This window comes from Anguilla rostrata, chromosome 12 (assembly GCF_018555375.3).
Source record: "Anguilla rostrata isolate EN2019 chromosome 12, ASM1855537v3, whole genome shotgun sequence".
Taxonomy (NCBI): Eukaryota; Metazoa; Chordata; class Actinopteri; order Anguilliformes; family Anguillidae; genus Anguilla; species Anguilla rostrata.
Window position 1 is genome coordinate 15,136,862 of NC_057944.1, and position 278,402 is coordinate 15,415,263.

General features: G+C 44.2%; 24 protein-coding genes, 1 long non-coding RNA gene and 3 other non-coding genes across 63 annotated transcripts in view; 10 read left to right on the forward strand and 18 right to left on the reverse strand.

The window, feature by feature from the left end:
• The window catches only part of LOC135236516 (uncharacterized), a 15,225-nt gene extending 15,163 nt beyond the window's left edge, over window positions 1–62 (reverse strand). Inside the window, exon 1 of the long non-coding RNA XR_010324596.1 lies at window positions 1–62. This exon is cut by the window's left edge and continues 2,742 nt beyond it. This is a non-coding gene — a long non-coding RNA (uncharacterized LOC135236516).
• The window catches only part of mcamb (melanoma cell adhesion molecule b), a 35,263-nt gene extending 35,031 nt beyond the window's left edge, over window positions 1–232 (reverse strand). For all 6 annotated transcript variants that reach the window (XM_064302947.1, XM_064302943.1, XM_064302942.1 and 3 more), the window contains exon 1: window positions 74–232. In XM_064302947.1, coding sequence (XP_064159017.1) covers window positions 74–137 — 64 coding nt within the window. In that variant the 5' untranslated portion in view covers window positions 138–232. The remainder of the gene's footprint in view (window positions 1–73) is intronic.
• Window positions 233–15,200: 14,968 nt separating this feature from the next.
• Window positions 15,201–19,935, forward strand: rnf26 (ring finger protein 26). Its single transcript, XM_064301813.1, has one exon. It carries the CDS (start codon window positions 15,990–15,992, stop codon window positions 17,247–17,249), a length of 1,260 nt encoding a protein of 419 aa, XP_064157883.1. The 5' UTR covers window positions 15,201–15,989; the 3' UTR covers window positions 17,250–19,935.
• A 156-nt stretch (window positions 19,936–20,091) lies between these two features.
• c1qtnf5 (C1q and TNF related 5) lies at window positions 20,092–27,796 on the reverse strand. Of its 3 annotated transcripts, none has more exons than XM_064301815.1 (4): window positions 27,571–27,796; window positions 26,512–27,050; window positions 26,238–26,306; window positions 20,092–20,319 (listed from the first exon to the last, which is right to left on the reverse strand). In XM_064301815.1, exons 1-3 carry the CDS (start codon window positions 27,794–27,796, stop codon window positions 26,241–26,243), a joined length of 831 nt encoding a protein of 276 aa, XP_064157885.1. In that variant the 3' UTR covers window positions 20,092–20,319; window positions 26,238–26,240. The 3 variants fall into 3 exon arrangements, with proteins under 3 accessions (XP_064157885.1, XP_064157886.1, XP_064157884.1); XM_064301816.1 differs by having other exon boundaries at window positions 26,229–26,306; XM_064301814.1 differs by lacking the exon at window positions 20,092–20,319 and having other exon boundaries at window positions 22,555–26,306.
• Window positions 27,797–31,450: 3,654 nt separating this feature from the next.
• On the reverse strand, window positions 31,451–60,737 carry LOC135236253 (histone-lysine N-methyltransferase 2A-like). Of its 2 annotated transcripts, none has more exons than XM_064302515.1 (35): window positions 60,243–60,737; window positions 57,316–57,388; window positions 54,310–57,110; window positions 53,831–53,996; window positions 53,372–53,597; window positions 53,223–53,287; window positions 52,752–53,129; window positions 52,336–52,409; window positions 51,347–51,577; window positions 50,598–50,744; window positions 50,170–50,265; window positions 49,943–50,063; window positions 49,693–49,806; window positions 49,274–49,458; window positions 48,944–49,117; window positions 48,743–48,853; window positions 48,288–48,361; window positions 47,667–47,863; window positions 47,323–47,411; window positions 46,739–46,876; window positions 46,345–46,503; window positions 45,963–46,080; window positions 45,788–45,866; window positions 45,322–45,422; window positions 44,930–45,067; window positions 38,991–44,739; window positions 38,200–38,265; window positions 37,986–38,020; window positions 37,706–37,816; window positions 37,473–37,547; window positions 37,202–37,376; window positions 36,996–37,094; window positions 36,816–36,899; window positions 36,535–36,664; window positions 31,451–35,988 (listed from the first exon to the last, which is right to left on the reverse strand). In XM_064302515.1, the coding sequence occupies exons 1-35, from the start codon at window positions 60,486–60,488 to the stop codon at window positions 35,713–35,715; spliced, it is 13,101 nt and encodes a 4,366-aa protein (XP_064158585.1). In that variant the 5' UTR covers window positions 60,489–60,737; the 3' UTR covers window positions 31,451–35,712. The 2 variants fall into 2 exon arrangements, with proteins under 2 accessions (XP_064158585.1, XP_064158584.1); XM_064302514.1 differs by having other exon boundaries at window positions 50,170–50,268.
• A 1,122-nt stretch (window positions 60,738–61,859) lies between these two features.
• ube4a (ubiquitination factor E4A (UFD2 homolog, yeast)) lies at window positions 61,860–77,603 on the reverse strand. The gene is made up of 20 exons (XM_064302516.1): window positions 77,444–77,603; window positions 75,559–75,728; window positions 75,171–75,347; window positions 73,701–73,813; window positions 73,097–73,249; window positions 72,598–72,757; window positions 71,990–72,192; window positions 71,686–71,877; window positions 71,247–71,580; window positions 70,920–71,046; window positions 70,413–70,720; window positions 70,035–70,167; window positions 69,729–69,919; window positions 69,358–69,458; window positions 68,780–68,893; window positions 68,163–68,337; window positions 67,473–67,653; window positions 66,879–67,026; window positions 66,359–66,516; window positions 61,860–65,343 (listed from the first exon to the last, which is right to left on the reverse strand). The coding sequence occupies exons 2-20, from the start codon at window positions 75,683–75,685 to the stop codon at window positions 65,208–65,210; spliced, it is 3,231 nt and encodes a 1,076-aa protein (XP_064158586.1). The 5' UTR covers window positions 75,686–75,728; window positions 77,444–77,603; the 3' UTR covers window positions 61,860–65,207.
• A 1,422-nt stretch (window positions 77,604–79,025) lies between these two features.
• Window positions 79,026–86,503, reverse strand: nherf4a (NHERF family PDZ scaffold protein 4a). The gene is made up of 11 exons (XM_064300948.1): window positions 85,786–86,503; window positions 84,441–84,468; window positions 83,865–83,944; window positions 82,838–83,094; window positions 82,101–82,305; window positions 81,703–81,839; window positions 81,404–81,605; window positions 80,920–81,116; window positions 80,446–80,649; window positions 80,026–80,251; window positions 79,026–79,796 (listed from the first exon to the last, which is right to left on the reverse strand). The coding sequence occupies exons 1-10, from the start codon at window positions 85,799–85,801 to the stop codon at window positions 80,048–80,050; spliced, it is 1,530 nt and encodes a 509-aa protein (XP_064157018.1). The 5' UTR covers window positions 85,802–86,503; the 3' UTR covers window positions 79,026–79,796; window positions 80,026–80,047.
• Window positions 86,504–86,626: 123 nt separating this feature from the next.
• On the reverse strand, window positions 86,627–97,523 carry nlrx1 (NLR family member X1). Of its 4 annotated transcripts, none has more exons than XM_064300943.1 (9): window positions 96,845–97,523; window positions 93,946–94,074; window positions 93,736–93,811; window positions 93,559–93,647; window positions 92,563–93,185; window positions 90,588–92,032; window positions 89,632–89,718; window positions 89,077–89,328; window positions 86,627–88,390 (listed from the first exon to the last, which is right to left on the reverse strand). In XM_064300943.1, the coding sequence occupies exons 2-9, from the start codon at window positions 94,049–94,051 to the stop codon at window positions 88,060–88,062; spliced, it is 3,009 nt and encodes a 1,002-aa protein (XP_064157013.1). In that variant the 5' UTR covers window positions 94,052–94,074; window positions 96,845–97,523; the 3' UTR covers window positions 86,627–88,059. The 4 variants fall into 4 exon arrangements, with proteins under 4 accessions (XP_064157013.1, XP_064157012.1, XP_064157014.1 ...); XM_064300942.1 differs by having other exon boundaries at window positions 96,056–97,523; XM_064300944.1 differs by having other exon boundaries at window positions 94,959–97,523.
• A 1,289-nt stretch (window positions 97,524–98,812) lies between these two features.
• abcg4b (ATP-binding cassette, sub-family G (WHITE), member 4b) lies at window positions 98,813–112,840 on the reverse strand. Its single transcript, XM_064300947.1, has 15 exons — window positions 112,283–112,840; window positions 108,507–108,742; window positions 108,072–108,189; window positions 107,758–107,890; window positions 105,756–105,806; window positions 105,395–105,540; window positions 104,867–104,990; window positions 104,080–104,194; window positions 103,667–103,812; window positions 103,274–103,372; window positions 102,693–102,861; window positions 102,293–102,393; window positions 101,371–101,529; window positions 100,777–100,895; window positions 98,813–100,016 (listed from the first exon to the last, which is right to left on the reverse strand). The coding sequence occupies exons 2-15, from the start codon at window positions 108,730–108,732 to the stop codon at window positions 99,791–99,793; spliced, it is 1,932 nt and encodes a 643-aa protein (XP_064157017.1). The 5' UTR covers window positions 108,733–108,742; window positions 112,283–112,840; the 3' UTR covers window positions 98,813–99,790.
• A 6,430-nt stretch (window positions 112,841–119,270) lies between these two features.
• LOC135235688 (transcobalamin-1-like) lies at window positions 119,271–122,224 on the forward strand. The gene is made up of 4 exons (XM_064301462.1): window positions 119,271–119,430; window positions 119,768–119,942; window positions 121,424–121,560; window positions 122,039–122,224. Exons 1-4 carry the CDS (start codon window positions 119,349–119,351, stop codon window positions 122,098–122,100), a joined length of 456 nt encoding a protein of 151 aa, XP_064157532.1. The 5' UTR covers window positions 119,271–119,348; the 3' UTR covers window positions 122,101–122,224.
• On the forward strand, window positions 119,345–134,818 carry LOC135235683 (transcobalamin-2-like). Of its 4 annotated transcripts, none has more exons than XM_064301449.1 (8): window positions 127,491–127,583; window positions 127,981–128,141; window positions 129,358–129,488; window positions 129,849–132,019; window positions 132,217–132,363; window positions 132,703–132,870; window positions 133,249–133,449; window positions 133,796–134,818. In XM_064301449.1, exons 4-8 carry the CDS (start codon window positions 131,797–131,799, stop codon window positions 133,807–133,809), a joined length of 753 nt encoding a protein of 250 aa, XP_064157519.1. In that variant the 5' UTR covers window positions 127,491–127,583; window positions 127,981–128,141; window positions 129,358–129,488; window positions 129,849–131,796; the 3' UTR covers window positions 133,810–134,818. The 4 variants fall into 4 exon arrangements, with proteins under 4 accessions (XP_064157521.1, XP_064157519.1, XP_064157518.1 ...); XM_064301448.1 differs by having other exon boundaries at window positions 128,000–128,141; XM_064301450.1 differs by having other exon boundaries at window positions 127,497–127,583; window positions 128,043–128,141.
• Window positions 134,819–135,363: 545 nt separating this feature from the next.
• LOC135235687 (dual specificity protein phosphatase 18-like) lies at window positions 135,364–137,397 on the forward strand. Of its 2 annotated transcripts, none has more exons than XM_064301461.1 (2): window positions 135,364–135,795; window positions 136,342–137,397. In XM_064301461.1, exon 2 carries the CDS (start codon window positions 136,360–136,362, stop codon window positions 136,873–136,875), a length of 516 nt encoding a protein of 171 aa, XP_064157531.1. In that variant the 5' UTR covers window positions 135,364–135,795; window positions 136,342–136,359; the 3' UTR covers window positions 136,876–137,397. The 2 variants fall into 2 exon arrangements, with proteins under 2 accessions (XP_064157531.1, XP_064157530.1); XM_064301460.1 differs by having other exon boundaries at window positions 135,382–135,795; window positions 136,355–137,397.
• Window positions 137,398–137,843: 446 nt separating this feature from the next.
• Window positions 137,844–140,666, reverse strand: polr2d (RNA polymerase II subunit D). Its single transcript, XM_064301463.1, has 4 exons — window positions 140,364–140,666; window positions 138,444–138,624; window positions 138,262–138,357; window positions 137,844–138,146 (listed from the first exon to the last, which is right to left on the reverse strand). The coding sequence occupies exons 1-4, from the start codon at window positions 140,440–140,442 to the stop codon at window positions 138,068–138,070; spliced, it is 435 nt and encodes a 144-aa protein (XP_064157533.1). The 5' UTR covers window positions 140,443–140,666; the 3' UTR covers window positions 137,844–138,067.
• Window positions 140,667–140,792: 126 nt separating this feature from the next.
• Window positions 140,793–146,933, forward strand: ilkap (integrin-linked kinase-associated serine/threonine phosphatase). Of its 6 annotated transcripts, none has more exons than XM_064301439.1 (10): window positions 140,793–141,491; window positions 141,976–142,077; window positions 142,206–142,323; window positions 142,574–142,680; window positions 142,950–143,043; window positions 144,179–144,266; window positions 144,941–145,074; window positions 145,699–145,818; window positions 146,242–146,323; window positions 146,474–146,933. In XM_064301439.1, exons 1-10 carry the CDS (start codon window positions 141,449–141,451, stop codon window positions 146,612–146,614), a joined length of 1,029 nt encoding a protein of 342 aa, XP_064157509.1. In that variant the 5' UTR covers window positions 140,793–141,448; the 3' UTR covers window positions 146,615–146,933. The 6 variants fall into 6 exon arrangements, with proteins under 6 accessions (XP_064157509.1, XP_064157512.1, XP_064157511.1 ...); XM_064301442.1 differs by having other exon boundaries at window positions 140,796–141,491; window positions 141,976–142,067; XM_064301441.1 differs by lacking the exon at window positions 140,793–141,491 and adding an exon at window positions 141,577–141,600.
• A 123-nt stretch (window positions 146,934–147,056) lies between these two features.
• Window positions 147,057–160,789, forward strand: zgc:162872 (BAR_ACAPs and ArfGap_ACAP domain-containing protein). 5 transcript variants are annotated; one of them, XM_064301413.1, is made up of 23 exons: window positions 147,060–147,762; window positions 147,940–148,031; window positions 148,206–148,263; window positions 148,355–148,474; window positions 148,716–148,769; window positions 149,871–149,929; window positions 151,319–151,502; window positions 151,999–152,043; window positions 152,481–152,576; window positions 152,809–152,883; window positions 153,335–153,438; window positions 153,822–153,873; window positions 154,650–154,750; window positions 155,262–155,373; window positions 155,502–155,695; window positions 155,958–156,027; window positions 156,295–156,389; window positions 156,922–156,998; window positions 157,617–157,801; window positions 158,510–158,619; window positions 159,451–159,561; window positions 159,947–160,008; window positions 160,150–160,789. In XM_064301413.1, the coding sequence occupies exons 2-23, from the start codon at window positions 147,973–147,975 to the stop codon at window positions 160,275–160,277; spliced, it is 2,151 nt and encodes a 716-aa protein (XP_064157483.1). In that variant the 5' UTR covers window positions 147,060–147,762; window positions 147,940–147,972; the 3' UTR covers window positions 160,278–160,789. The 5 variants fall into 5 exon arrangements, with proteins under 5 accessions (XP_064157485.1, XP_064157483.1, XP_064157484.1 ...); XM_064301414.1 differs by having other exon boundaries at window positions 147,060–147,355; XM_064301412.1 differs by having other exon boundaries at window positions 147,061–147,762; window positions 147,884–148,031.
• A 619-nt stretch (window positions 160,790–161,408) lies between these two features.
• Window positions 161,409–170,852, forward strand: LOC135235672 (protein IWS1 homolog). Of its 2 annotated transcripts, XM_064301417.1 has the most exons (15): window positions 161,410–161,669; window positions 162,172–162,260; window positions 162,740–163,394; window positions 163,738–163,800; window positions 163,892–164,093; window positions 164,555–164,612; window positions 164,710–164,822; window positions 165,429–165,579; window positions 165,768–165,850; window positions 165,971–166,100; window positions 166,213–166,330; window positions 166,533–166,644; window positions 168,076–168,132; window positions 168,531–168,642; window positions 170,445–170,852. In XM_064301417.1, the coding sequence occupies exons 1-15, from the start codon at window positions 161,627–161,629 to the stop codon at window positions 170,568–170,570; spliced, it is 2,112 nt and encodes a 703-aa protein (XP_064157487.1). In that variant the 5' UTR covers window positions 161,410–161,626; the 3' UTR covers window positions 170,571–170,852. The 2 variants fall into 2 exon arrangements, with proteins under 2 accessions (XP_064157488.1, XP_064157487.1); XM_064301418.1 differs by lacking the exons at window positions 168,076–168,132; window positions 168,531–168,642; window positions 170,445–170,852 and adding an exon at window positions 167,098–167,962 and having other exon boundaries at window positions 161,409–161,669.
• Window positions 170,853–171,170: 318 nt separating this feature from the next.
• LOC135235676 (coagulation factor IX) lies at window positions 171,171–176,080 on the reverse strand. 3 transcript variants are annotated; one of them, XM_064301432.1, is made up of 9 exons: window positions 175,867–176,080; window positions 175,371–175,510; window positions 174,906–175,063; window positions 174,528–174,552; window positions 174,138–174,251; window positions 173,733–173,867; window positions 173,218–173,507; window positions 172,331–172,445; window positions 171,171–172,038 (listed from the first exon to the last, which is right to left on the reverse strand). In XM_064301432.1, exons 2-9 carry the CDS (start codon window positions 175,441–175,443, stop codon window positions 171,464–171,466), a joined length of 1,485 nt encoding a protein of 494 aa, XP_064157502.1. In that variant the 5' UTR covers window positions 175,444–175,510; window positions 175,867–176,080; the 3' UTR covers window positions 171,171–171,463. The 3 variants fall into 3 exon arrangements, with proteins under 3 accessions (XP_064157502.1, XP_064157501.1, XP_064157500.1); XM_064301431.1 differs by having other exon boundaries at window positions 175,371–175,487; window positions 175,867–176,078; XM_064301430.1 differs by having other exon boundaries at window positions 175,371–175,484; window positions 175,867–176,076.
• Window positions 176,081–177,410: 1,330 nt separating this feature from the next.
• On the reverse strand, window positions 177,411–207,273 carry LOC135235667 (diacylglycerol kinase delta-like). Of its 3 annotated transcripts, none has more exons than XM_064301406.1 (30): window positions 207,095–207,273; window positions 204,314–204,424; window positions 203,324–203,404; window positions 195,744–195,848; window positions 195,519–195,651; window positions 194,816–194,922; window positions 194,599–194,724; window positions 193,937–194,039; window positions 193,618–193,780; window positions 193,323–193,431; window positions 191,530–191,669; window positions 191,144–191,228; window positions 190,962–191,056; window positions 190,691–190,790; window positions 190,324–190,591; window positions 189,872–190,039; window positions 189,163–189,291; window positions 188,640–188,736; window positions 188,400–188,510; window positions 188,077–188,173; window positions 187,834–187,941; window positions 184,814–184,927; window positions 184,492–184,626; window positions 184,080–184,234; window positions 183,668–183,773; window positions 180,496–180,588; window positions 179,904–180,020; window positions 179,701–179,818; window positions 178,515–178,645; window positions 177,411–178,029 (listed from the first exon to the last, which is right to left on the reverse strand). In XM_064301406.1, exons 1-30 carry the CDS (start codon window positions 207,227–207,229, stop codon window positions 177,940–177,942), a joined length of 3,630 nt encoding a protein of 1,209 aa, XP_064157476.1. In that variant the 5' UTR covers window positions 207,230–207,273; the 3' UTR covers window positions 177,411–177,939. The 3 variants fall into 3 exon arrangements, with proteins under 3 accessions (XP_064157476.1, XP_064157475.1, XP_064157477.1); XM_064301405.1 differs by having other exon boundaries at window positions 180,496–180,591; XM_064301407.1 differs by lacking the exons at window positions 203,324–203,404; window positions 204,314–204,424; window positions 207,095–207,273 and adding an exon at window positions 200,238–200,680 and having other exon boundaries at window positions 180,496–180,591.
• Window positions 207,274–209,427: 2,154 nt separating this feature from the next.
• On the forward strand, window positions 209,428–214,112 carry LOC135235677 (collagen alpha-1(X) chain). The gene is made up of 4 exons (XM_064301433.1): window positions 209,428–209,485; window positions 211,180–211,453; window positions 211,954–212,034; window positions 212,227–214,112. Exons 1-4 carry the CDS (start codon window positions 209,456–209,458, stop codon window positions 213,291–213,293), a joined length of 1,452 nt encoding a protein of 483 aa, XP_064157503.1. The 5' UTR covers window positions 209,428–209,455; the 3' UTR covers window positions 213,294–214,112.
• Window positions 214,113–214,200: 88 nt separating this feature from the next.
• Window positions 214,201–220,354, reverse strand: LOC135235679 (S-arrestin-like). 2 transcript variants are annotated; one of them, XM_064301436.1, is made up of 15 exons: window positions 220,198–220,354; window positions 219,824–219,901; window positions 219,092–219,152; window positions 218,894–218,938; window positions 218,432–218,631; window positions 217,982–218,041; window positions 217,671–217,738; window positions 217,438–217,573; window positions 217,245–217,329; window positions 217,084–217,156; window positions 216,342–216,479; window positions 215,985–216,062; window positions 215,757–215,771; window positions 215,384–215,450; window positions 214,201–214,653 (listed from the first exon to the last, which is right to left on the reverse strand). In XM_064301436.1, exons 2-15 carry the CDS (start codon window positions 219,869–219,871, stop codon window positions 214,549–214,551), a joined length of 1,179 nt encoding a protein of 392 aa, XP_064157506.1. In that variant the 5' UTR covers window positions 219,872–219,901; window positions 220,198–220,354; the 3' UTR covers window positions 214,201–214,548. The 2 variants fall into 2 exon arrangements, with proteins under 2 accessions (XP_064157506.1, XP_064157507.1); XM_064301437.1 differs by lacking the exons at window positions 219,824–219,901; window positions 220,198–220,354 and having other exon boundaries at window positions 218,432–218,633; window positions 218,895–218,938; window positions 219,092–219,158.
• A 1,321-nt stretch (window positions 220,355–221,675) lies between these two features.
• Window positions 221,676–235,692, reverse strand: atg16l1 (ATG16 autophagy related 16-like 1 (S. cerevisiae)). Of its 3 annotated transcripts, XM_064301421.1 has the most exons (21): window positions 235,505–235,692; window positions 235,144–235,216; window positions 233,910–234,031; window positions 233,622–233,715; window positions 232,311–232,416; window positions 232,025–232,098; window positions 231,567–231,818; window positions 230,915–230,980; window positions 230,304–230,396; window positions 229,863–229,922; window positions 229,640–229,684; window positions 229,344–229,446; window positions 227,709–227,814; window positions 226,774–226,844; window positions 226,215–226,286; window positions 225,246–225,366; window positions 224,546–224,651; window positions 224,311–224,460; window positions 224,168–224,215; window positions 223,941–224,042; window positions 221,676–223,861 (listed from the first exon to the last, which is right to left on the reverse strand). In XM_064301421.1, exons 3-21 carry the CDS (start codon window positions 234,019–234,021, stop codon window positions 223,768–223,770), a joined length of 1,875 nt encoding a protein of 624 aa, XP_064157491.1. In that variant the 5' UTR covers window positions 234,022–234,031; window positions 235,144–235,216; window positions 235,505–235,692; the 3' UTR covers window positions 221,676–223,767. The 3 variants fall into 3 exon arrangements, with proteins under 3 accessions (XP_064157491.1, XP_064157489.1, XP_064157490.1); XM_064301419.1 differs by lacking the exon at window positions 235,144–235,216; XM_064301420.1 differs by lacking the exons at window positions 229,640–229,684; window positions 235,144–235,216.
• On the reverse strand, window positions 225,514–225,781 carry LOC135237073 (small Cajal body-specific RNA 6). Its single transcript, XR_010324749.1, has one exon. It is a non-coding gene; the product is annotated as a small Cajal body-specific RNA 6 (non-coding RNA).
• Window positions 227,364–227,632, reverse strand: LOC135237071 (small Cajal body-specific RNA 6). The gene has a single exon (XR_010324747.1). It is a non-coding gene; the product is annotated as a small Cajal body-specific RNA 6 (non-coding RNA).
• On the reverse strand, window positions 228,996–229,265 carry LOC135237072 (small Cajal body-specific RNA 6). The gene has a single exon (XR_010324748.1). It is a non-coding gene; the product is annotated as a small Cajal body-specific RNA 6 (non-coding RNA).
• A 1,379-nt stretch (window positions 235,693–237,071) lies between the features above and the next one.
• On the reverse strand, window positions 237,072–243,046 carry cldn15lb (claudin 15-like b). Of its 2 annotated transcripts, XM_064301457.1 has the most exons (6): window positions 242,893–243,046; window positions 241,195–241,480; window positions 238,206–238,370; window positions 237,923–238,004; window positions 237,637–237,750; window positions 237,072–237,430 (listed from the first exon to the last, which is right to left on the reverse strand). In XM_064301457.1, exons 2-6 carry the CDS (start codon window positions 241,412–241,414, stop codon window positions 237,331–237,333), a joined length of 681 nt encoding a protein of 226 aa, XP_064157527.1. In that variant the 5' UTR covers window positions 241,415–241,480; window positions 242,893–243,046; the 3' UTR covers window positions 237,072–237,330. The 2 variants fall into 2 exon arrangements, with proteins under 2 accessions (XP_064157527.1, XP_064157528.1); XM_064301458.1 differs by lacking the exons at window positions 241,195–241,480; window positions 242,893–243,046 and adding an exon at window positions 239,379–241,095.
• A 5,195-nt stretch (window positions 243,047–248,241) lies between these two features.
• LOC135235680 (presenilin-associated rhomboid-like protein, mitochondrial) lies at window positions 248,242–252,030 on the reverse strand. The gene is made up of 10 exons (XM_064301438.1): window positions 251,975–252,030; window positions 251,034–251,253; window positions 250,797–250,937; window positions 250,540–250,588; window positions 250,304–250,399; window positions 249,786–249,935; window positions 249,478–249,548; window positions 249,282–249,383; window positions 248,718–248,815; window positions 248,242–248,609 (listed from the first exon to the last, which is right to left on the reverse strand). Exons 1-10 carry the CDS (start codon window positions 252,028–252,030, stop codon window positions 248,489–248,491), a joined length of 1,104 nt encoding a protein of 367 aa, XP_064157508.1. The 3' UTR covers window positions 248,242–248,488.
• A 3,891-nt stretch (window positions 252,031–255,921) lies between these two features.
• LOC135235675 (nucleotidyltransferase MB21D2) lies at window positions 255,922–264,928 on the forward strand. 2 transcript variants are annotated; one of them, XM_064301428.1, is made up of 2 exons: window positions 255,922–256,494; window positions 261,900–264,928. In XM_064301428.1, the coding sequence occupies exons 1-2, from the start codon at window positions 256,239–256,241 to the stop codon at window positions 263,159–263,161; spliced, it is 1,518 nt and encodes a 505-aa protein (XP_064157498.1). In that variant the 5' UTR covers window positions 255,922–256,238; the 3' UTR covers window positions 263,162–264,928. The 2 variants fall into 2 exon arrangements, with proteins under 2 accessions (XP_064157498.1, XP_064157499.1); XM_064301429.1 differs by having other exon boundaries at window positions 256,372–256,508.
• A 2,311-nt stretch (window positions 264,929–267,239) lies between these two features.
• The window catches only part of LOC135235684 (fibroblast growth factor 12), a 40,069-nt gene continuing 28,906 nt past the window's right edge, over window positions 267,240–278,402 (forward strand). Inside the window, exons 1-2 of one of the 2 annotated variants that reach the window (XM_064301455.1) lie at window positions 267,240–267,316; window positions 267,450–267,599. In XM_064301455.1, coding sequence (XP_064157525.1) covers window positions 267,581–267,599 — 19 coding nt within the window. In that variant the 5' untranslated portion in view covers window positions 267,240–267,316; window positions 267,450–267,580. Of the gene's footprint in view, window positions 267,317–267,350; window positions 267,600–278,402 lie in introns of those variants that run through there. The other variant, XM_064301456.1, reaches the window with a different exon arrangement.

Genomic DNA, 278,402 nt, shown 5'->3' on the forward strand with positions numbered 1-278,402 from the left:
ACTACAGGCAAACGCGACAAAAATTGTGCGATAGATGTCTTTCCTTGGTTATCATTAAATTGTTTTTACTTGCCTTGCCACATCGCGAGGAACGCGTAAAGTCCCGCGAAGATGAAAGTCTTTTTTCGGAAAGCCATGATCCGCGTGCCTTATCCCGTGCAATGGGAGAATGTAGAGGTCGGTCCTCACTCCTTGTAAGAGATAATAACGAGCTGGACAGCAAGATAGAGAGGGGCGGGGGATTTTTCTCATAGAATATGTGTACCAGCCCACGGTAATTCTCGTAGGAGGGCAGTACATTCCCAGTCACATTTTTTGCAGCTAATAAGTTATCACATCCCTTACAAAATGGTGTATAAAGAGTAACTAGTCATATCGCCTTGTTCATTTCAAATTTTAATATACTGTTTGAATAATGTGTCAACTGCTTCTGAATATTACATCAATATAAGTGAAATATTACACAAAACATCCCTAATGAATTATTGAAATGCGCTCTTTTCCAAGGTTCTGAATAATGTCACGAAGGCCAGAGTCCTGCAAGGGCAATGATGGTAAATTTTATTGCTCTGCGGTCAAGAGTATTTTTGGTTTGGAGCATGATATGATGAGAGGCTCCTGTGTTTCCCAGGGCCATACTTACCTCTGGCATGGCTACAGTGCTGTATTAATACACAACAGCAGTATAGCCAGCCAGCCGTTCAGAACTCCCATTGTTTCAATATGCGACCGTCACCTTCTCTAAGAGTTATAAGAGGGACTGTGGCAATGACATGTGAGCTGCAGGACTGGCGAGATATCGCCTCCACATGAGTATCCACATCTTCTCAGAGTATTTCTTTATAAATACAAACCTCTATAATTTCTCCACCTTCGAGACCCACCTTTGGAGTGGAAACAATCAATCGATAAGTAACTGCACTGTTTTTTACTCTGTAGTGACCCAGCCTAGCGAGTCGCTAGAGCTGTAACTCTGAATGGTTTAGGTGTATCGATTGTTCAAACATTCAGTCAAAGAAGACCAATAAAGTCATCCCCAGAAAGGCTGGCTCTTGGTACGATGTTTCCATTATAAGAGCAGAGCACAAACACCAGAACTCTGTACTGGGAGGCTGCACACATAAAGCACTGCAAACAGCACTGTTTGGGATGTTTATATCTGAAGGCTCTGACATATGCAGAATGTCAACAAGTCCAGCTGCTTCTGAGTGGTCAGTCAGTACCCGTTTGCCACGTGAAGACTGCGCAAGTGCAAACAGCCTCAGTGTGAAAGGGTGTGGCTTTCGCCACATAGCCTGCATGTAGTGTTTGTACACCTGGCACAGACAACATGCAACACCTTGCTGCCCAGAAATTACACAGAACTGATGATGGACCTGCACTTTAGGGTGTGTGAGGAAGAGGGAGACGAGGAGTACACAATGACAAGGCTGTTAAAATGTCAAAATGGCACTTAACTGCATATATATAACAACATATATATATATATATATATATATATATATGTATATATTCTACCATCAATTTACAAAATTAGTTCCCTTGTGTGGCCATCTGTAGAAGTTTTATCTTCACAGTTATGCACTCACAGGCTAAAGGGTAAATTGTTGAAAGGATGTCTTATTTCCTCAGGACTGGCATTCACGCAGTCAGCTGATCCTATGAGCTGAGAAAACATGCTATTTAATGCCTTCACGTGTCACCACACGCAAGGCACTGACCTGCTTTAAAATTAGCTGGTAATTTCATTTAGTCCTCTAATTTTAATGATTCCAGATTGAAAAAGCCTGATTGGGATTCTTCGGGGTGATTTGTGCTAAAGAGTGGTTGGATCCTTTTATCTATCATCTTCAGCTAAATTCACAGTTGGTGGGGGTCCCCATAAACTGTGAACTGCCAGATTAATGAAAGATTGTAAGGGTACCCCATACATAAAATGCATTTTTACATCCCTTAGGCAGAGCAAGGGGTAGGCCACTGAAATCTTTTTTTAAGCTGCTGATCCAAACAAATGACACATTAGACAAGTACAACTCTGATCTCACTTTTAGTTTCAGACTCCACCCACTCATACACATTACGTAAGCAAGATGGATATAGCCCTGCCAGATGACGATAGTCCTTTTAGGATTGTCTTTGTTTCTAATGTCTTCAGCAGCATGCATATCCTCTTCTGAAGACACACAATCAATGGCTCATAGATGTAATATTTTAATGTCAATGCAAATATTTATCTTTATATTCCCAACTGTCACCACGTGATTGAGGTACTCAGCTGTTCTCTTATGAAAATGAGCTGTATGTATGATAGAAAGTCGACGTGTGCAGAAGAGTGACCCATTAGCATGTCATGTAATTTCAAAGTAGGGAAGTGTTACAGCTGTTATGTAAAAATTAACATAAATAAATACAGAAAGTCTAAATGAAGACATGTTGTTACATTTTTCAGTGGTAGCTGTGTGCCTATAGTGTATTTTTTAAGCCACACGGTAGCAGGTTGATCGTAGCATCCCTGGGGAGGAGAGTAGAGCTGGGTGTGTGTGCGTGGGGGTGTGTGTGGGGGAAGAGATAAGGGCAGTGGTGATGATAATGAGGCAGGTGTTGACACCAGCGGCTATGCTGTGAGATGATAGCAGAGAAACAGTGTAGTTTGCCCTGGCATCCCATCCTTCATCAATCATAAGCCAGGGGCAACTTAAGAGTATACCAGTATACCATGGGTGTGGAGACCCCACACAAATAACACAGGAAAAGTTTATTCCCACAACATTCTCACAAAAATCTTTTTTTTTGACAACTGTGACTGAATACTGCTTAATATTTCATTTGCGGCCAAATGAAGGGTGTTACAGCCCACTGCTTTGGGCTTTGACAGCAACAGCAGTTGCAATATTTTGTTGAAAGGGAATTTTAACAATTATAGGAGGGAGGACAGGAACTCTAACTGGCCATTTACAAGCAAAAATTAAGCTTGAGATCATGGCCATAAACTCCTTGCATCAAGATGAGAAACCAATAATTAAAGTTCATAAAATAACTCAAATGACACATTCCTTCCCCGTTAGTATGAGGGATGTGCTACTTCACCACAATGGCAGGTGAGGTCACAACATAAAGTGAGGAGATCATTGGGCCTTGGTTGTTTACCATCAGTGGATGTTACAGTAGGCAGTGATTCCCTCCTTTCTGTTAAACTCCAAGCCAGCCTCACCCGTTCCTCGCTCCACCACTGATCTTAGCCCATCATTAGTCTCCTCCTCACAAACTTTTTCAGGTTGTGCTAGCTCCATTATTCTCATTCTGTTGAGGTTATTTCATCAGTTTACAGGACTTTTAAGAGTCACTTTGCTTTCTTTCTCTTAACAGAGTGGTGGTGACTTTCCACCAGATCCACCTGAGCTGATTCAGCATATAGAGGTCTCAGCGACTGACCATCTTTTTCATGGTATAATGAAATGCACACAGAAAATAGTCCACCATTTCACTTACTAATACCATAAGCAAACTAGGCTCAGCCAACCCCTTACCAATCTTATGAGGTCATACACTTGAGCTCTAGGGGAAACAGAGGCCTCAAAAGTCAAATCATTGAATTTCTATACATGCAAAAACAAATTCAGTCCATAGAATGCAAGGATATCAGTTTTCAGCACATTATAGGTTTTTCCTTGCTCTGAAGTCCTGATAGACCCACTGTGCTTTTCCTGACAGGAAGGGAATCTAGACCTTCCCAGTTCTCACATGGCCATTGTTCCCTCAATGGCATCCACTCAAACACCTGGAGATAAGCTTTGATGTCATCAGCATCGCTAAGTTTTAGAATGTAGTATTTGGGGTCAATTCTGCCTTGATCCTCATGACTTCAACTACAGCTCTCCTGTGGGTGTGTCACATTTTGAAATTGACATAACATAAAGAAAAGGCCATTCAACCCAACACTGCTCACCATTTTCCTAACTAAATTGCACCTAGTGCTCTGATTCAGCTCTTTCTGAAGCTACTTGTTGTCTCTGTTCATCCAGCTGTTCTTTGTTAAGGTTTTTCTGAGCTAGATTTCTCTGGATCAGCTGTTGCACCAATGCCTCCATAATTGCTCTTGAGATTGTGTGCATTTGCAATCTTGTTATTTTGCTAAGTTATACATCTTGCTATTGTGTAATCCACTGGTATTTTTCCTTGTCAGGCTTAACCCCTTATATATCACCCCCTTTTTTAACACACAACTGAAAATGATATACCCAAAATAAAATGGTTACTATTCTTGAATTATTTTGACTACTGGTCTTTTCTGAAAGGTAACCCTTAGGAGTTAGTTTTTCCAAGAGTCAGAATTACTATAAATTACTGAAACAAAGTAACAGAAGTACAGTGCAAGTTTTTTTCTTAACTAAAAAATGTTTTTTTTTTCTTTTTTTTTTAGTGGGTACAGATGCTTGTGGCTGTGTCTTGTGGGCTTAGAAACACAATGCAGATGCAGCCACAATGCGGGATAAATCCTGGTTCAAATTTGATGACAATACCATCAAAAATGAGCATTCAGCATTGTTTATTCTGAGCTGTGTCTAGGCAGGTTTCCAAAAAGCTATTTGGAGACTCCAAAAGGACACTTGGTAACCAAATGATATTATAGGTTATTAGAGGTGTAAAATGCCATATACTTTATACTATATGCTCACAGAAGAACTAATGGCTTGTCACACCCCACCTGTCACACTTCCCTTCCTGTCCCTGCCCCCCCCCCCCCCCCCCCCATGCAACCTCTGGCACCAGCAGGTCAAAAAGATTGTAGAAAATAAATACATTCGTTATGTAGTTCACTAATCCATTGATTGAGGTCCATTGAGTGAGGTTTATGTAAAATACCCCACCCCATCAGCATATTCAAAATATTCTCAATTCACAATATTCTCTTATAATAGTTTTTTTTTCAATGCACTATGTAAAATTTTATCTGCTTTATATATGTGATCTCTCAATATTTCATTTCAAACTAAAAGAGAAATTAAATATTTGCATTTTCACCAAGATAATTGCATTTGTGACACTTCATTTATATCTAAATAATTAATATAAAATAATTAGTGTTGTAAAGTCTTAAATAGGACACCGCCTAAATGGGCGAGGATTGGCCAGATTTGGCATCTGCAAAGGGGTTAAAGCCAGGGACTTTTATCTTTGGCTGGCTAAATGACTGATTGAGTACAGCCATGTCCTTTTATGGTTAAGGGGATGAAGTCACCGGTTGAGGACACAATAGCCTTCAAAATGCTCTCTTTTGCTTCACACATTCCCTCATTCAGGTGAAGAAGGGTCACACAGTGGTGCAGTGGGTAGCCTCACAGCAAGGAGGTCCTGGATTCAAATTCCAGCCCAGTAGTTCTGATCTTTTGGAGACGTCTCTTCTTAAAGGAACAGTTTGACTAAAAACAACAATCATATTTGTTCTATCTGCAGGGGATAATGTGACACATGACACATGCAATGCCCTACCTTCTAAGCTAGTGCTCCTGAAGGTTTCACAAATTACTCTCAATTACATAGTTATGAAGAACTCCACTCCAGTTTAATATTACATGCATATTACATTGGGATTACTATGCTTGAACACTTGTCAGGATGATTGCAATTTCAAAATTAATTGCATATACAGTACGTGTGCAGCTACTTGCAGGTACAAGCTTCCACAGGTCATTGCAAGTTTTGTCTATGATGTGCATGAGTTGTTGTTGAGGTTGAGATGCTTTATGGGAATTGTTTCAGAAGACTAATGTTGCCAAGCAGGACTGACCTGTGAAAACATTTGTTAGAGCTTATGTCGTGGAAATATTTGGTATATCATATTACCACAATAAACATTAACATATGCAAATGAAGTAAATTTTTACTCCAAGAGCCATAACAACCCTAGGTGGCAGAGGCAGGATGAGCATGGGCAGAGAGACCATGTACTAAGCAGCCTCCTAACTACTGTGTCATCAAAGCATGCACTGTCTACTAAACATACTGTTTACAGTTTAGTGCATGTTTTTTTAGTATGAGGAAAAAAATTTCCAACAGTACTGCAGAAGCATTGTAAGCCTTTCTTGCCCTCTTCCTAAAAATGGTGGTATGGTATGGTTTACTTCCTTAAAAGTGTGCTGCTGCATACACTCAGCAAAACCCCAGAAAGAAGTATATCATCCAGGGGTTTTAAGTACACTACATTTCAAGTCAATTTCACCCACTTAACAACTTTTGCATGAAGTGTACTCAACTTATGTACTCAATTAGTAGACAAGTAAGCTGTTTCGGACATGGCCCGGGAATCAGGGACTCGGTCACACCCCCCCCGCCCCCCATTCCCAAGGACCTGAATAAATCAAAAATGTGATAGAGAGAGACAGACAATAATGTTGGGAAAGAATTAAACAAACTTACAGACTAAGAGAAGTGTATAACAGCCTAACTCCATAAAATATGGTCACTACAGTTAATTTATCAAAGCATATTTTTGATAATCTCAGATTTATTACATTTTACAACTCAGAGGTTTATCTTGGCCTCTGTGCAAATGATAAGTGTGTTCATTGAAATCCACAGTTAGCATGATTATTGGGGGTTACCATAGGTGTGTTTTTGTAAACCTAGCATTCCCATGAATAATGATTGGGGTCTTGGTGTTATCTTGATTTATCAGTGGGGAGAAACTCCAGCACAAGTCCGGAAGATAGACCAAAGGAAGGAAGAGGGAAAATAACTCATTCTTTCCAGTGCCTAAGATCCCATTGTGTGTCTGAGTGAATGAGTGGCGGACATTGTGTACAGGCACTGGGGAGGGGGATGTTTGTGTGTGAATGTGTGTGGGAGGGGGTGGCAGGGAGGAGGGACCCTAACCGAAAGGGGCAGTTGGATGCCCATTCCTGTGAGACTCCGTCACAATGACATGGATTGTGTTGGGGGGATACTCCGACAACAAGGCCAGACTTTGGGGTGTAGCAGTTTCCATAGCAATTCCTGATGGTACCATAATTAAGCAATTAATCATCATGAGAACTTCAGGCTTGGGGTTCCTGTGTAGGGAAAGGCACTCACCACAGCCCAGACCTGGGTCAAATACGTATTTGTTTTGGATTCAAATACTTTTCTACACTTCACTGATCTTGTCTGGTGTATTGGAACCAATGGAATACTCTCAAAAAGTACAAATCCCACCTTCTGGTCATATTGGCTGGCTCAATTACACCAGGCAAGATCAACAGAGCACAGAAAAGTATTTGAATCCAAAACAAATACGTATTTGACCCAGGTCTGCCACAGTCACAGGCTGGCCCTATAGCCCAGGTATCACAGGTTAAAGCCTGGACACTATCATACATTGGGTTTATCCCATCAAGCTTAGGGGAGATTCCAGTTTTCTAGAGTTATGGTTACATTAGCATTGTAAACGGTAAGCACCAGATATTACACAAAATTAAATACAACAGCCAAATGGAAGAAGCTGTCCTATTTTATGATTCACAATGTTAATAAACATAATTTTATTGAAATAAAGACAAGAAATAAGCCCTAAAGGATCAAATCGCAAATTACTCTTTTTGCCCCACCTCCCTTTTTCAACAATTTTCTGAATAATGGCCAACGTCATATTTTGTGATGTGATTGAGTGAGGAGGTGAGATACTGTCAAATAGCTAGCCCCTTCTCCATTAAAGAATTAGCCTATATCGCAACAGCTTGATGCGCAAAAGTTATTGAGATAATGCTAATTAAAAACAAGTTAAATCAACAATATGATGCTAGACTAATCCGCTGGCTAGAGATGGATTAGAGTAGATCCTAAGGTAGGAGCTAATTAGCTAGTGCCATCCATCTGCCATCAATGATAGAGCTAGCACTTATAGCATGCAGCCTGTATTGTCTAATATCCTCTAATATCTGCACAGGGACGCAGAAAATTGGTATTAGTCTTCTCGTATGAATCTGGGCAAGATAGAAAAGCTAATTTCCAAAAAGTGCTGTGGTTGTTGGCTTTGAGAAGAATCCTTTAACTCCGATCACCTCTGGCTCAAACCTGAATGGCTGTATTTGCGGTTGTCTTTCAAAATCAGCGATTATGTTATCAATCAAGTCATCTAAGTGACTGATAATGTGTTTTTGTCCATTTCTGCCATCTTTTCAACCTAAAGTTAAAATAAGCAGAACTGTTTGTCTTCCACCTATTGAGTCACACATCACAGAAGTCATTTTCTGGCATGACTTCAGGTGTTTCAGTCTGGACTGATCAATTTGTCAAATTTGTAGCCAAACAAAGAAGTTCAGCTATATTTAATGAAAAACCTCTAGACTAAAAAGAATTGGTCTAATATTATTGGGGGTGACGTTATATAGTGCTTACTCTTTAAATGACAAGTCAGACACCCACAGGTTAGCATTTCTTATCCGAGAGACATTCATTGTCGGTATGAGCCCTCCTGCAGGAAAGTGTTGCCAGTAAGGTGTAAAATTGCCTGTAAGTGAATGCATCATAGGTGTGTACCTGATTAAGCTACAGTACTACTGGCAAGCAAGTGCAGGTGGCATAGCAGAAAGTGACACAAACTAACCTTCACATAACACAGTGTACATTTGCAGCCATGAAATCTGGCCAGGGCTGTACTTATGATTCACACATAGATTAATTCATTCAGAGCCTGAATGGAGAAAAAGCTACAATCTGATCATCATAACACCAATATCATTACTATTACACCATCCACTAATGACCAGTGGCAGATTACCCTGTATTGTGAACAATTTTCACACAGTTAAATTTATACAATTAGAACTGCATAGTTAGTTACTGTTCTTACTTACATATGTGTGACTAGGCATAACACAGCAATAATTGGAATTTTATTGGAATTTAATGACAAACATTGAGTATTTCTGTCCAGCTGAGAATTGCCTAGGTGCACACCCTCTAGCCAACTCTGCATGCCAGAGCAGATAGGTCCCTTTTCTCTGATTGACAGCTTGGTAGCTGATGAGAGCAGAGAACTCTGGGAAACGGAGCACTCACAAGGCTGGGAATGGCAGCCCTGGGGACTTCCTCACTCCATGCTGCGCTGCAGATATTCATAATGACTGTGTGAGAGACCTCTGGGGCCGTCCAATGCTGGCGGGGCTGGAGCCGGTGGGCCAGTGTGGTATGTGAAAGCCAGTGGAAGGTTGTGACCAGGCTGTGCACCAGTGAATTCAGCTATTTACAGTTTGCGTTTTCCCAGAGACGTTTCTTGTCTACTGGCTGCCCCCTTGGCTGTGTCCCTTGATCGGGGTGTATTAATAGCCATCTCTCCCAGTTACTGGACCCTGGCAAGCACCCAAAGACAATCATCTCCAGATGGATGCTTCAACAAACAGCTCGAACGCAAACAGGAGTCTTCCCATCTAGTTTAATGGACTCATTAAAATACCCAAAAGATTTCAGACAGCTGAATTACTGTTTTAGGATCAAAATTGATTCAGACAGCTGCTAGGTTTTTTTAAATTTTTTCAAATACTTTGTTCAGTTAATTTGTTTAGCATACTAAAGCCTTTTGCAGCGGTGAGAAATTTAAACAATTTGAAATTATATGTAATTATTCATTCCTGCCAAATACAAAATGTATTTAAATTAACTCATGAAATGGATGAGCTGTAAACCTGATGCAGGCTAATAACATTTCTTTATTGGGAATCATGCTGAATACCAGACTGAAACGTAAACCCTTTTTTGTGCCCGTGGTCCGACTGTCAAACTGTTGGTAGTGCGGGTTATAGTTGTGGTTCCTACTTCTCTGTGCATGGTCAGTCCCTTCTCTCTAACAGAAGACAGGATGGGGCTAGGTATGCAGACTTCCTGGGGCAGCCAGCTGGGTGTGTGGAAATGACCTGAGTGGGGCTGGAAAATCAATAGCAGTGTATTAGTACCCCCACCCCTTTAAGGAAGCACGTCTGGAAGTTTGCTGACATTCCTGCGGGATCCTGTGGGCTCCTGTTTTCCTCCAATCAGGGCTGTGGTTCTGCGCTTGTTTATTTGCCCAAGGGCTTCCCAGCCCGGCCTGGAAGTGGAGGTTAAAGATTGTTGGACCTGTCTTCACAAATAAATGTTTGACATGGAGACAATCGTGTTGTGTTGGACCGAGGAGCAGGCTGTGTCACCAGCTTGGGAGGAGGAAGAGCGAACGTCGCTGCCATTGGCACCAACGCGTTTCGCACATAATGGACCATTTTCCCTCAGGGGCTGTGACCAGGACACTCAATGTCATTTTATCCATCTCACAACTACTAAATTCAATCAGATGCTGTAATGCAGGCCGACCTTTCCTGCCCATAAGCCTTTGCTAATTTGCTTTTTGAAGGGTTCGGAGGGAAGTCTGAAATTAAGCATGTAGTAAAGGTTGGGTTGAGGGGTCTGGGGTAATGCTATCTGATGATGGCACAGAGGTGGGGTAGATTTCACGGCTGATTGGGGAGAGCCACTTTTCTCTCAGATGAATGAGAACAGCAGCTGTGAAAGGAGAGGAAGGGGAAGGGTGAGGAGACAGCGCAGCTGTCTGTGAAAGAGGACTGTGAAATTACACAGAGCAGAGACAGCAGGCAGAATGTCACACCGCTAAAGGCTAACAGGGAGAACAGTGGAACTGCAGTGTAAAAGGCTAACCTGATGCATGGATTCTCAAGCTTCTCAAGTTTCACACACAGCAGAATTTTCCTAAGTTTCAAGTGCAGAGCACCTCAAAGAAATAACCCACATTGCCAGTGTTCCCTGAGGAAAACATAAATTCCCTTTAAAGTTTTAAAGTCACTTTACTGAACTGCTGGTGTGCAGTTAGACCACCCTGATTGACAGAGTTTATTCCAGATGCCCTAATGAACAGTGTTCCACAGAACCATTCAGTTTTACTGATACTACTACTACTACTATTATTATTGTTATAATAATAATTATTATTATTGTTATTATTATTATTATTATTATTATTATTATTATTATTATTATTAATAATAATTTATTTTATTTTTTTATTAGTTGATTCTAAGATTATTGTGGTTTATGATAGTAGCTATAGTACTACAAATATTACAATACTATTGTTGAATAAGTTCATTAATATGTGCATTGCGCAGAGTAAGGATTTCATTGTTTGGAACTGAAAGGACACTCTCAGATCCAGCCTGAGGATGGGGTTTGCTAACAGAGGCATTGTATACGTTAAAAGGAGAAATGACATTTGAACTTTTGAAATATGAGTAAAACTCATCCCCCACACAAAACTGGTCGGGGTTTTGGTCCTACTGTCCTACTGTTGGGTTGAGCTGAGTAATGTCCTAGAAGGAGCATCTCGCGGTCACATCCGCTCTGTACAATGATGACCTGGGATGACCTAAGCAGACTACTCATCCTGAAATAGGATGAGTGCACAGAAGCCAGCATAAACACTAATCGCAATATCCTCCTGACGTGAACGGGACAGATGTGAAATACAGCAGAAGAACAATACAAGCGCTCCAGTTTTAGTATACACTGTTAAGCTGCGTGAAATATTACCTGTTGGTTTACCACTGTTGCCATCATTGAGCTGTGTGAAATACAAATGCTTGGCTTTGACTGTTGATTGCTGTAATAGATAAGTGGTCACCTGCATTATTATTTAATTATAGTTCACCTAAATTATAGTTTGAAAAATTGAAATCTTTGATCTTAACATCTTTTCACTCATCTGCATTGTGGCCAAGTCTAATCTGCCCTGTTCTGCTCATGAATCCTTTTGTTATCCTGTTAGTTTCACCTAGTGTATTCAGAATAATTACCTTGGTATTTGTTTTAACAAAATGGTCAATAATACATAAACATGAGTACAATTGTATGCCAAATAAATCAGATCTTTGATGGAACTTAAGTCAGATGTCTCTCACCCCGAAGCCGGGTAGTTCTGTGTGAGATGATTGGTTCTGCTGATATGCCTCTGGGAATCTATGCAATGAGCTTTCATTGCCTTGCCTCTGGAAAGCGCTTTTTCATTTGCCAGGGCTGTGTGCTAGTCAGGCTGCAGGAGGACAGCACTGGCATGGTTCACATGCCCACAGTCACACATTTAGATCCTCTCTTACATGTTGAAGAGGCTCCATCAGAGGTGGCAAGACTGAAGGCATGGCTGGATTTAGATAGTTCTGGAATTCATGTTACCAACATCCCCAGGGAACACAAATCTCTAAGGCTCTGCACATCATGGTAAGATGATTCATGGACTCGTAATGAGATATCGGATACACTGTAGCACAAGCTCATCCACAGATGAAGTGAAAATGGAGGCTTAATGTTTCAGGAGGTGGAAAAGAGTACAGGGTGATAAAGAGCAGGCGCTGAAGAGTTTCCATGGATGGGATCTGAGCCAAAATATTACACACAGCTGTCGGAATGAAAAACCCTCTCTTATGTTCTATGAGGGTGAAGCCATCCCACATAGCATTCATAATAATGATGTAATAGCTGTTATGCGGACTTTTTTTTTTGTTGTTGCTGCCATGCAGCTTCTCTCTGTGGTATACTGTTTTGACCCCATAAAGTATATGTATATAAAATGTGTTATTACAATTTACTTTTATTAAAAAGTAAAAAATATTATAATAGAAAATATGAAATTGGCTAAAATAAGATTCCTTGCTTTTCATACGCTAACATACACTTGCTTTTTCATAAAGGCTAAGGAGGCAGAGGAAAACAAGGCAAAGCCAGCTTAGCAAATGAAGAGGAAATAAAGGCATCCTCTGTTGGCTACTGAACCATCTGATCTGGAGCAGAAAGAATGTGGGTCTTAGTCACACTGATATCTCTGTCACAGAAGCAGCACCATCTGAGGGTTTGGCTTTTAAATCCATGCCACGTAAGATAAACGGGGAAAGCACTGTGGTCTCTTTACTATGAGCACCAGTGGCCTTAAAAGGAATCCCAGTAGCAAACAAAACACGTGATACTAAATAAAGTTTAGGCTCTTGTTCACAAAATTAGTAATTCATCACAAAAAAATTTGGATTGTATTCACTTCCGAGATGCTCAATATAAATTTCCCATGATCATATCGGATCGGCTTCCTCTTTGGAAATGTTTAGCAAACTCTCCGTATAATGAAAACACAAGATGTTAAGCGCAGGAGAGGAAGAGACTGCAGGAACCCTCAGGAAGCCAGTGTGTGTGGTTCTCAATCAGTTGTGTTGTTAACTGTTTCATCACACATGTAAAGGGCACAGCCATGAATCATTCATATTGACACCCGCCTATCTTTTCAGTAACAATATGTGCAATTAGCCGTCACTCACAGCGGACCAAATTCAAAATGAAGTGTGGACTGAATTATCGGAATGTTCTTTTGGCATGGAAAAGAAAAAGCAAGCTAGGACCCAGCATGCTGCAGTCATTCAGCGGACGTGCATGAGTGAGCTGAATGGAGACATAGCCAGCATTACGTAGCTTGCATGCTCTGACCCTGAATTTGACCTCTGACCTCTCTCACTATGAAGACCTTGCTGCCCAAACCTTCAGCTCTGTGGCAATTATGTCACATTTTACACTGACACAGCCTGTCTGCATTTTGAAGACAGTTTTGTAATGTTTTAATTGTGTCTCAACATAACTCACTGGATGGCTGAAAGTCCTTTTAAAAATGTCTGCTAGCCAGTTACTATGATCTGCCATTTTATGACCATAGTTATGCTGGCATTCTACAGTAAATTATTCTTCTGTTACTCTCGAGCATGTACAAACTCTCATTAGAACTACATTCAAAAAGGACTGTACTGGCAAACTGTTGTGTGTGTGTGCATGCGTGTGTGCGTGCATTTGTGCGTATATATCCTATCTTGGCTTTAGAACACAGCCTTAAAATCTCCTCAAAACAGGTTAGCCCTGATGCTGTCTGAGGTTCAGCCATCTTAGAATAGATTAAAAACACGCAGCTTCTGGGGAGTTTAAATCGCAATCCACGTTCTTGATAATAAACTCATATTAATCTCATTGTATTGTTTAAATTATGTTTAATTGTTGGTTATAGGTAGTTTAGCACCTGTAGTTCATCTTGTTTTTTTACTGGAAACAAAATTAATTAAACTAATCAAAGAGGACTTTTTTAAAGTTAGTATTTCGTACATCGTAGCTGAGTGGTCTGGAATGTGGCACTAGGTGGCAGTCTGGGCTACGGCACTTGGTACTGCTTGGCTTTAATGCTAGGTGACATTATGGCACTGGAGACTAAACCATGATATGGCGCTTTGGGCTACGAGAATATTAAGTTGTAGGCTATTATATTTTAATATTCAGCTTCTGCAATCTTGCCATCACCCAACAAAACCAAGTCTAGCTCCTTGATAGTAAACAGAGATAAGACACTAAGTCATATATCCACCAGTCATTATTAAACCAGAAGTGGAAGAAGAGCAGACGTTCTGGTATCAGTATCAGTAATAATAAGGATAGGCTTTCATACAGAATCCAGAGGAAGTCAACCAATTGCAGAGTATCTTGGTAACATCACACAGTTACAACATCAACAGTGACTGCAAGATACTAGCTGCGTTCCATTTTGAATGCAGCTGCCTACTTGGGCAGCTTTAGGCATCCCTATTGTATTACTCCTGCATCAGTATAGGCTACAGACATGTCACTGGCAACATTGGTTTTTAGCACTGTCAGTATTTACATTTATGACTATGGATGTTGTGTCTAAAGAAACACGGCCAAATTACATGAACAATTCTTTGAAAACACGGGCAGCACTATTTTTTTCTAGTGCTTGCTTCATTTCTTTGAAACATTTGGATTTTAATAACACTACTGAAACAAAATTATCTTATATAAAGTAGTTCAAAGTACCGATACATACATCAATATAGTACCACTCCACGTTCTCATCATGCTTACGGATTTACACCAATCAGAGTAGTTTATAATGTTGAACGTGCGGACTAAGACAAGAAAGTAGAAACTAGAGTAAAATAACTATCGATTCGTTTTTAGCGTTAGTCAAATGGACCAGTTTGAAACATCAAATTTAATCACTTTCACATAACAAACTAAACATTGTTTAAGCTAGGTAACATAAGCCCATTACAGTCAGGAACACGAGCTACTTCGCTTACTAGGCTATACAGGGCTATTGTACCAGTCGTCGCACGTAAACGGCGTAGGTCGGCATCTGCCATCGCTTACTCCTGCCTGGCTGAACTGATCCCAGACACAAGTTCGTTAGTTACTAGCTAACGTCGTTAGCTACAAAAAGTATATAGCTAATGAGTGAAAACTGAAAGTGTGGTTTCAGTCAGAGCCCACTGTTTCTGGCTAGAGTTTTGTTTTGCTTACTAGCCAAATTCTTCAAAAATAACCTTAGATGAGAAAGTAAACTCGACTCTTCATTGTCGAACTTTTGAAAGCGTGGACCTACTTGCGTACCGTAACGTTGGCTAACGTTAGCTGTTCGAATGTAAACATCCTTCCACTGTGCGGATATTGCGCAAATGAGTTTAGGATTTAAAGAAGTTTGCTCGTTAGCCGCTGTGTTTGTTTTGCTAGTTACTCTGCAGAATGAATTTAAAATAAGTACTTGGAAGTATCGACGTACTTCACCCTCTAATTAAAATGTACGTTAAATATTAGTCAGCATTTGTCTAATAGTACACTGTTTGAGGGTTGCAGTTCAAATTAGCTGATTTAGTTCACGCACGGTGCATGGATTGTAATGTAGCCTAGCAAACGCACAGTTAATCGCAATGTTTAGTTTGCAATTGAACGCAATTTTTGTTAGTAATACAGAAACAGGAGTACAGCTTTGTATTGTACTAGCATATTATGAGCTATTTAATAGCAGGTAGTGTAGAATACTCTAAAGACAGTATATTTGCTTGCTAGACTAACTTACCTATACACATTCCGAAACAGTGGACCTGTCTACGCACGGACTCCAGGGCAGCCTTGCGGAATCTTTTCTACAAAGAGGCACCATGGGGCTTGTGTCCTTTCTGTTTTCTACCATTGGGAAATCGATAGACATTTTATTCTTCGTGCTGGATCTGCACTTCTGCATTGTAAATTCGCTGGTCCGTCTACTGGGGGTCCTAATTAGCTTTCTTAATAGCCTGCCCGCACTGCTGCTGAACTCTCTGGAGGAGTTATGGAACTTGGTGCTGTTTTGCGTGTTCACCGCGAGCGAGGGCATTACCACAGCGGCCCAAAGTGCGCTAGTCGGCTGGCACCAGCTCGTGGGCTGCACGTCAGAGAGCTTCAAGATGGTGGGTCACCTGTCCTCCTATATACTGGTTCGTGCTAAGGACCTGCTGCACCGCTGGGTGCTGTCAGGGCACTGCTTTCTGCTACAGCTTTGGGAGGCCTGGGGCATCACCCTTAGCCTGAGTCTGTACCTCCTCAACACCTTGGTGAACATGCTGCTGATTGGCATGCAGAGCTGCTACAGTGCAGTGGTTTGGGTTTGTGTAGCGGTGTGTGGCTCTCTGCAGAAAGCTGTGGAGCTGACCCTCGCCCTGTTCACCATCCTGTACAGCAGTGTGCTGAGCATTACTGTCCTGCTGTGGACACCCTGCCAGTTTGCCCTGGAGTTCCTTTGGTCTCTTGCGCATGTGTTCATCAGCGTCTTCCTCCTGAACGCCTACGGCCTGGCACTGAGCGTGGGCGTTGTCCTCGCAGCCACGCTTTACCTGAACGCCGACTTGCCGCGGCGCAGCGTCCGCCGCGTCCTCCGCTATGTTAGCGGCATACCTGCCCTGTGCCGCCTGCGCCGGGCCCTGTGCCGCCTGTACCCGCTGGCTCTGGAGCGCGCTCAGACTGTACTGGAAATGGGCGTGTGGCTGCAGAGAGGAGTGCGGGCTGCCGAGGGCCAAAACCGGGGGGCCAGCGATGGCACGAGGCCCCCAGCGCTGACCGTGCAGCAGGGACCATCTGCGGGCGGCGGCACAGCTGGAGGGAGGAGCCAGCAGGAGGAGGCGGCTCCAGAGCTGCCTGGCATTTCAGCGGGAGACTGCAGAGGTCAGCCTGTGGACAGCCTGCTGACCCTTCTCAAGGAGCAGGAGGACCTGAAGAAATGCGTCATCTGCCAGGACAGCAGAAAGACTGTGCTGCTGCTGCCCTGCCGCCACCTCTGCCTGTGCCGCAACTGCGCCAACCTCCTCCTTTCCCTGCCTGTCTACCGGCACAACTGCCCCCTGTGTCGCCACATGATCCTCCGGACCATGGATGTCTACCTCTGAGGACCAGTCGGCTGGATGGGAGGAGCTACGCTGAGTCCAAGTCCACTGCAGCTCTGATACTGAGCACAGCTATGACGCTTTCACACTTTTGAATGTGACTGAATGTGCCTGCTTTTTCACAGGGCCAAAAGCTGAAACCAGTAGCAAACCTGAACCACAGGGCCTGTTCCCTATGTAACACTAGCCTGTATGTTTAGACTTCTGTTCACTTGTCATTTTGGTTTGTGTGATACTGTTGCATCTGGTGCCAAAATGTGTAAAGGTGGTGAATAGGTTCACACATTAGAACAGGACATTTCTGGCTAATCAACAAGCTAATCCACCCCCACAGTGTCTCATTATGCGCAGCGTGGAAACTTGATAAGCTTGTTCATTCAACACCTACGTTTTTGTTCTAATCAAATTTTTTTGGATAATCCATCAGTAGGCAATTCAAGAAAAGTTTCTCTTTTTTTTGAGAAGGGTATTTAATGTGTAGGCCAATGATTAGTACAAGCTTGTGTGTGTGTATGCGCGCCTGTCCTGGATACCTGCTGGGATCCTGTTGGTTGTGTAACTACATTTAATTGAACTGATTGCAGTGACCACATAGCCAAAGAATGTATGTGTGCCAGGTATAGGGTTGCCATGTACGCCGATGAATCTTCCAGGTAAATCTGAGGCAATTAGTATAAGGCATTTTACCATGCTGTTTAAAATTGAAATGAGTACATATGCATATACATTTAAGATTCCCTTTTGTGCCGATTCTGTTTTTCAGCAAAACATTGCTTAGTGTTGATGCTGGTTGAAATTCTAGCTGGTTTGGCTTTGTTCCCCTGCCTTTGATCAAATCAAATGCCAGGACAAGTATTGATCTGTTTTTGGAAAACACCATTAAGTTATTAGGGCATTGCAATCCCTATCTATTATGTGCCTTCTCCAAAATGGTATTGAGCCAGAGCTCTTTGAAGTCTAAAGTTGCATTTTTACAGTAGGAAATGGCTGTGTCGGGGCCAGTAATTTGATTGTGTCACAGTTATGGGCTGAGAATTCTGCTTAAGTGGATAAGAATGCAAATGGTGTCTCTGGATTCTGATAAAGCCTTTTTTTGGCCCCAGTTCTATAGCTGAATGTTCTGGGAAACACAAATCATTTATTTGCATGCATCAGGAGTGCTTCACACTCTTAGTTTGAGCCCCACCCCCCGCGTAAGATCTGCTCAGTCACATTGTCTTTTGCCCTGACTGTAGCTTTAGCATGAGTTGCTAATGTATTTCTGTGTCTCTGCCATTGTCTTTATTATAGTGACTCAATCAGTGCTTCACCAGGTGTCAATTTTGCATGATGGAGATGAAGGAAAATGCTAATTGCATAAACTTGCTGCCGTCAGTTTTCAACCATGTCATCTGTTGGAAAAAGCATTACATCTCCACAAAATCAATCTCACAGTGGAGGCTTATCCAGTCATTTTTTAATGTAAACAAAAGCAATATAGAAAATAATATTTAAATGCAATATGTAAATGTACTCTTAAATAAGTATATTTGAGGATTATTCTCTGAACATGCCAAACATCGGCTGGTCAGTGTTCTTATTTTTTGTATCTTCATTGTGTGCACAGCAGCGGTTCCTGTTTTTATTTTAAATATACTTATTTCAGAGATATGTAATAATAGAAACAGTAACTGTGTGAAAGTCAATTTAGTAATTATTACCAGAAATCTCACAGTGCTTCAAGTGCATCTCACATGGTCTAATTGTTTAGAGCAATTGGCCTAATATAAAATTCAGTCCTGAGCTGATCTTACCTTTGTTGGACCTTACCTTTTGTTTGGTTTTAACTTGGTCGTGAGCCAAGATCAAACCTGTAAACCATTAAACCACTGTCACTGTTGATAAACCCCATTATATTGTGCAGATGGTACTCTGTAGATAAGAACATTTTTACTGTCTAATAATAATGTTGGATGGTTAGTATTATAAGACATTCTGCTCTGCATATTTTATGTGCTAGTCTTAAGTACGTGTTTGTGGCACAATCCAAGTCGTAACCGCGTAATAATCCTAGTAAATTTATATGGCATACTCCGGGGAGAAATCTTTATTATGTACCAAATAAGGCTTCAGTACTTCTGTGGTATCACTGTCATGTTGGCTGTGCATGGGTTACTGTCTGAACAGTTATACAGAAATAAGGTGTGTTTATCAGTAATTGTGCATCATGTTTTATATAATGTCATAAAAAACTGCAGGACCAAGCATTTCTGGGTTGATTGATGATATTTCCGTTTTGCCATTATGCAGCCATGGTGCGCAAGGATAATATTAATTGACAAAAATTTTTAAAAAATGTGTATAAATACAGATCATCCCATTGGTATTATATTTTCATCTACTTGAGGGATTTTGCTGAATCATTGTGACACTTCCATCCACATTCCAAATTTGAAGAGGGATATTTTTTTTTAAAAGCATGGATTCTGATTTTATTTTTGTATGTGCAACCTTTTTTAAACAAAAATATGAAATTCCTAGCCCTGGAGTTTTTTTTTTTTTTTAAAGTGCCAGTGAATATCATAAATTTGAAGCAAATTTTTTTATTTTTTAAAAATGTTTTTATATCTTGGCATACTGGTAAATGGGAATGATTATTGAGTGAATCACTCAGCGTTTTGCAAAAATTGAATAAATGACTACTTTCTAAGTCTGAGTTTGACTAATTATTATAAATGTAAATGTATGAGGAACAGTGTGGGAATGGGAGGAGGGATTGCAGTGAAGCGTCATACTGGCACATGATGAACAGCAGACACTGCTTTCCTGCACCGTTTCAGTGTTCACAGTTACAGGAACCACCAGGTTATCTTGGAAAGAGTGCTTTATTTCAAATTTTCAGGACCTTTTGAGATTAAGGGGAGACACTCCTTAATAGAAATGGGTGTTGCACTCCTTAACAGAAAAGGAATAAACGTGTTTTGAATTACAGATGATATCTCCAAACTGCCCTTCACACTACAGCCTGTTCCTCGCCTGTTCCTCTCCTCTCCTCTTCTCTCATCCATCTCTGTCCCATTCTGGCTCATAAAAACTAGAGGAAAAAGTAGGATCATATTAATACAAAATTGAATGTATATATTTAGGAAATATCTATATATTTAAAACAATAGTGAACAAATAATAGGTGAATGATCTAGTGTGCAATGCATTCCTTACATTTTATATTGTTTAAAAATATTTTAAAATGTGGCCTATTTCAATGAAAGCAGCCAAGTGTGAGAACCCATTGCTCCTGAACAGAGATATCCCCGAGGGGAGAGGGAAACAGCTGGAAATATTGGGGGTGGGGGGTGTGGGCGTGAGATTGGGTGCTATTATTGGTTGATGTAAGCGACCGCTTCCTGCCGGAAGTGAGTATTGCTGAAGTTTGAGATCTTTTACACGGCCTCACACACCAATCCCAAAAGCCCAATCACCCTGCTTACAGGCTAAGGCCCGTGACTCCAGCATGCGTTAGTCCGAGGAGTTAAAGCCTTCTGTAAACATTTAGTTTGGGGATCCAACAGAGCAAGTTTACTGTTTATTTTTATTTCAAGTCCATTAGTACAGGCCAAAGAACACAAAAAAACAAGAGGAACATTTCAGATTCCTTGTCATATTTACAAAACCTAATTACAATAAATCTGAATAAAATCATTTTGCTGTATTTCTGATGAAGTACAAACTCTAATGCCACAAATGCAACAGAGGTAAAGTAGCAGTATGATTATATTGCTAAAGGGCAGAGGTGGGAGCTCCTTACAGAGAGTTCTTCAAGAGAAGTGTGAGTTTATTACTGATGGGAGAGGACATAGTGCAGGTGTAATACTGAAGGGAGGAGCAGCTGTAATATCATTGCACTGTGTGCTGTGCAAGGAAGGACTTCAGATGGCTCTGCCTCAGTACACAACACTAGAGCCTCACTTCCACACTGACTTTGAGCCTTGCCTGCATTTGTGAGAAAAGTGAACGCAGGGCTATAAAATGTCAAGCTCACAGTGTGGTATTAATCAGATATGAAATATTAATTGTTCTAGGTTTAATGCCTTGAAAAAAGTCAAATTAAATTCAATTACAATCCTGCCCACATGCATTTTAAATTAAAGACTGTGTTGTATGATGTAAATACCCGAGGACAAGGTTAGGCTACTGTATGGAAAAAATCCTTTCTGAAATTTGAGAAATTATATAGTTATTTATTTATCCATGATTTAACAAGGAAATCCTACTTGATAAAACTTCTCGTTCAAGAAATACCTGGCCAAGTTAGCAATAGCACATGCATACAAGTTTTCACATAGTTATTTTACAGCAGCACAGAGAGATGATGACTTGCTCATCTCATTAGAAGGCATTTTGCTAAAAACAATTACAGTTACAACTGCATTATAGAAAATGTAGTTTTTCTAAATCTGTGCACACTCAGGGAACATTAAAAAGCAACTAGTGGCACATAGGTGGCAGCTAACATGATTGACCAAGAGGAGGGCAGAACATTGGGAGGGGACTGTCCCCATTAAATAAGGACTGTTTATCAATGTGTGACCAAATATAATAAATATGAAGACAAAATAATATTGATAAGTTTTCCATTTTGCAAACCAAAGGTCAGATATGTAGAGGATATAGTGGTGTGCCTACTCATTGACCAGATCACCTCGACTAGTTTTTTTATGAGAAATAAAAACATTTTATTTATGATACCAGTGCCAGTCTTTCGCTACTCAAGTGACCTCTGAATATAAGGTTAAATTAATCATTTTAAAATATTCCCTAATTTGTTCCCTCATCTGTTCCCTTCACTATACATTGCAAAAACTCTTGTTTTTGATAGTACCACATGTTTTACAGATATCTCTATATGTACCTAAAACAAAATACCTACACTTTACAAAAGCAATAAAAGGTTTTGGAAAAGATTTTCATTCACCTTTTCCATCTAAAAAAGTTCAAGAAATGTTCAAGGATTTTGAAAACATGAGAAACAATTACTAGATATCCAAAAATATTAATTATCTGTCTCTCTCTCATTCCAAAGAAGGAAATAAAAAGGCATATCAATAATAGTATCAATAAGAGCAATTAATACAAAACATCTTCAGTGTTCAAGTCTGGGTTCTCAGTGTTTGGTACTGCACGGTTTAAAAAAAGGAACAGGAGTGTTTGGAAAAAAGTACTTTTGACTTGTACAGACTTACAGTCCACTTCTTGGTTTGTCTCTTTCAAATACCAGAAAGAGGCTCAACGGTGTAACTGGTCCAGTACAAAACACAAATAGACAAGCGCAGTCGGTGAAATGCATGTTTTAATGAGGCGGATCTACATTGAGCCGGCAAAAAGATTTTTTAAAAGCATATGCTCAAAAGTCTCAGGCATTCGTGACGCCAGTTGCAAAGTCACGCAAAGAAAGATGACAGAGGGATCTCTCAGCAGTGCAATATCTGGCAACTCAATCAGAGGAATGTCTTGATTATTTATTTGTTCCCGTTAAATCCTCCAGGACCACGCTGGGATATCTGAAACCATATAAAGCCTCTGAGCTGAGAGAATTGTGGGTAGAAGAGGAAAAACATGCCCCCTGAGAAATGGCCTCTGACCCGTCAACCCTGGTACAGGAGACTGTGGGAAACTCACACAACTCAAAACCTCTCTCCATCTCTTTTTTTCTCTCTCCATCTCTTTTTTCAGTATCTCAGATGTTTTTTTTTTTTCTTTCTAGGGAGATTCTGCTCTTAGCTGTCTTCGTTCTCAGTTTTCCATCCATTGCAGAATGTCCCCATTGACCCCGCCCATCAGAAACACAGCCGTATGTGGAGTCGTGTGTTAAGACGGCACACTTTGGCGGGGGTGTGAGAAGGGATTCAAGCAGAGGGAACAGTCTGAATGTTTTGACACCAACAGAGGAGGAAAAACGGGGCTCAGAATTCCTAGCTGCACCCCGGCACCACAGATGAACGGATTAATTAGCACACTCCTAGACCCCCAGAGAATCACAAGAACGATACAGAATAGACACAGAACTTCAAAATGAAGACATAGTGGTGTGTGTGTGTAAGGATGCACATTAATAAAGTGCATTAAATAATAGGTTGTTCATAGTTTTCCTCAATTAAACAGATCCTAGTCAAAAGAGACCTCTTTCTGCAGCTGATATTCTTAAAAAAAAATTGTTTTATGAACCATCCGCAGTTTACTATTGGATTCTGATGGCTGGACAATTTAGAGGCAGAACAGACAATCACAGTTCCCAAAATAAGTTATAGCTCACTACGCTGAAATACTGCGGGAGTAGTGGGCGTCTGGCGCTCCCCTGCGGTATAATTCTGAACTACATTCAATCTGTAGTTCCTGCCTTTTCTCGTGAATAACAATGTATTTTGATAATGGTGTATACCCTATCACTTGTGCTTGTCGAATTATCGCTCCAACACCTCACCCACGTACCAAGAGCATTGTCTGCACGAACGCAACTCTACTACATTACCAAGTAACCCAATAACCGTTTCCTGCAGTCCACATGTAACTACAGAACATTCAATCCCGATGGCCAACTTTCAGGATACACGTTATGTCAATAGTACCCTGCACTGTAATTGTGTCTATAAATAGCATACTACACGATACTGCTGCACAACATCGTGTGATGAGCCACACAGTCATAGCCTACTTGCAAAAAAGTCTAGTTTTACCTCAAAATAAGCTTCGATGTTCTCTAGCCCACAGTTACAGGACTGTGTGAAATTACAAACCAAAAAATAAACCAATTGAATGGTTTATCTGAAAATCGTACTGAATTACTGCGAGGGGAAACTTTACGTCATTTAATGGAAATACTTGGCGTGAGAAGATTGCTTTGATTCTTTTCCCTTTAGCTTTCCACAGGAACTGCAGAGTGTAGTTCCAATGCGAGAGAGGGCCATAGCATCTTCGCCGCTGAGCAAACATCCTGATCGGTTACAGTGACATTCCGCTCGCCCCGGCAGCGCTGGGCAAACACAGTCCCTGCAACTTCAGAACTTTACACCACATCTGCCATCTAGCCCAGATCCAGCCTCAAAAAAAGTCCTCGTCCGATGACATCAAACTGAAGGTGTCTTGGAAAATGCGCGTACGCACTTTCAAGAAACTATTAGCCAATAATAGAAACAACACAAGCTACGACATTCTGCATCCGTGGATGTAGCTAAGGGACAGAGCCGGGCGGCCCTATACGCTCACTATGCAAATTGCGTAGGGACCCGCAAATTACGCAAGGGCCCCGCCTCCCCCTCGTGTCCAAGCGGGTATCAATGTTTACAACTTAGATGAGAGGATGACGCGAAACTATCCTTCTGGTCACGAAAAAAAAAAAAAAACACACCATGAGAGTGAATTGCAGGAACAGCAATCAGGTAAACTTGCGTTCTCTCCTCTCCAAGTTTGATGTCAGAAAATAACAGTAACGTTAAGTTGATGTGCTAGCTTGCTGTGCATCTCTCTCTGTCTGTCTTGATAACCTATAGCTGGGCAGTGCATCTGGTCTGTCTGTGTATTGCTTGCTTGCTTGCTAGCCACTTACAGGGCTGTGTTCTGTGACTCTGTGCCTGACAATAGTGAGAGTGAAATACGTAAGGAATAAACCACGACGGGATGTCCCGTATTATTTTACCTTTGTTAAGCAAAACTGTCGATGATAGTTTATTTGGACCGTTGTTATGGAAAAACTCTGGTTGTTAATTCTATGAAAACAACAATTCTGTCGAGAAAAATAGTTCCTTCTCGTTTCATACCATAGCCTACAATTAGCTTTTTGTAATTTTTGCATTGCATTATTTAGGAAAACTGCATGAAACCATAACTCAATCAAATGAATCTCCCCCTGTCTTCCTTTTTAAAATGTTGCGGTCTCGCAGTGTAGACATAGCGTTTCTCCAAGACCCTCTGAAACCGGGTTTGAATGCCAGCTATCTTAGGTTCACCGTCACTTGTCAGTGTTGTCACCTAGCCTATATTAAAATTCTGGGTTTTAGGTCAGAATGGTCTTACGGCATGATTGTTATCCCGGCTAGGTAACTATTAATTGTATTCAAAGTAGCGGTTAATATTTAATGCAATCGTTTACAAAGATAAAATGCGCCCCGTAGCCATGACTTAAATACGGAACGTCTATTCTACTGTAAAAATAAAGGACGATTGTGTATTTTGCGGTATGGTTGGCATTCCTAAATGAAGCCAGTAACTGGCCTACAAACGTGATTCAACATTGCCATCAATCGCGAAATTGGACATTGAAAAGAGGAGGGTAACAAAAGCTGTCCCTTTATAATTAATTAATTACGGCTTGAAGTGAGCTGTTGCTTTTATAAAACGGTCACCAAGTATGGAAATATGAAAGTAATAGACACACTCCAATTTAGATTTAGATTTTTTAAAACGTTTTTTTTTCCCTCAGACGCAGAGTGATACTGAATTGTGCAAAGGAATTAGACGTCATACGTGGTATGGTTAATATACCACGGCTATGAACCAATCAGATTGCTTGAATTGAGCTACCCGTTTTATAATGCTTCATTATTACGTCTGATAAACGCCAACGGGCAACTGTGTTTATAAACTGCAGCTCAGAAAAGATAACCGCATTGCGCGTGAACATGCGTACATATGCGCATGCACGAAATTAAACTCGCGCTTTCCAGCAGCAACCTCTGTGGGGTTCAGTCCAGACAATATATGGGCGTGATAGCACTCCTCATAGGCGCACATAATTTTAAAACAAGACAATGATTATCTAGTCTCTCAGTCAAGGTTCAGTTACAACTCTGGACTAATGGAAGATGGAAAGCAATGGATTGACATTGACTACTGATTAAATATTCTTATTCTTAGACTGACAGATAGAGCAAACTGTTTTAAAGGAGAGAGGACTGTAGTGGGAGCACTGGGGTGTCAGGTGGGACTGTGTGGCAATGGAAAATAGTTTACATGGCTCACGGGTCAGGTAGGAGGGCCCCTTAGCAGAATTTTGCTTAGGGCTCCAGGGAGGTCAGGACCGGCTCTGATCTGAAATAACAGGAATAAGTGACATTCACATAATGGCCTATAGAAGGTGCTAGAAACACTTAAACAGAGTGAATTCAAGTAACATTACACAAACATAATAATCAATATTATTTCATAATAATCATTATCATACTGGATGGTGCATCATAAGAGTATGAATGTGTTTTTTTTTTTTTTTCAGTTTTTATTGTAATAATTTTCAGACCCGCGGGATATCTCCAGCAGGTTCAACGAAGACAGCCGAGTTCTTCCAGTCTGAGTAAATGAGGAAGCCAGTGAACGTGCTGTCGGTTTTGGGGCTGGAGTAGAGGCCGTTGTATTCACTTAAGGCCATCTGCATCCAGACTGTGTCCCCTGGCACCAGATGCAGCAGGGAGCCCCCAGACAGAGAAGCCGGCTTGGGCCAGTTCCCATAAAACTGGAAGTAGGAGGCGACCGTGTGGCCGTTCTTCACCAGATCGAACTGCAGGCTGGTGCGGTACACGGTGGCATGGACGGTGAAGTAGTACACGCCGGGCACCCTGCAGGTGAAGCGCCCGGTTTCGGCATTGTAATCCCCCTGTTCGTTCAGCAGCACCTGATCAAAGCACACCGCCTCGCCCACGATTTGCGTGCTACGCCCCTCAGACATCTTTGCACTGAAGGCAGATTTTGGGGCGACAGCACATTCCCCCGGCTGCCCCTTCTCCCCTCTCACTCCTGGATCCCCCCGGTCGCCTGCAGCACCCCTCTCACCGGACACCCCTGTGTAAGCACAAGGCATATGTTATCTCTAATACAATGCATCTCTAATGCATGTTATCTCTAATACAAAAAACAGGTTGTGTTAAATTATCTGTACACACATTTGAAAATACAAGTAATTTTTGTAATTCCAAGCCAGCTCAACAACGACTGTTGACCCTCTATCACCTTGATAGAAAATGGCACCTAGGAGTTTTCAAGGAGTTCTGAAATAGAAAGGTTGAAATTCTGTGTACCATAAACTTACTCTCATGCTATACTCATACTAGCTTAGTTTTAACCTTATATAAGTAAGCTTAAACCTTATTTGGTCTTATTTCAGTCCTAGTTTAGTATATTTTGGTCTAAATTTCATTTTCTCTTGGTCTTCTATTAGTCTTAGTTCAGACTTAGTTTGTAATTTTAGACTCTATTTAGGATTGCTTATGTGCTAGTCTTAGCTGGGACTGTTAGTCTTTAGCTTAATCTTAGCCTGATTTTAATTAATCTTATTTGAAGACAATAGTGGATGTGACCGTACCTGGTTCCCCCCTCACTCCTTTTTCACCCTTCTCTCCAGGTGCACTATCTCTCCCATCTCGCCCATCTCTCCCAGGCTGACCAGGACTGCCGTGCACCCCAGGAGAGCCCGGAATACCAGGCTGTCCGGAGCACAGACTAGGAATCTTGTTGTCTTCAAGCTGATTGGACAGCTTCATCAGTAGGATGAAAAAGATGCAAGGTAGCCATGGCTGGAATGCATTCATTGTGAGTTCTGTAGAGACAGCACATACAGGATCTCTGGGGGATAAAAACACATGCTCTCCACAGAGGACAGACACTCAATCTCGGGCTCATGAGAGGTGTAGCCAGCTATGATACGATAGGCTTCCCTACAGCAACTTAGCCCCCTGTACGTAATCGAATCCAGACTGAGACAGTGCTGCCTGCGGGTGGAGTATAATTGGAGATAGCATTGCCCAGGGATGGAGGGTTTGAGAGCACAAGAGTGACCGCTCTAGTTGATCAGGAACTTGTCTGTCTGGACCAGTTGTGTAAGCAGTGCAGTCCTATATGACAATGACCGTACCCCAGCAGGTTTCACCACCTTTAAACAGCAGCAGAAACTGTTGATTTCAATGAGTGTAACTCCTGCCCCACTGCAGCTCTTCCCATTAAAAAACAAAACAAAATGTTCACTGTTTAATTCTCAGACAGTGGCTCTGGCAGCAGAAGACTACATGCAGTTTTTGGCAGGAGGCAGTCGCTCTGTGTGCGGGCCAATGATGCTCTGTTCACTGCAGCTACAGAGAGATCAGTTAGTTTTCCTTAGCACTCCCTGCCCCAATGCTCACGCCCACCCGGGAACGAGGACTGTTTATAATAGTTTCCATCCGTCACATGACTGTCTGAACTCCGGATGTTTCAAATCATTCCTATAGAGTCTGAACCATGCGTCAGCAAGACCCAGACAGAAGGAAACAGCCTTCTCCCTCTCCCTTAGACAATCTCTCTCGGCTTTAGTGCAGCACTATGTTCTGATCACTGCGTGATGTGCTTGGGTTTTTTACTCCATAGTGTGCACTGTATTTCTATGGCTGTGCTCATGGATGCCATCTTGGACTTTCGTCTAATGTGTTGGAAACAATGTTTCCTAAAAATCTTTGACAATACCTACCAAAATGTCTGACTATAGGCAGAAGATTCTTAATTCTTGAATTGAACCTGCAGAATATTAAATCCCGAAAAAAGCACCACAGTGTGACCTCAATGCAACATGATTCATTAACCCACCGAGACTGATCATATTTTTAGACATTTTCTTATTGCAATGACTTTTCATGAATACACAAATGACCTTTCATAGCTGTAATTGCTGGGGCACAAAGCATAATAAATGCATTCGGAAGAAAAGCGAAACACACTTGTTTGCTTCAGAGTGGCAGAGATGTCCATGCACAGCTCTCAAGTTCTATCCTTTTATCATCTCCTGTCTAAACAGACTGTTGTTCTTTCCAGGTCAGTCTTAATTTCACACAAAGAGGAATTCTGTGTAGCATAATTATTGTATCTTAGTAATTCATAAGAATAGTATATAATAGTAAGAAGTGTAATGATCTTCTTCAGATTATGTTGCTTTTGTCATGGCTTTCCCTTCCTTCTTAGTGATTCTGTAAACCAGCATAAAAAAAGCAAGTAGCACTGGTAGCCCTCCTGCTCAGTATTACCAGGTTAGTTTACTCACTGTATACTGAATGCCAGGTGATGAAACGTCTAGTCCCTCTTTGGGGGAATGACACTGGTGCTAAATAAAAGACATGGTGGAGTTTAATAAAATCTATCTTCCTCTTTACAAAACACACATGCGGTCCGAGCATTCTACAGTACTACAGCTACAAATCAAGAATAGCACGTCAAGTAGCATTTACAGAAACACTTACCAGTGAAACGCAAGGTAGTTTCAAAAAGCAGCAGAGCTCAGAAACTGAGGCAATAAAACAGTGTGAGGGATCTTTTCTTCCTTGTTCAAAGTCTGGGAGAAAGTGAGAGCTCGCTGTCTTAGGAGAAAACGACGAGGGCAACCAGTTGTGGGAGGAAGGGTGAGAGGGATACGGGGAAGGGGGAGCAGAGTGTTTGAAGCCTGTCCAGGAAGTGCTAATCAAATAAATTTGTGAACCAAAAGCAAAAGCCCTTGATCTGAAATGGGTGTTGTGGGTTCAGAGCACAGTGAAAGACAGCAATTCAGAGTTTGGGATTGTAAGCAGTGGGGAGTATAGTGCCTATGACTCAGAACTCCCCCTGTTCTGTTCCACGGCTCTGCGTACCTGAGTGAATTATCATGAAAGCTACCATCTGAGTTTGACCTCAGCCTCGCCAAAGAGCTAAAACAAATGCGATAACAGGCTTTGCTAAAACCTTTCCTGGTGGGAGATGTTTTACTTTAACTCAACTATAAAATCAAAGTGCTCCTTGTCTCTCAGATAACTGGCAACCAAATTAAAAGAGCAAAGTGACATCTAGTACTTGGAGAAATATAGGGTTTTTCTTCCACTAAGAAAACATTTCAGATGAAATGCAAAACACATGGCAGTAACTCCATCTCCACCTCCTGGTATCCCAGAGGCGTGGGGGTTGAGAAATGTGAATATTTTGTAAGACTGGAATCCTGTGTAGCTGCTTCTAAAAACTGCACGTTTGCTTAAAAATCTCCTCATTTTTAAATGACTGCACTCAAAAAAATTTCTAATGTTCAAATGCATGCAAAAGGGAGAATTATTCCTGTACTGTCAATTAATTTTCCCTGTTACTACCAGCTGCAGTTAGTCTGTAATTAATGTCATTTTGCTAGTGTTTGGATTTGTTTGGCCAAATAATGAAATGTTTCCTAAAACATTTTACAGCTCTCCTGACTGTCCACCTGGGCCAGGTTAGGGCTGTCCAAGTTCTCTTGACTGTACACCTGCGACAGGATAGGGTTGTCCTAGTTCTCTTGACTGTTCACCTGGGCCAGGTTAGAGCTGCCTGAGTTCTCTTGATTGTACACCTGGGCCAGGTTAGGGCTGTCACCTTTTATGGGAGGTGCTGTATAGCGGGAGGCAGCAAAGGGAACCCCACTGTCTGTGGGGCTTAAACAGAGTGTACTGAGGTGAGCTAGAGATGAAAAACACAGCATGTAGCTCCACGGGTTAATTTCTTTCCAAAAAGCCTCAGTACTTTTACGGGGGGGTTTTTTCAGGAAAGCACTAGGTCAATGACCAGTACTACACACTCCCTCTGACATTTATGCTAAAAACTCACCAAATATGACATCATCACAAGCATTGAGCAGAAAGGCAGCAACTCCTTGTACATTGTAGGGAATACTTTGCCAGCATATACAGTCATTTATGAAGTTAAAATCATAATGCTGCCAAGAGCTGCAGTAGTTTTGTACTGCAAAAAAAAGCCAAAAAGGAAGAAGAAGCATTAAATACGTGAATGATAGACCCTATCCACTAATAATAGTTTACAAGCTATCGACGAAACTGATGGCTTCTATATTCTCAACAAGGTCATCTTTGGAGATGTTTTAAAAGCAAACATTTTGTGCCATTTTTATATTTTCTCCTTGCCAAAAGTCGATCTTCTGAATTCCACTGACGGAATGCACTCGGGTAACTATATATTATTGAATTTTAGGTAGAATCTTGTCAATAATTCTTTGATGTGAGTAACGTTTTTGTAGTACACAAAAACAAAATGCTTCTCCCATCACCTAACTACTGCAGCTACAATGTGTGCACACATGAGACAGAACATAATTTTAATGCCGCTGCTGCAATAGCATGTTTCAGAAGTATAATACTTTGTAGCCTACTATACTTCTGCAACACACACCAAAGCTTTGTAGAGCTGTTTTGGACCAACAAAAGCATACAACCTGAAGTTTAAAACAGACATGTTTATTATTTAAACTATCACTTAAATAAAAAAAAGTGCACAGAAATTAAAAATGATTAGAAACACTTCTTTTTACAGTTATTTACAAGCCATTTAGTCTTACATTCAGTCTTTAAGTAGTTTCGGTACATTGGGAAATTATTGTGGTTCAGTGGTTTTTCCTGACAAGAAACCGATTCACAGGGACTGTCATCACCATCATCACCATCATGATCGTCTTTCTCAAGGAAAGGCAAAATGAAAAGGCGTCCATGACAAAAACATCAAGGCAAGGCCACAGGAACCCTTTGACACCGTGTTTTTAAGCTGCTCCAACAAGTCTCCCTTAAGCCAGCGCCTATACACTTCCTTTGGAACAAAGGAAAAAACAAAAGGAACAATTGTGAAGAAAGCTTCTTCCTGTTTAGGCCAGACACCTACTGTAACCTGTGATGTCAATGATGGTTATTAAATGTTTCTCAAAATAAATATTGTTATTCCCAGTTTATGTAACACTAAATGAAAGTATAAGAAAATGGAGAGAAGCGATAAGGGAGATGTGTGTAGAAGAGTACTTGGTAGGCCTTAAACAATACCACATTAAGAAAGCAGTCTAAAATCCCTGCTATAAATTTACAACAGAAATGCATTCCCCACTACAACAAACAAAGATAAAAATGCCTGACTTCAAAAGGATGTTTACAACCACATTATATACACACATGCACACATGGACACAAGCACTGAAATCATTCATATATTCAGCAAACATAAAAATGAACACTTGTTAATTAACAATTAACATATCAACTAATACATCACTGACCCAAATCTTTCAAAAGATACAATAAAATGTCCATCAGATGCAAAGTCTCTAGAGCCAGGCTTACTTGAGATGTAAGCAATTCGACATCAGTTTTAAATACTCATTTCCACATATTAAATGGATAATGTGTTACCACAGAACAATGTAGGCAAAAAAATCTTTTTAAAAACGCAACTTAACAATCCAATCATAAATGTCCAGTGTTGCAATACGGTCATCAGAAGCATTTTTCAGCAACAATAAAACAGAGTACAGACCTCTTTTAAAAAATGCTTTTCCCCCTTTGTCTCACCAATTTGAGGTTCCCAATCATGCTTACATTGCAAGGCTCATTGCAAGCTCTGTTGTCGATTTGGGAGGGTGCAGACAAGCGCGTGTGATCGATGCACTGGAACAGCGCCTTAACAGGGTGAGCCACCCAGCAGCCCCAGAGCGCAGACCTCTTAACGAATATTTACATGGTGACTCTGGCTTTAAGACAATGTGACAGAAAGAAGTCAAGTGCTTGCATTGTAAGTAGAGCATAATCTCAAACAAGGGCAGTGCAACAAGGGTTAGCTAACAAGAACGTTTTGTTTGTCAGAATTAAACATTTCACTAAAAATGTGCCACATTTTGAAAGAAACATGAAATCTGTGTATATATTGACTGATGCTGTGTTGCTAGCATAGAATATATACACGGTATAAACGCTGATCCGTTCGGAAATGAAGAAAAAGAAACAGCGTGATGCTTTATAACTGAAACAAAGACATGACAGCGTAAGTGTATAACATAACAGGTGTTTGCCTGCCCCGGTTCCTTTCTGACTGAGTGAGGTTAAAATCTTTACCATGGATAGGCATCAGCGTACAACTGTGGCACAATGTGCTGGCAAATATCACTGACAGGCACTCATTCCATGGTGTGCACCAGTGTTAAGTGCTGACATATTATAATGGCAGGAACTGGCCAAGAAGGCCCTCGCTGTGGAACACTGAGCTACAGCTATGCACTGCAGCACTTTACCTGGCTGGAGTATCAGCCATCTGTCCACAAAAACAAACATGAACACACCCAATACCACTGAGCATAGCAGCACCCAGCCATGCTGAAGGCAACAGGCTTCACATGATTCAGTGCAGGCTACAGAACGACTGAGCCACAATCTGCCCAACCCACCTTTAGTGGTAGTGCCTACAGTTTTAATTTGGGATAATGTAATATGTTTTTTTTTTTTTTTAATCATTCATTAAAAAATGAATATACCTGTATGACTACAGATGCTGTTGCACTCAGAACACATATGAATTTCCTTTCACTAAGAGCCCTGCTTTTCAATAAGAGAAAAAAGAATTCAAAATAATGGCACAGATCAAATCATTTAAATATGGGTGTGGCTAGGGGGCATCCTGACATATTCTTCTGGAATTAAGGCTGGCACATGTCTTACTGTCCTAGGTCAACATTTATATTCTGATATGTCTCCCTCAAATACTAAAGCTGTATTTTGAAGATGCCCTGACGAGCTCAGACTGACAGTGAGTATGAGCACCTGGTCGATAGAGAGTTTTATTCTTTGGAATAGAAATTAATATACAGGCTACAAAATTAAACATATAAAAGCAGCCATCAAGACCAGGCTGCTGTATGGACACAGTCTGATTTCCTACAAAAAAACGCAGTAAAATAAATAGTGTTTTCTTTAAAAAAATATAAAACCATTAAGTGTTCTTCACAGGCAAGTGCCTTTCTGTCTTGCCTATAGAAAAATATACATATTACTTACATTTAAAAAATAAAAGCATGATTTCGCTTTATCCATAAAAACAGGCATACGGACAAACAATAAGACTTCAATACAGCTCCAGTCTCCAGTAAAGACTGCAAATAAAATAAAATACATGCTCACATAACCAACGTTGAGGTAAAGTCTCCTGACAGAATCCTTTAAAGAGCTGGTATAAAGGGGTTGTTTGGTTCCCTTTACAGCAGGGGAATAAAGACATGCCAACGTAACAAACGGCTTCAATAGACCAATAAGACCAGGAAGTAAATAGGCCATAATAACAACAAATATATAAGCAGACTTGCAGACCCGGCGCTATGGGTGGGCATTTTTGGGTCGGGCCTGCTCTGGATGACTTCTGTGCCCCCCTCCCCGGCCCGTCCCTCCCCTCTAGCTGCTGACCAACAAAAATTGTCTATTTAATTGTTATTATTATTATTATTGTTATTATTATTATTATTATTATTATAGACTAATAGTATTAGTATGCATACTTCACATAAATGAATAGTAGCATTTTACAACAACAAAAAATTGTTTCAAAATTTTGGGAAAACGCAATATCCTGTGTAGATCAGCTGGTATTTCGCTTGAGAACATTGATCGATATGTGCCCGCCCAAAAAATCACCCGTCTTTCCCAATAATTCTGCTGCCAGGTCTGCAAAACTGTATAACACTGTATAAAGCACTCCGTCTCCATTTTAACTAAGGAGTAATGCAACTGATTCAGATTATTTGGTGTATTAAATTATTTACATACAAGCATAAAGGAGAAACTGAAATATACAGCACAAATTAAAAATAATTAAAAAATAAAAAAAATAAAAAAAACACACACACACACATTCCTGAACAACAGAGGTTAGTTCAGTCTGCAGTCAGTCAGTGGTCAGAACCGGGATTTTGTCCACTGCCTTATTCTCCGCCTAGTACTGTCTAGTAAGGACTTTTACACGGTTTAATTACGCACATGAATATCACTATAAACAACATCACTATGACCTTAAAAGAGAACCATCGCACTTCCTGTTACAAGTCTAACTCTAAGACTGCTGCTCCCTCTAATGTCTAAGACTACTTTGCCTGTAAAATTATGAATTAATATTTTGAATGTTTTAGTCACACAACGGATATTTTAAATAAAACTCAGCACAGCTCCTTTTTCCTCTGGTGTAAACTGAGTCTGCCGTTAAGTGCTGATGCTAGATCAGTTTCAGGTTTTTTTTCACATTATCATTCGCCATAGGATTAGGGTTTGTTGTGCTGACCCCAGATCAGATGTGTGGGGCAGTAAGGTGAATACATTCAAACAGGGAGATGCTTCTGAGGGGAAAGGCTGGTTATTCCTTTTCTGCTGAAAGAAAAGCAACTTGCTTCCCTGCTACAAATCGCACTTTGGTGAAAATATGAAAAAATATCCAATTTGGTTGCAAATGAATTTGCCTCTTGAAGTCCCCTCATAAAGCAAAGGCCTCTCACAGTATAAACTCCACCCACTTCCCATAAAGCAAGGGTGCGCTGGACAGTTACCTTGTGAACTCCGTTTGAAGCCCCTCCTTGTACGGTACAGGAAAGGCAGGGTTCAGTACCCCCCTTTTCCTGAGAGCTCAGACAACTGCGGGGACAGAAGTGAGAGACCTGGCATGAGTACGCAGAGAGGGCGGGGCGTCAGTTGAGAAACTTGCGGCACGTCTTTGTTCCACAGTTGCAGGGAAGCTTGTGGCCCGGCCCTTCGACGGGGAACTTGTAGTCGTAAGTGATCTCTTCGCCCCTGCAGATGTTGCGCAGGGCGAAGATGATGATGCGCTTGTGGCCCTGGATGTTGATGACACGCGAGAAGCAGTTGGGCTTGCAGGAATGGTTGATGAAGCGAGCCGCGTTGCCATGCATGGTAGCATCCACTACTTCATAGTCATCAATGCGGAACATGTAACTGCCGACTCCCTGCAGAACCAGATCATTACAGTTATTATCATTACATCACCGTGTGAACGCACACAAAGAAAATATGGGAAGACACTTTCAACTATCAGGAGTATGAGAGCCCAGTGGCTTTAAGCTCAAATTGGCCTTATCTACACGCCATGAATACCCTACCTGTGCAAAAATAAAAGTGTCAGCCGTCGAGATTACTAATTATTGAGGTTGGGGTTTTCTAATCGCAACCACAACTAAAAGTAATATGTTCTACTGTGTTCCAAATGCCATTAGCTGGCCTTAGCTGGCTGTTCCTTCTGTTTTATTCTAGTGAAGCATAGAATGGCAGCCAGGACCACTTTTAGATAGTTCATATAATGGCATCCCCTCACTGGGTAATTGTGCACCAAGCAATGGCTTTACGAGTAAGCTAATGTGACTGGTGCAGGAGTGTTTGATGTGACTGGCAATGACAGAGAGGCCCATCTGTGAGGCTGGTGTCTGTGACATAGATGTCTGGGATGCTGGCGTCTCTGAAGCTGACGTCTGTGGCCATTTTGCCATATGTCTCACCTTGCCCTCATAATACCTCTGGCGTTTTTCAGCAAGGACGGAGCGAATGACAGTTCCTGAGTACTCAATCACCATCTCTCCTGCGTCAATGTTCCTCCGGCAGAATAGACCCCGGCCATGGATGGCTGATCTGTCAGGCACAGACAGCATAGTCAGTGGCTACATTCAGACCAACAGGCCATTATTGGGGTTCCCCCTGGGAAGGGAACTCATTTGGAGTCTCATCATCCAGAGTCCCTCAATATTTAATCTAAATCAGGCCCCTAGCTGTAGACCCTTACCTGTAGACCCCTAAAGCTTTCTTGGATGCCTTCTTCAAGCGTCTGAGCCTCATTGGTAAAGGCAGGTCCACACTGGAGCCACGCCTAGAAAGCAAGCAGTGGGATTTCCACAGTAAGCAAGAGGACACCTCTACCTCTCAATAACAGACTGTGTGACGACGGAGTGACGGCTTGGCCCACCGAGCAGACTTTGGATGCGCCTCCTCCTCCCGGTGCTGGTATGGTGGGGGATGACGGTGTTTGGAGGCCAGGAAGTTAAACATGTCAACCAATGACTTCCTGAGAGGGAGAGGCAGAAATACAGTGTGACAGTGGGGAGGATTTCACAGTATGCCACGCGGAGACAAGGGCGGAGGCTTTACCTGCGAGGGGGACGAAGGCCATACCTGTGGTGCTGTTCAACACGGGCGGAGCCGTGGGGGTTGACGGGCGGGTCGCCCATCCCCTCCGGCTTGTGGAAGCGGAAGCGGTGGTTGCGGCAGTGCCGGGCGCCACGCAACTGCTCCACAAAGTAGATGACAGCGTTGTGTACCAGACCCAACATCCTCAGCCCGCTTGCTCCTGAACTCACAGGGGGAGAATGCAAAATATTCAGTATGGAAGTCTACAGGCCTTTTGGAATCATTTTTATATGAGCATTGGTGCCTTCAAACTGACCTTGAAAGCAAAGCTCCTTAAGATTGACATGTGAGCGCGCCTCCTGGACTTTATCTGTCAGGGACTTCCAGGCTTCTGCGAACATAACAAAGAGTATATGATGAAGCAAAACTTTCACATAAACACATATTCATGGGTTTGGAAAAAAGACTGCAACTGTGCAGTACTGGGGCAATAGCATATAAAGAAACAGGTGAGTTGTGAAATAAGGAGAAAGAGGTTTCCCGCTGTACCTTCAATGGTCTCACAGCAGACTTGGAAGCCGTCATCACTGCAAATCTCAAACAGTAGCCTTCGTTCACTGATCGATGATTTGGCCCCTTCTTCCTTATGGGGATCAAGAGCTGTCGAAAGCAGGGCAGGCCACACAAAGAGTCAATCAGTCAGCAGTTACACAGGGGGAGTATTGGAATAAATATACAATTAAATAATTAAATAAAAATGAGTATGCCGACTATCAACTAAGTCATTTTCCCATCACACTTAGTATCACCCATTTGATATCTTACTCACCTGTGGGCTTGGGGTTCTTCTGTAGTATCTCAGCCCTGTTGCAATTTGAAGCAGAAAGTTTAGCCACCATTCCAGGGAAAAGCCTAGGCTACTGACTGAGAACAGAGTTCTATGAGCCCTGTCAATTTCAGTAAAAACAGCACCTATCCACTAACATGCTTCTTGGGCAGGATGAGAATCAAAATCAATACCTTACTAAGAGTATCTAACTCACCTCTTCATCTCCCTTTCCTTGAGTTTCTCCGTGTCCATGGGATCATGGGAGACTGGGTCCCGCCACCTGCAGCAACACACAAGAGCTATTATCCTTATTATCTCCCTTGTCAATTGCTTCCCATCCTTTTCAGGAGAAAACACTGTTCACTTTGTGAATGTGACTGAAAGTTAATTAGCCCTGGTACTTGTCCTCATCAATCAAGCAAATGTCGAGCTGGTGCATCAATACAACACTGCATTGTTTTACAGAATATCTTGAAAGACAGTGTACCCAGCCATTTCCATGTTTTCCTTGCCTCAAGCTCCTATAGTTCATGGGTATTTTTCTATGTCTAAGAGATGCTGGTGAAACACTTGATGGGAATCTGATTACAATGTCAAATTGGAACACTGGCTTTGTCAAGCACAACAGAACTTTTAAAAACGAATGCATTTACAAGAACAAATTAAGTTTTACAGTATTAGCTAGATTGCTATCCTAAGAAAAGCACCATGCTCCTTAAATGAAATTTATAAAGCTTAAAGAAGGGGAGGGTCAATGCTCTCCTCGTACTTAAGGACAGTTGTTTGTGGCCCCAGGAACCCAAATAGCATGCAATTCTGTCTATTGAATGTTTTGGTTCATTTGTTTTGTTTAGTTAAATAAGCTATTAAGCATTGTGCCATTACTCATTTAAGACAGTTGACACAGTGTCAGACTTCCATAACAATAGATCTGGAATTTTCTCATAAGGCCAAATTACATCAATTAATATGATCAGAATACATAGCCATCTAACTCAGACTGACCTAGATGTGGATGAAGAGCAGCTGCCTTTGTTGGGCTCGCCCAGCCGCTCATGGGGGTGGTCTGCGTGGCAGGCCTTGGCCTTCTTGCCTCCTGCTTCATCAGAGCTGTGCAGAGTCCTTTTTCCTTTCTGCTTCCCCTTGCCAGAGAGTGGAGCTGTGCCCGCAGTGCTTGTGGTTTTGCATGCTTGCGGATGGTCCGGGGTCCTGGACATGTCTTTAGTTTGTGACGCCTGGGATGACACCCTGTCAGAGGTGAGCAGGACGGAGTTCTGGACGCTTGTGCTGTGACCAGGAGGTTGTGGTTTCTTGGCTGGGTGATGCTGTAGATGCTGAGCCTCCTGCTGAGCTGCTGAAATGCCAAGGGTCTGATGGGAGGGCAGCTGAGTGGGAGGCAGGACGCAGATGCTACTGGCAACAGGGGTCTGGGTTGTGTTGCTCAGCTGTGGGATTATGGGGGTCCCTGACTGTAGGATCATCTGGTGGTCTGGAAGACCCATGCTTTGCTGGCTAGCTTTGAGGAGCAAGCCACTGATGGGCGTAGTGAGAGCTGACGTGCTCAGTAGGCTGCCAGTGCCCCCAGGAGGAACTGACAGCACGTTCAGTACAGACTGATTAGGGTTCAGTCCCGATACAGTACAGGGCAGCAGCTGTGCGGGGGGCTCGTGCCCTAGGACAACAGGCTGTGCAGCGGAAACTGACACTCCATGTGACAGCAGAGTTGGTGGCTCAAAGTACATGACCCCTGATTTAGGCCGTTTGATAATGTTGGGGACTTTCCGGTGTGGTGCAGGAGCAGCTGAGGTCAGGGCGCCTAGTTCTACTAGTTCAGGCTGTGCTGGGATTCCAGCAGTAATCTGCATAGGGGATAAGTTGATAAGAGTCATATTGGAAGGCTGGCTCTGGGCTCGAGCCAGCTTCCTGCTCCTGCGTGGCTGGAGGCGGGAAATGGGCCGCTTCTTATTCTGCACAGAAGAAGGCATGGATGAATTGCAGGAGACAATGGCAGAATTGGGGGCAAGACCAGGGTGCTGCCCAGCCTCAGACACCAGTATGTGGGGGTCATTAGGGTGAACCCCAATGAGCAGGCTTGATGACGCGCTGGGCATAGGCTGGCATCCCGTGTGTGCAGTACCAGTGAAAGTGTGGATTTGAGGGTGGTGGGATATAGGTATTGGCCCTTTACTCCCAGGGGGAAACATGGACTGAGGAGCTGGAACCCCGGTGTGCAGGCCTGCAGTAAGAGTCAAACCTCCTGTCATGGAGCTGATAAGGGAGGACCTGGTATCAATAACTGCAGCTGTAGTGACTGAGGGAGCAATCTGGATCTTCTGGGTGACACCAGGACATGTCTGCAGAACGTAGAGGGGCTGCAGGTGCTGATTCACCACAATTAGGTTTTCAGTGCCTGGCTTCAAGTGAGTGGGCTGAACTGCAGTGCTAGCCACCTGGGTGGAGCCTGAACTACCAGCAGGAGTAGGTACATAGTTGTGTTTCTGAAGACCTTGCAATCCAGATGTACCAGAAGTGTCAGTCACCTCACGGTTGGCCGATTCCATCACCTCGCCTGTGGATGGGCTTGCAATGAGATTGGCGTCTATGTGACCAGGGGTGATGCGACCCTCTACAGACTGCAGATCTCCACCTCCAAGGCCACCTTGCTGGTTTTCATTGGCAACTATGTTCCCTCCGGTCTTATTGCTTACTTTCTCCCCAGTGGAATCATCAGTGGGCAGGGATATGATGGGGTGGCTGCTAGGCTCTGGCTGCTCAGGCTGAGGGTTCTGGCTGGTCACTGAGGAGCTACGGGTAGTGAGCACAGACAGGTCAGAAGGCAGCTCCAGAGGGAGGAATGGCTCATCCCCTGGCACAGAGGCTCCCCTCTCAGCTGACCCGGTGCTGGGCAGCTGCTGAGGGAAATCTTCAAAGAGGCTCATGTCTTTCCCCCGGTTTCCATCAAGGCTAAATCCCTCATCTAGGGACAGCAGTTGAGAGGAGGAGGGTTCAGGCTGCTGGTCCAAGGCCTGCATGGATGGTGTATTGAGCACAAATTCCATGATGTCAGAGGGTAGGATGTTCCCACAGTCATCACTGTTGGTGTTGTCAGAATCTGACTTCAGAAGGTCCGTGCTAAGGGACAGCTGAGCATCCAAGGGACCCTGTCCCTGTGACTTCCCACTGCCCAGCGAGAGAGAGCTCTCCTTCTGATTCTTTCTGCTACGGCTACGGCTTCCATTATTTCCACGGCCACCGCTATTTCCACACCCGCTGCTGCTGCTTTCATCCTGCTTTTCTGGCCGGTCCTGTTCCACCCGGCCCTCCTTGGCCTTCTTCTTGCGAGTGGTCTTTGTTGATGTAGACGTGGTGGATGTGGTGTTCATGCCGGCAGCACTCAGACTAGCATCACTTTCAGAGCCATCATCAACTCCATCCAGTTGGCCGATCCTTGGCTGGCCTAGGCTCTTTACTGAGCTTCCTGCCTCTTCCCCTTTTGTCTCCTTAGCTCCTGCTTCTTTCTTCAGGAAGCTGTGAAGCTCTGGAATCCTGCCCACAGACTGCTCAATACCAGGGCTGAGGACAGTGCGGGTGAAATTATAATAGAATGCATCTTTTTTTGGGCATTCACTACTACCCTCCTCATCTTCCTCACTCTCCGCTGAAGAAGAGGAGGACACATTGCCTGCCCTGTCCACCTGCCCTTCTGGTGACAGCTTGCTGCTCCTACCCCCAGCCCTCTTCTGCTCACAGGCTTCTCCATCGCAGTGAAATGGCACATCTTCCTCTCCATAAGAACGCACACCATAAAAAGGCGTGAGGCCAAAGAACGTGTTGGAGCGTGCACGAGCACTGCGCCGTGGGTAGCGCCGCTTTGCAGAACCAGATTCATCACTGTCGTCCTCTTGGTTCTCATCTGCAGCACTACCATCCTCCTCACCTTCCTCAGGGCCATCCTTATCATCCTCACAGTGATGAGCAGGGAGGTGATGCTCAGATTCTGATTCTGAACTATCTGGACTTGTGGATGTAGAGGAGAAGACCAGCAGGCTTGAGGATCTTGTATGGAGACTCTGAGCAGCAGCAGATGAGGAACAGGAGGGTGATGTAACTGTGGAGCAGGAGGTGCTGACAGTGTGGGTCTCATTCGGATCTGTTCTCAGATGTATCGTTTTTACCTGGTCCCACTGCTTCCTTTCCCTTGGGGACAATTCCTTCCCTAACTTCGGCGTGTCAACCTGCGAAGCCTTAAGGCCTCTTTCCAATTCACACCTTAGCTTCAGTTCCTCTACATTAGCGCAGTTTCTCTGATCACAACTGGAAGACCCCGCTTGGTCTGAATGCTTTTCCTTTCCCTTTGTCCCAGATGCTTTGCTTCTGATGCCTGCAGTGTTCTTTTTGTCTCTCTCTCTCACTACTGCCTCCCCACTGCTTCTGGATTCACCTTTCAGTGTGAGTTCCTCCCTGTTCCTGTGTCCATCTCTCACTGTCACTGCCACACTACCCGTGGCTCTCACTTTGGAGCTCCTTTCTCGGCTGTTGGATGCACTGTGGGTGACAGCATCTCCTGCTGTGGCTTCCAGGGACCACAAGGGCTTGCAGGAGGCTGTTGAAGCTGGCCCTGGCAGATGCCCATGGGAAATATTTACTGCAGCCCTGTGGTACTGTGGCTGAGGTCCTGGTTTCATGGTACCTGCAGTAGCCTGGGCTGAATTCCTCTTCTTCCCCAGGTTACTCATAATCGTATCTCTCACCAGATTACTGCTAGTCATATCCTTCACTGGGTTATGCTGACTGGTATCCTTCATTAAATTATTCCTGCCAGCATCCTTTACTGACTTACTCATACTATTTTCCTTTACTGAGGTACTCCGACTAGCATCCTTTACTGATATACCCCTACTACTATCTTTTATTGAGTTACTCCTATTAGTATCTTTAACCAAATTACTCCTACTAGTATCCTTTACAGAATTACTTCTACCAGCGTCCTTCCCTGAGTTACAACTACTGGTATCCTTTACTCTGTTGCTCGAACTAGCACGCTTTACTGAGTTACTCCTACCAGCATCCTTTGTGGAGTTATCCCTACAAGGATCCTTCACAGAGGTATTAGTGCGGGCACAATTCACTGAGCTACTCCTCACTGAGTAACTACAACTGGTATCCTTTACTGAGTTACTCCTATTAGTACTCTCCACTGAGTAACTTCTACTATTATGTTTCACTATGCTACTTCGACTAGCTTCCTTCACTGTGTTACTCCTACTAGTATCCTTCACTGAGTTACCTCTACTAACATCCTTCTCTGCTTTACTCCTACTAGTATCCTTCACCAAGTTACTCCTACTAGCATCCTTCTCAGAGCTGTTCCTACTACCATCCTTCACCAAGTTACTCCTACTAGCATCCTTCTCAGAGCTGTTCCTACTACCATCCTTCACCAAGTTACTCCCACTAGCATCATTCACTGAGTTACTCCTACTAGTGTCCTTCTTCGAGTTGCTCCTACTAGCATCCTTCATTGAGTTGCTCCTACTAGTATCCTTCACTGAGTTACTCCTACTAGCATCCCTCACTGAGTTACCCCTACTAGTGTCCTTCACCGAGTTACCCCTGTTAGCGTCCTTCTCAGAGCTGTTCCTACTAACATCCTTCTCTGAGTTACTCCCACTAGTAGCATCCTTCACTGAGTGACTCCTACTAGCATCCTTCACCGAGTTACCTCTACTAGCGTCCTTCTCAGAGTTGTTCCTACGAGCATCCTTCACTGAGTTACTCCTACTACCATCCTTCTCAGAGTTGTTCCTATGCGCACCCTTCACTGAGTTACTCCTACTACCATCCTTCTCAGAGCTGTTCCTGCGAGCATCCTTCACTGAGTTACTCCTACTACCATCCTTCTTAGAGCTGTTCCTGCAAGCATCCTTCACTGAGTTACTCCTACTACCATCCTTCTCAGAGCTGTTCCTGCGAGCATCCTTCACTGAGTTACTCCTACTAGTTTCCTTCACTGAGTTATTCCTACTAGCATCCTGCACCGAATAACCCCTACTAGTGTCCTGCTCTGATTTGCTCCTTCTAGTATCTTTCCCCAGGTTACTCCGAATAGCATCCTTAACTGAGTTACCCCTACTAGTGTCCTTAACTGAGTTACCCCTACTAGCATTGTTTTCGGAGTTGCTCCTAATAGTATCTTTCCCAAGGTTACTCCTAGGAAGGGTTGCAGGAGAATGTGGGGAAGGCAGCCCTTCTGTGCCTCTCCTGCACTGCTCCCCCTTTTCCAGCTTACAGCTGCTGCTCTTGGACAGCCCAGTTAGCACCACAGTATCAGGAGGTAATGCAGCTCGTTCCTTGAGTGAGCCAGCCACAACATGTTCTGGCCCAGGCAGCTTACCATCATGTGCCCTTCTGCTATTTTCTCTCTTCTTTGGCACACCATCACGCCATTTACTCTGGGTCCTTGGGATTAAAGTCATAGTCTCACCACTCAGGCTGTCCACAGCAGGGTATCTCTCCCGTTCCACCTCCTTTGCCCCTGGATGTTGGGGGGTGATGGAGAGGGAGAGTGCAGACGAGAAGGTCCCTAGTTGGCTCAGTATACCACCACCGTATACAGTGGAGGTGACTCTCTGTTTTGAAAGATAAGGAGAGGGGGAGGAAGTGTGGCACTGTTGGGCACCGATGCACTGCAATCCAGAGCTTAGAGGGGCATCATCCACCTTTACAATTCCATGATGAGAATCAACCAGGGCTCCTAAACGGAACAACACATCTGTTATTAGATGCACTCATATTATACAGATACATCTCTGATAATGACCTACTCACTAAACTCCATATACATACACTCACTTTTCTTTCAGACATGTACAACTACATACAATAAGTTCTGTAAGAACAAAGAAATGGGAATGTTATGTCCAAGGCCGAATGGGACAGGTTACCTGGAGAAGGAAGGGGACTGCAGCAAGGAGACTGGCCCAGGGTTTGGTTGTGTTCTCCATTCCGCATGTTAGCCTTTGGTTTTGTTGTGGGAATGGAGAAGGACTTCACTGGGTCCACCTGAGGTGAAAGTTCCATTTCTGCAATAGAAACAAGAATGATTTGATTCCAATTTTTGATCGCTAAGATATAGAAATTATCACTGTAAAACAAGAACTTCAACACAGATTTGAATTTTGGCATGGAAAAAATTCATTTCAACATGCTGTCATGACTGATGCCAAACAAAAGCCATCTGAAACATCCGTGAAGATCTTTGTCACTAAACTTGCTTTTTGACTATTTTGGTTGGAATCTGTGAATGTGCACAGTGGATAAATGAAGTGGTTCCCACCTGACACAGGATCTCCTAACAGAGGACCACATGCCAGAATCCTGAAGGTGTACACACAGCGCCTTCGGGCATCTACAGTGCTCCAGTACACTCTGGAACACCTGGTGAAATATCCACACGTTACACTGGTGATTCTGCCCTGACTGGCAGAGAAAACTCATTCCAGGTGTCTTTTAGCTATGAATACCAGACAAACAGGTGTAGTGCAGTGTTCTGTACAGTAAGGGCCCCTGATCTCATTGTCATGCCCAAATTAAATATCACAAAAACAACAACTAATTACAGGTGCATGTCATCAAAAGCCACCTGAAAGAACATCCTTACACCCTTACAATGTACAGCATGAACAACCGCCGCTTTCTTAATCAACAAGAGAACACCTATTACTTAGAAAAATCAAAAATGACATACTTTTGTTCAAACAAAACATAAAGTGATGGCACACAAAGATAAGAAATGCACTTACTGGTATCCGATGGGAAATAGATGGTGCTCAAAGTCAGAGAGCTCTGTCAGTATTCCCAAGCAGTCAACGGTCATGGAACCTGCAGTGATACAGACACGAGATCACAGCTCTATCTCTGGAGGAACAGCCAGGCTTCGCCCAGCAAATGGGGACAGGTCCTAGGGAACATACGCACCAATCATAATTTGGATACTCTCTGTATCCGCACAGCTCAGGAACTTCCTCCGCAGGCTTACCCCCTCGAAATCCACAAGGATCCTCCGTGCCACGCCAAACCCAGATTCTGATACCACCTGTACAGATAGACAGCTAATCAGGCTAAAAGGTACAGAACTGCGCAGCCATAATCCTTTATTATGGCTTTGTAGTATGGAGACCCCAGCAGTAGGTTTGAGATTTTTAAAACATCACCCCTTCTCCTCCAGTTCTACTGGAGACCAGGCGTTTGTGTGTGATTCCTTCAAACACTGTAGCTGGGACTGAAGGCGTAAAGTGTACTTGGTTTAGGAGGACTGATCAGGCTGTGATAGGCTGGGGGCTCTAGAGAAAGTCCTTACCTCACCCTTGCTGAGGTTGTGGTGCCGTGGGCAGTACACCCTCTTGTCCTCCAGGAAGACACAACGTTGCCGCCGTGCGCACATGAAGTGGAATTTACTGCTGCAGCCAGACACACAGCAGCACACTGATGCCCCCGACCTCTTACACAACTCACAGCGCTGTGGGAGAAACACAAAACACACAGACACACGGACACACACACACACACACATATTACATCATACTTTTGTTCTGTTTTAATTTTCAATGTTTAAACAACCATCAATTTTTATTCACTTTCAGGTTATTAACTGCTAACCCCAAGTGCCTAACTCAACCCCACCCACCCTGTACTGTAATCATGTCCCGTCAGTACTCTAACCACACCCACAACGCTGGCCCCCCTTCACTTACCAACTGCTTCCCACGTGCAACTGCCGTGTGAACATTCTTCAGGGTACCATCATCATCCTCAAACACCTCAGCTGACCACAGCGCACAGTTCACATGGGCCCACTCATTCTGCCCAATGTACAGAAGCCTGCCACCATCCTGAAATACACATCACACGTGCTCAGTGCAGGTAAGTGGAGTGACCAAGACATTGTTGGCTCATGGGCATTTCCCCCACATCTCTTTAGCTCTTTCGAAGTTTCCATTGGTCAGTAGTTTCACTAATGTGTCCCATGTTTCAGATTCTGTTTCAAATGATTAAAGTTGGATACTCTCTCACATTTAATGGCAGCCTTGTCTAAATCACAGCAAGTATCAATTGTATAGCGTACAGTAGACAAAGCCAGTTTCGTCCTTGCCTGGCGGCTCAGTTTGGAGAGATCTAGGCACTGACCTATGGGGAAGAATGGACCTACCAGCTTTTTACTGCTCCTTCCCAGAGTTGTTTTGGGAGCTCCTTGGTCTTCATAGTTTAACCCAGAGTGTTACATTGAGGGTTAAGTTAAAGTGATAACCTGTATAATCTGTGGAAAATTGTCACTTACATTAATGTTATCATCTCCAAACTTCAGACAGAGTACACACTGCCGGCTGTCACTCAAACCAGGGGGTGGGACCACTTCAGGACTGTCCTCTGAAACCCAAAAAAAACAATAACCCTGTATTAGGACCTGTAACAACCCTAAAGCAGAAGTCAACCCTAAAGAAAGTCAATTGAGTGTGTAATCTGAGAACAGCAAATACTCTTAGGAGTGGTGTATGAAAACCATACGCCTGAACTAAAAGAACCAATGAATGCCTATTTGTGCAGGATTGGTATAAATCATTCAAATTTATAATGCAGATTACAGTGACAATAACCGAGCTCCATGTCTGTGAGCAGCTTCACCTCGCAGGTTTTGGGGTGGGGCAGGTGAGGGGGTGATTGGGGGGTCAGACTCCCCAAGGGTCTGGGGCCAGGGTGCAGGGATGATCTTCTTCATGAGGAGAGACTGCTCTGCCGGGGGGCTCCCATCCCTCTCCTGACACTGCGCATAGTTGTGGTCCAGGGAAGGAGGCAGAACTGCATCTGGAAGCAACTCACTGCTGCAGTGAGTGACAGCAGGATGACAGCACTTACCAGTGTGCCGCTGCAAACCCAGTACAGGCCTACTGCATTATATCTACCAGTCTCAGTACAGGTCAACGAAATGAAACTGTCAGGTACTCTGCTCAAGGTCGCTGCAGTAGTGCGCATTCTGGTCACGATTCATGTTAATGTAAGAGGTGAAGCACATGGGAGACTGCGTTCCTAGGGAATAAATATTCATATTGCTTACTAAATAATGTAAATGGGGGGAAAATTCTATTTTCAGGAAGAACACCAAACTGTCTTCATTTTAACAAGCAATGATGAGGCAAGAACTCCCAGAGGGGCATGGGAATTTATCTAGGGTGTGTTACCCAACGTTCCTAACATTGCATGGTGTATTAAAGGAAGAGTCCTGCAGGCTAACTTTGTGGGGCTCACCTGGGCGACACTTTGTGGGGCTGCCAGAACCTGGACTCCTTCACCTGGAACCAGGGAAAGACCCGCTCCATTTGCTGCAGCCAAGGCAAACATAAGGTTACCTACACACATCATACTATGAACGTCACACCTCTGACACTACACACCTCACACTGCTTTCAGCACAATCCACACTACCCATCTCATAGAACAAACTAATAAGCACACAAGAAAATTACCACACACAACACACACTGCACACCACATAGAGTACATGCCCCACTAAAGCCAATTCCCACTCCACACATCACCTGATTCTGCTATGCACTGCTTCCATTTAACCACCATCCCATCCAGCTTTATAATGACCATCTACATTTAAGCTCAGCTCAGCCCATTTGTGCCAGTGGTTATGATTATCTCCTATGTTCTCCAGTTTTTTGAGCTTAGCACAGGCGCCGTTTCCCGATACTGACCCGGCTGAAGAAGGCCTTCACCATGCTGTTAGCCTTCTTGTTCTCTGGCTGTCCTCCATCAGAGCTGATGGCAGTCTGGATAATTTTCACCACGTCATCGCTGAACTCCAGCTGAAACAAATCAAAACTTTAGTGTTGCTCTACGGTGTTCCGGCTGTGCATTTACACTGATTACTGATGAAAGGAAACAGGGCTACTCACCACAGACCTATAGCCACCACTCTCCATCTTCGTCTTCACAGACTCCAGGTCTGGGGGGGACTTGTTAGAGTGGGGCGCCCCCCTTAGGAGAAGAGGGTTGGGACCCTCAGGGGAGCGGCGAGACGGTAGGCTCCCCTCCGACTTTGGGTTCAGCTCTGACAGCTTCATTACAGCCTAAGATAAATCATTACTGTTACCATGGATAAGCACCATTACCATAGATGACCACTATTATAGATAGGCACTATTACCATAGAAAGCAGAATGCACACAAAAACAGCAAACCATGAGAACCAGTACTGTGATAGCAGGAGTGCGGAGGTGACTCACCGGTGTGCAGTGCAGGAGATGTGCAGAAGTTCGGGAGTTGAGCAGTGCATTCAGGACACGGCGTACCGAGCTCTGCAGCTCTTTCTCCAGGGCAGTCCTCCACTCTGCTGGGGGGTGCCGTGTGCAGCTAGTGCAGGTGTAGACCACGCTCTCAGGCAGTTTGGACAGGATCTCATACATCTCATCTACAGACAGACAGGCAAAAAGGCACAGATCTCAGATCATTTCATTTAATTATAAGTCTGAGGGAATAACAGTAGACTGTGGGTATTACTCACTGAGGAACAGCTGACAAAACAACTGATATCTGCAAAGCTGTCCAAACCTAATGGAGGGGGTGCAATTGCTGAGGAAAGTAAAAGTGCCAGGACACGTCAAACATAAACAGGAACATACTGACAGCGGGCAAAAGCACTGACCTGTGAGATTCTCACACCTGGCATGCACCCAGCGTGCACAGCTGCCACACTGCATCATCTTACTCTCATAGTCGTCATCGTCATAGCACTTGTCACAGAGCGGGCAGAAGTTACCTGGAAAAACAGTCACACGTAACAATGAAGAGAGTCCTCCTACTGAGACCACACCCACTGGGCCTGATACTGAAAATAGAAGCACACCCGGTCCTTCCCACAATGCACTCCCGTCACAACAGCCCTTTCTGCACACCTTTAACAAAGAGTTTAGCACAATCTTGACACATGGAGAAGTCATGTGACCACTGGGCATCGGCAGCCTTCCCCGGAGAGGTGGACCCACAGCTCTTGCAGCACACACACCTGGTGCAGATCTGGGCAGAAAGAGAGAAGGGATTAATAAAATAAGGATGCACATTAAAGTGGCGTGGCCCATGGAGGAGAGATGGATCACAGGGAGGAGAGGGGTGTTGTACTGACCCAGACTCTGTTCTTTTTGGTGGGTCTGCGAGGGTGCTTGGGCCCCAAACACTCAGGGTGATAGCTGTTTCCACACTTCTCACATTCCAGTAGCTGCTGCTGAAATGGAGGTGGGGGCAGAGTTAAGGCCATAGCAAAATAATACAAACAATATGAGACAGATTAGCGTGCATACTGTGGCATTGGGTTGAGAGTATAGGATGTAGAGAGTGAAGGGTGGATTGTGCAGGGTGCAGGGTATGGTGTGTAGAGCTTATGTGGGGTACAGGGTGCAGAGTGCTAGTTTCGGAGTGTAGGATCCAGGGTGTAGGGTGTAGGGCATAGAGTGTAGGGTTTCGAATGTACTGTATAAAACGTAGGGTGTAGGGTACAGAATGCACGGCGTAGGGTGCTAAGTGTAGACTACAGAGTATAAAGCGTAGAGTCACCTTGCTCCTGGGGTCCTGCTGGCCGCATGCCTGACAGAAACGGCAACGCCTACAGCACCAGTTCTCCCGCTGCTGCTGCAGGGGGCGCTCTGCCTCCCCCAGGCAGAAAAGGTGAAAGGGCTCACAGCATACCTGACAGAACACAAACTGCACAGCAAAAAGTGTCATCTGTAACCTCTCAGAATAACCATGGCTTCTCAGTGCAGTAATCACAGTCAACTGGGAAATTCCCTGTGAATGTGAAAAACAAAATTCTGCTAGCATAATTGCACAAAAGCAATGCTGACATAATGGGATTCCTTGCTCTTTGAGTAAACTTTCACCTGCACCTTGACTGGTATGAAAGCATGCAACTTTCTTGAAAAGAAGGTCTTAAAGGAGGTACCTACAGGGCCAAAAATGCCCAAAAAAGGGTCCTGTCTGTAAATTGCCATTACAGACAGGAGTACTCATTTTAATCATACTTCACATGCATGCCTGCGCTGTAGACCACTTTCCATTAACTTCCTCTGAATACATACTTCACTAAAGACTTTTCTAAATGTGTTGCCTGCGTGTCTAATCATTTTAGCACGAATTTGCAGCTGCGATTTAAAAGCCAAAAATAAACTCACTGAGGCTCCCTGTCATTCAGTCTTCAATACATCTCTGTGAGATGAAGGTACACGCGTATGCTTGGGCACATATGCAAAGGTATGTAAAGGTACATTTCTCCGAGTAAACGTGCAGGAAGAGAAGGTGTAGCTCACCTCCACGTTCCCGCTGCTGGCACACAGCAGGCAGAGTGTGAGCGGTTTGACGGGCACAGAGGTGAGGATGCTGAGGCCGCCTGCCTCCCACACCTTCTCCACGTCACAGTCCTCCTTGAATTCCCCCGGCAGGCCATGCACTCCGTCGCAGGGTACTCTGGGCGCAGCAGCGCCCCCTGTCGAGGGAGTGCTCAGCGAGTTTAAAGACCTGCTCGTGGGGGTCTGCTTCTCCTGTGCACAAAGGGAGAGAGACCCCAAACCGTGGGGAATCAGTGACAGGGATGAGGTCACAGAGAGAAGGACGATGTGATGGTGCTAAGGGGATTAAAAGCGATGTGGAGTTGGCTTGTTTTCTGTTGGGCCTATAAGTAACATTACTGGCAGTGTGAAGCTGGTGACAATAATACTTGCGCAACAATTAAACCACTATTACTTTCAATATAATGGCATTAAGCTATAATTGAATCTGCTTTCTTACTGCTTACAGTCACTCATTTCACAGTACTAACGTTACTTCTAGCTATCCATCTATCTACGTCAGATGGGGTAATTTACTCGGCATGAGTGGGTGGGGTTGAAGACGGAGGAGTAAGGCTAAGAAATCCTGCATTGTATGCCTTTAAAGGTCTTTTCCAGCTACATACAAATATATATGTATATGTACTGTGTTCACCCCAAAATGAAAGGTAACAGAGTTATGAGTGATTTTAATCTTGAAAGTTTATCTGCAAAAAAACGTATACTTCAAACTGAATCAAATTTTCACCGAAGTTAGGTTATAATGTCATCAACACCTCCAGAAAATTTGGTCTTGGGTTTTCAAATCGTTGCTGAGATATCATTACTTATCTGGAGTGGTATCACATCATAAATACCTTCCAATGTTGTTGAACATGATCAGTGCTAACAAACATAGCAAGACACAAAATTTCACTGTTCTTGTATGGGTTGGAAACAGATAGCTGGGGAGTTCATGTTGGGACATGTACCTTCTCTTTTGCTTTGTTTTTATCAGGGAGAGGAAATCCAGGAGTCAGTTTTCTCATCAGCTTTACTTCGGAAGCTGAAAGAATGTGATAAATAAGCATCAATTTCAAAGGCAAGACTGACATTACACCGGCTCTTGCTCACTAGCAAAATGGTGTAATACCAGATTATTTTTTGACACCAAGTATAAACTTTTGACAAGAAACACCCTCCATCAAACTCAAACCTCCAGTTTAACTGGCTAAAGCAAATGTATCAATGTTTTCATCACTCACACAGCCTGAACCAAAACACTACAATGTGAATGTAGCACAGACATAACAGTGTGCAGTCCAGAGTGTGTCTGAGAGTTAAGGCCAAGCAAAGTTACACCAGGACTATATGTGTCTCACACACACTGAGCACTGTGAACTCTGACCTGATTCAGTTGGGGGCGGGCCCATGTTTGACTGCTGGGGCTTTTCTTTGGGTTCTGTGGGAGAAGGGCTGGTGACACTTCCTTTCTGTGGAGGCGTCTGATTTGGCTGGGGGGGTAGCTGGGACTGAGGTGGGGGAGCCTGCTGGAGGGGAGGTGAACGTTGCTTAGTCTCGGGAGCTGCAGCTGGGTTGGGGGTGGAGGGGGGCTGTTGTGGTTGTTGCTCCTCGCTGAGTTTTAGGGGAGGAGTTTCACTGTAAGCAGGCTCCTCCTTTAAAGTGAGTGGGACTGGTTTGGGATTGCCCTCTGAAGGGGGAGTCTTCACAGGTTGACGGCAGTCCTTTCTCTCAAACATCTGCTTCTCTTTTTTATCTTTCTTGACTGCAAAAAAATTAAACAGAAAGAACAAATTAGCAAATACATCCTCCCCTGCAGGCAGTGCTTCCTATTGGAATATGGAAACAAATCATTCACCTTTCCCTGGTTTCTGGAGGAACATCTTCGCAGGCATCCACTGGAGATTCTGGCATTTCCTCTCTCTGTGAGACAGAAGACATATACGTACTCACACCATGTCAAGCGCGTTTTTGATGATGAGCGCGGTCGTTGCGCGTGGGACTCACTTGCAGCACTGCTTCTTAATGTTGCGCCCCCCGAATTTGGGCTTGTCCAGGCAGTTTGCGCAGACGCCACAGTCATCCGGGACCTGGCAGCCGGCGCACTGCCCGCAGCGGCGCGAGCGCCGTCCCGCCCGCGCCGGGGAGTCGGGCACCACCCTGGGCCTCATGGCAGGCCTCACGGGAGGGACGGGACGCTCCGCCTCTTCTGAGCCCGCCACCGAGGATTTATCTACGAAAAATAGAGGGGGAGGAACGTGAAAATAGAGAGAGAACAGGCCTGAGCAAGGTGAGCAGTACCCTTATTTTTAACATAACACGTGTCTTGCATGACAAAAACATGTTGCAGTGAAAATATTTTCAAAAATATCATTACTACCCTTGGAGTGTAGGCTGGACAAAAATGAATTTGGAGGATAATGCAGGAAGGACGCGGGCCAGACGAGGAAAGTGCAGGGTTCTCACCATCGTTCCCCATGGAAGACAGGATGTTCTCCCTCTCCTCCCAGGGCAAGGCACTCAGGGTGGGCAGGTCGTCGGGGAAAACAGCGCGGTTTCGGCCCAGCGCCACAGCGGCACGGCGACACACGTGCTTAATGCGTGGCCCCCGGCCTGGGGTGTCTGAAAAGTCCTGCTCACACAAATTCGACATCACACAAAGTCAACAACATACACACAGCAACCAGTAGCATGGCACAGGTCAAGAACATATGGAATATGTGGAATGTGCATTACACAATCCACACCACAAAGTCAACAATGCACAGTCAACAATACCCAAAGTTATTACGATCAAAAACACACAGTCAAAAAAACATGGTCAACAATAAATCAATATAGGAGAACTCATTTTATTACACATGGCTAGGGACTGCCATTTGGCAAGATGTAAACGGAGTACCAACAACCCTCCAACACACTCAATGCCTCACCAGTCTGCTCACCTGTGCTTTAGGTGGCTCTGTAGACTTCAGAGGCCTGCTCTTCTCCATTTTACAGGGCTGAGCTTTGCCCTTCTTCAGCATCCCTGCAACCTGCTGCCTGCCCTCAGGAGCCAGAGCAGGGTCAAGAGAAGGGGCGGGGGGCTGCTGGGACAGGGGATTCACACTCTCTTCTTTATCCTCCTCCTCTTCTGCTTCCTCCTCCTCCCCCTCCTCTTCTTCTACCACCTTCTCCTCTTCCTCCTCAGCCCCGTCTGCAGCCGTGTCATTTTTGGACAACTGCACCCTGAGTGTGGGGCAGGCAGGAGAAGTTTCGGGGAATGCCCTGTGTCCAGGCCCCATGGTGGGCGGGTCTTCTGCGGTGTCGACAGAACCATTTTTGGGGGTGGAACACAGAGGAGGATCCTCAGTGGCATTCCCCCCTGCAACGAGAGGACAGGGTACCACCCCCGAAATGCCCCCTGCAGCAACAGCCATCCCTCTCCTCTCGCACTCTTTCTCTACCTCCCTTTTGTTCTCTTCTTCATTTCGCTCCTCTGTGTCTTTCTCCTTGGTAAGGTTTTCCTGGGGCAATGAGGACACCTTCTCCTTCCCTCCCATCCCTGGCCCTCGGCCAGCCAGCTGAAGGCTGGATGCAAACATGAGGAGCGAAGAGGAAGATGATGTGGAAGAGGGCCTGTGGATCATGGGCTCAGCTGGCAGGCTGGTGGGTTGTGCTGTAAAGGTGCTGAAAGATGCAGAGGTTAAGGCACATGTGAGGAGGGGGCTGGCAACAGAGCTTCCTTGTTGCAAGGGGCCTTTTCCCGCCTGTGCACCTGATTGGCTGCTCCGGGTTGTCATGGAATGTGAGGGAGACCGGGGCTGACCCCTCCTCCTGCGGCGCACTCCTTGGCCAATAAGAGATGGGGCGCGCAGCTCGGACAGCGAGGCTGACCTGGGCTTTGGGATGGTGACGGACTCAAAGATGCGGGAGTGCGCCTCGCTGGGAGTGAAACGGGGGGCTCGGAGGAGGGGGCGGAGCTTGTGGAGTGGGGGGCGGAGCTTGTGAAGCGGGACCCCAAAGCGGGAGGAGGGTTGTAGGTGGTGGTGGGCGGGCAATGGTGGGAAGAACCCCCCTATCGCGGTGCCCCTGCTCGGAGCGGCGAAGGGTGCTCCCACCCCCACGCCGGCGCACGGGGGCAGCAGTCCAACGTCTCGAGCGGTGAGCGGAGGAGGCTGGAAGTTGTCGAACACCGGCTTGCGGATAAGCCCCTCCTTGGCGTACTTGGCGGAGGAGAAGCACTGGCGTGAGGCGAGGGCAGAGGACCAGCGGAAGGTGGGTTGGCGCAGGATGGAACGCTGCTGGTCCTGCAGGGGTGAGAGCACGGGCGGGGGAGGCAGGAAGGAGGCCATGGGGTGGGGCATGACCCAGGCAGGGTGGTGGTGGGGGTGATGTTCCCCAACAGCAGAGGTGGGGGACGAGGACTGCAGGGGGTGGGGCGGCGCAAGGAGGGGGAGAGGGGGCAGGGAGGATGACGAGGCTGCGGGGGAGGCCTGCTGGGATGAGGAAGAGCGCAGGAGGCCCGTGGCTGGACTGATGAGGCATTTCCTCCTCCCCCTCCTGCCCCGCCCAAACGTCACCATCCGCCCTCGCTCGGAGCTTGGGGGCGGGGGATGCACTGGGGGGGGTGGGGACTGGGCCTCGCTGGAGGAGTCGAGGCTGGGGCTGCTGGAGCGGGAGGAATGCTGGGAAACCGTACTGCCGAACTCGGGGCCAGTGGGGGGTGGGGCCAGGGAGACGATGGAGACTACAGTCCCAGCAGGAGCAGGGGCCGCAGTGATGGCAGAGGCAGGGGCGGTAGGCAGGGAGGCAGAGGGGGCGGCATCCAGACGGGCCATCTTGGCATGGGGTGGTGGAACCCGGAAACTGCTCTCATCCTCAATGAAGCGCTTTGGGGTCTTAATGACGCGCATGGAGATGGTGCTGACCACAGGCATGCGGAACTGCCGAATATTCTTCAGCTGTGTCCACCTCCTCCTCATGGCCCTGTCCCGGCCGGCCCCGCCCGAACACCCCCTCACTGCCACCCCCTTTTTGGCACGCTGCAGCAGCTGCTTGGCGATGGCAGCATCGCTGCGCCGGGAAGGCGGAACTATGCGCGGCGGTTTTAGCAGACGCGGGCTCTGCCGGACCCCCAGCACCCTCCTCAGTGTGGCGGGCGCTGGGGACCTGTTGGAGGAGGGGTCTGCGGTGGCGTCAGTAGTCTGTGTTGTCCTGAGTTTTAAATGCTGAGGAGTACGAGGGTCTAAATCCCCAGGGGTCTTTTGTTTGGGACCTACTTCCACGTGGGGACCCTGGTGGCCTGAGGGAGTGGGGGCCCCCGCTCTGAGGCGTTCTGCGGAGGGGGGCCGCCCCCGTTTTCGCCGCGGCGCCACGGGAATGGCCACGCCCTTCCTCCCAACCACCCTGAGGCTGGACTTGAGCTTCACTTTGGTCCTGTGGAAACGCCGATCCCTGGGAGCGCCCCACTGCCTCTCCCTCTCACCCTCAGACACATTTTGGCCACAAACCCACCCCCTGCTGGCCTGCTGCCCCCCACCTTGGTGCTCCCCTGCACCTGCATCACCCCTCTGGGCAGACCTAGGGGGTCGGCCTCTCCTCTTTTCTCTGGAAACCAGGGGCCTTTCTGGGGACCTATTCGCCTTCCCTGAGGGCCTCTCTTGTGGCCGGTAGCTTTCCTGGGGCTTTTCATGAGAAGTGAGCTGAGGGACCACCGGGGACCGACGGGGCCGCCCTCTGGGCTTTTTCTCAAGGGGGGTCTTGTCTGTTACAAAAGACAAAATAATTATTTAATAAGTAAGAAGGAAGAGCAAGAATATTGCAATTGCATTTGTAATATGAATACTTTGATTTTGATCATTTTAAATAGTTAGCTGCAAAGCAGAACTGAAGTTCTTAAATTCATTCCATTTTAGATTCACTGTGTAAATTTACACTCGTGAGCGCTTGATATGTTGGTAATATCACACCTGCAGGAGGTCTCAGTGAGCTCTCTTTTCTTCTGTGTTCATCGATCGTGCCAAATCCACAAAATTCCTCTTCCTAAAGGAAGGAAACAAAACAACTGTAATCTCAGCAGTCTGCACACCTGTCACTGATAGTGCCAGCAGCATTCAAAGAGCCCACAGTAGCCACCGTTCCTGGTCTTAGGCAGCAGCTGTATCCCTCAAGAGGAGAGCTACTGCCCAGAGCACCGAGAGCTGAAAGACCAATCTGGGTCAAGTACTTTCGCTCAAGAGTACAACTGCAGTGCCCCACCTGGGAATCAGACCGATGACGTTCGAGATACCAGCCCAGTTCTCTAACAGTCATGCTACACTGGCACCCAAGCCTCTCCCAAACATCCCCTGCTGAGCCACCATGAAAGCAGAGTAAAGAGTAGACACAAAGCTTCCTGTTATGACTACACGCTGTCTGGACCCTACGAAAACACTGCTAACACCTGCTACCGCCTGACTATCTTCTGATAAACACTTTGTTAAAAACTTGAGGCAAAGTATTCCTTTTCTAAATCTAGCTCCATTTTTTCTCAGGCATAATGGGATCAGTCAACTTCTGCACAAAACTGTTTCATAATGCAGATGCTACTGATGCTTTATGTGTGGCAGATTCCTTACAGATCTGAAGGAAACTGAAGACTAAATGTGACAGAATCAGTTTCACATCCTATTTTAATAACAGCATATGTTTCTTCATATTTTGTCTTGCAACAGAAAGGCAGGAATGAGGAATCAGATATTATGCATGCACCCTTGTGGTCAAACAAGGTCCTTTCATTGACCTGAAAGACAAGATAGCAGTACCACTGCAGTGATGAATGCTCCTAGCACTACAAATACGAGATGATAGAATGTGGATAAAGATCTACTCGATTGCTCAGCTCACGTGAAGTAAACACTGAGATAATAAACCTAATTGTGTTACATCAAAGGCCTTTTATTTTAACTGTATAGGACTGAGGCGTCGGTATAGGAATCAGAATGGAGACCTGTTTTATGCATTTCGCGGTGTGCTTTATTCTTTTCAGCCTACTTCTACCATATTAGAATAAAAAAGGAAAACTATGAAGAACAGAGAAAAACCTTGTTATGGGCTTCCATGCGATTCATCGACAACAGAATGGCTGCATGGCTCGTATACTCAAAATCGGCAGTGATGCTTGCACGTGTACGTGTGTAAGTGTGAGTGAACACAAGCAGCCCCGCCTAGTTTGAGTATCTCGCGTAATAATGAAAACTTACGGGGATTACAACATATTTTTAGTTTAAATACAAGCTTCAAACTTCTCAAACTAAAATACATATATAAACAAAATAGCATCACCGTTAGTATCACTACCAGTTTTATTAAACTGAAAATAACGGGAAAACTGCAGCACGTTCTCAGTCCAATGTCTCGTAATCACGTGCAGTTGGTGAAAGGGGAGAGGCATCGCGAGTTACAATAACACACCCCCCTGCAGTCAGGGTCTGTCAAGGAGCGCGTGGCTTTTGTATTTTGGTCTCAAGCAGGTGTATTTTTAGCGAATGTTAACTGTTTTCCTGTTTTGAGTGTGGGTCTGTCGTTTTTTCGAATCGTTATTTACCTAATTCGACATAGATAACCACATTTCTAAATTAGCGTTCGTACTACGCACTACCTTTGTCATTGTGAAAAAACATGTCCACCTCCCATTTTGCTATGCATCAGCATTAGCTGGTAGCCGTAGTAGTAGTGAAAGATGGAAGTAGGCGTGCCTCTGGAACGAGGGGTGTTGGTGTTTTACGTATGATCTTTACTACATAATGCCATTTGCTCCGTAAAATTAGAGGCTACAAAACAGTCAAAAATAACGTATTTTACTAAGGGTAATCAAAATTACTTGATGGCAAAAAGACGCTTGGAAGAAAAATTATATTTTCATAGAATGCGCTCCAAATGTACAGAATAGACTTGCACAAACACCCCATGATTTCATAGCTGTTGTTTTCAGCATACTAGTAAGCAGTTCAAACAATTATCAGTTAGCAATTTGTGTGCATGCGTAACCTCTAAAGCACAATTTATTAAAGCATACTCTGTACTAGGATCGTGATTCATAAGCCTCGGTGTCCACAAGCTACAGAATCCAAGTTGACGTGTTTTGTTTTTGAGTGCTTCCGTCCCAATGCAGTAAGGACCTCACACAGCGACTATACAAAGAACATAGCTAAGGCTGGTTATATACGTTATCCACCCACTTAGTTTGCTGGCGAGGAAGAAGTTGTGTTTAGTCTCCGTTCATATTGAGTTGGTCAGCTTGCAAGCTAATATGTATTTGTTACTTTTTACATACAGGTAATAAAACCCCGGTAAAGCTGCGACAATAGCGTATTAGCTAGCTAGTCTAATGACAACTAGAAAGCTGCAAGTGTTAAGAACAAAGTTAGCTAACTATCTTACCTGACCAGCTACGGTTCAGTTTTCTCGTTAATTACCATAAGCGCCCAGGGATGGATAACTTAAACATTTACAGCACATCATCAACAACTGGCTTACAGTTCATCTGGTTCCCATCAAAATAGCTTGGAGGATTTAACGATTTCGTATTAAAAAATCTAACCTCGATAAGAAAACTAACAAACAAACCGATCTGAAATAATATGAAATCTAACGTACCTAACTAATTGTGTGATCAAATAAGTAAGTAATGTAGCCAAGTGCCAATGATTGAGATAAAAGAAAACGGTACAGATGTAGCTAACTTCAGCTAGCCAATACGCTATGGCAATAAAGTTAGCTAGTTCGCATGTTAGTTATCTCTAGCACATCAAATTCTTGATTTCAGCATCACTGCAGATATTAACAAGCGAAGCCCCATGTCGAACTCTCAGTGCTGGATAATCAGAGATGTTCTCTCTCAACTACCAGTTCTTACCTCCCCACTGCTTGAGCCACTCGTCTCCCCTAAAATAGCCCGAAATTTCTGCAGGTTGTTGCCGATAGCAGCAGAGACTTGCAGCGCAGCATCAAAGCCCAACCCAAGCCCATTCGTGTTCGGATGAGTATCAGTAACAGTTCGTAGAGCAGCAGTGACCCGGACCCGTCCCGCTCTCCTCCAGCTGCCCGAGATGCTATTTCCACCGGGCCGAGCAGGGAATCGCCACCGACAGCTGTGCGCCATTTTACAGTCTAACTGCTTGCCCCAAGATCGGGGTAGTGTGGACGCAGCCCGAATCCTGTATTTTCAACAAACAACCATCATACTAACATGACTAAGGTATGACGCATCCATGTTACGGGGTATACCTAGGGGCAATACTTGCCAAAACTGTGCGTTTTTACATCATTCAAATTCAGCGAGTTTTATTTCTTTCTTAAACAGTTTGCTGGGTTGTTCTCCGGACCAAAGCTATGATTCCACTTATTCTGGGTACGTTCTTCCTTCCTCTCTAGTTTCAAGGGATGTCAGCACGTGGCTGACTGGTCCATGTGGGTCTTAATGTTTGTTTGCCAGTTCAGTCCAAGAAGCCTTGCCGTGCAAAACAAGTGAACAGTTTTGCTTGGTTTTTGCATTCACATTTCTCCGCATAAACAATGGAATTAACTATGCCTAAAATTGCATTTCCATTGTATTTAGTTCCTGAAGTCATTTGATAAAAAGCTGCTGTCCGAATGTGGATTAGTATATTAGACAGGTTTGGTCCCCTAATTCAATAGTTGTACACTTTACATAAATTACATGAATTAAAAATTACATCATTTGCGCACAAATTTGACTTGCGTATCCTAGTGGTTAGTTTCATACAAATACTAATAGCATTCTTCTTGGCTGGCTGGAAGGAAAGCTGGTTTCGCCTTTCATCTGGCATCTATACATCTCTGGACCATGGGAACAGGTCATCCGTTTGCCCAGAGCTTTGCCCAACACTAGCAGGGCTTCCAGTCCTGAATCTATCTAATAACCCTAAGGGTGTCAAACTCAAGTCCTGGAGGGCTGCAGTGTCTTCTGATATATGTAGTTCAAATCCAGTCGGTCAGTACATTGGATTTACAAGCTGGTGTACCCCCTTGGTGGCAAACACGTCTGTGGATATCCCTATCTTTTCCATGCAAACTCATACACTGTCAGGGCATGCTGGTGTGCAGAACAATTGCACCTAATTTCACTAAATGGCAAAAAGCCTGTTGTACAAAATCGCTGCAGAGTCATTTTCTGAGAGTACCCTGGAGTGAAGAAAATTGCCAGTATGTAATTTTATTCATCACAGCCTACATCAAACATTCTGGTTGGGATATATTTTGAGGTTCTCGCCAAAAAGAAATAAGGGTGTGCGGTCTTGGTCGTGTCAGAAAAAAGGATAGTCATGCCTTTTCATTATGAAAAGCCCCATCCCTTCTTTATTGACACTGCACACCAAACATTTTTAAGGACAAAGGATCCTTTAGCCATTCCTAGCTCAGTAGTGGTCTGGGCTAAGAGTCTGGGCATCAAGCCACTAGAGCATAAAATATAAAATTAAGAAAATGTGAGTAATAAAAGAAAAACACAAAGTTGAAGCAAACACTATGAGGTTTAATAAAATTTTATAATACACACATTATGCAGAATTAGTTTTTTTTTACAGTTTATTTTTACAGTTTTGCTTTGATGACAATAGTTTCATTCATTTAATTATATTTTTAATTAAAGTATTGAATCGTTCTTTCACCGCTTGTGGCTGATATCCCTCCTATTGCAGCCTCTGATTTGTTTAGTCACCCTACACAAACATGCCAAAGGCTATAGGCAGCATTAATGGTGCATTTGGCTGAATGAACAGATTCAACCAAACTAAAGCGCATTTTAGACAAAAGTCTGCAATGTACAGTATTTAACATCAGATAAATGTCATCTACTGCCTAATCAGGTTGTTTCTTATCACAGCATAACAAATAAAAAAACTCACCCTGTCAATCCAGGACCAAAACCTCTCTCTCCTATCAGCTGTGGAAAAACTGACTATTTTCTGATTTCAGAAGAGGATACATTTTACCACTAGACATTGCTGAGTATGCCCCACACTAAAAAAAACACAGCTGCATTTTCTTCTATAAGTTTTCATAATCACTTGTCTTCAGTAAACACTTGCATATTATAATTGGCTTTACGTGTCATTGATATTCATTTAATTTCTTGGGGAAAACATTCATAACATTCATAAGCATAAGGACAACAGTAAACAAACTTATTCACAAGTGTATTACATTTCATGTTGCAATTGAAATTTTCCTCACTAAGGAAAAATTATCTGAGGCAATGTGTAAAAAAGAAAACCTGTTTATCTTAAGTCAGGCTATATAACAGTGGGATAAAACCAGGTTCATTCTGAAATGCACAGCACAGCCCAATCTGAACTCATTAATTACAAAAGAAAACACAGAACTGCAAAGCAGCCCTCAGTGACAATTTCTTAAATAATAAAAACACTAATGATTCCTTACATCTTGATTTGAAGTAAAAGATCATGATTGCAGTTAATAGTCCAACAAAGTAATATCATTTAACATTAAAGAACCCAAATATTTAACACATATATATAATTCACTCTTTAAGTTACAACTGATATGAGGCTGCTTCCCCATTTATTATTGTAATTTTATCATTACTTATAATTCTCATTCATGCATATAAATAGTATGTATTCTCTCCTGTTCGTTTGGCTTCCTCATTTTATAAAATAATTACTTTTACAAAAATGCTACTGGGAAAAGCTGTTCACTACTGAAAGAACAACTGATTTAAATTCACAACATCCCGGACTTTTGACAGAGGGCACAACTCCACTGCAGACCTTCACACCTATAGACATCCTCAGGGTCACTCTTATGCTTTGACCTCAGTTATACATCCCCGCTGTAAGGAAATCGAAAGTTAAACAACATTTCAGGTTCTCAGACTAGGGCAGAGTGATAAATGACTGGCGGTTTGAGTTCAAAGGCTCAGGGCATTAGGCAGACTTGCTTTGTTGCACTGTTTAGGGTCCATTAAGGTGAATATTTTCAGTATTCATTCAGATGTTTAATCACGTTTTCAAAATTAACAGGGTTCAATGGAACTATGAAAAAGAAATATATGTCAATTTATGTAATATGCAGAAATTATTAGATAAAAACAATACATTTTAACAAATAAAAGTAAGACATACGTTACAAAATATATCAACCATCGCTTCACAATGCACAATTTTCAATACTGTATATCCTCCATTGTACGCATAGGATAGTACGTAAAAGCAGTAACGACTGATATACTTTCTAACATGCGTCTCGTATTAAATACATATGTTATACCGAGATATTTATAATGGGACAGCACATTTAATGGGGGGATGTTTCTTTTTTCATAAGATGCCGGCTGCCTGGGAACAGACTTAGCTAAGAGCCTGTCTCAGATTACTCTTATTAGTATTAACTGTGCTGTTAGACACATGCAGACTGTGTACTCGTAAGACTCATCAGTGACTGCCGAGACAACATTTTGAAAACATCAGATGGACTGGAACCAGAATTATAACACCAATGATTTCCTCACAATATACAGTTAAAGGGAATTATGCAACTCTTGACATATTGATATTTGAAAAAAAAAAACAGAACGAGACATAAATCCCTTTCTGATACTTTATACAAATGACAGGTACAACTATTGTACAGTAAAACTATAATTATGAATCAAATCAATTATAATTTTGGTACTTCCTCTGAACACATATCTGTCAAAGCTCAAACCTGCCTCTGAAATGTCACTTTTGGCACTCGTAAAACAAATCAGAAACACAGTTACTGCTGCATTTGTAATATTGACAACTTTTTCTCAACCTGGTACAACTTAATTTTTTCAAGTGTGTGTAAATGTTTGTGCGCATGTGTATGTGCTTGCATGTGTTAGAGAGAGAAAGGCATTCAGGCAAAGAGCATATAGTAGAAAAACACAAATAAGAATCTGTCCTCTTCTCAGTTACGGTTCTGTACAGTAATAGTGTAGCCCATGTCTGTAGCCTTCCACTTTACGCTGCGGGGCCTGCAAAGACCAACTCACTCAGACCACTGACCCTCTCCGCTGGAGGATGAGGATGGGGGGATAACTTCAGAGCACACAGACGGGTCTTAAGTGATTCTGTCCAGGGGAAAGGAGAAGTATGGGGTGTAACAGGGGAAGTATGGGGTACTATGGGGTGGAATGGAACAATACTGGGTAGTATGGGGAGGCGTGGGGTAATATACTATGGGGAGGGATTGGGTAATGTGGGGCATTATGGGATGGTGTGGGACAGCAGGGGGACATTATGGGACAGTATTGGGCATTATGGGATAGTTTGAGACAGCACGGGGCATTATGGGGTAGTTTCGGACAGCAAGGGGCATTATGGGATAGTGTGGGACAGCAGGGGGCATTATGGGAGAGCGTGGAACAGCAAGGGGGGATTATGGGATGGTGTGGGACAGCAGGGGGTATTATGGGAGTGCGTGGAACAGCAGGGGCATTGTGGGATAGTACGGGACAGCAGGGGGCATTGTGGGATAGTACAGAACAGCAGGGGCATTATGGGCTAGTACGGGACAGCAGGGGGCATTGTGGGATAGTACGGGACAGCAGGGGCATTGTGGGCTAGTACAGAACAGCAGGGGGCATTGTGGGATAGTACGGGACAGCAGGGGGCATTGTGGGATAGTACGGGACAGCAGGGGGCATTGTGGGCTAGTACGGGACAGCAGGGGGCATTGTGGGCTAGTACGGGACAGCAGGGGGCATTGTGGGCTAGTACGGGACAGCAGGGGGCATTGTGGGATAGTACGGGACAGCAGGGGGCATTGTGGGATAGTACAGGACAGCAGGGGGCAGAGCTGAAGCCGTTTGCGTCTATCCGCTGGGTCCCATTTGCAGCCGCTCCTGCTTGCGCTCGGCCAGCCACTGCAGGATCCGCTGCTTCAGATCCTCGTTGGGTCGGATCTGGTCCATCGTGAGCGGGCTGCGGTTAAAGGGATCCGTCTGATCGCTGTGGAGAAGAATGGGATTCTGGGACCTGTTCTGCAATTTCACCTCAAATAGAACACACCCAATAGCCACACGTGCTGCTAAGGAAACACACAGGTGAAATTAGTGGAGTAAAGAAGGATTTACGCTTTCAACATCCACCCACATTATTCACATGAATATGAATGCTTTAAAGACAGTAATTGTACACTTGCATTACAGCAGATTTTGATTTAATTTCTTTTAATAGGCCACTCTCACGTTTTAGCTATAAAACGTATTTTAACTGAAAAACCAATGGACTAGCAGTAATGAGGATTTCGTTAGAAATTCATAAAATATTTCTATATTGGCTTTCAAAGCTTTTATCTTTCCTGAACTGATTTTATTCTAACCCTTTGTGATCTCCAACATTTTTGACAACCTATTTGTGCTAAAACATAGCTCTTTGTTTAACTCTGTATGTAAAGTTGAATATTGGTGTTACAGACTGACCGGTTAACCAAGTCGGGTGTGAGCCCTGAAGTAGCATTTAATGCCTCTTCAATCTCCTTATTATACAATGCATTTGTCTCTCAACAAATAAATCATATTAAAATACAGCTTGAGGAACACAAGTATTAATTCCAATAATTGATTCAAATTAAAGTCAGTGTAACAGCCCCATTGCCAAAAAGTTCATATCTTTGAGGTTCTACTGCATTTCATATTTTTATCAGTGTAAATGATAATTTCTGATAAGTCATTTTTGTTTAATGATTGCCTTATCAGTGATAAAAGGCATAATTGCATCCATTAGTGCTGGTTTCATACTGTCTGGTTGACGAGTCAGTCTGTAATTCTGATGTTCATATCTCGAAGGTCTAGCTAGGAAATATGAATCCAGTATGGAATTTCTCACAGAGGGTGTGTCCACCAGTACAGTATGCGAGCCTGCAGAGCTCTAGGTACCTCAGCAGGTAACATGCAATGATAGAGCAATCAACAGTGATGCTTGAGCTTGGAAGTGTTTATTGTGATGAAGGTGGAGTAGATACCTGAGCAGGTGGCGTGCGATGGTGGAGCGGTCAACAGTGACATGGGAGGATGGCAGGAGCACGGGGTCCTGCATCACAGTGGACATGATCGGGTCCAGGAACTCGTCTGGAGCATCCGAGTACGTCTCCTCTTCCTGCTGCTGCTGATCTGCCAGGGACTGGATCGAGAGGAGCACCGCACATCAACAAAGACTGAGGCCTGGGACCGAGGCTGCCAGAATAATACCATAACAGCAGCTGCTGTGGCTACTTCTCTAGTGGCTGGTTGGTAACGCACTTGCTTTTGGGACCTTCAAGACCCTGGATCGAATCCCACCTAAGGCTCAGACAAACCTCTAATCTGTTACACAAGCTCATTTGCTCACTAATAATTGCTTAAACTATAGCTTTAGCAACTGCATAATCCTTGTGGGAAGTCATTTATATTCCTGAAATCCATTCTCTATCATTTCACATTTCGCATAATATCCTCATGTGGACAGAAGGGGCAGTGCAGGGGGAAAAGGCAGCATGGGCTCACCTTGATCTTGTCTGCCAGGAGACTGAAGGACACAATCATGTCTCCCGGCTTGTTGATCTTCTTCAGCACACGCACGGTCTGGGAGAAGAGGGTGGGCGAGTAGGAGCGGCCATCTTTTGGCACAGTGGCGCAGAAATTCTCCTCGTCCCTGAAAACCGTGCAGATGCGTTCATGAAAATCACAGGTAAAGGGAAAGGGTACAGTCAAGGGACAAGGGTGAGGTCAAAGATATTTTCTTAAATTGGTGATATTTTTGGATGAGCTAAACCAACCTTAATTTTTTATAAAAAACGAAGCTCTAATGATCTTGGAAAGGAAACTGGTTTTATGTTTTTGTTACATTTTTTGTGATTTTAATTTTGTGGCTAAGAATATTTTGCAAAGAGCTTATACTACTGACTTATAAAATAAGAGCCAATAAGCTAATTGAGCCAGATGAGAATGTGTCTCTGTGTACCATTATGCAATAGCACGGACCTGAGAAAGCTTTAAGCCACCACATTAATGTTTTAAAGAACTGCAGTCACCAAGCCCCTAACTCAGTGATGTCATCAACTGCGACAAAATGGAGACATGAACGGGAGTTGGACCTACCCCAGGTGGAGGTAGATGGTGCAGATGTCAGAGACCAGCTGCTGAGGCTTAAAATCAAACTCGCTGAAGTCCTTCACTTTTAGGGCACCCATCTTGGGCCCCACCAGATGCTGCAGGAAGTAGTTGAGCATGGAGATTATCCTCTCAGCCAGGAAGGGGTGGACAAACAGCCCCTTAATCTCTGAAATGCCAGAAAATAGCAATGCACGTAAGAAAAAAGAACCCCACTGAGTTTCAGGGAAAGCATTCGAGTGATGTACTGTAATATACTGTGCTAAACACCAGTTTGTGTCCAACAAGACGATTGGAAAACTGGTTTGTATAGTTTTGCACGCTATGCAGTTAAAATGAGTATGGCCAACTGAAAACCTAGTGCTGTTAACAATACAAATTTACAGTTTCTCCACAATCCAAAATTCCTCTGTGAATCTGGTGAAGTAAAATGAAAAGGTCTTTGAAATATAAAGGGTCATGTGTAAAACTTGGTGTATAGACTTACCATAGAATACTTTGACTGGATCGTCATGGGAAAAAATGTTACATAATGCGCCGACATACTGTATGTAAATATCACTTATCACTGACAAGACTGCAGCACATCGATCAAATGGAGACTGAGACCCTATCTTACTAATGATGTTTCACACCTGCAGAAGGCAGCCAGTCTTATTCCACAAGAACACCTCTCACCAGATGTGAGGAAGGCCAGCGTGCCTATCGTTTCGTTGGACATAATGTTGTGGAAGCGCCCCAACTGGCCAAACATCTGCAGGCTGGACTCCTTCTCGCGCCGGGCGTCTGGTGCAAGCCCCTCCCACTCGCCGCGGTCTCTCTCCAGCTGCAGGAGCTTGATCTTACTGAGGTACTGCAGAGGACAGGAACTATCAAACATCCACACAAAATGCAGCTAGCGTCCAGGATCTCCCTGACACTGACCCCAACATTACACCGTGCCACACTGCAAGGACTGCAGTTACAATTACAAGACTACAATCTCCATAATGCATAGCTTTGTTCCAATAAAGCATAGATCATGCTCACAAGCCGTAAACTACAACAGCATTGCAATCAGTGGCAGTGGCACAATTAACATTGGTTTCAGTTAAGGTACTACTCAATCCAGCTCACGTTTACCAGGTTAAGTTGGGTAAAAATGCACATTTCTGTGCAAATGAAACCGCAAAATTTCTGGCCATAAAACATCACTTCCCTGAAATCGCTGTTCATAATGATGAAGGAATAAAGTAATAAAATAAAAATGATCATTCATTCCATCTGTTGTACTCCTCTTGCTTCCTGTTCCTTACCTGAATCGCCTCGTCCAGCAGGAAGATGGCATCGTTCATCAGCAGGTTCAGGAACCTCAGGAAGAGAGGCGGATTCATGGCCTCCAGATTCTCGGCTGCATCCTCAGCCAAATGCTGTGATAATGTAAAACCCCATTAAAGCGCCATTTTATCACTGCAATACAACACCATCACAGCAGCACTTCATTGCTATTGTAAACAGCATTATATCACCACTTGATCACTGCAATAAAACCACAATCACATCAGCACTTCATTGCTTTGCTAATGTGAAACGCCATTACAACACCGCTTCATCACTGTAATAGAACACAATCACATCAGCGCATGTGTGTAAAGCATCATGCGGCGTATACATCATGTATAAAGCCAGTGCCTGTGTCATGAACAGAGCAGTGTTGTGTAGATTATGTAGGGTATACGTGCTGTATAATGCTGTATATAATGTATATGTCAAGTAAATTGTTGGGTATGTTGTTTATAATGTGGTATGTAGTACTGCATTTTGTGTGTAAAGCTGAATGCAGTGTATATATACATATGTAATGATGTGTAAGTAATGTGAAAGCCATTCCTGCCTTGATGCTCTGTCTGTAGGCATCCTTCCCCCACATGTATTTCAGAATTGGGTACATGGGCCGACGGTAGTTAAACTTCTGCTCAAACTGGTGGGGATCCCCTGGGGAATGAGCAGGAGAACGGCATGTGGGACAGATTCCGCACTCACAACCTCAGCATAAACATCCATTCACCGTCTGTACAGCTCCAGGGCCAAGTGACAATTACACCGGACTGCAGATGATACAGTTTTACACACGTATGATTCCACCCACAAATGCAGTCACAACCCCCTCTTTCACATACACACACACACAAGCGCACGCACACACAAGCGCACGCACAAGCGTGCGCACACAAACACACACACACTCTCCCTGCTCCCGTTTACCAGTGAACTCGATGTCCACAAACACAGCGATGAGAGCCTCAGCCAGGTGAGGGGCGTGGGGATATTCGCAGAAGACCCTGTGCCGCTGGAACATGATTGGCTGTGTCAAGCCAGGTGACACGGGTTCCAGGTGGGGCATCACTGCTTCCAGTACCTCGGCCAGCTTGGCCCGCAAATGTGGGTTCTTCATCCTGTAAATGCAGAAGTTTACTTCATGCAGACAGAAACAACGAGCGCAGACGAACCAGGCCTGTCTCCACACCCATCCACATTCACAGCACTGCGGTACCAGGCCCGTCTTCTCACCTGTCCACGTTTCCCATGAACACTGTGATGAAGTTAAGGACCTGCTCCAGACTATCAGCCGAGGACTCCAAGACCTCATCCGCAAACCGCCGCAGGAAAATGAAGAAATCCCCCATGTTCTCCGCAAAGAACTCTGGGAAATACAAAAAAAACTACGTTTTCAAAAAAAAATTTGTCATCACTGAAACATGAAAAAAAATGTGTCTGTTATCCTCGCAATATGAGCTAGCCAACCTACACTACATCCTTACAATGCAATGTAATTTCTATCCAGAACAAGAGTCAACAAGAAGTAACATGAAATTAAGATAGATGGGAGTACTGTAGGAGTGGGTGGGGGAGTATAGCAGAGTACATGCAGAGGGAATGTTGGGATACCTGGAACGTAGCAGAGCAGGCTGTGCTGCAGGGGAGGGAGGGGAAAGGACAGCTGGGCGTGCTCAGGGCCCTGGTTGTTCAGGCTGAGCTGCACCAGCAGGGCGGCGGTGGAGGCCTGGAGGTTGAGGCAGCCCTGCAGCATGCCCGGCTGGGTGGCGGCCGCTTTGGTCGACAAGTAGACAGTCATGAGGCGCTCGAACTGCTCGCGCAGTTGCTCGGCGGCCACGCCCCCACCGTGCCCTGCGTCCCGCCACGAACCCTGCAGCCTGTGCAGGGACTGGTTCATCTTCACCATCTGGTCATGGAGTCTGAGACACACACACGCAACAGTGACCGAAGATACAAACACAGTACTGACCATGGCGTGGTGTGTGCTTCCTGAGGAAGACCAGGTTCAGGGCTAACTGGGTAAGGATGATGCTGTCAGACCATAAGAGAGAGAATGTCTATGTGCGTGTGTGTGTGCATGAGTGCATGTGTATGTGTGTGTGTGTGTGTGCACGTTACCTGTGGAAGCCCAGGTGTAGAGTGAGCTGGGTAAGGATGAGGTTCTCAGTGAGGAGGCTGTAAGACTGTGCAAACTCTACATCATGCTGAGGAGGGGCAGGAATCAGGCAGGTCTCTTTATCCAAACCTGAAAGACACAAGCACCCACAATTAACTAACAATTCATCATATCTAATAACACCACATTATACTGCATGTACCTACATATGCATCCATGGCATCTTCATAACATTTCTGTAGAGAAGTAAAATGAAGGATTAATGAGGACAGTGATCCCGTGGCTGTGTTGGGCTGGGACGAGTTCGGGTGGATTTGGGGGAAGCTCACCTCTGGCGTGCACGTTGCGGTTACGCCTCTCCTCCTCGCTCAGGTCCTTCAGGGCGCAGTAGGTGGGGTTAAAGGTCAGTAGCTTGGGGGAGCGGGGGCGACAGAAGGGCTGGCACAGCTTCAGCAGGGCGGCGCCCAGGTTGAGGAAGAGGGCGTCGGACGCGTACGTCTGCATGAAGATCTCGGGCATCTGGTTGGCCCAGATCTTGGCGCGGCCGGCGTTGGCCTGCAGGCAGCCGCCCAGCCAGGTGAGCAGCAGGTGGCGCGTGTCGCCGGACTGCTGCAGGAGGTTCCTCAGGATCTGGTACAGCTTCTCGTGGTACTGCCCCATGAACTGCCAGCAGGAGGAACACAGGGGGCTTTTCCATTAACATTCAACACAAACAGTCAACATAGCTTCAGACCGGAGACTCAGACCTAGAGCTCACAGCGCCCCCACCTGGTGAATGTTGGACTCCTGGACTTTCATTTCCTGTGGACTGGAGCGAGAGGGGTTGAGGAAGAAGCCATGACTCTCCACCACTCCAGGGGTCTTCAGCAGGCAGGAGACGCTCAGCGCTGTCCCCAAAAGGGTCTTCTGGTACTGCAGGCCACTGTTTGGGTCCTTGGGCTGAATGTACTCCACCAACACCTGGGGGGTTGGGAAAGAGTGGCCCTCTCCTTAGTTATACAAACTCCATCCAGGGCCAATTGCTCCAATATGAAAGCAGTTATAAGTGTGTTTGTGAATGATGAAGCCAGACCTTGGCAATGTCCTTCTGACGGGTGAAGTAGAGCAGGATGTCCAGGTAGGAGTACAGCAGCAGCTGGCACAGGTCCAGGTCCTTCATACGACCATGCAGGATTTCCAGCACCGGCACCATCACCTCCCCAAAGGTGCGCACTTCCTGATCAGTCAACAGGGCGGCGATCACCTCCTCCATAAACTCCACCACTTCATCCAGCTCTGACACACACATAACAGGAGGGTATATATCACTCAAAGTGCTACCCAAGTACAGGATACAGTGAACAGAGCTGAAACTGAAAGAGGAAAGATCTAAGAATAAATTCAAATACAAATATCACCTCCAAATCAATAGTTATGAACAAGCTAAATGCAAAATCAGAATATAAGGATTTGAATTATATATTGAAAATACATAATTTATTGTCATGTTCATATATGCATTTTTGACAAATATTGCAGGTATACCATCTATTTCACAAAAGATGTGTTGACATTGTTGGTGAGTGAGTGAAGTGTGATATGAGTGGATGAGTGAGAGGGAGTGAGTGGATGAGTGAGAGTGAGCAAGTGAATGTGTGAGAGTGTGACTGAATGTTTGAGTAAGTGAATGGGTGCACTCACGTGCTCCACTGACTCCTTCCAGCAGCAGGTCCAGCAGTTGCTCGTAAATATTCTGACTAACGTAGATCTCTGGGGTAAGCAGGACTGTGCGAGCGTTGGACACAGTCAAGTTCTTACAGCGAACGGCGTACGACAACAGCTTCTCGGGCACTTTAGTGACCTGCGGCACACGCAGGGGGTTAGTCATTAAGTACCATCTTATTGGCAAACACCAACCCGCCCTCATTTAGGAAACAAAGAAAATCTCTGCTTGAATCCTGTTATTTCCCCTGGTAGTCCATCTGTGTTTGAGGAGGCTTGAATCCACACATTGAGCTATAAAGCTGGCCAATAAAAAGCACCTTCAGAGGATTACTAGACAGTCCCAATAACGCCTTTGTAAATGTAATCTGTTAATTTAGTCAGTTACTGCAGACATACAAATGTGCTCTGCAAGCCACCCAGCAATGAGCGCATTAAGGTGACAGGCAGGTGGGGTGGACAGGTGAGCAGGACTGACCTCCTCCTTGGCTCTCTGGTAGCATGCATACAGGTACGGCACCGCACACTTCTCCCCGGCGTGCCGGTCAGCGGACAGGTTAGCCACGCTGCAGGAGGTCATGTAGATCAGGTGGTTACCCGGCTCCAGCAGCAGCAGCCTGTTGAACAGGGCCTGGAGATACACACAGACAGCAAGCTCTCACTGTCCCTGAATCAGTCAGGGCCTGGAGATACACACAGACAGCAAGCTCTCACTGTCCCTGAATCAGTCAGGGCCTGGAGGTACACACAGACAGCAAGCTCTCACTGTCCCTGAATCAGTCAGGGCCTGGAGATACACACAGACAGCAAGCTCTCACTGTCCCTGAATCAGTCAGGGCCTGAAGATACACACAGACAGCAAGCCCTCACTCATCAAAGCACACATCCTGAATTAGTATTCAGCATCAGAATTTGTATTATTAGTATGAAGATAATGAATCCCACCAGATTTTCTGTGCACATGTATAGCTTCAGGTGTAAGTGTGCACCCACAGTGATGAGTAAGTGACCCTCCAGGAGTTATGACACGTTTTGTCCAAAACCTTTGTTCACCTTGTCACCATGGTCCAGCTGTGTCTCACCTGCTCGATATTATCCATGTCCAACCAGTCCTGTCCATCAAGGTCAGCTGCCATCTCCTCCAGGTACACACAACGAGGTGGGGTTCCATTGCCTCCTTTCAGACTGGGGTCACCTGTACACACACACACAAATACACACAGCTCAGAGTCACAATGTACTATGCAGAAAATATATAAAGAAACAGGTATTATACTTAGTTGAGTTAGCTTTTTCCCACCATGGGAAGAGATCATCTTTACTAACTGGCAGGTTTAAAAAATCAGCAGGTCTTGTATGCCTTCACAGACTCAAAAACTAAAATTACAGAGTCCATCTAACCAATTATAACACTGCCGTAGACAGAAGCACACTAAGTAATTACATAGCTACCCTGATCCGAATTCCAGAAAGCCTCTGTGTAAGAATCCCCTCAGACACAACAAACAGCAGAAGTATCCCAGTGGTGAAGGAATGCATGTAGTCTTACTTGATGCGACCAGAAAGGGATTCATTTAATGTTATTTCTTTTATCTGACTCCAAAATAAATGTTTGAACCTTTCCCCTGGGCTAACAGTTAAACACAGAGGGAGACAGTAAATGAGGGACTATAGCCTCTTCCCACCAGTGGTGTGGCTCTATACAGATTGCTATCTATCTTGATGGACGTGGACATGCCTCTTGCTTCTGTAGCCTACAAGCATATCATGTGTATCTTGCACTAGTGTATAGGCAAATGACTCAGCAGTGAAGATATCTTGAGTTCTATGAGTATGTTCAACCTTAAAACTTGTAGGTGTCACCGGTAAGAATCACAGGCTCGAAAACAAATTATTTCTTACAAATTCTAAAAGCTGCCCATGATATTGTCCAGTCCATTTTCGGATTTGAAAAAAGTGCAAGGGTGCCAATATTTTCAGCCATGACTGTATTTCAACTCAGTAGTTCTGGGAGCATTCTGCAGAGCCAGCAGAATGATTGCAACAGTGCTACCAGGGCAATAGCATCATGTCCCTATCAAACCTTGCTCACTCCCCATCAGCACCAGTCTGTATTCCGTTGGGGGTCTGATAAGGCACCCACTTCTGTAAACCACCCTACACCTGCATCTCACTCTGAATTATCCACTCACACAGGTCTACTTCATGGGCTCCTGGAAGGCCTTCACAGAGCCATCACTTCTGTTTTATTAAAATATCCACCCATAAGCTAAACCAGTGGCCCACAGCCCTAGTCCTGGAGGGCCACATGGTGTGCTAGTTCTCATTGTACCAACTTAATTGATCAATTAAAGCAGCTGATTAATCAGTTAATCCATCACCTGTTTCTTTATCAGAATTTGTTAAATTGATTTTAAATTGGAAATAAAAAAACCAGCATAAACCAACTCTAGGACCATGGTTGGTGACTCCGGTACTAGAACCGGAGTCACCAACAATTGGACATTGTTTAGAAGAAAACTGGTAATGCGTGTAAGGTGGCTAGTACTCACTGTTGTCCAGGGTGATGAGGAATATCCGCTGGATCATGTGGTTGACATTGAGCTGCTCGCACAGCTCCTGCCGTGAGCGGAAAGAGCGGCTAATCTCTGCCACCGAGTCGTCATTGTCATCAATGCTGTCAGACACTGAATTGTCTGAATCTGACTGGCTGTCCCCAGATGCATCCGCTGTAACACATCCCACAAACGCAAACATGCAAATGTATGAACGCACACACATACCCACAAAATCAATGTAAGACCACTAACGTACACATACACACCCAAACAAAAACACATCTGCATGCAAATATAAGTATAAAGCTGCACACACACTACTCCTGAATCAGAAACTACACTGCGCTCTTACAGCAAGCATGCACTACACTGCTGGACTCACATGGTGGGTCTGGCTGCTGGTGTTGTTTCTGGCCAGAAGCAAACTGCTTGGCATCGGCGAGGGAGCTGAAGAGTGCAGCAAAGGGGTTTCGGGAGATGTTCTGGTTGTTGTTGCCCTGGTCGGTCATCTCACCTGGGCAATTCCTCCATCCACAGCCACTGCCCACCAGCCTGAACACAGAGACAAACTCCGTGCTACACTAATCTGGTACTGTCTACTCTGCAGACAGGCACCTCACTACATGGTTTGTGATGAGAATGTCTGGCTGTGGCATATTCCCACAGGTCTAATAGAATGGAAGGTGGAAGTGTGTTTACGTCTGAATTAGGGAATAAAGACCAAGACAGACAGTGACGTCTGTCTCACAGCTCTGTCATTAAGAACTGGATAACAGCAATATTTTCAAGAAGCGCAACAATGAGACCTGGGAAGTGGCTGCTTTTGGGATTCTTTTGCCAAGACTTATTTAATTAGCCCAATAATTTATTTGTTCTGACATTTAGCTGTAGACTGAACCTGCATCTTTAGTGAAGAAAGTGAAGTCTGAGTTGGGGGTCAATTCTACATCAAAGCACAAGTAAGTCTACAGATGCACATAAAACTAAGGTAGTAAAATAACCGTGAACATTTTTGTCTTAAATAGCAGTGTTCAATCACCCAAAACTCAACTCTTGTAGCCTACTGAAGCCAATGTGCCAAAGAATGTACACTGTACAGGCGGTTACTGTTCAACAACTTTAGCGGATTCAGACTGATTCAATAACTGTCAGTTATAAAGTCCTTAAATTCTGCAACAATGTGTAGAACGTTAGAGAAATTTGACCAGCCATCAGTTTATGTAACGACAGTATAATGTACGTTAGCGACTTAACCTTGACGTAGATAGCCATTCTTGGTTTGGTAGTTTGCTGTTACTATTCAATATGGTATGGAAGACACTAAAAGAAACGTGGCTGTTGTCAAGAAAAATAAAACGGATGTGGGTAAAGTTGATTATTTTTCTGCAAGCTAGCTAGCTATATTTTTTTCTACACGCCCAAATTCCGGATGATTAACGTATTAAAAACATAGCTAGCGTAAGCTAACGGAAGTTGACACGAAATGGAATGGTTGGTGACATGTTATGCGTTGCAGACCCGGCGGGGTGCGTCAGGATCCAGGGCAGAGTTTAAACTACAGTGGGGAAGCTAACTAGCTAATGTTAGCTAGTATCCTTAGCTAATTGAATTAGCCTAATTATTTTCTGTCACCGTTGGTAGCTAGCACTGATTGACAACGTGACAATTGTGTGGCGCAAGCTAAATTACGAGATACACAACAAAAAAGAAACCCAAACATAAGACCACATGTGGCACACTGCTACTGACGTAGCTACTAGTTTACAGTTATGTTTACTGAAACATCGGCAGTAGCTAACGTAGCTAAAAGTCTGTCAACTAACGAGTAATGCTATCTAGTATCTGTCACTCACAAACGTTAGACTATTAAGCTTGCTGGCTAACGTTCCATGGATTGCTAACAGAAGTACAACTCCAAACAAAATTAAGCTGAACTTATAATTGTATTGCAAAACGACTAGAATGCCGCAATAATTAATATTCGGGAATCGGGATAGACTACACTTGCTGCAAGTCCTGGTTTAGCAAACACGATCGCTAGCTAGCTAGCCAGCTAGGCTCTACTGATTTGGTCGTCTGAGCGAGTGTGTCTCGCAGTAGATGTCTATCTAGCAAGCAAGCTAACAAATGTAACGTTAGCTGCTGAGTGCTGACTGACGTTGGTGAACCAGCTAAACCAAGTTCGTGATCTAGCGTGCTAACACACGTCATACAAAAGCAATCACTTTGTATTTGAGCTCCTCCAGAAAATATATAGTTTATCTTACCTGTTTGTGTATGGTTGCAATATAGATATGTATAGATCCGGCCAGGTTTGTATATTTAGCTTAATTAGATTCCTCTGTTTAGAGCGATGAAATGTCCTCGTAGTTCCTGAATCAACAAAAATGAGATCAACGTCATCATTGCCAGACGGGAAAGGAATCATATTAAAGGGCCTATCTTAAAGGGACTGAGCCATTAAACAGTTCATTGGTCTGAGCATGCTGGCAACGTTTACTGTGCATGCATTTCGTTAGGAATTTAGGTAACAGCCAAACTGGCCATGCCCCTTGCTCATATACCATGCTCATTTTTGATATGGATGTTATTCAATTTGAAATTAATATATTATGTTAAATATGTTAATGAAATATGAACTAGCAAGCAGTCAAATCAGTCTTTTGTATGTAAGTGTTGATAAAGTTTGTGTTTTGTCATATTTAATCTTGTTCACGCATTAAATTAAATGTCTTTTTTTGCACACTTCTTGTAGAAGGTCCCTTCTACCACAGCTGTTATTGCAGTATGGCATGTAGGTAAGCTATATAATTTAAGAATAAAATACATCTTTTTTTAGATTATGACATATTTCATGAGAAACTGACCATGGTTCCAAGAACTGAACTAACATGAATGTCCTTTGCATCAGGTCCTTTGCATTTTGGTGGTGTGATAAAGAGGGTGACAGCAGGCTGATGAACATGATGGATTGGACCTAATTAAATGGCCAACGTTTACTCTTGTTTGCCCTTTCCATTGGAATGTCCTCTAGCCCTGGAGCAATGGGGGTTTATGGTCCCAAATGAATGAGCACAGGAACCAACCTGGAATTCCTTAGTTCATTAATGTGGATTATATAGAGGCAAAGATGTGTACAGAGAACAGGGTGTGGAGAATAATACTGCAGGAGATTAACTACAATTTCAAAATAGTCAACACCTGGATTTGTTATTCAATTCCACATTTCAAATTGTAATGTAGTATTGCGCAACAGTATGTTTCAGTACCATTAAGTTCAGAAATTAGACCGAAGATTATTGCCATGCCTATATGACAGGAATTTAATGTCAGTTACTTTCACTCCAAACAGAGAACAAAGACTTACGTGCTTTTATTGCCTATGATGCTCATAATTATAATAAAGCCCAGCTTTCTGTGTCATGTTGATTGTGAGAATGTTTTTTGCATTATCAGATAATACTTTTAATGAAAATTAAAACAGTTTATATTTAATAAGATTCTGTTTAATTCATACTTCAATTTAAATTAGTGGCTTGATTGTTTTGTTACCAGTGGAACACAGTGAGAAGTGTGGAAGATACACAGGTATGCCACCATGCTGCTGTAACTAAACACTGTGTCCCATCACTGAGTTATAGAGACCTCTGTTGTAGACCTCTATTCTAATAACACTCCTTGTTCTACAAAGGAACAAATATTTGTCTGCAACCTAGAAAATGGCGCTTCTGTTAAGGTTGAACATTTCTCTTAATTTGTTGTCTGCTAAAATTATAAGGGTAGGGTGATTGTAGACACATCCAGGATATCTTCAGGAATTATTTAAACAAATGTAAATTATATTTGTCATTTTATCTTTTGTTAAAGTGCATTTTATTAAAATAACAGCAAATACATTCACAGTATGAGTTGAAACCTTTTTCATACACATTCATGGCATAATATAAACACATCTGTGACATGCAGGGGGTGAGTGGGCTGCACTGTTTGCCGGTGAGGCACAGGTTAATGCATGAATTCTCCCCCCTGTGACATTCATAGAACTGATAATGAATAAATTGTAAAACAATAATATGAAAAAACCAAACGTTTTCCGTATAGAAAAAGTGCGTAACTCACAAATAGATTATCCTTTCTGTAACTTATAATCTTTTATATTCACAGTTATTTCATATAATTCAGTCCAGTACAAGTTTTCCTGATACATGCTCCCTTCTTTTTTGGAAATGATTCACAGATTTGGTATGATTCTATCAAAGCTTTGCTATGGAAAATAATACTGGTTACTTTTCATTTATCCATCATGTTAGCAGCCATTTTAATCCCAAGTGTCTGTCTCCTAGCTCACAGCTGTTTGGAGTATATGGTAGGTGATTGTCCCAGTGTGCAATCCTGTGCTGGAGTCCATAAGTCAGTTTTAATGGGGACATGGGGTGCGTTTGACAGGCTTGCTGTTGGTATTACAAGAAGAGCAACTAAAAATGTGTTCTCTAGCTGCAGTGCTGGGCCTGGCTTAGATCACTGAAAATTTGATTATCCACATGGTATATGCTCATGATCAACCGCAGAAGAATCATCCAATGTCCTTTACTGGAAGAAATCATTTTGACTTTCTTCAACCTGTAAATGAATGAAAGAATTATTAGCAAAAATATTGTTAAACCTCAGTAGAATTATAACAAAATGATTATCGTTATTGTGTATAAAGAATGTTTTGCAAGTTCCTATGTTAATGGTGTGTGTTTGTGTCTGTATGCACACACGACTGACTGTGAGCGTGTGTTTGCATGAGAGTTAATGTGTGTATCTGTGTGTTTGTGTGTATGTCTGGGGTGTATGTGTCCATTACCTGAGTTGTTACGGAGAACGAGTCATGGGGTAATGGGTATCGTGCTGTGCTTCAGTCTCTCATACCCACTTCTCTCAACAACAACCAGTCTTAGATAACAACCCCCCTTCTTCATTAGAGTCGCCACATCTTCTAAATCCTCATCCTCCACATTTTGGCCATTCACCTCAATGACCACATCCCCCTCCCGCAATCCAGCCTGCTCTCCAGAGCCTCCTATCTCCACCTACAGAATGAAAGATGCAATCCACACTCAATAAAAGCTTCAGCTGTGATGTATCCTTCATGTTTGCAAATAAGCAATACAGATGAAATCAATCATCAGAACTACAGTAAACCCAGAGGTTTACAGAGGAGAGAGAAGTGCAGCAGAGCCAAAATGGACGCTTGTGTGAGTGATAGCAGAGGACAGGACTGTACCTGGGCAATAAAGGTCCCGCTGCCATGCTGACCACTGCTTAAACGGAAACCAAAACCAGCAGGTCCTCTCACAAGGACACAAATCTGGGGACAGGGACGGGCACCCCGCCCTTCCCCGGGGAGTTCAGTAGATGGTGGTGCTGTTGTCTTTTGGGCCTCTTTTTGGAGTTTATGTTCACAGAAAATCAGAGGAGATAGGCCCAACTGGAAAAGGAAATATGCATTTATGAATGAAAAGTGATGCATGATGAATTCAACAATCTTTTCACAATGGCCTTCACATATGCGTCTGCTTATGTGATACATTTAAGAGGTTTTTTCAGATTTAATAGATAGGATCTAAACCGCATAGCAGAAATCAAAATGTTCTCAAATTATACATTTACTCTGAGTCTGAAAACACCTTCTCAGTAACGACGTGACTAGCTGCATTTTGGCATCGAGTTCGACAGTTAACTGTCTCCGTTCACACACCTGTATGTAGAGGTCTCTCCCATAGGCATGGATGGCGGTGAGAGTGACCTTTTCCCCGCTACATCGGATTCGGCGCACAATTTCCTCATGCTCTAGCTTTTCCACTGCATCTCCATTCACAGCCAACAGCAGGTCCCCATCCTCCATGCCGGCCTGCTCTGCTGGACTGCCAGCTTCCACCTCACGCAGCAGGTGAGCTACAGGGCACACACATACAGAATGATAAAAATCAGCCCACACATACAGACAGTCACTGTGTGTGTCCATGTGTTCGTGAGTGTGTGTGTGAGTATGCGAGTGTGTATGTGTGCGTGTGTGTGTGTATCGGCATGTGGTTGTGTGTGCATGTGTACGTGTGTGTGTATGTGTGTGAGTGAGTGTGTGTGTGTGTGTGTGTGTGTGTGTGTATGTGCGTGAGTGAGTGTGTGTGTGTGTGTGTGTGTGTGTGTGTGTGTGAGTGTGTGTGTGTGAGTGATTGCCTCACCAGTGCATCCCGAGGGCAGAATTTCCTGCCGCAGCACGAAGCCAAAGCCCTCCGGCCCCCGAAGCAGGTACAGATCACTGGGGAGGGGCAGATTGTGGGCTTCGGCCATGGTGGGTAAGATGGGCAGCCGGCGCCGGGTGTAGCTCCCTTCACTCTCACGGTCGATCACCAGGACGGTCACATGATCTGCACTTTTCTTTACCTATGAGGCAAATGTTGGACAGCATGCATACATAATTATGACACAGTCAGAGTCACTGTGGATGTATGCACATATAAATGTAGGCTTACAAGTGTACCATCTTGAGAAGGGCTGAATGGGTGAGTCCTGAGACCATGGCACCATTGATCCACACCAGCCTTTGTCCACTGCGAAGCCCCGCCAATTCTGCTGGACTGCCACTCAGTGTGGACACAGAGTACTTCCCCTTCTCCCCTGGACACAAAGGTCACACAGCATGTCAAACCCCCCAGTGTGTTACATCCTTCAGTGTATCATATCCCCCAGATCATTATGAAATCAGTCTAATGAAGCTAAAATAAGTGAAACTGGCAGTGGATAAACTTGCAGGTAGTAATATAAGCAGATCTAATAACAGGTGGTGTGTAAAACGGCTTAATGCTGTAATAATTGGTTGTTTGACTGACTGATTGGTTGACTGATTGGTTGATTGAGTGATTGACTGACTGACTGCACCTGGGACAGGGATGATGCTGAACCCGTAGCCAGCGCTGGGGTCCCTGCGGATGTGGCAGAGCTGTGGGCGGGAGCAGTTCTCCCCTCGATGGGACCTGGCCACACTCTGCAGGTCAACCCCCGCCCTCACCGCCTGCGCATACTCTTCCCCTCCCAGGACCAGGAAACACAGCTGCAGCCCACAGGCCTCAATCCTCTGCACCACCTGACACATACATGCACACACACACACACACACACACACACACAGACCCATGGGTACAGATAGAGGAGTGTTCAGTACAGTCACAGACAGGGGGAATGCAGGGCAGAGCAAGATATTAAGTTTGAAAGATTCTCGCTGCTTGTCCATTTGTTTGTCTGCTGGGGTTACAACTGTCACTGCAAATCCCACCCAACAGCTCCCTGATGATATCGCCATACTCCAATTGAATGAGCACAGCTAGCTTCTGTATTTTGATAACAAGCTACCAGGAACAACCCCACCCTTGACTATGATCATTCCCCTCTACCCCAACTCTCCTTATGAGGACAAAAGGGATTAGAAGGGTGAAAAGCATTGATTTAAGGACTGGGAAGGTGTAGGACGTAAAGCCCAGAAGTAACTGGGAGAAAAGCATAAAGCACTGGCATACACTAGCTAACCCAGTGTCAGCACAGCTTTGGAAATGCAGGCAGTGACTGGGGCAGAGCTGAGGGGCAGGCAGTGGGCAGCTGTGTTCTTTTCTGAGTCTTACCTTGTGGTGCTCAACATCATCCACAAACTCCTCGTTCACCTCCAGCAGCCGGTCCCCGTTCCTCAAGCCGCCTCGCTCCGCCCAGCTCCACGGCTCCACCTGCCCGATCAGGTGACCTCGCTGGCCTTTCTCCATTTGCAGGTAGAACCCAAAACTCTCCTCCTGCCTCCGATTCAACATGCAAATACGTGGTACGAACCACCCGTCTGGTTCCGTTGGGGAAAGGGGGGGTGGGCATGTATTGCATTGTAATTGATCTTATGTGTGTTATAGAAAAAAAAACATATTAAAAACATATCCTTGTATTACTTTACTTGAATGCAGTTGCATTATATTATTAATATTAATATTTTCAATATTTTTGAGTTACTTATTTTATATAAATTACACTGTTGAGCAAACAAACACAATATAGAAATTAGGAAAAACAGATTTATTTTAATTTTCTATATTTAAGTTTGGAGTTTTATATGTGTATAAACAAGTGCCTTGAAGGCTTTGTATTGTACTCAATAATCCCATCTTTTCCCTGAATAGCATGTTAATTGTCTTCAAGTGTAGATAGCATGTTAATCACCTGTAAGTGTTATTCTTGTAAATTATATGCAGCACTAGCCATCAAAGGATCTGAGTTTCCCTCTCACCCTTTAAAATGCTGGTCTATTTTTCCAATCTGCTTGTTTTTAGTGCTGGGTTTTCCAAATTTATCTGAGAAGGGCTGGTATGGGTTCGGACTGTTGTTCCAAGGTCATGATTATTTAATTAGTTGATGCAGGTGTTTTAGTGCAGGGCTAAAAGCTTTCATAGATAAGACTGAACACCCCTGGCATAGTGTTTAAATATGATACTCCTTTTGATATGTCATCATTTTACACTTTTTTCCCACGACAAATCAAATGGGGTTTTTGAAATCGTACGTGACAACCTGTTTGTAAAAGCTGCTGTGCACAACATTGACTGAGGGATTGATCGGCAGGTTAGGGCAGTGGACAGTATGGGAGAATGATGGGAAATCACTGTACTGTACCTGCATCTTCTGCAATGGCCAGAGCCGGATTGTCAATCCCCTGTTTGGGATTGAAAGTGAACCTCCGGTGATTAAATCCACTGTAATTAACAGATAACGGACATACATAAATAATGAAAGTAAGTGATAAATATACAAACATTAAATTTGATTATATGTAAACACATGATGAAAGCTTTTAGATCATTGCACTTTAAACCATGTTCTGGTATGTTGGAAAACAAGTAGTACAATAAACAAAATTCATACATGACCATAGTAGTGAATCATTTGATATATCTATCATATATTCCATCTAAGTGTCTAAAATATCATTCAATGCAGAACTGTGGGTCAATCAAAAATATACTGTAGAACTGAAATTATATATTTTCTCTTTTTTTTATTTTAACTCCAGAACTAACTGTCCTTTAAAAGGGGCATATTTTTGGTTATTAGGTGCTCAACCTAAAGTTGTAAAATTAAAAAATTGGCATGTTATTAATTTATTTATAAATAATTATATTTGTATATAATTTTATATAAATTAAAGTAATTGCATTAATTTGTATATAATTAAGAGGGAGAGAGACTTACTGTGTTAAGACCATGGCATTCCCCAGTCCTAAAACAGTAAGAGAAATGCTTAGAGAACAGCATACTGGTGACATGTGATAGGCTGCTTTCTGGGGGCTGGCTGAAGAACAAGTTTATTCATCTCTAACAGTACTGGACACATTAACTGTGGTTCTGTAGAACTGCAACCTCACTAGATACTAGCTGAGCTGGAGATTATCATTAACTTAAAACATCCCATCTTGTGAAGTTTTGATGGGCAGTAAACAGTAATCCACGGTTGAAACACTCAATATGCAGGAATTCAGGCCAAACCTGTTTGTCGATGAGCAAAGTGTTTGAGTAGCTATGTTTGAATGGCAATAGCATTTCTTTTTAAAAACCAGGACAGGACTGTTTTCAGTAGGGAAACTAAACCTGTTAATATTGCATAGGTTCAAAGAAGAGCAATTTCTTTGTACACCTGATACTGGCTGCAAGCAGTAACCAGTGGAGAAGTATGTGGAAAGGTGAAAATGAGATGGTCTAACATTCTGGAGTTGGGGCGGTTTAGAGTGGAGTTATTTTGTGTGGATGTTTACTGTTGAGTGACACCCAAAGATAACCTCATACTTCTCTGTATATCTGCTATCTGTACAGGAGTGATGGGAAGGATAAAACTTAAAATGAGTTGCTTAGTCACCTCAACTCATTAGAACCATACACAGTATGCACTGCTTGTTTATCCATATTCTGTATAATAATAATAAGCTTTATTTATATAGCACCTTTCATACATAAAATGTAGCTCAAAGTGCTAAAAGTGTATGTATTACTGCTGAGGCAAAAACTACTTTCAATCACAACTCTGACATCATGCTCATGCTTTTACAGCCAAGCCATTATAAGGTAATAAACAATGTATAAAAATCTATTATAAAACATTCTTCATCGCCACTATATTAATCATTTACCCTTGATTCACTTCTTATATTTTCCTGTACAGTTGCTCACTGAATACCGTTAAAACTGTCAGCATTTTTCAAGATATTAGTTTAGCACACTGACACACATTTTAAAGATAGTCTCTTTCTCTCAATCAGAAAAGCACACTTTTGTTGTTCTCTACATCTGTCTGGAAACTTAAATCACCATGAAATATTAACAGATTGTCAAAATGAAAGTTGTGACTGGAGAGAATAAAACCAGGAAACCTGATCCTTCTCTGAAGAACTGGGGAGACAAATAATATGACATGTACAGATCTGCAAGACTGAGTTAAACAGTCCACTGTTAGAGCACGTTGGAAAATGATCAACTAAAATAAAAAGGGAATAGATGTGTAAGAAAGAAAGAGGAAGGCTGTTTTAAAGAAATGGCTGGTTACCTGTGGCCTGCTCCATGGCTCTGTGGTTGGGTCCTCAGCAATGCTGAGGTGCAAGGTGCACCAAGAGAGACTGTTTTGAGTCCGTCACAGACTCCTCCCAACTCCTCCAAAGGGAAATGTGTCTGGATTAATGTTTAATCTGCATCTGGAGAAACTTTCCTTGTCCTTGTTCTCAAACAATCCCATTGTCCTTATAAAACACTGATTCTAAAGAAACCTGTCTACCCCTTTGTGCAAGACAGAAGGAAATGATCACGAGTGTGTAATAAGACACTGGACTAAAAAGACCCCAGGGAGAAAGACCATGCTGTTTTTTTTCTCACATAGACAAGGTAGACAATGCACTCAGAGCTCCACCAAGGATTGCATACACTCTTCCCTTCCCAGAATACCCAGAATTCTTACAGATGTGCATAGTAAATTTCAGTTGCATACATTTTTTCTCCATTTTGGCTAAATTTCAGTAACCAGCTAATCAAAATGTCAAAAAAGTGATCAAATTTGCGAATGAAAGGACACAGCTGATAAAATGAGCTCTTCTGAAGCCCTGATCACTTCGTTCAAAATGAAAACAAAAAACAAACTATTTCAGGCATATCTATTAGAAACACAGTCAAGTCTCAATGCTCCTCTGTACTTTACTCTTAGATGAGTTTTAATGAGTCTAAGATCAGTTTGGACCGGAATTAAATAAAAAAAGAAATTACTAAATCAAAAAAACCAATATTACTGCATGAAAACGGGCAAACATCATATTAATATTGATATAACAAACACTCTTAAGTCATTAGCACTTTGTCTGTGAGTCTTTAAGCCATAAAGTATTCACAATGGTCAGGTATTCTTTGCATAACAGTTTATTGCATCAAATTCTCAGCTTGCAATTCAACATCATATCAAGTATATCAAGACAGGCACAAAATGAGCAACATGCAGCCTTTCTTCTTACACTTTCTCGATATTTATGAATGCTAAATTTCAGCAATTTTCAAGATTTTATTGGAATGAATAGTTTTTATAATTGCTTTTTTGCTTTTATCCGTTTTGTTCACTTGAACATTAATAATATTATGCTTCTCAATGCAAAAAAACACGCTTAAAGGTTTCTTTTGGGTAATAGCTCTGTAACCCTGAACATTATGAAACATTTTTCACTTACTATTCAAAATTAAATATAGTTAATCCCGGCAGCTGCATATCGCATTCTGTCCCTGTCTGTTCAAAATATAGTTGCATTCTTGACTCTTTTCTCCTCTGTGTAACAGTTTAGCTGCATGCTGGATTCCTCAGCACTTGATTCAGACAATTTCAGGTTTGTTCCAAAAGCCCCCAGTTTCCGCACTCTGCTATTATAAGTAAATGCTGAAATAGCAAAGTGCGTAGCATAACAGCAATCCACACAAAGGCAGCAACAAGTCTAGCTTCAATACACCTTTCATGTTAGCTAGCTAACACTGATTAGTAATTATGTCAAATGTCAAACTGTAAACAAACTAGCTGTTCTCTTATCCCATAATATTTAAAAATGTGCAACACGGAACATGTTAACATGATACTCTTACAAATATCATCACAATGTCATACTTAGATTATTTTACACATTAACGCTACATGTACCTCATTCATGAAAGCTCCTGAGTTGAACATCAGTTACAGGAAGACAGTTGGAAGATTTTGTTTTCCCAGTGTACAAGCGATGAAATTCTGCTCAGTGAAATGATGGTCCATCACTGCCTATCCAAGATGTTGGAAAACAAGACACGTTTGTTCGCGAAACTTTGTGACTGAAAACAATCATTGCATTAAGCTAAAGCTATGCTCCAGTCATTAGGGAAATGTTTGAAGATTGGGAGTAACCCTCCTATTAGTAATTTTTAAGTTAGAATTGATTAAAACAGAGAATACTGACAATACTGAGAATACAGGTGCAATCATGTTAAGGAGGATAAAAAAACAGAAAGTGGCCAAGACAAAATTCACATGGAAAATTTCCATTAAAAATATTGAAATGTACCAGAAATTTTGAGATTAATATTTTTGTTAGATTCTGAAATGTAAAGCATAGGCTTGGAAGCTGATTAATTGATATGGCTTTAATTGCATCTCACTGCCTTCCTCTTTAATATGTGAACTCGCTATTGTCGCTGAGTGACCACATCATAAGGCTACATTTTGCAAGATGCTAGCCTGCTCAGCCCCAATGTATTCTATTGAGTGAAGAGAGCAGGACTGTCCAGCCCTGTCCGGCCCAGACACCGCTGCAGTGGTTCATCTCTACGGGGAGCCCTTCTCCAGCATGCGCAGCGTCTCCCTCACGCCCCTCTCCACCCGGCGGAAGTGCAGCCTCTTCCACAGGCTGTGCTGCCGCCGCCGGCCCGACTCCAGGTCGCGCAGGAAGACCTGCAGCTGCTGGCGCACGCGGCTCATCTCCCAGGAGGCCGAGTTCTGCTGGATGACGCTGAGGATGGGGTGCCAGTCCTCCGACACGTCCGAGCCCTCGGTCACCGAGGCCAGCACCTTCACGTGGCGGCCAGTGGTCTTCTGCGGGACCCCGCGCACGTACAGCGAATGCTTGCCCGCCTCGCTCAGGCGGTTCAGGTAGAGGCTGTGGAGAAACACAACACGGTATCACAACAGAAATATACATACAAATTACTATACAGGGTGAGTTATAAACTTCAGGCAATACAAGTGTCAAGACCCCATGCCATGCAAATACCAGTGTGTTGCCTCAGTTATTTCAGGCTAATTATAGACATCTGAAGTTATTCAGATCGTAGTGCTAGGTTTTCTCATGTCCCCTGCATAAGTTTGCTCAACTTGGCTTTGCAGGGATCTGCACTTTCTCAGTGGATGAATTACAGACCACCTTCTAATCAAATAGCTTGCGGTCAGAACTAAGGAGCAGTGCAGGGGTGCTGGACCAGGGGTCAGGGGTTGAGGGTCAGAGGTGGACCTCACTGTACTGTATGAATGTCGAGGTGCTGAAGCAGGGGTCAGGGGTCGAGGGTCAGAGGTGAAACTCACTGCACTGTGTGGATGGTGGGGTGCTGGACCAGGGGCCAGGGGTTGAGGGTCAGAGGTGGACCTCACTGTACTGTATGAATGTTGAGGTGCTGAAGCAGGGGTCAGGGGTCGAGGGTCAGAGGTGAAACTCACTGCACTGTGTGGACGGTGGGGTGCTGAAGAAGGGGTCAGGGGTCGAGGATCAGAGGTGAAACTCACTGTACTGTGTGGATAGTGGGGTGCTGAAGAAGGGGTCAGGGGTCGAGGATCAGAGGTGAAACTCACTGTACTGTGTGGATAGTGGGGTGCTCTCTGCAGGCGTCCACCAGCGTGAGGGCAGCGCTGTCCCCGATGTTGTTGTAGGCCACGTTGAGCTCCTCCAGCTCGTGGTGCTGCACCAGGCCCTGTGCCAGGAGGGCCGCGCCCGCGTCTCCCAGGCCCGTGTGCATCAGGGACAGCCGCCGCAGAGAGTGGTTCCCCGGGAAGGCCTCAAGCAGGTGGGCCACCCCCGACTCCAGCAGGGAGTTATCACACAGCCTGGAGCGTCACACAGCGCACAGTCAGACACTACCAGAGTCACACTCCTGCTGTTTACACACCTCAATTACAAACTGCGTTTTCAAAATATGATACTCTCAGAAAATAATTCATTAAAAATGGATGATGTAATAAATTACATAAAAGAAAAAAACAAGTGTTCCTGCTTAACTGACAGCAAGGAATGCTGTTAACCAATTATCCATGGACTTTACATCAGCTGTGTTGTTGCCTACCTTTCAAAATTTAACAAGTCAAATAAAATGAAGAGCATTAAGAAGAGTCAGACAGAGAGCATCTTACTGTAAGGATCTAAGTGCACAGCTGGGGTGAAGTAGCACATCTTTGAGGATTACGCAGGACTCAGAACCCAACCTGTTAAACTGCAGACTGTGGACACACGGGTATCACACACACACACATGCCGTTAGTGGTCTGATACCAGGGGCTTCCATGCTATCAGCTGACATTTCACACAGGAAACCTGCACGGGCCAAGCTGACACATTAAGTTAAACACATTCCCATCAAGTTATGTCCCATGACAAGTCACCATAACCACACTGCAAAACAAAAAAAAATATCTTAACAAGTATTTTAGTCTTATTATTTTGATTATTATTCCTTTTTTATTATTACTTTTTTTGCTACGTAAGACAAAACGATTGCCAATGAGGAGAGAGTGACTCATTTCAAGATTTTCCAGGGGGATAATTTCTAGTGGGGACAATTTCACCTGTCAAGCAATAACTTTAAACAAGCTTATATTGTCCACTTGAGAGAAATACAATTAGATTTTAAGTGTAATTACAAGACAAAAACCCTTGTTAAGACAGACATTTTTTGGCAGTGCACTGGATTCTGATAGCATCATAAAAACATCATGTAATGTTATCAGGGCACCCCCAACTTAACCAACACAAACAGGAGTGAGTCAGAAATAATTGTAGTACACCTCTCCATGGCAAGAGGGTGAACCAACTGAGTGACTTCATTTATCACCACATCTCATGCTTTTAGAATTTGTTAAGTATTTAGTGCATGAGAACACATCTTACTGGATAAATGCACCTAACAAAGACAGCAAAAATAGCATTTTACAGAGAGTAAAATGCAATTAACACAGTAGACTGTACTTAACACGGACAGTGAAAGGGCAGGAAGCACCACCTAGCGCGGACAGTCACTGAACATGCGCAGTGAGCCGCGCGCAGGTGACTGAATGGCAGGCGGGTAACAAGGCGCGGTCTTTGGCCTCACTTCAGACTGCGCGTGTGGAGGAAGGCCGGCTGCAACATCTCCAGCAGGTCCTGGGTCAGGTGGCAGTCGGAGAGGTCCAGCTCGTCCAGCAGGTGCCTGGAGGGGGCGCAGCTGAGCACGGAGCTCAGGATGAAGCACTTGAGGGGCGTCATGCGCACGGTGGAGAGGCGGATGGTCCGGAGGGAGCCCAGCACCTCGGCCGACAGCCGCGGGTTCTGGAACTCGTACAGCAGCACCAGGATGTCCATCAGCTCCTCGGGGGGCTGCTCGCGCCGGATCTCCCGCACCAGGTGCCTCCGCAGGGTGCTGGTGATCTGGGACACCGCCGAGCTCTTAATGCCGCAGCCCAGCTGCTCCAGCAGCACCCGGTTGTTGTAGTGCAGCAGCCCCCCCATGAATATGGGGTACAGCTCGAAGGCCTTGCTGTCCACCATCTGCTGGGGCTGGGGTCCCTGCACCCCCAGCAGGCTCTGCTCCACCTGGTCCAGCACGTCCTCGTTGAAGCTGTCCTCCGAGCGGAACATCTCGGCCGCCAAGGTGCGGGCGATGCGGCCCTTGCTGTGGACGGAGATCTTCTCGTACAGCTTGGGGAACAGCTTGATCAGGTTGAAGATGGCGAAGATCCTCAAGGGGATGAACTTGGCCAAGATGGTCATGAGGGTGGTGACGTCCTCCCCGGCCTGGCCGATGGCGGAGGAGAGCTGCTGGCTCACCTTCTCCAGGGCCGACTTGTTCTCGCCCAGCACCACGTACAGGGCGGCCAGGTACTCCTGCATGGCGGGCACGGTGAACACGTAGCGCTTCTCCGCCTCCCCCGCCTCGGCCGAGCCGTGGTTCTCGCCGCTGGGCACCAGGAAGAAGTCCAGCACGTCGGTCCGGAACACGGCCAGCTGCCGCAGCTCCTCGTCCGTCTTGGTCTTCCCGCCGACCCACTGCTCCAGCTCGTCCTCCGAGAAGGAGGTGCGCTTCCGGGTGACCCCGTCGAAGGCCAGCTTTCCCACGGTGCGCACCACATGCCTCATCAGGGACTCCGGCAGCTCCCGGTCGCCGCCACCGCCCCTGCCCCCGCCCTCGGCCGCCTCCAGCACCTCCCCGCCGAAGACGAGGCGGAGGAAGCTGGTGTAGATGCCGCTGAGGGTGCGGGTAGGCGAGGAGCCGCTGGTGAAGTGCAGCAGGTGCAGCGTGGCGCAAGTGAGCCAGCAGTAGGAGGGCAGGAAGCAGGCGGTGGCCAGCTGGCCCTCGCGCTGCAGGTTGAGGTACAGCAGCTCCATCAGGGACTGGGCCTCGGCGCTGGGCCTGGCCGTGGTCTGCTGGAGCAGCCTGCTGGTGAAGTACGCCCGCTGCCTGTCGGGGTCGCTGAAGCCGCAGATCTGCACGAAGCGCGCCACGTACTTCTGGGGCACGCGATCCACGGCAGACAGTCTGGTGCTGACCAAGATGCTGGCCTGCAGGAGACAGGAAGACGGTTATGAACACCTGCAGCAGGCGCTGCCTGGAACAGCTAGGCAGAATGGCGCAGAATAACATTCTGTCTAGATGTGATGTGATATCCTGGTAACCACAAAAATAAAAATGTACCTGCGAAAGCCGACAACAAGACGCTGAAACAAACTGTGAACCATCATTGTTTTTTATGAAACAATCTGCCAGTATGCGTTCTGTACTGTGGTGAATGTATTGTTCTGTCATATCAATTTGTATTTCATTAACTGTATTGCACTGGATGTTTTGTCATGTCTGTTTGAATGTTAGAGGACCACAATGTAAATAAGCCTGCTAGCTTTCTTGTGTTTCTATCCTCAACAACTTTTTGAAAGGATTGCTGTCAGCTATGCAGTCTTTTAAATTGTCAAATAAATTCATTCATTTATTCATTCATTCATTCAACCCAGTTTAAAAGGTTTGACTTCCCAAACAGCACACAACCCAGGGAGTGTCCTTCCCCAATCCGCACAGGGAGCAGCGCGACTCTTACCTCAGGCAGGAGGTACTTTCTCAGCAGGTTGACCACGATGGTGGCGGGGGGCAGGGGCTCGTTGGGGTCGCTGCACAGCTCGGTGGAGGCGATGCGGAAGTCCAGGCCCATCTTCTCCATGCCGTTGAAGATGAAGAGCACGTTCCCGGCCTGGCCGCCCTCCCCGCTCAGCAGGGGCGTCCGCCGCAGGTGCATGTACTTTCGGCCCACCAGGTCGCGCAGGGAGACGGGCCGGGTCATCTGGGACAGGTCCTCGCAGGAGAAGGGGATGACCAGGCTGAACTGGGCCAGCGTGGCCCCGGCGCACCAGTCCAGCACCAGCTTGCGCACCACGGTGCTCTTTCCCGTGCCCACCGCCCCGTACAGCAGCACGTTGACCCCTCTGCCAACCCCGCATCCGCCGTCACAGCAGGCCGCGTCGAAGAGCTGGCCCACGTCCAGGGCGGGGTGCTGGTGCACCACCAAGGACCCCTGGAGGACCCCCCGGCTCTCCTCCGGCTTCCTCTCCACAATCAGGGGGTCCACGTACATGCTCCCCGCGCTGAATTCCCCGAAATGCAGCTCCTCCTGGGGCAGGTGGCTGAACCACAGGCTCAGCTTCTGTTTGTGCACCTGGATGGGATCTGAGGGAAATCGCATACTGAAGATAAAATTTCCAATAAAATCATGCTGCGTCTCACCTCACGTCTATGCTCATGGTGTTTTATTTACATCTTATCATATTTATTCAGAGTAATGCGCAGTACGAAAGCAGTGTTTCTGCCCATCCGTGCCCATAGACACGCCTATAACAACTTTTTCTTAATGCCTTAACAGAAAATTGGCAAATTTACTGAATTCTGTAATTAACGCAATATTATAAGGTCTGATTGCAAGCTACAAAAACTCACAGCTGCATAAACACAGATTTGATCAACACAAACATTGATTTGATTGACAGACACGTCAAAATGCACACACCTTCACAAAATCCAACCTTAAAAATACCTTGCTCACCTGTCCCATCTGCAGTGGTGCTCTGGGGTCTGACTGAGCTCTGAACTGGTCTCTGCAGGCTCCATAGTGCTCCACTGAGAAAGGGCTGTCTGGGAGGAGATTGCACCTGTGGTGTGTGCACTTTCAAAACATCTATACGAAACGCCCATACAAATCTATTAATACCAGAAGGCTTACCTGTCCAAGGAATATTTCACCCCCCTGAGAATGGTGTGGTTGTAGACTTTACTGGACACATGGCTGAATTTCAAATCTAAAAATAAAAGCAGTGACCATCACAGGCAGAACCCTCTGTTCCAACAAAAACAAGACAAACACAGATAAAAACAGAGATAACCGCACAGCTTCCTAAACATTAACCACAGAGTTCAGGAGAAGGAGCCTTACTCTGCTTCCAGGTGACCAGGGTCTGAGTTCTGTAGAGAAGGCCACGCTGTGTCCCCTGCCATCCCATCACAGCTCTTGCACCTGGACACCTGGAGCACTTCAACATCCTGTAGCTCCCACTAGCACCCCCTAAAACAGCAAGCACATTCCTTCTTTAACTTCCCTAAAATAAAGTATGTGGGTAAGAGAACCATTTAAGCTGCTGTGGCCAAACCATTTGCACTTCAAACAATTAAACTACATATAAACAATGTTTTCTTATTTATTATTTTCAAAATGAAACTAAACAAGAAAGATACACATGCCGCTCCTCCAAAGCTTTTCAGAAGAGCATAAAGCCTATAATTTATAAAAACAATACCTCCCGCCTCCATGCTAAAACAGGTATACCTATCACAACCGATATGACACTCCCTGGCCTATGGCATTTCTTACTAATGTGTGTCTCAGATCACATAAAAGCTTTGTCGTGTTAGCATAATTACAACATTACCATGCACTGCACTGTAATATGACGTGTAATTTTCAGAATTTCTTTGTTCAACCAACTGGTACGGGGCGTGACTGTTAGTTTATCGTACAGCCAAAGCAGGTCTTCTAGATAAAAGTCTTATGTTCAAATGAACACAGACGCACAGAAAGAAAGTGAACATACACTCAAAAACTAATGAGCACAGTCCACCAAAGTTCTTCCTTACCCTGTCTGTCGTGTTCAGATTCTATTACCACAGTGTAAGAACAGCCCAATTCTGACAACAGTGCAACACGCACTCCAGTGATCACAAGAACACACCCCAAAGCCCATTAGTAACATTGACCTCCAAAACTACCCAGACACAGGACATGGAGACCCGGCGGCCTTCCCTCCCGTTCTGACCAATCGCTACGTTTGCATGGCACTAATCCCTCCTCCTGCTAATCTTAGTGGCCAATGCTCTGCACGAGTTTCACCAGCTCCTCCCCCTCCACTCCTCCTGTATGGAAGCCCATACTTCCATTGCATATGAATGTACCTTGGCCCCTTTCCAGGGAGAAGAGCACAGTGCTGCTTTCTATTTACAGGACAGCAATGCTTCTGCGTTTGTGTGAATTTTAGAGAGGGCCTGTGCTGTGCCGTCAGATGAAGCTGGTCAACTATGAACATAAAAGTGACTAAGCCCATTTGCTGTTGGTGGTTTGTTTTAACATTCCATCTGTTTGCATAATAGTTTGTAAAATGTACATGATTTGCCTTTATTCAAACAAAGCATTATTGACAACACTTTCTCTTTCTTGATAGGAGTACTGAAAGTCAAGTGACAAGGATATGAAGATTGCAAAAAATGAGATACAATAAATAATCCTATAAGAAATAACACACAGTAGTAAAAAGTAGCACAAATGCTACACAAAGAAGTAAGAATGTAGGCCTACACAAGTAAGGTCATTCTCAGATTTAGAAATACTGCATATTAATTCACGGTATTATGAAACAATCACAAAATAATAACATTTATAAAGCATTTGTCATGAGTGTTCAAGGTCTTAACAGATGTTACAACATTCTTCTTATTATTATTTTTATTGTTGTTATTGTTGTTAGGTCAAACTTGATGATCCACAGAAGCCATTTTGCATCACAATGCTCCCTAGGCATCAAATTCGGTAGAAAAGACAGAATGAACCAGATTTAAAATTAAAATAAAATAAAAAAATTAGGAAATATTCTGTACTTGTCACAAACATTTACAGCAGTGCGTTGGAGCGTTCAGGGAACCTCAGTGATCCGTAAAAAAACTACTGTGACAGAGCAATTCAATAAACGCATGTAAGTACAGCAACAGGCTGTTTCAAAAAACCACTACCATGAATACTAGTATACACACGATTCATATAAGAAAAGACAAATTTTACGTTAAAGCTGGCATTGATATGTTTTCACGGAGCTGTACAACGGAAAAGTTTTTTTCTGCAAACAAAAGCACATTTTAGATTACCAAGGCAACAATCACGCACTACCCTACTTCTAAGAGGCAGGCCTATAAATAGCGTTACAGTAAGTTACAGAGTTAAACCTGCAAAAGAACAATAGGTTTTAAGGTTTAAATGCATGCAAAAACACGTAGCCTACCCTGCATTAGATGACTCAGTTGTAAGCATTAAAGCATGCCCGTCAAATCAACATCGTTACATACGTTAGGCTATACCGTAGCATAACACTTCTACTTTAGAAATTGTGGCTGCAAATAAAAAAACGTTCACAACCGTAAACATGCTATTTAATGTTTTTTTTTTCTTTCTTTCTTTTTTTTTTTTTTTACTTCGCATGTAATAACTAGCCCCGCAGAAGATTTCAAGCCGGCGGAAGAGTTAATTGTGACGGATAAACGAAAATGAAATCGTGTGCAGATTTTGCAATTGGCACCAGAAATAACATTCGCACAAGGCTATATTGGTGACTAGCTTTTGACTAAACTAGTTAGACTACCTAACTCCACGGGTTACTTTGGATACTGATCTAATAACAACAATAGATTTCCAATCTCGATAATGAAAGCTGTCAGGCTATAGCTAACGTTAGCTGTCAATTCCATATACACATTGAGCATCGGCTTCTAGTCTAACGTAAGCTACTGTTAGCTAGCTAAAGCGTCAAAACACTAGAATAAAGCAATTATGCGTGCTTTTACACGCTAAACACGTATTCTAAAAGCTTGATTATGAAAAATAAAGCCTAAAGGAAAACATCGCAAAACTGAGCTGAGTAGTACGATGCCAAACAAATGCAATGTGTTTGTGAAATTAAGTCTTTAGGCTAAACGTTCACTGATTAACTAACAACACAAAACGTCACAGACATAGGCTATAGCCAAAAGCACCTTTTGAACCAATATTATATTCAATAATTAATCCACGTTACCTTAAACATAACGTCTGTGCTGGTAAAACGGAATGCCTCTACTCATTCTATAAACCTACTTCCGCAATTCACGACAACTTTTTTCTTTCTTTCTTATAGCGTTGGCGAATCTTCGTATGATGATATATAAGATGATATATCATCTTCGATAAATCACATCAAATATCAGCCACAATGACAATATAGGCCATCCGATGCCCATCCAAGCTTGTGTTGGTATTCATGTAGCCACTAGCCAAGCCTTGCAGTCGGATCACCTCTAGATATATACAGTTGGAGTTAAATATACTTTGGATCATACATCTAAACCTATAGATGTGTTAATTAACATGTATACAGGCCTAGTCCACACTCAAATAGGTGTCCTTGCTGTAGGAAATTAGGACTACATTTACAGAGGTAAACATCTTCGTAAGGGCTTCCCATAGACCACCGAGGCAGAGCACTGTCCCTTCAACAGAGTGGGAATCTTCCCTTCAGTAAGTTAAAACACTTAACTGCCTGTTTAATACAGTAAACTTGACAGTTAAACATGTAGACAGGAAGGTGCAAGTTAGCCTATCAATAGATTTTTTTTTAAACCAACTTGTTAATGGATTAATGTGAAAGCAATGAAGTCTAATATTTGAACTCTTCTGGCTCATCTCTATATTTTTTGGCGATTTCTTATCTGGCCTTTCTCTGCTGCTGCTGCTGTGCGGTTTGCATCTTGCAGTGTAGCCTCTATAATTTTGTTTTCAAAGTGCTCTGTATGGTGGCTTATGACATTTTTACCCCAGCCCCTGGAGACTGTGCTGGTGATGTTACTGACTGTTGTTGGTTTTTCTTCACAGCTCTTAGGATTTGTCTGTCATCAACCACACTTGTCTTCCTTTGCCAACCTGTACATTTTTTATTTCCATCAGTGGTTTCTTTCTTATTCAATACTTTCCAAACTGCTGTACTTTAAATACCCAGTTTCTGTGCTGTCCTTCTTAATGAATTCTCCTGTCCCCTCACCTTACAGATTAGTTGTTTTACAGTCATGGGTAGTTCTCTGGTCCTCGTGGTGGTGTATGCCCCTGACTCCAAAAGCAGTCTCCACAGAGAAAAACAAAGACTAAAACCAAGACTAGACACTCACTGCTATTGTATGTGTGAATAATCCATGCAAAAGGAAATGTCTGAGCAGTAGTTAACACATGTCAGTCATCCATTAATTTGCTTTTGCACAGCTGAAAATGGGTGGACTCAACACAAAAACAGCTGTTTCTGTGAAATGGTAAAACATATACACAATTAAAGACCATGAAATAAAAGCGTATTGTCTGTACTTTTGTCTCACATTCATTTTCTGATTTCAAATCTAACTGCCTTAAGTATGTAACAAAAATAACTAATTTCACTCTACCATTCCCACGATTGTGGAGGGCACTGTATCCATATTGTTTTTTGGAGTATTCCTCAAAAAATTGCATTTAATATTAATTTAGGCTCGGACTATTTCCTATGGTGTATGCAAACTGAGATCAGTGGGTTCAAGGAAAGATGTATTGGTGCAATATAAAAACGGATATTATCATTCATAATTGTGAGTAAACTCTATAAACCTTTCTGATCATAAATAATTCTCTGTAAATATAGAATGAACTTATTTAACCTTTTGGTTTTTTTTGTTTTTTGTTTTATTTTATTTTATAATTTTGTTTGGCCACATTTGTTTGGTCTAGCCAAAGGTACTGTGCTCTTGAATCATATATATGCCACCTACTCCACCACAGCAGCTGAACATATCCGCCTGTAGACTCCATAATCATAGTTGGCTAGTGACATAGCCCAGATTCAAACTAGCAATGTCTAGCTCATATATGGGTTAATCTGAATAGAGAACAAGCACATTTTCAGATTCAACCACATGGAAGGACCAAGGTCACAGCTCTTTTGGAAGGGAAGAATAATTAAAGGATTGCACAAATCAGATAGGTCATCTGCAAGGACATGCTCTGTTTATTATATGGTATTTAATAATAACCAGATTAATTTTACTATAATAATAATACTTTTCCTGTAGATGTCTTTAGGCCTGTACTGATGGGTTAAGTTTGAACCAAGGAGGTTCTGTAATGTATTTTTTATTTATTATGTGGGTAATTCCAGCAGAGCATTCTGACAAGATTTTAAAAATCCACAGTAACCCCACTCCAATTAGTGACTGTGTTCCACATGTTTTGCTGCATATTACACAAGAATAGTATTACCAGAAGACCTTGGTTATCTACTTCCCCCCCTCAAAAAAAAATGGTAGGTAATTCAGGATGGGAAATTTACTTTGCAGCCAGGTAAAAATTACCAACATGGCAGAGTCTGAAGGGACTAAAATCACCAGAGTAATAGGTAATAATTCCAATTACAGGACATCCTTGTGTAAAAATAATCTTAGAATAATAGTCAGAATAGGGCTCTTGTTAACATAATTTACCATCTTGACAGGTGTGACAAGGACATGACAGATAGACAATATGCGATGAAGTATAAAATACAACTATTAAAAAAACAAAATGCATCTATACAATAACTAATACATTCAAAATGTAAAAAATAAAGAATATTCATCTCCTTACAAAAGGAACAATTCACAGTTTATAAGTGGAATTAATTTCTCTTTAAATGTGACCCACAGGCACTTAGACAGCCTTTGCAGAGTTCATAGCATGTGTAAGCTGCAAACTTTTCCATTTTCAGTGCATTCTTCCAGCAAGTTCCACAGCTTCTGCGCTTCCTTCATTAGTGAAACCCGAAGGCTTTATAACTAACCACTCTTAGTTTCTGAGGATCACGTTGCCTTAGCGATGAACTGTACTGCAGTTCAGAAGAATAGCAAGATAAAAAAATACAAGTGGGACAAGGATTTGGAAGCGTTACGCATTTGTTGGTTTTTCAGCGGGTGTGAGGTGTCCAGGAAGAGGCCTATCGCTCAGACTTGACCTTGTAGCGCAGGACCAGGTAAGTGGCCAATCGCAGAATGAAGAAGAAAACACCCAGCGCAATGAAGTCCACGTAGAGCTTAGCATCCTCCACATCCAGCAACTGGAGAACCTCCTCTGGCTTCTGGAATTTGCACACCTTCCCTGGACACTCCAGCTCTGTGCGGTTCATTCCATAGATGGAGAGAATCACACCCTCAAAGCCATACCTATGGGAGGTGAAGAATGGCTGAAGACTATACTGCACACACATTTCTCAAGGCACATTTCTTATTCATCTTAGAATCACTCATTTTCTTGATTTGTGATTTTTAGGCACAAGCATTTATGGCTAATGATTCTTTTTTATTTCCAAGAACTGTCCTTGAGCCTTTAAGCACTTTAAGCCTAAACATGTGCTAAAATATATGATCTCTTCATAGTGAAAGATTTTTTACAGTTGGCACTTGTGAATTTGGAAATGGCATGTCATTATAAACCAGAAAAATGTGTATGCATGGCCACTAGCATTGCTCGTTATCTAGTATATTAGCATTTTTGCTACAACATTCTGTATCAGTTCAACGGAGTACAGATGTGCAGATGCTGTCCTCCAAAGTACTTTATGCACAGCTGGCACAGGCAGGAGTTTGATTAATTACTATATGCAAGGCTTCTGGGCATATACTGGACCATGGGGCACAGCATGTCATTGGAACCCAGTGTCTTAGCAGGATAAGCCACCCAACAACCCCTTTTAATTAAAATGGTCAACAATGTGTTCCTACATGAAAAAACATGGATGCTTTCTGGGGCAGGGGCATACCTCTGCAATGAAACATTGCGAGACACCTTGCTTTCCAAAGGGCAGTTAACACACAAAGCATCTCTTTTCAACTCTGATACTCTGTATCCTTATTGTATCATATAGCTCATATCTCTGTGGCTTTTGTGTCGGTGTGTAATCATGTTTCACTGTGGGAGACATACCTGACATAGGACAGGTAGGAGCTCCATTGTAGATATTTAGGAATGGTGTCAAAGTTGACAAAGAAGCCAGAGAATAGTAGGACAGGAATAGCGGTTACGGGACCAACAAAAGTGGCCACCTGCAAAAACCAACAAGAGGAAAAGTACTGACATTCCACCCAAACAACACAAAAAGCTCAACATTGTTTAAAAAAATATATATTTCCATTTTCATACTGGAATCACACAAGATTTAGAACAGAGTATCCCACCCCTTAATCAGCTTGGTTGTTATGATTTCAGATCACAGGTACGCAGCAGAAATATGGTAGTCGGATACAAGGTTCTTACTGTATGTTCTTCTGAGTCATTGTTTGACATGATGTAGACACGCAATGATAACGTAATGCTTCTCACTTAGATCATTACTGGACAATCTGCATGTTAATCTCAGAATATCAGCTCTCAGTATATGTGCACTATGCGTACGCAGTTTTCAGAATTATGCTCTTTTACGTTGATGTATTTTGAGAAGATTCCCCATAACATCTTATATATTTGTGTTTAAAATGATGTACAATGTAGCTGGTGAAAATAAAGGCTAATGATTAGTACCTGCAGGGACGTGGATGCAGCGCCAACCAGGAGCCCCAGTGACTGTGCTACGAGGGCGGTGCAGGTGGACAGGGCCATGAAGAGCAGATAGCGGCTGGCCTCGGGAGGCTGCTCCGTCATCCAGTACACTATACTGCAGTACATGATCGGGCAGATGATCTGCAGAGGAGATGCAGTACCACTCATGTCCACCAGGGAATTCTTAAACCAGTTGAGATTGAGGCCTAGGCATCTGTGGCTATTGTTAGGATGCCTTGTGCTGAGCACATCATTAGTTCTAATTCCAATGCTTCCAGTGCCCACTTTTATATTTAATGCTAATTTAGAATAATGAACTACTGACACACCAACTGTGCTGACTGTGGTCTACTAAAAGAACAAGAAACTGGCTAGTATGTTTCAGAAGACACAAATGCTCATCTGTGCACTTCTGAACTGTATCAAATAATTTGGAAGCAGATTTGCGACTGATGTTCATAAATCACACTTTGTTACAGTAAATGTATGGTGCTATTATTAGAATCCACTAAACCTGATGATATTCTTTATGATAATATAAGAAAAATTAGAATAAAAATGGGCATTTGGTATTTTGGCCTCTATGAGAGAAAATAACCCCAGGGAAGGTTAATGGTTGCTCATACTAAGTCATTTTAAATGGCCATTATTAGATTCATTGACTTCCCCTGTGGTTCAAATACACATAATATACAAAAAGGTAATAATAATACTTGTAAATGGTAAGGTAAGGTGATTATTTGTGCAGCAGCTAATATTTGTCCCAGAGGACAGATCTGGGATTCCTTCCAAGTCTCATGGTAAATATTTATGAAATAAGGTCACCGATCATCACCATTGGCCTTTTCTGTGCATTTACCAAACAGATTCTGTGCTCATTCCATACAGGTGCAGAACCACTCACCTGGAATGGAATGTCAGCCATTGTTTTGGCAAGATAGTAGGCTTTCAGGCTGTACCAGTAGTTCAGATGTTCTCTAAGAAACACTGACATCTCCAGTGGAACTTCAGGGCATTCATAAAAATGAAACAAAATGAAACACCATTACATGAGAAACACACACACGTACTCTCTCTCTCTCTCTCACACACACACACACACACGCACACACATAGTAATGATAATCTGTATGATATCCTGCAAATCAAAAGATAACAGGTTTTGAATGGAGAATGTACTGAAACCTACATTTGCTAAAGTGATGAATTTCAATTCAATATGGAAATACCCAAGGGCGCAGCTGTCTAGTGTCTACCCCCCACCCCACACCACCCCACCCCAGCCACCCAGTCAATCCTCTTACATGTAAGCACAGTAGGCATCAGAGCAGCAAACATGATGAACAGCATAGAGAAGAAGAGAAAGCCGGTGTTGTTGAAGACTTTGCTGGCATCATTGCCAATATTTAGGTAAAGCAGGCCAATCAGGACACCAATGGAGATGTGTGACATCACTCTGAGATGTGTCAACACCTGGGAGGAGACAGCAAGATCATCAAATGGTTAATACATACATTCCTCAAAGAACTGGTATTATTATTATTATTATTATCATTATTAGCATTATTATTATTAGCATTGTTGTTGTTATTTTTATAGTTATTAATACATTTCATAATCCATTCATTGCTTCAGTAAATAAATACTAGCATTGCAGAATTATTATCTGTTATGCCTTTTCAAATTATATTCAAGATTCTGTTCAGATTCTTTTCAGATTCTATTCAAGATTCGATTCAGACTCCTTTCAGATTCTTTTTCTATTTTATTGGCCCTCAATAACAAAACTCACTTCTGTTCCAATATGTGATTGCTTATATTTACATACACAATAAGGCAGTTGGTGAGACTTCATAAAAAAGAATGTGTATTTTTCATAGCATACCGAATCTCTGCATATTATGACGAAGGTCCTTTTGAAGAGAATGCAAAACTGTGTCAAGGAGCTTGTTGCAAATGTGTGCGTCTCAGTTTGTCCAGGTTCCTGTGCAGATAAAAAAATTAAACAACTTATGCAGGCAACTTGAGTAAGCATTGTGCCTGTGCATGTGTGTTTGTGTGTGTGTGTGCGTGTGTGTGCGTTGCACATGCACACTTGTGTGCGTGTGTGTGTGTGTGTCCAAACGGACATGCATGCATGCGTATGTGTCCATGCCTGCGTATATGTGTGTGTGTGTGTGTGTGTGTGTGTCCAAGCACGTGCGTGAGTGTGTCTGTGCGCGTGTGTGTATGTGTGAGCGTGTGTGCGTATGTGTGTGTGTGAGTGTGGGAGACTCACACCGAGGTTCTGAGAGGTGCAGGTTTGGGAAGCAGGGTCAGGTTTATCACAGGAGTTTTCCTCCGCCACAGCACACTTTCCCCCCTGCACTGCCTCAAACAGGACAGGGTTCAGGTCTCCATATTCCCCTGATGCTACTTCAATAACTGCACCAGATGCAAACAGGGAGAAATTAACACAGCATACATGCATAAAAATATATATCCATACAGACATACATACATACGTACATATATACACCAATTTATTAACTGAATGTCCACAATGGCAGGTGCGATCTACATTCATTACCTAGGGGAAAATAATTAGGAACATACTATATACTGAAGCTACAGTTTCTGGTTCATTGCAATTGCCTGCAAAGTGCATTTCCACAGTTATCTGTGTTCTTGCATGGGTGTGTGGTCACTCACTGAAATCTGCAGGGTTGTGGTAGGTGGGACAGTGCAGGCCCAGGTTCTTCAGGTAAGGGATGAGGTGTGGCACCTTCCCTTTGTATATGCACTGGCCCTGACTTAGGATGTACAGCTGGGGAAACAAATGGCTTCAGGTGTTACAACAGCAGCTCCCACAACTCAACATTGCTCATCAATGCATTTATATGCTAATCTTCTTGTAATTCATTGCACCTTAGGAGTCTATCCTAATGTATTCACATCAAAGATTGTCTAAGCTTATAGAAATGCCTTAGAAATGCTATATTTATGGTGATGAGATTAACTTTGTCATCTTCATTTGGAATGACAGAATATTTTATTTTAGGCACCTTAAATAAAGGCCAGTCAAACATCCCAAAGAGCTTTGTGCTGGGTTAGTTAGAGTCAGGCACCTTATCAAACATCTCAAAGAGCTTGGTGCTGGGTTAGAGTTAGGGTCAGGCACCTTATCAAACATCTCAAAGAGCTTGGTGCTGGGTTAGAGTTAGGGTCAGGCACCTTATCAAACATCTCAAAGAGCTTGGTGCTGGGTTAGAGTTAGGGTCAGGCACCTTATCAAACATCTCAAAGAGCTTGGTGCTGGGTTAGAGTTAGGGTCAGGCACCTTATCAAACATCTCAAAGAGCTTGGTGCTGGGTCAGAGTTAGGGTCAGGCACCTCATCAAACATCTCAAAGAGCTTGGTGCTGGGTTAGAGTTAGGGTCAGGCACCTTATCAAACATCTCAAAGAGCTTGGTGCTGGGTTAGAGTTAGGGTCAGGCACCTTATCAAACATCTCAAAGAGCTTGGCGCTGGGTTGGTGGATGGTGCAGATGATCGTCCGCCCACCCTGTGCCAGTGACTTCATGAGTGACACCACCTGGAAACAGGAGGCACTGTCGAGGCCACTGCCACGCCCAGGAGAGATGGGGGGGAGCAGTTACACAAGAAGAAATAATAATAATAATAACAATTCTGACTCCAATATAAATACAACAATGATATAGTGTACATAGTGTAAAACAGTGGAATGTATGATGATACCAACATCAGAAAACACACAGTAGTCGACACATATAAACATGTTAAGATCTTAGCAGGGCAGAGAAAGGGAGAAAAGGATAGGGTGAGAGAGGGATTCATTAAAGTACTTCACGTTTGAGCATATTTGAATATTCCAAATGGCTTGGGGTAAGGGTGTAACATTGCATACCCAGTTTACATCAATCAAAAGCATTTGTTCTCCACACCAGAGATTAACATCTCAGTCCTACCGTGAGCCGAGACCACGCCACGCCCGATGGAATCTCACCTGGTGGGCTCATCAAAGAACATGACGGGGGGGTTGTTGACAAGCTCCAGGGCGATGGCCAAGCGTTTACACTGCCCCCCCGACAGGGAGATGGTGCGAGTGTGAGCGCATTCCTGCAGTCCCAGGGCAATCAGGATTTCATTTACCTGGCAGAGTCAGACAGGTGTGCAAACAGGTTGACTTTATTTTGGAGCGGAGAGAGGATTAGTGTGTGTAATAAACTCACCAATTTACTACCTGGAACATTTAGACTGCTTAGCTGGTGTGAGTGAACACGTATTTGACAGGCATGCACATATTGCCGTTAACAGCACTTTCAGATTACCATAGCCTACTATACTCTAGGTTCTCGCAGACTTACCAACTCTTTTTTCACATCAATATTTTCATGGAGTTTCAAGTTGGCAGAGACCTGAATTGGAAAAACAGTCAATGTGAAAATGTCATATTTGTATGCGGCGGTAACACAAATTGAGCTGAGTTGAGGTAGGCTAAAAAATAAATGTTAATCCATTTAAAAACAAGACATGAAAATAATACATTTTGTTGACTGACCAAGCAAAGTAAAACGAAAGCTGTGTTATCCTATCAAAGAATGGAACAGAAATGTCTAACTCTCAGCAGTAATTATACTACTGCACTGCAATGTGTACTTCTATTGAAAAGCAGAGGGCAGTCAGACACACTTCATGAAACAGTGACCCTCACAGGACCTCAGAGTAATTTAGAACTGAGTTGCAGTATCAGATTCACATAAATTTAATTCCTAAAAAGGAAAAAAATATATATCATTACAATTAACTCTCTAATGTGTATTTTTTTGTATTATATGTGCTCATTCTTCTATTCAAGTGGAGTGAGTTTTTTCTTCAGAAGGGAACATTGTAAATAAATAAATACATAAATAATTAATAATAATGGTAAATGGATTTTATATAATGCTTTTATCCAAAGCACTTTACAATTGTTGCCTCTCAGTCACCCATTCACACACACCAACGGTGAAAGGCTGCCATGCAAGGTACCAATCAGCTCGCTGGCAGCAATTAGGGGTTAGGTGTCTTGCTCAGGGACACTTTGACACACCCAGGGTGGGGGATCAAACCGGCAACCCTCCGACTGCCAGACAATCGCTCTTACCTCCTGGGCTATGTCACCCATAATAATAATTATTATTATTATTTTTAATTTAACCTTTATTTACCCAGGGTAGGTTCGCCGAGCACGGATGCTCTTTTGCAGCAATGCCCTGCTTCACACATTTATAACTGGGAGCTGCAAGGTACAACCGCAATCCTCTATTGTTGGCCACTGAGCAGCTTCACGGGAGGGATTGAACATTTTTTTAGCCAATTAAATCAGGGGATGATTAGGTGGCAAGTTGTTGCGAGAGCCAGATCTGGGACTTTAGCCGGGACACCGGGGAACCCCCTACTCTTTGCGAATAGTGCCATGGGATCTTTAATGACCACAGTGAGTCAGGGCCTCGGTTTAACATCTCATCCGAAAGACGGCATCTCCTACAGCACAGTGTCCCCGTCACTGCACTGGGGCATTGGGGTTTATTTGACCAGAGGGAAGATTGCCCCCTGCTGGCCCACCAACACCACTTCCAGCAGCAACTCAGTATTCCCTGGTGGTCTCCCATCCAAGTACTAACCAAGCCCACACCTGCTTAGCTTCAGCCAGTCGGCAGGAGCAGAGTGCGTGGTGGTATGGCTGCTGGCAAATAATAATAATAATAATAATAATAATAATAATAATAATAATAATAATAATAATAATAATAATAATAATAATAATAATAATAATAAAAAACTGGCAGCACTTGCCTCTAAACAAGTGATTCACCTTGTGTTTTTATAAAAATAATCTCTATAAGAATTGTGCTCATTCAGGTTGCCAAACTAAAACTATTTTTCAGTGTAGCATATTTTGTCATTCTTAAATAAAAAATATTTTGTGTTAATTTTAAAATAAGGGTTAAATTGTGGTTCAGTGCTTAAGATCTATGCTTTTTATGTTTTGACATGATAGTCTAGCTTTTTGCTCACTCATTGTTCTTTGCCATTTTGCATTTACTGCACACCCTTGTGGACATATTACACATAACAGGCGGTGCATAAAAGCGCCCTATACATTTTAAGGCCATTAAATAATTATGCAAATTGTGCAATGTATATAAATGAATAACTGCTATATTTTGAAATACAATATTTAAATGTAATATTTTGGTCCAGTTGACAGCCTTGCAAAGAGCACGTGCATGAATGCTGGTGCTTCCAGCCTCTCTCTTCCATAATAATCATCTTCACATCAACAATTAAGTTAAACACAGCCAGAATCAGTGTCTGTGACCTCACCATCATGGCCTCTTGTGTAGTGAGGTGTGGCAGCAGCATGTCGTCCTGCATGATGTAACAGGACATCTTGCGGAAAGTCCGCAGGTCTCGCGGCTTCCCGTTCACTAAAATCTGTCCCTTCATTCCAGATTCCCTGCGAGAGAGAGCGGGCCGATTTGAATACCTTTCCATTTTAATATCTTGCATACAAACAATAGTTACACAATACCTATTTTATAAAATAATATTTAGACAATATTACAACTCTGGTACTGTACTCTAAACCTGCTTCATCAATGGATAGTAACCTGTGTCACTAGATAATGTGGTCTCACCTGTAGCCAGCGAGGATGTTCATCAAGGTTGACTTTCCTGCCCCTGAGGGCCCCATAATACCAATCAGCTCCTGGTTGCAGAACTTGCCAGAAAGGCATTTCAGCAAGGCCTTGTAACCTACAGCATGAGAGAACATCAGATCTGTTAAGACTGCACAGTATAAATATTAGCATACTGAACATACATTAACACACAGTACTACCCAATAAAGTATTAACAATTGGAGGTTAAATTCCAGCTGACTCACCCGTTGACCTAACATAGTGATGGTTAAACTTTCCAGTCAGAGCCAATCAGTTTGTAGGGAGCTAATTTCATAAACTGTAACTTCCAGATGCTCCATAGAGAGAACATCACACATACAGACTAGAACTGGGCTGAATACTACGGAGATTACTAATTACTATGGAAGACAGGGCTGATTACTGCTATACCTCTCTTTCTCCAGCAGGGGCCCTCGCGAATGGTGTAAGAGAGTTCGGTGAACTCCACGTCCACAGCGGAGCGCTTGGGAAGGTGGGAGAAGCGCTGGGCCTCCGTGATGTCGTTCTCTACCTTCTTCAGGCGCGCAAGCAAGGGCACCTCCTGCGCAGCACCATTGCACACGGTGTCTTCCACAGAGATCCCCACAGACCCGGGATCCAAGCACTTCCCCGCCATTACCAGTGTGCTGCAATAGAGGCACACTGATTTTACAAACCAGGTCACAGATCTCTTCATTCCACTGAGATCTGAGAGAAGTTTGGGTGTGTGAAGTCTTTCATTTATGGTCAAAGCTTCACTCTTAACATTATACTGAGCTCATCAAATTTGATTTTCATAGAATTTATACAAAAATATATTGAAAATATTCTACACACTAAAGTCATTTCAACACTTTTTGAAAGCGGCAAAAATTCTGAAAAGACCTGTGCTGTAACTATGTCATATTAGTCCAACTGATAAGATAATGATAATATATTATTAATTTTTTTTTAAATTCTTAAATCTTAAAAATAAAATTCAATGTTCATTAAAACTTGATTCACAGCAAAATGTATCAATTAATTAATTAATTTATTTATTTATTCATCTAACCCAATTTATAATAAAACCCTACCAATCCAAAGCATTAAAATAATTCAATCTGACTACCAACTGTTTTGGCGACAATGGTATAATCAATCTGAAAGTTGCCTGTGCTTGGACTTTTGGATCTATATGCTTGATCTCCTTTCCCATGCACATCCCTTCTTTGATTTATTCCTACCTGACATAGGAAAGTGCACAAATTTCATTTTCACTGCGTAGACCCAATGTGGATAACGCAAATCTGGACCTCAAATCCAAATCCGGCCCTAGGGGAAAATTCTTTCCCCCCAGGTAATTTGCTGAGCAATTAGTGCTACTGATTGGCCAGACTGTCTTCACACCTGACTCCCAGGTAAAGGGAGGGTGGAAAACCAGCAGTTATTCGTCCTTGGGGGCCGTGATTTGAGTAACAGAGTAACATGTTACAAAATTGTAACGTGTTCTAACAAGCAAAATGAGCTGCCCATCACAGCTCTTCAAATAAAGGCTATTAACATCCTTTCCTCTATCTCTTCATCCTTTCATTTCATGTCGGGTCATCATCTACTTCTCCATCACTTCATCCACTTTTCCACTCTTTTTTCTGTGTCAGCATCACTTTCTCAGCACTCAAAACATCCCAAACCACACAGGATGTTCTTTGGTCTACAGCTGGCTTTGCTTTCAGATTTGGCTGTTTTATTTTTAACTTCTGTGTGTTTTTTATTTTAAATACATTCATACAGTAGCCTTCTGCAACACACAGTTCTCTCTTACACTATTATTCCAACATATAGCTCAGAACAAGGTCTGAGTTCAATTTCTTTTCTCGATTTATTGGTTGGGAGCACAGTAGAGTTGATTTTACAAGCTCATTGTCACGTAATTGAATTAAATGTTTTTCACTTGGCAATACGTTATTACTCTCACCTACGTTTCAATTCCAATGAGCTATAATACCTATTATTTTTGCAGTGCCAGCAAAAGCCTTCCAGCAAAGTGGTGATCAGCTCAAAACCACATCTGATAATGCAGTTTGTTTAGGTCCACTTATTTCTGGAATGTAATTGTTTTATCATTTGCAAGTACAATGCCAATACTCTATCACAACAGTCCTTATATCACAACCAGACGAGAGCCTACTGGTATTTGTATGTTTTTAGGAAACTGTCATGGTGAGTTCAGAATCACTGGTGTCTGCTTCTATACCTACGATCCCTGTAATGGCAGCTACAGATAATGAGGTAATGCGGGGGAGAAGAAGTCTCACATTCTCCAGAGGGCTCCCCGGGAGCCTGTGTATCTCTGCTGTATCACACACAGTGCACAGGACTGGATGCTCCTGGAGCTGAATAATGCCTAAGTGCACTGAGTGCTGCAGTGTCCAATAAAGAGCATTACCGCACAGAGCATAGCCACAGCAGATTATTTATTTTCTTAATGATTCATTACATAATAATTATAATTACTTACATCTGTTTTTATTTGTTTATTTCATTTTTAATTTGCTTTCTTTTACCTGTATTGTGAAGCACTTTGTGACACTTTGTGGCCTTTGACCCAGCTGTACTGCAGGCCTAACCCTGTCGTGGTTAGCCTTGTGAGGTTGAGATCGCCAAATTTTATTCCATTATTGTACTCTCGTCGTAGGCTTTTATTATTATTTTGTTTTTCATCTCAATTAGATTACTGCAGCTCTCTCTATCTCGGCTTAAGTAATTATGCATTATCCTGGCTCCAGCTTGTCCAAAATTCAGCAGCAAGTGTTTTGTTTACGAGCAGTAAAAGGACACATAGCACCCCAATCCTTGCCAAACTCTACTGGCTTCCTGTTATTTTTAGAATCGATCTAAAAATTTTATCAGCTACCTTTAAAGCTTGGCATGGCCTAGCATCCAACCCATATTTCAGAGCTTTTAGTTCTGGGAGATTGCTCAGGTCCTCACAGAGTGATCTCCTGACTGTCCTGAGCTCCAGACTAAAAACTGAAGGTGATAGATCTCTCTCTGTGAGGGCTCCCTAGCTCTGGAATTCCCTCCCTGTGGGCAGAGATGATTGACAGTTTTAAGTCACTTCCTTTTCACAAACGCACTTTTTTCAGATTAACCTTTGGGTGAATTATGAATTAATTCAATGTTATTGTCATTTTAATTTTATTGTGTTTTTCAATATTGTCTTATAAATGTTGTTGACGTTTTGTTGCCCTAATTTTACCTTGAACTTTGGTTTATTTTATCCTCTTTTTTCTGTTGGTTAGAAAAGCTGAGCGGCATATTCTGAAAAGTGCTATATAACAGTCTGATTTGCTTTGTAAAAAAAAATGCATTAATGTTTACGCTCAATGACTTTAGTTTGGTTTCAGAAAGCCTCTTCAGAAAGCTGATTTTTTCAGCCCCTCTTTTTCCAAACATATCCAGTTTTTCAATTCAGCTACCATGAATCTGACCCAAGTGGGCAACTGAGGACAAGCAAACTCTTATAATATTCTTATAGAACTCCGGAGCACAGTTCATGTGTCACTGGTGCCATCTGTTCCAGGTCAAAATGTAATTCCCTATTAAACAGGTTGTAAGTGTACACATAGGTTAAAAAATATATATGTGTGAGGCAGAACAGGGGAGTAAAAAGACACCATTGCATTAAATTGCTTCTTGCAGACCAAGTACAGGCCGGATTTTCACTGCAGGTCAGGTGAATAAATAAAATCCCATTGTCAACCTATTTAGTGTCTACAGCCTCGCATGAATTGAATTTCAATACAAACACGTTTGCTGTGGAAGTACAGCCCGCAAGCTGTCGAATCCCAAAAAGTATTACTTTCAGCAGTAACAATAAACCGGGACAAACATATTTAAAACACAGCCCATATTTCTCAAGTTGAACAGATATGGTAGTTGTCTGTTTCATAGAGAGTAAGCTATTAGTAATCGCACATATAAAAAATAGGTTATAGGCTATTACAACACATCAGATTAAAATAGTTGCTAAACGTGATGAAATACTTTCAGAATTAGGACCTACTGTATGTAGGCCTATCATTTTTGCAAAGACTATGAAGGTAAATAATAATAATAATAATAATAATAATAATAATAGTAATAATAATAATAATAATAATAATAATAATAATAATAAACTTAAATTGACAATAATTACCTACCTGTATCGTGATGAACGAGCCTTCTGTTGTCCTTACAAATGAGGCAAAAAACTACTCATTCCTCTGCACGTGCCAGGGACGCTGTAGGTCGCGAATGAATCTACAATAAGGCAAAAAAAGATTTCAGGGGCGCGACCGAGTGGCAGGTCTCCAATGCAACGATACTCCGATCTACGCTTTCCGCTCGGAAGTGATGGAAAGACGGTCGTCTGCCCTTGGAGCTCTGCGATGCCGGGGGTAATATATTGTAATTAAATCGAAATGACGCTTCTGTCCAGACACAACTATCGTGGACTGTGCAAATAATAAAATAAGAGACTTAATCGCAAATGCTACATGTGTGCCATCCAACCCCAGTGTACCATCTAACAAACCAGGGTCACACGTAAAAAGTAACTTGTTGTTAAGAGAAATGAACTCCTTTCAGATAGCAGCTAGTGTGCATCTGTGCCCGTGTGCCTGTGTTTGCTTGTATGTGGCGTCGTTTCCCGTAATTACAATTTGATCTTAAATTTATGTACCGCAAGACATAAACAGTACACAGTCGCCTTATCTGGACAGCCCCAGGCATCTATCTCATCCACCCAGGTCGGGTCTAGGGCGTTACTGGTGGGGTTTCTGTGGCGATATGTCTGCGGGAATCTTATTCTAAGGCAGTTTGTTAAAGAGCCAGTGACTTTTTACGAACTATTAACGGGCGATGTATATTTTCTAATTAAACAGTGTACAATACAAATCGGCTATATTATATAAAGCAGAATGGCAGTTATTTCCTTTTTACGATGTTTTTTGAAGACCGTTGTAGGATTAAAGGGAACAGTTTATAAAACACATTTCACGATTCCACAATCGCCTGAGCTAGGAAGGCTCGGCTATATTATCTTCATCCAGTTTATTTACTTTATGCTTTCTGAAGTATTAAATTCCAGACATTAAACGTCCACCATTACCTATTGCGACTGAGTTCTCTGAAAATGTTGAGCATAGGATAGAGCTTAATTGTAAAAGGTTGTGCAATGTATCTGTATTTTATCAATAGTTTTTTCTTACACATTGAAACATTTAGGGATTTAATTTATTAGGGGTGTATTTAGCCTAATAAGAAAAGGCAGCCTGCATCACCAGCTCATTGCATGCTCCTATGAAAAAGGAAGGGATGTGATGACAATGTGCCATAACTGATTGTCAGCACTGCGTTGCTGAGGGAATTGTTCAGCCTCTCCTAAACATAACTGGGCAAGTCTGAGCATGAGCACTCGGAGAAACATCCTCTCATTTCACTGCGAGCCTCACAGATGTCAAATGCTACATACACCATTGCTCTCTAAACAGAAGCACGCCTGAGCGTCTTTCACACACCCAGCCGGGGCACTGTGAGAGAGTGATGTGAAGAATGTGACAGACTGAGACAGGACCACTGATCCACAAAAACATGCGCGTTCAGACAAGTGCTGGGAAAACAATGTTTCACCTGTCTGGAGTCTTGTGGTGTTTCTGTCGAGAGATGCCAGCGTTGCTTAATGAATTTTGGACATAATTTTCTTATTTACTTTTTTGTTTCGAGCATCCGGGTTATAATTAAAGTACAGCAATGCAAATTTGAGGCAATGCAGAGGAAACACATTGCAAATGAAACGCATCAGAATGTGACATTAGCTCCTGAGGTAGAGTGGTCGTCTGGCAACTGCTTTGTGCAGCTGTTGCTGGAAATACATATATATATATATATATATACAGTCCATTTACCATTTACATTTGTATGCATGTGTTTACATGTAGGGGGGTGTCTTATTGGTAGAGCAGAGTGCGGAGTATTGAGAGGACTGCACTTGTGAATAGAGGTTTGCAGAGTCAGACAGGTGGCACCATGCTTGTTGTACCAAACAGTAAAGCACTTAATTGTAGTGAATTGAACTGTATTGATAAAGATCTAGGTCTAATTCCAGTAGAATGCAGAACTGAAATGAATAGCAAAGGAGGTAATCCCTTTGAAAAGCACCTTATCTATTATTAAGGAACAGATCTTAAGTAAGGAACAGATCTTATTAAGGATCAGATCGTAAGTAAGATGATGCAATGTAACAAGTTTTTGAAAACACATTCATTGTTATTGATGATAGTAGATTTTATGGTTTTATGGATAGTAGAGTTGTGGCTTACCTGAGCGCATTGCTGATTGGGGGCAGGGGTGGGTGGGGCACTGAGGGACCAGGGGGACTGTGTTCTGACCTGCTTCAGGCCAGCCCTAATTAAACCCTAGCCACTGGCAGGGAATGCAGGGTGGGTAATAAGCCCCATATAACCCCCAAGGGGAAAGAGGGTCCCAGTACAAAAGGGACTCTTTTCCTCCCTTTCTTTACACTCTAGGCCTTTGGAGATGGAAATCACGCTGTTTTGTCATACATTAGCTTTTGGCTAAAGGTGTTGACACTGTGTTTGTACATTAAAGAGAACGGGGATTTCTGGGATTTCTATTGTACTGAGCAGTCGTGACATTTCATTACATTTACATGTTTATTTTTTGCTTAAGCATGGGAACAGGGTCTGTACTCCACCTGTGGGCCACAATGATTCCGGTGGTGCAGAGTAAAGCAGTGGCATCGTTTTAGTCTCTTTCCTGTTTGTGCTCATTGATCATGTTTGATCCTAGTCGCCTTGCTCATGTCTCAATCTGGTGGGAAATAGCACTCACTGTATTCTCGGCATACTCGTATTGTGTGTAAAGTTATGGGTTCAGCGAAGGCAGCTACGACAAAAAACCAAACAGCATCGAGGGCTGAAAGCCTTTGCATAGTGTTTAGGGCCTTGTTGCTTCTTTAAAGTTTGCACTTATGTGTACCAATGCATATGATTCCTCAAAGGATGCTAATGCTGCAGTGCTGGGTTTACTGTCGGTCGAAGTCTAGAGGTTACTCACGTTCAGTGCTGCATCAGCTGTGAGCACTAACGCAGTCATTAACTGTGGCTGCTGCTATGTCAGCCTGTCTGTTCCATGCAGTCATTGTAAGGCTACATTAAAACAATGTCTCTTTGTCATCTTGTAACTGCTGGATAATTTTCCCGCCATTTATGAATTATGGGAATTATATGTACTGTAAATAAACCTATATAAATATAACAAAATGGGTTATTCAGTATTCTGAATTAATCCCTAAAATGTTTTAATGTGGACATAATTCTCTCCAAAAAATATACTTATATGTGAAAGGATAACTGTGGGAGATCAACCAATGAGAATAAGGTCAAAAACCTTAAATGCACAGCAGTTTTATCATCTATTAGCATGGTGTGAGGCCAATTTAAAGCAAATATCACAGTGACATGTGACATCATTCTTCCTGCAGATATGTTGGCCTGTATTAAAGATAAACGGTAAAGTTGCCAATTGGGTGCATGTGATTTTGCGTACAATGCTTGTTGTTACTGACAGTCTCGGGATGGTGTTTTGATGCACTAATGTGAGAAAATGCCTCCTGTTGGCTAAAGCAGTGAGAGATCACTAGATGGAGTCAGTATCTTTTTAAGCAGGGAACATAACCAGATATGCAGTATCTGTGAAATCATACAGGAGTCAGCAAGAGGTAAGACTAATAAATGGTCAGCCAAGAGAATAAGAAGGGGTAGCTAGTGAAAGCCCCACAAACATGGCACCAGGGGATCACTGTGGGCTCTGTGGGTGAGGGTATGTTTACAGTAAATACATACTGTCCAATGGGGGCATGTTTGATTTTGTTATTCCCATTCACCCTCCCTTCCAGGGAAATAAAAGCCTCTTCCATTCGTAATACTGGTGGATCTCTGTTTCCCACATTTATTGGCAATGCTCTCTTATGATAGGTGCTCATAATGAGAGGAATCTTGCTGCCTCAGTCCAGGAGTGGATATATAGATGGACAGGTCCAAAGATGTGAAAGAAAGTGCATAGTGGTGTGATGCTTCCAGCAGGTGGAGCCAAAGTATCTTGTCAGTCTCACAGCAGCTCTGGCCAGCACAACTGATGCTCAGCACATCATTCAAATCCAGTGCAAATCCAAGTTGTCATGGTAAAAATGAGGCCTGAGTTTGAACCAGGTTCCTTTCAAAAGTGTTTCAAGAGTTGAATCTTAATCCAACGAAGCAAGACTTTACGTTTTACTCTCGCCTCTCGCCAGTCATTATCAAGGATTGATCTATTTTTGGCATGCACGGTGATTATTGATAGGACCAAATCACATAAAATGAACATATGGACTATATCTGATCACTCTATTGTATCCACTGAGATTAACCCAACTTTTTGCGACCCCTCCTCTTTCCATTGGCGATTAAACCACTTTATTTAGCAGCCCTCTTTTAATAAAGTATTGTGAAGACCAGTGGAAATTCTTTCCTCTTACAAATGATACTCTTGATACTAATCCATCTGTATTTGGGACGCTGCAAAGGCATGTGAGGGGGGCTATACTATCATATACTTCAGCATGGACAAATACATTTTTTGAAATCCAGTTGCAGCTGGAATTAAGGATAAGAAATCTAGAGTGCCATTTTAAGCGAAACAGGAGTAACAACGTTCTTTTACAACTTGCTGCTGCTCGATCGGCCCTTAATCAGCATTTAACCCAGAAAGCAGAACATGCCAATTCTTTTTGACAAAACGGAAACTATTTGAATATGGTAACAAATCTGGCACATTTCTTGCTCAATTACTTAAAGGAAGAAAGGAACCAAAGTTAATCTCTTCTTTAATAGACGGTAATGGAATTAAATAGTTTGAGACAAAAAAAGTCAGTTTGATTATGAAAACGTTTTCTCAAAATCTTTATAGATTGGATAGTTTGAGCACCACTGCTCAACGGCAGTTTTTTTTTAATAGATGTATATTCCCAAGAGCAATGTACTATTTCTTCTAGACCACATACAGATGCTGAGGCTTAGAAATGATTAACTCCCTTAAAAATGGAAAATCACCAGGCCCTGATGGTTTTGGCCCAGAAATCTTTAAACATCTTGGGAAATTAATTGTGGGCCCATTAACTAGAATGTATGCACACTCATATGAAAAGGGACTTCTTCCACCTACACATAATCTGGCTAATATTATGTTTATACTAAAGAAAAACAAACCTGATTATATATGTGGCTCCTATAGACCTATAAGTCCTATGAATACTGATTGTAAGATTTTATTTAGGGTAGTGGCTAGGAGCCATTCACGGGCCAAGTATATCTCGATGGGCCAAGGTCACAGACGGGGACTGTGACAGTGGGGATGAACAAATATGGGGAAGTTTAAAAACAAAGAGTCAATGTAAGGCAGGACGAGGAAGAGGACAGGCAAGAACAGGCTTAAAAAAAACAGAAAATGAGAATGTCAACATGAATCTGCAAATGGGACTCTTAGAAAAGAATGAGGAAGTGTTTGACTGACATGAGGGGGAAGAAATTGATATGCTCTATGTACATGCAGAAGGTTATCCTGATACCAAATGTGTGAATTGCTTCAAGGAAGGAGTCAGAAAAAATATATAAAAGGCATATTTGTTCATCCCCACTGTTGCAGTCCTTCATGGGGCAGGTTGTCCCATCTTGGCTGCCTGAATGGCTCCATTCAGCGATAGCTCCTCCTCTACTTTGTTATTTCCATCAAAACAAAGTACAAGGAAGCAAACAGTTTAGCACTTTCACAAAGACTTTCCGGATGTATGTATATTTCTGTGGTAACTTGGCTTATTTGATAAAATGAATAGCTGCTATGCAGGTGTGAGATCCTGAGCAGGACATTGAAAGTCTGGATGTGAATTAATATGCAAGCTGTAAAACTTTTGTTTGTCTGCTTTTGCTTTGACACAGTGAGGGTCCTCTTCTGAGTTTAGCAGGGCACCATTAGCTTTGTTTCCATCCAACTTAAACCAGATAAAATGGGTGATGAGGTCTATACTTGTGATGTGACATAGAGAGAAACATACGTCCTGACGACGAATGAATATCTCATGGCAAAAACATAACATGTTTCTTGAATTGCAGCCACAACATATTGATAGAATCTCCGCAAACAAATAAGTATTGAGAACAAGGTCCTTATCTTTGCATCATTGTTAGTAGCAGTTCCAGTAAAAGAATTTCATAATTCAGACTCGAAAGTGTTGAACTTGATGATATGATGGCCCACAACCTCAGTGTACATTCCTACCTATTGGCTATGTGCAATTTATTATTTACCATCTTAGTATTATCCAATATCTGCTTTCCCCAATTTGGGATCTTATAAAAATGAGCACGTGTTCGTTGCAACCTCTGTTGTAAATCTGGAAATGCAAAAAATCAATATTTCTGCATTAACAAATGTGATTAGATCAACACTTTATACTCCATTCCCATGACTTATGCAATGCTTACAATGTACAGCATATGTATCAGACTGGTGGAGTGTGGAAGAATGTTTCCTAATTATGTACTGTTATATCGAAAATGTGGCCACAGTGAGTTGGCTGGTACCACTTAATCACATAAATGCATGTTTAAAGTTAGAGATAGTATATAAAATAATAAATAATACTTAAAGTAAAATAAGTTTAGCTGAACACAAGAAGCTGTGAATATGGGTTTTACAAATATTGGATATTGCAGTAGATTTTTTAGATATTAGGACGTGTGTTGACTTTTCTCAGGCAAGATAATTCACTAGACTGTACACAGTCTATCAGTCTATCTGCATACTGTGCACTTGTTCTACCCTTGTGGAATATTTTTGTGCTTACAAATCACAAATAGATTGCATACAAGAATGATAAAAGCTACATATGAAAAACAAAGAACAGAAAAGTTCTTTGTCACCAAACCCCCCCGTCAGGATTTTTACAGGATTCCCAGCACTTTAAAAGCAAATATTTACTATTTTTTGGCTGCTTTCCCCACATAACAAATGCACAAGAGAAAAAAACTCCTTGCACTCTATTGGCTATATTTCGCACATTAGAAATGCCAAATAAAGAAAAGAAATGCAGAGTGGTGGGTCGGAACAAAGGGCTGCTATAAGTATGAGTGATGAGCGAGGGTGAAGTTTCAGTCGGAAGCTAAAGACAGGATGACTGTGACTGTGACTGTGACTGCTCTTCTCACCACAGCTCAGCTGCTGCTGCTGGTCACAGGGACTCTCTCCGATGGAAGTGAGTAAACCCATAACAAAGACTAATATCTGATAGATGGTATAATACAGTGTATGTAATATATTTAGTACTGTATAGATATGAAATAAATATATGGACTGCATAACTTTCTATGGGAAATACACATTGGCATATTGATCATTTTTTATATAATACGGAACGTTGCACAATATTCATATACACTCCTGTTTCATAAAGTTACATATTTAAAAGATGAAATCCTGGATACCTGGATATATTGCCTGTGAACCATTGATGTTAAGTGAGAGGTGACAATCAGGGTGTTTGCTCTGTGGTACGGGCTTCACTATTTAACACAAGTCTCTGATTTGTTCAGGTTCCTGTGGACTACGCAGCTCAGGTCTGGAGCAGGGCTCAAACATCACACTGACAGTGATTAACAACATGCCAAACACCAACCAGATCAACCTGACCTACTCCGCCCGCACTGCATTCAGGGGGAGCCTGCTGGGAGCCATGAGGGGGCTGCAGGAGGCAGATTGTTCTTTCACGTAGGTGTATCATTTTAATGCACTGACACCTATTTATCAATGCAAGTTTCTGTTATTACACACTTTAACATAAAATAGTTACATATTGCAGATCATAATATTTTGACGCATGATCTGCTGCATTTTGTTTTATAACAGCTCTACTGCTAAATAGGATTTGTATTAATGTCACAGGTTGTAAAACATGCTAAAGTTGCCTTTTTAAAAGAAAGATATTTATTAATACTGTGGATACAACAAGGGGAATTAACTGTAGAGATGTTGGCCATTGATGGAAGTCAGTGACTTCGGAGGAAATAGTTTTGCTGAATAATAGAATATTCCAATATTTATATAACAATTTATCAATGTATTTCCAGCTTGTCCACAGAATTTGAACACTACATCAGACTCCTCCTGAATATAAACCACTGAACAGTTATTGCACCCTGCCACCCATCTGCTGGACAGAAGCAGTCACTGCACCCTGCAGGACAGAGACAGTCAAATTCAAAGTGCTTTATAGGCATGACATAATTTCCATTAGTATTGCCAAAGCAAGGGAAGGAACATGAGGAACATCAGATAACGAAAAGAATAATAATAACAGAATAATGTGATTGTATATATTCATATACACATACAGGTACAAAAATATACATACACATAAACAATAATAATACAATATTAACACAATAACAATAGCCAAGGTAATAACAGTGTGTTGATTTTAAGAATGTGTGTGTGTTTGATTTGCGTATGTACTGCACATGTGTGCATGCATGTATGTCACTGCATGTGTGTGTGTGAGAGAGAGTGTGCGTGTGTGCATGTGTATTTGTGAACTGTAGTACTGTCTGATCATGTTTGTTTTGTCACTCACTGGATCTGAGTGTATGATAGTCAAACACATATTTTGCTATGACATGGTGCCTCACCCAGGACTATTGGCAATTTGTTGCTCTTCTCAAGATTTATGAAGTTGGGGATGTGTTTTGGGCATCCAGCTAATTTGTACTAACTGAATGAGAAAGTTAAGTCGGTTAAATTCTCTCTAAATGTAGTGTACTTAAAATCACCGGATGATATACTTATTTCTGGGGTTTCCCAGAGTGCATTTGGAAGCACATTTATCAGGAAGCAAACCATACTTTTTAGGTGGCACAGAGAGGAAGAGGCAAAGCCATCTTTGGGTCCCATAAAGCAGAGAGGAAGTGGCCAACCCTTTTTACTACAAGGGTTGGCCGTTTTACAGCACTTCTGCAGCACCATTGGAACATAGTATGAACTGTATTTTTTTTGCATACTGCATATCATGTACTAAAATATGTACTAAACACGCAGTGCGGTTAGTAGACAGTATGTATTTTGAGGACACAGGCGGTCTCTTCTCTCTGCTGGACAGAGGTAATTAAAGCCCATCACACTCAGAGAGGAGGTGACAGGTGTGACTGTGAGCCCATGTCAGTGGCCAGCCTCTGATGTCCCCCTCATCTTCACAGGTTTACGACCACAGAAAACATCAACTATGGCCCATACCTAGAGAGTGTGAATGGGGTGGTAGGAAAGAAGTGCGACCACACCTACTGGGAGCTGCTGAGTCAGCATGCGAACGGCACCATAATCAGCCTTGATGTGGGTGAGTCATGACTGCCAATGTTTTATTCACCTCCAGGCCTCGGAACAGTGGCTTCTCTACCGAAGGCTTTAAAGGTTAACCAAACTGTGGTTATACTCCCCAGAAATGACTATTTATCGTCTTCTTAACTTTTGAATATTTTTTGGTCATTTGTGAATGCAAAAAAGGTGTTTAAAAAACACAAACAGATTTAAGTTTCCTGTACCTTTAAATATTATTTATTAATTCAAAAAATGTTATTTTCTCTTACAAAATAGATTTGTTCATTGATTTATCCTATCAATTAACTAGTCACTTGAACAGAACACACCAATGAACTAAGGGATCCACCATACTTATGCCAATAGGATTTTTTTTAAATAAAAAATGGATAAAACAGCAATGCAACTAGATAATTCAGTTATAGCGAGGGATATTCACCACTCAAGTCCAATGCTTTGGATTACAGAGAGATAAGCTAATGTTTTCTCCTTTGCAGGTATTGGCTGCTACATCCCCAATCCCAATGAGCGCATCATCCTGAAATTCACCAAATGGTGAATCTGTGCAGTCACAGACAAGAGCAAAGCAATATTCACACTGGGCCATTTTATGACTTTGTGAATGGCCCAGTATTTGATGAAAACATGAATAAATTTAATAAAATGGAATGAAAAACACCAAAGTGTCTGTCTGTGTAATTTAAGGAGCAGTCATGAATCTGCCCTGTGCCTTTCTCTACCCTGGCGGCTGGGTTTGGTTATTGAAGCACTTGTATGTGAGGCCTGGGAGAACAATGGTGCTGGAAGTGATGGCTGTGGTGCAGGTGGTAGTCTTCCCTCTCTGCCAAGCAAAGCCAAACCTGATTATTTTTTTTTGGTCTGATAATTATCACTTTGTGTTTGTCACATTAGTTTTATGAGCCCCAGGGTTAGTTGTCATGAGTGTGCACGTGTAATATGATTACATATTTTTTATCACTTTACAGCACTGTTAGGCTTACAATGTTCATGAAGAAAATTGAGCTCAGAACTAGAAATGTGTTCATGTTCACTGCCCAGAATAGGCCAGGAAGCAGTGGCTCCTGGGAAACAGAGGTCAGACAGACACCATTTAACCCTTTGAATCATAAGGTGATTTTGACATTTTTTCACTACCCTCACTTTTTCAGGGTACCTGGCTGAAATATGCTGAGAATACTGAAATGGTTAAATAAAACTGCATTCTTTCATTGTGATGACTCTGCAACTAATTCAAAGGTATGTGGAACTGGACTAGGTAAGGGGCCCTACACATTTTGCTACATGTAGGTATTTGATTGTCTAAGCACCCTAGGTTAGGAGTGGATGCCGGCTCCTGTATGTTTAGTTTTGGGTAGTTAGGGTAGTTGGTAAAAAGTAGGGTCTTTTTGTTTGAACTTTACTTTTATTAGATAGTTAGGCAGTTTACACCTATTGAGTCAGCTTGGTTTGAGTTTACTTTGTTCTTTCTTTTGGCATCACTCATCCGGTTCCTTTGAATGTGAGTGTGAATGCAACCAGCAGAGCATCTTTGTAAATAGTGTAAATACCCATTGTAAATTCTACCTTCTTGTAAACATTTTCACTTTCATTTTCCTCCCATCGGTTCACCCACCCCAGATTACATCACAATAATCCTTTTATGTTAAATACCCCTTCTCATATTCCCCTTGACTATTGGGGTCGTAACATAGAGATAAAACAAAAATAAATACCTTTATAAATAACTATGCATACAATTGCTAATCATATTTTTTGCCATGAACTACACGATATGGCGATTGAAGCAGGTGACAAACAGCCTACAAAAGTGACATGAATCCCATTGTATGAAACTCAGGTTGGGGAAAACTATAGGTTTTGTAATGCCTGTGAAACAATAGTTATAGTCCTATAGTTATAATAGTCAACATCGGACCTGGGTAAAATACGTATTTGTTTTGGATTCAAATAATTTTCTGTGCTCTATTTATATTGCCTGGTGTAATTGAGCCTGTCAATATGACCAGAAGGATTGCACTTTTTGAGAGTATTTCATTGGTTCCAATACACCAGAAAAGATCAGTAAAGCATAGAAAAGTATTTGAATCCAAAACAAATACGTATTTTACCCAGGCCTGGTCAACATAGAAGTAGAATATAGGGTATACATAGGAGTGTTTGTATTTCATTACAGGAACAGTAAAAACAGCATGTCCTCATTTGCACGTCGTAGTGAAAATGAACATCCTCATTCCCAGTATGTAGCTACACTTTCACCAACTGAACCATCGTGTTTGTTATTGGAATGAAGTATGGCAGGAAGTGTCAGTTATTAAGGTTTATTTCTGACCAATATTTCTGAAGTATCACAACTGCAGCGTTGCATGCTCTGTGCTTCTTGTGTGCCTTCAGCAGCTAGTACTGTTGATGACGAAACAACCAAAATTTTGCGAAATGTAGTCATGATTTTCAAATGCAAATTTGGTTTAATTGCCGGTTGATAGCATAACATAGTCTACATGGCATATCAAAAAAGAAAAAGAAAAGAAAACCATCCTGCATTAAGAAATAAGGAAGTTATTCAATGTGTATTGTCATCCGGGGTCAATAGGACAGGTTCTTTTTTTTAAATGAATCACTGAGGACTTCTTAATAAAAAGCAGCGCAAGACAAATTAAATTCACCAGAACTGTATGGGCGCTGCCATTCTATTTTTTCTTTTTTAATTTTTATGAAGACTTGTTCCTACACCCTCTGTTGTCACTCTGGGAGAGCAAAAATGCAATATTTATGTATTTACAAATGTGATTGAATCAACACTTTATGCTTCATTTCTGTGACTTATGCAGTGTTTACAATGTACAGCATGTATCTGTCAGACTGATGTTAACAGACTGCAGTACATATAAGAATGACGCCTAGTTATGTACTGTTATACAGAAAGTGACTGTAGAGTGTTTGATAAATTTTGTACCACTTAATCACATAAATATACGCTTAAAGTTATAGACACTTATGTTCTGAGTAAAGACCCACACGCAGACCAGGGAAATCCAAAAAAACGTTGTCTTTAATCAGTCCGAGGTTCAAAGCCAGGTAATCAGAGAGAGGACGGTGCCGAATCGAGTTTCCAAAAGGATAGTGAAAAGACAGGCAAAAAATCAAAAACCAGGAGATCAGAATGGCGAAGGTACAAAGGGACAGGCAAAAGAGAAGTCAAGGCAAAGCGAAGGTCGAACCAGAAGCAAACAAAACCAAAAGGGGCAGGCAAACTCGAAGTCGGGCAAAGGGGTGTCGCAGGAATCTCGATAGACAAAGGCTTACAAATAATCGGCACAATGAATACGATCAACGTTCTGACTCTGAGCTGGTGGAAAAGACTGACATTTATACACTGGGGAAGGTAACAATCAAGGAGGGGTTAAGTGAGTGAGGGAGGAGTAACAAACAACATCCAGGTGAAGAACATTAGGAAAACTAATTCAATGACAGGGGACTGACAAAACGCGGACTGGAATCACATAGACAACAATGATAATAGACGGCCTGGGTGAAGCAGGTAAAACACGTGCAGAGAGAGAGAGGTGCAGTCAGAGCAAGAGACAGGTGCAGGCAATTGCAGAACTCAGCGTTAGAGCAGGCTAGAAAGAAAAGGGGCGGAGCTACAGCGCAGCATGGAAAAGGGGAGACTGGTTAATGTATTAGTATAGTGATCTAAACGATCAAAAACCCAAAACTAGTGTGTGTTAGTCCATTAGTAATATTCACATGTTAGTATATTAGTGAGGTTAGTACTTTACAATCTATAAGTTAGTAGGGATTAGTAGAAATTAGTAAAACTAGAAATAGGCAGGAACTAAGTAAAGCGAGACTGGAAAGAAGGGGGGAAACCACGAAAACCCGGAACCACCCGAATAGTGAAATCACACAAGTACAGGGGAGTGAAGCAGCTCAGGGAACACAGACACAGAGACAGTACTGGGGAGACAAGTGACTGGAAATACAGACTACAACAAGACACTATATAAAATAAAAGACTGAAGGTAAAATGGGTTTAGCTGTACACAATTAGCTGTGACCCTGGGTTTTACAAAGCGATATGGCTGTACAGATATTCTTATTTATGTGTGTTGACTGTTCTCAAGTTGACAGAACAGGCCCTGGTAAGACGTTCACTAGATTGTACATCGCAGGTGTCAAACTTCAGTCCTGGAGGGCCGTAGTGTCTGCTGGTTTTCAGTGTGTTCTTGGCGCCAGTGGTTCATTTATTTATATATATTTTTTAAATTGGAAAAAATCTAATTGAGATTGAAATCTCTTTTGCAGGGAGGGGCCCTGACATAAAACACAAAGTTCCAAAGTTACACAAGGCAGTAGACAAACAAATTACGGTCATCAAATGGTGAAAGACACAGAAGTATATTTCAGTCACAAGGTTCATATATTGCATGTTTGAATTCAGGAATTGAAAGTAATTTGTCAAGTTTAAAAATATTTTGTTGATTGTTCCAACTGTAAGTTGCAAAATATCTGAAACCCAGCTTTCCAAATACAGTTGAAGAATGAGAGACTTTAAAGTGTATCATATCACTGAAGCGGAGGTGATAATTATGTGTATTTCTATTTAGTTGACAGCTGAGGGAGGAAGGAAATGGACCAATTATTGTTTTATAAATGAACATCAATCTACGCAGATGTAATGAAGTCAAACCAGACCATTTATATAGAAGACATTGACGGGTTAATGATATGGCGCCTGAAATGAAGCATAAGACACTATGGTATAACTGTGTCCAAGGCATGTAAATTAGAGGATGGTAAATGGACTGCATTTATATAGTGCTTTTATCCAAAGTGCTTTACAATTGATGCCTCTCGTTCACCCATGTATGTAAAGCATGTCTCTGTAGTCTAAAACAGTTTTTTTTTTTGCTTAAATACGTTTCCTCTTGATTTTGTAAATAAAACAAGATTTATTCCTGAATAGAATCTTTGTCCTCAGTTTTTTAATTAATTCATTTATATGCAATTTAAAACTAAACTTATTATCAAGTCAGATCTGAAGGTATAACAAGATACACTTTCAATGCATTTACCATCAAGAGTGGTGATTTTCAATTCAACTATGGACTGAGAACGAGACCGTGAAAACACTAGGCAGTTAGTTTTGCCAGCATTAAGGACCAGCTGTACATCAAAAAGAGCTGACTGAATATAATTAAAAGCATTCTGAAGTATTTGAAAGACTTGGGCAAGGGTGGGGGCATGACAATAAAGAACTGTATCATCAGCACACAAGTGGATATTACAATTTGAGTTGATTAAAGCATATGAAAGATTATTATTATAAATTGTAAATAACACAGGAACCTGGATGGAGCCTTGGGGCACTCCTTTTTTTATTCCAAATACAGAGGATTTATGGCCATCAACAGATACACATTGGATTCTATTAGAAAGGTCATTTTTAAACCAATTTAATGCTGCAGACCCAAAACCAACGTCCCTTAATCTATCAATTAATATGGAACAGTCCGCTGTACCAAAGGCCTTATAAAGGTCAATAAAAAGGGCAGCACAGTGTTTTTATAGTCAAGTACCTGGACTATGGCTTGGAGGATGGCTCTGCCCTTGAGTGGGGTAGGTCAGATCTTTATACACTTCCAGCCCTGCTACCCTATCATCCTCTTTACCATATTAGGGCAGAAAAACTACTTTCAGTTATTTGTTTTCACAGTTACTTAAGGTTCATAAACAGCACCTCTTGCAATCTTTTTTAGTTCCTGTAAAGGTTTTTCCGTTGTTTCAAAATAACGGCACTCTATTGGCTATATATCGCACATTAGAAATGCCAAATAAAAAAAATAAATGCAGAATGGTGGGTTGGACCAAAGGGCTACTATAAGTATGAGTGATGAGCGAGGGTGAAGTTTCAGTCTGAATCTAAAGACAGGATGACTGTGACTGTGACTGTGATTGCGACTGCTCTTCTCACCACAGCTCAGCTGCTGCTGCTAGTCACAGGGACCCTCTCCAATGGAGGTGAGTGAACCCATAACAAAGAGTAATATATCTGATGGATGGTATAATACAGTGTATGTAATATATTTAGTACTGTATAGATATGAAATAAATATATGGACTGCATAACATTCTATGGGAAATACACACTGGCATATTGATTATCATTTTTTATATAATACTAACATTGCACAATATTCATATACACTCCTGTTTCATAAAGTTACATATTTAAAAGATGAAATCCTATATTTCTTTTAAAGAAAGGATCGCTTGTGGTATTGGACATTGGTATTAAGTATGGGGTGCCAATCAGGGTATTTTCAATGTGGTAATATGTACAGGTCTCACTGTTTTATACAGATCTCACTATTTAACCCAAGTGTCTGATTTATTCAGGTATCTGTCCTTTATGCAGCTCTCTGTATTTCATCCAGGTCACGATCAGGGCTCAAACATCACACTGACCGTGTTTGACAGCTTCACAAACTTCAACAGGACTTACCCCGCCCACACTGCATACAGGGGGAGCCTGCTGGGAGCCATGAAGAGGCTCCAGGACGCTGATCCTTCTTTCACGTAGGTTTATCATTTTAATGCACTGACACCTATTTATCAATGCAACAGTTCCTGTTATTACACACTTCAATGTAGAATAGTTAGATATCACAGATCATATTATTTTGGGGTATTTTTAACAGGTACTACTTGCAAATGGGAGTTGTAATCATGTTAGTGTAGACATTGTTCAACATGCTTAATTTGCCTTTTCAAAAGGAAGATATTTAATACTGTGGATTCAACAAGAGGAATTAGCTGTAGAGATGTTTTGCTCTATAATAATAAAATATTTCAATTTAAGTATGCCAATTTATCAATGTACTTCCATTTTATTGGCCATTCTTTTTTGTGTGTGTGTTTTTTTTCTTACTTGTTATTTGTTACGTGTTCGAAATTATATATATTCAATTCAATTCAATTCAATTCAATTCAAAGGATGTCCACAGAATTTGGACTGTACATCAGATTCCTCCTGATTATAAACCATTAAACACATTTACTGCACCCTGCCAGACAAACAGTCACTGCACCCTGCTGGACAGAGAGTCACTGCCCTCTGTTGGAAAGAGATAGCAATCACTGCACCATGCCAGACAAGGGTAGTAGTCCTGTAGACAGAATATGGACTGTGATATTATTTAGCCTATGAAAAGCGTTTTGAAAGTGCAGTTTTCATGCTGCTATGTTATACAAATGAGAACCAGAAATTGCACAATAAGGAAAAGGGTGGACCCTAATATGGTTATGAAGTCCATGCTGTGTCTGGGATGCCCCCCCCCCCACCTCCCCACTGATGCCCAGTGACTCTGCACTGACTCACTGTCCCTGATTCACATACAAAACATCAAATTATTGTCCTATTTACAATTTACACAATAACTTCACAGGGGAAGATATTAGACAAAGAAAAAAACACACTTATTTGTATTGCCCTCTGTTGGAACACTGTTGAAAAAACACAGACAAATATGTTGACTCAGTATTTTGACCATATTGGTACCATTAACTTATATCAAAATGGGTGTCTGAAAGAACTATACTGGAACCAACTGCTTTGACATTAGTTATCAACATCTCTCAACAAGACCAGGAAGTGAGCCTGTTTATCGCTGCTTGAGGCAGCCCTCTGCTGGACAGAGGTAATTAAAGCCCATCACACTCCAAGAGGAGGTGACAGGTGTGACCGTGAGCCCATGTCAGTGGCCAGTCTCTGATGTCCCCCTCATCTTCACAGGTTTAACACCACAAAAAACTTTGACTACGGCCCATACCTAGTGATTGTCAATGGCCTGGAAGCACATGACAATGTCTACTGGGAGATCCTGGTTGAGTATAAGAATGGAACTATAATCAGGACTAATGTGGGTGAGTCATGACTGCCGATGTTTTAATCAGCTTCAGGTCTCTCTCCCTGGCTTGGGAACAGAGGTGTCTTCACTGAAGGCCTTATATATGATTTATTAAGACAGAAAATTACATTTTATCATACAAAACAGAAATGTTGCTTAATTTATCCTTTATCAGTTTATTAAACCTTGTAGCTTAAACAGAACACACCAATGAAATTAGGGATCTATCATACTTAAACCTTTTTTTAAAAATATTTTTAAATGAGATAAAATAGCAATGCAACTAGATAATTCACAGTTATGGTGAGAGATGTTCACCACTCAAGTCCAACACTTTGGAATACAGAGAGATAAGCTGATGTTTTCTCCCTTGCAGGTATTGGCTGCTACCTCCCCGAAAACAATGAACACGTTGTCCTGAAATTCACCAAATGGTGAATCTGTGCAGTCACAAACAAGAGCAAAGCAATATTCACACTGGGCCATTTTATGACTTTGTGAATGGCCCAGTGTTTGATGAAAACATGAACAAATCTAATAAAATGGAAAGAAAAACACCAAAGTGTCTGTTTGTATAATTTGAGGAGCAGTCATGAATCTGCCCTGTGCCTTTCTCTACCCTGGCGGCTGGGTTTGGTTATTAAAGCACTTGGATGTGAGGCCTGGGAGAACAATGGTGCTGGAAGTGATGGCTGTGGTTCAGGTGGTAGTCTTCCCTCTCTGCCAAGCAGAAAGCCAAACCTGATTTTTTTTTTCTGGTCAGATGAATACCACTTTGTGTTTGTCACATTAGTTTTATGAGCCCCAGGATTAGCTGTGTATGTGTGTGATGTGATTACATTTTTGAATCATTACACAGCACTATAAGGCTTACATCATAATTAAATTTGGCACAGAACTAGAAATGTGTTCAGGTTCACTGTCCAGAACTGGCGAGGAAGAAGTGGCTCCTGGGAAACACAGGTCAGACAGACATCACATTCATGATCAAAGGAGAAATGTATTTCAAGAGTCAGTCACCCAACAGACTGCACCATGCACCTAATCTATTTTTAATTCCTTATTTTAATGAGCCATATGCCTCTAATCTGGTATATATTAAGTAAAACTCCAGCATCCTTAGATTGCGTCATCCATTGAAAAAGAATTTGCTAAGAGCCTCTAAATTTTACTCTGAGATTACTGTCTCACGTTTAAATGAATAAAGGCAATCAGGTGACCAGGCATATCCAACTCATGGTCATGGTTTAAATGGCCACATTATGGCTGCAGTACAGAAGAGCTGTATAAAGGTTCACCAATAAGCTTCCTATATCGACTCACATGGATGATTAATTACTCCAAAATGTCTTTTCTTTCCTTTATTTTGGTTCCTTTTCTTTGCTGCTCATGTCTTTCAGATGCATACCCACTGTAAACAGACAGGTGTGAGGCTCGTAAGTCCTGACAGAGCGGATAATCTGCTTAGTGCATCACTAACCCTAAAAGAACATCTGATGGATCCCCCCCCAGCACGAGGAGGAGCTTACATTGGTTATGTGCCAAAATCATTCCACTTTGTGCAAAACCCTACAACTTAGCAAAGCCAGAGAAACATGTAACATACACTGATTAGCAGACAATGATAAATTGCACACGAGTGGTGATTCAATTGCACAGAAATATCAAAATTCTCAGAAAAATATTCAAATAAAATGTGGTCCAATGTGAAACAATAAAATAACAGTACAATTATAGATTCCCTAATGTGTATTTAATTGAACAGCTTCTCTACCTGCCTCTTCTCGTCTCTGTGAAGGTGCAGGGAAATTATGCACGTTAAAACGATTAGCAGCCGTAGGGCTTAGTGCAAGCAGTACTGTGTTGCCTCGCACAATCTACTTTTCATCAATTACTGCAGCAGCTCTGGTACTAGAAGCCCTTGCTGGGAAGTATTTTTGAGAAGAAACTCTTGCTGTGTCCTTTGGAGACCTGCTGGTTATCAGGAGAGTACACAGCCAACATCCTGGATATCTTTTACACTGCTGAAATTATTTAGCACATGAAATTGGACAGCAAGTACTGATGGAATTAGAAGAGGCTTGATGTGTGTGATAGAGAGGCACGTGTTTCATAGTCGTAGTTTTGTTAGCGTGGTCTTTTGATCCAAAGCTAAAAATGGCACTGGGATGATAGTTTATGAGGGCAAAAGGCACACACTTGCTGATTTTGCTGTCGAAGGATAGTAGCTGAAGCGGAAAAGAAGAATCTAAATTGAGACGGTGAGTTTGGAGAGGTGAGAGCAGAGGGTGCCTTTAAGTCCAGGATGTGGAGTGGAATTAGAAATGATGTTTAATGTCCTCCGGTTGGACAGAAAGAAACGCAGCATGAGGCTGGCCACTCTCCTGCTTCTGCTGGCTCCAGCCCTCGAAGTGATCACACCCACACCTGTGCAACCAGTGGAGGGGGAAGCCGAGTTCACAGACACACCTCTGCAAGAGGTGGAGGAGGAGACGGTGTTCACACCCACACCTGTGCTAGAGCTGCAAGAGGAAGACGCCAGCACAGGTAAGGTGAATTATGAATCATCAGTCACACATGCTCTTCTGTATGTACGCATAAAATGTATTCAAGATTTTCAAGTCAAGTCAGTTACATCACTCGCTATCCCAATAACGGTGGAATATGTTTGTAAAGGCAACCTTGTTTCTGCAGTTGCTCTACACTGATTACATAAAGCTTCTATAATGGAATGTGTGTCCCAGGGTGGATGGAGGCGGGGGTGGAAACATACTGGTCTGGGACAGCCCCTCTCTGCATGGGGGGTTGTATGGGGAAACACACAGAGCTCAGGAGAGATCCATGCGGGGATTCCAGCTGCTGCTGGGTGGGGTACAAGTCCCTCTGCAGAGGTAGGCTCGAAGCTTTGCCTGTATCACCCTGTTCTGACCCTCTCACATGTGCTCACAGTAGCACACTCACTATTCACAATTTTTGGAGACACATGTATGTTTCCACAACAGAAAGAAACCAAGGAGAGAGTCCTACTCAACAGAGCATCATCAGTAACCTGCTTTGGAATATTACATGACACATGACTTATTCTTAAACTGTGCTATTTCTCCCAGCTTGCTGTGTCTGTGAACTCATGTGTCTGTGAGCATGTGAGTCTGTGTGTCTTTGAGCAGGAGTGCCCATGAGCCTTTGCATTGTCTGTAATTTCTGCGCACCTGCTCTGTGCTGTGAGACAGTGACCTGTGGGAAACCGGATGCTGACTTCAATGCTGTGGTCTCTGGGAGCAGCTGGTGGGTGGGCTCAGTTGTGAGACACACCTGTCGTCCTGGCTTCCTGCTCATAGGAAATTCATCCAGCACCTGCCAGCCCAATGGCAAATGGACCCCCAAACCCACTTGTCTTCGTGAGTACACTCTGCATCTTTTGGCCTCACTCTACCATTAAGTATGGGGTACTGCCAGGGTACTGCCTGACCCTGCCCTACGGGAACCCAGTACTGCCTCTCACTGGCCAACATGCAGGTTTGGGATCAGAATGGATATTATATATATATATATATATATATATATATATATGCCAAAGCTTTGCCATGGTGCTGTTGCACCAGATGTGCATTGAATTTACTTGAGAATAATTTAAATTTCAGTTTTTTATCAAGGTGCCTGTCAATAGGTGTCTGTTAATATGGGGTTAATTGTAGTATCCTGAATTTCATCCTGGACTCACAAATAAGAAAGAAAAAGAAACCATGACCCACCCACCCCACCCTTTTCCCTGCAAGGTATATGCCAGCAGAATCGCCTGGAGATTAACGAGAGGGACATCGACGGAAACTGTTCCTCTACCTGCTCCATGAAAGCCTATGCCGGTTTGCCCAAGCGTGGCTGTGTTAAGATTGACAACTGTCAGTCCAAGGAGCCAGGCTGGAAGCGCTGGTTCACGGCATGTGACAACTGCGTGTGCGACTGCTATGCATCCTGCAGTGAGTGTCCCATGCTAACATTTTCAGCTATTTCAGTTCTGAGGATGAAAGCAATGTGCAAACATGGATACCAGTGAAAGATACATCAGTAGAAAATTTGGTTATTATTGCATTCAATTCTGGAATTGTAAGGCACTGAATTACAAGGCAACCTTTTTTTTATTTTTATAAATCATATTGCAGCTTATGTATCATCAAACATTGGATCACTCAGTTTAGGGCTCACGGTTCTGCTATGGAAGTCAGTTCTGTAAATGTCTGGAATCATCAACCATGTACCCCTGGGGCATGCTTCCTTGTCTTTTCTGTGTCAATTTCATTTAAAGTTCATCTTTCTTTATCTCAGTATCTTCAGGATGAAGAAATGTGTTTCGGTGGTACATTGGGATTTGGGACATTGTAAAAACCATCAAGCTCCAAGAAGATACTAATGGAACCTTGCTTACACAACTGAAACCAAATTCCTTCTTTCAACTCAAATTCATTATCATTATATGTCCGTAAAGAATTATGTGCAAGAGACATCACTCCATGCTGTGAAGTATTTCATACCATTGCTGTATATTTCACTGCTTTATGCTTGGATATATTAAATGCAGATATAGCATCTATCTCTGACAGCTTAATACAGTCCTCATCTGGAGTAGTGTGTTTTTTTGCCGAATGAGGACATTATCTCCCCTATTTGCACTGGAACAATTTCCAGCAGCAATATGATTAGCCCAAGAGGTCTCCCATAGTACTACTAACAAAAGCCAGCCTGCTTTGATTCACCTATAAGGAAGGAGAAATGTACAGGAATACAAGGTGGTATAATTTACTATTGAAGCCATTAGGCAAGACAGGTGCACAGGTAGTATTATATAGAATTGATTCCATTAGGGAAAAAAACACAGGGTGGCACAGCTGCTGGTCAAATATAGGGATGACATGCAGTTTTTGTCCGCAGTGAGAAACAGACAGTCAGCCAATAACAGAATATTAACCAGAGGTGGGTTAGGTATTCAGTACCAATATTTATTTACAAAATGCTTCACTTTCAACCATGAAACAATTCACTTGAAATGGCTAACTATAAAAGACCAGGGCAGTGCTTTGCTTTATTCTTGTTCGGAACACTTACTGAGCACAGTGGGCTACTTGTTTTGCATGATGATGAAAATTGTAAAAATATAATACTGTAATATTGCATTACATTACATCCATTTACTAGACACTCTTGTTCAGAGCATCTCTGCCAGACCACATACATATGTGCAAACACAACACCAAAACCACTGTACAGAATTATGCTAAAGCCTACAAATGATTCAGTATTCTCAGCAACAACAAAAACGTTGTTCAATGCATTAAGGACTCTTGCACTCAATGTTTGTGCATCCTTTTTTGACTTTATACAATAGAACTTCCAGCAGAACGTATGCTGCACTTGTGATGTGTTTGTGAACTGAATGAATACTGTACTGGGCTGAGGTCTGGAACAAGGCCAGTTCCAGATTATCAGGCAAAAGTGAGAATTTTTGGGATCTGAGTGAGATTTCTGCAAACAATGTTTGAGTCCAGGATACTCCTCAGGAAACACATGGACTTATTTGTCCTCAGATATAACATGATATTCATGGGGAATTTCAGCAAAGCAAAAATGCTCTTGGACATAAGAGGATCTCAGCTGTAGCATGATCAAGCCGAACACACACAGGCCCATCTTCACCCTTGGGAAGGCAATGGCAAAATTATTGAAAGACTCCTTCATCTTTTGGAGTTACTATTTTTTATTTTAATTTTTAAATGACAGTTAAGCTACTTTAATTTTCCTAAATTTGGCTTGACGTCGCAGTCATCTGGGTAGTTTCCTGTCTATGCTAATATTAAAATTAGTTTAACTGTGATTTTGATTTGTGTTAAAGGATAAAAAGAGAAAATCTTATTTTGCAAATGTATTTCCTGTAGTTTTGTCACTTTTGCTGTTCCGTACACGGACTATATCTAGACAATCTGGAACGTCCAATAAGTAGCGAACATTTTCCCATGTTCATAATACAGATAAAACGTTACTGTGAAGTCTTCTAGAAGCTTAAATTATGTCTTCTGCATTTATTTAAACAAAATTAAGGACGTGCGTTTCTCTTCTCTGTCAATTCTACAGCAGCTAGCATTAGTTGCTATCCTGCTTTGACATTGTAAACACTGACAGCTGGTTGAAGAAAGCCTAATTCTTTCGTATGGCGTAATATGATTAGCTAGCTAGACTAGTTAATTTACGTACAAGATAAACCTTTCGTAACAATAGGTGAAAACAAAAACTAATTCTGAACATTAAAGACCTAGGCTACTTGCCTGCATGTGGTAAGTACTGATGATAATTTAAAATGTTTTTCCAAAAATCTAATTCCGTTAGACCTATTACTTTCTGCAACAAAAATACAAGCCGCAACTTAAATTTGGCAGGGTGCTGATAAAGTTATCTAACTAATGTTAGGTGGCCTACTGTGAGAAAAAAAGTAGAGGAAAACTAGAGGACGTCTTTAAATCTGCCGTGGTTCATTCATCGCTGGCTCACGCTTCCTGTGCTATTGTGGCGAATTAGAGAGAACAGGTTTCGGTTATATCCACTGAACTGTTCGTTGGTTATATCCATGGAAAATAGCTTGCCTCGTGTTAGGAGCTAATTGCTACGCATTTTTGAACATCATGGTCCTGTCAGTAATGTTCATTCATGATACTTTCTTTCATACATAACTTTTGTGTGTACCTAACATTTTTCATTTAAGAATTACATTGCTACAACTTGATGTCCCTTCAAAAGGTTATACAGAGTTCGACTGTACATGCTAAATATTTCCAAACTCTTTCCTTCCATTAGTGGTTTCTTTATTTTTGTCCTAATGACAGTATCTCCCTACAGCCACGATGTCAGTCTCCCAGATCACCCCCACTCTGTTCCTGAGTGGAAAAGATGCTGCCATGAACAAGGCATTGATCTTTAACAGGGGCATCACCCTCATCATCAACGTTACCCCAGAACACACATCCCCCTCGTACCAAGGGGTGGAATGTCTGCAAGTGCCAGTCTCTGACCAACCACATGCCCGACTCTGTGATCACTTTGAGAACGTGGCAGAACGCATCCATGGCAACCAGACGGGCAGCACGCTGGTTCACTGCGCTGCGGGCATGAGCCGTTCTCCTGCTTTGGTCATGGCTTACCTCATGAGGTACAGAGGGGTGACACTGCGCCAGGCCCACGACTGGGTTCGCGACTGTCGTCCGTACATCCGGCCCAATGCTGGATTCTGGCGCCAGCTCCTGGAGTACGAAAAGGAGCTGTACGGCAGGAACACAGTAAAAATGACAGCCACGCCCCTTGGAGTGCTGCCTGAGGCAACGGCCTCAGAAGGGGACCCCCAGTACTGCCTGAGCTGGTGACAGACCGATGGTTTGCACAGGCGTGTTCCACGCCTGATTTCCCAAGAAAGTATAATGTTCAACCCTGAATACATTGTTGGCTGTGTAACCCAATGTACACCCTACCTCATGGCTGGAAGAAGCGAGATCTACCATCACTGTAAATAAAATAACATAAAACCAAAGTGTTCACAAATGAATTCCATGTTCATGGACTACAAATGTTCACTTAAGGATCCAGCTGGAGAGGCTCCTGCTCTCATTTACGATGATGGATCTACAGACTCCTTGAGCCACCTCACCTTACATAAGCAGACCACTGGACCATCCTACCTTGGACAGCCCCCTGAATGTTATCCTTTTCTGATAATGGGTTTTGGATTGGCATACTGGTATGTAATCTATTCAGGCCACCCCAGTAATAGCAATACATCTCAGCAGCAGCACCATTGTTCAGCCATGACATTTTCCTTGGAATATTGCCATTCAGTATGTATCTGGGTCTATGCTCTTTTCAATAACATCTACCATCTGTGTTTTAAATCACTGATTCACTTTTCTGCACTTCATGCTTATGAGTCTTTGTGGATTCTTCAGGTGGGAATGACTGGCTGGATACCTAATAACTGTGTCTATACAAAGATTAACTGTTGGAAAAGTTTTGAGGATTATAAAATTGCGTATGTATGAAACAATATGCATGCACAATCTTTTTAGAACAATCCAGCCAGTACAACACAAAAATCTGAGTGGTAATCTGCCACATGAACATTTTTTCCAGCAGAAAGTATGCTTGTGCATTCTCCCAGAGGTTTACAATAGCAGCAACATACATGTAAAGTGGTGGCTAACTAAGGGTGAACATTTTATATTAATGTTCAAAGAGGCCCTTAAATGAAGTAGTGGGGCGGAAGTGTTGAAGTGTTGTACTTTTGAGTGGGTGGATTCTCATTCAGCCAAAACAAACTCAGAAAAAAGAATCACTCAAGTAAACAAACTTGTCACAAATTTATTTGCTATGTACAGGAATGCATAATTGTCCACACTTGCTCTGATATCCAACATGGCTGACACAGGAAATCATGATAACACCCAGACAGTATTTTGTGTATAAAAAGATTGAGGTGTCCACTCTATTTTCACTGTTGCTGTCATCACAACATGGGAGTAATGTACAAGCTAAGGGGCAGTGGGCAAGGACTGTGTGGTCTCCTCAATACTGGAAGCTTCTCTTTGTCTGAATGTCATCAAGAATCTGCTGAAGCTCCTCATCCTCAAATCGCCCCTCCAAGCTGCAGGGCAAAGAAGAGATAAACAAGAAGCAATCTAACAGCCCCTTATCAATCCCACAGTCATATGTGGACCAGGAAGATCTAGAATAAGTGTTGCAAAAGTACACTGGCTGACCTTGGCGTGAGCGCCTTTGCCTCTTCTGCAGCCTCTGGACACAGATTTGCCAGACTAGCCAATTCAAACTTGTGGAGCTTCTTCTGGAGAAGCAAGCTGCCAGGGACAGTAAAATGTCAGCAAAGAAATAATGGTGAGAAAGCATTAGAAAGACTTAAGAATACACGCATGGTGCTACTGACCTGCGGACACTCGCAATAGTTTCTCTGTTTTTGAATCGGCTGAAGCGGGCCGTGTAGTTGAGCGTCTTCATGAAAACCTCCGACAGCTCCTGCTCGTCCTCTGCACTCTCGTTCTGCTGCTTCCGATGTTCCAGAAGCATGTGAACCTCAGAGTTCAACAGTGTCTCTGCGTTCTCAAATTCTGGGAGAAAGGTGGTCTGTTAGCAAGCTGAACTAATCAATGACACCTACTCACAAATAGAGTACAGGTGGTCAGGGTCAACCAAACATTCTCAGCCCACATTATTACCAACTCAGGTGCCCCAGGGTTGTGCCAATTCATCTCTGATCTTTACACTAGATACAGATGACTGCACAATCAATATTACAACACATTCATATGAAAGTTCTCAAATAATACCATGTTACTGTCCTGCCAGAGTCTAAAGATGATCCCATTCTCCAGCATGGTGTTCACATTAGTGGAGTCACGTAAGAATAATCTTATTAATTCAAAGAAAATAGGAGATCCATTTTCAGTGTCCCGTTCACATCTTATCCTCCCCCAGTCAGAGTCCATAATATGCAGATAAAACAAATTACTGCCCAAAAATCTCAGAATATATGAGGATGTTACCTTGTCTTGTAATATGAACATAGATTACATCTGCAGCTAGGTACAGCAGCACATCTATTTTCTCAAGGTTACGGGTGATTTGGCTCAAACGGCCAGGTGTTTTTGTCCATAATCCAGTGTCATGCAATATGGGATCACTGTTGGGTACAACTGTCTTTCTGTGTAACTTAAAATTAGGCTGTACACACTTATGAAGACTGTAGGCTGAACACTGAGCCAGTGTTAAGTCAAGCTGGTGCCATTTTGTCCGACCCCTCCCATGTTTTATTTGGCGAATATCATCTTATGGCATCTAACAAATGGCTCAGGGTCCCACAGGTTCAACTTAACAGGTTGCAGAATTTATTCAATCCTCAGTCCTGTCAAACTGCTAAACACAAAAATGGGCTCAGGCTAGGCCATGGGTACGTGCAGTGGGTTGGAAAATGCAATGAAAGTGTGGAAATGGATTTTGGGGCTGGAGCAATGAGGGTATGATGCTATGTATGTTTTACAATGATCTATTATTAATTAAAAGTGCGAAAAACTGTTTGCACCGTTTGTCCTATTTTACTGTACCAATGTGTCTGTCGCCCTGTATGTGAAAGGGAGTATGGCTGGTGACGCTAGACAAATTTTTAAAGTATCATCTAATCTTTTTACCACAACCACAGATATAGCTGTAGATCAACATTAACACATTTACTGAGTTGTATTTGATTTTTCACTTTAGAATCACTAAACAAATATACCGTAGCATTAACTGAAAGAGAAATTGGGCTATACATGCCGCCGAATTACAAACGACAGTTGTAGTACACAAGTTAAGCAACAATTCGAAGTAATTTTTGGAATTTCTAAAAACAAAACGCATAAATAGTGATGTAGACAATATGTGATGTGGCTATAGTTGTTGTCCTTTGTATGAATAAATTAGTTATAAAATGTAACCGTGGAAAACGGAAAACCCGTGTTCAGGCACCATGCACATCCGTAGTTTGCAGTAGAACAAATGTCGCAGGAACTGGAAAATACTCCATGATATTATTCAACACAAACCATTCGGTTGTACCAAAAACTGACTCTCACATCACTACCGAACTAGGTAATAAATCGCTAGTTTTGTCCATTGCGTACTTGAATTGGGCTGTTCTGTGAGCCGTTAACGCTCCTGCAATATGGCTAGCATTAGCCAGGCAGTTTATGCTGTACTGTACGTTGCAAACATGCTTAACTTCTCGGTAAAGGTACTTGGTCGAAAATGACTAAATCGATGTACGACTCCATGGCTATATCATGTAACGTTAGGGAAAATATGGGCCAACCTTTAGGGAAATTAAGTTGCGATGCATCCTCTTCAATGTCGCCGACATGCGATGCTCCAGAAGCGCCTCCGGCCGCCATACTTATAGCGGGTGGCTTTATGCCACTTTCTCAACCTACAAATATTATGAACGCTGAGATTTAAAAGGACTCGTCCAGTCCACGAAGTAGTCTAGTCACTAATATTAGTGAATACCTACAAAACATTCATATTTCCCATTTAATACAATGTCCAATACGAATGTGGTGGCCTAACAGACGATGAACCTTTTTTCCCTTAAAAAAAAGTATTCAACACAGTTCTGTGTTTCCAAGACGGTCATTGTGTAACGTACATTATGCGACAGTGCCCCCTGTTGGTTGGAGGTAGACATCACTCGAGTGCATCTGTGCAATGTGTATTCACTACTCACTGTACAACTGTAAAACCAATTGACAGCTAGCTCACTTCACAATACAACAGCTTGCTCTTACCAACATTTCAGTTTTACACTGTTTGATCAAATTCGTTAACATTGATAGCGCTGATAAGCTTGCACCCTTTGTTTGCTTTCGCGTAACGTTGACATATTGTCTCAAGCTGGAAGTGGCTTTGCGTCATCACGCGCCTTATCCATTGTTACTGCAAATTAGCAATACAAGATAAACGATAGATAGCTATCCGTTAAGGTTCTACAGTTCAAATACTATACGTTTACTAGCAAACTTTGTTCTGTAATTAAGTTTTGATATTAACAACTAATATTAAATAAAATACTGTTAGAAAACGGCGATCAATTTAAGCTACCGTTAGCAAACATCCCTTTCTGGACACCGTCTCCCACGGTTGTAGTCTAAGACCTACTAGCAGTAGCAGCTAGCTAGCACCGTGGGACCGTTTAGGGCTGGAGCTGGGTCCACTCTCGATCGTGAATAACTTAACATACTAATTTTATTGTACTGCTAGGTTGACAATATAGGCCACGTTTACGTGTTGGATTAAAATTCTTTATCGCTTTAAAGGTTAATTACTATTCCGCATTAGACTGCTAGCTAACTGCCAACGTTAGCTAGAATTAGCTACAAAAGCTAATTGGGGTCGCTCAAAATGGATTTATTTGGCGATCTTCCCGAACCAACACAAACAGCAGGTAATGACGAGATTCGATTTTGATTCTCGTGCTTTGTTGTTTAGATAGCCAACTGCACCTCTTTGGACTTAACTAGCTATATTCATAACTAGCTAAGCTTAGGTGACAGGTATGATATAATCTCTCAGCTAAACAAATGGTTTGGTTTAGCTAGCGTTTATTAAACAACTTAGTTTAATGTATATGTTATCAAAATGTTGCATTGCATCGTTAGCCATTTTTTCGAGCTATATATTACTTAGTGATTTGATGGCTTGTGGTAGCTATCAAGATGCCTAACTAGTAGTAGCAGGCCTCAACACACCTCTGCAACTTGCCAGTTAACAATTGCGGGTAAATGGGTAAACGAGAATAGGCCAATACGTTAATTTTGTAGCTTGGTTAACAGCATGTACTCCTTGGCACAGGAGGAAATGCACTAACGGGTTCTGTGTTGGAGTATTTTGTTTTCCAGAAGTCCTTAACATTTTCCCGTATCTTGCAGGTGGACGTATGGAGAAACCCCCAGAGCCATCCGCAGTGGACCGGGGAGAGAAGAGAAAATGCGAGGTGACAGAGGAGCAGGAGGAAAAGAAAGTTTGTAAAGGTTTTCAGACATTCCACACCAGTATATATGTATCACATGTAAACATTTTCGGATACATCCACACTGACTTGTACCACTTGAGTGTCATGTTTGTTTGGGATGGGTTTATGACCTTGTGCGTCCAATAGGCCTAGCCAGGCTAAAGGGATATGTTGCTGCCCGCCGAGGAGAGAGAGAGGAGATGCAGGATGCCCACGTCCTTCTACCTGACCTAAGCCCATGCCTTCAATCACTGCCCCCTCAAGTGTGAGTTACTACGGATGGCTGTGTGTAGGGTCACAAAATAGACCCATGTGCTGTGTGTGCTTGGCTATACGTGTGAACATTGTGGAATATGTATAATATTGCTGTATGTTTGTCTCTAAAATAGAAAAGCCAGACACAACCAAAACTCTTTGTGGTTCTGAGGGTTTTTAGTGGCATGCTTATAATTTTACCTGTAATTATAGAAATGTGTATTTAGTTATTTTTAACAATCACAGTGTGTGTGTTTCAGCTCTCGTCTGGCTTATTTTGCTGTGTTTGACGGTCATGGGGGGTCTCGTGCCTCACGCTTTGCTGCAGAGAATCTGCATCATACTTTGGCCCTAAAGTTTCCCAAAGGTGAGCGTACTGAGAATGTCACTACAGACTGTCTGGGCTAGAGGGAGCAGCTGGTCGTCTTCACGTTACTGTTTCATGCTTACATGCAGGTACTATGCTCTAGTCTAGACGAAAGACTGTGGGGAAAAATAGGTCTAGACATGAAGTATACAACCAAGGTTAATAAGCCAAATGGAATTTTTAGGCGATTTTCCCTACTTTTTAATACAGTAGACCCACTTTTAATTTTTATTGTATACTCAAAATGTGCAAATTATTATTCTTCACAGGTGAGGTGGAGAACTTGGACAAACTGGTGAAAAAGTGTCTGCTGGACACTTTCAAACAGACAGATGAGGATTTCCTTAAGCAAGCCTCAAGCCAGTAAGTACTGAGCATTACCATTGTGCCACCCATCTGACACTCCATCATTACACTACATTACATGACATTTATTTGGCAAATGCTTTTAGCCAAAGCGACATACTACGAGCGCATACCAAGGGTCATTGGAACAACTACAGAACACAGGTCCGATACGGTACAATTCTCATGAAGTATCAGTTATTCATAGTCATGAAAAACAAGTCTAGTTCACGCAGTAAGCATAGGCTAAGTCATTGAAGTTACGGCAAGTCACACTAGAAGTGAGGTGTCATTACAAGAGATATGATAAAGAGCTACAACCTCAAGATGATGCAGTTCCCCATGCTTAATTTCCCATGCTGTCAAAAATGTCTTCATGTTTATAGAACAACAGAAGATGAGGGTGTTTTCAAGTTTCATGTTTAATTAGGAGACACAAATTGTAAATTATTTCTGACCTTTCATCATGTTGATGTCAGTGTGGTTTGTGAGTACATTTACAGAAGCCTGTTGGATTTTCAGTATACCCCGCCTCTCTGATACAGATGACCAATCACTGATCTGCACATAGGCTTGTTGGAGTGAGAAAGTAGAACTGGGTGGATCAGTGTATTTACTTAACTGTGAAAACATTAAGGCAGTGCCACCCCACACATTGTTTTCTCATTTGCATTGGTAAATACATATGCTGTGCTCCTGGTCCTTGTTGCCCAAGTTCTGAGATGTCCTCACACGTCTGCTCTGATGGGAAATCTCTGGCTGACTTTGTGTGAAGTATATGTAAAATAATATAATATGGAACAATAGGGAATTGTTCCTCAATGAATGAATGAATTGCCTCAGCTGACCGGTCCAGTCACTTAATGGTTTCATTTGTTCATGAACCATCGTTAGGCTTTTATTTTGAACTCTATATGTGCCCGGTGATTCGTCATCTAATTTCTCACTCACTTGCTGACCTCCCAGTCTCTTACCCCCTTCACGGAGTGTGCTATGCTTATGATACTTTTAACATCATGGAGGACCAGCTCAGACAGGTTATATGTTAAGGAAGAACGCAGATGTGTATCACAGCTGCAGTTTAAAAGACTACTTAATGGAATGGAAACTGGGTTGTTACATTGTTACTTCTGGGTTGTGCTTGGCTCCATAGAAAGCCGGCCTGGAAGGATGGCACCACTGCTACCTGTATGCTGGTGGTTGATGATTCGGTGTACGTAGCTAACTTGGGGGATAGCCGGGTGAGTACTGGGGAAGGGAGATGAAATGGTCATGTTGCTCTACTGTTGATGTGTTGTGATATTGCAAGATTGATGTTGCGGATCAACATCAAGGAGGGCGAGTAACCTACACTTGGAAATTTGTACTCTGCCCAACACCACTTCTGTCTTACACAAGTTTCCCGCTCTTGTGATCACCTCTGCTTATGTTCCACTCAGCTCTAGGAATGAACTAGCCAAAAATACATTTCTGATGAAATTCAGCATGTTCAATCATTAGCTCAGTGCTTCTTTATCCTCTGTCTTCTGCCATCTTAAAAGTTGCAGGTTTCTCGTCTTTGTCGTTATATACACAATGAAACAAGGTAAAGCAACCTGTGCCTTCTGTTAAATGCCTTTGATAAATGAAACAAAATTTAAAAAATCTTTGCTCTGTAAATTGCTAGTTTTCAGTAAGACTTAATCAGTTCTCTTGCTCCAATGAAGTGTGCAAAAGCAATTTGTGCCAGTTGCCTTATATATATATATATATATATAATACATTTATATAAACGATTGTTGTTGGCAAATGTTGCCTTCTTGACTGCACTGTTGGGTTGCATGCCTGTTTTCTTCTGTAAAGTATCTAATAAAGCGTAATCTAATCTAATCTGATCTGATCTAAACCTTCCGTGGTGCTGCTGTGTTGTCCCAAGGCTTTGCTGTGTCGGATGGAGCAGGAAGGGGAGGATGACTGCCAGAAGTGCGTCACTCTGTCTCTCAGTAAAGAGCACAATCCCACCTGTTATGAAGAGCGAATGAGGATACAGAAGGCTGGTGGTACTGTCAGGTTGGTGGGGAAAGCAGTCGAGCAATAAGAAGTTGTAAAACCACCTATTAGTCGTAAAAGCCACACTTAAGTAATGAAGTCATCAGCTTGTCATTAGAAGATATGTGATAGTTCCTGTACATATTTAAAATCTGGCAAATGCAGTGTTGGTAATTGTGGTGCAATAGTGGATTTAGTTATGAAAATACTAAGTATCATTGTTCTTTTCATATGATTTTGTTAGTTCTCAGTTGGTGTTATAAATGACACAACATAGGAAGGTATACAATGCAGTTCAAGTATTAAGACAGTGATACAATTTTTGTTGTTCTGGCTCTGTACTTTAGCACATTGGATTTGAAGTATATAACAGTGTCACACATAAACATCAAAATATTGCTTTATGCTCAAAGAAAAATGTCTGCTTGTTCACCTGATTACATTATGAAGTTTCTATCATCTGGTTACCAGCGCGAGTCATTAACTTGCCAAAGCTAAAGTTATAATTGTATATACCGTCCTGTATTCCCCTAGTAAACACAATATTTTTCAGATAAATGTTGTTTATCATTCGGAACAGCTAAGAGCCTGCACCATATTGAGAAAATTTAGGGCGTGCTTTGCTGTGTCTGTGTGTTGCCACAGGGATGGTCGAGTTCTGGGTGTGCTGGAGGTGTCCCGTTCCCTGGGTGATGGGCAGTATAAGCGCTGTGGGGTGATCTCTACACCTGACCTTCGGCGGTGTCAGCTCACACACAATGACAGGTATAGCACCATGTGTCTGTTCAGTTAGGCCTTCACACAGGAGCAAGTCTTTTTAAGACAAAGGGTTAAAGACTTGGATAAGGTGGGATTTCTCGCATTTTCATTTTCATAAGCTTTATTTGATGACCCCACTTCAGCATTGTTTGGTTAATACAAAAAAGAAATTACTTTAAAGGCCTGTAGCCATGGAAGGATCAAGTTAAATCCTTGTGGCCATCCTGTTTTTTACATTAATGAAATGTAATATTAACAGGTCATTTAATTGCTTTAGCTTATTTTCACACTCATCAACAGTTCACAACATTAGTTTAATATTTCTTTAATCTATTCCTTAAACTGCTGATAAGACTGGCACATAAAGTAAACACTTGTCTGGGGAGGTTAACAGTGGATGTCAATGAGGGATTCATGTTATTTCATCAGGTTTGTCATTCTGGCATGTGATGGGCTCTTCAAAGTCTTTACAGCAGAGGAAACTGTAAGGTTCGTCCACTCTGTCCTGCAGGTAGGATATGCCCTTCAGCGTTTAGTGCAGTGTGTGTTGATGTGTGTGTGTTTTTGTTTGTGTGTTTGTTAATGTGTGTGTGTGTCTGTGTCTGTGTGTGTGTGAAAGACCGTGACGTTGATTCTGTGTCACACTGCTCCTTACACACAGGATGTGACTGTGGAGGCGAAGGAAGGACAGACTGCAGAGGAGGGGCGCTTTGAAGCGGCATGTCAACGACTGGCCAATGAGGCGGTGCGACGCGGCTGTGCCGATAACGTTACTGTCATCCTGGTGTCCATCCAGTTCTGAAGAACTACTCGTCTGTCCACTTCTTTAACTGTCTTTGTCTGTATGTCCATGCCTCCTCCTATCCACTTGTTAATAATGCAGTCCATTGGTCCACCTGTTGACATTTTTCTACTACATGGTGGATTTCCTGGAGGCATAAAAGAGATGCCTGCATTGCCAAACCTAATGATATGTGAACAGAATAGGGAACAATTTGTGAATTTTTACCACATTTCTGAACTTGAACAGGAAAAAGACTATATGTGAACGATTTCTTAATTGCCTCATGTTTAATAGGATTCTTTACTCTTCAAAAATAAAAGAGTACTTTTCTATCTTCTCTTTGAGATTATTTTATTTGAAGAAAATGATATCCCTCCTTCAGTGTACCGTACCTGCTATTTATCAATGCGTTACAATGATGTTCGAACTATAACACGTCCTCAGCGAACAAGCAGCACCACTTTTATTTTGAAACTTTTCTACCGGAAGTTTATTTTAGTGGTTGTTGAATGTGCCCAGCCAGCTTTCCGATTCTAATTTTGCTGGTTCAGAAACTACGACCGGTGGATAAGACGACAGATTGGCGGCGATAGAGTGAATGCGTTGTTTATTCCTGTTCCGAGCAAACGATTTGGGGATTCATTGCTTGACATATCCGTACATTTCAATGAAGTCATCCGCCACCTTAAGTATACATAAACTGCCGTCATCGTTCAGTTTTGAACTAACGTTACACCTGAAACTAGTATATATTTACGGGTACGTATATGGAAATAACAGTCAAAACATAAGTTATACAATTTGCTAACGTTACTACTTAGCGAACTTTTGTCGGGTGCGAATATTGCATTACTTCGGGCCAGCTAACCGTATGGCAGTGGTAATTAGCGTTAGTTATCTAGGAAACGGTAGCTACGTCATTCTGGCTGTCACATTTGGGATTCCGTTACACGCAATGTCAGTCGACTCGTTCTTAATTCACCTGCTTGAGTTGCTTTGCCAGCTGTTTATTAGACTATTTGTATAAGTAGCGAGAATAAAGCAGGCTAGCGAGTTCTAGCTTGCTCATCTAGGAATGGGCTAACGTTCCATAAGAAATCGCTGCTTTCCATAAGAAATATTCTAGCTAGCTGGCTAGCCAAGAACGTTAAATTATGTAACGTCAGGTATGTTCTTATAACGATCCATGTGCGTTTTTGTTATTATTTTGCTAAAGTAACAAGCTACCGTGTTCATTTAACATTGGCTTGTACATTGATCGCTTTTTAACCGTGTGTTCCTATCTAGCTGCTATTACTTGATAAACACGGCGAGCATCAGGACACTTACTTCATATTGTACAGATACAGTAATCCACAGTCACACTACAGTGCAGTATGGAGATGGATTATTTTCTGGACTTTGAAGAATGCATCAGAGACTCGCCGACGTTCAGGTTTGTATGAATAAACATGACGGCTAGCTCGCTCCTAAAATGACAAGCTAATTTTCTAATTTAACTCGTGTGATCAATGTCGTGGAAGAGGTCTTCTTGACTTCCTCGAAAGGCAATTCCAGTTTAGTTTATATTCTGGGAATGTGTGTCAGATCTCTTGGGCCTGTTTCACAGATTGGACGTGGACCAGTGTGAAAGTGAAGTGACGGATCTGGAGGGTCGGGTGGAGAAGGTGAGGGGCGGATGCGGGAAGACCGGGTGATAAGTATGTTAGATAATTCTAATGGGACGCTGTGTAATAATGGGTGTGGCTTGTTTTTCAGGTGATGAAGTTGTGTAGTAGGATGGTGGAGGCAGGGCAGGCATACAACAAAGCCAATGAACAGTTTCTCACTGGGCTGATGGAGTTCTCTGCATACCATCGACAGGACAGCAGCATAATGGTAGGGGAAGACTGTGTGGGGGATTGATGCAGTTGGGGTAAAGAGGTGGGCATGGAGCATAGAACCAGAGAGGAGACAGGTTATTAAAGTAGGGGAAAGGGCCGTGGGAGTGAATATTTTATTTAATACCTGTCAGATTGGACATCCTAGCCAATCCAGTCCATTGTATGTGCTTGTGGTCTCTATAACACTTACAATCTTTCTCTCTCTCTCCTCCATCCCTCTCTCCCTGTTTGCTTAGAGCTGCTTGGGTCAGTTTAATCAGGGGCTCCAGGAGATGATTCACTTCCACACTGTGAGTACAGCCAGTCCTCTTGAGCCGCAACCGCTATGTGCACTCCCCAAACCTTTACCACCCTACCCCTTCAAACCCTTACCACCCTGTACCCCCTCAAACCCTTACCACCCTGTACCCCTCAAATCCTAAACCACCCTGTGCCCCCTCAAATCCTAAACCACTATGTGCACTCTCAAAATCCTTACCACCATGTACCCCCTCAAACCCTAAACCACTATGTGCACACTCAAAACCATTACCACCATAAGCGCCTCAAATCATTACCACCCTGTACCCCCTCAAATCCTAAACCACCCTGTGCCCCCTCAAATTCTAAACCACTATGTGCACTCTCAAAACCCTTACCACCACAACCCCCTCAAATCCTAAACCAGTATGTGCACACTCAAAACCATTACCACCCTGTCCCCCCTCAAACCCTTGACCACTATGTGCATTGTCCTGTTCAGCCATGCCTGTTCTGTAATGCAATTATAAATGTTTTATTAGTATTTATGTATCCAGTGTTTCTGTACATGCCTCCAGGCAGTACTTGGAAATGGTGAGATATCAAAGCCCATCTACCAATGTGACTTACAAGCTGAACATGGAAATATGCAAACTGCAATCTGTTGTAGTGGAGTCATATTCACAGTTGCTTTTATTTATGTTCTTTGTATTTTAATTTTTTAATTCATGGTTGAAAAACTTATTTGCTTGACCAAGGCAAAACTAAAATGTATAGGCATACATAAAAATGTGTTTAAACAATAAGTTGAAGGAGTGGGGAGAGGTAGTTGCATATGTATGAATCCTAAATCTTGATGTAAATTTTGTTGGAAAGCAGTGTTGTTAACTGCTCTAGGCTAAAGTGTCCCCTGATTAAAAAATTCCAAACTTTCTACAGTGCCATGGCCTATTTTACAATTTTTGAACAAAAAAGGTCTATAGGTGTATTAAACTTGCATGGAAATGTTTATTTTACATTTAAATGACTCATCAATGAGCGTGATCTTAACAAAATGTAATTATTATTTTAAGTTGTTACCTTGTATTTGCACAGATGTAGTTTTGTTAAGTTGCCTTTTCTTTGTTCTCATCTTCCCTTTTTGACTGCAGATGCTGTTTGACCAGACTCAAAGAGCCATCACCCAACAGCTGAACAATCTGCTCACACAGTATGTTATTCACTTGCACATACCACATTTGCATAAATGCACACACACACACCACCCATGTTTCGTCATTTAGCATTGTTGTTGCAGTATACCAACTGAATCTTCTGTTTCCTGTGATACTGCTATGACCAATATTACTGTGGAAACAGTTACCAATGCTTGTGCAACTCAGCTACTCATCACCAGTGTAATATGGAGGAATAATGGGCTGAGGCAGTTTTTCATGGTTTGGGCTAGGCCCCTTAGTTCCAGTGAAGGGAAATCTTTGGGGGAACAAATCCATATTAATGCTCATGGTTTTGGAATGAGATGTTCAACAAGCACATATGGAGGTGATGTTCAGGTGTCCACGTACTGACTGTATAGTGTATGTCTGTATTTCACAAATGTCTTACATGTAAGCTAATGTTTATTTGTTAAATATGCTGTATATCCTGCCATCATTTTTTATTCTTTTTCAAAAAATAATTTGGCGCCCAGTGCGGGGCTGCACACATCCAATTCCCACCCTAATTTGGAATGTTCTGTTGCCCCCCAGGGGTGTTCATGCAACAACCCCACTGCACGGGATACACAGGTTTAGCTTGCTATCCTGGTTTAGCCATGTCCTTTTGAGCTGGCGAAAGGAAAGACTGTTTTCTCTTTAATTTGGGGGGCGGGGGGGAGGGGGGGGTGGAGAGGTGTCTGCATTGACAGCACCCCTCTCCATCTTTGTATGTTTTGATTCAGGGTGTGCATTATTCAGTCAGAAAACACAGTGGAGGATCGCAGGATCAATGAGAAAAGCAGACAGAGCAGTGAGGTGCAGCATGTGCAGATGGAGACTGTAATGGACGCCAAGTCGAGACGTCAGTCTGTTAGTTAACAAGTGTGCTTGATTTTACGCGTTCTGCGGTGTTTCACTCCGGGTAGTCTCTTTGTAGAGCCTGAGGATAGATTTTTAGTTATGCGCACTGTCCCATACTGAGAGCACCTCTCTGTTTCATAATGTTAGACTGGTGCATGCCATATTGCCTTTATTTCAGTATTTGAAAGTGTCCAGACCCACTGGCCAGCAGTTTTCCCGGAATTGGGAAGTGTGCAGACTATGGTCTGTTGCAGTGCAGTAACATTTGTATTCACGTATGCATTGTTTCTGCTCGTTGCGTAACTGGTTTTGTGTTTAAATTCATGTTCTGCATTGAAATAAAAAAGTGGTTGGCGAGCATGCAGATACAGCTACGCGAAACACAAAAATTCATGTCTGCCATACTAAATATATAACATTCAGTATAAATTTCTGTTTATATTTGTGTGATGATAATTTGTGGCAAGTGATTTTATGGAAAGTACAGTGATATTAACTAGCCTGGGGTGAGCCATGCAAATGACAACCTTGTGCCTTTTCAGGTTCCTGCCTCAGATTCGAGAGACAAGGAAGGAGTTTGTGAGGATCGGGGAGGACCTGGAGATGGCTGCGCTCAAAAATGGTCAGACTCCCCGCCACAAAACCACTGATGCGGAGAGAGCCAGTCACCTGCTGCTAGCTACGCGCAAGTGCCACCAGCATTTTGCCCTTGATTACTGCCTACAGGTACCTGCGGCCTAAATGCAACTGTAGCCTACACCAACAATCGTTCGCAGGTACATGAAGACGGTACTGCTGCCGTCTAGTGGAAGGGGTTACATTCTTGCATTTAACCAGAACATTCTTTTCATGTTATAAGTAGGATTCTCCCTTAAGGAGATGACTGGCCAGTTGGCAGTATTCCTGCAGACTTTCTGTGTCAGCCGGTCATGCCCAGGGGTCCACACAGGATTAGTGCTCTTTTCTACAGTGATTAAGCCACATTATTAAACTCAGCCAGGCATTTGGGAGCATCTCCAGTTGTTGAGTCCGTCTTGAATCCATACATTTTTTTTATGAAGTTGTATGAATTTCTGGACTGATGTATTGATAATCTTATCTGCTGGAATCTGGTTATTTGCACATTATTTTCACGAAGGTTATGTATTTCCTGTATGCCATGTACAACTCTAAAACTTGTACACATGTGTTAATGAAAATCCTCAATGTTTATGCCATACAGCTGAATAATTTCAAAGCTCAACAGAAGATTGATATCCTCAACTCTGTGAGTATTGTGACTAAAACTGATCATCTACTTGGAATTTCTGTGCCTTACATATTCTTTGACTTAAGTTTTTTGTAAATGCACCTGACCATTTAATTCACAACTTGTCCATGGAACTATGATCTATTTGATTTTACTGTACTATGCTGGACATTCTGGTATAAACAAAAAAAGGTAGCTGATCTGCATAATTCTGTATTGCCTGGGTGGTAATTCTCAATAAATCTTCTTTAAAAAAGGGTTTCTTTGAATCTGTGGTGGAAATAGTACTCACAGCCTTCCATATAATTTGTGCTTATGCATGATTAGATTAATATTTGCCTTTATGTGTCATTTATGCAAGAGGCCTCTAAGCTCTTCTGACCATTTTGCAAGCACACGAGGTGACATTCGCTGAGGTGGAGTATATAGGAGGATATTCTCCTTTGTCGTTTCAGATTTTCTCCTACTTCCATGCCCAGTATACCTTCTTCCATCAGGGTTATGACCTGCTGAAGGACCTGGAGCCCACCATGAAAATCATGGCCTCTCGGGTAAGGCCAGTTTCAGAGGCACCTTCCACTTCTCTCTGACACAAGTGTTCTCTGCCCTTTGGTCCATCACAGCAAAAACCATATTGACCAATAAGATTAAAGGAACACTAGTTGGATGAGTGATGCCTAAATTTGGATGTAGCTGTGCTGTAGTATGTGGGTGGTTGACACTCACACAGGGGTGCTCTTGGGTTGGACAGTTCCCACAACTGAGAATGTTTGTCCTGTACAGCTTGCCTTACTGTCCACGGACTGCAAAGCCAAAAAGAAAGAAATGGAGAATACCCATCTGCTGGTCCAACAGAGAGTGAGTTTCAACACCGACTGCCTTCAGTCAGCACTGTTTGGTGCTTACCTCTATACAGTGTGTAAACATTGAAACCTTATCTTTTTTTATTCTACTTTCAGTATTAACAGTCCTGTATGAACCAATGAAAGAGTTTGATCAGTAGAACTGTTTGTTTATGGTGGAATTCAACCCAGAGTTTGGAAATTAGGATTGATCTCTGATATTGTGATCATTATCATTGGTTGCTGACAGTTGGAACATTATAGTTTTCTTTAATTGTAAAAGAAAAATTTACAGTGAGTGTTTTGAGTACCAGAATTCACCTTGACAAGTAGAAGGTGAATTATCAGTATTAATCAGTGAGCGTTTGTACATTGTTATTGTTTTGTGTGGGTTTTTTGTGTGGGTGGATCCAGTGAATGATCATTAGATGATTATTTCTCTCTAAATTGTTGCTGTGCTGTTTCAGGATGCCACAGGGGAGCCGATTGTTACTGCCCGCTCTGGAGACAGTGCAGCTATTGAAGGCTATCTGTTCAAGCGCTCCCGCAGAAAAAACAAAACCTGGAAGAGGTATGTGGGAGGGGAGCATGCCGTCAATCAGAATCCCTGAAGAAGAAATCAGGGGCTGTGCTTCAGCCCTTTCAGGATGAAGCAGTCCTGCTTACAGGACCCCTGCTTTTCTGTTTTTAATAAGAGGTTTCTGTTCTTTTTTAAATCGGTTTTGAAAAATGAATTTCCATTTTGCTGTTTTTCATCTCCCACCTTTGTCCCCATTTTCTTTTTCCTGTTTGTTTTTATTATGTACAATTGTGTCCAATATATGGTGTGAATGTTAGCATGTATTTTCAAATTATAACTGCTTTGATGGTTCTTCTTTGAGATTGGATTTGTATTCCTTTCATTGTTCCAGCCCTTCTCACTGTTGTGCTGTATTTTCTTTCTCGTTGCTTAAGATGCTGGTTTTCAATAGAAAACAATCAACTGGTATATTCCAAATCACACAAGGTAGGTCCAGGCCAATTACTGGGACAGTTAAAATAATTCTTTCTTGATTTGTCTTGATTTGTGTGTGAGAGTGTGAACGCGTGTGTGTATGTGTGTGAGAGAGAGGGAGAGAGAGCTTGTGGGTTTGGGTGTGTATGTTTCTCTCACTCTTATGTACAGTACTGTGCAAAAGTCTTAGGCACCCTAGATTTTTAAATATAATATATAGTATATATTTGGTATTAGATGTTTATTTTTTGTTTTCTGCATTAGTGTGTCAGTTGAAAAGAGCAAATGTGAGATTTCCAAACATGAATTTTCAAAAAAAAAGGAAATTTTACGAGTACATTTTTGTATTTTGTTAAACAAAGTAATATTTTAAGTAATAGACAACTTTTCAGATAAAAACTTGATCAAGGGTCTCTGGGATTACCTGGAGAGCCAGAAGCAAGCGAAACAGCCAAAATCTGCAGAAGAACTGTGGCAAGTTCTCCAAAATGCTTGGAACAACTTACCAGCCGATTTTCTTATAAAACTGCCGGACAGTGTACCTAAGAGAATTGATGTTGTTTTAAAGGCAAAGGGTGGTCACACCAAACATGGATTTTATTTAGTTTTTTAAGTATTTACTGCTCTTTTTATTATTTTTTTTTTTGATATTTAAAACCTTTCATTTCATTATTTTTGTAAGCATCTTAGCTGTACAGCATTTTTTTTACAGGTGCCTAAGACTTTTGCACAGTACTGTATAATATTTCAGTTGGTGTGCGCATAAGTTCATTGAGATTTCTCTACAGGAGGAGGCTACGGTCTTGTTTGATGACCTCAGACTGTGTGCTGTGAAATCTCTGGACAGCATTGATCGTCGCTTCTGTTTCGAGATTGTGTCTGTTCAGAAGTAAGAAGCCTTAAATTTGTAAACGTCAGCATCAGCATCTGTAGTGATTGTGATTTATAAGTAAGATCTTGGTGTACATCTGGATTCAAAGGTTCCCCAGAATGCAAGTTAACCCCTAGAATCTAAGGAATGGGGGTTCTTTACAACCAAGCTAGACCGCTATAAAATATATATTCCAAAGAAAATGCAATACCATAAAAAAGGAAATGCTTAACATATTAAAATAAAAATACTAAAAGGATCAGAAATAAAACTGGGTTAAACTTAAGACAATAATAATAAAAAAAACATGAGTAAAGATAAAAGAAAGCAAACCCAAATCAAAATAATATTAAATTTAATGTAAAAAGATATTTTTGTTGAGTCCAGGACTTTTTACAGGGGAAAAAATGAGGACCAAGTGTTTTGTGGTTGGAAAAAATGACTGGTGCAATGATTTTACATGTAAACAATTACATTAAATGGTGTATTGGATGTGACTCACAGGCTGCATGTAAACCTCCCCTCTCAGGAGCTGCTCCCTGCAGGCGGACTCTGAAGGGCTGAGGCAGGCCTGGATCAGTGCTGTACTGGGCAGCATCGACATGGCCTACCGCCAGAAGGTGGAATCCCAGCAGTTAGTTGTAAGAGGAACCAAAGATACTCAGACTGAGACTCACACTGTGGCTGAGGCACAGACACAGACTCAGCACCAGTGTTCACTTGGAGTTACACACTGGTGCTGAAACACTATAATGTCTCGGCTTCCCAGACTGCTGAGAAGCCACCGAATCCTGCGTGCCCCGACCCTCAGCCGTCGCCCCCCACCCCTCAGTCCGCCACCCTGAGCGTGGCCCTGCAGGGGTCCGGGAACTGGCAGTGCTGCGACTGCGGAGAGAAGGAGCCCCGCTGGGCTAGCATCAACCTGGGCATCACCATGTGCATCGAGTGCTCTGGCATCCACAGGTACAACCTTCCCTCTGAGCCGTGTGTGCTCCCAGTGCTCTGACATCAGCAGGTAATGCCTTCCTTCTGAGCCCTCTTACTATGAGGTCAGGATGCACATGGAATGGTTTGGCCCTGGGGAGGGGGGGGGGACTAGCATCACACACAGGAGGGATTAATTTCTTTTTGAACATTACAGTTTTTTTTTTGTAATGCCGTGATGCAGTATGTGGTGAATTGGGCTTTAAAAATGCCACGGTGACTATGTCGTGACTGTTGACAGGAGTCTTGGAGTTCATCTCTCCAAAGTTCGATCCCTCACCCTGGACTCCTGGGACCCAGAGCAGCTTAAGGTACTGGAGCTCTCTCGTCACACCGTGTCTGTGGGGCAGCAGTACAGTGTGAATTTAGAGGTCTCTGTACGTGTCAGAAGAGTAAACTGAGACCGAGCCAGAAGCACACTCACTGATTTGACTTTTAATGGGAGATTCTGCCCAGAAATCAAAGTTTAATGATTTTTGAGCCACCTGCGTGTTTCTACATTCCAGTGAAGAGTATATGGGTTCCGCTGTCCATCTTTGTCATGACTGTGATGTCTGGCCTTATCTCCAACTTTGTAGCTGCTGTGCATTCTGGGTAATGATGTCATCAACGGGATCTATGAGGCGCAGTGTGCGGACCAGGGCAGGATAAAGCCCCATGCGCAGTCTCCGCGGTAATTTTATTTTATATTGGGTGATTCTCAGTCCAAAGACAAGGAAAAAGCAGTCCAACTCTGTATTACTATGAAATAATTTGATATTATTAAATTTTAAATTTAATTTAATTCAATGTTTTGCTGTCACAGAAGATTTTTAACGCTAAAGGTCATGTGGGACAATTATTCAAATCAAATAGAAATTAGTTCTTGGTTATTTTCATTCAGCATTTATTGTCATTAATTTATCCTAAGAAAGTGCAGTTATTCATATATTTTCTGAGACAAGGATGTCATAAATTTTTTATATCTAAAAAATTAGATGCATAATGCTGTAGCAAACATAAATAATATATTTTATGAAAAACCAGTGGTGCAATGTGCATGTGGGATATGGTCAGGGCCACTGATAAGATGTTTGTCTGGACTGGTGGGTGTGGTAGATTTTATGTTGCATCACGTCTCTCACAGGTATCTATACTGCACCTGCTTCCTGTGTTTACAGAGCAGATGATCTCATGTCCTGCAATTACAATGTCACTTTTTTCAGCCAGGAGAAGGAACTGTGGATCAAGGAAAAATATGTGGAAAAGAAATTTGTAAAGGAAGCTGCCTTAACGCACACAGGTATTATGCGTATGTGTTTGTGTGTGTGTGTGTGTGTGTGTGTGCATGTGCATGTGCGCATGCTTGTGTGTGTGTGTGTGTGTGCGTGCACGCATGTGCGTGTTTGTTTGAGCTTTTGTGTACTTCACTGTACAGGTCTGAGTGTGCTCTAAATTAGTTAAATGCACCCTTTAGTAAAATTTGGATGTATTGCTAAAATATGTCTGGAGGAAAACTGAGAATCATGCTATTTAGCCAGCATGTACTGCTTCAGTATCAGCTCAGACCCCTCAGGGAGACTTGGTATCTAGTAAAATCCACTCCTGTGGCAGACTGGAACTAGCCAGGAGAACCCGGCTCTAGGTGTTCTGTGACCTCAGAGTCCTCCCTCAGACCTCTGTGACCTCAGAGTCCTCCCTCAGACCTCTGTGACCTCAGAGTCCTCCCTCAGACCTCTGTGACCTCAGAGTCCTCCCTCAGACCTCTGTGACCTCAGAGTCCTCCCTCAGACCTCTGTGACCTCGGAGTCCTCCCTCAGACCTCTGTGACCTCGGAGTCCTCCCTCAGACCTCTGTGACCTCAGAGTCCTCCCTCAGACCTCTGTGAGCTCAGAGCCCCATCATTGCTCTTATGTCACAGAAGCCGAAGAGACGGACACAGACGCCTCAGACAGAGGGAAGGATGCTGCCGGACGGCGCCTTTACCAAGCTGCACAGTCTGGGGACCTCGTCTCCATGGCGACGGCGCTTGCTCAGGGGGCGGAGGTGAACTGGAGTCACCCGAAGGAGGAGGGCCGCACTGCTCTGATTGGGGCAGCCCGTGGGGTGAGTGGCACACCCACTGTCCTTAAACATTACTGTAATACTTTAATTCCATGACTGTTTTACATGTTTTCAACAGTATTAGTATCTATAACTACAAGTAGTAATACTTTTTAATATTTAAATCTCCGTTCTAATACTACTGCTATATTCTATTCATGTTATCATATTCCAGTTTCCTTTCGAGCCACATTGTAATTATCACTCGGACATAGCCAAAATCTCATTTTAACCACATAATAATTATATTCCATTTCCATCCTAATTCTGATCCTAAAATCACATCTTTGTTTTCCTGAAGGTTTTCATTGTTAATGGGGAAAACATTCTGATGACATTCACAAAAATTACTGGGTGTCCATACGTTGCATGCATCCCTTATGAAAAATGAAATGTACTGTTGCCATTTTTCTTTACCCTTGTTTAATGACTGCTTGCAGCTTTATTTAGAATAGTACTGCATATAATGTTATTGTAACAATTTTAAATAGATGTAATAAGTATCAGTGCTAGTGGTAATATAATGGCATTATTATAACCATTATCACAAATCAGTTTATCAGTTTATCTGGCTTTCCCTTGTTTAATCTCATTAAGGAAAGGTATAAATATCCAGGATAGATGCTTAATCAGAAGAGCCATTTCTTTCACTCCACTGCGAGGGCTAGAATTCTGCCTTGCTGATTGAGAGTCTGGGTTTTTTGTCTGTAGGGCTCACTGCAGGCCTGTGAGTTCCTGCTGCAAAATGGGGCAAATGTCAACTATCGGGACCAGCGAGGACATGGGGCATTGCACGCTGCTGCCACCTGTGGCCACACAGGGTAAGAGTCACGTTCGTGGGACTGCATTATGGCTGGATGGTGAAAATATATGTGCTGCCATTGAACTCTTCACTAAGTTGAACAAATTTATAGTAAATACCTTGATATGTAAATGAGTAATACATTTACACTTTAGCCATTTGGCAGATGCTCTTATCCACAATAACGTACACAGCTTACATTCTTTTTACATGTAATCCATTTATGCGGCTGGATATTTACAGAAGCAATTCTGATTAATTCACTTTCTCAAGGGTAAACAGGTTATAATTTCCACCTTGGAATTAAACCTACAGCCTTCGTACAAGTCCACTTTCTGAACAAACAACCAAATACACTGTTTTGAGGATATTTCTAAAAACAGTGTTATAAGATCATGTTTCACCTCCCTCTAGCTATTGCTGTGGTACAGTCCAGGCCTTTCCTTACCTTCCCTAGAATGAGCAGTTCATTCAAAACTACATTACATTACAGGCATTTAGCAGACGCTCTTATCCAGAGAGACTTACACAACTTTTTTTTTTTTTTACATTGTATCCATTTATACAGCTGGATATATACTGAAGCAATGCAGGTTAAGTATCTTGCTCAAGGGTACAACGGCAGTGTCCTTACCCGGGAATCGAACCTGCGACCTTTCGGTTACAAGCCCAGCTCCTTACCCACTGTGCTACACTCCGTCCTCGTCGGAGTATTTGCTACTTTGAGCAACACCCTGTAGAGGAAGCAGTAGTAGTTTTAATGATAAAGCAACTACAAATCAATTCAGCACTCTTTCTGCTTTAAAATACTTAATGCAGCTGTGACATAAGTTCATTCCTGCCCCTACAGGCAAGTATGTTTACTACTGAAGAGAGGAGCCAATCAATATGCAGTTGATGAGAGGGGACAGGACGCGCTCAGCATTGCCATGGACACAGCCCATGCTGACATTGTTACATTGTAAGTGCCCCTCTGGGTTTTCTGGAACAGGTGGCATTACTTAAAGGTGTTGGTTCTATGACTTGGTGTGTGTGTGTGTGTGTGTGTGTGTGGTTTGTGTGCGTGTGCATGTGTGTGTGGTATTGTGTCTGTGTGTGTATGCGCACATGGAAATGTGTGTTTGTATGTGTACATACAAGATCATATTCACCGTGTTTTTCTAAACAGACTGCGGATAGCTTGCACGAATGAGGAAATGTGTGTGTGTGTGTGTGTGTGTGTGTGTGTGTGGTTTGTGTGCGTGTGCATGTGTGTGTGGTATTGTGTCTGTGTGTGTATGCGCACATGGAAATGTGTGTTTGTGTGCGTACATAGGAGATCATATTCACTGTGTTTTTCTAAACAGACTGCGGATGGCTCGCATGAATGAGGAAATGCGAGACTCAGAAGGATTTTTTGGAACTATGGGTAAGAGAATTTACACAAAGACTGTTTCTAAAGTGCATGTTATACCCTTCCCCTACATATCACAATGTCACTCTTAATTCAGTAGTGCATTTCCGACATGCTGCATCCTACTATAGACATACCTCTTTGCGATTTTCACAGGTGATGACGAGACATTCCAGGACATCTTCCGTGACTTCAGCAACATGGCGTCTCATGACCCAGAGAGGCTGTCCAGGCGGAAGTTCAGCAGGGACAAGGGTGGAGGAGACTCTGATGAGCAGAGTTAGCGTCGGAGCCCTGTGGGGGCTGAGGCTTCGGAGCCCTGCGGGGGCTGAGGACTGCTTTGTGCACTGCCCAGTGTAGGCTGAAGCCATAGCTGGCAGTCAGCATTATGAAGAATTTATGGAGTGCTTTACCACAAAACCTATAACACTGTGCTGCATCCCAGGGCTGAGGCAGGGTGCTATACCCCAGGCCTGTCATGCACTGAACTGTATCTCTCTAATGTTTTAATCTTTTAATTCAATTCCATTGCTTGATTTTTACTCAGTACTCGGTTTTGAGAAGTCATATTTATAGTGGAACTATTAACAATCTTGTGAAAGCAGATCTGCTGGCAGTTTGATAATGTCCGGAGTCTTCACTGTGTGTCCTGCCTTTCAGATAAATGAGCAAACAGAAGTGTCATGAGGAAAAAAGTGAAATTTATATTTTTAACAGTGTTTTTTTTTTTCAAAATCGAAGGTGTAAGAATACTGCTGAGTATTAACAAGGATAATAAAGTAATACTGTGTCAGAACTGTGCATTTGCATTCACCACATACTTTTAGGCAACGAGTGTATATTCTCATAGCAACAGCAATAAGTAGGCCTACCATGTTCGTGGTCATGCTCATCAAAAATCGAATTAGTGCATGTTCAATCTCTACCTCTACATACTATAATAAACAAAGTTACAATGTACAATATACAAGGGTCAAAACGAACAGAGAAGAGCACAATACTTTTAGTTCCAGTACTAGGAGAAAGTTCTTGCATCTTATATTTCGCACTAAAGTGGTTATGTCGGATGGGTTAATAGAATTAGCTGAGTGTCTCTAACCATTTAAACTGGATAATAACAACTAAATAAATCAAGATCGGTTGGCGGAGAATACATATAGAAGTAATTAATTTTGTTTTGATCTCTCCTCCTTCCCCACAGTAGTAACACAAATGCTATACTACCAATGGGTTTGCGGTAAAAAAGAAAAAAAATAATAAAGTGCAGATTTTTTTGCCAATGCCAGCAACAAAATTCTGTGAAACACATTTTGGTAATTTAAAAAGATTTTTTGCATTTAGGACTTCAGAGCCACCGTAGTACAGGCGTGTTGTTCACTGCCTACGTCATTCAAAGTGCGCCTAAACAGGCACGCATGCGTACAAGGGGGGCAATAAGACACCATTTTGGGTACACAAACGATGCGAGAAAATATTTGTTTTTTGTTATCAGAAATTCATCAGATCGGTTTAACCAGGGATCAGATTAGTCCCGAGGTTCTCTTTAATTTATTTTGAAGGAATTTTAATTTAACCAATTTGTTTATTTTCCAAAGGTAACGTAGTCTTGAATATAAAGTCAGGACTGTTGCGAATGGACGGAGAAGACGACGAATTCTTTTCCGGAAATCACTCTGGTAATTATTGTCTGTAGCTGCTCTACATTACCAGGCTAGCTTCAGATCGCGGAGTTGCAAGCTATGCAGTCATTCATTTCATGGAATTGTTTCGATAGATGAGAGTGTACGGTTTGGCTATATCAGAGCTTCTTTGTTGCCTTGTTCGCTATCGGCAAGCGTAAGGACAGCGAATTTCAGCTGACGTCTAGCTACTGGTTCTAGCCAGCTAACGGTTAGCTACTAGCCAATGTTAATTAGGTATCTACCTGATGGACTCGCGATGCATGCTTGCTAGTACACAAATGTGAAACTTGTGTGTCTAGTTTTCCAAATTCTCTGATTGTTTTGTCCGTGACATACCTGCCAAACTAGGACTGAAATGCCCATTGACATTACTTGGCTAGCTAACGGAATTTCTAACTATGTCCTGACATAGAATTCCGACGAGTGTCCTTCGCGACGCTAACGTTACTTGGTGATAGCGGATGTGCCTTGGTGAGGAATATTATTCTGTTTTCAGACGATGGCGGTGGTACCCCTGTACAAGACGAACACGCACCGGCATCCGATGGAGAAGAGGATGCTAGAAGTGACGCACAGCAATCCGAGGTCCGGCTGTTTTAATTTCAACCGTCTTTATACCAGTTGCACGTGGTAGTGAAAATGGGCGAAGTATAATAACCTCGTATTATTTTTTAGGACGAATTCGTGTCCAGTGGTCAACCTTTTGTGTGGTCTAGATTTTACTTTAGAGCAACCAAAGGATACATCTGATGAGAAAAAACTTTAAACTGGTATTATAAACCACCCGAGTACGTCCAATACTTCCAACTTGATTTTGTGTCGCGTTGTCGGAATTTGTTTTTCAGTGCTGCAGGGATTGTTTGAGTGGATTGAGTTTTGTCAGATATGAGATCACGTGTCACTACTTATGATTCTTTTGAGATCAAAAATAGGCCTGTTTGCAGTACATGTTTTTGGCATTGCCTCTGATTTGTGTAAAGAAAGTAGCGAGTCTAGCCGACACAACTGGAAAACCCATATTTCAGCTTCGACAGCATTCATTTTTATATATGGCTGTCCTACAGGAGGGGATGAGTGATGGTGAAGGAGAAGCTCGAGCAAGGCAGGCCAATGGCATTGGAAGCGCTTCAGAGAATGAAGACGGCAGAGGTCCTGGAGACAGCGACTCTGAAAAAGAAGTTGGGCACGATAGCGACTCTGAGCCGGAGGCTCCCAAGCCCGCCGACAGCGACTCTGAGCCGGAGCCTCCGAAACACGTGGACAGCGACTCAGAGCCGGAGGCCCCAAAACCCGCGGACAGCGACTCTGAAACCGAGGCTCCCAAACGCGCCGACAGCGACTCTGAACCGGAGGCTCCCAAACCGGCCAACAGCGACTCTGAACCGGAGGCTCCCAAGCCCGCCGATAGCGATGCTGAAGAGGAGGCCGTGCCCAAGCAGGGAGGAAGTGCCTCTGAGAACGAGGAGCTGGCCAAACCTCTCAGAGGACACTCCGACGGGGGCAGTGACTCTGAAAACGAGGCGCCTAAACACAGGCAGATAGATTCGGACGACGACGAGGGGGAGCAGGGGAAAGGCCAGGGAAGCTGGAAGGGGGTGATGCACTCTGACAGCGAGGAGGAGGAGGGAGGCCCGGCACGGGCAGCCGGCAGTGACCAAGAGCAGGAGGGTGGGAAACGGCAGCAGCTGGAGGACAGCGACGATGATGAGGAGAAACCAGGTACCCTCCCATGCAACAGTTTTAGTGTGCAACAGCTGGCTGCCGAGTGGATAGTTCCTCAGTTAGGCATATAGTAGAAGATTAGCTTCGGAGCCTCTCAGTGTAGCTTGTTAAGCTGAGTCAACCAGATCAAAGGTCATTGGTGTGTACCTCAATTCCATGTGATTCTCTCTGGTTTGCAAGTGTAAACTCGGCGCTACATTTTTTGTTACTAATAGCATAATGCCAACCTATATGGAAATAAAGATGTGTGTTCCCACTGAAAGCCAGGCATAATAAGTACAATAGTAGTTTGTGGAGTTCCTTGGAGTTTGTGCTCAGAAAATAGTGTTTGTCATTTCAGTTAAGAGAAAGAAAGCTATTCTCTCGGACAGTGAGGACGAGGATGAAAAAGATGACACACCAGGTAAGTCGCCAGTGTCTGAAATATGACTGCTCTCGTGGTTGCTCTGCACTGTCTGATGATGAAGACAGCTGACCGGTCTTCTCTTCCTCAGTGAAAAAGAAAAGTCGTGCTTTGTTGGATGCAGAAAACTCAGACAGCGATGCTGCTTCTGATTCTCCTGATAAATCGATGGCCGCTAAACTACGAGAGCTGGGCTCAGACAGCGAGGAAGAGGAGGATAGGAGTAAGGGCGATGTGGGGAAGAAGGATGAGAAGAACCTCTTTGGCAGTGACAGTGACTCTGACGATGAGGAGTAAGTCTGTTAGTCTGTTGGTGATCTTGGGGCTCCTGGAATTTTTGTGGAACATTGTGGCTTATTAAGTCTTGTCAGAAGATGAATCATGCATAATCTTTAGATTACTTCTCTTGTGGTCAGTGTAGGATGTATGAATTGGTTCAGATTGGAAGAACTGGTGAGTGGTAGAGAAATCGATAGTCTATTGCACATTGTTGAGAAGCTTGTGTGGGATTTTGCATTCAGTCACACGTAAGAGTACCATTTATGCAAACCGCTGATCTGAGATGTCCTGAAAATATGCCTGTTTAGATTTGAGGATGGAAGTGTTGTAGAAATTTTGAATATTTGATAATGCTGGTTTTTTGTATGCGAAAAGGAGGGTGTGCTTCAGTTTTGGAACTTTGGTTGAAAGACAAGAAGAGAAAATTAGACGTCAAATTCAGTTGACAGACATTTTATGAAACTCTCTTGCGCAGGAAAATGATTGCTGATATCTTTGGGGAGTCGGGTGATGAGGAGGAGGAGGAGTTCACGGTGAGTTGTTTGCTCTTCTAATCGAAAGCTTGGTTCTGGAATACTAATGTGAGGAGTGGAGCTTCAGAACACTCATCGTCTGGCTGCCATTTTACAGGGTTTCAATCAAGAAGACCTGGAGGGTGACAGGAACCAATCAGAGTCCTCTGCCAAGAAGCAAGTAGCAGAGGAGTCCGACTCCGATGATGACATCGACAGGGGTGGAAAAGAGTGAGTGTCTGGCATTCTTCCAATGGGTTGCCGTTTCTGCTCTATATTGTAATTTGCAACAACTCTGCAAAATGTGCTTGCTTTGCCAGCTTTTCTGCTTGGATGAGCAAATTCATTATCAAGTAACCTAGTGCTGCTTTGCCAGCTTTTAGCTTGGATGAGAAAATTTATCAAGCAACCCAATGCTGCAAACTTCTCAGGGGGCTAATTAATTTGTTGGCTACACAAACACCATGAGCCTGCTGCACAGTTAGTAGCTCAGTATACTTGCAGCACCTGTCCTGATTCCATCCCTTTGTGATAAAGTGTGAGACAGTGTGTGAAGCATGCATAGGTCACAGAGGAAGGAGGCTGGTGGATAAGGAACCCGACTAGTCAAATCACAGCCCACTGCAGGCCGTTTTTTTCCTATTAATATGATGTATGGTTTATATTATTTCCCCGTCCAAGCTTTCAAAATTTGGTCAGTGATGGTCTGCTGGTACACTGAAGCCCTGCATTAAAAAGTGTTGATAACGGCGTTCACACTGCTGTGTTCAGGAGAACGTCTTTCTAGGGCCCGCGTTGTAACACGGAGTGCGCGAACGCGTCTGAATGTTTCCTCAGCACCAGCTTCATGTCCGACTTCGACGTGATGCTGGCGCGAAAGAAGGCCCAGGGCGGCAGGCGGCGGCGAAACCGCGACGGCGGGACCTTCATCAGCGACGCGGACGACGTGGTCAGCGCCATGATCACCAAGATGACCGAGGCCGCTGAGGTGAGTCCCCCGACTGCCCGCCGACCGGAGGCAGCGGCCTGACCGATGGCGCTGTGGACGCGCCGTTCCAGAGGGAGCGGGGGCATTATGGGTCCAGGGTCGCCATCTTTGGTGCTTACTGGGATATCACTGGAAACGTTCAGCGACGCAGGCGGACCCCATTGTACTGACCCTGAGTGTGCTTACAGGAGGACAGAACCCTGAACAGCCAGAAGAAGCCCGCCCTGAAAAAACTGACTCTGTTGCCCACTGTGGTGATGCACCTGAAGAAGTGAGCCCCTTTAATTTACTTGTCCAGCTCATATTTTCCCGGCCACCATCTTCTTACCCCCACCTCCTCCTCTGATGCTGTCCGTGAGCTCACCCCCTTAACTCTCGACTCATTTCGCAGGCAGGACCTAAAAGACACGTTCATAGACAGCGGTGTGATGACGGCCATTAAAGAGTGGATAAGCCCGTTGCCAGACAAGAGCCTTCCGGCACTCAAGATCAGGGAGGAACTCCTGAGGATTCTACAGGAAGTGAGTGCGCTGTGAGATGTGGTTGAGCTTTCTGGCCTCCGGGAGGATAGGGGAGTGGCTCCAGGGCGTGATGGTGATGATGATGCTGATGTTCTCCCTGGTGTTCCTTCAGCTCCCCAGTGTGAGTCAAGAGACTCTGAAGCACAGCGGCATCGGGCGAGCCGTCATGTTCCTGTACAAACACCCCAAAGAGTCCCGTCCCAACAAAGACGTCGCCCTCAAACTCATCAGTAAGGCCCACAGGACCTCTTGTTTGACCAGGAGCTCAGTTCTTATTTAACTGTGTGTACAGCCACTGGATGGCTTTCACAAATTGTTTGCGAAGCGCTCAATAGTTTCGACTGGTTCTTGGTCTTGCCGGTTATGTGCCATGCACCGTGTTTTGTGATGATTGACGTGTCTGTAGATGACTGGCATGTGTCGTGTGTGCAGACGAATGGTCGCGACCCATCTTCGGCTTGACCTCCAACTACAAGGGCATGACCCGGGAGGAGCGGCAGCAGAGAGACCTGGACCAGCAAGTGCCCCCCCGCCGCCGCCTCAGGTACCAAACACACTTACACACGCACATACACTCACACACTCACACACTCACACACTCACACACTCACACACACACACACACCACCACAATCTCAACCTCACAACACACACACACACACACTATTGGTACACCCAAGATTACCCTCACCCTGTAAATGCCCTCGCTCTATAAATGCACCCGCTCACTCTCACTCTACACACACACACTAGTCGTGCATGCACAAATGACATACAGGACACACACGCAGAAGCGCTGCTGATTTCTGGTCCTTCCCCATTTCCACATGGCTACCACATTCCCCCTATTGCTTCGTCCTCATTAATTGATCAAATCACGATTTGATTCATTTCCCTTCATTCTTCCTAATATTTTTCGACCAGTGTTCATCTGTCTCACTCCTCCGCCCTGTCCTCTCCCTCCCTCTCTGTCGGTGGTGTGTGCCCCTCCTTAAAGTGAGCAGCCCAAGGTGGAGAGGTCTGAGGAGCCCGACGTCTTCTCCCCTCCCACCAGGTTTAGTGGTACTGCATGGCACCTGCCCCATCGGCCTGAGTGACACGCTTCAGTGCGTCAGACGCCCCGGTTCCTCACTCACTCCGCCTTCCCACAGCGGCCGTGCCAGTTCTCCCTCGCTCCCTCTCTCCCTCGTTCTCTCTCACTCTCCCTCCCTCTCGCTCTCTCTCTCTCCCCCTCCCTCTCACTCTCTTGCTCTCTCACTCTCTCTTGCTCTCTCACTATCGCTTGTTCTCTCTCACTCACTCTTTCTTGCTCTCAATCTCTCTCGCTTGCTCTCTGTCCCTCTCTCTCGCTCTTGCTCACTCTCTCTCACTTGCTCTCTGTCCCTCTCTCACTCTCTCTGTCTTTCCTCTCCTCTCTCCAGTTTCCCCTCAGTCTGACTCCCTTTGCTTTTCCAGTCGTCCTTTCCTCAGTGTGTTTCAGGGTGGTTAGTGTCAGTTACAGTGTGGTGCATCACAGTGCATCTGAGTTCTCAAGCCCTGTGTACATTGTCAGGAGATACAATGCTTTGGTTTGTCAAATGAGCACATTTCTGTGAAGGGGAGGATGAATTTTACCTGTCATCAGGCAGTTTCCATCAGCCTCCCCTCTTTCTACTCCCTGACCTTTAACCCTTTGTGTATTTTGTGTCCTGGGTATGGCATCCTCAAGGCATGACTACAGTCTCACAGTGTGTCCGAGGAATTTCGGAGTTGGGGTGGTGGGGTTGTACGGGACACATGTCCAATATGTTTGGCAAAAGAAAATAATTTTTTTATTAAATTTTTTTTCGAACTCTTTGGGGTAAGTGTTTAAGCGCTTGTGTGTGTGTGTGCATGCTCTAATCACAGCGTGCGGTATTGAAGCCTCTCTTGTGTGTGGCTGAGACGGTCACCCCGGCTGCGGCAGGGCACTGACTCAGGTGTGTTTACCCCACAGCTCTGGAGGCCAGACTCCCCGCAGAGACCTGGAGAAGGTGCTGACAGGAGAGGAGAAGTAAGTGTCTGTCTGTCTAGCTAGCTAACTGTCTGGCTATCTGTGTCTGTCAGTGTCGGGGTTAACTCTCTGTCTGTCTGTCAGCGTCTGAGGCTAACTCTCTGTCTGTCTGTCAGCGTCGGGGCTAACTCTCTGTCTGTCTGTCAGCGTCTGAGGCTAACTCTCTGTCTGTCTGTCAGCGTCGGGGCTAACTCTCTGTCTGTCTGTCTGTCAGCGTCGGGGCTAACTCTCTGTCTGTCTGTCTGTCAGCTTCGGGGTTAACTCTCTGTCTGTCAGCGTCGGGGCTAACTCTCTGTCTGTCTGTCAGCGTCGGGGCTAACTCTCTGTCTGTCAGCGTCGGGGCTAACTCTCTGTCTGTCTGTCTGTCAGCTTCGGGGCTAACTCTCTGTCTCCCTCAGGGCACTGCGCCCCGGGGACCCCGGGTTTTGTGCCCGCGCCAGGGTGCCCATGCCCTCTAACAAGGACTACGTGGTTCGGCCCAAATGGAACGTGGATGTGGACACAAGCAGGGTGAGTGTGCGGTGCCCCCCCCGGTCTTCATGTTCAGGAGCAGCTAAAGGGGAGGAGGGAATGGGACCTCCCTCCCGTGACATCAGTTATGATTGCCGTCGTTCCCCTGAGACATTTTAACAGTGTGAGAATGGATAGAGATGCATGAACAGATTTGTTCAGTTGAGTTATTAGCATTTTTGTTAGCATTAGCAAGTTGTCTAAATTTCATGTATAAGAATTGCATGCATTAAACTAGCCATCTCTTTCAGTAGTTGCTCTACAGCGTGTTCACAGTATAGATCCTGTGTTTGTTTCACCTTTGATCAGTACTCTGTGGTGGAACCACGCTGGAATTGAGCTTCATGAATCACATCGTTCCCTTATATCTATAGCTGGAAAGTATATTTTTAGTGCAACAACATTAACGTTTTCAGCAGGCAAATGAAAACAGGATTGGCTGCCTCGGAATTTCGATTTTAGATGTAACTGAGTGTACCTCTGGTGCAGCCGTATGAACATACTAGTTTTGCATTACAGTGTTTATGCACATAACTTGTTTGTCCTGTGTTTTTGTTAAACAAAGATCCGGAAGGGATGACCTCTTTCTCCCTCTCCATGTGTGAACATTGTTTTAAGGCATTAAATCCAGATTGAAGAAATGGGTGCACTGCTGCACCACATACTTTAGACACATGTTATTCTTAAAGGGTAGTGTACTAGTGTTTTTTTTTTTGTTTGTTTTTTTTTGATTTAGCAGTGTTTGCATGTTTGCTATTGTTTTTTTTTGGTTCATTTATTTAAAAAAAAAAAAAAAAAATGCACATTAGAGTTTTTCCTCATGCCAGAGTCTGGATGAGTATTCTGGGCTAGTCCTGTGAGAAAGCAGTTGCTACGGAGCTGGACAGCTGAGCTCTGATTGGTCCCCGTAGAGCTGCTGGAAGAAGGGCTTGAGCCGATTGGAGAAGCACAAGCGGCGCATTGCCGAGCAGAGAAAGCTGCGCAGGCTGCAGGGCGCCGTGAAGATCAGTGTGGAGGGCAACCGCATGCCCCTGTAGTAGCCACGCTGGCGCCCGGGCCGTAAGTGCCACCAGCATGCCCCCGCGCCCCGCCCCGGACCCATGCACTGGCATGCTGGGAGCGCCCGAAACGCGCGTGCCATTAACCAGCGTTCCAGCAGCGTGTGAGCGAGCGCTGAACGGCCGTGAGATTAACCCGGAAGTTAATCGTGTGAAGGCGATATACTGTAGGCTATACCGTAACGCGTGTGTTTGTGTGTGTGTGTGTATAGCAGAAAAGCTGACCGTTGAGTTGCAGGGAGGAATGAGGCAGAAATCAAGCTTGTGTGTGTGTGAGAGTTTGTGTGGGCATGGGTATCGCGCACACGAATGGTGGGTGTGTTTGCTGGTGTTACAGCAGAACAGGTTTTTAGTGGTGCTGTGTGCAGATACCATGATTAGCACTGGTAGCTTTAGCTCAGTTGGCTGTATTTGTTTGTGTGCTTGAGTTTCTGCTGTTTGTTGATAAACACAGCATGACCTCTAACAGCCTGTATGGTTCAATCATGTAGTATTAATGTAAATGGTAATGTGAAGTAAAAATTGAGCATTTCATGCATATAGTCCAGCACCCTATGGGTAGCATTTCTGGTCTTTTTTTTTAGTTTGTTGTTTTCGAAATGGGGCATGCTGAATTGGCACTGACAGTGCACAATACTAAGCACAATGAAGCCAGCCTAGCGTGCTTCTGTGGAGAAAGCGTGTTGTGAGTGGACACCGGTGCAGGTGGACTGACCTCCCCGCATTTCTCCTCGTGTCCACCAGGGGCCCATGAAGAAGGGGATGTCTCGGGTGGACAAACAGATGCGCCGCTTCGCCGACATCAGGCGACTGACGAAGACCGGCCATGCAGTCAAGATCAGCGTGGAGGGGAACCGCATGCCTCTCTGATTTTAAACACGTCTCGTCTTTTTTTTTTTTTTTTTTTTTGTTAATGTTTTTTTTTTTTTTTTTACCTAGTCTCCCCACACCCCCCACGTCAGCTCTGTTGTGACCCAGCGCTGTTATCTGGTGAATAATAATGTTTAGCTTCTCAAACTGGAGTCCAAAACGCTGTATATTCTGGTCTTCAGTCAGACAGGTGATGTTCATTCTACTTTTCTGATAAATCTGTACAGAAATAAAAGTTGCAGTTTGTCTCTACTGTCATAATAAAGGGTTTTCTCAATTTTATTTCTATATTTCACAAGTATGTGTCCATGCGGTGGGAATGTATGTTTGACTATTTGCGTGGAACTACACATCTCCCTTGAATGTGGGCAGGTCAATATGTAAATATTGTAGGTAGCGGGTATTTTTCAAACCATTTTTTATTGTACTTTTGAGTCAAGTTTACCTGCAACTTTTTCTTTAAAACATTTATTTTGTGATCTATTACAAAATAGCTTGTACTTAAGGGTTAGGCCTTAAAGATTCAGATCAATAAAAATAGCTTTTAATAGTCATAAATGGAGAACCAAAGAAGACAAATATGATTTTAAGCTAATTAAAAAAAAAAAGTTGGTATTTCAAATGCTTCTTTAAATATTTTAACCAATCAGTGATGCGGCCGTTTTGTGACCTGCCAATCGTAAGTGAACTTGATGTGAATATCCACACAAAATCGACGCACCGTGCCAGACCCTTTAGCACTCCTGTTTACAAATGAGTTTGAAAAGATATGTGTGAAAAGTATACATCGATCTCCATAGCTTACCGAACACCTAAAATGCAAGGAAAGAAAATGGCTGCACGGTGTCTTCCCGGGCGTTTCTGGTGCTGAGGCGGCAGAGCAAGCACAGGTTTCATGTGAGAGCTGTCTCTGTGGCGTTCTGACCGTGCCTCAGGATTGTATCCTGTATCCAGGGCAGGTAGTTTCCCAGCCGGGTGTAGAAGCCGTATTTCCCCTTGGCGGCGCACTCCTCGCCCCAGCTGATCACCCCGGTGAGGTACCACGTCCCCCGATAGTTGGCCACGAAGGGGCCGCCGCTGTCGCCGCTGCAGGCGTCCAGGTTCTCCTGCAGGTAGCCGGCGCAGAACATGTTGTCGGTGACGACCTGCTCGGTGGACTGGACGCACTTCATGTGGTCCACCACCGGGAGCGCCACCTTGCGCAGGTAGCGGGACGACCGGCCCAGGTACTCGGTGGCGCCCCAGCCCGTCACCGTGCCCATGGTGCCCTCCTTGGAGAGGATGCGCGCCAGGTGCTCGTTGGGGAGGCATATGGGCGTGGCGTAGGGCCCCAGGTGCACTGCTTCGGCCAGGTAGAGGAGCGCGATGTCGCTGTCGAAGGTGTAGGCGTGAAAGTGAGGGTGCACCATCACCGCCTCCACCTGGATCTTCTGCTCGTCCAGATCTGGCCTCATCTTGTCATAGTCCCCTGAACTCAGGAACAGACAAGCACACTCTTAAAGGGATAGCTCGCTTCCTGGGGTTTTCTGATGATTTCATTTTTAGTGTATGTTTTCTGTTTGCCCATAGAGTTCTATCACATCCTATCCTATCACAGATGCAAACTGACACACACTTCCTTTTCTGCTTTCTCACTCATAATGGTTCACAGCTGGAATATTTGGCTAGCATTATCCTCACAGACACATATGCTACCAGGATTCTATACTGTAGTTCTGTCAACTGAAGACTTTAGGTAAGATGTGCCCTAAAGATCTCACCGATGGTCACATGATCAGGCGTCTCCTGGAAACAATGAGCTGCACTGAGAACCCAGCGTGGGCCAATCAGTGTGCCCCCACAGAACCCGTACCCGTTCTTCCTGCGGATCAGAACCTGCATGGAGAGATGGTTATACTCACTGCTCACCGTTCTTCTGTTGTTCAGTTTGTTTTGCTGATATCTTCAGGATAACCAATTTATAAGTAGCAACTGGTAGCATTTGCATGTTGGATAAAACTGCATAGCATGCAGGCACATCCAAACAAGTGATGAGGGTGCTTGGCAGAGCATCAGCCAAAGTGAAGCCAATATAGCCTGCAGACAGCATTAGTAGCTCCCAAATAACCAATAATTTATTTTAAATTACTCCACAGCATGATCCACAAGTGCTGGGTCTCCGTCCACCATATACTTAAACTCATACAAGCATGCATACAGAAAAAGTTTTGGTAAAAGAAATCTGAACAGGCAATGTCAAATGACCTTAGTTTTTCTCCTTTAACCTGTTTGATGCCGTCACGCCAGGTAACCCTAACTTACGTATACGGGTACACTTGATGAAATTTATCCTGGTGATGACAAAGTATGGGTCAAATTATTAATCATGTTGTTGTGTAGTTTACAATAAAGTCTTGGTTATTTGGCAGCAACTAGTGTAATGTTGAATAATGCCTATTCAATCTAATCCAGCTAACGTCAGTAAGCCTTTTAGAATGTGATCGACCTCTGGTTATCATCATAACAGGGAACAGAACAGCTGCATCGATCTCCTTCTGCCCTCTATGTCCAGCTCTGGCTGAGGGTTAATCGTTGTGACTACCATTGAACCCCTTCTTCAAAAACATTTAGGTGCTTTTTTGCTTTTGGGGATTCTGCCACACCATACCTGCCACGGACTGCCGCCCTGCCTCTCCAACTGACCCCCGACAATGCGCACGCTGTCATCGCCTTCCCCCGGAAGCCCGAGCTGCACGGGGTCAGTGGAGTTGCCCCTGTGATGGGTGGAGTTCTTCCCTTCATGGATGGATTTGCCCACCGGAGAGGTGGAGTTATCTGCTGGTTGGGTGGAGTTACCTCCTTGGGCAAAAGCCGAGGTGTCGTTGAGGAGGAGGGCCTCGTCGAGAAGAGAGCGGTATCCAGAATTCTGCGCCCACCTCTTCCCACAGGGGAATGGCACTTTGGAAACCACACAGTAGGGAACACATCGCTATGGTTACCACCATTCAGCACAAATACCAACGCCAGTAACACACAAGCATTCACATCAAACTGAAAGCAATAATGCACGTGGAAATGGCCAAGAACTGCAAGCCGTTCTTCAGCGCCAAGAGCCCATTCCCAAATTTTAGCATCAGCGAAGAATGAAACATTGTCCGCGACACCACTGTGACCTCTGAGCACCTGCTTCGTCACATGTCCTGCTATCCTCCTGCAGCTGGTACCCCTCCGCGCAGCTGCACTGCACACCAGTGGCTCGCCCCATGTTGGTGCAGTACTGCAGACAGCCTCCATTCTTGTATTCACACTCAAACACCTCTGAAAGATACACACACACACGTGCGCACAAGGGAAGCGTGGGCACAGTGTGATTGCGTAGGACAGTGTTTCTCAAACTTGGTCCTGAGGACCTACTGTGTATGCTGGTTTTTGTTCTGACTATAAGGAGCTGCTAATTGCTCAATTTATTGACTGATGATTTGCCCTCTTTTAAAGCCACATGATGGCAGAGAATGCTATGAATGGCCTAAAAAATAAAGGCCCCATTTTCAGAAGGCAGGCTCACGTGACCGCAAACGCAGGTCTTACCTATCTCACAGCGTTTACCGTCGAAGCGGGGGGGACAGAGGCACACGAAGTCATTCCGGACAATGGTGCAGAACCCTCCGTTCACACAAGGGTTCACTTCACAGGGGTTCAGGGCTGATTCAAACAGAGAGCTCCAGTCACATGACATCGCTGAAGACCTCACCTCATCACAAACATCTGACCATCTCTCACTTTTTATTCTATAAGTCTGCTGAGGGGATACTATTTATTTTATTCTGAAACTGAACCAGGGGCAGCGTATGTGCAGCTTGTCAGTCAAATCTCAAGCTGATATGGCATAACCCACATTATTTAGTGCAGCACTTTACAGACAAGTCTTAAGACCTCATACGTGATTTTATTCATTTTTATCACAGAAGAGATACTCACTTCTATATCTAAACCAAAACTCCAACTGTAAAGAAAGAAAACACTATGAAAATCATGTAGGAGACAAAATTGGTGGTGGGGAGAATAAAATTCCCCCCTCAGAAATACTTTCAATTCAACAACAAATATTATATTGAAGCATTGTTTTAACAATATCAAACTGGACAAATATGCTACACTCCTTTGTGTAATAATTCACACAAATATTTCACCAATGTTTTCATGATTGTAGAATATATAGATATTCCATACAATTTACCAATATATAATCATTCCCATCATAGTTTGAGATAGTAGTGTGGTTTAATGTGAAGAATATGACAGCTGATCCTCAGTAAGGGTTAAGGGGGTCAGTCTGGGCCGGGCCAAGAGTAGTACCGTCTTCTCCTTGTTCTGGAATATCTCAGAAGCTTCCTCCTGGGAGCAGGTTTCCTCATAACACTCTCGCTCCAGGTCCCCAGGCAGCATCTCCTCCAGGAAGTAGTTGGCTCTACGAGCCCTTAGGACCTGAACGGCTTTATCTGGCTCCAGAAACACTGAGGGCAGATCACTTCCTCATTACTGAATGACACTTTTCAAACATATGACTAGTGAAAACACAAAATCACACAAAACTCTATTGAACACTAACAAGACCAGGTCAAAACCTAGTATATGGCTGGCCCGGCCGACCAATGGTGTAACTTCATAACTGGGCCGACCAATAGTGTGACTTCATCACTCACTCAGTCACTCAGACATTCATGTTTATAGGGCTGGCCCCGCTGTTGTGGTCCAGCCAAAAATACTTCATAACCACATGCACACACACACACACATGCAACAAAGTGGAGAATATTTCACCTTTAGAGCCCAATGTTGCTGGGAAAGAGAACAGGAACAGAGCCGTGACGATCCCACATTGATAGGGAGACATCCTGCACGTGGAGCAGCAGATAAAGCAGGAGTCCTTTCGCTCTGCTAGAGGAAGGGAACACTGATCACTCGGCCACAGAAAAAGTAAATAGTTTTAAACCACAATAGAGGAAATTCCACAAAGAACATACATCAGGCACACTTCAAGTGCTTGTTACCACGTGTATCACAAATGCTATGCAACAGTACATTAAAAATTTTTGTATTTTCTAGGCACTGAAAAAAATCCAGTCCAGTTCAATATCCGGTACGGACTCTTGCGTAAAAGGTTTAGAGAGGGTCTTTATTTTCATGTGAAATCCCACCCATCTCCCCCTCCCACACACATACACCAGAAAGAAAAAACAGCAGACCCTCCTTCACCCCCTACCATTTCTGATGTTTTCTACCATTCTGAAATTAAGAAAAAAATAAAATCTCTTACCACTGTATTCTGCTGTCTGTTGAAACGCTAGGATTTGTGTTCTCGAGTTGTCCTTCACCAGTATTTCAAATATTGACACAGGAATGTCATCATAGTAAACACACTGAGGTAAAGTGGGGTGCGGGGTTGTGAAGATCCTTTGTTTTAAACATTACATTGCTGGAGTGAAAGTTCTAGAACATAAGAGATTTTCCAACTATTTTAGAAAAGTGAATTGGAAAGAGGACAGGGGAAGGGATGGTTTGCAGTGCATTTCACCAATTCGGCACACACTGCTGGTACACGTATACATATGTAGTCTTTTTTAAATTAAGCATGTTAATAATGTGATGGGTAGATATGAAGTATGTGGGGGGTAATGCTTGTTTATGACTGGAATTGTTTGTGGGGTGGAAGGTTGGGAACTCTTGGAAATCCTTCTTTATGATTTGTGTAAATTAATACTACATCCAATACAGCATGGGGAGGAGGAAGCCTTGTCAATCTGTGGTTTATAAATCAGGCAAGCGTGGCCAATTAGTATTCCTCAATTTAATCTTGGCTAAGATTTATGCATAAAAACTGATGGCCAACTTGGGAAAACAAATGTAGTACTTTCCTCACAATTCAGGTTTACACCTAAATATTCGTCAAATGTTGCAAACTGCTTTCGGTAAGAGAATGCAATATGTTCAGTGCATTGTACAGGTGTGGAAGAGGCATAAAAAGGATTTTGACTTGGTTGATAATGATCATCTCCAAACTATCTACATAATCCTGCATTAAAATGGCAATTCAATGCTGAAGATTAAAAAATGTAACTTCTAATTATAAAGTAGTTAAAAATCTAGAAACGCAAATTCATCAAAGACCTGTATACGGTTCGCTATTTCATATGTACATCACTGCCTTACCTGATACCAATCCAGGAAGCGGGTCTTCATGTATGAAATGTACTACAACCCAAGTAACAGATTTAAATGGTAGTAGCGCAGAAGTTAGCATGATGCCAGAGGCTCAGTCTGTAAAGACGCTCACTATGCGAGCAGGCACACAGTAAGACCACAGTGGCAGGAGAATTACTCTCAACCTGCTAGAGCCAGGGCATCAGACAGGCTACCAGTTGTCAGGGAGAGATGCACCTCTTCTCCAATGGAAGCCAACTCTCTCCTGTAGTACAATGTGGTCTGCAGGGTACATAATAATCACTGGCTTATGGACAAGTGCCTTAAAGGAGGTTCATGCAGTGGTGACGTAAGACAATTTAAAACGGGAGGAATAAAGACAGCAAAATGGTCAGGCAACAAAGACTATGTGCATGTTTTTAAATAACTCAAAGTACTTTAAATGACAATAATGCAACCGCTACGTGTTTAGCACTAGTAAAGTTCTAATGCATAAGAGGCACAAGCAGTGCTGGAGGGTGACTGGCAGCTGATTGGCTGATTGCTTGTTTCTGGTTCTATAAACGAGGCACCTCGAGAAGATGACTGCTTGAGTACAAGTCCCAATACTGAGACTTTGGAGAAGTTCAACGTCACAAACTGGCACAGTACAAAAATACATACAGAAATAAATATATTTAATACAAAACGTTTCAGTCAGTTCTTTTTCAGTTTTTTTCTAGGTTCAGTCTGTAGGTGTAATGAGAACACAATGAACTACAGCACCCCCTACAGTCAATTATAATAATATACATCCTCTTCCCATTCCAACTATCAGAATACCGATCAAGAAGTTCCGATCAAGGCAACAACTCCCTGATCTCCCTGCAGGTGGCAGTGTTCAATGGGAACCAGTCAGTGAAATGCAGACACCGAATTTGGGTGAGACTACCAGGTAGAGTCAGGAGTAACGGGTCTGAGTTCATATTACAGGGAGAATCTGGGTGAGAGGTCAGGGGCAGTGTAGGCTGGTTTGCTCCAGGCTGGGGGGAGGAAAGGCACTGATTTAATTGGTCCGCTCAGTATTTGCTGAGGTTCATGATTCTGGAGGTCTGCGACGTGTTTGGTCCCTGTGAGGACAGCAGCACTGCGTGCGTTCGACGGGCTGACGGGGCCCGGGCAGGGCCGGGGCGGGCCGGGGAGCAGGGCGCTAGGCCTCGCTGGCGCTGCTGTTTCGGCTGAGCTCCCTGATCCCCTGCAGAATCCGCTTCATGTGACCCACTTTAGTCACCCCCAGATCCTGTACCATACAAACACAAACACAACACAGATACAAACACAATAAGGATTAAACACACTAAATCAAATACAAATCATACAGACAGCTCAGGGATTAAACACACTTATAAACATACAGTGCAGTCCTTAGTATTTGGACAGCGATACATTTCTTGTTGCTCTGGCTGTATTCCAGTGCAGCACAATGGATTTTAAAGGAAACAATGAACATGCAGTTTTAATTTGGGGCTATTTGCATACATATTGGGTGATTTGAGTGGGAGTTAAAGCCCTTTTACACCCCCATTTTAGAAACAACAAAAACTGTCACCGTCAGAATACTTGTGGACTGTACCATATATAATTCATGCACATAGAGCTCAAATATTACTAACATAAGAAACAGAACTGAAGGGTTACATGTACACATGTGCTTACATGCACGCGTGCGCACGCACACACACATGCGCGCGCACACACTCCTATAAAGGGCGAGAGAGCCTTCACCTTCAGGTCGCGTCTCTCCAGCTGCAGAAGCTCGGCACCACGGACGTCATGGCTGATGAAGATCTCCTTGTACTCTGTGAGACAGATGAGCTCCAGCCAGGCTGCTACCTCCTCTATGCCCCACTGGTGCACTGCAGGAAGGAAGAGCACCATAGATATCGCTGCCACACTGCACCACAGCGCCACTCTCTGGAGCACAACCACACTGCACTACTACAGTCATTCATCCCATCAACTGAACCAATCAGTGGGTGAGTAGCACCAGGCCAGCTGGGATACAGAGTTCAGCACTAAACCGAACACTGAGCTAAGTTACATAACAGAGTACAGTAATCCCACAATCCCTCTCATACACATCCCTCACAAACAAACCCCACTGCCTGCACAACACACCACGAAACAGCACCAACATGAAATATCAGGAACAAGAAATGATTTCATTTATAGGAAAGAGTGTCACTAGTGATAAAAACTCCATATCTCTAGAGGTCAATCCAGGACACATACATATTCACCGCCACATACACTACACGGCCAAAAGTAATGTGGACACCTGACATCTAACATCTCATCAAAAATTATGGGCATTAATATGGAGTTGGTCTACCCTTTGCTGCTATAACAATCTCCGCTGTTCTGTGAAGGCTTTATACACAAGGTTGGGGCATTGCTGCAGGGATTTGCTTCCATTCAGCCAGAAGAGCATTAGTGAGGTCAGGCACTGTTTTGGCGATTAGGCCTGGCTCACAGTTGGCTTGCCGACTAGGGTTGAGGTCAGGTCTCTTTGCAGGCTAGTCCACACCGTTCTCGACAAAACCATTTCCAAGTGGACCTTGCTGTATGCCCGATCTCACTGTCATGCTGAAACAGGAAAGGGCCTTCCCCAAACTGTTGGGGAAGCAGAAAATCATCTAGAATGTGATTGTATGCTGTAGCATCAAGATTTGCCTTCACCAAAACTAAGGGGCCTAGCCAAAACCATGAAAACAACCCCAGATCAAGGGGTGTCCAGGTACTTTTGGTCAAATAGTGTACATTCTAGAAGAGGACCAAACCAGTGACACACTTTTCGTACAGTTACAATTTCAGTTTTGAAATCTGACCAAAGTTCTGGAGGGAAAGAAAGAGAGAGCAAGGAGAGATAGACGCACAGAGGAAGAGAGAGGGCTTATTGTGAACACAGTACCTGGCAGCCCCAGGCTGGCACTGGTTTCCTTGTTCTTATTGTTCTTGTCCTTCTTGAATTTGGGCACAAGGCGGAATTTGGCACTGCGGTTGCGCTTGGAGAAGTCCACGAGGTGCACCTGCACACACGAGTCACAGGGTCAGCCGCAGCTCAGACTGGGGGGGCAGGGGTTATTTAGGGCGGGGCGGGGTTGGAGTGGGTACCTCATCGTCTGAGGGTTCGATGAGTTGGCACAGCCAGGCGATGTCTGCCAGTCTGCGCAGCTGCACACCCACACTGCCCAGGGCATCGCTTAGCTGCTCCTTCTGAGGAGGGTCCAACTGCAGAGACACACACACAGCTTAGCGCATATACAACTGCACACACACACACACACACCTCAGCACCTATACAACTGCACACACACACCTGAGCACATATACAACTGCACACACGCACCACAACACATACAACTGCAAAGACACACACACAGGTTAGCGCATATACAACTGCACACACACACACACACATACACACCTCAGCACCTATACAACTGCACACACACACACACACACACACACACACACACACACACACCTCAGCACCTATACAACTGCACACACACACCTGAGCACATATACAACTGCACACACGCACCGCAACACATACAACTGCAAAGACACACACACACCTCAGCGCATATACAACTGCACACACACACACACCACAGCACATATACATCAGCGCGCACACACACACACCTCAGCACATATACAATGGCGCACACACACACACACACACAGCTGTGAAACTCACCAGGCACATCTTCCCGGCCAGAAGCAGCTCTGTCTCGTTATGAAGGGCTTTAACGTTGCTCACCATCTGAACCACAACGCTGCAGTTCAGACTCTGCTGAGGGAAGCACACACACGTATAAGACCATCTATCAGCAGCCCATACCGCCCCTGTATCAGCAGCCCATACCCGCCCCTGTATCAGCAGCCCATACCGCCCCTGTATCAGCAGCCCATACCGGCCCTGTATCAGCAGCCCATACCGCCCCTGTATCAGCAGCCCATACCCGCCCTGTATCAGCAGCCCATACCGCCCCTGTATCAGCAGCCCATACCCGCCCCTGTATCAGCAGCCCATACCGCCCCTGTATCAGCAGCCCATACCCGCCCCTGTATCAGCAGCCCATACCCGCCCTGTATCAGCAGCCCATACCCGCCCTGTATCAGCAGCCCCTGTATCAGCAGCCCATACCCGCCCCTGTATCAGCAGCCCATACCCGCCCTGTATCAGCAGCCCATACCGGCCCTGTATCAGCAGCCCATACCGGCCCTGTATCAGCAGCCCATACCCGCCCCTGTATCAGCAGCCCATACCGGCCCTGTATCAGCAGCCCATACCCGCCCTGTATCAGCAGCCCATACCCGCCCTGTATCAGCAGCCCATACCCGCCCCTGTATCAGCAGCCCCTGTATCAGCAGCCCATACCCGCCCCTGTATCAGCAGCCCATACCGGCCCTGTATCAGCAGCCCATACCGCCCCTGTATCAGCAGCCCATACCCGGCCCTGTATCAGCAGCCCATACCCGCCCCTGTATCAGCAGCCCATACCGCCCCTGTATCAGCAGCCCATACCGGCCCTGTATCAGCAGCCCATACCCGCCCCTGTATCAGCAGCCCATACCGCCCTGTATCAGCAGCCCATACCCGCCCCTGTATCAGCAGCCCATACCCGCCCCTGTATCAGCAGCCCATACCCGCCCCTGTATCAGCAGCCCATACCCGCCCCTGTATCAGCAGCCCATACCCGGCCCTGTATCAGCAGCCCATACCCGGCCCTGTATCAGCAGCCCATACCCGCCCCTGTATCAGCAGCCCATACCCGCCCCTGTATCAGCAGCCCATACCCGCCCTGTATCAGCAGCCCATACCGCCCTGTATCAGCAGCCCATACCCGCCCCTGTATCAGCAGCCCATACCCGCCCTGTATCAGCAGCCCATACCGGCCCCTGTATCAGCAGCCCATACCCGCCCCTGTATCAGCAGCCCATACCCGCCCCTGTATCAGCAGCCCATACCGCCCCTGTATCAGCAGCCCATACCCGGCCCTGTATCAGCAGCCCATACCGGCCCTGTATCAGCAGCCCATACCGCCCTGTATCAGCAGCCCATACCCGCCCTGTATCAGCAGCCCATACCCGCCCCTGTATCAGCAGCCCATACCGCCCTGTATCAGCAGCCCATACCCGCCCCCGTATCAGCAGCCCATACCGCCCTGTATCAGCAGCCCATACCGCCCCTGTATCAGCAGCCCATACCCGCCCCGTATCAGCAGCCCATACCCCCTGTATCAGCAGCCCATACCCGCCCCCGTATCAGCAGCCCATACCGCCCTGTATCAGCAGCCCATACCGCCCTGTATCAGCAGCCCATACCGGCCCTGTATCAGCAGCCCATACCGCCCCTGTATCAGCAGCCCATACCCGCCCCTGTATCAGCAGCCCATAACCCCCCCCTGTATCAGCAGCCCATACCCGCCCCTGTATCAGCAGCCCATACCGGCCCTGTACAGCAGCCCATACCCGCCCCTGTATCAGCAGCCCATACCCGCCCCTGTATCAGCAGCCCATACCCGCCCCTGTATCAGCAGCCCATACCGGCCCTGTATCAGCAGCCCATCCCCGGGCCCTGTATCAGCAGCCCATACCGGCCCTGTATCAGCAGCCCTATACCCCCCCCTGTATCAGCAGCCCATACCGCCCCTGTATCAGCAGCCCATACCCGGCCCTGTATCAGCAGCCCATACCGCCCTGTATCAGCAGCCCATACCCGCCCCTGTATCAGCACCCATACCCGCCCCCGTATCAGCAGCCCATACCGCCCTGTATCAGCAGCCCATACCGCCCTGTATCAGCAGCCTACGCCAGCCATACCCGCCCCTGTATCAGCAGCGCCATACCCTCCCCCTGTATCAGCAGACCCTATACCCGCTCCCTGTATCAGCAGCCCATACCGGCCCTGTACCAGCAGCGCCCCATACCCGCCCCTGTATCAGCAGCCCATACCGGCCCTGTACAGCAGCCCATACCCGCCCCTGTATCAGCAACCCATACCCGCCCCTGTATCAGCAGCCCATACCCGCGCCCTGTATCAGCAGCCCATACCCGCCCCTGTATCAGCAGCCCATACCGGCCCTGTATCAGCAGCCCATACCGGCCCTGTATCAGCAGCCCATACCGGCCCTGTATCAGCAGCCCATACCGGCCCTGTATCAGCAGCCCATACCGGCCCTGTATCAGCAGCCCATACCGGCCCTGTATCAGCAGCCCATACCCGCCCCTGTATCAGCAGCCCATACCGGCCCTGTATCAGCAGCCCATACCGGCCCTGTATCAGCAGCCCATACCCGCCCCTGTATCAGCAGCCCATACCGGCCCTGTATCAGCAGCCCATACCCGCCCCTGTATCAGCAGCCCATACCGGCCCTGTATCAGCAGCCCATACCGGCCCCTGTATCAGCAGCCCATACCCGCCCCTGTATCAGCAGCCCCTGTATCAGCAGCCCATACCGCCCCTGTATCAGCAGCCCATACCCGCCCCTGTATCAGCAGCCCATACCGGCCCTGTATCAGCAGCCCATACCCGCCCCTGTATCAGCAGCCCATACCCGCCCCTGTATCAGCAGCCCATACCCGCCCTGTATCAGCAGCCCATACCGGCCCTGTATCAGCAGCCCATACCGGCCCCTGTATCAGCAGCCCATACCCGCCCCTGTATCAGCAGCCCATACCCGGCCCTGTATCAGCAGCCCATACCCGCCCCTGTATCAGCAGCCCATACCCGCCCCTGTATCAGCAGCCCATACCCGCCCCTGTATCAGCAGCCCATACCCGCCCCTGTATCAGCAGCCTGAACCACAACGCTGCAGTTCAGACTCTGCTCAGCCTTAGTTGTGGAGCTGAGACTCGTACAGTACCTCTGTGTTCTTGGCGTACACCACGTCCATGGCCTTAGAGCTGGCGTTCACTGCATGAGCCAGCTCCTGCTCCAGACTGGGCTGAGACTGCGCAATCTCCCGGATACTGAGCGCAGACACACACACACACACACACACACACACACACACGCACACACACACGCACGCACACACACACACACGCACACACACACGCACACACACACACACACACGCACACACACACGCAGAACACACACACACACACACGCACACACACACACACACGCACAGGTGGACATAAAGAATCAGTCGGTTATTGAACTACTCTTTCTAATACTCAACAACAGTTCAAATTACTAGGGTGTGTGCTTCTGCGTGTGCTTGTGTGCATGCGCGTCTGAGTGGGTGTGCGGAATTCCAGGCGTCTCACCTGTGTATGAGCGCTCCAGCTGCCTGGCCAAACAGATTGATCTGAGCCGCCTCCTCTTCAGACACGGTCTCAGGCTGCAGTGCATGCTGGGACGACGGCCGGGGGAACTCACACTTCTGCTTGTCCTCCCAAGACTTCAGCGTGTTCTCAAAGGCCTGGAGGAGCGAGGATTCTCACATTCTCACATCCGACCCGCAATGATCTGAGTGTGTGTGTGTGTGTGTGTATGCATGTGTGTGTGTGTGTGTGTGTGTGCGTGCGTGCATGTGTGTGTGTGCAGTGTGTGTGCGTGCGTGCATGTGAGTGTGCGTGCGTGTGCGTGCGTGCGTGCATGTGTGTGCATGTGTGTGTGCGTGCGTGCATGTGTGTGTGTGTGTGCATGTGTGTGTGCATGCGTGCATGTGTTACTCACTCTGTCCCTGGTTAGAGTCTGCGTCCGGTTCTTGTGGATAATCCGGATGTATCCAGGGGGCTGGATCCAGGCCTCTCCATCCACCTGCACTGGCACACCCTCGTCCCCAAGAATGGTGATCTTTACTGTGCGACACTGCAGGGGGCGACAGTGAGCACTGCGGGTCAGGTTTGGCAGCCCCACAGTATGAGGAGAGCAGTAGAGGATGGCTTGAAGACCACAGACCCACAGACCGGTTGAAGCTTGAAGACCACAGACCCACAGTCCGGTTGAAGCTTGCAGAGCGCAGACACACACACAGCGGGCAGGGCGGGGCACTCACCTGAGCGATGCGGTGGTGCTGCAGGTTTATCACACGCGACACGGCCATCTGCATGCTGCCGAACACGGCCACCACCTCCAGCACCTTATCGTCAAAGGAGGGAGCCGTGAAGGTCTGCACAGAGAGGGAGGAAACATCATCAACCTGCGCCACCATCACTCCCACACACAGGCAGCCCTGCGCCACTATCACTCCCACACACAGGCAGCCCTGCGCCACTATCACTCCCACACACAGGCAGCCCTGCGCCACTATCACTCTCACACACAGGCAGTCCTGCGCAACCATCACTCTCACACACAGGCAGCCCTGCGCCACTATCACTCTCACACACAGGCAGCCCTGCGCCACTATCACTCCCACACACAGGCAGCCCTGCGCCACCATCACTCTCACACACAGGCAGGCCTGCGCCACCATCACTCTCACACACAGGCAGGCCTGCGCCACCATCACTCTCACACACAGGCAGCCCTGCGCCACCATCACTCTCACACACAGGCAGCCCTGCGCCACCATCACTCTCACACACAGGCAGCCCTGCGCCACCATCACTCTCACACACAGGCAGCCCTGCGCCACTATCACTCTCACACACAGGCAGCCCTGCGCCACCATCACTCTCACACACAGGCAGCCCTGCGCCACTATCACTCCCACACACAGGCAGCCCTGCGCCACCATCACTCTCACACACAGGCAGCCCTGCGCCACCATCACTCTCACACACAGGCAGCCCTGCGCCACCATCACTCTCACACACAGGCAGGCCTGCGCCACCATCACTCTCACACACAGGCAGCCCTGTGCCACCATCACTCTCACACACAGGCAGCCCTGCGCCACTATCACTGTCACACACAGGCAGCCCTGCGCCACCATCACTCTCACACACAGGCAGTCCTGCGCCACCATCACTCACACACACAGGCAGCCCTGCGCCACCATCACTCTCATACACAGGCAGCCCTGCGCCACCATCACTCTCACACACAGGCAGCCCTGCGTCACCATCACTCTCACACACAGGCAGCCCTGCGCCACCATCACTCTCACACACAGGCAGAACCTGCGCCACCATCACTCTCACACACAGGCAGGCCTGCGCCATTATCACTCTCACACACAGGCAGCCCTGCGCCACCATCACTCTCACACACAGGCAGGCCTGTGCCACTATCACTCTCACACACAGGTAGCCCTGCGCCACTATCACTCTCACACACAGGCAGCCCTGCGCCACCATCACTCTCACACACAGGCAGGCCTGCGCCACTATCACTCTCACACACAGGCAGCCCTGCGCCACTATCACTCTCACACACAGGCAGGCCTGCGCCACCATCACTCTCACACACAGGCAGCCCTGCGCCACCATCACTCTCACACACAGGCAGCCCTGCGCCACCATCACTCTCACACAAAGGCAGCCCTGCGCCATTATCACTCTCACACACAGGCAGGCCTGCGCCACCATCACTCTCACACACAGGCAGCCCTGCGCTAGCCAGGGTTACTGTTTACGCTCACGCTTCTGTTTAAGAGCACCTTATAACCCAATAGCCATTGGTAATTGTGGCCGGCCGGAGCCACCCCTACTCGTTGAGTGGGCTCACACACACCTGGCTTGCGTTAGCGAATCAGCCCAGGTCCCAAAGGTGTGCTCATTCTCCATAGTGAGAGCTCGGACTGGGAACTCACACAGCACAAGAAGACGAAGCCCGCTAAGCTGACACAGCATGGCAGCTGAAGACAACAGCTAGGCAGCGCTAAGAGCCACAGCACAGCTGAGCGACAGCTAGGACAGCTGAGAGCGCAGCTGAAGCGACAGCTAAGAAGCAGCAGCTAAAGGCAGCCTAAGGCACAGCATGACAGCTGAGAGCAGACAGCAAAACTGGAAGTGAGAAGCAGACAGCTAGAAGCAGACAGCTGAAGAGCAGCAGCTAAGAAGCAGAGCTAAGAGCAGACAGCTAAAGAAGCGACACTAGAGCAGCTGAGAAGCAACGCAGACAGCTGAAGAAGCAGACAGCTAAAAAAGCAGACAGAAGGCTGAACAGACCGAAGAAGCAGACAGCTAAGAAGCAACAGCTAAGAAGCAGACCTAGAAGAAGCAGACAGCTGAAGAAGCAGACAGCTGAAGAAGCAGACAGCTAAAGAAGCAGACAGCTGAAGAAGCAGACAGCTAAAGAAGCAGACAGCTAAAGAAGCAGACAGCTGAAGAAGCAGACAGCTAAAGAAGCAGACAGCTAAAGAAGCAGACAGCTAAAGAAGCAGACAGCTAAAGAAGCAGACAGCTAAAGAAGCAGACAGCTGAAGAAGCAGACAGCTAAAGAAGCAGACAGCTAAAGAAGCAGACAGCTGAAGAAGCAGACAGCTGAAGAAGCAGACAGCTGAAGAAGCAGACAGCTGAAGAAGCAGACAGCTGAAGAAGCAGACAGCTGAAGAAGCAGACAGCTAAAGAAGCAGACAGCTAAAGAAGCAGACAGCTGAAGAAGCAGACAGCTAAGAAGCGACAGCTAAGAGCAGACAGCTGAAGAAGCAGACAGCTGAAGAAGCAGACAGTGAAGAAGCAGACAGCTAAGAAGCAGACAGCTAAGAAGCAGACAGCTGAAGAAGCAGACAGCTGAAGAAGCAGACAGCTGAAGAAGCAGACAGCTAAAGAAGCAGACAGCTGAAGAAGCACACAGCTGAAGAAGCAGACAGCTAAAGAAGCAGACAGCTGAAGAAGCAGACAGCTAAAGAAGCAGACAGCTGAAGAAGCAGACAGCTGAAGCTGAGAAGCTTTGTACCGTAGCTCATTATACGTGCCTGGTGAAGATTTTTGTTTGTTTTTCCGTTTGTGTAATGAACTCTCTGTATCGGCAAATAAAATGCCGGTGAAAACCGAAATTGCCGATCTCATAAACGCAAACAGGCACAGTGACGCACGCACGCACGCACGCACGCACGCACACACACACATGCACACACACACACACGAACACGCACGCACACGCACACGCACACAGGGCAGAACGTACGTCGTCCTCCTTGGTCCCGCCCCAGAAGTTGGTCCCGCCGGCGTAGCTGGGTATGTTGAGCACGGCGATGCCCTGCAGGCTGGGCAGGGGGATGGGCCGCCCGTCACACTGCGGGCACACACAACAGTCAGCGTCCCCTGGGAGCCGGGCGGGGCCGGGCGGGGCCGCAGCCGATCGGAGATAAACTCCAGCGGCACAAAGGCGCTGTAAGCCCAGGGGGAGGGGGGGGCGGGCGGGGCTCACCTCCAGCAGCACCCTCTGCTCCAGGTTCCTGTATGTCCGGTGGAGCAGCTCCTTGGTGGCCAGGACTCCGTAGCACATCCTGTTCTTTGTGCGGCTCCTGGGGGAAGAGGGGAGCGTGGGAGCCGGGAGGGAAGGGGGGGGGGTGGCAGGGACGTGGCACGGCACGCTATGGGGCAGTGGGGAGGGGGGGGGCACGCTATGGGGCAGTGGGGAGGGAGGGGGGCACGCTATGGGGCAGTGGGGAGGGAGGGGGGCACGCTATGGGGCAGTGGAGGAGGGGGGGGGGAGGGGGTCACCACTGGACCGTCACACAGGACACTTACCTGCACTTCTCCGGGTGCTCGTCTCGCTTGTTGTTGAAGTCCAGAGAGATTTTTGCGTCGAGCCCAATTCCAAAGTAATTATTCATGACACACTTTTCTGTGTAACAGTCACTGAAACAGAAAGAAAAGGGACGTCAGCACTTCTGGGCTGAAACACAGGGACTGCAGGTGGACAGGAGGAGCAGGAGGAGGAAGAGGAGGGGCACGGGTGAGAGGAAGAGGAAGGCTCTGAGCACTCACAGGTTCTCCGGGTCACAGTTGAACGGGTCGGCGTTGACCAGCAACCTGCTGATTACAGAACTGGTGGAGAGGGATCCGGACATCCCCGCCCTGAGACCTGAACACAATTACAGTCATTAACACTACATCTGAACACATTTACAGACATTATCACCGCACCTGAACACATTTACAGTCATTATCACCACACCTGGACACATTTACAATCATTAACACTACACCTGAACACATTTACAGACATTATCACCACACCTGAACACATTTACAATCATTAACACTACACCTGAACACATTTACAGTCATTAACACTACATCTGAACACATTTACAGTCATTAACACTACACCTGAACACATTTACAACCGATATCACCACACCTGAACACATTTACAGCCATTATCACCACACCTGAACACATTTACAGCCATTATCACCACACCTGAACACATTTACAGACATTAACACCACACCTGAAACATAAAGAGCAGGCCAGAGAAACTGAGGACAGACTGAAAATGCCGTACTTGGGTATAATATCTTGGTGTTGAGCATTGGCATGTTGTCCCGGCTTCCTGTTTGCGCCGGCAGTGAGGCGGAGCTGCCCAAGGGCAGGCTACCCTTGCGGATGAGCTTCTCGCATGGTGATTTAGACGCTGCATGGAATGGGGGAGTGTCAGCAGGGATCAACACAGGAAACCAACTCCGCCCACATTTAAGCGTGACCCCTCCTACAGGCAGTAGAGTTACGGAACATAACTGACTTCCACCTTCTTTCCGACCCGCTGCAAATAATTAATACGATGAATTGATGACGAATTAATATTTACACAGAAACAGAGGACTGCATAATGTCTCTGATAACACCATTACATTTAAATAAATGCATATTCAGTATCAAACTGCTTAAAGGCTTAAATAGGTGTAACTCAGTCCTGATGAGAGGGGCGGTGATACTGGCCTCGAGGGCCAGACCTGAGCATCGCTGCTCTGTAGTGCGGCTGATCTGACAGGAACAGCCTCCAGCCTGCCGCACAGGGGCAGAAGCCTTCACTGAGGCCTCTCATGACAGCCCCACTGGCACTCACACACAGCCAGCAAATACAAGTGACCACTGATCTGAGCATCACAGCCAGCTGCACATGCTTCGGGAGCTGCTGTCCTCAGGGCTACAGTGCGGTTTGTCAGGCGGTGCTGCCGAAACATGTCAGATTAGAAAGAGGAACGGTAAGACACCTCTGCGTGCAGGATGCCCCTTTGCGTTCCCGCTGTACGAGGACTGCAGCGACAGCTTGTCCTCAACCCGGCACTCCTCGTCATCCTCCTCTTCTTCCTCTACCACCTCTTCCTCCGGCGCCAGAGCGAAGATCTGCTCCTGCGTCTGAGCGTTCTGCTCATCCACCGCTGAGCGAGGGAAAGTGAGTGAAACAGACGCTTTTACTTCTCTCTGTTGGTCTTACCTTTTTGTTCGTTTTATCTTTGTGTTCTACCTTGCTGTGTTTTATCGTTCTGTTTGTTTTACCATACTGTGTGTTTTATCTTTCCATGAGTGTTTTACCTTTCTGTGTGCGTTTTACCTTTCTGTGTGTGTATTATCTTTCTGTGAGTGTATTATCATTCTGTGAGTGCTTTACCTTTCTGTGAGTGTTTTATCTTTCTGTTTGTTTCACCTGTCTGTAAGTGTTTACCTTTCTCTGTGTGCTCAATGATCTGTCGGATGGCTTTCTTCAGACTGTTGGCTCGGAGCATGAGCTGTTCGCGGGGCTTGAAGATGGCCGACGTGGCTCGGGGCGAGCACGGCGCCGGGGGTGTGGAGTGGGGGGGCACCAGCACGCCCTCCCCCTCCTCCTGCTCCTCCTCGATGGTGGGGGGCGGGGTGGACAGGACCGTGGAGGCCTGCGCCTCCTCATTCAGCGTTTTCAGCAGCGAGTCCAGCTTCTCCTTCAGCACTCCACACTGTGGCCATAAGAGACCCCTCAGCAACCGCTCCACCAATCAGAGCGCTCATTAGCCAAAGCACCAATCAGAGCAGCGCACACGGGTTACAGCACTCACCTTCTTGGCCATGGTTTCCGACTCTTCAGAGCTCTCCGGAGTTTTTTCATACGCCTTTCCTACCCGAGCCACGAAGTCCTTCACTGTCTCACACAGCACCCTGAAGAACACACACACAAACACACAAACAAATACACAAAATAAGACAAGCCAAACACATACAGAAAGGTCAAAGAGGCCCCCACACACACATGCACGAACACAGACACACACACACACACACACACACACACAAATGTGCAGAAACAGACTCATGAATGGAGTGACTCACTTTGCAGATGAAATGACCACAGAATGCTGGTCTGAGGTGAGGATCTTGGACAGGTGAGCGGCCACTGAGTCCTCGTAGGTGAGGATCTGCTGCACCTGCGTCACAGCAAGGCCAGGGGTTAGAACTGCTCTAATAAGAAAGGGGAAGTGACCTCTGTGCATACTGAAGGTGCCACTGGCTACCTCCGAGTCGTCGCTGCAGTCCTCCGTCACCGTGGAGCTGGAGTGTTGCCGTGGAAACTTGGTCTCATACACCATTATGCTCCACCTGGGAAGAAGAACGATTTATCAGGTCTTTCTCCACCTCTTCTCCCTCAACACTAACAGCTCTACTTGTACATGCAACTATGGCCTCCTATCACTATACTCTCTCAACTCCAATCCACAGCTTTCATGCCTGTCTCACCGCTCTTCCTGTCCGGTCTCAGCAGTCTTCCTCTCTCACAATTGGTGTGCCAGCCTCTTTCCTGCATGTGCTAACGCTCTCTGGTGTGCTAATGCTCTCTGAAGCCTGTCACTCTGCTCTTTCTGCCTCCTGATTGGCTGCTCCCTCAGGCCCGCCCCCTCACCTGTCCAGCATCTTGGTGCTGGCCCTCTCCAGCTTCTCCAGGATCTGCGGCAGCTGCGTGTCGTCGTCGCAGGCGGAGCCCCACCCCAGCACGCGCGCCAGGTCGTTCCCCGTGCCCAGCGGCAGCACGCCCAGCTGGCACTGCCACCAGAGCAGGCCGGACCGTCAGTAAACACGCACGCATACGCGTACAGTACAACTAATCTCTCTCTCTCTCATACACACACATACACACACACCTAATCTCTCTCTCTCTGTCTCTCTCACACACACACCTAATCTCTCTCTCACACAAACACGCACACACACACAATCATACACATACAACTAATCTCACTCACACACATAAAAACTTATACACACACACAACTAATCTCTTTCACACACACACAAACACACACACACATAATCTCTCTCTCTCTCCCACACACGCAATCATGCACACACACTTGTGCAAGCACCTGCACCTCCACACACACGCTTAATTACGCACATCAGTTTTATTTACATACTCTGACACACAGCATACACCTAATCCCACGTAAAAATAACACAGTAACACACGCCAGCTCCAACATACACTTACATTTTAGTCATCTAGCATTAATGCTCTTATCATAAGCAGCTCACACTGCTTACATTCTGAACACACAATCCATTCATACAGATAGATAGTCACTGAAGCAAGGGTACAAGGGCAAGGTCCCACCCGAAGAACTGGATCCACAACCTCAGTTACACGCCCAGTCCCCCAACTATTATAATGAACTGCTTTAAATGAATATGATACACGCATGTACACATTACATACAACAGTTTCTAAAGTACATTTTCTAAAGCACATGCTCTATTACACACAGCTAAGTACATTCGCAAACAAAAAACTAATTGCTATAAGTAGGTATTATACACTGACACAGACCTACGGACTCACACAAGACATGCGTATATACTGTACGGGCTGGGACCCCAATGTATTGTGCTTTTTTGTACAGAAAAGCATGAATGGTACAATACCATGGGTATCAATTACATAGTTCCTTTACTGGTACTATGGTAAAACAGTGCAAAGTATCAGGCAGGATGTGATGATCATAACAGCCCTGTAGAAGGCCTGCCAGATGTAGGCCAGGTATGTCCAACTAAATTCCAGCTGTTTATTTCCATATACATAGTACATGCATTTTACAAAAAATTTGAAAACCAATGAAAAATGCACTATAAATAAAAAGTGAGTTAAGCTATCGCTTCCCTAGGCACAGGCAGCCTGGTCGGAGTTCAGATAGCTCAGTGTTTGCAATGTCCACAAGAGAGCACTGTCTCCCCAATCAGAACTAGGGAAGCTGGAAAAACTATTTCACACTGTATGAAAGGTCTTTTGGAAAAAACTGAGAAAATGGCACAGGACTGGCCTACCAGCAATGAGTTTCTATAGAGAATAGGACAGGACTGGCCTACCAGCAATGAGTTTCTATAGAGAATAGGACAGGACTGGCCTACCAGCAATGAGTTTCTATAGAGAATAGGACAGGACTGGCCTACCAGCAATGAGTTTCTATAGAGAATAGGACAGGACTGGCCTACCAGCAATGAGTTTCTATAGAGAATAGGACAGGACTGGCCTACCAGCAATGAGTTTCTATAGAGAATAGGACAGGACTGGCCTTCCTGCAGTGAGTTTCTATAGAGAATAGGACAGGACTGGCCTACCAGCAATGTGTTTCTATAGAGAATAGGACAGGACTGGCCTTTCTGCAGTGAGTTTCTATAGAGAATAGGACAGGACTGGCCTACCTGCTTGTGCAGAGTCAGTGTATCGATCTCTGACAGGACCCAGCCCACACTTCCATCTCCCCCACACACCAGGATCCGAAACGTGTCAAACTTCTGGAAGAGCCGCAGACTGCCAGAGAAAAGAGAGTTCTGACACAGCTACAAACACACAGACACACGCCCCCTCTCACAAATACTCTGCATGCTCTCTAACACATACATCCTCTCTTACACATACAGTCCACACTCTCTTACACAAACACCCTCTCTTACACACACACACACACACGCACGCACGCTCGGGCTGGCGTCTCACCCCAGGTGCGGCCCCCCGTTCATCAGGTCGAAGACCTGCGCGGGGTTGAGCAGCTGCTTGAAGCGCCGCAGGAACTTGACGCCCTGGTTGTCTCCGCTCTTGGAGTTGACGAAGACGAGGAGGGGGCTGGTGCAGGAGGGGGGGCAGCTGGCCTTCCAGAAGCCTGGGGGGGGGGGGGGGGAGAGGAGGGGTCAGTGCACAGCCAGCCAATCAGCAGCTGAACCAGCAGCTCTGCGGGCTCTCTGATTACAGAGCCCTGGAGGCTAAGACCAGCGCTAAGCATGGCCAGGGCGAGAGAAGGGGCAGGAGGAGGGCTCACCGTCAGAGTCGATGCTGTTGAGGGCTGTGGGGGGGATAACGGACACCTTGCACTGCCCCAGCGGACACTTAGAGGACAACTGCTCCTTACACACCGAATGCACCTGCGAGACAGACACAGGCATTACACATGCAGTACAACACACACACACACACATACACATGCAGTACACACACACACACACACACATTACACATGCAGTACACACACACACACACACACATTACACATGCAGTACACACACACACACATTACACATGCAGTACACACACACACACACACACACACACATCACACATGCAGTACACACACACACACACACATTACACATGCAGTACACACACACACACACACACATTACACATGCAGTACACACACACACACACATTACACATGCAGTACACACACACACACACACACATTACACATGCAGTACACACACACACACACACACACATATTACACATGCAGTACACACACACACACACACACACACATTACACATGCAGTACACACACACACACACACACACACACACACACACACATTACACACACATCACACGCCCCACAGAAACACTGCCACAGCATAGCACTCAGCTTCACCAGCCTGATGCTGGTTGCCTGATGAGCAGTCTCTGACTCCATATAAGACACACGCACCATGGCCTTGCACCAGAGGCAGCGCCAGTCCTGCAGGCGCAGCACGCTGCCGCAGGTCTTGTCGCAGACGCTGCACTTGGCGCTGACCGGCAGGTTGCCCTCCAGCCACTGGTGGGGCATGGAGATCTGCAGACACACAGAGACAGCACAGACGTAAGGAAGCACGCCGCGCTGCGTGTCTGTGCAGCGCTGGAGTCCGCCCCCACGCTGCCCTTACCCCGTCCTCGTCCTCGATGATGTCCTTCCCGATGGACGCCAGCGTCGTCCACTTGCAGTTGTTGGTGGCCCGGACGGCGCAGCGTTTGTGCGCCTTGAACTTGCACACTGCGGAACAGGAAGTCCGTCAGACCAGCGGTTCAAACAGAGCCCAACGACCTTCTGTGCTACTGCGACACAGTACCACCACACTACACTCCAGCATATTACCACACTACATGCCAACAGGGTGAACCCCCACCACATTACACTCCAGCATATTACCACACTACATGCCAACAGGGTGAACCCCCACCACAGTATCCTCCCCAAGGCTAAGAGTGCTGCACCATTCCGATGCGGCGCAGACATTAGACTGCGCAGTTAAATCACACCGGGCTGCGTGAGCGGGCCTCTTTGGGCCTGTGCTGCAGGTGAACAGCCTTTCCACTGCAGAAATACACCACATACAGCGGCGTTGCCATGGCAACGTTCACGTCAGGGCGCGCAAGAATGAATGACAAAAGCTGTAATCACGACCCACTGTAATCACATACAAGAAAGCTCCCAATTCAGCCTCTTCAGAAAAGCTGTGCCTGTGAAATCTCCAGAAGAGCAGTTCTATCTTCACAGCCTTTGCAAAAGGCCCTGTGTTTGCGGACCAGCCGCTCAAGAGCTCTGCGCTGGTCTGGGGGGCGGAGGGGGGGGAGGGGCCCGGCGGTTACCTTCGCAGGAGAGGCCGTGTGAGGTCACCCCCGACAGCGCCTCGCGGCACACGTTGCAGTAGGTGGGGCGCGCGTGCGAGCAGGCGTACCAGTTGTGCATCCCCGAGAAGTGGTCCATGCTGTACTGGGTGGACTGCGCGGGGGGGAGAGGGGGCAGAGGGTCAGAGTTCGGAGGTCGGGGACACCCGGGGGGAAAGTTGGCTCCCACGCCTGAGCGGGCCTCACCTCGAAGTGCTCGCGGTTCTGCACGCTGCGCACGGCGGCGATCCAGTCCTCCATCTCCTTCCTGTTCTCCGCACACAGGATCAGCTTCCGGCACGGCGTGATGATCTGGGGGAGAGAGGAGAGCCGGATTTAAACGCAGGCTCCCTTCCCTGGGCAAACAGGACAGAGACGCAAACACCCTGGACCAGGCCTCTCGGCCCTCCAGCACAGGGACGTCTGGGGCAGTCTGTCCTAATAAGAGCAGGAAGGACATTCGAGTCTGAGCTAACTTCCTCCACACTGAACACAATGCACTGCACCACAGTCCAACCAACAAACAGACTGAGAAGACACACCTTGGGCCATTTAACCCTTTAAAGTGTAAGATCACAAACATGTGACTAGAATGTTCTTAACTGAACATTCTAATGCTGATGTCACACTCACTACTGGTAATGGAAAGCAATGTTCTAGAAGACTGACTTTGGAAAAAAAAAAAATTTAAAAACACATTCCAAAAAACCTAGTCCTCAAAGGGTTAATAATGAATCTTCTGCATTTGTCGCACAGGCGAATTCCCCCAGGGGCTAAAGCTAGCAGCGGGCTGGAGAAAGAGAGCGGCCCAGAGGAGCCGGCCCAGAGGAGGGGGCACAGAGAGAGAGCTGCACCGCGCGTCCCAGCCCACGGCCCCCGCTCTCCCGGGACGCCAGTGATGTCATGGGGACGGACCGCTGTGGGAAAGGACCGGAGGGGTCGCGACCCTTTGTGCCGCGGGCGGAGGTGGGGGGCGGGGTCTGTTCTGTGCTGGCGCGGAGAGCGCGCCGACGTGACCGCGGAGAGGAGCCAAGGGTCCGTGGCAGGGGGGCCAGACAGCGCCAAGCGGCCGGGCCGCTGACGTCATCCCAGCTGACATCGGGGGAAACTCCCCAGCTGGCGGCCAGGCCATCTTTAGCCTAACAGTAATGTATTTACATTTCCATGGCACACGAAAACAACACTGCACAGATTCTGCAATGTGAATAAAGTGTCGCAGTTCGCAACATCTTAAAGTTCTAATATTTGCATTATGAGCTCACAAATGCTCCATTATGAATTGAAATCAGTTGGGCTTACAAATGCTCCATAGTGATCTGAAATCAGTTTTTTTTTTTAATTAACAGTATGATTTCTATGTTTTATCATTTTTAACAAAACTTAAATTTCGAGGAATGTGCAGGAAACTTTGGCATGAAACTGCATTTGAATTTAAAAGTCTAAAACTGGTATGAATGTGAATATATCTGAATACTATTTGCATATGTATATTGTCTGACGCAAAATGCAATATCATAATATGCTGTGACGTCCACAAGGGTGTAGTATAACACAAAACGACACTGATATATTGTTCAAAATATGTTTTCATACAACTGGGAAATTCTCAACTTGCAAAACTGACCGAAATTTTCAATAAATTAGCAAATAAAGCGTGTTGTATCAGCGATGTAATTCACAGCGCTAGATTAATAAGCATAGTGGAAGATGGTACAATAGCCCATAAATAAATTTCAGTATTGTCCAAAACTTCAAAATGATAATTCTCAATGCAGATATAGTCAAAGCGAGCAACCATAGAGGCCCATACAATACCAGTCCATAGTGCCGACCATGCATCACTTCATATTGGCAAAGAAAACGAGATGCCAACTAGTTGACCATTGCTAACTATAGCCTGTTTGTTTTATTTTTGTGAACGTTATGTTCGATAGCTACCCAGGGCACGCAGGCTAGGCAGTGAAAACAGGGTTGCATTCATGAACATGGTGGCGCTTGAAACACGCACTTAAGTATTTACGTTAACCAGAAAAAGCGGGGCCTAAAACAAACATTCAAATTCTCTAAATTAAAGAAATTCCACTAATATTTTTTGAAACTCCTACGAGGCACCCCTGGAGGGATCTCACAGCACCCACTTTGAAAATTCCGTCATGCCTTGGATTGCTGGTGCTTGGGAATGACTCCAACATTACTTTGAACAGAAAAGATGCGTTCTACTTGTGGGACCGACTGCAGTTGAGAAGGATAGGTTTGGGTAAAGCCTTTCCACTTAAAAAAAACAGGATATTATCAGGATATACGTATTTTAGAGAAATCTAAAGTAGTCCTTCTCCAAGCTAGTGTAAACACACTGAATGTACAGTCGGTCCCATGTCATAAACATTCAGCAATGATGTTGCAGTACTTCTGCTCTGCAGTGCCATTATTTTGTTTTTGTATTATTTTAGGCATCATGTCATTTACTTCTGTATTTCGTTGTGGTGAACAGCGCCCCTGTGAAAAATATCAATAAAGATGTTAAAATAATAAAACTTGTACTGGCACAACATGCTTGGCATAAACACTTGCCCCAGATAGATCGTCTATTCTGTTTCACATAAGGAAATATCCTCTTCTTGGAGTGCATGTGCAGGTGGATGAGCTCACATATTTACTCAGCTCCAGGATGCAGTGTGTGTGCCATGGGTGCTGGGGGTGTGTAACACACACTCTCACTGATCCCCTGAACCTCCTAGTGTTTCAGAGAGGAGAATCTGACCTTCCTCCTTCCTTCTGAAACACACACACACACATATACAACACCCCCCCCACAAACACACACACACACACACACACACACACGAACACCCAACACACAGACACATGCATGCACACACACAACACCCCACACACACACACACACACACACACACACACTCTTTTGAATGGCAACCGTTTTGTAAGATGCTGCGCTGGCGTTCAAGAAAACGCAACCAGCCATAAAAGGTAGAGACTGTAATATTTTTAGACGCAGCACACATAATAATAGCTTCCAACACACACATCATTGTGGTAGCGCTGCTATGGGTGTTGTTCTTGGCTGGGGCTGGAGGAAGCAGCTCTGCGCGTGGTTTCCTTCAAAGCTAACACAGTAAGTACACGGTACCCTAGCAGCGGGGAAACAGCTGGCGAATTAGTCACCGCCGTAATAACAGCGTGCGTGGAGCTCTGGCTTTTTAGGGATTTTGCTGACCTGCTCTGTCGGGTGCTGGGCGCAGGGGGACCGGCCACCGGCGGACCGGGCTCCTGGAGCACACGCCTGCCGGACTCTGACAGCTAGCTCTAAGGACGCCGGCGGATTCTTAAATCTGCCCTGAGGCCCGCATCCCTTCCTCTGCCCAGGAAGCCCCAGCCACCACAGGGGGCCCACCTTTCTGAACAAACACCGGCGTTAGCATAGCGTGCGTTCAGTCACATGTGCAGGATGAGAGAGGGCCCGTCTTTCTGAACAAACACCAGCGTTAGTGTGTGTTCAGTCACATGTACAGGATGAGAGAGGGCCCGTCTTTCTGAACAAACACCAGCGTTAGTGTGTGTTCAGTCACATGTACAGCATGAGAGAGGGCCCGTCTTTCTGAACAAACACCAGCGTTAGTGTGTGTTCAGTCACATGTACAGGATGAGAGAGGGCCCATCTTCCTACACAGAAACGCGGTGTTGGTGTGTGTTCAGTCACATGTACAGCATGAGAGAGGGCCCATCTTCCTACACAGAAACGCGGTGTTGGTGTGTGTACTCAGTCACATGTACAGCATGAGAGAGGGCCCATCTTCCTACACAGAAACGCGGTGTTGGTGTGTGTTCAGTCACATGTACAGGATGAGAGAGGGCTCATCGTTCTACACAGAAACGCTGGTGTTGGTGTGTGTTCAGTCACATGTACAGCATGAGAGAGGGGGGACCGTTTCCACACTGTGGACGTCAGCTTCCCAGAACATTTCCTTCACAGCTGCCAAACAAAGACGCTTGTGTTCCAGGCGGATAAAAATATCGCAGGCCTTTCCCCCGGCGCAGCGTAGCGCGCATGCGCGCACACACACGCACGCCCGCGAGCGCAGACACACACACACACACACACACACAGGCCCCATTCATCGCCCCGCGGCCAGAGCAAACCTCCGCACGGAGGAGAACCCACGAGAGACAGGGAAGAGATACAGGAGAGATGTGGAGGAGCAACAGAGGAGACAAACTCCTAACATAAACTCGACTCGCTCGAGGACTAATACGGTATCACAGCGACAGCTTACATAAAACTTACAAGGCTGGCATCACAGATCTAGTTTCAAGTCAGTATTGTACCTCCCCAATAAACAACAGAGTTATCTTACAGCGCTGCGAGAAAGACGCAGAATTTGATCCAGTGCCGCGCACTTAAGGATCTCTCTACTTAAACACGAACCGGGACCTGCCTTTGTTACATTAAGCGGCATACCGGAGAGGCCGCCCGTCGCGGCCTGGGATAACCCCGCACACACACAGACCCCCCCTGGCCCCCCCCGGAGTGAAGCGCAGACACGCACAGCGCACAGCGCACAGCCGGCTGGGGCCGCGCAGCGCGGGCGAGCTCGCCGTCTGACTCGGCTCATTTACCGGCAGAGACGCGCAGGCATGCGCCAAGCCCCTCCCACTCCCATTCCAGGCATTTTTCGACCTTACTCTCAGAGCGACCCGGCCTCCGGCTCTCTCCCGGCTCCCCCAGGCGCGCGCCGCGGACAGCCTGCCGTCTCCACGGGCCAGACAGACACGGCCGGGCTGGCAGCTCCTCCAGCCGGGGCTCAAGTGTGGGTTAGCGATCGCAGCTGCTGCTCCTCTTGATGTCCGCGGGGCAGAGAAGCCGCTATCTGTCCCAGCCGGGGCACAATGGCTGGTATCTCCCCGTGGGTTGGGGAAAGGCTGGTATCCCTCCTACTCCAGGGCAGTGAAGGCGGGTTCCCGTCTTGGTTCTGGCAGTGGGCTCCCCGTTCTCCGGTAAGGAAACAGAACCGGCTGCGGCCTCGCTCTCTGCATTCCCCACACAAGCGCCGTGCTGCCAGAGACTCGCACTGCTGCGCTCTGAGAGGGGCCGTGGGCTACAGACCCCTCCCTCATCCGCTGGAGTGACTCAGATAAACTTCCTGTCGTCACAGCGGCCCGAGCGGGTGCCGGGGGAGGGGGATGGGGGAGGGGGGAGGGGGGAGGGGGGGTCTGCGGGCCCACAAACAGCTGAGGAACTCGCTGACCACCGAACTGAGGAAATCGGAGGTGATGATTGGCCGTCTGCAAGTCCCGCCCGCTCAGAGACGGACGGCCGTGTCGGAGCCCAGAGCAGAACCCCGGACCCTCACATGAAAGACTGATAAGAGCACTTGAGACGTTATAAACACAGGAAACTGCTACTCAGCTGGTCTAAATACAGACCCTACACCAGGCCACTCCCCATTACGCAGAAGCTCTAAATACACACTCTGCTGCGCAGCCACTGGGCCAGGATACACCCCCACGGAAACTTCTGAGGCTAAACTTACTGAAATATAAACATAATGTTCGTACGAATATCTATTATTATTCCAATGACGTCTCCTGGCTTTTCTCCTCTGTTTAGACACTCCCTCAGTCAGGGATTTAGCACTCAAAGACAAAGCCTGCTTCACACGCGTCCTGCCCCAGATACCTGTGTATCGTCTATTCCGTTTGGCATAAGGAAATATCCTCTTCTTGGAGTGCATGTGCAGGTGGATGAGCTCACATATTTACTCAGCTCCAGGATGCAGTGTGTGTGCCATGGGTGCTGGGGGTGTGTAACACACACTCTCACTGATCCCCTGAACCTCCTAGTGTTTCAGAGAGTACACAGTACACTTACACACTCACTCTGTGAGCACACTTACCCTGACAGCATTCACACACTCGCTCTGTTTGGACCGTTTACACACTATCGAGAAGGCTGTTTGTTCTCTCGGCCAGGTCTCATACAATCTCTCAGCTGGCCGTGCGCTCACAGTCGCTCAGACACAGCCGGCTCACGGCTACCTGCGGGACAGCCTAATTAAACACCCGCGCCGGCGGTGTGTGCACATTCACTCAGCCTGTTTGCACTCTCACTTGGACACGGTTTGTTTGCACTCTCTTTCAGAGACTGTGTACACACTCCCTAAGGCCGTTTAAGAAGCCTCAGTACAGTGTTTCTAATACAAAATTTTAGGACTTTTCATGGACCTTCAAGGACTATTTTCAAAGTTTTCAAGGACCATAAATAATATTTTAAAGGCATTTAGCAAAAAAAGCCTTACATTCAATGAACTAGTAATCCCACCCACTCGCTCTGATTACAGGAATACCGTGCGCTTTGAAAACAGTGCAGATGTTGTTTTATCCAGCACAGCTTGGACTGTGTTTACACTGCACAGAATACACAGAGCCACTACACAAAAACAGACTTCCTTACATGCATAAACCCGCAGGAAATCGAGAACCTTCAAGGACTCTGTACAAATTCCATGTGCTTTCACATACTTGACTGTTCCTCTTCCAAAATCAAACACCTCAGGTTCTCAACACTGTGGGGTCTGTGGGAATCAGGCTGGCTGGTCTCAGCCCCAGGGTCTCTGAGGCCTGCTGTGTTAATGTAACTGGACAGTTAGAAGCGGCTGGGAGGTTAGGGCTCCTGTTTGATTCCCCATCCAGAATTGCTAAGGCTCATCTGGCATCCATGGAGTCACGTGTGTGTAGAGACAGCACTTAAATTGCACTGTTTCTTTGTCCTTTTGTGATTTTTTTTGTGTGCTGTCATTGTGGTTGCGCTGGCACAAGGGGGCTTGTGGGTAAGCATTTCATTGTTTTTTTTTTTTAACCCGTAAACATGACAAACTCAAACTGAACAACACTAAAACTTTCTGCAATTTTCACTTCTGATTTCTGCCATTTTGACCAATAATGTTCCACCATTTTGTATTTTGGTAAAGTGATTTCACAGCCTCCCTTTTTATTTTATATTTGCATGCAAATTACACTTATCCTGGCACTCCATGAAAGCCATTTAAAAACATCTGCAATGCAAAATGCATTTCTGCAGTAAGCCAATCGATTCAGTCTTTGCTCATAACATGCAACTGAATAAAATGGTGATAACTGCTGGTAATATCACAATCATCCTCTCCTCCTTCACAGGCCACATTAAACTGCATTCAAAGCCGCACATTAGACTTACAGCCACAAAACACGTGTATTTTGCAGACATTTTCATGAGACAGTGTTCAGCACTCTGATATAATGGCAGCTTTAGGTTGCATGACATGAAATCCATTACCTTAAGCTTTTGATCTCCCTTAACTGCTGTCTGCAGCCATGTTTGCAGGTCTTTCTCTACCAGTCAGGAATGAAAGGATGCAAACATTAGCTAGTGCACAAAAGCCACCCCACTCCTGCAGCATTCACTGTGCTCTTCCTGAGCAGACCCAACTATGAAGACCCGTTAGGGATGAGTGGGTAGGTACGTCTGCCCTAAACGACTCTGCAAGGCACATTAGTCCTGACAAATTGGCAGCCCATTAAGATTCCATAAAAGCAGCCCTCTCTCAGTCTAACGCTCTGCACACAGCGAGTTAAAACACTCATTTATGCGTGTACACTGCACTGTTTACACAGCGCACACTCACTCACTCAGGTGACACCTACGCCCACACTGGGAAGGAAGAGGAGAGGGAAGCAGAGCCCAGAGAGAGAGAGAGAGAGAGACAGTGAAAGACGGGCAGGGACGGACTCACAGTGAAGCTGTTGTTGATGTTCTTTGTGCTGGATTCAGCCACGCTGGCATCCGTCAGGTCCACTTCATCAAAGATGATTGACTAAAAATTACCAAAAAAAATTTAATGTATGGACCAAAAAAAAAAAACACTGCAAATACAATCAAAAAACCTTCCAGAGAAAAGTTATCAGTTTTACAGCAGGACCTTTTACAGTAGGACCTTTATCAGGCCTCCAGAAAGACTAAACAAACGGTAACCTCTAACCCACCAGCAGCAGGGCACTGCCTCCAGCTGCTGTGTCTTAACATTGCCCACTGTTTGTTCCTGCCCTCAGTATTACTTACTTACAATTACTCCGGGCTTAAAGCAATGGAACACTCAAACACTTAATTATGGCAAGTTAACCACTGTTTACTTTTGCATAATAAATGACAATTCTGTATTTCACATTTTATTTTTTCAGATGCACCAACAAGGTACCCAACAAAAAAGATTCATCCTTCACTTTCAGTATATTTATTTTCTTAAATACATTTTATAAATACATCAATATTTTGGAGTCCTTCTTTAGCATCTATTCAGAAAAAGTGCAGGCCTACAAGTCTTCTGAACACGAATTGCCGGACTGCTTTTTGTGTGTGTTTTTAGGGCCCTACAATGCAGGAAATGACTTTTAAGGTGCCATTAAATTCCCCCCTTTCCTCAGCACCACTCTGTTAAAAAATTCTGGGGACGGAGAACTCTGGAACGGCATAGTCAATACCCAAAGAACACCTCAATCCATCCTCACAAACACCGTGTCATGCACACAGAAATTTGGAAGCAGTGAAAGTCATACACATATTGGGAAATTGGGTGTAATAATGGACTCCCCCCCCCCCCCCACACACACACACACATGCACGCACGCACGCACGTGCATGCACGCACACGCACGCACACACACACAACCACGCACACACTCACACGCACACACACACACACACACGCACACGCACACGCACACACCTTGGCGGTCTGGGCGTAATACAGGGTCCTCCCGCGCAGCTTGAAGTAGCGTCTCTTCCAGCGCTGGAATGAGTTGGTCTGCTTCATCAGCTTGCCCTCCTTCAGGATGGTCTGCAGGGGGCGACAGAGAGCCAGTCTCAGAAAACAGCCTTAACACTGCCTAACCCACGCGCTGGCCACTATGACTGAAAGCAGTGCCATGACAAAACACACTATGAGCCAGTCATTAATGAGGGAAAGCCCTGTTGAAATATGGGATTCTATTACATAACCAAATAAAGAAGACACGTTTCATCACCACAATCTGGTCTGCAATAAAATCCAGTTCCACTCCACCTTCACACGCTGAATCTGCTAACTTTGGTAGGGGATTCCATTTTGAGACAACAGGTGCAGGTACAATCCGTTAATCAGCCAAGTACAATACGGCTGCTCCACCCTCAGTTTGTCCCGAGGGAACATACGACTGAAAATTCTGAGACACATATGATCCATAATTTAACTGCGTTTCTTAACCACCTGCACGGAGTGATTAATAATTTATCACAGATATGAAAACGTTTTCATGAAACAGAGAATACACACATAAACGCAGGTGATGTACCTAAATAGAAGGGATGCTGATTTTCAATTTTTTCACAGATCGAGCGATCACATAATGTAATCGATTCCTAGCGAGGGGAAGAACCAATTTTGTTTTACAACCACTTGTCGTATAGAAAATGCATGCACCCACAACAACGCACATCAGTACACAGGTTATTCCATCATATTAAAGTCTTGATGCTTGGCCTCTATAGTGTCAATACACACAGTCAGTGTCAGATGTGATACAAATTTTTTCCAATCAAAAACCCCATATACAACGTTCAGAATCTTACTAATCAAGCTCTTGAATTCAAGCTTGGTTGGAACGAAAACCACGGAACATCACCAGCACTCCAAAAAAAAAAGGGTTGCCTATTCCGATGTCAGACATCCTCATGCCCATAGTCACATTTGCTCTTCTGCAAATGTAGCTAAATAGGAAATGCTAAGATTTAACATTTAAAATGCAGATATTCAGAAGTCTAGCAGTGGTTCCAAAGTTAGGGAGAAGTCCATTTGACAGATGTTTCGCGCACTCAGCAATATCACTTAAACTACCAAAGCACCACATTTGGCATTGCTGTGTGTTTGGCATCTGCAACTTCTTCCACAGCTAACCGCCCCGATGCAATAACTGAATTTATACAGTGAATATTATGCAGTGATGCAAAGACCTGAAAGCAGACTATCAATCAAGTGTATCTTCCAAGCACAGAAATGATGGAACACTCGTCATAGTTTATGATTTAAATTCTGAAATGCATACACCATCTTCAGTGCACACAAAACAAATTAAGAAGCTTATTTCTATTAAGAAAGTGCTGCTCCGTTCGTACAAGAATGCTGACTGAGAATGAACGTATTTGATACGTAGAAGATAATGAATATGACTTGATGTTAGAACGGTACATATTCGAATCCTGCAAATAAGCATCACATCCTTCCATTCCTGCTTCTTCCCGTTTTAACATGTCTGTTAGACTCGTTCTGTGCCGACCAAGGAGGGCATAATTGTCCTAATACAGGCTGCGAGCATTAGAAGGGAAAACCTCGACTGCATTGTTCACCGAACAAGTGGTCTTTCATGTCAAACATTTGCAGAGACTCACAATACAACCTAAAGGCATTAGGTCAGATGGTGACTGGATTATTACATCTCTCGTCGAAAACATCTGGATTATACAGCTGCTGAATGTCAGACACGTCAGTACTTGCAAAATTGTAGAGAAACACTGTGCATGTGCCCTTTAAACACAAAATAAGTAAAATAATCATATCTACGTGATTACCGTAGCACAGATTAACAACTTCACAATACCGCTTTTCCCTGCACTAACGTTGCTGTTGATAAACCAAAATGTTGGTGAGGATACCGCTATCTTTCCAAGTTAAAGTAACAGAGAACAGGACTCATCTTTCGAGCTCAGTTAAAGAACACAGTTGATAATGCATACATAGCTAGATTTCTTGTTGGCAAACCAGACGACAGACACCCTGTTAAGCTGCTGTATAGCCTAAACACACATCACTAGCTACATTATTCCTAAACAACGAAAATAAAATAATCTTATTATAGTGATTCCATATGACAAGCAGTTAGCCAACTAGAGACACCCTTAGCTAACTTCAGACGTAAGCTAACGTTCGAACCAGCCAGTTTGTTCACGTTGCACAACGTAGAAATCAAAAATAAAAAGTTAGCAAATACCGTGCTGTTTAAAATATTAAGGTAACTGACCGGGAAGGTAGCTAACATTGCGTACACAAAAAATTCAATTATGATTCGCATCATACCAAGAAAAAAATAAAATAAAAGAATTAACAGAAATCTAAGTCAGTTTGTAACGTCTGTCGTTGAATACTAGCGAGCTTGCAAGTTAGTAGTGCAATATGACATCTAACTAAACTGTAGCTATCCTCCACGAGCGAAAGATCTGTTCATCAATTCTGTGCAATTGAACAAATTAACCGCTAATCCACACCCCTTGCAAAACCGTTATAATACCTCACGGCTGCCAAGAACTAAAGCCATTACTTTTCATGTCTTAAGTCTCGGCATGTCTGACAGGAGCACGGATAAGCAGAAAAACCAAGCCCGAGGCATCCTACTGGCCTAGCAGAGCGCTAACTAGCATGTCAGCTAGCTACCGTGTTTGAAACTGTTTCTTTATAGTTTGTTTATGAAGTAGCTACCTTGCTTCGGATCTGGCCAGACGTGGATACTTTCCGGATTAATTTCTGTGGTGACCCCGGTTCTTGCTCCGGTTCGCTATCAGAAGATTCTTCCAGGCATCTGCCCACGGCCTCAACACCGGCTGCCGCCGCCATCCCGACAAAATCACCCTGGAGACAAGTATTGTATATCACGGAGTTAGCGCCCCCAGGCGGGGACGACTTTCAAACACTCATTTACTCAATACCGCTATACTGAGCATCGCTGAAACAGTTGTAGATCATTCATGCACATTCAGGGACACACAGGAAGGTCACGAGGTGAATGAAATCGGAAATTTAGCAACATATCAGTGGATGATAAACTACTGTATAATTTAATTTGTGCAAATTTAAGAAATTACAAATCGTCTTTATTTTTCGTCAGTCTCAACAATTTGATTTTCTATGAAGTTATACATTTTAGCATTGTACTACCTGTGTAGACATATCTTTAGATCGATGCGTATGTTGATAAAAAAGCAGGTCCTGGGTTTGACTTTTGTGGCTGAATGCAGAGTTCGAAAATCCAGATTCAGAAAGTAAAATTCCGGCCCATTATTTTGTTCTAATCGCCTGGATTTGCTTATCAGCACAATTCTTCATTTAGGAGGTAGAACTCATTTGTAAAATCACTGGGCTCAGTTCATGGGTAGAAGAAACTCATGGCAGGACTTTTACTTTCTGACCCCTAGACTTTCCACCTATGGAACTTGTTCATGTTTATGGTGATTTCGATGCGAATACATTTAAATAATTGTATGATGTTTTACACAGCTACAAAATAAACATAAATAAAACAATTGAATTAAATATAGAGTAATATGATCAAAATATAAAATATGTACACGAACAGGTAGGCTACAACAATAGCCTACTGAAACTAGTACTGTGCAGTTATTTTTTTAAACAAATGTTTTGGACAAACTTGACAATTCCTGTACTTCTGCTATCACTACTACGTCTTTCAATGCTACTCCTAAAGTACAATATTTACTCATAGTAACAATTTATAATTGGGACTGTTTTGCCTGTTGGGTTGAAATGTATCCCTTATTTGAAATTGCCCTTCAAAATGTAATTGAAAGGACAAACCATGTGGCCTGTGTTGTTGTCATAGATCTATGAAGGAATGGTCAAACATCTTCCTTACAAAGCATTAAATAGTGAAGATCTCAAGCTTGCATGTATGGCATGTGGAATTAGTAATATTCTGATTGACAAAATACAAAGAATTATATGGGACAAGGATGAGTAAGAACAGTCTTTAAATGGGTTGAGGTTGTGTCTTATCTTCTGGAAATGAGGGCAGGCATTGGGTGTAGGCATTAAGGTTACATTATCTCTTTGTTGCCGGACCTTGTTTCAGGGTCTCAGGTTTCCAGTTTGTGTTTGATATATTATGGAGACTATGTGAATGAAGTGATCTCTGGTTCCACAGCCTGGGGTGACTCTGGTCCCAGATCTCCCTCCCCAGAGCCCCCACCTCCCCAACCCCACAGGGCATCATCCGGGGTGCAGCATCTGTCCTTATTCTCCTCAGTACGTGGAAGGCACAACAGGTTAAGGGATCCCTCTATAGGGGCTTGTTTGTTTGCAAAATGTCTTCCCTGCACACTGAGTATGCAGGGATCAAACCCACCTTCCATGCCAGTCCTGGTGCTGGTTTCAGCCCAGCTGCTAGATGGATGGGAACACTGAAGATGTTTCTCAGTTACCACCCTTTTCCCTGAAAAAAACAAAACTTCCAGGATCTAATAATCATTTAAACAAACAGTACATATGTTAGGCTGGGGAATTAATAGTGGCACACAGAGGAAAAACATTCACTTCTCTCTCCTTTTTTGAAATTTTCAGACAATATGTCCAAGATGCATTGGGTTCAAAACAGCTCTTTTGAAATAGAGAAGAAATCCACAATTTGTGACCTCCATCCCCCACCCCCACCCCCCTTGAGAAAAGTGACCATAACCAGGCCATATGGCCATTCTTTGCAAAGAACATAGAAATAAACCACCTGACTCCATTGAATATGGTCAGGTGTCAGTTTGGGAGTATGGGAGTGTAGCAGAGGTGTCATAGTTGCTTCTGTAATACCATGGACCCAAACATGAGAGTTTTTTCCCTCTTCAATCTATTATGGTTTTTGTTGGAGGTATTGGTGAGGTCATTATACACACGTATGGGAAAGACATAGTCCATGTTTCCTGACATTACACAAAAGGCTTTTATTCCTCTTCAGTATGTCTTTGTGAGAATAGCAGAGGGGGCGGAGTCACACTGTAGATGAGGTGTATAAATTAAACATTTCCTGGTAACTGGTGTTCACTCCATCTCATTTTGATGAAGATGATGCAAAGCTCTGCAGGACCGGTAAGTGTGATGGCCACTATCTGGCACAGAGTGGTGAAGGATGGCCAAATGTCAGGGACATGGTGTCTCCAGGTGGCTTAGCAGACCTCTGTATATGGGTCAAGGGAATGCATGTATGTATATTTTTTAATATTGGTGTTCATTGAAAGTATCTGTGTGCTAAATGTTGGTTCTATAATAATAATAATAATAATAAAACACTTATAGAACGTCTAACTGATAGTCTAACTGATCATTAAGTTAAAAGAACAATGACCTTCTCTCTAGTGCATTCAATGAATATACTGAAAAAATGCCTTTTTACATTTATGTTTAACTGATTTTTGATTTAAAAAATTACAACAAAATGATTTTTAAAATTGTATTGTACAGAATCTTATCATTATATTCGAAGAACTTTACAAACAATCTAACAATGACATTTCAATTAACATAACTCAGGTGAACGTACAGATCAGAGATTCGTTATTCACACCACTAACTGCAAATTATGGGTATAAATTAGAAGTCTGGAATCCCCGCACACAGTGTGAAGCGTTTTTTTTCCCTCTCCTAAACTGGCTTATTAATAATGATATAAATTGGAATTCCTACTTATTTACTTCATATGGCTATATTTCAACATTTCCTCTTAACCATTATTACCTGAAGGACATTCAGTATAAATGCATCTATCATGTTATATATTTAAAATAGCAGATTTATTGTTACATTATTGTGAGTCTGAAACATAATTGGTCACTTGCGGTCTCCTCAGCTGGAGTTTAAACATCAGGTTGAAATGTCTTGATCACAGAACTGTATTAAACTGGAACAGCTAACAGTATATACTGCTTTGGATAGCTGTTCCAATTATAATGCAGATCTGTGGTATAAAGCTTTAAACCTGAGGATTAAACTCCAGCTAAGCACACTGGAATAGACCCAATGTGCTCGAAGAGACCATGGTTGAAATAATTTAATTCAGACTCCCAGCTTTTACCCTTAATTTACTTATTTTTATATTCAGTATATTTTGAGAATAATATATTTAATTTATATTAATATTCAATATCCTCCTGAGACCTGGCAGAATACATATTTTAGTGTTTTCACATAATACGTGCCTTGGATGACAAACAGTGCAGTGAAAATATTTTCATAAATATTGTTTATTACATTTTTGTTGAATGTCCCTTGTAGAGTAGGTTTCAGCATAGTTGAGCATATGGTTCTTGAGATAACACCTATAGAAGACAAAAATGAATTGCCGGGTCATAGGAGAATAGTTTGACACTAGTTTTTGGTGTAATGCATGCTTCATATAACTATAGTGTTTCTTTTCTTTTGTCCCTTGAAAATGATAATTATTTAGATAATTATTATTTTGATTACAGAGTATAACTAAATACATAGTGCTTGTACATGAGTACGAATATCATTCACTATACACTGTACCTAAAGCAGAGGTGGAACGTTCAGGTTCAGAAAGTAAAAGTCCTCCCCAGTATTTAGTTCCAGTCACCTGTATTTGCTAATTAGCACAATTCTTCTGCCAGGAGGTAGAAGTAATTATGTGAAATCAGCTGGCTGAGTTCCTGGGTGGAAGAAACACATGGCAGGACAGACTTTTACTTTCTGACCTCTGGACTTTCCAACTCTGGCCTAAAGTGAGAGATTCTCTCTGTCTCTCTTTCCCCCCATTCTGTCTCCAGGTGACATGGACCCCATTTGGGCTGTTGCTCTGGGTTTCCGTCTTTCAAAGTATGGCAATGTCTGAAGCACGAGAAAACCAGACTCGAAAGGTGCGCTCTTATGACCTGACGCTGGATCCGCCCCCCTCGATGGAACCTGACATGTCATTCTGCGATATGTTGCTTGGGGGTCCGGAACCAGCTCCCATCGAAAGTGTGCCCTGGTACTGCATCTGCTCTCACTGCAAGGGCACAGTCGGACCCAAGGGCGAGCAGGGGGACCGGGGCCTTCCAGGTACATATTCCTCCTTCCCCTGTGGCTTACATTTTGTGGCCATTTTGCGATGAAGATGCATTGTAGAAGTACTGCAATTCCTGTGTTTTTTTTCCACATTTTGATGTGACACATAAACTTTGAATTATTACAATTCAGATGGTAAGATAAAAAGGGCCAAGTTACTTGAACTAATAAAGGAAACACTGGGTAACATTGCTTTGGAGTAGAGCTTGTTTAATTTGTGTGAGCTAAGATAGCCAATATTGTTTGTTGTAACTTGGCCTCATTTTGATACCAATCATGGCAATGGCAGGCCAAGATTATTTTGCAAGTTTTAATGAATGACTTAGAAAGTGATTTGTATGCCTTGAAAACGTGTTTTGGTTGAAATACATTTTTAACAGTCCTTTTCATGCAGTGTTCAGTGACTGTCAGTAGACATGGATCTAGATTTGGTTTGTTTTACATTACTTGGAGAGAATTCTGCCATTACTCCTTCTCTCTCCCTCTTTTACCAGGGAGTCCAGGCAGCCCAGGGAGAAGGGGCTTCACCGGGTTCCATGGACCGCCAGGATTCAGGGGTCGACCAGGCCTCAAGGGTAAGAGCACATCTCCACTGCGCTGTATCCATACTCACACAACCCAATCACCCAGTGACTAAACAAACACCGTCTCAATATGACATTGAACTTTACCCTATTTTATAACACAAAATACAAAAAAAATGCAGTTAAAGTCTCTAAAATTCTGTGCGTGAATGTGTCCTTCCCATCGCCCTTTCTCCCTTTCAGGACAGAAAGGAGATGAAGGAGAGAAGGGAGGGCTTGGGCCCATGGGATTCACTGGGCCAAAGGGAGGGCGTGGCTATAAGGGTGAGTCAAAGCCAGAGAAAGGTCATGCCTGCACTCATAAAGCATTCGTGCTGCGATCACCCGCTCACCTCTGCTGCATTCCGTTTGCAGGGGACAAGGGGGACCCGGGTCTGGAGGGACCTTCTGGGGAGCAGGGGCCTCAGGGGGAGCCAGGGCAGTGCCAAGAACCGTGCGAGTCCATCCAGGGTCCGGCAGGTCCGCCAGGACTGCCTGGAGTCGCAGGACCAAGAGGATTGCCAGGGTTAGCCGGAGCTCTGGGGGCTAAAGGCCAGAAGGGTGACACAGGTGAAATAGGTCCTGTAGGCCAGCCAGGGGCAGGCGGTCAGAAAGGGGAGCAGGGAGTGGAGGGGGCGTGTAACTGCCAGGATGGAGCTGATGGTATAAATGGAACACAGGGACCCCCAGGTCCTAAGGGGGGCAAGGGGGATACAGGCCTTCAGGGTGAGAAAGGTGAAACTGGAGAGAAGGGGGACATGGGACTGAAAGGTATGATGGGAATGCCAGGGCCTTGTTCACCTGCCATCCAATCAGCCTTCTCTGCAGCGCTGGCCACTAGTTACCCTGCCCCCAACCTCCCAGTGCCCTTTACACGCATCTACTACAACGTTCTAGGACACTTTGACCCTGCCGGAATCTACACAGCCCCTGTCAATGGTACATATGTTTTCAGCTACCACCTAGTTGCTTCCAACAAGGTGCTCAAGGTTGGGCTGTTCCATAACTTTGTACCTATAGTGAAGACCACTGAGACCACTAACCTGGGAACCGCCTCACAGCTGGTGGTGTTGCATCTGAACCGCGGCGATCGGGTATGGCTGCAGGTGAGGGACACCCAGAGCAACGGCATGTACACCAGCTCCGAGAGCAGCAGCACCTTCAGTGGCTTCCTGCTCCACCCTGACACCTGTGACATGCCAATGTTCCGAGGCTTCCCACCAGAACCCGTTACAGGAGTGTACAGTTGGGATGGCCCACCCACACCCTAGCCAACCATGCCTCAACGGGTCTAATTTCCTTCCAGACTCCTGTGTTCCATGGGCTCCTCCCCTCCCGTGCCCCCTCGATGTTGTGGTTTCTGTTCTAAATCACTCAATCACCTCTGTAATTAAATTTCTGTATGACCCAATGACACAGGGAAATAGAGTGAGAGTGAATGCACATGGCCTGCAGCATTCATTGTTTCCTTCTCTTGTTGCGAAAGTGATATCTACATTTCCTTCCTCAGCAGACATTCCAGAATAGATTTCTGCCTGGTTTTCATCAGAAAATGCCAATCTAACAGGGTCACTGGTATCTGGATATCATCGATTCTATCACAAGCTGTCTTTAACCCATTGAAGAATAGGTTGTTGGAATGTTTTTTTTTTTCTTTAAAATTTCATGTCAGAACTCTTTCTAGATTGCTTTCATTTCACCAGTAGTGAATGTTACATCAGCATTCTTAACTAAACATTCTAGTCACATGTTTGTGATCTTACACCTTAAAGGGTTAAATGGGTGTACCTGGGTTGCAGGTTACTGCTAAATGTGCCAGATGTTGGTGTTAGTCTGAGGAGGTATGGGTCTTCAAGCAGATGGTTATGTGAAAGTGATAGGGTGGGACTAAGAGGTGAAATGAGGAAAGTGACGTCTTTAAAAGGTTGAACTCAGAGCTTCTTTCCTTTGACATAGGACCATATTTACACTACCGCATAAGACCTGTGCCTAATGCACTACACAGGGATTTGTGGGTTTATTTTTATCTATTGTATTTTGTTGTACGTTCCCAATAAAAAGACAATTCAAATAAAAAGTTAAAACCAAAACCGGAGATTTCCTGATGTGGCTACATACTGAGACAGGCACCTTAACAGTCCCTGACACCCCCACACACTATTCATTAACACAAAGTCATTATGTTATAGCAGTTTATTAATAACAACATATGTAGAACATCACAGAGCAGAGCCTACAGTGTTCTTTCTCTATTTGCATTTACGGGGAACTCTAATAGTCTAAATGTGAAAAAAATCTCGGAACAAAGGTCAGTGAAGCGGGAAAACAGTGGAATGGAGGCCAATCGGGCTTCCAGGACACAGAGCTAGCTCTCCCTCTTTCGCTGCCATTAGCCTTCTCTACATTCCCCTATCCATCTATACGGCCATGTCTCAGGCCCCTGCGGACCTGCTGTAGTGACAGCAGTGACCCTGAGGGGGCGCTGTGGGGTGACACGGCCGCCCCCTCGCGCGCGCCTCTGCGCCATCACGACACCTCCGCCGGCGAAGCGTTGTCCTCCTCGTCATCGTCCGCGATCATCCCTTTCAGGTAGGAACGCTTGAACTCCTCAAACACGAGTTCCGCCTCCATCTCACTGTCACGTTGAGCCGGAGAACGGACAGACAGACAGACAGACAGGGACACACACAACCAGGGGCTAACGTCAATCTAGACGCAAGAGGGTTCCGTTTTTCTCAAAGATTCATTTAATCGTTTAATTTATGTTCTGATATCTCATAGATTAACATGAGATGAGAAGAAAATGTGATAAAGGAGACAATGAGTCATACCAAATATAAATAAGATCAGTGAGAACCATCAGGTTTACTGTCGTGTACCTTCAAAGAATTCATCCTCTATTACATGTGGACCATTATACTTCTACAAATATGAAAGCAAATTCATCAGTGATCTCACACAGAGTAACATAGACAGATGGGACTAATCGTACGCTGAGTAAGAGCAGCAGACTGACCTCATCTCAAAATAAGTAAAGGATTAAGCGGCTTACCTTTCTTTTACTGCAGTATGCAAAACGAAGGCAGAAAAACAAAATGTGACTAAACATACAAACAGTATTACACCAAACAATGCTAATAAAAAAATGGCAATACTTTTCTACAGATAAGAGTGGCTGTCAGTTAATAAGGATTCTCAGATAATAATTATTTTTATATTCATAGATATACACTCGCCGACCACTTTATTAGGTACACCTTACATTTTTATATTTAAAAAGGTACGTCTATGTAGATAAGAATTTATCCTTGGTTTATGCATTTTTTTCCCCATTCTGTATGATGTTATGTAACAAATGCACTGGGTGAACCTTACCTGCATCAGGTTTGGGATGCATCAGCTGGAATGGCACCTCAACACCAACCTCACTGAAACAGAGACAAACAGGAGATCACAGACACGGACAGACTTAGACTGAAACACTGACAAATACACTGTGACCAATAGACGGTCGGTCTATATGTCTGGACAGGAATAGAGAAGAAGACTGTGAAACTGTCTAACACAGAATCTAACTGAATCTAATTTTTATGAGACAGAGTGTCTGACAGACTCATTGGACTCAGAATATTGAGACTGACTGTGCCTCTGTGAGAATAACAGCTGATTTTATGACATAGCTCTGACAGGGTTGAAATTGAATACAAAACCGAAAGTGACAGAACAAGTCTTACCTGGATCCCATCATCCTGTAAAATAAAAATGATGTGAGGATTAAATTGGAGGTCGGATTCTAAATCAGAATATCTTCACCAGTACTAAAATAAGCATAAACATACAGAAAACAGATACACACATACTCTCTTTCACCATCTCTCATCTCTGTCAGTCTGTCACTCACACACACACGCACACAAGCACACAGTAAACACACACACACACACACACACACACACACTGACCCGCCAACAGTGAGCTTCACCACGACTCGATAGGACACCAGGATCCCAAGAACCTCTTTCAGTACACCTTCCTTCACCCTGCAGTTTATAGATAGAGTGTTGGCATCATTACTGTGCCGAAAACCTATTGCTGCGTTCAGCATAAACTCCTTTTGTCTAGTCAAAGATGGTATGTTACAGATGATTTGTAGCCCCCAAACTGTATGCTAAAGAGTACCAAGAACTCACCTCGAAAATGAAATATGATAGATAATTATTATCGTGCCCCATACCTATCCACTTAAAGCCAGTGATGCTGGGATAGAAATCACCCAGCATGCATTGCTCTGAGCATTGGTATATCACACTCAGACTCACAAGCTAGAGGAGGCCAGGTTGGTGTCCTCATGCTTCAGCTTCCCATCGAGGACTATACCCCGCCTTTCCCGGTTGTTGGCCAGCAGGGGAAGGAGGGTGTAAACCTTCCTCAGGCTGGTGCCGGGGGCCACGGAATCTCTGGAACAACAGAGAACTCATGTTAGTCCACCTCAAAAAGCTCTACAGCTGCATATTTACTGGCGTGCATGAAAATACACTTCACACAGTAGATGGAAAGCAAACATGGAGGCCATTCAGTGTTTGTGCTACTTCTACCACTTCAAATTAAACAATCAAATAACGATAAATGACATGCAAACAAGATCACTATTAAGTTAAACCTCAATGATTAAGTAGTACCAAATAAATAAATCTTAGAGATCAATCTTGTACATTTCTGCGTAAATACACAAACGCCTGTTGAACAAAATACTTTGAGGAAATTCTGTCTGCATCAATTTAGTCTTAAAAAAATGCTCATTCTAAGCAAGCAATCAGCACAAATGCCTCTGAAACAACCATGCAAAACAATACATACTGTAAGATACGCATCCTTGAATTTCCCTTCATATCGACTCACAGGTATGCATGCTCAATTCTGAATCATTTAATGACATTTTTTCAATTTTTCTACTTTGCAAATCCAAATTGTTATTAATATCAAACCGGAAAGAATAAAATATAAAAGGTTGATTCATACAGTAAAAAGTACAGGGCATTCATGTGAAATGTAGATACTCACGAGGTTTCCTCCATCGCCACAGGTTTCACGTACTTATCATTGGAATACAGCACCACAGTGGCCATTTGCTCCACTGAGAAGAAAAATGAGGCGTGAAAAGAGGTCAGTTTTCTCTACGCCTGAGGAGGCAGATCAGTTTACTTTGAGCTGCATACCCTCACCTGAAACAGTAATGCCTTTCACAGTTTTGCTGGAGCTGTTTGTGATGTTCACATGGACGTTGATTGGCTCTCCATGGTAATAAGTCTGCAGAGGAAATGGAAGAATGTGAATAACCTTCCTACTGTCCTACTACCAGAAACAAATAAAGTTTTGGAGCGGTTTGCCCTTTCTTCCTGTTGACTGACAGCTCACCTGCTTTTCCAGGCTGACCTCCATTTGTAAGGGTTTTTCAGATAGGACAAACTCACGCGTGGTCTCATTGGAGGGGGCAGGTCCATCTTGCTCAGGAGCATACTGCATTTTGCGGATTGCCAGACGGACAGAGCTCCTGTTTGGGTGGGGGGGGGGGGAGACAACACTTATCTCCTCTAGTCTCAGACACAGAGACTGCATTCAGCCTAAGAGAGTGCAGCAGCTAGACTCACCTCTTATGGATCTTCTCATCCTGGCTCTCGGCACAAAATGCCTTCACTTCAAACTCCACAGCACAATGCTGCCAGCAGAACAGGGGACAGCATTCACTACATGATCCATATTCAAAAACAGCACGCACAAATGAACAAAGACAGAGAAAGACAATGGAGGAGCTGAAAGAGACGGAGAGGAAAGAGGCAGCTAGGGCTATATTTTAGAGATACAGGGATGGTAGGGGGGAGGGGGAAAGAGAAAGCAGAGGATAATGAGAGGGAGATAAATAGCCAGTGAACAGTGAGGATAATGAGGTGAGCACTCTTACCTTTCCAACGTCTGATGGTAGAGGCTGCAGTCCCACGGAGCATGGCAGGTTATCTGGGAACTGAAACGGGCACAGAGCAGAGTTTACACACGATTCACACTAATAACCCTCTACACACCCACCCCACCCACTTTAATGTAATAACCCTCTACACACCCCACCCACTTTAATGTAATAACTCTCTGCACACCCCACCCACTTTAGTGTATTAACCCACCACACTCCACCCACATTAGTGTGATAACCCTCTACTCACCCCACCCACTTTAATGTAATAACCTACTACACACCCCACCCACTTTAGTGCATTAACTCACCACACTGCTGTTAAACACAGTAGCTTTGCTCAAATGCACCCATTACAGTTTTTGTGCAAACCAAAGGTTGTCCGGATGAGAAAAGCTGTCTCAGTTCGTGATATTTGCATTGAGCCTATGATGGTCCCCTAACCTCAAAGAAAAAGGGGTACGCATTGATCCCCAGCTTGTTCAGCAGTTTCTCCTGCATCTTGGTGTGCGTGCTCCTTTCTTTATCCTGCAGAGGAGGGTACACCTGACGAGTCGACAGGTAGAGGTCTCTGCGGAATGCTACACCCAGTACATCCATGTCGTCTCGCCCATACCGAAATGTGCAGGACAGCATGACAAACACTAGGGGGCAACAGAGGTTTTTATTGTCAATGAAAATGTTTGTCAGCAATTGCATGAACGGAAATATTGGTACTTGCAAAGTGGACCTCAAATATTGACTGCTGTCTAATTTTTTGCTTCGCAGACACCCATGTCCGAAGTGAATTATACAGGTACATTTTTTACATACAATCCATTTTTACATGCGAGGATTTCACGTAAACACCTTCGAGGATTTCACGTAAACACCTTGCTCAAGGGCACAGACGATTAAAGATAATACCTTTTTTCCCTTTCAGCTGTTCGGGATCCACCAGCACAACGCCATCTTGTGAGCAAAGGGAAGAGTGTAGATTAGAACAGCTAGAGAAAATTCCACACGCACAAACATGCACACACATGCGCACACACCTCATTGTTCAGTTTGCCATTATTGAGATAAGAGGATTTCTGTCTAATTTGATGATTCTGGTGGACTCACCCACTGGGTCCACAAAGTCCACATGATCCACAAAATCCCTGTTCCCCATGTAGATCCCCACCTGACCCAAGAGAAACACATCAGTGCCCTACGAGCCCCACTCCACCAAACAGAGCGACAGGGCTGCCTGTGGCTTTAAATGCATCATTTTATCGACATAATGACAAAACAGGGGCAGTGATCCAACTATATGTAAAACGTATTTTTCCTTGGAAGAATACAGAAACATGTCAGGCACCCCAGGATCAGGACTGCCTACAGGACAGCATCTTTATGTTTAATCATGGCTTCTGACTGACAACTGGAAGCTGTTTTTTGTTGCCCAGCAACCACTGAAGAAAACATATCCTCCAAAATATTTTAAAACATCATAAAGATATATACAATTAACCATATACATATCTGTTGAGTTGCTGTGGTAACTTATGCATACATACATGGATATCACAGAAAATTCCCTGTCATTGCACAATACTACCTAGAATACCACTGAGCAGGTTGTTAAAAAAAAAAAAAAAGGCTTTCGATTCTACTAAACAAACTTGGGCAGGTATGGACTAAGTTACCACGTTAAGATATGGTTTGTATGAAGTTCCAGTGGTAAGTTAAGTATGACACTGCTGTTGTGAAGTGCATGTGCCATGTTAAGGCATGTTCTGTATAAAGGACCCTATGATGCAATGAAGTAAGGGAACCACTGTTCTACATTGACGAGACGAGCACTCTACTCACCGACTTGTCGCGAGAGATCTTCTTGAAGACCACGTGTTTGGGGCTCATGGTGATTGCTTTGCTGTAACTCCGTTAAACCTGAAGCACAAGAAGTGGCATCACCCTGGGCACAGGCGTCACGCACTCAACGTCCACCCCAAATAGTCCGTACTGGCTCGAGGTTTAAAGTGGCTCCACTCTGCTGAACACCTTCTCGAAGGAGCAGTGACATCAATGGTCACCATCATTCCCTTTCCAAAACGGCAGGGAACCAATTATTGTGGAGTACTAAACACCCCCCTCTTACCACCTAACAAACCCTGCAGCTAAAGCACCCTGAAACACCCCCCACTGTTACACCCCAATACCAAGGTAGGCAGTGGACATGGACTGACCTGATGTGGCTGATGGGACTGAGCTTGTCTGGATCCGACAGAGGTGCAGAGGCCAGTCCCTCGAGAGTATTTGTACCCCTCGTGGTCAGGCCAGCCCAAAACAACTCCCACGCTTCCCCGCCTGTGGCTAAAGATGGACGGGATTGGGCCGATTCCACTCCGTCAGCGCGATTACGGACCAGCCCAGGCACGAGGCTGTAATCCCTCGGCCCAGTGGTGCGGGTCACACACACAGGTGAGGACACCAGCAAACTCACCCGTCACTCAAACCATGGGGCATGGATATTGGGAGGGGGAGGGAGGGGGCATGGCTATAGGCATGCGGTGCATTAGGGGGAGCAGCGTTGGCCAGTATTGGTTACCATGGGGAGGATGTGGGTGCTGTTATCTCAGGTGGCCAGTGGCTGTAATCCCTTGTTGTGTCAGCAGTCTAAGCGCTGTGGTCAGCACACAGCCATTAGGAGATTACCTTCGGGAGGGAAAATTAATCATGATCAGTGCTGCCAGATGAGTACAGCAGGGTAAAACACAGGTGAGATGTATGTAGCTCATCTTGAGCCGGGAACAGCGCCTAATGCTGCCCTTTCAACAGCAACACCCCCACTCCAAACCAAGAACCGTACAGCAAACCCAAAACTTACGGAGACAAGAAAAGTTACGAAACATTAAGAATTTGTGATTGAGGCTATGGAAGACCTAGAACACCCAGTATTATAGTAAAATATGAAACATTTTTTTCCCTGTAAAAATCTGTACAAGGACTCCAAAGGGTGAGCGTGAAAATGGCCGGCCGAAGGATCTGAACGATACACAGAACTAATCGCCTTCCCCCCCTCCCTCTCTCCCTCAATAACAGGTGAAAGGTCGTTTCAGGGCTCGCTCTCCCCAAAGAAGGTTAAGAGGCCCATTGAAGCTCATTCTACAGGTAACAGGCATACAAATCACAGCTGCAAGCCAAAATGAGACTGAAAATTATTACTGGTAAGGCATGAGGACATTTTGAAAGGTGGATGTAGCATTTTCTAATACGCGTGGGCCATGCTCCCGCGCGTGACCCAAAACTGGTGTGCACTTTAGACATGGTTACAGCTCATGACCGTGCTTTTGGCTGCATTTCCCAGAGGTAAACAAGAGGCTGGTCAGCAGCATCAGCTGGGTTTACGGCCTTTTGCCCAGATGAGCTCGATGCTCATTCTTAAGCCTTAATATCCAATGGCTGCTTGCAGCACTGATGGCTTTTTGGACTGTTGTGTGTCTGGGATTTGGTGGTACTAATCTGTATGAAGCCTCTTTACACCAAAGACAGACTACACTAACAGGTTCCCTTACATTAGTGAGCTGCCTACAAGAACACACTGCCTTTGTTATGCACTTGCAATAGCTTCTTAAGACATTTTCAAAAAAAGTCACATGGCCATTTGGCCCATTCATGCCAACTCAAAACCCATTTTCAAACAGGAAGTACACAATCAAAACAATTCGGTATGTATTCTTTATAGTGTACATACAATTAACATACATTACTGTAATTTACAGTTCCGAAGGTGATTGCAGCAGAGGATATGGGGATGATGGGCAGCTCCCACATGCTCCCCTAGCCCCTCCAACTCCTCACTGTGCTTCCGGAGGTTAATGACATGAAGAAGAGGAATACTGCAGAACAGCCCGAGGGCAGAGGTCATGAAGACGCCTGTCCATTTAAGGCAGAAAACCCACAGCTCCAACACCAAAAACCGAAAGGAGAACACAAACGAGCAGTGTATCAGGCCAGATCAGCGCTACACTGCTGCACCCTAGTGGGCCAGAGGGAAACTGAACCAAACAAGGCTGCGTTCCACAATGCAAGAACGCATACTACACACTCAAGCACTTGGGAGTATACACTGCCAAGAACAGTGGCAAATATTTACAAATTGTTTACATCTGGAATGCCATATGAACTATATGTATTTTGAGAACACAGACACACAAGAGGCCATCAGTACGTTGTAATATTTCTTAGATTAATAACAGGACAATAATACTGTACAAAATTTCAATAACCGCTCTTCATTGGAATTGTATAAGCAGCATCACATAAGCAACAATGGATAAAGTGTTAATGCATACTGATTTTGTCATCCCCAGCATGTGAAAACACACCAGGGGATCCCGCATATACTTGAGCTTAGAAATGGCAACCGCTACTGCAGTCACAAAGTTCCATACTAATGTGTGTTCTAGGTAGTACGCAAGTACACACTGGGAACACTGCCCTACTCGGCCTCCTTCATAACAGTCAAAATGGGCACTGGGAACTAACTTTTAAAGGACAAGAACAATGATATTTGCATTTGATATGCAATGAATATAATATGCAATTTTACTTTTTGTACAGCCATTTTTGTAGTTTTTTTCCAAGCTGAACCCTGCTCATTATACTGCCACTGTCCATGCTCTCCACCCCTCCCCCTGCTTCTCATTACACTGCCCCCTCCACCAATCACTAAACTGCAGCTCACAATACCCTCTCAATACCGTACACACAGATGTACAGGAAGAGGGGTCAGGCAATGCCAAATGGCTCTCCCACGTAGAGAGGAACACACTGTGGTTGCAGCCAAGATTCTACTGCTCTACCCACCAGTCATTTTAAATCACACACATCCATGGGCAAAGCGTCCCACACCCTCCCAGTAACCCACTAGGAACCTGAGCAAAGTGAGCATGTGAAGGGGCGAGGTGTCCACTGTGTTCCAGTCTTTCAGCAGAAGCAGGTCCACTTGGCATCACGGAGAAGATACTTGAATTGCACCCTGTTGCTTTTTTTCATCCGTAAAACAACTTCAGTGTGTTTCACATTCGTTTTCCATATTCCAAGACAACAATTGTTTTTTTAAATAAATAAAAATGCATGCTTCCAACCAGGTAAACAACTTAAGAGCCAACTTCATCAAGAGTATTCCAAGTTAACTGTTAAGACTAAACCGAAATTCCTTTTAAAAACACCCCCCCCCCCACCCCCACCAACTAAAAGGACCAGAATTTGCCAAAATGGTTAACTACAGTGATAATATTAATGCAGCTAATTGGGCAGCTGCTCGTTTGAGCAAGCCAGAGAAAAGTTTCAAACACAATGCAAGTTCAGTAACTGAAGTACTACACTGGTTATACTGTATTATTTTAAAATGAAAAAAAAGGTGTAAGTGAAGTTATTACAAACCCTGATTTAAAAAAAAAAAAAAGAAAAGTTCTGCATCGTCTTACACTAATTTTCCAACATTCCCATCAGCAGGAAAACTGGAAATCAACAAACACACACTGTGCAAAAAAGCAAGAGTAATAGACAGAGGGGGAAAGTAGGAGAGGGCACATTTCATTCCGATTTCGTGACTCTGTCGGCCTGGAAATCTGCATAAATACAAAGTTGGGGAAGTCCTCCTCGTCTCCTCTGCTGGCTGATGTCAGAGATGCTTTTTCGAGAGTCCTTCAGTGTCACAGGTGAAATGGGGACTCGGAAGGCGTGGTGGACAGTCGGCTGGCTACCAATGAGAGGTTGCCGTTCGTCCTGCAGGAGCACCGGGCGGCCAATCACATGTCGGACCAGAGCACGGCCTTGCTCCCCTTCTCCACGCTGACCACGTGGGCTCCAGACGGCGACCAGGACACCGCGTTGATGGCAGAGCTGCAAGAGAACACCAATCAGAACAAAGATACGGCTGGCGGAGCCAATCACAGCAGACAGCAGGGTGCAGGGAACCGACCTGTGGTGCTTCTCCAGGGCCCGCTCCAGCTTCCCGGTCAGCACGTTCCACACAAACAGGGTCCCGTCCGCTGAACCGGCTGCCACATAGCAACCGTCAGGGCTGAGGACAGAGCAGAGTCGTACACACGTCATAACTACACTCAAAACGCTACAGGCGCATCACAGCTAAACTCCATACGCATGCACAGACACACACCAGGCTATTCAAATCAAATGCCCTCTCACCTGAAGGTTACTCTAGTCCAGTCTGATCCACATTTGAAGCCTTGAGCGCTACAGAAAGAGACAGAGAGAGGGAAGGGGGTTTGAGTAGCCGTACAGCTAGCTAGCGGGGTTGCGGCCCCTGCTCCCAGCCACCGGGATCTCACCTGAAGGACTGCCGCACGCTGTTGCTGCGCAGGTCGATGATCTTCAGCAGGTCGTCACGGGAACAGGCGAGGAGCTCGGTCCGGTCGTGGTTCAGGTCCAGGGAGGTGACCCGGCCCAGCAGCTCCAGCTCCCGCACGATGCACTCCGCCCTGAACGTCACACACACACACAGAACTGAGCCAGAGCCGAACACGCTAGAGCACCATTAGACAAACACGGTGCCTCAGAGCTCACCTGATGTCCCAGAAACGCACTTTCTTATCAAAATGGCCGCTCATTACGCACTGCTCTGTGCACACAATGTCATTACAGCTGGAGCCGGCAAACACCGTCTTCATACCTGAGAGACAGAGAGGAGAGGGTGAGAAATGCTCACAGAAGTGAAGAAAAACCTCAGAAATGAAATGAAAACTGAAACTGGGGAAAAAAAGATCCCACACCAATGACAAAACTTAGGCTTATATTACATATTTGGATTTTCAGGTTGTTTGGAGTTGAAGTGCAATTTCTTGCTTTAGACCACACAACTACACATGCCCACTACTTGCCATTGTAAAGCCATACATAACTGAAATATCAAAAAAATAAAAATAAATAAATGCAGAAGTGAACTATCCTTTTAAATTGAAGTGCCATTCTATAAACCTGACCCGTGTCATTGGCTGGTATGAGTCTTGTTGCATAGTTCAATTTTGTTAAATAAAATAAAAATGACCACACTGAAAAGCTGCAACAGCTTGCTAGCTATCAAGTGTGTTCAGCATTTTAAATGATGGAGATGCCATGAACCAGCAATATTACATTATAATGAATATGAACATCTAAGAGCGGCCTATTAGAAAATGGGTTCAGGAAACCTTGGATGTAATCTATGGAAAAGGCGCCCTTAGCACTAGATGCTTAGATAGTGGGATTGGGGGCATAATGCTCTTACAGACTTTGCTGCGGAGGTCCCAGAGCTTGAGGGTCCGGTCGTAACTGCCAGAGACAATGCGGGCATTGTCCAGCAAGAAGCGGGCAGCCAGAACCTTCCCACTGTGTCCCGTGAGCGTGTGCTAACAGAGAGAGAGAGAGAGAGAGAGAAAGAACTGAACACCATACCTCCTGAACACTATGTCTAAAATGGGACAAACATAAGCCAACCTGTGCATGCAACATAAGCACTTAAAATGTCATTTAACTAAAGGAAGTACTCGAGTGAAGGTCTCAGCTTGAAAACTTGAGATCATGCGCTTGTCCCTGCCCCACAGCCCGATAACTCCTTGGAAAAATGAAAGTGTTGGATGTCCGTCATCACCGTGACCTCTTTCTTCAAGATACACAGGTTGAGAGGTCATCCTATCTGTCAGAGACCCCCGCACCCAACATAACACACCTAGAGCATGCTGGGAACAGAGCAGGGGCCTCTGGGAGATGAAGGGAAGCTGGGGGAAACTTAAGCATCAGACCTTTTACAGTACATCACAGACCTCCAGTAGACACAGGCACGGAGGGCATGTAGGGCAGCCTGCGCTCAGTTACACTTCCGCTTTAGCGTTAGCAGCAGGCGCCGCTGCCGGCTCACTTCCCCACAGGACACCACCTGCTGTAATTAAGGATCTTTCCTTTGCACATGCCACCCATGAACAAACAAAACCAGATAAGTTCACGTTTAGGTCCATCACTGAGAAATATTCCTAAATTACAGAGGTAGAGATCTTCATTACAAGGCTGAAATGAAGACTGCACATTTGATGAGTGCCACTGCTGGATCTAATTCAGGTTGAGGTAGCAACCATGTGGAGTCATAAATTCCCTAAACTGAGGCAGTATGGTTCAGCATGGGGGAGGTGAGAACAAAGCACTGCATAAAGTATGGGGGTGTGGGGGGTGGGGGGTGGAAGAGTTAATGCAAGGCACTTACCCGCAGCCTGAAATCATCTACAGTCCAGATCCTGCTGGCGAAATCATTGGACGCAGCGAGCAGGTAGGAACCCTGAGGGGCAGACACACCCGACTTAAACCAGCCAATCATTACTCACCGCCGAGATGTACGTGTCAGCGGCACAGAGGAAAGCTGACAGGAAAATACAAGACATTTCACTGTTGATTTTGTGCGTTTTGTAATAGAGGGAGAATGGGCATTCGCTCTGTGCGCAGAGCCTGGAGTAAGGGCACATGGGATGAACCTGAAGGTTGGAGTACACAGCAGAGAGGGGGTGTACACGAGGCCTTTCATTAGCAGGGTAAGACGCCTGGCATTCATCATCAAGTAAAGTTTCAAGTAAAAAAGGGGAAGAGTAGGAGTAACAGAACAGAGAGCGCGCAGCAGAAACAGATGGAAATCAGGAGTAGATGAAGCACAGAGTAGATGGAGTGTGTGTGCGCGTAAGAGAGAGAGTGTGTGTGTGTGCGAGAGAGAGAGAGTAGGTGTGTGTGTGTGTGTGTGTGTGCGAATGCATACGGGGGAGTGGTTTACTCACCGCACTGTCAAACTCGATGCTAGTGATCCCGGCATTGCTGCCAGTCAAAGCCCCTTTGTGCTCACAACGCCCTGCGGAGATGGACAGAGCGTATGCCAGCGTACACTCGCGCAAAAAACTAGTTATTTTACTATTACTGCATACTGAAGCTGTGCTCACAACAACAACAATGCACCAAGACCACAGACTCACTAACCACAGTGCAGCAGCATTTAACAAGCAAAGGCCAAAGCCCTCCAATCACAGTTCAAAAATACGCCAATAACTGCTCACAATACGAGCAGTATTCAGATCAAAAGTGTGCAACACGAGAAGACAAAGGGCCACCATCACCCCAAATCTCTCACTGATGCAACATAAGGCCATGTTATTCTGTGACTTTGCATCTCCAAGCTCTGGTTTAAAAACTGTTAGGTGAAATGAATGAGTGTACTTCTCACCACTGTAGAGGGGAAGTGATGGAGATAGAGAGAGGACTGCATAAAGTCTATTATAGGTTTAAAAGTGAAACGATATCCCCCTAAAGGGGTCACTTCTGCTTCTGAGAGTTCAGGTGGGCGCTCTATTCTTTCACTTAGTTCTCTGGTGAAGGTCTCAGCTTGAAAACTTGAGATCATTCGCCTGTTCCAGCCCCAGACCCAAATACTCCTTGGCAATTGGCTATGTTGGACGTCCATCATCATTGTGACCCCATATACTCAAGGAGACACAAGATGAGAGGTCATCCCATCTGTCAGAAGCCCCTGAACCCAACATCACACACCTAGAGCATGCTGGGAACAGAGCAGGGACTCCTGGGAGCTGGGAGGAATCTGGGGGGAAACTCAGGCATCAGACCTTTTACAGTACATCACAGACCAGCAGCACCTGGGAGACGGACTGAAATTCACCCATGCAGCCTAGCACACCTGACAAAGCAAAGATAGTAGATGTACCTGAGACAACCTCCCAGAGCTTGACCCTCCGGTCCATACCCCCTGTGGCCAGGAGACGAGACCCGGGACTGAAAGACACCGCGTTCACCTCTCCATCATGAGCGTCCTGTGGAGAGAGAGTCACACACAGTTAAGATGCAATTTTCAGTGTTCTTGGACTTTCACCACTGCTCATGATTGGAGAAGCCACAAATGCCAAAGGTTATGATTAGCGAGGCAAACATCAACTGGAAGAGCGGGCCATGGACCTATCAGGCAGAGGGGTCAAAAGGAAAGGCAGATTACCCGCCTGGAATACCAGGTTTTTGACAATATCAGGTGGAGGGGTCAACAGGGCAGGACAAGGTAGGACACCAATGAAAATAACCCATTGTGCAACACATCTACAGTGCCACAGCACAAGAAATGTGTAAGAATGTGGAATTGAATGTGAAAGAGGGGGTGATCAGGTACACATGGATAGGAATAAATACGGGGATACGGTCAGAAGTAGGGATTATCAAAGAGGGGTTTGCCTACATGAGCGTCTGGATCACAGAGGGATCATTACCTTGGAACTCCATAGAACAGTGTCTAGGGTAAGAATAGCTATGATCACGAGATGGCGCACAGTCACACAAAGAATCTTATTGCTGTCGCTAGTTTATGGGGGGGTGGGGCAAGCATGCTCTGCAGGTTCTCTATTCTGGGAGGTCTATTGCTGTCCAGACCTTATTTGGGAAAACAAAGGGAACTGTGGGTGTGGAGGGCTTGCTCAGGATTGTACTTTGGGGAAGTTCAAAGAAGCATTAAGGTAGACTCTGCTTAACGGATGTCTTGTACCAGTCATTGCTGTACAGAATCATTTGGTTATGTACTTTCTTGGTAAACATGTTCATGCTCATTAGCCTCAGCCAGCATGTCATCCTGTGTACAGCTAGAGGTAAGGAATGTATTCATATTTGCTCTCATCGACTTATCTGCTGATTATGTTTACTAATAAAAGATCATATTTTCACCTCATCAGCATCTTTTCAAAGCTCTTTTGCTGCTTCACAAATACCTGGAGCCTGGCACAAGCACACTGCTCAACACCAAGGTACATGTACCGGACTTTGGGTAATTAGTCCTCTCAAGAGTGCGAACTCCCCATCTAACCAACAACTAAAATAAATGAACATTTTTCCCCCCATGACACACAGGCCCAGTCAAACAAGACATTGATAAGTCGCTCTGGATAAGAGCGTGTGCTACATGATTGTAATGTCAATATAATGTCCCAAGATCACTGTACGGATTGCTGGTGAAGGTCTCAGCTTGAAAACTTGAGATCACTTGCTTGTTTCCATCCCAAACCCAAATACTCCTTGGCAATTGGCTATGTTGGACATCCATCATCACTGTGACCCCAAATTCTTGAGGAGACACAGGGTGAGAGGTTATCCCATCTGTCAGAAGCCCCTGAACCCAACATCACACACCTAGAGCATGCTGGGAACAGAGCAGGGGCTCCTGGGAGCTGAGGGGTAAGCTGGGTGGAAACTTGGGCATCAGACCTTTTACGGTACATCACAGACCTCCTCAGCCATGTGTGTGTTCATGGCTGTGTGTGTGTGTGTGTTCATGTCTGTGTGTGTGTTGAGCGGTGATACTCACGAATGTGTGCAGGGCCATGGAGGGGACTCGCACCTCCGCGCACGCCCCAGGCTGCGTCTCCGTGCCGTCGGACACACCGCCGAACGAGTTCGTGGAGCGCCGCCTGCCGGGACATAGGACACAGGTCATCACCGTGACAACTCCCTCCATCCCAGAGCGGCTCACGCCAAAAACACGACACACCCCGCTACTACACCCTTTCTAAGGACAGAACACAGGCGACCGCTCCCTACGACGCAACACCAACACATCTGCACACACGCACACACGCTACAAACTACGTTTTGCAGCTTCACCTGCAGTCAGGTGGGTGGAGTCCAGGCATCACAGACTCAGACAGGCTGTAGACAGACAACAGAAACCAACATCCAGGACACACAGACGCAGAAGAGGCGGGAGGTGGAGGTTCAGTAGAGAGAAGAGAGAAACAAGTTACGTCACACAGCAGAGAGACTCAAACAGACATGGCCTGTAAGACAGCCAGTGAGATCTGTAAGCACATGCTGTCACAGCACGTACCCAAAGATACTGGATATGGAGTCCAGGAGTCCTGAGGCAGGAGGCTGGGAATTACGCTTGCTGAGGAAGAGAGGACAAAACAACTCAAATCTACTGATCAGCCTCTCTCTCTCCCACCAGGTAAGCTCTACATCTTGACCATACACAAAGCCTTTTCAAAATCCTATCATTTTAAAACAAAAAAAGTTTCTCAGTCGATTTATGGAAAAGGACGAGGAAACAAAAATAATTCTGACATCATAATGTCTGTCGCTTCCTGATGAATGTATACTACATGAGCATACAGTGAGCTCCATGATGTTAGGGACAAAGGTATTTTTTTCTTGATTTGGCTCTGTACAACACAATTTTAGATTTGTGTATGTATTCACTGTATATGACACCCAGTTCATATGCTTCCTTAGCCCCTCGTCCCAAACCCAAACCCACACTCAGTCTTACCTAGGGGTGCGGCCGGGTGTGCGGCTGGGTGAGGTGTCCGCAGTCCCCGCCCCTTCAGGGGCATCCTCTGGCAGAACCTCTATGTCATCATCCCTGAGAGTAAGAGGGAGAGAGAGAGAGCACAACACTCACTGCTCAGTTTTGAAGAACGTACCACAGGGGGCCTCGCAACGTACTAGCAGGCTTAGCTGAGCTTGCTTAATAAGTGAAGTTTCCATTTCAGGCCAGTTTACACCAGACACCAATATCAAATGCACAAGCCTGTGACTGTAGCAATTAACCTGGAGGAGAAAATGTGTGACAATGCAAGTTACTGGATTGTTGTACTGGCCTTACAACATGGGCCCCTTTCATCTTTCACTGCCTCCTGGCTTTAAGGGTGGATAAGACAGGATGAGGAGATCTACCGCCATTTTAGGGTGTATTCTTTATGCAATTTTAAGCACCCAACTTGTGCGGTTTTCAGTTTTGGATCCCCGTTCAAACATTTATAACAAGGTCTAAATTATATATAGGCTGTGCTTGCAATGAAGCAGAAAATGTTTTCATTTTCAGCACAACCTAACCATGGAAATCTGACACGGAGTAGAAACGGAACAGGATGTACTCACGGGTCTAGAGGCAGGGGCTCCTTGGCTGCCTCTGCCAGGTCCTTCTGCAGTTTGGCCTGCCTGCGTCTGAAACCCACAGAAACCTGAGCATTCCTGGCTGCACACAGCACACCCCCACCCAAGCCTGTCCTGCAGACCCTTCCCCACAGTATTCAGGCCACAACTCCAAGATTACTGTACACTCCACTCAGTGTCATTGTTTGGCTCTAGGGCAGGGATACTCAAATATGACCCTCAAGGTCAGTACTAATGCTGGTCCTCTGCGCTACCTGGCACTCCATATTCCATTAATGCCAGTGACTGGCCAGAGATTACATTCACCTGGTGCGTCAGGTTTAAATCAGCCCCTGATTAGAGGGGAGGAATGAAAACCAGCAGCACTACTGGCCTCGAGGGCCAGATTAAAGTATCCCTGCTCTAGGGCACCAGCATTACCTGATGCCCTTGGAAAGCCACAGGGACTGTTTTTGCATGGTATTTATTTGATTACACTTCACTCAACAGATTTATACTCAAACCAATCATCTACATACTCAAGGTGAATTACACCTCCACCCAGTAGAGCATCTTCTAGCCTGTCAGCACCAATTGAAGAGTTCAGCCATTAGCCTCCCAGAGACTCCCAGCTCAGCCCTGCTATCCCAGGGGTCACCTGGTGTCCTTCTCGTTCTCAGCGTTGAGGCGGTTGGCCTCCTGGGCCTTCTCGGCCATCCAGCGGGAGACCAGCTCCTGGTTGTCCTCGGTGGTGCGGCGCAGCTTCTCCTCCAGCGCGCCGAAGGTGATCTGCAGGGCGTCGTACTCGTCCTTCAGCGTCTGATTGGCTCGCTCCAGGTCCTGCAGGCTGCTCCGCAGTTCCCTGCACTCCGCCTCCAGCTCAGAGATGCGCTGCTGGTACTGCAGCATCCTGCCAGCAGGGGGCAGAGTGAGGTCACACAGGCCAGCACGCACACGCAGGCCAACACAACAGGCAGCTGACGCAGCTGACACACACACACACAGGCCAACACACAGGCAGCTCACACACAAGCAGCTCACACAAGCACACACACACACACAGGCCAACACACACACATGCAGCACACACGCAGGCAAGCAGGCGCACACACTCACTTGGCCTCATTGCTCTGAATCTCCTTGTCCTTTTGCTGCATTTGGTTGTTCAGTTCAATGACATTCTGGGCCAGCTACAAAGGAACCAGAGGAACCATGGAATAACGGGCAAAACAATGCTGAACAAAGGGACACACTGCAGTCATTCATGAAAAAGGCATACACATCATCCCCGTCCAATCTACATCTGGAGGTAGAACAGGTTAATGGGGAGTTTGTATAAGATAAGTATTGGTGCGATTCTTCGCTCCCTCCAGAGGACGCTCGGACAGACAGACGTACGGACCTCGCCCCGCTTCTTGTGCAGCTCGGTCAGCTCCTCCTGGTGCCGGATTCGGATCTGGGCCATCTCCTGCAGCAGGGCGTCGCTGCGGCCCGCGTCGACCCCGGGACTGCAGGACACAGGCCATTAAATCACACACCTGCTCCACAAAACACACTGCAGCCCCGTCTCACCACACACAAACACACACTGCAGCCCCGTCTCACCACACACAAACACACACTGCAGCCCCGTCTCACCACACACAAACACACACTGCAGCCCCGTCTCACCACACACAAACACACACTGCAGCCCCGTCTCACCACACACAAACACACACTGCAGCCCCGTCTCACCACACACAAACACACACTGCAGCCCCGTCTCACCACACACAAACACACACTGCAGCCCCGTCTCACCACACACAAACACACACTGCAGCCCCGTCTCACCACACACAAACACACACTGCAGCCCCGTCTCACCACACACAAACACACACTGCAGCCCCGTCTCACCACACACAAACACGCACTGCAGCCCCGTCTCACCACACACAAACACACACTGCAGCCCCGTCTCACCACACACAAACACACACTGCAGCCCCGTCTCACCACACACAAACACGCACTGCAGCCCGTCTCACCACACACAAACACACACTGCAGCCCCGTCTCACCACACACAAACACACACTGCAGCCCCGTCTCACCACACACAAACACACACTGCAGCCCCGTCTCACCACACACAAACACACACTGCAGCCCGTCTCACCACACACAAACACACACTGCAGCCCCGTCTCACCACACACAAACACACACTGCAGCCCCGTCTCACCACACACAAACACACACTGCAGCCCCGTCTCACCACACACAAACACACACTGCAGCCCCGTCACCACACCACAAACACACACTGCAGCCCCGTCTCACCACACACAAACACACACTGCAGCCCCGTCTCACCACACACAAACACACACTGCAGCCCCGTCTCACCACACACAAACACACACTGCAGCCCCGTCTCACCACACACAAACACACACTGCAGCCCCGTCTCACCACACACAAACACACACTGCAGCCCTGTCTCACCACACACAAACACGCACTGCAGCCCCGTCTCACCACACACAAACACACACTGCAGCCCCGTCTCACCACACACAAACACACACTGCATCCCCGTCTCACCACACACAAACACACACTGCAGCCCCGTCTCACCATACACAAACACACACTCAGGTTAACACGCTCACAACACGCACGCATGTGCTCACTCTGCGGTCCAGGAGCCAGCAGCCCCACCTACCTGAGATCATGTCTGTTCTGGAGATCAGATTTATCTGGCTGGAGTCTCTCCGACAGTACTGCTTGCAAATCAGACTTCTCCAGCAAACGATTGTCTGAGAGAGAAGGAACACAGCCCCATCACGCACTTCTTACAATAAACGTTTACTGCGCATTAGTGTTTAATATCATTATATTAAAGCATTGGTTTTGCTGATAACATCCAAGATGGACGATCATGTTCATTAACATTCGCAGGAAACCTGCAATTAGGCAATCCAGTGAAAGGAAAAGGTGGAGCTGCTCTCACATTGGTGGATGATCTCCTCAAAGGCCTGTCTCTGCACCCGATCCCTCTGCTTCAGCTGCTCTGCAATGTGCCTTTTCCACCAGCACTGCGTCCGGCACTCAGCCCCAGACATCGCCGCGTATCTGCAGACACACAGAACTACTGAGGTCCTGAAGCCCTGTTGTATGCCTCCCCCTGTTGTAAGGGGCTAATTTTTTCCTGATAAACATGGCACAACTGTGAAAAACAGGGAGAGAAATTTGCTTCCTCTGCACTTTCACCAGCCAGCAAACTTTCCTCCTTTCATTCAAAACTGCCGACCAAACAGAAACGGCACTCCTGAAATCTGAGAGGTATTTCCTATGGATGACTCAGAAAAACAAGACAACAGCTAGCTACTGAAAGCATGTATGCTATGGTGCTAAATTGATCAGAAGTGCACAAAGCAGGAGCTGTAGGTTATTAGATTACATAGGATCTCAATTAAATTTTTCAGCCCAATAATTCATTTAGTGTGAAGTGCTTTTCTGTACCAGAAAAGTTGTGTACATTTTACAGATCCAAAAAGTGCACAGATTTAATCGTAAATACAAGTCTTTTTAAAAAGTCAAGTACGCTCACAAGTATGATTAGGTATTCCAAATCGGAGAGGGAAAGAAAATGTATTTGCATTTAAAGAAAGACGAATATCTTGCTTTCGTTGAGACACAAGGATGGGCCAAAATAAGACTGGGTCTCACGTCGCACTTCGTTCTGTGGCTCTGAATCTTGCAGGGCGATTAAATTAAAGCAGTGCAGAATTACTATCATTCGGTGTACTCTTCAGGTCACACGTCTGTGCTCGGTTGGTATGGAGTAATTTACGTGTTACAACGACATAGCTCTTCCACAAAACTAATGTCGTGGTAAAGCCAAACAAACTCTTACTTCAATGCCGCACGTGAAACTGCATTATACATTTCCGACAACGTTCACTAACTTGACACGTCTGTTTAACTGCCAAGAGTGTCGAGAGAATAAGCCAACTAACCAACAATATACCAATTAGACACGGCCAGGATATGGGAAAGAGCACTGCTTTAATGAAATCTAGAAGTGTTGTTTGCTAACGTTGATTTGAATAAAATGTAGATCTAGTACTTCAAACCCCAACCCTTCCCATTTTATCCAAATAAACCCCAACTAGCCGCAGGCCCACACATTCCTGGCGACTTTCTCCATAATAATATTATAACAAACTGCTTAATAAACTTACCGAATGGTTACCTGGTAGCTACAACCACCCCGTGTACCCAGCTCGGTAGCATGCTTAGTACCTTCCCACCTAACTACACGTAAAACATGGTTTATAAACAGCAAGCTAGCGTTCACTGGGAAGATACAGATCGCCACTGAAAACAATGACACAGTCCAAACACACGAACTGCTTAATAAACCGTAATACATAACTTTAATCAGAGTTTAATTATAGGTCATCATGAACTCATTAACCTCAGCTGACAATTTAGCATCGTAAATACACTGTACAACTCGGTAGCCGTCTTAATGCAGCATGTTTGCACAGTCACTGCTGATATTAGCCAAACAATCTTTAAAATGAAAAAAATGTTACTTACAGAGTGTAAATACGTCCCCTGAGCCCGAAAATTGTAACCAGTGCAGATGTGGTTAGTGCGGGGTTGCGCTGAGAAAAGAAAGTATTTTTATTCTGATGTTGCTTCTGCGAGTTAGCGATATAGCTAACTAATTCCTGCTTCTCGTAAGTCATCCGCCATCTTGGCTCCTCGGGTACTTCCTGCGGAAAGGCCTAATATTTGAAAATCCGTCGCGCGAAAATGACGTTCTTGTCGTCACGTTCCATTGTGGTCATTTTTTTTTTTTTTTTGCGGTTTGGGCGTTTGAATGAGCTAAGCTGGATGTTGTTTACAAAATATCTATTTATTTATTTATTTATTTATTTATCTTTTTATTTATTTCCCCTCAAGTTATTATGCATTTATATACGCTACTTGATATGCTATTTTGTTACTGCTTGATTTCCTACATGTTTTCTTATAAAACGTGTTTTCAGATTGACCAGAGACTATTTTTAGCGCAGTGAGTACTCAGTACTCTTTGAATGCAAGCTATGTTACTCTTAATTAACAATTTGCTGACTTGCTGTCACCTGTTCTTACAGTTGTTGATTGTGTTTAGTGGAAGACCTGAAATATAATGCATTGGGAACTCAAGGGAACAGCAAAGTAACGACTGATAACCACTACTGGTACTCATGTGCTGCTGCTTTATTTCCAGCAGAGGACAGTAGGCTACAATGCAATGTCTTTGTCATTCCCTTTGATTTGATAAATTGTTGAACATCCATCCATCCATCCATCCGTTATCTATACCTGCTTATCCTGGGCAGGGTCACAGGGGCTGCTGGAGCCTATCCCAGGAGGCAGGAATACACCCAGGACAGGCCGCCAATCTATTGCAGGGCGCACACACCATTCACTCACCATTCACTTACACACTCATGCTTTTGGGCAATTTAGAGTCTCCAGTTAGCCTTCTTGCATATTTTTGGAATTTTTGAAACCAGAGTAATGGTCGAACATTAATGTATCATATTTTGTTTTGTATTATGTGCGGTCTATATTTCTACCTACCTAAGAATTACATTTATGTGTGTATGCGTGTGTGTGTGTGCATGTTCATTCTTTTAAATGAAGCTTTAAACTTTTAATTGTTGTAATCAGAATTTATAGTTTATGAAGTTTAGTTGATACTGTTTTATAGTAAACTTACAGTTTTAGGCATTTTTACCTGACACGTGGCTTGCAATTTGTACAATTTTCATACTATTGATTTATGTCAATGTTTGTTTACTGATGCAGTTTCAGTACCTTGCTCAAATATATAACTGGCAAATTACTCTTAGTGGGTCAAACTAAGAGTTGAACCTGCAAACTCTGAGTTAGATGTACAGTTTCCTAACCATTATATGTGATACTGCCACCCTCACAGTTTATTTTGTAATTTTCCACATCCTCTTTGTGAAACTTACCATCTTTGTCTTGCAATAATTATTCTCTGTGAACTAGTAAAAATATTTTTTGAAACCACATTTACTGTATTACACTTTGTGTTAATTACTGGCTCTCCATTATATACCATCTGCCAAATAAAGAAGCTACACAATTTGATAGCAAATTATGATTTATTAGCTGATAAATCAATTAACCAAATATGCATTTATTCAATCTTTAATCAACATTTAAATTAGAGCTCATTCTACCTAGCTCATAATTACATAACAATTTACAAACAAAATAAAAACAGAAATATAAAACAAAAATTGCTTAGTAAACCAGTCAAATAGGCTAGTAACAACTGTAAAAATACCAATTAATATACAGACATGGAAATGTTTCTAAATCTAATGATTTATAAAATGAGTTTAAACATATGCTTTTGAAGTTCCAGAATCTGTTGCCGGTGCTTGTCTGAAGATCTTCTGATCTTGGCCAGCTGTAGAGTAGTTGTAACCATAACTTCCGCTAAGCAGAGAGAGGACAGCACGTCACACACAGACTTTTCTTCTTACTTTACTTTTTATTAACACTTTTATTGATTGCTGTTATCATATTTTGTGAGAAAAAAATTACACCATTTCTTTTTTGGGGGGAGGGGGAGGGTTGGGGAAGTTGGTCCGATGGTATAGTAGGGGAAAGGGGCGAGGCTTAGAGAACTTTGAATGGCTTACCCTTTAGGTGGAGCCCCAACAGCCTGCTTACAGGAACAGCACAGGAAAGCCCCTCCCAAAATGGCCAAGCTGGCTCCACCCCAGCCCATGTACAGGCCAGCCCCAAGTTCAAACCTACACAGAGATGGGAAAATATCTGTCACTGGTCACCAGAACCAGGAACATAATCAGGCATTGGGTGATAATCACACAAAAGTCCAGTTCCTAGACTGCATTACAGTACATATTTGCCTGCCTAAATCACAAGAGAAGTATGGATTGTCAGCTCGCTGTCCTTTTAACTTACTTGACACCTCCAAAGAAGGGATCGTAGAATTCTTGCACAACTCGAGCAGCATACCAGGATGCAGCTATCAAGCAACTGATACCTGTAGCAGAGAGAAATGAAAGAAAAGGAGAGAGACAGAGTGAGGGAGAGAGGGATAGAAGAAGATATACAAAATGGAAAATTTCATGCTGAAATTGTAGAGTAGCTTAAACCAGAACTACTTCTACTTCACTCCCCCTCTTTGATGTCATAATTTATCCAGCCATTGATTTCAAAGCTATCAGTGGATAATGGAACACACCTGACAGCAGGAACAGCCCGCCGCCAGTCAGGGCGATCTTGCCCTTGGTTTCCTTGGAAGCGCTACCGATCTTAGTGCATTTCAGTCCCAGCAATGACACGACGATCCCAGCCAGACCCAGCAGCAGGGCAACAATCATCAGAGCACGGCAAGCCTGTACGTAACCTGAACACACAGGGAAACAAACGCACTCAGTTACAGATGCACAGAGTTACAGGGACAAAAAGGGCACACCGAAGCAAATGTGCAGAGGTACTAAAAATTAAAAGCCAGACATTTTTTCTTCATAAGCACATTGTGGCAAGTTCAGCACTTACTAAAACCAACACGCCCTACAAGTAACTCCAAAGTGTACTGCTTGTGTTCAGGCAATGTTAAGGGCAAATGTTGATTGAACATAGGCCATAGAGTTACAGGGATTCAGGTTTACAGGAACTTGGGACATTTGCTTTAACTTTGACTTTCATATATGTGCAAGATAAAAAATGTTTTAAAAAGGAACAAACACAGTTTGATTTTGATTTTGATGATTGCTAAATCTGCCTTACTGTGGCTAACATGAATCTAGTCCATGGAGTTAGGAAAATGCATAAACAGAAATGCATCAATGTGACTTGAACCCTTCATTCTTTGGCCTTGAGAGGAATGGCCATTATACTATGCTGTACAATTCTATACTATACTGCACATCTTTCATAAAGTAGAGCAATTACAGACAAAGGTCCAGTCTACAGAGGAAAAAAAGGACAAGTTGGCTCAGAGCATGATCTCCAGGTAAATGGGTTAACTGGTGAGAGACAGGGTGTGGTTGACTCTTCACTTCCTTATAAGAGTGACTCTTACTCAAAATGGCAGCCATGCCATAGCCAATGTTGCAATAAAGTATCTCACCGGTTGTATGTTATCATTCCTTCCTGTTTTTTAAGATTCCCCTGTAACCAGGGATAAAATATCAATGAGACTTATAAAGGGAGTCAGCAGTCACCAGCCCCGGTTTTTCTGAAAGCTCTCCAGTGGTCCTATTTTTTTATTGACATGTCTTCTCTAAGTGTCGTAGTTTGAATTTCGGTCTGGAGGGCTGTGCCAAATACCTGTGAGCGGTACTCTCCAGTGGGTCCAAGAAACAGACCACAGGTATGGTCTCATGACTTGTTCGGCCGACGCTGTACCTACCTGGCAGGGCAAGCATAGACTCAAAGTCCCTACAGTTGGTTATGCCAGAACTGTCCTCAGCGCAGGAGTGCCACAGATTCTCATACTGCCGGGTGGAGACGATGACGCTGCCGGAGAACGTGGACACCTTCCAGTAGTCGTTGGCAAGAGAGGCGCCAGTGATTAACCAGCTCCCCACACACAAAAAGAACCCGGTCACTTCCGTTGCGGTAGACATCGTCGCCACAAAAAACGCTCCCGAGCCGAAGGTCAAACACTCCAAAAACTGAGAAAAGGCACAAATGCGCACAGGCCGAGAAAGGTCGCTGCCAACAGGTGGGAAGGAAGCTGGGCTTCTGCGTGTCTTCTTGCCGCTGCTGTGTCACTGAATGTCCTCCGTCCTTCCTGCCGCCGCTGTGTTACTGAATGTCCCCGCTCTTCCAGGTGCTGGGGACTTTACTCTCTGCTTAGGGGCTATAAAGTAATCAAGAGCCAAGCCCTTCCCTACGTGCGATGATGATGATAGAAGGAGTGGTCTCTGGGGTTTCAGGTTAATGGTGATCAATACGGACCTGGTCATAGATATTTCATGCTGAAAGTGATGACATCATTTTTTATGTTTGCCTTTTCAGCTAGGCTCAGTCATGTGAGACTTGAAGCTAACAGATAACATCCTTTCAATTGCAACAATACCAACATCTACTAAACATTTGTTTTATTTTTGCACCTGCTTTATTAAATGCTCAGTAAAATGTTTAGTGTTAAATCAACTTACAGAATACATATGAGGCCTAATGGACTCATATGTGCTCTGCTAGAGTTGACTTAACACTGGATATTCTACTGTGTGGGGATTGTTTTGGAGGGCAGTGATGTTTGGGGGACATCAGGTTATAACAAAATAACACATTGGGAAAGTGCAAAGGATAGAGAGTAGTATGGAATAGACCACTAGGAAATACTGCACAGACATCAACAGTCAAGCACTGGGTAGAGCATTTTGGAATAATGTACGATGGTAGCGGAGTAGAGTTGTGTAGAGAAGTGAGAAGTCATGGTGTGGAATAACGTGAGATGTAGATAGCAAAATGGAATTTCATAGAGGACAGTATTAAGTGCAGAACAGTAGTGTACAGCAGTGAGGAATAGTGTATGAGTAGAGTATTGCTTAGTAGAACCAAAAACGGAAATGGGAAAAATAATTCTGATTGCCTGAATATGAAACTCAGAATAGGTCATTAGTACAGGTGACACAAAACAGAACAGTTAATGTTTGGCAAAACTGGTTTTATGATGCAGAGACAGAGATAATAACTTTATGACCAGAATTTACTTAGCTAACCTGAAACCGGCCTTTCCTGTGTGAGTCAGAGGAATATTCTCTGTGTACAGTGCCGTGAAAAAGTATTTGCCCCCATCCTGATTTCCACTCTTATTGCATATTTGTCACACTGAATGGACATAAATGTAAATTAAAATTTTATTTATTTCATGGAAAAGGTTATCAAACACCCATATCACCCATATGAAAAAGTAAGTGTCCCGTTTTTTACTCAATCAACTAAATAACCAAATTTCATTGATAATTAGGTTCAGCTGAACAAAGCTAGCCCTGTTGAATCTGAACCTCAATCATACTGAACCATACCTTCAGAGTGAAATAGGCACCACAAAGTTTTTCCAAGAACACTACGCCACGATCAAAGAAAATTCCTGAAGAGATAAGAAAATAAAGTTGTTGTGTGTGTGACTGCGTACGTGTGTGTTGCGGGGGGGGGGAGGGGGGGGGGGGGTGCGTGAGTGTATGTGTGAGTGTGTGTGTGTGTTTAGGACTCACCGGGCAGGCCCAGGACAGTCTTGTATGTGTTACACTGGACAGATCCTGAGGAGGTGGCTGCACATTCCATCCACAAACCCTGGAACTGCCGACTGCTGCTGGTGACCGAGTCCGCATGACTCTTTTCCTTCCAGGCATGTGAGCTAGTGCAGCTAGACTCCAGAACCCAGCCCAACAGGCCCAGGAGTAGGCCCAGGATCTGCAGCCCCAGAACCGCCATGCCCAGACTGAGGTACCACCTGACCCAGCAGAATATCCACCCCAAGTATCCACAAGAAGAGATGGCCTATTGGCGAGAATAAGAGGGGAACACACTCACTCTTCCATTCAACTACGTCTCGGTGAGTGATGGTGCTGGCATACTGTCAGGTCTCCAGAAAAGTGTGTGAGATTGTGCTGCAGCCTTGAGCAGCGTTCTAAACCTGAAACTCTCTGAAAAATGTATACCACGTTATTTTCACGCGAAGAAAAATAGAAAATTGAGCTGCTGGTTTCAATTCTTAGAAAAATTTAATGCCTTTCCAGTTTTTCTTTCCAATTTGGAATGCTCAACCATATCTATCACCCATTGAACTTCCATTCTTGTGTCCAGAGAGCATGAATAAGCACGTTATTACATAGTACAGAACACGTAGTGCTCTGAAAGAAAGTGCAAGGTCAGAGCATCACTACAGACCATATGATTATGTTATACCACCTGACTAACTCTCAGACAACTAATGTCAAAAAAGCTGCCAATTGTTAGTTTGTACCTAGAGATGTGTTGTATCAATATTTGCTTGATTGCCCCGTATATTTTGGCATTTATGTTTGTTTTTTCATCTGACAGTTCCAGTCCACTCCTACAGAACAAGAACTTTCATTCTTAGCCAGTGTAACAAACCAATAAGAGGAATCAAATCAAATTTCACATTTCCAAAATTCATTCAATCAACTTTGAATTCCTTAATAAAGCTATTTCCCCTTTCCCTTCACCATTTGGAATGCCCAGTCTTGCTCAAGCTACAATACTCATGCTTCATTGTCAACCCGGGAGAGCTTAGACAACCACAAGTCCTCCTCCAAAGCATTTGATCTCAGCCACCGCTTCTTATTACACCACAGTTCACAAGTTGTGCATCTCCCAAACACTTTGGAGAAAGATACTTAATGCGCAGTTGAATTTGCGTGCACCCAGTTGCCCAACAGGGGTCACTAGTATGTGATGACATGCTATCAGCTGAGCTGAACCCTCCGATCCGTGGGCAATGCCCTGCAAAGCTGCCAGCCACAGCCAGCGCTGACATGGTCCGGATTTGATACCAGACCGGGGATCCATCCATACATTTGAATGGTGTCTCAACAAGATGGGTCATCCAGCAACCCCCGGTCCCAATTCTTGTGTTATTCTCCAAGGTCATACCGCAACATCACTACGACTCACCACTGTATCAACAGCTCTGATTAACGTATCGGTAGATGCTTATACCAACCTTTCATTAGCAAGTATAAAATGGTGTATCACAAATCTCTGTATTGATTGAATTAATTTTCCATAGCATCTGACTTCAAGGTAAGCATGAAAACAGGAGACTAGAGGCATACGGGTTTAAGTAAGGAAATCCTGGGTTCCCTGACAGGCTGTAAAGGGTATTGGAGGCAACTTCCTTCCTCCCACTGAAACTGAAATAAAGAAGTAGAATACAGCACAAGTCTTACCTCTGGCTATGGTCTCAAGTTTGCCGGCCCAGTAAGGAAAGAGACAAAGGAATTATCAGCGGTGTGACCAAGATGGACACTTCCAGAGTGGGGAGAACTTTCTGGAAGAGCGGTCATGTCCCTGTTGAGTTAATATTGGGCGGAGGGTCATTGAACCCCTCATCAGCAAATGTGAGCACACATACTCATGGTACATGCAAGACAGAGCACAACCATTGGCTGGGCAATGGACAGACCCAGAGCCTAGAAACACTGGGACAGTGGGCGTCAGCGAGACACTCAGAGACACTGAGAAAGATTCAGTATCATATTCACCGGAACAGCTGTGTCAAGCTGTTCAATTTGAGTTGATATTGTATTTAGATCCCAATTTGACTTTGTGTGAGTTATTATTCCAGAAATATACAATGTACTTAAAAAAACATAATATAAAACAATCAATACCGTACAATGGTCTGCAGCCTGACTTTACCTGGATGGATTCATACCTGTCTAAAGTAAATGTAGATATAGTGTGATAGATGCTGTTAGTGTAGTTGAATAGCTTCTGAGTCACCTGAGGTTACCTGAAATACATCCGAACCTCTGAGAAACAAATGCATTGGGTATGGAGGCCATTCCGAATTCTGAATGTTCCTTGAAAATGATGAAAATTCATGAATCTTATGAATTTAGGTTTTTCATTGATTGGATTTACATAATGAAGGTATCACCATTTTCCAGAAAGACTACTTTCATTGTATAATTGTACTCCTGGAGTTGAAGTTAATAACTAACAATCAAATCGGCGGTACTCAGGAGCTTTCTGATCTCATTTTCAGTGACTCGCTATCTTTGGACTCTCGAGCAGTGTGTTCTCCACTTATGTATATGGACTTTGGTGACTTTCTTAAATTGTGTTGTTCAGCAATAGTACATTCTCCTTTGTGCAAGTTTTTGTAATCAATGGAATATATTTCTCTTTTTTCCCTGCTTGCAGTTCTGCATCTCTGTTAATAAAAATGAGCCTGATAAGGCCTAACTGTAGGTTACTTTCTGTGTCATACCCTTTGGTTGGTGGCTCATTCTGTAATTCTGAGGTTCATATTTATGTGTATTTGCTTATGGGCTGCAGGGTGGCACAGCCGATTCGGTGCAGAACAAGGGCTGGCACAGCTGCTTCGGTGTAAACTGTGAGATGGTGCGGCCAGCTCACTGTGGGGGCTGTTGGATGTTCTTGGATCAAATAAGCGGTCTGAAGCAGATTGTGAGCGATACAGTTAGTTAGGCGAGTGCTGTGGAATGATACAGGCGGTTCAGTTAGTGTTGTGGGATGGCTGAAATCCTTTAGTATGGGCGGTGGAAAGGTGTGGTCACTGAAACCGTAATTATTATTGCTGTGAGATTAAACTGAACGTCTCAGTGATTCACATCACTGAAATGGTGACACACTGTCCTTCCAAAGGTAGCTTCGAAGTATGATTAAAATATCGCCATTTTGGGAATGTTCCATGTTGTTTGACCCCAACTGAGCCATGCTGTAATGATTGGCTTCTTGTAAATACAGATTCAGAGAGCGTGAGAAGGACAACATGCACTACCTCCACCAGCACTCTCCTCCCACACTGGGTTAACTGATTTTTTTTTCTCTGTGTCAGTTAGTGGACTTTGGCTTTCACTGTGCGGTAAACATTGAGGTCGATTTCACTGTTGACTCTTTGCCAAGCAGGAGTTTGCCCACAGACACAAGTTCAAAATATCATAAGCTGAGAAGCCAGAACTCCATGTGACACGTTCACTGTCCAACCCACTGTCTCTACTCTCCATTTATATTATACTTCAGTGGGTAAATTATAAATACATTTGTCATAAAAATGAGAGAGGATGGCAAAACGATTTACTTTCCATTGCTTTAGCCACCTCCCCCACCTTAGACACTCAACAGTAAACCCTTATGTTGGTAAGGACAGAGGACACAAAGCCAGCATTCTTCCTGCTTTCAAACAGAAACACCACAGTGGGCGGGAGTTTGGAACAGAAGGTAAAGGCTTTATGGCTTAATGACCCGGTTAATATTTGACCATCTATAGGGATCGAAGTCTAACTCTCGCTGTGTTTCTGGATGGAGATGGAGGGAATATTGGTCGGGAGGTAATTTGGTTGCTACAGGGAAAGGGGTCTCCTATTAGCAGACAAAGGGGTTCTCTGGGCACCACTAAGACTCGGTCAAACAGAACAGGAGGATTGGAACAGACCCCCCATTTTCAGTCTCAGGATTACCAAAGCTCAGAATGCATTAACTGTCCCATCCAGCCATGTGGAGGTCATTAAGTGCATTTTTTAAAAATGATACATAATATGACTCACTGCCCCCTGCTGACAGGTGTGAAGCTCCTACCAGGCACAGGCAGGAGTGAGCACAGTCTGTTTTGGGAGTTCATCCAAGCATTTATCTATTAATGTGATCAAGTGTAAATTCAGTCAAATTGTATATTAAATGCTAATTTGTGCAGTTTTCAGGTTCTGAAAGGTTAATACTGAACATTCAGCTATATTGAGTAATGAGAAACATTTAATATAAGAATATATTGTAACTGAAATGTAATTTCTGCCTCAAATCATCAAGCATGGATTGATGCAACAGGGCACAGATTAATGTCAGAAAGTTGCCACATTCTCAACTCAGGTTTGATTAAGCACTAATCAGGCAGAATCAGGTTTGCATAAGTGGATCACATATTCATATTCTTCAGCTTTCCACGGATCAAAATTAAGATTTACAGCTTTCCTCAAATTATTTTTAATTAATTGTAATTCCTGGCAGTCATCCCCACTGCTTGCTTTAGTTAGGCCAGGTTTCAGTGTGCACAGCCAGTTCCTCCCATACATATCCCTGCAGGTACACCATGTACATAAGGGGTGTACTGTGAGCTTCAGATGCCATGGCAAGTGTAAACAGACACAACAGGCACAATGCAAGGAGGTGTGTGTGTGCCACAGGTAAAGCAGGCCAGGCGAGGAGGTGTGTGTCTGTGCCACAGGTAAAGCAGGCCAGGCGAGGAGGTGTGTGTCTGTGCCACAGGTAAAGCAGGCCAGGCGAGGAGGTGTGTGTCTGTGCCACAGGTAAAGCAGGCCAGGCGAGGAGGTGTGTGACTGTGCCACAGGTAAAGCAGGCCAGGCGAGGAGGTGTGTGTCTGTGCCACAGGTAAAGCAGGCCAGGCGAGGAGGTGTGTGTCTGTGCCACAGGTAAAGCAGGCCAGGCGAGGAGGTGTGTGTCTGTGCCACAGGTAAAGCAGGCCAGGCGAGGGGTGTGTGTCTGTGCCACAGGTAAAGCAGGCCAGGCGAGGAGGTGTGTGTCTGTGCCACAGGTAAAGCAGGCCAGGCGAGGAGGTGTGTGTCTGTGCCACAGGTAAAGCAGGCCAGGCGAGGTGTGTGTCTGTGCCACAGGTAAAGCAGGCCAGGCGAGGAGGTGTGTGTCTGTGCCACAGGTAAAGCAGGCCAGGCGAGGAGGTGTGTGTCTGTGCCACAGGTAAAGCAGGCCAGGCGAGGAGGTGTGTGTCTGTGCCACAGGTAAAGCAGGCCAGGCTGGATCCTCAAGTCAGCTCCAGAAGATTAATGGACCTTTCTGAGGAGCAGTCTGTTAAAAATAGCATCTTTGTAGCTAGCTATCTTTTCCCAGTAGTGCTGCCATCCAAGCTGTGATCCAAATTCAAGGTAGCATGTCTGGCCAAAGATTAATTTTTTCATTTTTCTATGAACATTTCAAATGAACGAATGCTTCAATTTGAATTTTTTCACCCTACAAGAAGAAACAATGGTACCACTGACTTCAGATGCAGACCCTTCCGTCTTAACATTCTGCTACTCCTGTGGGCATAGCTCTATTACCACCATCTTATTAGATTTTATTCTGTACTGCAGTTCAGGCAAAGTACCTTTGCGATAAGTACAGCAACAGTGCCATGCGGAGGAACTTGACAGCAAACGTTGGGTTACAAGCTCAGCTCCTTTGCAGCCACACCAGACTGTTACCCTCAAGTTCTGCTATGTTTTTACAGTCACAGTTGGGAAAGACACAGTACAAAATGTATTTGAGCAGTAGGGAGGAACAACGGCAATGCAAACATTTTAAATAATATAAAATATAGCTTGCTTTACCTTTTTTGAGACTTATGTGGCAGACACTAACTTCAGTTTTTCAAATGCTGTAAGCTCTCCAGCACTACCTGAGGATGGACTGGAAACTAGCATAAAACCAAGACAGACCATTCTCAGCCCTTTGTGCTCAGGCATGTCTGAAGTGCAGAGCTCTGCTGAGGACAGGAGCTTATGGAAGGTTCATTCATTCTCCTGGAACCTCAGGTTTTATTCCCATCAGTGCAGACAGGCCTTGAGTTGTAACAGCGGAATAATGATGACACATTCCAGGCCCATCTGCAATGGCGTATTAACGAAGGACAATATCAAAACTGTTCCAATCCACTCCTACCAATCCAGGCCAAGATAATTTATTCTCAGCAGTGAAATTTTGTAAACTCTAACGAACTAACGCAAAATTAACTTTACATTTTCAAAAGTCATTCAATAAACTTTTAATTTGTCTTCTTCCACAGTTTTGAATGCCCAATCCTACTCATGCTGCAATGCACTGAAGAGCGCGAACAAGCATGTGCCCTGCTCCGAAGCACGTGATGTCAGCGCTGATTCTCATCACAACGCGGTTTGCAAGCCCTGCTCGCACAGACACGAGTCGAAGGAAGACGCTTCATATGCAGCGGGCGCCACGTTTACGAGTGGGGGCCCCTGCTGCATAACAAGATGGCGTCTTCCTAGATGACTGAACCGCTCCCATCTCTGGGTAACATTAGAGCCCGTCCTGACTGCCAGCCACAGTTGGCACCGGCACAATCCAGATTCAATGCCAAACCATTGGGACCTACCATGCACTACAACAGGTTCTTAACAGGATGAGCCAACCAGCAGTCCCTGAATTAACTCTTAACACACCCAGTGCTCATGCACTGCTCATAGCTGCCTATACAGCGAGACATGGTGGTGGTCACAACAAAGATGGATGCCAGAACAGAATCAAGACAACTATGACACCGTAACTGTGCTAGTCTTTGGGGACAGCTCTTGGGACTTTGGTCGTAACCATTATCTCTGCCTACTAACTTAATATTTTTCAACAGCGTAAAATCTTGAGATGCATCATTCCTGTTCTCTACAAAAAAGTGATTTTTTTTGTCACTCCCTGATTGCAATAACTTTTACCTTTAATTTGTCTGCATTTTCGAACAAGACTGTGTGCTGCACTGAGCAGCAGTAAATATACATTACAATATCTGAATAAATTATCACAAAGTGACATCTAGTGCCCCCAGCAGAGAAACAAGCAGAACCCTCTCTGCTCGGTGAAAAGTCTCTCAGAGATTATTTTAATGAAAAACAGCTGCATGATTTACACAGAGGGATAAAACAGTTTATACAAGGGCCTGGGAGAGGAGCCCATTCCCAGAATCCTCTCCTCCTGCAGTCCAGGCAACAGGCGCGTTTCACATGTCCGTCTCCGCATGGGAGACCAATGGCGTCCCCAGCTCCCTTCCCCAAAACCAGCCTAGAAGGAGCCGGTCCCGCCCCCGCCCCCGCCCGGGCCCTTGGTCCGCAGGTCGTGCCAGAACTTCACGAGCGGCTCGCGGTTCTTCCAGATTAGCTCGTGGCCATATGAAACATACCAACTGCAGACAGGAAACAGGACAGTGAGTGAGACGCACGTAACACCTCAGCAGGGACAGGGAGACAGATACTGTGCTGGGGAGGGTAACGGGATGGTTCAAAACACTCACATTCCAAACAGGGCCCCGCCCAGGTGGGCAGCGTGATCGAAAAACTTCCATCCCAGAAAAAGGCCTGCTGTATCCATGGCAACAATGGCTTTCAAGGCCTAGAGGGACACAGACATATCACACGATAGAAATCAAAAATAAAGCCACAAAAACACACAGTACCCCCTGTAGCTTTATGTTTGCATGACTGTGCATGCCTGTGAATGCACGTGTGTACTGGTGATTCCTAAAGTGTCCTCCAGGTGGATTAAAGCTTCTTTGAGGTCTTGCGATTTGTTTTTTCAGCACATGAAAGCTGCAAGGCCGTGCTGCTAATTGGCTGTGTTATCAGCACCCAATAGATATCATGATTATTATTATTTTTTCCTGGAAGCATTTCACAAGGCCTCTGATGTTTGGTTGTTCACTGCAGCATCAGGTATGATAAAAGAAAAAAAATAAATTAAAAAAAAGCCGCTCCATGGCGGCTGTTATTCTTATTACGCTAAAAAAAAACAAACAAAAAAAAAAAACTGTGATTCGATATATCACGCAGCCCTACTGGGAACAGCTGTTTTCACTCACGCTGCCTGCGGTGAAGGTGAACATGGGCAGGAAGATGATGGCCAGCTTGGCCTCAGGCATCTTAGTACAGACTGCGGCCAGGACTGTCATTATGGCACCTGACTGAGGAAGACAGCAACCGTTATCAGGAAGAAAAGGAAGGGCTGTTGTTGAATACTCAGGTATTCTGTGTTTGAAAAAGAGTGTAAAAACTCACCGCCCCAAGTGAAGGACCCAGGCGTCCTGTGGCTGTCTTAGCCAAATAGCTGCCGAACGTGGAGATAACACCTGGGAATCAAGACAAACCTTCAAGTGAGCACCACAAAGACACACTCCATGTACAGAGATCAACAAATAAATCAATAAATCAATCAAATCAATGAATCACTACAAGAAGTCATAAACAGGAGCAGTTACTAGTTTTATAACAATAAACATGAATTTTAGATTCCATACAGCATTATTGTTATTACAATAAGTCTCCACATGGCATTATAGATTATTATATCTAGGAAACACTCTTACCTGCAGACAGGTAGACAGCCATGAATTGCTCTGGGCCGAGCAAAGACACAATGCTGGAAGAAAAGCTCCACAGCACATACATGTTGGCCGCCATGTGGAACAGCGAGTAGTGGCTGAAGGTGGAGAGGATCATGGGAAAGCACAGTGCCTCTAGGGAACAGAGTACAACAGTGCAACCTCACTCAACACCTTACTCAAAACCAGCACTAGCTCCAGCTAGCTCCCGCACAAGATAGCTAACACTCAACACACAATACCAGAACCCGCTCTACACAATAGACAAAATCAACATCATCACCACACTCAAGCCAGCACCTCACTCACTCAATGCTAAAAGCAAATGGGATGTGTGTGTGTCTGTGAGAGAGAGTACGTACTGCATGTACGTATGTGTGTGTGCATGTACGTGTGTGTGTGTGTGTGTGTGTGTATGTGTGAGTACGTACTGTATGTACGTGTGTGTGTGTGAGTGTGAGAGTACATGTACCTATCTAGGGCAGACACGCAGACATACTCACTGGACGCAGGGTTGGAGGTGAAGTATGTGATCATAGCTCTCTGCAAGGAGGGGATTCTCCAACAGCAAAACACCAGGACATTCAAGCCAATGATCCCTGTAGGGAGACAGTCGTTTTTAAAGCTAAGATTTAGCAGAAACACAATCTCAAGTATCATTAATAATATTTGTTTTTATTGCTGTAATTTTGTAATGTATGCTTTTTAAGAGAAAAAAGAGAGAGAGAAAGAGAAACACCTGTAACTGTCCGTTGACCCTCGCTCAGACTGTTCCACCACTGGTTCACCTGAAACACAACAGCCATTATATTTGGCTCTGTCAACACCTACAATACTGCCCACAACCTCCCTGCCCTGCCCCAGAGAACAAACAAGACACAGTCAGATGAAACCCGAATCCTAACTCAAACTATAAGAATAACAATAACAAATCAGGTCCAGGCCAAGGGATAGGGGACAGAATCTCTGTCACACACATTTTTTTCTGCACTCTACCTGTTTGCGGATGTCGCCCTGTTTCTGCGGCCGTAGTTTTTCCAGCCAATCCGTTCGGACCTCGTCAAAGTAGCTCTGCACACGTGACTTCAGAGACTCGTATTGCCAGATAGCCGCAGCACCAAAGGAGCAGCCTGTAAACTAACATGGAATTAGAAGTCATATCTACAAGAGTCAGAAAAGGCTAATAACCTGTGACTTATTTACAGTATGGGGGAAGAGCAGGAGAGGACATACCCCAACTGTGAATACCAGAGGCTTCAGAAGTTTTCCAAAGGACCTGCGGGGAATGTGGAGAGCAGGGGTCTCCGCTTGGAGGGAGTATCCCTTCCTCTGGGCAACCTCCTCACTGGGGACTGTTTGCTTAGGTCCAGCTTCCTCCATCTCTCCCTTCTTGACCTCAGCCTTTTTTGGGGCCTTCCGGAAGCCACATCTCTGTTGTGTGTAGAAGTTAAACCTGCAGGAATAAACAACCCCAGGCAGAAAGTACACCTGACGACACCACAAGATTTCATATGACCCCTGAATGTACAGTCTTCTGTCCTCACGAAAAGGTCATACGTTTTTGTATGTAACGACCTGGCTAGCTTGAAAACCTACAAGATTATCAAGATAACGTTAAACTGCGATTGACTATTGACAACGTACTAATAAGCGAGCAAAGCTCACTAGATAACTTACTTGTTCACGAACTTTCCAGTTAAATGCTGTAACCTACTGTTCCAGTCAGCTATAGTTAGCCAAATAAGTTAGCTGCTGCCGTAGCCACCCAATGTCTGTGAAAAATAAAGAGGCCTAAAAATATCTGTCGCCTACTTAACCAATTCGGTACCTTAACCACCAGAGCTAATGACATTTTCCGAGCAAGCATTACATTTGATCTATCTTGCTAGACTGCAAGTGTCAAATAAAGCTCGCTAAGTGACTAGTAGCAGGCATCTACTACTGTGTAGCCTACCGGCAGCAGAAACATCGGTGTTAGCTTCTTCATCACGCGAGTACGTTGCAACTTTCAAAAACGAAGACAATATCAGGTACGAATGTAAAGGTTTCTCATCGACCTACCTCTTTGTTTTTCCTTGCGAGGTGCAAGTAAGTAAATCTCCTAAAGTCCATCTTTGTAAACATACCCTCCACGCCATGTTTAGAATGACCGGGCCCGTCTCGCCATCACCTACCGGGTCAGCGAGAGTATCTGCCGCCGGGGTACTCTCTGAATTCGACGCAGAGACATCTTGTGGAGAAGGAGAGAAGTAACGACTGAGGGACTATCGTACCTGCTTAAATAAACATTTCTTCTAATTACGTTCTTGCATAAATTCACGGCCAAGATGACCAGAGCCCGGAAACTGTGGAATTAACAACAACAACAACAACAACAATAATAATAATAATAATATTAATAATAATAATAACAACCATTATGTATTTATTACGGTGTGCTTTAATAAGTACAACCAATGCACAAATTAACTTTTATCTGTGGTTGTATGTGAATGTAAAAGGTTTGGACAACATAAAACCTGAGCCTGAATTCAATTAAAATGTGTCCTTAAAGTTACAATCTCGAAGATTTCCGTTTCGTTCTCTTTGGGGGTACCAATGTGGAGAGAAGCAGTAATTGCAGGTGAGTTTTTGGACCTCACTTCCCATAAATCCAACCAGTGTCGCCTGTATGACGTCAGTCAGTTGCCACCTGGGCCACGCCAACTATAACACTTACTATTTACTGAATAAAAAATGGTTGTTATAAAAGTAACGCTATGTACATACTCATTCATTGTCTAACATTAGGCTAACTTAAGCTGTCTTTACACTGCCGAGCCAGGTTAAAATGCCGTAGCAGACCTGGGGTAGAATTAGTGATGATCAATTTCCACAGACGTTCTTTATCCACCTTTTGCTCGGTATGAACATCTTTACACTGCAGAGAAGAATCCGCGCGATTCGCTGTGGCTCATGCAATTATGTATCTCACAATAAACATTGCCTTTCTAGTGAATGATTGTTGTGTAATATTTTTTTAAAACAACTGCCTTGCAAAATATTACCCCTGGTGTTTCTGGTTTTGCTAGCTAAACTGTTCGCTGAGCTGGGTGTTAAATTAGCAATCAGAACAAGAATAAAACAAAAACAAAGGAGATTTAATCAAAAAAGGGCATCAAGGCTGAAGGAACATGTGAGGAAGCGTAATAAAATAATAACAACGCTAATCCATACTGCCGTATTCTTTTATTTAGTTTTCTCCGGCTTGACATCTTTACACAGAAATCAGACCCGGCTCTGCTCCACCTATACCCCAGCTTTATTCCGATCATTATAATATATTAATGAACTTGATGGCAATGTAAATAACTGTAACGTTAAGGCCAGTTCAGATCAATGATTCCTAACGAGACCAAACGGTTTTAGAATGTTGCAGAGAAAATTGCAGCGGTATGGTTAGTTGCAGAGCGTCTGAAGCCCTTGCCTGGAGTCTCACAAGACCCACCTTGTCAAATCGCCAAGTGCAGTTTTAGAACGTTTACAATCAGACTTGGAATTTTGCAAGTTGCATCCAGTCTCGTTGCGAATCATTGATCTGAACTGGCTTTTAGTTAGCTACATTACAATGTTGCAACAAGGTAGCATTGAATTCGAGAGACGGTTTGCGAGGTCGGTACCGGTCGGTAGCGTTAGCTAGCGTTTTTTCTAATTGTTAGCGGACATTAGATTGTGTTAATTACATTAGCTAGCTAGCTAACGCAACATTACCTGATATGAGAGATGGATACTGTGCGCAATGTTGTCTAAACTAATGTTGCCTTTCTTGACATGGTCCGGTAGCTAGCGTTAACTGTGCAAGTAGCTATGTAATTTAGTAACGTTACATTGTAATCAAATGTAATACGAACTCTACATCGACAAATATGACCTCTCGGGTTACACAAAAATTTTAGGGTTCCATAACCCTCCCCGCCTTCTCTGTTATTGTAACGCTAGCAGACATCGGAAAAAACAGTACGCCGCTCCCACACAAGTCAGTTGAAGAGCGAGCCTGTTGCGTTAGCTCCGCCTATCCTCTCTGGCGGACCAACCACTGATGGGTGATGGAAAACGCGTCACTAACTATGCCGCTTCTGATTTGTTCCCGGGAATGTCGACACAGACACCCAGTTCTTTAATCATAAATTATAGTAATAATATAAATTAATATAATAATAGGCTCAATCGCCATTGTGTTACCTAATTCGGCGATAGATAGTGACTTAACAGACATTTTAACGAAAATCTTCGAGATTATTACTTTTAATTTAAATGTGATTCCTTCGAAGAGTAGGTTTTTTTGGAATGTTTTCGCAACATTCGAAGTCAGTGTTCTAGGACTCCGTTGCTTTCAGTTACCAGTTGTGACTGTTACATCCATAGACATATATACATAGACGCCACATTGGCCTTTGGATCGTACGTCAACGTCTATGTATATATGTCTATGGTTACATCAGCATTGGAATGTTCAGTTAAGAACATTTTATTCACATTTACTTGAAGGGTTAATGAACAGCTTAATGAACTTCTTCACAATCGCAATTTTCTGAACTAACCAAACTGCATTGAGAAAATAAATTCTTGCCTTTAATAGTTAGTTGAAGTTAAGGACAAATGCTGATTGAATCTCAGCATTGGTCTTTTGAGATATATTTTATTTATTTTTATTTTTTGAAGAGGGAGTACCTGTAGGGCCACATACTGGACAGTTGGTTAGTAGATGGGGGTTGCAGTATTTTGAAAGGTACAAGAGAAATTGAATGTCTATAAATATAAGCTGGGCCCATACCCAGAAAAGGGCAGAGTATGAATCTTGGATCAGGCAACCCCTGTCAATATCCTAATCTCGTTCATTATGAGGTAAAATTCTACACTGATCCTTGATCAGGACTCCTACTTTGACATGTTGCATGAATACAAAATGTTACTAAATTGAGTTTAGCACATTCAAGACTTTATATTGGAAAGGTAATTCATTTAGGATTATTGGAATAACTTTAGACAGTGGTAGATAGCAGTGATGTGGATAGTGTCCAATAATGAATAATGAACAGCTTCAGTGCACCTTGGCATAGATTCTACAAGTCTGTGGAACTCTACTGGAGGCATGTAACACAATTTTTCCAAAACATATTCCCTCATTTAGGGTTTTGATGATGGTGGTGGAGAGCGCCGTCTAGCACGTTGGTCCTAAATATCCCATACTGTAGGTGTTCAACTGGGTTGAGATCTGGTGACTGCGAAGGCCATAGCATATTATTCACATCATTTTAATACTCATCAAACCATTCAGTGACCTCGTGTGCCCTGTGGATGGGGGCATTGTCATCCTGGAAAAGACCACTTCCATCAGGAAAAAAATTAATTTAACCTTTATTTAACCAGGTAAAAGTGATTGAGAACAAATTCTCATTTACAATACTGGCCTGGATAGGATAGGATAAAGGTGATCACTTGTATTGATTTGCAGTGACCCTTCACTCCAAGAGAACAAGTGGACCCTAGACATGCCAGGAAAATGCCGCCCACAGCATTACAGAGCCACCGGACGCCCTCGCTGTAGGGGTCAAACATTCAGGCCTGTATTGTTCTCTTGGTGTACGCCATACATGCACTCGCCCACTTGTTGAGAATATTGTGAAGGATGACTCATCTGACCATATCACTTGTTTCCACATCTCTGTAGACCAGTGCTTGTGGTTTTTGCACCACATCTCTGTAGACCAGTGCTTATGGTTTTTCCACCACTGAACTCTCTAATGTACATATTTCTTCGTAACGAGGGGTTAATGCGCTGAAACCCTACTATAATAATCCCTCTCTATGTAGTTATTGACAGACTGTTCTTGCTGAAAGTCTGACCATGTCCTGCATTGACATCTCAGTCACCTGAGGAAGAGTTGCTCTTCTGTTTTTTATTACATATCGCAATTCACAAGCGTCCCAGTCATCGAATGTGCACTTTTGACTTCAATTTCCAACCCTATTTACAAGGACACAAAAAAGGATACGTTAAAAAGTTCAGCTTGTAGGCTACTCATTGCTACAAACTACAATTTTTACGAGTATGGCTCATTCACGACCCGTTCGTGGGAAGGCGGAAAGATGCAGCGTAGCCTACTCCGGTGTGGAAGAGGTGCAGGTGCTTTCGGATGACGAGCCAGCAGAATTTATACACCTCAAATTGTGGGGGACTTAAACTTTTCAACCGATCGTATCAATTATTCCTAGATTTGTGATCACGCTACATATTAGGTATTAGTTAACCGGACAAAATCACGCATCAGTTCGACTAGGGACCGGCATCAGATTTCAGAAAGGAGAACGAATCGCTTCCGCCTAGCGCCGTGTGAATATCCCTGAGTTACAGGGTACGTGGGACGCTTGTTCACAACGCTATTTATCCTTGTGAAGATGGCGGCTCCTGTTGTAGCCAGCCGGGCTGGATCCGTCAACAGCGTCGGGAACAGCCCCACTGCAACACCCACCAACCCAAATAATAATAACAAAATAATTCCCAGTTACCCCGAACTCGATTTTAGGTCCGGTGCAAGGATTGAGGAATTGAACAAGCTCATCCAGGAATTCAGCAAACACGATCAACGCGAATATGACGACCAGAGAGCCTTGGAAATTCACACCGCGAAGGACTTCATCTTTTCTATGCTTGGTAAAGAAAATTGGGCAAGTTTGTTAACGCCTTATCCTGTTGCAAGCTCTAATTAGGTTAGCTAACTTTTCTCGAAATCGATATAAATTTTCAGAAAACCTCACTGCATTCATTGATTGGTTATAGCTGCAGGAATCTACCTTGTGCAGTATTTTTCGCGTAAGCTAGGATATAGTTCATCGAGTTCATTTGCTCATTTTCAGCTCAGTGAAAGGCATTTCTGAATGCACTTTTCATTAGCATTGAATACAATTAAGTTTTTGCTAGCTAGCTATATCGATAGATGATTATAATATTACCTGTTATTTCCGTATTGCCCCAAGCAGAGTGAGCATATAACGTATTTACGTCAGGTCACTTACTCGCAGGTGTGTGGTCAAAGCCCACCGATGAGCAGGTGTCAGTTTCTATAATTGCAGTGTTTTTATTTTAAAATTAGTGCTCATAATGAATCGACCGGCTGCATCGTGTGAAATCAACCAAACAAACCACATATCCTGTTCACTCCCCAAAAAAGAAAAAGTAGCCTATTATGTTAGTCGGACTGAAACATGCTAGCTGGTTGTTTTCATTAACAACATATTTTTTCATTTGGGGTTTTTTTTTGTTTTTTGTTAGCAAGGCAAGGCCCAGTAATTGCACACCCGTCAAACCATGCGAACAAGCAAGGCTAGCCGACCTGTCTTACATCAGTGAAGACATTAGGTTCAGAATTCATTAATATAAATGGTTTAAATTACTGAAAGCGATGACGTAGTTACATTTGTGAAGGGTTGCTACCCTGCGTTCTGCCTAAAACCTACCAAAGTGGATTGAGGCATAACCTGTGAATAAATGACGTTCCAAACTATATTTCTGATTCGCTGTTGTACAGGTACAACATGCCAGTATCGCTAATTTTTAACCACATATTGCACGATTGGTCCTGTTTTCTAAGTTAAATATGACGGGGCCTTTTAATTGGAATTGTATCCCCACTGTTACCTTTCCTATAGTCACATTGGCTTATGATAACGCCACCTCAACGCACACTAGCATGATTGAAGGTGCACCACAGTCTTTCTCACTATTAGACTGGAGTACAGAAGGCGTAGGATCCTGGATGCATTAAAGTGGGAAAGAAAACTCTGCTGAGAGGTGCTGTCTACACCGATTAATTAATGAAAAGCAGAATGTCTGAATGTCCTGACTGTCCACATCTGCGTATGCTTACCTCAGTCTGCTGTGTTTGAGACTGTAGTAGTGTAGACCCTGGCCTGCATTTGGCGTTTGTGTAGTTCTTCATAAACCAATAAAGTTAAGCAGCCTATGGAAGATTTCTGTAATGAAAATCGAGGTTTGATCCTTACCTGTGTATATTTGGTTTTTATGAACAATTACAATATTATTGCAGTTATTGTAGCTGAAGTATAGTATGTGCTGATTACAGGCATTCATTTCTTAATTGCGAGCAAGCAATTAAAAATTCTTGAAGGGTAGGTTGAAGCAGTGATGCATTATTAATATAGAGTATTTATGGAAGATGTTAGAAATGTTGCATGGGTATGTTTAAGGTTTTCTCCCTGTGTATGTGCCATCACTAACAAACAAATATGCTTGGGGGTTCATTTCTAAATAGCGTGTACAGTGACCTTCAAAAGTAAGGTAACTGTAGAGTGATACTTGTTATTTCTTGGCATGTATTTATGGTATTTGGATTTAAGAAAAGGTGAATATGATGAATATGAAAAGATTAATATGAGACAAAAGTACTGGCTATCAAAGTATGTCAAAAGATTAATGAGACATTAGTACAGACTATCAGTTTCATGTTATTTAGGCCTACATGCATGAATGTTTTACCATTTTACAGACACCGCTACTTTTGTGATCAGTCTGCTCATTTTCAGATGTGCAAAGTTAATTTAACAGTTAACAGAGGTGTCAACTGTTGCTTCAGTGTTTCCTTTTGCATGGATTTTTTTGCACATAAAAGAGCAGCGAGTGTCTATTGGTTTTAGCCTTTGTTTTCACACCATTATGAAGACCAGTGAAGTAACTATGGCTGAAAAAGAACTCATCTGTAAGCTGAGAAACAGAATTCATTAAGAAGGATTGCACATACATTGGGTATATCAAGTACAACAGTTTAGAAAGTCTTGAAATCAATGAAGCCACTGGTGGACTAAACATCGCACACGTCGGCCAAGGATGGCTTCTGAAGTGGAAGACAGGCAAATCCTAAGACCTGTGAAGAAAAACAATAAAACAATGGTCATGACATCACCAGCAGACTCCTGATGGCAGGGGTGAAAATATCGCAAGGCTAAACTGTAAAACTGTAAGAGTTCTGGAACAAAGTTTTATGGACAGATGAGTACAAACCTCTGTCGAAACATTGGAAAATTAAATGAAGAAGAAAATGTTTGTGAAATGTCTGGAGGTAATGTCATGCCTTGTCATGGATGAATTTGGAATTGTACGTAAAGATTTAGGTGATATACCACCCTGGGCCCAGTTTAAATACTGTACCATAATGTGCAGCACTTCTTCTCTCATAATGACCAGTATTTTCCATATAAAACTGAATGGAGCCCCACATTTTGCCTAATGTCTGTTATGTGGCAGTATTTATTCCAGCTTCATACACTTACCCGAGGGAGGCTTCACTTTTAAGATGCTGTCAACCAACTTGGGTTCCACCTCAGATGGTTTCATTACATTGGAAATTGTGCACTTTTCTGTCAGAAGGGTGATGGTCACAGTGATCTACCATGTAATAGGCCTACTGTACCATATGGTTCTCACAAAATAGTTTATCTGTAGATCTGGTGTTGAAAGCAAGGCTTACAGTGCAGTGGGATTAGCTTGGAGCTGAGTATTGAGGAACTTAAGTGCATCTTTTGCAATTAAACAGTTCCTGGGTGGGCTGCCGTGCCCTCGGGTACTGAAACCATAATTGCTTCAGTAAATATCCAGCTGTGCAGTGGGAATCCATGAATTGTAAGCTTTGTAAGGCTGTGTAGACACTTAGACTTTAAATGTCAAATACCGAACCACAGCCGTCAAGTCACTTTGTTAGCTATTGTGAACATTTATGGTATGCACAGCCTGAAGTAATGTTGCTCATGTTCCAGAGATGAACGATTTCAGTTTAAAATTTTCACTTTTCATTTGGGGGGATGTTCAGGATTTGTAAAAGTGGGCATATAGTCAATCTGAGCTGTTGCTTATGCTGTAGGTATTGTCAGAGACTTAATTTTTTAATCATTAGGCTATGTAATTATTACATAATGAGGACTCCTAAAAAAGTGATCAAGTATTTTTCTTCATTGAATTCTTAAGATGAATCTTTATGTGACATGATGTGCAGCACAGAAGGAAAGTGTGCGGGGGTCAGTCTTCATCTGTTTCTTGGCTAAAAAGTTTGGCAAAAATGCTGATATTTAAGGGACCCATTTTTTTACCTTTCTGTTTTTACTTTGTCTTGAAACATTATTCTGAGCTCCTGACTTAATGTGATTGTGGCACTTATTACCTTGGGTAGGGATGTAATAATTCCCATCTGACGGTCTTACCATGGTCTCTTTTATTTGGCTGAAAACATCATTGGTCCTCCAGCTGAAATGAGTGAAGAATGGCTATTGAACTTCTCAGTTTTATGTTACTAATTGTTGAGGATAGTAACCCCCTTTTCTGCAAAGTGCTTTGAGATCCTTAAAAGCTTAAAAGGCGCTGTATAAAATGGATGCCCCCAGGCTCCGCCCTAATGAACACTCCTGTTTATTTATCTTATCAGCACTGTGAGGACAGGCTGTAAACTGAGCTAAAGGTGGTGCAGTTTGCCTGCAGTGCCCCGTGAGTCACCCGTGTTTTACTGTGGGTGACACGTTCAACTAGCTGATGCTATATTACCCACAATCCCTCCCCTTCCTGCTGCCTCATAAGATGTCTTCAGTACTGATATGGGGCTCTGCTGGGGTTTACCATTTTCATTTTTTTTGCTGATCAAAAATTGGTTAAACTTTTGTAAACAAAAAATGGGGGAGGGGGGCCAGAAAATTTTGCCTCACAACTCAGTATATACATTTTCAACAACTTCTGAAATGGGACGTGGGATGCAAGGCAATAAATGCAGTTTTATATGAGTAAATGCAAAAAAGTGTGGATCCAGTACAAAATGGATCCAGTGCTCAAGATAAGTTAATCTGGAAGCTGGCAGTGAATTAGGCTATAAGAGGGCATGGCATCAAGAAGACACTTGAAATTAAAATGGAAAAGGTAATCAATATGCCAATTCCCCAGTTTCCAAGTCCCTAAATTAAATGAGCTATGAGCTGAACTGAACTGAAAACTCTTCTATGTTAGCTATTTAAAGAAAATCTACCCTTTTTAAGGCCACAATACATTAAGTATGGGAGCAAAAAAATAAGCTGTATTTAATAGTAATTTATTTAGAACTAGTGTAATGGGACCAGGTAAGCCATAGGTTTCAAACTAGAGTCTTGGCCTCTACTTAGCCTACTTAATAGTCATGCTCCTATTGCTTCTCCAGAAGTGACATCACAGTCTGCAGTGGACGCTCACCTGCTAGCTGACGTCTCTGAGCTCAGCTACACTGGTGCATGTATAATTTCTTTAGTGTTGTCTTTCAGTGTTCCTGCTAAAAGGTCAACATTTAGGTCAGTTTTGTTCCAAATCTGAATAACTGGCTTGGAAAAAACCTGCTTTCATGTTTTCTGGGACTATAAACTTGGATTTATTATTGTAATTCCTATGATCTGTTACCCAGCTTGAGAAATGCCATACTACTCTGTTAACGGAAGCAAATACGTAGGACTTGTGTGATTTGTGGATAGTCTCTGATGCTTCACCTAATCCTGATCCAGATGTATATTAGAATGACCCTTTACTGCTGCCACGGGTTCTTATGAGACTCATGAGTTTATGGTTTTCTGTGAGATGGAGCACTTGCCCATTGTAACTGTACTGGGGCCCATAAATCATGTTGTAATAAGTCCCATAATTACTCAATTTTATAAGTCCTTTGGACTGCCTTTCCTTTCTCTGTCTTTCATTGATGATATAGACACTAGAAACAGACATGCAGTCAGGTAATTGCGATGCCAGGGTCAAGGACTCTGCTGTGTGGTGCAGGTCATGTGATGGACTAGCGAGACTGTCTGGGGCCACTGTACCTGGGGGCGGGGTAAGGGGAGGGAGGGGTGGGCTTGTAGGGAGACTGGCAGTAGATCAATAAGACACTCAGAGCAGTATAGAGTAATGCACAGAGGACAATGCATCCTCGCAGATCAACCTCCCGTGGTCCAGAACCCTTCTTCTCCTCTGACCTCTCCTCCTATCTCAGTCGGAGTGAAAGCAAACCCATTCCTGAATAACCTTTCCCTGCCCTCTCCGGCTCACAGGCATGGTGCAGAAACTGGACCAGAAGCTGCCGGTGGCGAACGAGTACCTTCTCTTATCGGGCGGCGTGAGGGAAGGCGTAGTGGACATAGACCTGGACGAGCTCAACGTCTACGCCCGGGGAACAGACTTTGATCTTGACTTCACCCTGCTGGTGCCCGCGCTCAAATTGCACGACCGCAACCAGCCGGTGACGCTGGACATGCGGCACTCCGCGCTCTGCCACTCCTGGCTGAGCCTGCGGCTCTTCGACGAGGGCACCATCAACAAGTGGAAGGACTGCTGCACCGTCGTGGACCACCTCAACGGCGCCACCAACTACTTCTTCTCGCCCACGCTGGTGGCCGACTGGTTCTACGAGTCCATCAGCGTGGTGCTGCTGGAGGTGCAGAAGAAGCCGCAGCGGGGGATGCCCAAGGTGGAGAAGGTGGAGAAGAACGGCACCGTCATCTCCGTCATCCTGGCGGTGGGCAGCAGCCGCATGCTGTATGACATCGTGCCCGTGGTGTCCTTCAAGGGCTGGCCGGCCGTGGCCCAGAGCTGGCTGATGGAGAACCACTTCTGGGACGGGAAGATCACGGAGGAGGAGGTGATCAGCGGCTTCTACCTGCTCCCCGCCTGCTCCTGCAGCGGCCGCAAGGAGAACGAGTGGCGGCTCTCGTTCGCCCGCAGCGAGGTGCAGCTGAAGAAGTGCATCTCCAGCAGCCTGATGCAGGCCTACCAGGCGTGCAAGGCCCTCATCATCAAACTGCTGTCCCGGCCCAAGGCCATCAGCCCCTACCACCTGCGCAGCCTGATGCTCTGGTCATGTGACCGACTTCCAGCCAATTACCTGTCCCAGGACGACTTCTCCGCTCACTTCCTGCTCGGCCTTATCGACGACCTGCAGCACTGCCTGGTCAACAAGATGTGCCCCAACTACTTCATCCCGCAGTGCAACATGCTGGAGCACCTGTCGGACGAGACGGCCATGCTGCACGCCCGCAGGCTATCCTCGGTGCGCTCAGACCCGGCCGAGCACCTGCGCACCGCCATCGAGCACGCCAAGGCCGCCAACCGGTTGACCCTGGACCTGCAGAGGCGCGGCAGCGTGGCCAGCCTGCCCTCGCCGCAGTCGGACCCGGGGGACCAGCAGCCCGACGACCGCCTCGCCAAGAAGCTGCAGCAGCTGGTTACGGAGAACCCGGGGAAGTCCATCTCCGTCTTCATCAACCCCGACGACGTCACGCGCCCGCATTTCCGCATCGACGACAAGTTCTTCTGAGCAGCGCCCCTCCCCGCCCCACGTACCCCCCCTCCTTTCCTGTCTGGAACCGTTGCTGTTTTTCCCCTGGTGATGTTTTCTGTTAGAGCGTTGTGATTTATATTTTCCTGTGTTTTCCTCCCCCCCTCCCCCCACCCAAACACAGGAAGACACGGTGGTTGTCTCTGTTACCATGGTGACAGTGGTCTGTAGAACTCCACTGAACAGGCCTGGGAGGGGCTGGAGAACGGAAGGCTCGGAGTGCTGAGTGTAGTTCGTTCTCCACACAGGGGACTGTAAGGGTGGCTCATGCCACAGCTGAACGTGAAAGTGGAAATTGTTTATGAGGTGTACACCAGGGACAAGCTTTAGTACTTTAAATTACACCTGGCTCTGTGCCAGGAGGCCAAATTACATTTCCGAAAGTCATCTTTGACCATTCCTGTGTATAGATTTTTACTTCTCCACTGTGATAGGTTGAATTAATTATAGCTGGCTACTTTATAACTACATATAATAACCTGTCTTTTTTCAATCATTGCAAAATATACAGAAAATTGTCTTTTGAGAAATGTAGAATATGCCAAAAGCTGCAGGATTATGGTTGATGGAGAATGAGCTCCATCCTCAAGTGCAATTAGTCGAGTACACACACACAACCAGTCTAACAGTAATGTTTACTGCATAGTAGTTTCATGGGAATATTTCACAGAATGTAACATTTGCATATTGTTAGCCATTTCTAGACTTCCAGGACTTTGTCTTTTATGCAGAACTCAGTACTTTATCCAAACATTAACTGTAATTTACTTTTATTTATTAAAGTACACTGATGTTTTTTGATTATGCAAATTCAATTGAAGATGAGAAGACATGCCATGACATGTACACGTGCTTGACTGCTGTATAACTCTTAGACAGAGGATCCTCTCTCTGTTGACATGAATCTATTGTACATCTTTACTGTTATCATGGATTAGCCTCACAGCTCGCCTTCGGGAATGGACCAATCCCACAGCCTCACCTCTGACAAACTGCACACCATCGCTGTCAGCGGGGACCAGACTGACCAACCTCGTCACGCTCGTGGACCAATCCAGCAGCTTCACCTGAAACACAAACCAATTGCCTCACGCCTTGCCTTCACCATTGGCTAATCCTACTGCCTCTCTGGCCTCACCGACCAATCCTGCACCACGTCTTTGACGCTGACCAGTGAAGTGTTGGCATATCATGGGGGATGTAGTTCTCCCGGCTGAGAAACGTCTCTGCTCACCTGAAGTGACCTGTACCAGGTACTGCGGAGCCCCCGAGGGAACACTGCTGGGAATTTGTGATATGAGCTGAGCATGACCCACTTTTAGAGAGAACTTTATATTGACTATTTAAGCTACACTTGAGATTTAACTAACAATTACAATGGAAGGTAGACAACTAAATCCAATTATGTGATTAAGGGACTACATTTGATGCAGACTTAAATGGACTGTGATTGACACGCCTGAAAGGTGGAAATGTTAAATGCAGCTATAAACCCAAGTAAATTCCAAGAAGAAGTGGAATCTTCAAGAACATTCTTTGGCCAATTCAGTGCTGTGATTCATATAAGTATGTATGGGTGACAACTAGTATGTATATGGTTGTTCAAGATTGTCCTCTGCTGACTGAGTTTCTAAGCTTATATTTGCTCTTGTGTAAAATAATTCTGTATCCCATAACTGCTGTGAGTGAAATGTGTTCTAGATCTCATGTGCAAATTAAAAGTGTCCTGTGGGACTTGGTACGGTGGCTGCAATGTGAATGCTCTCCAGTGCCACTCTGCATGGGGTAGTGAGTGCAATCACTTGGCTGCATTACTTGGGTGCGCAGTTTGAATGAATACAGATAACCCAACACGCTGGGCTTATTTTTGCCACGGAAGGTAGAATGTGTCCTTTGACGTTATATATGAATTCAGAATTGCTGTGGTCTTAAAATAATTTTATGAAATTCATACAGTGCTGTCCAGTTTGTCCCTATCCTGGGCTGGTTATTTTAGTTTCCTGCATTCTCAGCACCTGTCAGCACACCTGCAGTACTGCCTTGAATACAGTCCCTCCTACCCACGGTCAGAAAGGGAACCATGCTTATTTCCGAGGCCTAGATGCACGCTACCCTCTTCTATCCACAGTAAACATAGGAATGCACATTATATCTATTAATCCACTCTACATGAGTGACTCAATACTGTCCACAGTAATGCAGCTTTCTACATTAACTGTCCGCAGTTCATATTGACCGCTCCCTGTCGCAATCTGCCCATGTAGTTTCCATTGACCCGTACTGACCTGTGCTAAGCTACATTATCGGTACTGACCACAATGTTGCCTCACTGACCCATACCACACTGGTACAGACACTGACACTCAACCCACTCACGCAAGACTAAGCGCACTGAAGTACACTTGCCCACAGCAACCGGGCCGGTCCGCTCTGACCTCAAAGGTCCGAACAGAACAAGGACAGATAGTCCTGCTGATCATTGCATCATCGGCTCTGATGCAGTGCGGTCTGACTTGTGACGTCTTTCCCGTCTGTCCTCTCTGTCATCCTGCTCATATTTCGGCATTCTTTTGGACTCAGGTCAGGTTGTATAAACGGTGTGGCTCATGTATCTTTCAACAGTGGATGTGCTTTGAATTTATCCTTCCTGCTGTCCTATGACTTCAGATTTAAATTCCCCATATGCTTTAAGAAGAAGCTTTTTTATATGGTTCCTTAGTATTGTAACACTAAATTAAGAACATATACAAATGCAGAAATAATCAATGTCCTTGTGCTTCTATCATCATCTCTGCAACATGTAGTTATGGAGTTTTTGCAGGAAATATACTGTACTGCAGTTATGCTGTACTGTACAAAAGCACATTTTTCCTTTATTCAGGAAATGGCCCAAACAGTCCAAAAAGCTGTGGGTTCCCCTTCCAGATGCATATGACTGGAGACATGTAAACATCTAATCTTCAAATAGCCTCACCTCTTCCTAAATATGTTGGTGCTTACATCATTACATCATTGTGCCCACCTCCTCCCCCTATCTCACTTGCTATTCTCTTTTCCTTCATCTGCTTTCCTTCTGATCTACAGGTCAGAAGTGAAACTCGTCAGTTCTCTGTTCTGACACGGTATAATTAATTTAGAGTTCAAGTAATTTGGCACGATGTGTCCCCTTGAGATTTGGTCCTGTAATCTCAGCTTCTGTCAGTCGGCAGAACCAACACTGCGTGTTATCATGGCAACCTATTCCAGTTACCTCATTAATCTACTCTCACCCACTGTTACTATGGCAACCTACACCTGCACCCATCTTCACAGCAAGTAATACCCACACCAACTTACTACACTTCCATGCGTCACTTTACAGATTTTTTTTATGACAAGCTACACCTGTATAATACAAATACCATGAAACCATCTTCCTCTTGAATACAGATTACTGTGTTACAAATAAAAATATTTTGTATTTTCAAATCAAAGCAATATCATGCTTGCACATATTAAAACTACGTACATCTTAGTTTTGTGATACATATCTTGCTGAACCCTTGCACCAAATTATCCATCTCACTATTATAAAATGTGGTTACTGTAATTTTGTATGTGTCTAGTTGTGTGATGATGCCCATTTATGCAAATGGAATTGAATATAATTCATTTAATAAAATAATATATACTGATTTGTTAAATATTTGAAGAAAAAAATGCTAATAGAAAGTTGTTAACGTGATGATAGCAACGATGGATTCTGTATAGGCACAAGCATTGTTGATTGATTATTACAGTGATTCCATGTAGATAGCAACAATAATACAATCGTCGTACGTTCCTTTTCTCTAAAATCTGATTTCAAACACAGCCAACTTATTACGAACTTTCAGCATACTAAAGATGCTCGTGCCCACAATGATGTTGGATGCTCCCGCTCTGCCACCAATGTGGTAACATGTCATTTCACAAAGAGCGCAAAACACCGCTCTTTAGAGGAAACTCGTACACACACTTGCATAACTGTGGACACATTTTAGATGTCACCTTAAACCTGAACCGCGAGTCGTGACGTCACTCCTGTAGTTGATAGGAGGGGAGCTGCAGCACCACAGCAAGAGGACAGCTCCCGATCGCGGCGCGCGGACACAGGTAACGCACGAGCCTGGATGAAAATACGCACAGACTCCTCAATAACACTCCGAGCTGTACTCAATCGCCAGTCCCCACCCCAAACAGAAAAAAATTGTGTTTTGACAGCTATTATTACCGGTCACGCTTGCAGATCACAGATCGGCAAGGAAAAGGGGTTCCGGTCTGCGAAGAAGCGGCACATCCCAACAGGACCATTAGGCTACACGGCGGAACGTCTTCTACTTCCCTTAACCTCTGAACAGCACATAATCACAACAGGAGATGGAGACCAAGGGCGTCGGTAAGGAACTCAATATATTTTCGTAACAGAGGTTTGAACTAGTCATAGATGTGGAATCGTAGTGTGGTTATTCATAAGGCGGCGCGGGGCAGTGCGTGGCGCGCTTCTGTGTGAGTAGACTGCGGTACTGCGAGCTCGTTCTCAGGACAGGTACCTTGCTGTGTGCTATGTACATTGCAGCAGTTGAGCTTTAAGTGCGATTTATGTATAAAACATCTGTGTCCGATTATGCCTGCCGCTGCTACAGCGCTGACTGAGTTTATCACGGCAGCTCGAGCTGACAGGGCGCTGCTTTGTTTTCAGACACAATCCTGATGCAGCAAAAAACGCAGCTCCGCGAGGCTTCGGGAGGGGAAGGGTGTCTCACTCCCTCCCGCAGCTTTGGGCGACGCCAGCACGCATACAGTGTTGGTCAACCCTTAACCTGTGGTGTGTTCACTCACATACTATTTGTCGAAATTGGAAGATTAACATTTTCGGATTGTATTTGCTGTTCTGGTTGTTTGCGAATTTTTTTCATCTCGTGAACAAATCAAATACAGACGTGGTTATGGGCACATGAGCTGAAAGTGTTCAGCATGTGATACGGGTGTGCCTCTTTGTGTGTTTGTGTTGTTCGTAGTTAGTGAAGGTATTCAGGATCTGTGTTGTGTGTCATGTTAGTGAGAGACTGAGCTGGCCTGATCAGCATGCAGGAAGTGTACTGATCCGTACTGCACAGACATCACTACATCACAACATTAGGGAGTGTTAGCTGTACACCTTTGTGTGTGTGTGTGTGTGTGTGTGTGTGTGTCTGTGTGTATGTGTGTATGTGTGCGAGAGAGAGAGAGACTGTGTGTCTCTGTGTGTGAAATTGGGCGTGTGCATATTGGTGACAGCAGAGACTATATAAATGAAATACATGTCGTGAGTCCGATGTCATTCAGTCAAGAAAAGAGGTCAGACGCATCTTTTGTAATTTGGAAGCCAATTTAAGTGAAAGCTTAACCTTGAAGTTTTCTAAAGTGCACTTTAAGCTTTTTTAAGCCAAATGTCTCTTGCAGTTAGAAGCGTTTCCCACCAGGTTTCTCGCATAGACACATGTAGCTGACACATCCTGTACCCATGTGGGGTGCATACGGTTCATGCTGTCAGTGTCCTCACTCTCAGTCAGTTGTGTCAACACACTGGAATGTGTCACTGTTCTCACACACAAGTTTGTTAATGCTGTCAATCAAGCACATTCATGCAAACATTTTCTGATGCCACACCAACACAATGGAATGTGCTAGTGCTGTACCATCACACATAAATGTCTAAATACTGCACTGACATACGGGAGTGCACTGACATACAGGAGTGCACTGACATACGGGAGTGCACTGACATACAGGAGTGCACTGACATACGGGAATGGACTGACATACAGGAGTGCACTGACATACGGGAGTGCACTGACGCATAGAGTTTATGCGGTGGGGATCAGTTCCATCCTATCCAATAAGCAATGTGAGAACTTTGCCAGAACATTCCGTCTCATGCACATACCCTATGTTCTCCACATTTGGCAATTTCCCAATATCGCTATACAGCATATTATCTTCCATTCTCAGGCCATAATGAGGTAGCTGATATGCATAACTTATGATCACCTTCATCATAATCATGGTCAGCATCATAGTGGAAAAATTGAAAGGTTCAAAATGCGATGACAGTGTTGGATTATAGTGTTCGCAGCATTCCTCAGGGAAAAGCATTCATGACAAACCTAGGCTGGGGCCTACAGCTGAGACAACATAGATTTCTGTTTATTATTTAAGTTAGCAATTTAATCATTTAGCAGCCACTTTTAGCCAATGTAACTTAGAAATTGCATTTCACATGGTAAGCAAACACAATAAGAAACAGAGGCAGTAGGTGCAGTTATAATCTTAAGCCACCATCGAGGTGCTTGCCTCAAAATCTGTGAGATAAGAGGAGAGAAGGGTGAGTTTGCTTTTTTATACATAGAAACATTGAATCAAATAGAAACATTGAGGTGTAATCTGAAAGAGACATTTTATAGAAAATGGCCAGGGCAGTATGTCCTCCTGGATAATTGGGGAAGGTCATTTCGGGGGATGAGGGCGGAGCGGAGCCGGGACGGCAAGGGGTGGCTGGCAGATGCTCAGAGGGACAGGACAGCCAGCTGGCAGGGGGACACTGAGCGGAGAGGTCCGTTTGGAGTGTGTGGAGTGATCATTGTCTGAAGATAAGAAAGGGCAGTACTGCTTAGTACTTTGTATGCCAGAGTGACTGATGAATTGAATTTAATGCGGGTAGCCTCTGGAAGACAGTGAAGGGTGTTCAAAAAAGATGTGTGAATTTTGACAGGTTGAAGGCCAGACAGGCAACGGCATTCTGGGACAGCTGCAGTGGCCATACGGCACAGGCCATTGAGCCGGGCAGCAAGGCGCCAGAGTAGTCTAGACCGGAGATTACAAGGGCATGTACAAGTAGCTATATAGCCTCTTGGATGAGATATGGGTTGATTCTCTTTATGTTGTGAAGGGAAAATCTGTAGGACCTGGTCGATTCTAAGCTTAGCGGCAGGGAGACACTGTGGAGCGATTGACAGTAATGGAAGCTTCAATTTACTGGGAATGCTTTAATAGGAGGAACAGGAATTCTGTCTTCCCCAAGCTGAGCTTCGGGTGGTGGGTGGACATCCAGGCCTTAATGTCAGCCATGCATGTGGGAATACGCACCTGAACATTGGTGTTGGAGGGAGAAAATTATTTAAAAAATCAGCAATGAGTCATCGGTAAAGAAATGATATGGCATGCCATGAGCAGAGAACAGTAGGCTTTAACCCACAGAGGTAGGTATACTTTGGCCATAGCCTGGCAAGGATGACCTTTGCACTGGTTCCTGTGAAGTTTGCCACAAGTATGCAGAGGCAACCCCTTTTCAATGGTGAGACGTGTGGCTGCGGCTCTCAAGAGGTGCCGTGTGTCCTGTGTTGTGAAATTCAATCACCGGCTCACAGGAGAATGTACTTCAAACGGAGGACCAAACATATGAGCGCTCTGGCCGGCACTTTCATTGACTCACGTGTTCTTCTAGGCAACTTCTTCATTCCTCCTTCTAAACTCCGGCCATTCTCTCAGCTCACTAGTGTGATATGATTCCCAGTGCACCAGCGTCCCTTTAGAGGACTTTGTTTATCTGCCTCGCTGGAACTTTGGGTCAGTAGAATACTAACCTAGTCTGGGGAAAAATATAACTGAAATTAAAGGACATTTCAGCATCATTAATTAAAAACAGACATAACATTTGTATCATAGTGATGTCCCTGCATATAAAATAGCAGTGTGCATTAATCGCACATGTATGTAATAATGACACGTATATAATGATATATTCAGGTGCAATATGTGCAAGTGCAATGTGTTTAGGTATGACACATGACTGTAGTGCGGGGAAGTGATAGGGAACTACTGTTGAACGCTTGAGCCATATAATTACCTGCTAACCAAATAACACAGTCACTTGTAGTGCGCTCAGACTTAGTGTAGAAACGTATAGTATACTCAGTGATAACAGTCAGACATATTCTCTTGGATGGCATTCAAAACTCAAAGCACAACTGCATGGATGTGCATACCATTAAACACACCACATTTCCATGACAGTTGCCTTTTCTATTACATTATATTCTATATTATATTGCTCTGAATGCTCTTACATATATGTGCTAGCATTTGAGTGGGACATAGTGACGTGGCATAGAGAGAGCAGTTGGGGGAATGTAAGGGGATGAGTGGGAGCAGACTGGAGATATGGGAATGATATATTTGGACCCAGTAGAGGGGTGCTTATGACAGGGTATTTGTAGCAAAGGAAATGGACATGAGAGAATGATTTATGATTAGATAGCTGACGTATTTTTGGTTGTTTTTGGGAGGGGCATTTGGTATTAAATGGTAAGGGTGTTTGATGGTTAAGAACAAGGAGAATATGTTGTAGCCTAAGGTCTGGTGATGTAGAGTATATCAAGATTGAGGATCACTTGACCGTAACCTTCACAAACTGATATTTTATACATTCAACAGGCTTACTGATATGACCAGAGATGCAAAAGCAATACAATTATGGACAATAGATTATCAATTTAAAAACAGTGGAAACCAGAGTATAATAAGTGGTTGACCGAGCACATACAGGGTGGCTGCAATTTCAGGCCAGCTACACCGTCCTCTTGGAGCTTCAGCTGAAGTGGCTTAGCTGGCAGCTTCCAGAGTGAAAAATCAGCAGTCTGCTGACGTCACACTTATCAGAAGACGCGCGTGCCACAATTTATCTTCCCGAATTGGCAAGGGACGTTTAAACAAAAGGGCAAGCTTGTGATTGCAGCTGAGAATAAAAATGATTTAAAAATTATAACCACCGTCTAAATAATGAAGGCAAGCGTGTACACAACATTCAGAAAGTATTTAAGCGCATGATTTCATACCTGCTGAACCGGAATATAAATCAGCTGTGTCAGATTGCCATATTCATTTGCACAAAACCCAACCATAAAAGACCACATTCTCTCACACACACACGCATGCACGCACACACACACACACACGCACACGCACGTTTTCCTTTATCTGTACTAGCCAGGATGAAAGTGATACTCAAAAGAAGGAGCAAAGTAGCTTCAGAATAATGGAAATAGAGCTTTAAAAAGCTGCCTTTACCTTCTGATGAAAGTACTGACATCACTGTCACTACATGTTTTCAAACATGTCATATGTAAAATACAGTGCCTTCAGAACCATTATAGTGAATGGAACTATCCATCCATCCATTTTCTCAGCCATCAATGGGGGGAGGAGGCGACTGGCTGGAACCTATCTCAGCTCAGCATGCAGTGGGCAAGAGGCAGGAATATACCCTGAACAGGTCGCCAGTTTATCACAGGGCCCCCACACTGTGGGAAACCTGCGCAGACAGAGGGAGGACATGCAAATCCCCGTGGTCGGGATTCGTACTTGGGACCTTCTTGTCACGAGGCGACAATGCTATTCACTGGAATGAAACTAAATATCCGAACGATTTTATGTCAGTCTAAGCTCGTAATTTATGCTTTATAAATTCTTTACCTTCAAAAGCCAGTTCACAATGAACAAATATGCCTGAGAGCCAGTCCTCCCCCATCTTTGCAGCCCTCAGCTATTTGACTGGACAAAACATTTTCATCAAGGCAGTCAGCAGATACACTGTTGGCACTACTTTAAGCACTGCCAGACATTTTACTGGCTGGAGTTTTTTTATAGAACCATATGAATGAGTTTCTAAGATGCACACCTTCTCTGCAGTTATAAATGAGTCTCCCTTTGCCTGCTAAAAGCACAGGAGGTCACACTTACAGTTCTTTAATTCAGACCTTAGACTGTGTCGAAATGAGACCGTGTGATAGTAAGAAGAAAAACAGAAAAACTATAGTTTCTTTGACTTGGAGGTCGATGGACCTGCTGTATGTGTGGGAAGAGCTGCTTGAACCCGTATCAAAGGAATGGTTGACCCTTTGCTTGGCTGTTAAGAGAACATAACTATGGGTGATGGAGGGTTAATGTAAGTGAAGAAAAAAAACATTTGACATAACAGTGGTTTGTTAGTTATTAGGAAAAGCCGTATTGGATCTTGGGCAATTAATGTAGTGAATTCTGGATTGTGGGTTCAGTGTTTGGATGCCTACACAGCACAGACACAGCCACACCCACATGCCAACATACACTTAGCTTATGTTAAGGAAGTCTGTCATTATTGAAGACTTCATTGCTCCTGGTACACACACGTGCACACACAGACCCGCCTACACACACCTAATACAGATATTATGACACCATTCTGTCTGTATAGGCAAGTGGTTCTGAATGTGTATGTATATGTAGGTCCCGGTAGGCATGTGCATCTGTGTCGGCAAATGGGCGTGTCTCTGTAGGTATTAATGTATGTTTACATGTTTAGCCATGTAGATGTGGCGGTGTGCTTGTATTGGCTTGCGTGTGTGTGTGTGTGTGTGTGTGTAGGCATGTGGGTGTGCCTCTTAGTATGGATGTCTTCTTCATTACTAGCAGACATTTTCCTGCTGACTGTTGCATTTTTTCTGTTTACTCCATGCTTCTGTTTATTAAAGCCAAGCTCACAGGACACAGTAGTTCACCGCTGCCTGCTCATATTTCACACGCTCTCTAACAATTCACCCTCCTTATTTACATTATATTTGCCAGCTGTCTTCATCTTTATTCCCACCTTTTCTCTCATTCCCCTCCTTTTTTTCCTTCTCCCTCTTTTACCACCTTCTCCTTGCTCTCTTTTCTCTCTGCCTCTTCCCCTCTTGCTTTCTCTGCTCTGGCTCTCTCTCCCCCTCTTCCGCTCCCTCTCTCTCTCAGAATGATGAAGTGTTTGATAGCTCTGCAGTAGCAGACGGGGAAGGGAAGCTGAAATGCTGCAGCCACTCAGAACCCGGAGCTTCTGCTCTGCAGGGAGAGCTCAGCCAGTTCTGCTGTGGACTCACGCACGCCGCTCTCCCACTCCCGCTCGTATTCAAATTCAAATCTGAATCAGATCTGATTCATAAACCTTAGCTGATTCAAAGAATTCAAACTGAATCTGACTCTGACGCAAAGCTGTTTTAAGAAACACGATTGAGGCAGTGCTCCTTGCGCTGCCGTAACAGAACGGCGTTGTTATTATTGACCTGGACACTGAGGCGCAGACAGGTCTCTGCCCTGTGATGCGCAGACCGGCGTTCTGTGTCGCTCTGCGCAGCCGCAGGCTTGCTCTCCGAGCTGAGATTCCCTGATCATGTGACTGTGTCTGCACAGCCCTGAATTATTTACCAGTCTGCTAATGGAGGAGCTGAGTGGAGCACTAGAGCAGGATGCTAGCTGATAGCCTCTATTCTCTTGTTTGTTATCAGTATTTCTAAAAAGGCTTTCAGACTTCTCTGGCTTCCTTCCATGGCAGACCAATATTCCTCTAATATTCTTCCATAGATGCTTATTATGTCCCTCAAAGGCAGGATGAGACAGGAAATGAAGGACACGCCCTAACAACCCCTCATTTTCTATGAAATGGGGGAAATAGTGGAGCAGATAGTGTGAAAGATTCTTTTGTTCTGAGGCCACAGTTCTGACCCACAGAACACCCTCATGCTCATGCTAAACTTGGTTTTAAAGTGAAGTTAACCTCTGAATTCTCCTCTGACCAGAAATGTTTCATTGATAAGGAACTATACCTCTCACCAAAAATGATACTGATTTGTCATCAGTTTCACTGCCTGTGTGAGAAATTGTTTGCTTGTGTGGGAAGTTGTTGGCATACAGAGAACACAAATGTGTGTGTGTGTGTGTGTGTGTGTGTGTGTGTGTGTATGTGTGTGTGTGTGTGTGTGTGTGTGTGTGTGTGTGTGTGTGTGTGTGTGTGTGTGTGTGTGTGTGTGTGTGTGTTTGCTTGGTGGGGGGGTGGGGTACAATACTGGAGCCACAGTGCTATTTTTAGTTCCTTTGTCTGTCTCTTATGAATTGGAATATCATCCAGTGCCAGTGGTTATATAGTGAAGATAATGCTGTGCCTAGCTAATAAACATATCAGTAAATTACCTTTAATCTAGTTAAACAGAATAGGTCACCATTTATGCTATGACTTATACTGTGCACGTGTTTAAAGTGGCCTCTTTTTGTGTCCTACATTGCCATGGTAACCGCAGCCCCAGACCGGCCTGGCCCCTGGCCAGTGACTGGGTCTCAGGTGCCTTCGTCAGCAGGACGGACCTGTCAGGAACTCCGACCTGAGGGCCCACAAAGTGTAGTGTCTGCAGTGAAAACAAACAGACAGAGTTAAACTCAAATAGTGATGTGAGAACATGAAGATACTGCAATAAACATGCAGGTTTTATCAGTCACTACCATAAACATAAAATACCCATTTCAAATGAGTCTATTCAAAACATATATAATTATTTATATATACAATACTAATAACATGTGTAAATGTACTTTTATATTTAAATGCACTTTTTAAATGCATGTATTTATGATAATAATGACATTTATTACAGTATCTCACAGTTCTGTATTGCTTTGGAAACAAAATAACTATTGATAACTAACATGCTGTGTGAGGGCCTTTTAATTGAGTTTAACGGAATTAATTATTTTGTAATTGTATACTGACTCATTACTGGTGAAATCAGACATAATGTAATGTTCAGCCCAATCATATGTAACAGACTGTTTTGAAAATGTATCTGTGGTCATGGCAGTTCTTGTGTAACAACATTACTTACAACAGCAACCAAGAACAATAAAAATGTTTATTCGCGAAAGAAAGATAGCACCCGCAAATCAGTCAGGGTGTGATTCATTATTTCAAAATAATAACAGCTATTTTAATATATTGTTGCAATAGTCTAAGCTGTCAACTGTTTGTTGTTTTATTTTATATTTATTTTGTTCATTAGTTCTGGGTGCTTTATTTCCATTTAGAGCAATTAAATATATTGCTCAATCATTTGTAAGCAGTGTGCTGTGATAGGAAAATAAAATGAAATATTTATTTCTTTATAAGGCAATGGTGCATTTTAGCACAAACGGTGTAAAAATGTTGCATTTAACTCCACATGGATAACATCTTTCACCTGAGTGAACATTTCCCTTGCTGTGCTATTTTCCATGGGAAATAATGTTTTGGCACACTGGCGTTGTTTAATTGTTTTATTCATGATTGAAAAGGCAACTTGAACCCATTTGTAATAGTAAGTGTAGCCTTGGTTTCTCCCCCTGAATTATTTCCCGGTATCTCTCATAAGGGTAAGGGGCAGATACAGGCTTCTGTAATGTAGCTTGCAAACTTCACTTTAAGAACAGAGTAATGTGATCTGATGACATTTTTGATGAAGTGGCTGTTTTGTCTGTGGCTGTATAGGGCTGTATTATTTCATTTATAGCAGTAAATATGGGGACAGGGGAGTTAATAACTGATTATATGATTGTTTATATCTATTACATTTCAGTTTATTTATTTGATCACTTACCTCTACAAAAAAACAATCAGTATTTTCTGTTATCAATTTATGTTTGATTGATGTTACGGTAATGAAGTTTATGTTTTCCTTTTTAAACTTAATAACATAAATTGTTGTTTTAGTCCTCCAAAGAGCAAATTTTCATTGTTACAGCAAGGTGTTAATTCAGGATGTCTCCTTATTTACAAATCAGGATTGATCAAACATGGTACATCGGTACAGCTCAAATATAGCTTTACAGTGATTGCTCTAGACTGTGGGCAATCTGTTTATATATATCTGCAACAGTTTTGCATTGCTATCACATAAATCTTTGCATGAAAGTTCCCCAGTTAACTCTTTCACTGACACCCCCAAAAAAACACATATAACAACTTTACAGCTCAGCTGAGCAGCTGCTTCTTGACTAGTTAATTGACTTATCTGCTGGAATTAGTTTCATTGGGTTTAATTTGTTCAATAGTTGTTCAGTAACACCTGTCTTGCTGAGAATTGTTTTTAGAGTTCAAGGTCACTGGGAGGTATCTGGCACTTGTGTGCATGTGCAAGGGAGTCAGGCTCGTTATGTGCTTGCGTTAAAATTCTGTGCTGCACCTGATCCCGTACAGAAACCCTGATTTCTATTCTGGGTTTCCTACCCATGAGTGAGCATTGTACAGGCCCATTATAACAGGGCCTGTTGGAACAGGTAGTCCATGAGAGACGTTATTAAAAATGATTAGGTGTTTGGTTTTTAAAGGTGCAGTAGCATTCTGCAGGGGCACTGTCTGGAACAGCATTAGCTTTCACAGCTTTGTAATAGATCCACTAGGCAGAGCGCATGTTTTATTGCAGTGGTGTAAGAGGCCATTTGCAGGACGGATTCTCGGTGAAGAGAGACAGGAGCCAGCACACAGGGTGGGTGGGGTCTGTACCACTGCTGCGCATCACACAGTAACTGCACAGCGATTAGTGCCATGTCCCGTGAGCTTGGAAAAGTAAACAAGACATTTCAGACACTAAATATCTTTCCACTTTCCATGCGGACTCAGTGTGAGCTCTCTCTGTATAGCAGACAGACGTGTACTGCATTTTGTGTTAGCTGCTATTGGCCAGATTACACAAATGACTGCAGTTTATTCATATCAAAACAGTCAAAGCATTGTCAATGATAATGGTAAAACTTTATCCATTACTGAGGTAGACCTAGGCCCCCCGTACACCCAGACTCCCTCCAGCACCATTAAATGCCATTAAACTGTATTCCATAGTGGATGTGGGACTAATTTATTAAAGTCCAAGAGTTACTAAACCATAGAATATTATCTTCACAAGATCCAGGCCACGGGGTCATTCTTATTGGACCGAAACCCCAGAAAGGGGGTAGCAGTATTCTTTATCCTCCACCAACCTCTGGTTATATATATATATACTAATATTTTGCTGCAGTGCTGTCACTGTGTGTGTGTGAGTGAGTGTGCACGTGTGTGCTTGTATGTGAGTGTGTGTGTGTGTGTGTGCGTGTGTGTGTGTGATTATTTACCCAGTCAGCCCACCTTCTGCAGATGTCATTTTGCGATTGTTTAACAGACAGAACTCAGCTGGACCTTCTAGCGCTTGTACTATCCTGCTGGTGCCTGCATGTACTGATGCCAGTCTAGTTTCAGATTATGTAAATGTAAAACATGCCTGTCAAATCTTTAGAGCGTAGAACCTAATTATGTCTTCTCAGACTGTTTTAGCTGAATCAACTATAAATATTTTGTTTAAAGGAGTATGCT

Excerpts from the sequence above, each read along its gene's own strand:
- rnf26 (XM_064301813.1), top strand. The coding sequence starts at position 15,990 with ATGGGGCTTGTGTCCTTTCTGTTTTCTACCATTGGGAAATCGATAGAC.
- c1qtnf5 (XM_064301815.1), bottom strand. The coding sequence starts at position 27,796 with ATGAATGCATTCCAGCCATGGCTACCTTGCATCTTTTTCATCCTACTG. Across the intron at positions 27,051-27,570 it reads AGGAGTGAGGGGGGAACCAG|GGGTGTCCGGTGAGAGGGGT; the intron begins GTACGGTCACAT and ends GTGCTTACACAG. Across the intron at positions 26,307-26,511 it reads CTGCTGGAGATATCCCGCGG|ATCAGAGCCGGTCCTGACCT; the intron begins GTCTGAAAATTA and ends CTGTTATTTCAG.
- LOC135236253 (XM_064302514.1), bottom strand. The coding sequence starts at position 60,488 with ATGGCGCACAGCTGTCGGTGGCGATTCCCTGCTCGGCCCGGTGGAAAT. Across the intron at positions 45,068-45,321 it reads GTTAGGAGATCCTGTGTCAG|AAATGGAACTTTCACCTCAG; the intron begins GTGGGAACCACT and ends TTTCTATTGCAG. Across the intron at positions 37,817-37,985 it reads GAAGAACCCCAAGCCCACAG|CTCTTGATCCCCATAAGGAA; the intron begins GTGAGTAAGATA and ends TGCTTTCGACAG.
- ube4a (XM_064302516.1), bottom strand. The coding sequence starts at position 75,685 with ATGACCGACCAGGGCAACAACAACCAGAACATCTCCCGAAACCCCTTT. Across the intron at positions 69,920-70,034 it reads TTCATGGGAAACGTGGACAG|GATGAAGAACCCACATTTGC; the intron begins GTGAGAAGACGG and ends CTGCATTTACAG. Across the intron at positions 66,517-66,878 it reads TCCTGGCAGACAAGATCAAG|TCCCTGGCAGATCAGCAGCA; the intron begins GTGAGCCCATGC and ends CTCTCGATCCAG.
- nherf4a (XM_064300948.1), bottom strand. Across the intron at positions 81,840-82,100 it reads CAGCATCATCCCTGTCCCAG|GGGAGAAGGGGAAGTACTCT; the intron begins GTGCAGTCAGTC and ends CTTTGTGTCCAG. Across the intron at positions 80,650-80,919 it reads GGAGAGACCTCTACATACAG|TTGGGCCTATCTCCTCTGAT; the intron begins GTGTGTGAACGG and ends TTCCTTTTCCAG.
- nlrx1 (XM_064300942.1), bottom strand. Across the intron at positions 93,648-93,735 it reads GTGAAATATTCCTTGGACAG|ACAGCCCTTTCTCAGTGGAG; the intron begins GTAAGCCTTCTG and ends ATCTCCTCCCAG. Across the intron at positions 92,033-92,562 it reads GAAAGTACCTCCTGCCTGAG|GCCAGCATCTTGGTCAGCAC; the intron begins GTAAGAGTCGCG and ends TGTCTCCTGCAG.
- abcg4b (XM_064300947.1), bottom strand. The coding sequence starts at position 108,732 with ATGGCGGGGAAGTGCTTGGATCCCGGGTCTGTGGGGATCTCTGTGGAA. Across the intron at positions 103,373-103,666 it reads GCACCTCTCAGAACCTCGGT|GAACCTGGACAAACTGAGAC; the intron begins GTGAGTCTCCCA and ends TTATCTGCACAG. Across the intron at positions 102,862-103,273 it reads TCATAATATGCAGAGATTCG|GTGTTGACACATCTCAGAGT; the intron begins GTATGCTATGAA and ends GTCTCCTCCCAG.
- LOC135235688 (XM_064301462.1), top strand. The coding sequence starts at position 119,349 with ATGACTGTGACTGTGACTGTGACTGCTCTTCTCACCACAGCTCAGCTG. Across the intron at positions 119,431-119,767 it reads AGGGACTCTCTCCGATGGAA|GTTCCTGTGGACTACGCAGC; the intron begins GTGAGTAAACCC and ends TGATTTGTTCAG. Across the intron at positions 121,561-122,038 it reads CATAATCAGCCTTGATGTGG|GTATTGGCTGCTACATCCCC; the intron begins GTGAGTCATGAC and ends TCTCCTTTGCAG.
- LOC135235683 (XM_064301449.1), top strand. The coding sequence starts at position 131,797 with ATGATGTTTAATGTCCTCCGGTTGGACAGAAAGAAACGCAGCATGAGG. Across the intron at positions 132,020-132,216 it reads AGAGGAAGACGCCAGCACAG|GGTGGATGGAGGCGGGGGTG; the intron begins GTAAGGTGAATT and ends TGTGTGTCCCAG. Across the intron at positions 132,364-132,702 it reads GTACAAGTCCCTCTGCAGAG|TGACCTGTGGGAAACCGGAT; the intron begins GTAGGCTCGAAG and ends GCTGTGAGACAG.
- LOC135235687 (XM_064301461.1), top strand. The coding sequence starts at position 136,360 with ATGTCAGTCTCCCAGATCACCCCCACTCTGTTCCTGAGTGGAAAAGAT.
- polr2d (XM_064301463.1), bottom strand. The coding sequence starts at position 140,442 with ATGGCGGCCGGAGGCGCTTCTGGAGCATCGCATGTCGGCGACATTGAA. Across the intron at positions 138,358-138,443 it reads ACTATTGCGAGTGTCCGCAG|CTTGCTTCTCCAGAAGAAGC; the intron begins GTCAGTAGCACC and ends TGTCCCTGGCAG. Across the intron at positions 138,147-138,261 it reads GCAAAGGCGCTCACGCCAAG|CTTGGAGGGGCGATTTGAGG; the intron begins GTCAGCCAGTGT and ends TTTGCCCTGCAG.
- ilkap (XM_064301439.1), top strand. The coding sequence starts at position 141,449 with ATGGATTTATTTGGCGATCTTCCCGAACCAACACAAACAGCAG. Across the intron at positions 143,044-144,178 it reads CTTAAGCAAGCCTCAAGCCA|AAAGCCGGCCTGGAAGGATG; the intron begins GTAAGTACTGAG and ends TTGGCTCCATAG. Across the intron at positions 146,324-146,473 it reads TCGTCCACTCTGTCCTGCAG|GATGTGACTGTGGAGGCGAA; the intron begins GTAGGATATGCC and ends CCTTACACACAG.
- zgc:162872 (XM_064301413.1), top strand. The coding sequence starts at position 147,973 with ATGGAGATGGATTATTTTCTGGACTTTGAAGAATGCATCAGAGACTCG. Across the intron at positions 156,390-156,921 it reads CCCCATGCGCAGTCTCCGCG|CCAGGAGAAGGAACTGTGGA; the intron begins GTAATTTTATTT and ends CACTTTTTTCAG. Across the intron at positions 160,009-160,149 it reads AGGATTTTTTGGAACTATGG|GTGATGACGAGACATTCCAG; the intron begins GTAAGAGAATTT and ends CGATTTTCACAG.
- LOC135235672 (XM_064301417.1), top strand. The coding sequence starts at position 161,627 with ATGGACGGAGAAGACGACGAATTCTTTTCCGGAAATCACTCTG. Across the intron at positions 161,670-162,171 it reads CTTTTCCGGAAATCACTCTG|ACGATGGCGGTGGTACCCCT; the intron begins GTAATTATTGTC and ends TTCTGTTTTCAG. Across the intron at positions 162,261-162,739 it reads GTGACGCACAGCAATCCGAG|GAGGGGATGAGTGATGGTGA; the intron begins GTCCGGCTGTTT and ends GCTGTCCTACAG.
- LOC135235676 (XM_064301432.1), bottom strand. The coding sequence starts at position 175,443 with ATGTCTCCCTATCAATGTGGGATCGTCACGGCTCTGTTCCTGTTCTCT. Across the intron at positions 172,446-173,217 it reads AGGGCGGCAGTCCGTGGCAG|GTTCTGATCCGCAGGAAGAA; the intron begins GTATGGTGTGGC and ends CTCTCCATGCAG. Across the intron at positions 172,039-172,330 it reads GCCTGATCATGTGACCATCG|GGGACTATGACAAGATGAGG; the intron begins GTGAGATCTTTA and ends TCCTGAGTTCAG.
- LOC135235667 (XM_064301405.1), bottom strand. The coding sequence starts at position 207,229 with ATGGCGGCGGCAGCCGGTGTTGAGGCCGTGGGCAGATGCCTGGAAGAA. Across the intron at positions 190,791-190,961 it reads GTGGTCATTTCATCTGCAAA|GGTGCTGTGTGAGACAGTGA; the intron begins GTGAGTCACTCC and ends TGTGTTCTTCAG. Across the intron at positions 183,774-184,079 it reads GCTGGAGCGCTCATACACAG|TATCCGGGAGATTGCGCAGT; the intron begins GTGAGACGCCTG and ends GTCTGCGCTCAG.
- LOC135235677 (XM_064301433.1), top strand. The coding sequence starts at position 209,456 with ATGAAGATGATGCAAAGCTCTGCAGGACCG. Across the intron at positions 209,486-211,179 it reads TGCAAAGCTCTGCAGGACCG|GTGACATGGACCCCATTTGG; the intron begins GTAAGTGTGATG and ends TTCTGTCTCCAG. Across the intron at positions 211,454-211,953 it reads GGGGGACCGGGGCCTTCCAG|GGAGTCCAGGCAGCCCAGGG; the intron begins GTACATATTCCT and ends CTCTTTTACCAG.
- LOC135235679 (XM_064301436.1), bottom strand. The coding sequence starts at position 219,871 with ATGAGCCCCAAACACGTGGTCTTCAAGAAGATCTCTCGCGACAAGTCG. Across the intron at positions 218,939-219,091 it reads GGACTTTGTGGACCCAGTGG|ATGGCGTTGTGCTGGTGGAT; the intron begins GTGAGTCCACCA and ends TTTGCTCACAAG. Across the intron at positions 217,157-217,244 it reads GAAAGGCATTACTGTTTCAG|TGGAGCAAATGGCCACTGTG; the intron begins GTGAGGGTATGC and ends TTTTCTTCTCAG.
- atg16l1 (XM_064301419.1), bottom strand. The coding sequence starts at position 235,656 with ATGACTTACGAGAAGCAGGAATTAGTTAGCTATATCGCTAACTCGCAG. Across the intron at positions 232,417-233,621 it reads CAGAACAGACATGATCTCAG|TCCCGGGGTCGACGCGGGCC; the intron begins GTAGGTGGGGCT and ends TGTGTCCTGCAG. Across the intron at positions 226,287-226,773 it reads GCATCGAGTTTGACAGTGCG|GGTTCCTACCTGCTCGCTGC; the intron begins GTGAGTAAACCA and ends TCTGCCCCTCAG.
- cldn15lb (XM_064301457.1), bottom strand. The coding sequence starts at position 241,414 with ATGGCGGTTCTGGGGCTGCAGATCCTGGGCCTACTCCTGGGCCTGTTG. Across the intron at positions 238,005-238,205 it reads CGGGCTGTTCCTGCTGTCAG|GTATCAGTTGCTTGATAGCT; the intron begins GTGTGTTCCATT and ends TCTCTGCTACAG. Across the intron at positions 237,751-237,922 it reads CCCTTCTTTGGAGGTGTCAA|GTTTGAACTTGGGGCTGGCC; the intron begins GTAAGTTAAAAG and ends ATCTCTGTGTAG.
- LOC135235680 (XM_064301438.1), bottom strand. The coding sequence starts at position 252,030 with ATGTCTCTGCGTCGAATTCAGAGAGTACCCCGGCGGCAGATACTCTCG. Across the intron at positions 250,938-251,033 it reads CTCTGGTATTCACAGTTGGG|TTTACAGGCTGCTCCTTTGG; the intron begins GTATGTCCTCTC and ends ATTCCATGTTAG. Across the intron at positions 250,400-250,539 it reads GGGTCAACGGACAGTTACAG|GGATCATTGGCTTGAATGTC; the intron begins GTGTTTCTCTTT and ends GTCTCCCTACAG.
- LOC135235675 (XM_064301428.1), top strand. The coding sequence starts at position 256,239 with ATGGCGGCTCCTGTTGTAGCCAGCCGGGCTGGATCCGTCAACAGCGTC. Across the intron at positions 256,495-261,899 it reads CTTCATCTTTTCTATGCTTG|GCATGGTGCAGAAACTGGAC; the intron begins GTAAAGAAAATT and ends TCCGGCTCACAG.